Here is a 288,358-nt window from a genome sequence, read left to right as displayed (position 1 = left end):
TATTTCAATGGAATATGTTTCATTGCTTGAAATTTTTCCTACAATATCTGAGGCTCTATTTTTCTCAATTCTCTTTTCATCTATTATTCATATTGAATAGCTTCTATCAATCTAACTTAATATTTATTAATTATTTATTTGGACATCATTGTTATTCTGCAGAACTCATCTAGTGATGTTTTTATTTTAGTTATTAGAAGTTTAAGCTCTAGAATTTGCGTTAACAATTTTCTTTTTTTGTAGATATTTTGTGTTTATTTAAAAAGCACCATGTTTTTTCTTAGTCTTTGAACATGTATTTAATAACTTCTTTAAAGGTTCATTTAAAGGTCAGTTAAATCCAAAATCCAGAAACTCAAAAGACAGATAATTTCTATTGTTTACCTATTTTTTTTTTAGTATATGTCACAGGTTTCTGACTTTTTCCTTCTTTGAATGTCCAATAATTTATCATCGAAAACTGGGCAGTTTCTATAATAAAATGTAGTGACTCTGATATATTCATCTGAGGACGTTTTAAATTTTAATTCTATTAATAGTTGAATTTATACTTCCTTGGACTCAAATGTAATCTCCTTTTTCTTTATAGTGTGCAACAACTTATATCTAAATTCTGTTAGTATGGCCTCTACTGTTGCATTTTTAGCTTGGCCACCTGGCGGTTTCCCTAATTCTGTGTAATAAGCTGACTCAAATTTATTTTGAGAGTCTCTTTTTATGCTCTTTGATGAGGAGTTCAGATTAGGTTGATCTATGAAAAACGAGGTACGCTAAATCAAGATAATGTCTTCTATAAAAAGATTAATCTTTTTTTTTTTTTTTTCTGCCAGGGTATCACATGTGCTAACGCCCTTAGCCTAATTTAGCACTTTTCTACATTTGCTGGATGTTGCAGGTCCAAAATTGAAAATTCATTATGCTACTTGAAACAATGATTCTCATTTTACCTCTAGGTTAATGCTGATCTTTGCTTTGTCCTACAGCTTCTAACTCTTGTTTATCACTGAAATACTGAAGCCATCATACGCCATGAAGACTGTATGTATGTGTGTCTGTGTATACAGAAACATAAATATTTTATATATATACTTAAATATTTCATATATACATAAATATACAAAATATTTTATATAGAGAGTATATATGTGTGTATATATATTCATATATACATATACTATATATAGCCTCTGTGTATATATAGTACACATATAATCTTGATGTCATATGACTGTGTGCGTATATATATATACACACATATGCACATATACATACATATAATATTTATATATGTGTATACATGAACTTTTAATTTTAATTTTAGAATTAATTATGTGACAAAAATATGTGTATGTTTGTATGAACTACATGAATACATTGCTATTCCATCTTGCACCAACTACTTCCAGAATTTCCTGTGGGACAGTGGAAAGAGGAGAGGACACTACAAACTAAAAATCTTTCTCCATCTGTTCTGCCACTGACACAAATTGCTTTCCACATGTACAGCTAGCCTGGAAAATTGTTTATATAACTTTACCATATTTCCTTTCTTGAACCTAATTGCATATGCCTTGTTCACTATTCACTTTAGGACCCATATCTAGTGTTTTAAATAAGATATATCCCTTTTTCTTAGTGGTAAGTCTCTATTCTTTATAAATTTTGTTTTTTTCTGGCACTTCATGATATCTGATAAGAGTTGGATCCTCTCTCCACCCCCTACATTTATTCTCTTTATTGTTTTTCTATACAGACTCTGCTGATCTGAGTTGCTTTGGTGAATATAACACATAAACACATATTCCACACTATGAGCACTACATATGAGTTTAGTATCCTTGGAGTACATTTTTTATTTTTTCTTTAATTCTCTTTGTGACAATTTGATAATTTATGAGAGGAAAAGAAGGAAAATTCTGACACTCAGCAATGTTCAAAACTGAATCCATTATTAGTCTGAAATATTATTTGGGAGTTTCTTCCTTTTAAGTAATTTCACCCCCAAGATTTGTTGATACTTTTTTTTACTGTTCTTTCTTCTCTTTTGGTGGTTCTTTGATTTTTCTCTTTCAATTTTTTTTTCAAATAGTGCAGAACCCATGATTTCATAGTTTCCGTGGGAAAAACTGAGTAACTTCTCCAAGTTCCAAAGAAAAGTGACTTGGAACAAATTATCTTACTGTTCTTCTATCTGTTTAAGTTTGGTTTGACCCAATGAAGACAATGTTAATTTTCTAATTTTTGTAAATATATTTAACCACATATGTGGACTAGAGTTAACACTATTGCAAGATTAAAAATGTGTATGATGTCCTTCAATTAGGGTTTGTTTATTTTTTTCTTGTCATTATATAGGTATTTTCTGTCTTGGGGAATGGAGACCACAGTGGTAAAATTTCTTTTTTATCACATATTATGGGTAAATAATATCAGCATGTCTTATTATCATTGATGTCAACATTCTTCACCTGGTGAAGTAGTGTTTGTCAGATATCTCCACTGAAAAGATTAATGTTTTCCCTTTTCACATTGTTCTTTTTGAGCAGAAGTCACTATGTGCAGCCTATATTTAGGAGGTAGAACATTATATCTCATCTTCTTGAAGGATGGAATAGCTACATATATAACAGAATTACTCTGCTCGCAGATTTGTCTGAAGCTCAACTTATTTATTTATTCAATAATTTATTCATGTAAATATGGAATTCTGGATATGTATTTTGTACTTTGTGTAATAAAGATGATATTCAACCTCATAACGTGAAAAATACACTAGAAGAATTTGCATAAATTATGATTTTTAAAAGTTACATGGGTATTACTCTCATTGTAGAAGTTTTATCTTAAATATTGCATATAGTTTAACATATCAATAAAAACAAGCTATAAATTCAACCTCTAATCAGAAAATTTAGATTAAAAATAAACTATCAAGAGCCAGGTTTCTGACTGTGTTCTTTTTCCAAGAACTGCAAGGAAAAGACTAAGAATTCATGTGCTAGAGATAAGTCTGCTTATTTCTATGCAACTTTCTATTCCCCATTAGAATATTAAACTTGATCAGATAAGGTTGGAAAGGAAAGAAAAACAGCCAAATGATTTTCTGAGGGTGGTGCATACCAATACAAAAGTGCTTGTTTCTCATTTCCAGGACATAATTTGGGGGAAATTCAAGTGAATTATTGAGGTTCTTTATGTACAAGATATCTAAACTGATAAACTGAAAAATAAACCCTTGTATCTTATGGTCAAGACAGGGTACAAGTGGGATCAGAATTTTTCTGCCTATCCTAGAGTGGGATAAAGAATGTCTAAAAGCACCAATAGAGTGGGAGGGATTACAGTGGAGCTGAGAAAGCCACATAGTAAGAAGACCTTAGTTACAGGAACAATTGACTTCAGTGTGTTATGTAAGCAGAATATCCAAGGAGACAGTTTAACCCGAAACCTTTTTGTAGATTTGTAAAGAAAGCCCAGTGGATAGATGAAAGAAGCTAAAAGTAGGTCACAGCTAAGGACAGCCAGGCACACCTAGTTCAATACTCTGAAGCATATAAGACATTTGGAACTTCAGATAAAAGTCATTGCTGAAAGAAAAGAGAAAAATAATTTGATGAAAACCTATAAGATTGTGTATTTATAGTAGAGGTAATTAATTAATATGGTAGTAGACTAAAATTGGACATTGAAAATGACAGTAATTCTGAGGTAGCAAAATTGGGAGTTTCTCTTCATCAAAAAGATTAAGAAATATCAGCAATTTAATTAAAAATCAAAATAATCTAAATATAAACTGGGATTTTCATGCTTGAAGTTAGATGACTAGTAACAACTGGACCCTCTAAGATTAAATGATATACCTACCAAAAGAAATAATGAGTCAGGTGACATTAATCCTAGGGCTTAAATTGTTTTGAGGGACTCATGGTTCTACATAGTCAATGGCTGATGCTAAAAATCACTCTTACCTACTTGCATGTGTGAGCATCAGTAAAATTAATGTTCATGAGACTACTCAGCAATGTGTGACAATAAAGATGTTTTTATTAAAGAATCCCCAGACCAAAGGGAATTACCATAGAACTATGTTAGCTAGATTGGTGAGCATCACTAGGAGATAGTCCATATATTGGCCACCAGGGTGACACAAAGGTTACTTTTATGAATGTAATAAGTGAAGAGTCTGGTTCAGAAAAATCAGTGATGTGGCCCAGCCTTTTCTTTATGGGATCCCATGATCTTCACATAGTATTTTAAAGAACATTCAGAGAAGAGGTAGAAGAAATAAAGACCAGAATGTCGGGCCATCTAAAAGTTAGTAATGAAATTTTGTTTCAGAGGGTGCCTTTGTGATGACCTGACTTTCCTGGGAGGTGGCCACTGGCAGAGATAAAGTGAATATACAATTCATATTCGAATGTGAGAAAACCAGGACATTCTTTGAGATGATTTCAAGATTGATACCTAAAGACATGATAAGACTTTCTGGTAACTTTGTAGGAAATGGGGATCTATTTTGTAATCACAGGCAGATATGTTTAAATATGTTTATTGTATAAATACTCCTTTAACATTTGCAACTTTAACAGAATCAATAAATTCTAGTAACCAGCCCTCATTACAAATGTCTCTGCTCACTTTGTTTCCAGCAACCAGCCAATCTTATTATTCTGAATGTGTAAAAACTATAAAGAGTGAAGTCAGGAAAGGAAATGAATCCTTAGACTCCCACAAAACAACTTTACAAGCTAATAATTTTACTAGTTAAACAGATATTTACAAAAAATTACAAAATTTAAAATTTAATAATTTTACTAGTTAAACAGATATTTACTAGTTAAACAGATATTTACAAAATTTACAAAATTTAACATTTCAAATTATCTGTTATTTATGAAACTATATAATCATCAGTTAATCTTTCTCTTAGGCTGTGCCTCACCTATTCTGGCATCTTTTATTCTTTATTAATCTTACTAGTGTGGGGATAAAAACTGAATTTTCTGAACATAACTATGGAGAGTGTGTTCTTCTAAGACTATAAAAATAATCATTGTACCCTTATTGTGTGATGGGCAGATAATGCAATAAGCAGTAATCTGACTCATTCACACACACACACACACAAACACACTCACAATAGTTTTATTTTATCGAGTGAGTAACTACTCTAAATTAATCACTCTGGTCAAGTTTAAACAACACACACCTGTATCCAAATGCCAAATGAAATTGTTAATAAATACTGCATAGAATAATTTCTCCTGGTCATATGTCTACAAATGACTGGAAAAAGAGAGACACTTTTATTACTGTTGGTTATCAAGACACTTTCCTTTTACAGTGTTTTTGAAATATCTGACTAATGTGTTCCATAGATGAAGTACCTTTTTATAAATACTCTCAAGTCCTCCTTTTAAAAACTGATTGATGCCAATAAGTAGTCAGATGGTTAGCTCCCGGAACAAGAGCCATTTATTCAGCATGATACATAGTGAGTCAGGAATTCCAAGAACTCAAGTGGGTGGTAATGGCTTAAGAAAAAAAAAAAAATGTTCTATTTAGAACAACATTAACATTTTGAAAATCAACATTATATATTGCTCTGCCTTACCTACTAATCTTCAATTCATCAATATTGAAAAAAAAGTTTCTCTCTCAAGTAAAGTTTAAACTGTGGATATACTAAATTAGGCATCTGTTTATGAGACTTGTTTTCAAGGGCATCAAGAATTTCCCTCAATTATTCCCCTAGCCCAGTTTCCCTCACCAATGTACATCCAATGTCTGAATTTTTTCCATCATAAGTCAATTATTTTATGTACCATAAAAGAAAGTTTTAGTATAAAGATACAAATGCCCGGTAAAAAAAATACTATAAAATAATTTATGGCAAAAATAGCAGAAACAGAGAAAACTCATTAGGAAATAGTGTTTATATACAAATCTCTGTGTTAAAGTAGGAAGTGAGATGGAACTCTATTCTTTGTGAATGCCAGCTACGCCCGGCTGTCATCATGTTCAATTACCCAGACTTTTCTAAATTTATGGCTGAACATGTGATACAATTCTAAGAAATGCTATATAAAGGAAAATTTCTGGGAAAGCATTTTACTTCAAAATGAAAACAGGGGAAAAAGAAAAGAGATTGCTCATGACTGCCTCTGCCCTTTCTGCCTTGTGGACCCCTGGGAAAACCAGTCCTGACAACCTTTCTGTCTCTCAGCTGAAATTCTTTGAATTATAATAATTATAATATTAGTCTCCATAACCCAAAATAATATAATCATGTTAAAACTAACGTTTGCTGTTTTTCCTTATGCCCTGCTTTTTGAAGGAGAAAATGCTCCAGTGGAAAAAAGTGGCCATAAATATAGACTGTCTTCATTGCAATGTCCTGCTCTCTGGGACTGTAGCCTCTGAAGCTTTGGGTACCCCAGAGAAAACATGCTCTTTAAAATGGATGTTTGTATTTAATATGGATTTTACTGTTATTCTCAAAGAGTAGGTGGGTATGACTTCAGCTACGTAAGTTCCACTGCAACTCAAAGTAATATTCAGAAACATATTGCTCAATCAGATGTATTGTTTTGAACATTTTATTATTCTATTAAATTTACCTAATTAATATAGTTTTAAGACATATTATGTGAATGTACAATAAGCATTTGATCATTTTTGTTTTGTCAGGATTTTTGTGTTTTTTTTTCTTTTGGTATAATTATAAGTTGTAGTAAATATAATATCTGTACACATGTATATTGTCATGAAGAATATGTGTAATATGTTTCTTATTTCTAATATTTAATGTTTCTAATGTTTCTTATATTTATAAAATTGCTTTATTGTTACAAATATTTTCTAAAGATGTGTTTTTTTGTTGTTTTTTTGTTTTGTTTTGTTTTTGTTTTTGACTGAACCTTTCTCTCTTCGATTTTTCTAAAAATTAAACTGGGGGTAAACCTGGTTTTTATTTCATATGTTAGTGAGAGATTTAAATGTGATAACTTGTATTTAATAGAGAGCTTGACAAATAGGAAGCAACAATAAATGCTTGTTGCTGCTGCTGTGATTGTCAAATCGTTTCTGTGTAGTTAATCTAATAATATTAATCCTTTGCTAGAAACTTAATAGACAATTGTTACTTTTAAGAAAATTTTATTCTTTTCTTTTTTTCTTTTTTGAGACAGAGTCTCACTCTGTCGCCCAGGCTGGAGTGCAGTGGCGCGATCTCGGCTCACTGCAAGCTCTGCCTCCCGGGTTCACGCCATTCTCCTGCCTCAGCCTCCCCAGTAGCTGGGACTACAGGCGCCCGCCACCGCGCCCGGCTAATTTTTTGTATGTTTGGTAGAGACGGGGTTTCACCGTGTTAGCCAGGATGGTCTCGGTCTCCTGACCTCGTGATCCGCCTGCCTCGGCCTCCCAAAGTGCTGGGGTTACGGGCGTGAGCCACACCGCGCCTGGCCAAGTGTTTTTGTTGTTTGTTGTTGTTGTTGTTGTTGTTGTTGTTGTTTTAATGACTGGTTAGTGGCCATGAGGCAACTCTCCAAATTATTGCTAGATTTTCTTTTCTTTTTTCGTTTTTTGTTTTTTTTTGTTTTGTTTTGTTTTTTTTTTTTTTTTATCACCAAGTCCTAACAAATTGAATGGAGAGAAAGAAGGGTCTTGCCTCCTGAGCAAACTTCTCAATCTAAAAAGTTAAAGGATTGTTTGTGCTTCCCTTATTGACTGCATTCTTAGTAAGACCCAAGAACTAAAAAATCAGGATACTCTGTGAATTCTCTCCGAGATTTGGTAGTGATTTATACAAAATGGAAAAATGCTTCTGCCCCATTCCTGTTTTAACTCGTCCTCAATTTGGTCCAATGGCTAAGCCCTGCCTCTGCAGTTGAGTGGTGCCTCCTACCCCACTTTGTTGTAATAAAATGCACCTAACCAATTCTCTGCTTAGGCCTTTAACCTGAGTATAACACAATCACACATACATACACAAATATTCAGGCAGGCAAAGTTTTCTTAGAGTTTTACTTGATGTAGAAGAAATAATAGAACTCTACGTTATATAGCCTCTGAACTATGAACTGCTGATGTTAAAACCGCTGTTGTGCTAATGGTACATTCAAGATTTTAATAACGCTTCACTTAAAAATGTATTGCTTTTCTCATTACAAATTATTTAAAGGGTTTCAATGTATAAAAATTATTTTCATCATGACCAAAAACATAGTAAGCTACTTATAATGATCAGAATAGATATCCCCCTTTTCAAACTGGATGTGATATAGTATAATTTTTAGCAGAAACAAACAATAATTTGCAAAAGTAAACAGGAATTATCTTATGTAGAAAGTGAAAATTTAATTACTTTTATAATAGTGGATCAGAATAATAGTTTTTTATGTTATTAAATAAAACTTCTAATTCTTGGTGTTTTTATATCAAACATATGGATAATCCTAATATATTAGGTAATAATTTTACCACTAAAAGTCTAAGTGATTAAAATAATTATTTTGGAGATTAATTTTCATCGTAATCATGTATCAATTTAAAATAATTCTTATGAAGATTTATTATCCTTTTGTGGTTGTAACTTCTTTTGCAATGAAACTACAGGAATACTTGAAAATTACATGTATATCAGTTGACATGTTTTGTAAAATAAAATGTCCCTGTTACTGTTCAACCACTTAACAGAAAAGGAAAAATGTAACTTCAATGAGGCTTCTTGAAGTAAAGTATTTTGCTATGCGTTTATGTATTTACAAAAACTCTACTGTAGCTCTGTCACATTTTTATGAGAAGAATTTGAGAATCACAATATAAAAACTGTTGATTTTACATGGTCTGTTAACGGTAGAATGTTTGATATTATTAAAAAGTTCAAGCATTTGTAATTTCCTCTAAAAAGTGGCAAACAATGATTTACTTCTTTATTTTCTCCTCAACTTTGTCTTAAACTATTCTACAAACTACACTAAATTGATCTAAAGTGGTGTGAAATTAATAAATAAATCAAAAATCAGTGAATCTCCTGGAGTCGGCTTGGTAGAAATTCAATAGAATGATAAAAGAAAAATGCCTAAAACAGTTTCGTAACTTAAACAAACAGACTGAGATACTGTTTTTATTATTGATATCAGGATGTGTATATTTACCTCCCAACATACAGTTTTTAACCAAGAATCTAAAGAGTCACATCGTTGAAAGCCATAGGGACGCCCAAAGTCATAAAAATGGGTTTTCCAGAGTCCTTTAATTGTGAGAAAGTTTGTATTGCCTCTCACTGTGCAATAATAAAAAACTTGAATGGGATGATGTGATAGAAATAATATTTTTGATGCATAGGGGAACAGATAGTGTTTTTCACTCAATGGCATAAAACAATGCAATGGTTTTCTATGTAAGAGATGTAGGCAGTTTGTCTTTGTCAAAAGGACTTTCCTAAGCGATTTGCACAGATCACAAAAAGAAATGGGAAATATATGGCAAAGTAGATGTTGGACATGATGGATGTACTAGCCAAACCTAGTAGAGTGTAAAAGAAGCAAAGCAAAACAATAATAATAATAATAATACTAAGAGAGAAGAAAGGAAAAGAAGTGTTGTCAACTAGAATGAAGGACTGAAACCTTTTTTATGGATTCTGGGAACAAAGTCAGCTGTATAATTATCTCTGCTAACATGAATGATATTGCAACATAGGTTTGATAGAAATGATTAGTTGATACAAAAAGTAATAAATATAAAATGAAATTTTTCAATACAATCTACTTTCCACTTCATTTCTTATATTCCAAGGATTTGTTTCTTATTATATTAATTGCTTAAAAAGAAAGATATGTGATTAATCATAATAAGCTGAGCATAGTAACTAATTATCATTAATAAATACATATTAATGTGTTTAATAATTAAAGTAAGTAATAAACAGCAAAATATTTTTATATCTGGAGCATAATGAGATCTAGTTTATGTGATACAAAACTTTAAGATAGAAACTATTTTTGTAAAATTTATAAAAAGGACATAAAGTCTAGTTATTTACTGGGGTTTACTAACTAGGGAAATGGCTAGAATCAGAACCTTGGTGATTCTTGTTAAATATGTGTGCATCCCTCTGTGTGTGTGTGTTTGTGTATGTGTGAGACAGAGAGAAGAGAGAAAGACAGAGGGGGGAGAGAGAGACTCATAAAGGCTAATTTAATGTTTTGCTTTTACTTGAAAAATGTACCTTTCCATAGCCAATGTATGATATGTTCGAGTGACATCCAGAATCTTTCATTTCAATTGCCAATGAACTCCATTTACCCTATTTAAAACTAGTTTCTAGGGGACATTAATAATAGTAAATATAGACTGATTGTAAAGTTGCTGAGCAATTAAAGTATAAATATGTATTAGATAATTGCTATAAATTTATCAGTGGAGTATTTGCTGTGACCCCATTTTATGTTTTCAGGCAAATATCTAACCACTCATTCTTTAACATAGTATGATCCAACTATAAAACTATTTGCAATTTTCTTATTTACTTCACAGTCTTTATTGCCTCCAGATCTCTACAAATGCAGTTTCCTCTACCGTTTTTTTTTTCCTTGCTAAGTTTAATGAATGACTAAGGTCTCAGTGTACATGTTGCTTTTCAGACCCTCAAAGCTTGGGCTAAGCACATCCTCCTATATAGATCAATACTATGCTGTGTTAACCCCTTTATAACAATTGTCTGTGCACTTACATGTCTCTCTTGTCAGACTGTGAGTTCTTTCTAGAACAGGCACATTTTTTCCAATGTCAAAGTCCCACTGTCTAGTAATACAGAACCCAATACAAAACAAGTGTTCAATAGAGAAATGTTATATAAATAAATTGGCGAGGAGATGAAACAGATATGCATGTGGCACATAGATTAATGTTAGGAAGAGAAAGTACTATTTACATTAGTACCACACATTTATTAAACAATTTTATATTCTTTATTCTATTAAATTTATCAACATTTTACAAATGAACTTCAGAGAGATTAACTCCCCTCATACTTAGCTAGTATATTGAGATTGACACATACATACAACAGAACAATAAATGTTAAATGTAAGCATGGATAAAACGCATCTTCTGATCAAATGTTTTGTGTGTGTGTGTATATATATATTTTATATATATATATACATACATACACACAAAAAAATAGATGTGAGAAGGAAGTTTGGATTTGAGGATAAAGTGTGAGGTGAGAAGGATTTCAAATGTGTTGTTTAGGGAGAGAAAGCTCCATATCACTGATCATTAGAGAAATGCAAATTAAAACCACAATAAGAGACCATCTCTCACTAGTCAGAATGATTATTACTAAAAAGTGAAAAAACAACAGATGTTGGTGAAGTTTCAGAAAAAAGAACACTTAAATGTTGTTGGTGGGATTATAAATTAGTTCAACAATTGTGGAAAGCATCGTGGCAATTCCTCCAACAACTAAAAGCAGAACTACCATTCAACCCAGCAACCCCATTACTAGGTATATACCCACAGAAAAATAAATCATTCTACCATAAAGACATACACACGAATGCTCATTGCAGTACTATTCACAATAGCAGAGATATGGAATCCACTTAAATACCCATCACTGACAGATCGCATAAGGAAAATGTGGTACATATATACCATAGAATACTATGCAGCCATAAAAAAGAATGAGGTAATGTCTTATTTGGCAACATGGATGGATTGGGGCCATTATCCTTAGCAAAAATAACACAGGAACAGAAAACCAAACACTGCATGTTCTAACTTATAAGTAGGAGGTGAGTTATGAGAACTCATGGACAGAAAGAATGGAACAAGAGATACTGGGGCCTACTTGAGGATGGAGGGTGGGAGAAAGGAGAGGAACAGAAAAAAATACTTACTAGGCTTAGCACCTGGGTGCGAAAATAATCTGTACAGCAAACCTCCATGATACAAGTTTACCTATATAACAAACCTGCACATGTATACCTGAACCTAAAATAAAAGTTTAAAAAAAAGAAAAAAAAGATCGAATGATGTAACATTATTCAGACTGAGTAGTAAAATAATCTAGACAGCAATGAGACATTAGACTTAAGAAACTAGAACAGGGGTGAACAAACTTTTTGTAAAAGGCCACATAATCAATAATATGAAAGTGGCCATAGACAACATGTAAGTAAATGAATATGGTTGTGTTCCAATAAAGCTTTTTTAAAAAACAAACGCAGGCAGTGGGCTGAATTGTGCCTGCATGCTGTCATTTGTAGACACCTGGACTGGAGGAAACTGCATAAACAGAGGTACTCTCCGGGAAAAAGGAGAGATTCTACATGAATCCTCAAGGATTAGATAAACCAACAGCAGACAGTAATTAACTAGCTCCATCTGGTTTCTAAAGAGAACTATCATGTGGCCACCTCTCCTCCTGACCCACCTAATGAAACATAATTTGTGTATCAATCTGTAAGAACATTTACCCTACTCACAGACATTTTTAAAACTACTAAACCAACCTCTCAAAATCCCACAAAAATGCAAGACCTGAGAAATAGGTATTTATGCACTGTGTGGTACTATTGTATGATGTAATTATTACTGTAAAAATGAATATTTAATAGATCCTTTGCATTTCTGAGATAAATTAGATAAATCTATTTTGTTCCTTGTCTTTCAGTAATTTTGTTTTAATTTCCCTATAGAGAAGGTAGAAATAACTATATCTGATGAAATTTTATCTCAGCATAGTCAAAAGAATTGTAAAATTATATGCTTTATGTACTTTCTGTTAACTATCAAAACCCAGTGTACTATTAAATAACAACACAGTAGAAAACTGTGTGTTTTCATGTAATTTTATTTTATATATTTTAATTGTATACTTTAAAATTTTGTAATATAGAATTTTAGGTCATAACACATACCCAAATCAATACGGGTTATTACTAAATACTGATCTTAAGTTTGCTTTCCTAATAGCTGATAAAATAATTATCTTTATTATGAAACCAAAATTGAAAAGTGATAAAATTCTAAAGAATGATGTAAATTATGAAATACACCTATATGATCTAATTGAATAAAATGAATAAGGGAAATTCTGATTTCCATCATCAGTGCATGACTTCCTGATATCTGATGCTTAAAGAATTTTCTGTTAAATACAGCTAAAGCTGTACTAGACATATATAATATCCTTTAAAAATAAAGTCCAAAATCATCAAGGAAGCCCCCAAACCACTGCAACACTTACCAATTTAATTATAAAATACATAAAATCTTAAGGTCCTAAACAGACTTATGTTAAAATAATTACACAGTCATAAAGATAAAATTTTAATATTATACATTTGTTCTGGTGAAATTCTCATCACTTTGAACAATTAAATTTCATATAAAATATTTTAAAATAACTTTTAACTTTCAACAATGTATTGACATCAGCTAGATGTCGATGTATTTTTCTTCTTTTACAATTTATTAGATTGGATTAAAATGAACCCTAAACAAGTGTTATTAAGTAGATATGTATATATCAACCAAAATAATAGTGGACATTAAAAAAAATATTACATTTTAAATAAATTATAACATCTGTTCTAAATTGCACCTAAACAGTGATGGTAATCCAAAATCCAAGAAATTGAAGATAAATGAAATTATTTAATGTACATACTACATATTCAGGATGTAAACATCCAAAATATTTGCATACAAGCTTTTATTTGGGGAGAAAACTGGTCTCACTATTGTTAGGAACTAGAATCTTTTCCTCACTCCTCAGTCTGCTCCTAAAATACCATCCACTAGAAATCAACAGACTCCTCTAAACACAAAGTTGACTTGCACGATAACTGCAGAATGGCAAATTGCATAATCAATGAATTTTTGTCAATGGGCTTATGAGTATAAATATTGTGAATTTAATTAAATTAATATCCAAGATATTGCATTACTAAAGCAAATGTTCCAAGCTACAGTCCTCCTGTAACTACTCCTGTCACAGCCACCCTGTGTGATGTCCTGGGTCCTGTGAACTAGGGATAAAGGGGTAGTTATCTCAGATGAGCTTTTTGACACTGTCTGACCTGGATCATGATTATCGGTGCCTACATCTTCAGAGGACATATTTCTAGATGATTTCTAGTCACTTTTTCTGTGTTCTTATTTATATACTGTGATTTGATGTACTTATTCAGTTTCCTGTGGACCACTGTATAATTTTACAGGAAGCACAGCATGAAAATCAAATCTTATTTTTGTAGTATTGCTCTGAAATAAAAAAGAATGCCACTCTTATTTGAAAAAAAAAAAAAATTATTGAAAACAAGGAATCAAAACTGTGGACTTTTTATAATCTGATGGTAACTGGCTATACTTTGTTATTTATTTTTATTTTTATTTTTATTTTTTTTGAAACGGAGTCTGGCTCTGTTGCCCAGGCTGGAGTGCAGTGGCCGGATCTCAGCTCACTGCAAGCTCCGCCTCCCGGGTTCATGCCATTCTCCTGCCTCAGCCTCCCGAGTAGCTGGGAGTACAGGCGCCCGCCACCTCGCCCGGCTAATTTTTTTTGTATTTTAGTAGAGACGGGGTTTCACCATGTTAGCCAGGATGGTCTCCATCTCCTGAACTCGTGATCCGCCCGTCTCGGCCTCCCAAAGTGCTGGGATTACAGGCTTGAGCCACCGCGCCCGGCCTATACTTTGTTATTAATTTATATGCATCTACCATCTTAGAACTGGCCACTGTATGTGTGGTCATGAGCAAATGGCAGTGGCATCACCTGGTAGCTTTTTAGGAACAGTAGAATCTCAGGCTACAACCCAAAACAACAACTTTCTAGAATATTTTACTGCCACCCATAAGCTATTCACATTTCCTCAGCAACAACTCTATTTCACACCTTGTACTAAATGATGGGAACAAGGTAAATTATCTCTGGTGCCTGCAATTGAAGGAGCTCATGGCCCAGTGAAAAAGACAGCAGGAACTTAGCGTGACATTTGATGGACAAAATGTGAAATCAAGAGTAAAGAAGAAATACATTTGTTCCCTTCTGGTGGTCAGAAAACCGGAGATAGTGAGTCACCTTATTGTTCTTCAAACAGGGTGTATCTTATGAGATTACAGTAATGTATTTATTAAACTGCTTGCTTTCAGTGAAAGTACACTGAAGCCGAGATTTTATTTCTCAGGAAATGAACATATTTCTTTACTGGATGACATACTACCACAATAATTTCCTACAGTTTTTGATTGGTCAATATGTTCGATTTTATATATTTACATAATTTTTACTTTTTAAACTTTTTATTTTGAAATAATTTTAAACACAAAGGAAAGTTAAGATTTGTCAAATATTAACAGCTGTCCTACTTTTCCATGCACTTTTCTTTTTGTTTTGTGTGTGTATTTTTGATATTTGTTATTATTTGCAAAGCCATTTGAAAACAAGCTGCAGACATGCTTAAGAACTTCAATAAGTTCAGGGTGATTTCCTAAATAAAAATATATTGTATAATCACTGTAAAATTAATTATCAAAATAAGGCCCATTTTAGAGCAATAAAATATTGATGTGTGATATGAAGACAACATTAAAATTTTGACAAATATATCTCTGTACCATCCTTTACAGCTATTTTGTTGAGCTCCAGATCCTACGATCTAGGATCACACGTTTTGTTTGGTTGTCTTATCTCTTTGTCTTTATTTGGAGGAGTTCCTTTGTTTTTATCTCTAAAGTCATTGAAATTCTGGAAGAACAAACACAAGTTAGTGTGTAGAATGTAACCTAATGTGATTTTACTTTACGTTTTATCATATAGGATCCAGGTTATAAATTTTGGTCAGGAATAAGAAATATGCAACATGCCTTCTCAGTGCATCTCATCAGGAGGCATATAATGTCTATTTGTCCAATTGTTACTGATGTTAACTTTGATTTTTGGTTATAGATGTGTCCACCAGCTTTTGCCATTATGAAATCACTCTTTTTCTCTTTGTAATTAATGAGGAACTGTTAGTTTATAAGGGCATTTGTGTATGTTTCTTGGAATAAATACTAAAATAATTTATTTATAAGAAAACTCAGTATGATTATTAAATAATGGCTATCTAGTTTGAGTTTATTAAACAAAATTATTCTGTAGATGCAAAAATGTCATATAGAAATTTTTATTACTACAATTTTATAACTTGTAAAAATTTCAAAAATCAAAGGTTTATGATATTTGTTATCATATAGTTTAATAACCAAAAGTCATGAGTCATTCTAGGTAATTTTCCTTTAAGAAAAGAGAATTTATTTATTTATTTATTATTTATTTTTTGAGACAGAGTCTTGCTCTGTTGCTAGGCTGGAGTGCAGTGGTATGATCTTGGCTCACTGCAACCTCTGCCTCCCAGGTTCAAGTGATTCTCTTGTCTCAGCCTCCCAAGTAGCTGGTACTACAGGCATGTGCCACCACGCCCAGCTAATTTTTATATTTTTAGTAGATATGAGGTTTCACCATTGTGAAACCTCCACCATTGGCGAGGATGGTCTTGATCTCTTGACCTTGTAATCCACCCGCCTTGGCCTCTCAAAGTGTGGGGATGTCAGGCGTGTGCCACTGCGCCTGACCAGAAAAGATAATTTATAAAAATACCAGATAACTTAATCTGAAAACACTTGAAATCAATGTATTTGTTATGTCAGTTATATTTGTATGACTTCATTATTTTAATAACCATATGAAATATAAGCATTAGAATTCTTAGGGTATGAAAACCATCAATTAAAATTTCATGGTCAATATGCTAAAAAGTAAAAATAGGTACTTAGAAACTTGTATTTATCAAGATGTTTTAAAAACTATATTGGAAAATAATAACTTGCATTCCCTTATACTTTGAGTGAAGTACTTCAACTTAGAAAAACAAGAATGTTTTAACTTGTGCAATTTTAACTTGAGTTTTAATAGTTTCTCGGGCTATGGCTGGTCCCAGCTTATTATAAGACAGAGATGAGTGCAGAAAAATTAGCCAGAATTCACCGGTAAAACTCCATGTTGTTTCATTGCAATTCAGGAAATAATTGAGCTTTGTGTCACTTTGAATAGACTGTCATTCTTCCTTCCTATCAGTGCATGAACAGGAATAATGATTTATAATAAGTAGGCCTTTCTTCAATAAAAGATTTCTCCGATGGGGGCTAGGATAGAGAGCTCTGCTCCACTGAAGCAATCATAACTGTCCTTGGATGTCCTCAGCACTCAGCACACAGTCTCAGTAGAAGGAGCAGAGGAATTACACTGATCAAATTTCAATTTTTTATCTCCTTCCTGTTAAAGCGAGGCAGCAAAATATTATTAACGCTCCAGTATCACTTATTAAGTAGCTTAGGGTATTCCTGTTGAAGAGACATTTCTCTCTTTATATACCTAAACATTTCTTTTTATGTCCATGAGTCTTCTAATACCAAATTAATAACTTCTCAGCACTTCCATTCTTGCTTTCCTATATATGTTCCAACTTAAAAGGCTAAGATAAAGTTTGAATAAGTGTTATTTACTAAAGATTAATCTTACCAGCACTTGAAAATTAGAAAATATAACAAAATCAAATAAATAATTCTATCAGTGTTAAACTTTTGTCACATGAAAACTTAATTTCAATCCTAATTTCTCAAGCATTGCCAATCTAAATTTACAAATGTTTCTCCATTCATCTTTAGACATTTTGAAATTTTCTTTTAAAGCTTAAAACTAGATTCTTCTCCATTTTCTTTTTGTTCCTTTGCAATCTTTGTGCTTCTTCAGAAGAATCAGGAATGCTATGTTCCACATTCTATTTCTGAAATAGAGCTAATTAGCCAGTGGGGTCAGTATTAGAACACACAGAGACAGACAGGGGCTAGAGTCGTTCACTTTACTACCTGATTATTCAGCCTTCTTATTTGACAGCTCTAGAGAAAAGTTATTCTCAAGCTTTATGAGGAATTAACACAGCAGACTAAGATAAGTGGATATTCTTGAGCTATTTATCTTTATAATATAGCAAAATATTGTCCATTGGTTTATTTGGGTTTTGCCTCATTAGGCTTTATATTTTAGTTTTCATTTTCATAAGCTTAACATTCTAGCTATTAATTTTACATATTATTAATTTTAATTGGACAGAGTTTAGCTAGTGAAAGAAAGCAAGTATTTTGAAAAATTAGTACTACATCCTACAAATTATCATTATGATTCTTTAATAGAATAAAGATCAACTTTCTGTATTTCAAATCTTTCTTCAGTTTACAAAATTAGACATAAACATAGGTGATTTAGTCACAGTTCAATTATGAATGAATATTTACTTTAAATAGTGTCAGATAATTTTATGTTAACTATGTATTGGTAACTTTTCAACTATAGCCTGTGAGATATAAATTCAAATTGTTTCAAGATCTTTGACAATGTAAACACTCCCAAAATAGGCATAGGCATTATTGTACACATGTGCATGCATATATATATATATAATAGGAAACATATATTTGGTGATATTTATATATGTGGATAGATGGTTGTATACAGTTTATTTCATGTTAAATATATTGCTAAATATTATACATTTTTGAAACATTTACTAGTGTTACATTGGTTACCTGATTGCTGATTAACAAAATACCTTCAAATTCAATGGATGAAAAAGAACTAACCTTTATCACCTGCTGAATCATAAGCCAATAATTCAGAATGAGGTCAACTGGTCCTTCTAGTGTCCACAGATCTTCCTTACCTCCTCTGTCTACATCTATCATTATCAGCTAGTTCTTTGATCTGTTTCTGGACATTGGCTAGCAGTGAGCTGGGGTGTAGTTTCTCACCCTGTTATAGGCTAGACTGATTTTTTTTTTTTTCTTCTTATAAAGGAGGCTGAGTTCAAAGAGAAAAAAAATGAAACCATAAAAACCTTTTCAATGTTTTGAATTTAAGCTGTCTAATGCTAGTCTTACCATGCTCATTTTTTGAAAGGAAGTCACACAGCCAGGATAGATTTAAGAAGTGAGCAAATAGTGCAGACTATCGCAGGTCCTCTTTTTGGGAGACCCTACGAAGGCAGATTATAAATGATGTACAAATGAGAAAATTATTGATCCTGATAAATGCTGCTATTAATCTACCACAGAAGTGATACTTAGTAATTACATTTTAAAATAGGTGTAAAAATAGACACCTTCCAACAGTATTTTCTTTAATTTTTATTTGTTACAGTTGTATTAACTGACAAATACAAATTATAAATATTGATGCGTAACAGGGTGTTTGAAATACATATACACATTGTGAATGGCTGAATCAAGCTATTTAGTATATGCATTACCTCACATACTTACCATGTTTTGTGGTGAACACTTAATTTTAGTCACCATTATGTACAAGAGATCTCCTGAACTTATTTCTTCTGTCTAACTGAAATTTTATGCCCTTTGACCAACATTTCCCATATTACCTTCCCTCATCAACCAGACCCCAGCCTCTGCTAACTACTATTTTACTCTGTTTCTATGGAGTTGGCTTTTTTAAGTTACACATACATAAGTGAGATCACACGGTATTTGGCTTTCTGTGCTTGGCTTATTTCACTTAACATAATGTCCTCCAGGTTCATTTATGTCATTGCACATGACAAATTTTCCCTCTTTTTAAAGGCACAATGGCATTCCATTGTGCATATGTATCACATTTTATTAATCTAATCATTCATTGATGGACACTTAGTGTGATACTATATCTTGGCTATTGTGAATAATGTTGCAATAAACATAGGAGTGCTAATATTTTGTCTACATACTAATCATGTCCTTTAGATATACACCCAGCAATGGGATTGCTGGATCTTCCTAAATTCTATATTTAATTTTTACAGAGATTTTATATTTTTTATTATGCTTTAGATATGTTTGAATATATCATCTAAAATGCATATAACTTTTTCTAGTATTTTGTAATAGTTTTACTTCTAATGTTTTTTCTTTTTCTATTGCAAAAGCCAGAAGTTTCAAAACAATATTGAAAAACAGTGGTTGCAACAGGTTTCCTCAAAGTTTTCCTTAATCATGGATTAAATGGCAAATATGTGTTATTTAGATTGCATTTGCTTTCTAATTTCCGAGTAACAAAAATCAACTTAGTAACAAAGATTATTACATATATATTATGAATATGATTCTTTCAATATGCTGAAAATATTTTTTTTCTTTCAAATAGTGCTTGAATAGTGTACTTTATTATACAGGGTTCCAATGAGGGACAAAACACACTCTGAATCAGCATAATTCAAAGAGTATTACAAAAATAAATCACAAAGGGTACTATAGAAACCTTGGACTAGTAGCAGGCAAACACTTACTACTCTTAAGCCTGTGGTGAAAAGGATTTTTCCCAAAAAGTACATAGCAATATCTGGGGGTCCTGAATATACTTTTATATGGTTTGGCTCTGTGTTCCCACCCAAATCTTACCTCGAATTGCAATCCCCATATGTTGGAGGAGGGGCCTGGTTGGGGGTGTTGGATCATGGGGGCGGTTTCTATTGATTTAACACCATCCTCCTAGTGCTGTCTTGTGATGAAATTCTCATAAGATCTGCTTGTTAAGAAGAAAGCATATAGCACCTCCCCCTTCATTCTGTCTCTCCTGCTACCATATGATGTGCTTGCTTCCTTTTCCACCTTCCACCATGATTGCAAGTCTTCTGAGGCCTCCCACCCATGCTTCCTGTACAGCCTGCAGAACTGGAACTGTGAGTCAATTAAACCTCATTTCTTCATAAATTACCCAGTCTTGGGTAATCCTATAGCTACCAACTCATCTTTGTAACACTGTGAGAAGAGACTAATACACACTTCTAGCATCTCCCCACTCCCCAGTTAAAATAATCAATTTTCTCTCTTAAAACTGGCCAGGACTTGGCCTCAAAAAATAAAATGCAGTAGGGTGATACTTCAAGATTTCTGAGGCTAGGTTATAAAAGGTATTGGGGCTTCTGTCTAGTCTCTATCTCCATTTCTCTTTCTTTCTCTCTTTCTCTGTGTGTGTGTGTGTGTGCGCGCGTGTGTGTGTGTGTGTGTCTGTCTGTCTCTCTCTGTCTTTCAGTCAGGGCACTCACATTTGAATCCAAGAACCATGATGTGAGAAAGCTCAGGCTATTTGGAGGGCTTCATGAAGGTGTTCTTATGTAAAGTTAAAGTTCCAGCTGAGAGCCAGTATCAAATATCAGAGTAAAAAAGCTTTCAGATAATTCCAGACCTTGGTGATTTACTATTCCTGAGTTTTAAAATATTTCATCAGAGGACTTAGACATCAGGAACCAGAGACAACATAAACCTACTCCGCCGCATCTGGATCAATGGCTCACAGGATCTATGAACCTAGTAAATGGTTATTTTACATCAGTAAGTGTTGAGGTAATTCCATATGCAACTAATGGAGACCAAGAGAAAAGGAGAGGGATTGTTTTTAGAACTAGAGAAAAAGAGAGTAAATTACATAGGGTCATCCATATTGAATGAAAGATAACAACCAACCCACGGCACACACATTGGGAGAGAGTCAGGTGATCAACACTCTGACCTCACTCTGGTATCTCTTCTTTCAATTTCTGATGGGGATCAACATTATTTTAACCTAGACAGAAGACAAAGGCCATGGGAACCTTGTTGATGTAGTTCATACAACTCAGCTTCTTAGGCAGAAGGCAAGATGGAGAAGTATGCAGAATGTATCTTGAGCCACAAATTAATGATTCCAAACACATGTACCACATGCAACTTTCCAAAAGAATTTTCCCTGAAGCAAAGCAGTCTAAAAGGCAAACACAATAGGAGAGACAAATACTGTTTATTGTGAAAGGAAACCTTAATTCTATGCCACATTGATATTTATGCTGGAATTCTGAGATCAGGGAAAAAATTGAAATGTGTTCTGTGACTTCATGAGAATAAGAAACTCCTTACTAGCAAAGGTAATGAAACAATTTATAATTGTCTAACATCAAAAAAGACTATTTTTTTTTTTACTTCAAATTTTACTAGGAATTTATGAAGAAGGTTAAAAAATAATTTTAATTTATATGTATCTATTGATATGGTGAGCACTATAAATTGGCAAATATGGTTAGAAATTAGAGGTAGTATTATCTGTATGGCAGCATCAATGCCATATTATGAGTCACATAGAATTGGTATATTAGAAATATTTTTCAAGGCTTTATAAGCTGTGCTATGGTTCAGTAATGTATCCTAGGATAAAGAATGTATTCTATAGCTACCAACTCATCTTTTGTGTACTTTTATTCACCCTAGAATTTGTAATAATATAAAGAGATCATTCCTACACAAATGTTTGCAGTGCAAATGATTCAACACTCTGTATTGGTTACTTAAATAGCAAAGAACAGAAACGTGCTATTAATGTTCTGATTGGTCCAAAACAAAAAAAAATATGATAATCTTTGTTTTTGTTTTGTTAGAAGAAGATGGTAATCTTTATTTTTGTTGTTTATTTTGTTTTGATTTCAAATACCATAGATATGCTTGCCTTTATAGCTTTTAATTTCTGTTTAGATCCTCTCTCCCTCTCTTTCCCACACACATAACCCTACGTACACATACATAGAAATGACTATGCCCTAATAACACTTTTTGGCTGTTTCTTTAAATAATACATTTACAAGTATAGAAAAAAAATTATAAAGGAAGGTGAACATGAAAAACAAAAGTATTTTCCCACTATATCCAAAATTGTCAGCCACAAAAGTAGTCATTGTTAATTTTATTTTGCAAAAATTGTTACTTTTGTCTATATATGTATGCATCTGTCATGTTATTTTCCTTACATATTCTACTGCAATTTGCTTTCTTCAATTTTGCAATATATCTGAAATATCACCTAATTTAAAAAAAACTTATTCCTTAAAACAACTGTATATTATCTAGTTTAAGGGTATGTCATAATGTAGCAGATCTCTAACTCTTTGCTTAATATGTTAATGAGAAATGATCTGTATCAAAATACAGTATCTATTATTGAAATTTAAAATACAGAATCATATAATTTATATTTAAAATCAAAAACTGATAATTAAAATAATGTCTATTAAGATGCTAGGTTAAAACCTAGACTGTCTTTCCAATGGTGGGATAGGCCAAGATTTTTTAGAGCACAAAAAGGAGGAACTGTAAAACAAGATAATTTGATACTTTGAACTCTGATATAATACAGCAATATTTTCAGTTTATCGAAGGATGCAGTAGAAAACATTGTAATACAGATTAGAAAAGAAACTTCAACACATGAACCTGAATATCTGACAAAAGACCTGTATTCATAAAAATAACTCCTACAATTTCATATTAAGAAGACAAGCAACCCAATAGAATAATGGGTAAACTATTTGAAACACCACATCAGAAAGAAGATATGAAAATGTCCAATAAGCCCATAAAAATTACCTACATCATTAGTCATCTGGAAAATGAAAGTTAAATGTATCATAAGATACAACTAAATGAAAAAAGAATGAATACAAACATTGAAAGGTGGCAAGGATGTGGAGCAACCAAAACTGTATATGTTGTTGGGAGAAATACAAACATAGTGCAATCTCTTTGGAAAACTGCTTGACATTTTATTTATGTACACATACCACCCTATGATCCAGCAGTTCTGCTTGTAGCTATTTATTTAAAGTAAATGAAAATATGTGACCTCAAAATTCTTGAAAAGAATAGTCCTAACAGTTTTATTCATTTTAGAAAAAATCTGGACAGAATCCCAATATTCTTTAACAGGAGAATAAACACGGCTGTATGCCACCTAGTAATGAGAAAGGAATGAGCTATTGATACATACAATAACATGGATGAATCTCAATAATATTATGCTGAATGAAAGAAGCTAGACAAATGATATACTGTATGATCTCATTAATATTAAATGCAAAGTTATGCAGAACTAATCAACATTAATAGAAATCAAGTCAATTGTTGCTTCTGGTTGGGAGGACGGGCATGAGAGAATATTCTTGATGTAATCAAAATAATCGGTGTCCTAATATTCATTTATCAAAACTGATTGAACGTTACACTGAAAATCTGAACATTTCATTGAATGCAAATTTAAATAAGAGAGGGAGAAAGAGAAAGCCCTGAGTAAATAATAATTAATGCAAAACAAACTAAAATATTAAGAAATAAGCACTTATGAAATGCACTTAGCAAAGAGGAAAACATTATAGACCAAATATTTTATTTAATTTAAATTTAATTTAATTTAAAAAAATGTCTATTACAAATTCTCAGTTTAACTTAGGCTGAATCACTGGAAAAATATTACTTGGTAGAAGCAGTAAAATCATAATTTTATATATGAATGTATTTGTAAGTGACAGCTAAATCTGACTTTGAATCAAACTCTTGTGAATAGGCTATAAGTTAAAAATATGTAGTTTACATCTCATACCAGTCAGGATGGCTATTATTAAAAATTCAAAAAATGACATTCTGATGAAGTTACGGAGAAAAGTGAGCCCTTATACACTGCTGGTGAGAGTGTACATTAATTCAATCATTGTGGAAAACAATGTGTCCATTCCTCAGAAAACTAAAAACAGAATTACCATTCAACCAGCAGTCCCATTACTGGGTGTATACACAAAGGAAAACAAATCATTCTACCATAAATACATATGCACACATATGTTCATTGCAGCACTATTCAAAATAGCAAAAACATACAATCAACCTAAATGCCCATCAATGATAGATTGAACACAGAAAATGTGGTATATATACACCATGGAATACTACGCAATCATAAAACAAAATTAGATCATGTCCTTTGCAGCAACATGGATGGAGCTAGAGGCCATTATCCTTAGAAAACTAACATGGGGGCAGAAAAACAAACACACATGTTCTCATTTTTAAGTTGGGGCTAAATAATGAGAACACATAGACACAAAGAGGAGAATAACAGACACTGTGACTTACTTGAGGTTAGAGGGTATTGTGCACTTGAGAGGTGAGGGAGGAGGGAGAAGATCAGAAAAAAAATAACTATTGGATATTTCGCTTAGTACTTGGGTGACAAAATAATCTGTGCACCAATCCCCCATGACAAAACTTTAGTTATATAACAAACTAGCACATGTAGCCCTGAACCTAAAACAAAAGTTAAAAAGAGGAAATTAGTGGTTTAAATGTCCTTATGCTTTCACTGCAGACCTCACCACTGTCTGTAACCCATAAATGGAGCAGCAGGGCACACAGCACATTCTAATGATTCAACTCAGTTTATTTGTTTGCCAACAGTAAATTATAATTGTCACTGTTTTTAAAGTGATTTAAGTATCAAAAGGAAAGCTACTTTGCTGCCACCTACTACCCTTGGCAGATACAGCAAGTAACTTAATCAAAAATACTGAAGCTGAAAGACGTATAAAACAATCCAACATTGACATACTTTCCACTTTTCTCTTATAGTTAACAGAGTCCCTGCTTTTTAATGTATAATCTTTTTTTTTTTTTTCATTTTTTACATTTAAGAATGAAAGGAAGACTTTGCTTTACATAGTTGAAGCTCTGATTTTGTCTTTTGCTAATCACAAATGATACCAGCTGGGTTTTTTTAAGAAGCAAATAGGCTGCAGGCAGGACGGTTACACAGTTTGTCACAGCCGGAATAATAGTGTTGCAAGCATCCCCTGGTGTGTAACTGAGCTTTTAATGTCTAAACTAAAACTGTAAACCTCAGGGGGCAGAGGGTGAAATGGGGCTTTGGCTTTTATCTCAGGTGACTTTCTGAGTTTCATATTTGAGATTGTTTTCTACCTTGAAGATTAAAATATGGTGAGAAAGAAAAGTTCACCAAAATATTTCAGATAATGAAATTAACTTATTTTTGTCATGTAGGAGGTAAGAAATAAGATATTGCATGAACACAGAGACTGTACTTATGCTCACTCGCCCATCCTAAACTACAGGAGACACTGAAATTTTTCCCTCTTTGTTCTTCTTCCTTATTTAATATAACAATTCATAGCAATGGTTTATTTGATACATAATAAAATGCTTAATGTGAACATACCCTAAATTTAGATAGTTAAAAAAAATGCAGATTCTACTTATAACAAGGAAAGATACTTTAGGAGCTTGTGATATACATAGGTATTTTTTTTTTTTTTTTTTTTTTTTTTGAGACAAAGTCTGGCTCTGTCACCCAGGCTGGAGTGCAGTGGCGCGATATCGGCTCACTGCAACCTCCACCTTCCCGGGTTCACACCATTCTCCTGCCTCAGCCTCCCGAGTAGCTGGGACTACAGGCGCCGCCATCACGCCCGGCTAATTTTTTTGCATTTTTAGTAGAGACGGGGTTTCACCGTGTTCGCCAGGATGGTCTCGATCTCCTGACCCTGTGATCCGCCCACCTCGGCCTCCCAAAGTGCTGGCAATACAGGCGTGAGTCACCGCGCCCGGCCATACATAGGTATTTGTATTACAAAAGCTTGTATTCCAATTCTGGCTTTACCAGTTAATAGCTATGTAAAATCAGGTGGTTTTCACTTAGGTATGCTGAGGTTTAGTTTTCTCCCACGTAGTTTATCAGGTAATAAGAATAAGTTGATAACATATACAAATGTCTGCTCTCTAAAGTACCAGTCTTATGGTCATCTGAAGTTGTGTACAAATGATAATTCTTTTGTTTTTGCACTATATTACCTCATACTATGCCTTCTGAACAGGAGAAGATGGTATTAGAAAATTCCACTTAATGGTGAGTATATGGATTTGAAATTATGATGACACAATTTGTTATTATTTTTGTTTGCCTTTCTTGAATTTCTTCTACTGGGAAAGCTGAAAGAGAAATGTAATAAAAAGAAGACATGTGCTTACTAGGCAGAATTTATTTTTAAATAGTTAACAAACAAAAATTAAAAATTTCAGGCTTCAACCTATGTACTGAGATTGAAAAATACATTCTATTTTATACTTCCATATCAGTTCACGTGATAAGAAAAAAAAAAATCATCCAAAACAGGTGCATTCAAATACAGATGTAGAAATTTGATTACCTATCATTATCCATGTACCTCTATTCGCCTTTCCTTCTATACTATAGAGTCATGTACTCTACCTGTCAATTAGGGTGCAGACATGTCATTTGTTCTTTGGATTTGTTTATCAAAAATGGCATTGACATCCTTTTTTGGTTTGAAAGCTTGTTTCAGTCAGCCCACTTTCCTGAGGTAAACTCTAGTCTTTATAATTCAGAGTAAAGTATCTATATTTCTGTTTAAAGTGGCTGCAAACTTCATATAGAAGTTACAATCTAGCATGCAAATAAGAAAGAAAGAAGTAAAATCATCTCTGTCTGCAGATGATATGATTTTCTCTGCAGAAAACCCTAAATACTCCACCAAAAAACTGTTAGAGCAAATAGTCAATAAAGTTGCAGAATACAAAATCAACATAGAAAAATCAGTTGGATTTCTATAAACCGACAGTGAACTATCTTTAAAAAAAAAATAAGAAAAATCTCATTCACAGTAGCATAAAAGAACAACAGAATTAATAACTTAAAAATGTTCTTATTATCCAAAGTTATCTATAGATTCAATGCAATCAAAATTCCAATATCATTATTCACAAAAATAGAAAAAAATATTAAAATTTTGTGTGGGATCATAAGAGATTCTGAATAGCGAAGCAATTCTGAGCAAGAAAAACATAGCTAAGGGTCTCATAGTACCTGATTTTAAATTATGTTAAAAAGCTATAGTAGTCAAAACAGTATGATAGTGACCTAAAAAGAGACACACAGACTCTATTGATAGAACAGGATAGAAAGCTGAGAAACCTATGCATATACAGTCAATTGATCTTCACAAAGGCATCAATAGTATATGATGGAAAAACATAATCTCTTATAAATGCTTTTGGTAAAACTGGTTATCCACATGCAAAAGAATAAAATTGGATTCTTATCTTACATCATGCATTAAAAATCAGCCTAAAATTATTAGGCTTAAATGTAAGACCTGAAACTTAAAAACCCTATAAAAACACATAGGGGAAAAACACTTCGATATTGAAATTGGCAATAATTTATTCTGATATGTTGCTAAAAGCACAGGCAACAAAAGTAAAAATAACAAGTGGGACTATATCAAACTACAAAGTTACTATACAGCAAAGAACATGATCAGCAAAATAAAAAGGTAATCTGTGGAATGAGAGAAAGTATTTGCAAAACATATATCTGACAGGCAAAAATTCAAAATATATAAGGAACTCACACAACTCAATACCAAAAAAAAAAAAAAATTAAAAAATTATCAAAGGACTTGAATATACCTATTCCCAAAGAAGCCATAGAAATGACCAACAGATAAATGAAAAGGGACTTCTTAGCATCGCTATTCATCATGGAAACGCAAATAAAAACCACAGTGAGGTATCATCTCCTACATATTAAAACGTCTATTACCAAAAAGACAAAACGTAACAAGTCATGGTGAGAATGTGGAAAAATAGGGAATCCTTGTACACTGTTGGTGGGATTGTAAATTGCTACAGTCATTATGAAAAACTGTACGGAGTTTCCTCACAAAAGTAAAAATAAAAGTACTGTTTTATCCAGCAACCCCACTACTACCCAAGGGAAATGAAATCATTATTTCAAAGAGTTAGCTGCACTCCCATGCTCACTGCAGCACAGTCATAATTACCAAGATATGGAAACAACGTAAGTGTCTATTGATGAATGAATGGATAAATAAAATGTGATACACACACACACACACACACACACTAGAATACTATTCAACCTTAAAAAGAAGGAAATCCTGTCATTTGTGTCAACATACATGAATCTAGAGAAGACTATTATAAGTGGAATAGACCAGACATAGGGTACTACCACCTGATCCCATTTTGATGCAGAATCTTAAAAGGTCAAATTCATATAAACAGGAACAGGAATTGTGGCTGCCAGGGTTGCCAGAGCTTGGAGTGTAGGGCAATGGAGTGAAGCGGTTCCAAGAGTGCAAGCCTTCAGTTATAAGGTGTTTAAATTCTGTAGGTCAAATGTAAAGCATGGTGATTACAGTTAATAATAATGTATTATAAATTGAAATTCAGTAAGAGATGAAGTCTTAGGTGTTCTCACCAAATAAATAAATACACATATGCAAACACATATACATACATATACACACACACACACACACACATATATACATATATACATACATAGGTTAATAAGCTTGACGGGTGAATCATTTACAACATGTGTGCCCTTCAGAACATCCTGCCAGTTGTAGTGAGAACACATGGACTCAGGGAGGGGAACATCACCCACTGGGGTCTGTTGGGGGCTAGGGGACAAGGGGAAGGAGAGCATTGGGACATACACCTAATGCATGCGGGGCTTAAAACCTAGATGATGGGTTGATAGGTGCAACAAATTACCATGGTACATGTATACCTATGTAACAAACCTGCACGTTCTGCACACATATCCCGGAACTTAAAGGAAAATAAAAATTAAGAATAAAAATAAAAATAAACATCCTGTTTCATACCATAAATACATACAATGTTTGTCAATTATACCTTTAAAAAGCTGGAAAAAAAAGTAAAGACCACAGAAAGAGAAAGAAAAATAAGGTTTAGGCTTTCATATAGTATTGAATAAAGGAGTTAGTGTCTTTCCTAATATTTTGGTGGGGTAATTAGCTTCTCTGACTGCCTATGAAATTGTAAGGGGAAAAAAGTATATTTTAACAAAGACATTTGAATACTTAATATAAAATCTGACTTATCTTTTTTTCTTTTTCATTTCCAACAAGTTGCTTTATTTTTTCTGGGTCTCAGTTTTTTTCATAGGTGCATTAAGTATTATAATAATATAAGGCTTGCTTTATAGAAATATGCTCAGGATCATTAAACATTATGATACCCCCTCCTCTTTGTGCACATAATTAGAAAATGGTATGAGATATAAACTTCAAACTTCTTAGCAATCAATGATCAGATATACTATAGAATCTTATGACATGAATTGTATATATTGTGAGCTTAGAAATATGTAAGCTACATAGGATTATGAGAGGCCAAATAACGTAGTAAATCAGAACTTTGCCTTTGAAGTCAAAACAGCTGTCACTTAGACATAGTTAGGAAAGTCGTGTAACTTCTCTTTACCTTGATTTCTTCACTTATAAATTTGGGCCAAAAAATAGTTTTGTTAACCAAGTTAATTAAGAATTAAAAAAATATTATGAATAGCACCTGAGGCATAGTAAACATTAAATACATTTATTTACTATTAATTTGTTATATTATTAAACTGCATGCTCTCACACTCACATTATATGGATTTGGATGGTACAGAAAAGAACCATTCTGTTTCCCTTTCGTGGAAAGTCTAGTTGACCAGCTGATGGGAGTTCTGTTAACAAACAAACTTTAAGTGTCAGCCCTTTCAGGGACTGCTTCAGTTTCAGATAACTGTGCTGAGATATTCAGTAGACTTCATCTGAATGGAAATTCCCAATACTGTGTGCTGCCCATTGACGTTAGGAAGCACTGTCCCCTCACCCTGCCAACACTACTAGGTAGGAGGTTAGTCCCAGCTACTCTTGTGGACATCCTATTCAGTGTATTGCATCACACCTTCCCAATCCAAAAATGTTACTATCGACCTAAAGTTGACAGGCAATATTAGCAATGTGACATTCCATATTATTCTTTCAACCAAAATGTATTAAGAAACTATAAAGTGTTAGGCTTTATCTAGGTTCCAGAATATAAAAAATAAAAATAAAATAAAATAAATTATGTTCCTTAATATTATGAATATCTGTTAACTTCCCACAATATCAAATGACATGATCATCTCTCTGAAGAGTATCTTACAAGGATGTATCTCCACGGCTGCAGTTTCAAGTAGACTCTCACAACAAATGGCACTGTCTGACCAAATGTGCTCTAAAAACAGTGATATTTACAATGGGGTAGAATTAGCGTAGCATATGCAATGAATCTCCAAGGAAATAAGTGAGACTCCCAAATTTAATATGCAATTTTGGCTAAAACTGAACTAACTTCCCAAGTATAACCCACTCATAATTATTCTTACATTGCTTTAAAAAATTATGTCTCCCACCTGGTACAAATATTATCATTTCTCAGGGCTAGAAACTCTCTGGGGTTCTAAAAGTACAATTTAAAAGAGCGATGTTGCTATTAAGGAAGTAAATGAATTTAATTAATGGGTACAGATTTCCTTGGCAAATCAGAAAATTTCTATTTTCTTTCAACAGATTTAAAGGAGGATCTAAATGAGTTCTGAGCTGATCAATAATTACAATTTTTTTATGACATACCAAGACTTTCTTTCATTTTTCTCACTTAGAAGTAAAATATGAAGTGACATCGTTAAAATTGAATCCGCTTTTATCTGAATCTACTTTTCAACATGAAGTTATTTCCTAAGCCATTACTTTTAAGGTTCAAACCAAGAATAATATTAATCTATACATATCGGAAAAATTAAAAAGAAGCCTCTTACTTCTCTAAAAGTGATGCAATCTCAATAAAGTTTTGAATTTCATTATGGTTTTTTTTTTATTTTTAAATATTAGTGTGTTTATGTGGCTTGGCTCAATTGCATATTAACCTTAGTTGAATTAGCTCAATCCAGGATAAACTGTTTAGCACTTAGGGCCTCATGTTCTTAATATAATAAATAAACTTAATTTCAATTTGTATACATATTTTTATTACATAGAATTATGACAGGGTTACAAATCTTAAACATTCAAATGTAATACTGTATGTTACAACAAAATCTCTGCATGAAAATAAAAATTCAAATGTAAAAAGATATAAAGTACAATTTCTCATTCTTAAAGAAGAGCTAATGCCTATATTCTTTAAAGAGTGTTAATGCGAGGCTGGGTGTGGTGGCTCACGCCTGTATTCCTAGCACTTTGGGAGGCCGAGGTGGGCGGATCATGAGGTCAGGAGACTGAGACCATCTTGGCTAACACGGTGAAACCCCGCCTTTACTAAAAATACAAAAAATTAGCCGGTGCGGTGGCGGGTGCCTGTAGTCCCAGCTACTAGGGAGGCTGAGGCAGGAAAACAGCATGAACCCAGGAGGCGGAGCTTGCAGTGAGTCAAGATCGAGCCACCGCACTCTAGCCTGGGTGACAGAGCAAGACTCCATCTCAAAAATAAAAAAAAAATAAATAAATAAATAAATTAAAAAATAGAGTGTTGATGAGAGAGTATAGGTTTGTAGAAAATCTTGTAAAGGATTCGAAAGCAGAAATTTTAGAATTCCCACATTAAAATATTTATTTTCTGTTTTCCTTTGCATATTAAATTCTAATCTCATTACTTAAGAGTGACATTAATTGTAATACCAATGGTGTAAAACATCCCTTGTCTTATAGGACTTTACCGTATAAACAAAAAATTAAAACACTCAAATATCTGTATAAAATATAAAGAAACACGATTCAATGTATCAATGTAAATGAATTTCATCTGTCTCAAATATATACCAAGTTCAGCAAAATCAAAGGCAGATAATTTTTTTACCCACATTTATTTCCCCGATTTTCCAACTCAAAATTAAGCCATTTAAAAACATTGTTTTAGCAAAATACATATAAAGTAGAATAAATCACTGTTACAATAAACTTATTTACTACATGTTTACTAGAAATCATGTTTAAAGCAGCTTTAAACATTTAAATACAGTGTATTCTTTTGTTTGGGAAACAGTGGTAATTGTGATAGATATAGGCAGAATAATGCGTGATAAGTATTGCCAACAATGCAGAGGCAGAAGAGGTATATTTACCTACATTAATAGTTAGGGGACGCATGAAAGAAATTTCTTCAGACTTACACCTTTGCCCTCAGTTATTATTAGACATATACTTGATGATACAATATTGTTTGTAATAAAAAATGTTATTTGGATTATTGTTCGCTTTGACTTATAGACACTTGTAAAATAATATTTTCAGTAAAATAATACAAAATATTATAGAAACTTGATATTTTAAGGAAATCTATGATAGTTTCTGTTTTACAGTTGTATAATCACAATGTATTTATCTTAAAAAATAAATTTGTGTTGAGAACTGGACTACCTAAGAATTATGATCATTTGCTTCAGAAAACCTTTACAGACAAGACTGTAAATAAATATATCATCATTCTTCATGAATTTATGCAGATAAATTTAATTGAGACAGTGGTCAACTTACTTGAGCAAACAGCTTGCTTATCAGACAACTGTGTAGTGAGCAAGATTCATTACAAACCTTTCTCTGTTTATAACCACTAATAACCATTATTATTTCTCCAAATTTTACTCAACCACAGCTATTTCCATACTTAAGATCTACCTCAAACGACTTAAACCCAGGCTTCAAACCTATGAAATCTTTTCCTCTCTCACGTTAAGGTCGTCAAGATGGTGCCCCTTCTTATTGCTGTGAGTCCTAATAAACGTAGTTATAGTTTCCCAATACATTTTGTTTGTAACAGGTTATTAACAAGTTGATAATTGCAGGAAGATCATAAGTATACAATTTCTTATTCACATTTTCCAACATATTTTCTATTTGTCACTACCAATGGTTTTCTAGTTATTTAATGTTTATGGGCTGACAACTGAGACCACTTAGCAATACAGAAAGATGCGGTTTATACATATAACATTTTAAATTGTTAAAAAAGTAATATTTGAAAACAAAATTAATGTGACAAATGTTATAATCAGGCACTCTTACTATGATCCCACACGATAAATTAGTACAAATACTCAATATTTACCCTAACGGAAACAATAAGCTTTTTCTTTATTATGAAGTCATTTTAAGTTCTAATTTTTCTATTCTCACGTTAGCTATTTAGCTTCTAAATCTACACATTATGTGCTGCTGAGCACCACAAATGCCTCTGAAAATTAACAACTCTGTCACATCTCACTGCCTCTCCTACAACATGGATCCATGCGATGCACCCGTCGTCTTTATTTTTAAATGCTGATTAAAAAACTTTTTGTTCTTTTAATTAGGTTAAGGTGTATAGGCAGGTTGAATAGTGTTCCTGCAGATTGTCACTAGATTACACAAGCTAGGTATTCATACAGATATAAAACCTACATTTGAAATTTGAAATTTGAAACTTGAAACTACATTTTTATTTGAAATTTGAATTTGAAACTACATTTTTATTTTTGAAACGTTACATCAAAATCTCTGTGATCATTAACATCTACAAATATATACAAAAGGAGAAATTTATATATATTGAGGAAAATGTTCAACAGTAGATTTCTAAATTTTTGTCTTAGGTTAACTCAAATATATTTTAGAAACTTATTTGTGTCTCACAGCCAATAAGTCTAAGGGATAGTTCTGAAAGATGTTAGCCAGGACACTCCACTTGAGGTAGTAGGTACAAAAGTAATTGCTGTTTTTGCCTTTGAAAGTAATGACAAAAATTACTTTTTTAGACATGTACTTGATGATACAATATTGTTTGTAATAAAATGACAAAAATGACAGCAATTACTTTTGTGTTGCGGGAAGTCAGGGACCCCAATGGAGGAACCAGCTGAAGCTGCGGCAGAAGAACATAAATTGTGAAGATTTCATGGACATTTATTAGTTCCCCAAATTAATACTTTTATAATTTCTTACACCTGTCTTAACTGCAATCTCTGAAAATAAATTGTGAAGATTTCATGGACACTTATCACGTCCCCAGTCAATACCCTTGTGATTTCCTATGCCTATCTTTAATCTCTTAATCCCATCGTCGTCTTCCTAAACTGAGGAGGATATATGTTGCCTCAGGACCCTGTGATGATTGTGTTAACTGCACAAATTGCTTGTAGAGCATGTGTGTTTGAACAATATGAAATCTGGGCATCTTGAAAAAAGAACAGGATAGCAGCAATGTTCAGGGAATACAAGAGAGAAGACTTCTGGCTGCCGGTGAGCCGGATGGAACAGAGCCATATTTCTCCTCTTTCAAAAGCAAATAGGAGAAATATGGCTGAATTCTTTTTCTCAGCAAGGAACATCCCTGAGAAAGAGAAGGCATCCTGAGGGTAGGTCTATGAATGGCCCCCTTAAGGCATGCCATCTTTTATGGTCGAAGCCGAAGGGATAAAATAAGCCCCGGTCTCCTGTAGTGCTCCCAGGCTTATTAGGACAAGGAAATTCCCTCCTAATCAATTTTGGTCAGACAGGTTGTCTGCCCTCAAACCCTGTTTCCTGTTAAGTTGTTATCAATGACAATGCGTGCCTGAAACTTCATTAGCAATTTTAATTTTGCCCCATCTGGTGGTCCTGTGATCTCGCCCTGCCTCCATTTGCTTTGTGATATTTTATTGCCTTGTGAAGTATGTGATCTCTGTGACCCACACCATATTCATGCACCCCCTCCCCTTTTGAAAATTGCTAATAAAAACTTGCTGGTTTTATGGCTCGGGGAACATCACGGATCCTGCCAACATGTGATGTCTCTCTCGGACACCCAGCTTTAAATTTCTCTCTCTTGTGCTCTTCCCCTTTATTTCTCAAACCAGCCGAGACACCTAGGAAATAGAAAAGAACCCACGTAACCATCGGAAGCAAGTTCTCCCGATACTTTTGCACCAACCTAATAATAGTTGAAATAATAATATCAAACTTTATGGATACTTTGATGACATTGACATTTATCCTGTGATATTCAAGGAAAAGAAAAAAAAAGATTGAAATTGCTCACAATAATATCTTTACCAAGCCCTCCCCAAGAACATGAGCAAGGTAACAGATTACATCAACCACAAGTTGGCCAAATCCTTAGTAGTCACCAAAAGCCTGTCTTGTTTCTTGTTTCTTCTCTGTGTGTGTGTGTCTGCATGTGTGTGTGTGTACCTGTGTGTCTGTGTGCAGCTGAACCATGGTCTTGCAAATAAAAGACCATAGTTGGATTTATTTTTTGCCATAATCTAGTACATTTAATAATATTGAAAACTCCCCATTATTTTGGTAATAATTTTATGAATTGGTTATTCAGGATAAAGTAGCATATTAAACTTTTGTAGCACATTATTTCAGTTTCTTACTTTTAATTGTATCCCTGACTCATTTGAGAATGCATGTTTCATGATATTTTGGCTTGAGAGCATTAAATTCTTTTCCTTTTTTATATTTGAATCTTCCTAAAACCTGTTTCTTGGAACACACACATGTGTGTGTGTGTGTATAAGAGTGTGTACCTATGGATGTGTACAGATGTCTTGGCTAAATGATAGTATAAATGAATTATGTGTTACCCAAGCTGCCTAAAGTTTTCTAGTTAGAAATAAACCCTAAAATTTCTAAACCATTAGGAGCATCATTATTATAAAATCATCTGTTCACGTGCATTTGCTTAATATTCTTGTATTTTTCATGTCCCTTAGTGAATCTAAAAGATAAGTAAAACTTTTTCTGTGATGTAAGTTTTTGAACTTAGTGAATTCGAAAGAAGAATGTAAACCCAGTTAAGCTATATTTAGAAAAATGTAATTTGACCAGCATGTGATGGGCAGTGACTAGATTACCAGTAAGAAAGACTGTATTACTATTCATTCCTAAAGTTAGCTACTTGGTCAAATAAACTAGTTTATTCTTAATTACAATTACAAAAATGATGCCAGTTTTCATTAGACTAGTGAGTGATGATGACAATAATAATAACAATGTAATTTTAAAGCTAGCTTCACTATAATATATATAATATAATGTATAGTATATAATAGCTGTTATACCTTCTTTTTCTCTTATGAATCCAACTCTGATAGTTTTAATAGGAAAAACTGCAATTATTGTAATTATAAAATGAAATCAACTGTTTTGACTATAACTAAGTCTTATATATGCTCACATATTTTTCCTATGCCATTTTTAACTGCAGTCCTTAAAATGAAATTATCTATCTCAGCTTTCTAATGAGGCTGTCAACCTGAAGCATTTTATTTATTCTTTATCCAAGGTTAATGATAAAACTCAATATGACTTAAAAAAAAAATAAATACACCTTTTGGCTGCCCAAATTATATACTACTATACCGAAGGACCGTTAGCTATTTTTCAATGATTCACTCCAGAAGCAGCAAAAATTTTACTATTTTGTAATTAACTTGTAGCTTTCTTTGAATTACATTTGCAAAATGTAGAATTCAAAACAAATGATCTAGTTCTCATTTTAGCGAAATTATGAGGAATAAAAATAAAAATATTAGATATCTAGTGGATAAATATATATATAGGCATGAATATGAACATCAGACATCAAAGATAGGTTTTTAACAGATATTGATTAAAATGGGGATAGTTTAATCTTCTGTTTATATGATTGTTTTGAAGTTCAGTAAAACATTACTTCAAATAATTCCGATATGTATTTTCTTAACAATGAAGGGACAACAGCATAATGATAAAATGTGCCAAAAATTTTAACAATGTGACTTTACATTTATATTTAATAGTAGTTAATATTAATATTTAATAATGCATCCTTTAAATGAATGGATAGAATAAAATAAATCACTAATCAATAGAATTCTCCAGTAATAAGTAAATATTGTGGTTCATTTATATTTAATATATATATATATATTTTTTTTTTTTTGAGAGGGAGTCTCGCTCTGTCACCCAGGCTGGAGTGCAGTGGCCGGATCTCAGCTCACTGCAAGCTCCGCCTCCCGGGTCTACATCATTCTCCTGCCTCAGCCTCCCGAGTAGCTGGGACTACAGGCACCTGCCACCTTGCCCGGCTAGTTTTTGGTATTTTTTTAGTAGAGAGGGGGTTTCACCGTGTTTGCCAGGATGGTCTTGATCTCCTGACCTCGTGATCCACCTGTCTTGGCCTCCCAAGGTGCTGGGATTACAGGCTTGAGCCACCGTGCCCGGCCTTTTAAAAACTTTTTAATGACAGATGATTTTACTGTTCAGTGCCTTATTTTGGGGGAACTATAGGCATAGAGAAAAGATAAATGTTCACCAAATAGCTTAAACTGGGTCACATAACAGATGTAATACAAAACAATATATTTAAAAGTTAATGTTAAAATAATTGTACAAGGCCGGGTGCGGTGTAATCATCCCTGTAATCCCAGCACTTTGGGAGGCCGAGGCGGGTGGATCACGAGGTCAGGAGATCGAGACCATCCTGGCGAACACGGTGAAACCCCGTCTCTATTGAAAATACAAAAAAATTAGCCGGGCGTGGTGGCAGGCGCCTGTAGTCCCAGCTTCTAGGGAGGCTGAGGCAGGAGAATGGTGTGAACCCAAGAGGCGGTGGAGATTGCAGTGAGCGGAGATCGCGCCACTGCACTCCAGCCTGGGCGACAGAGTGAGACTCCATCTCAAAAAAAATAAAATAAAGTAAAATAATAATAATAATAATAATAATAGTACAAGTTTTCCATAATAGCTGGGGGACCAGTGATTTAAGAAGGAGGAAAAAGTAAAAGAAAGCTTATTTCATTTTTTTACAGGCTTATATATTGACATGCAGGTCCATTTAATAAATAAAGTTGTAAGAAAATTATCAAACTAAGGCTTTAGGGCCACATGTATCCCTTTGAAGCTTTTAACAGCCATCATTCTGCAAAAAAAACTTACTAGATATACCTGTTAAGTGCCATAGGGTATATAGATTCTTTAAGCATGGTTGATATCTTAAAGTATTTACAATCTGGTTGAACAGATAAGACTTGTACAAACAAAATTACAATTCAGGGAAGGATAAGATAAGTGTCAAGTGCCAGGTGAGAAATGTTTCTATTGAAATTCAAAGGGAAAAATAACTTCTGATTAGTGTTTCACTTAAAACCTCCATGCAATCTCAAAGAAAAGAATAATAATGAAATGTTCTGATTCTGGTTAAGGTAATAGTGTTTTCTTAAAAATCTTAATTTGATACTGCAAGATCAGGGTCTCTAAATATCTTATATACAATCTAGAAAATAATTTTAGAAAGATACATTTAAAGTGATAAAAATGACTCAGTAGCAATGAGCATAATAAATTCTAGTTTGTATCCACTTTAATAACTTTATATTATATATTAGGAATCATACCTCATATTTTAAAAATGGAAATTCAGACAAAGAGTTGTTGAGTTTTATGTACATAATCAAGGCACTTAGTTTACTGGAGAGAGATAAAGAAAGGAAAAGAAAGAGAAAAATAGAAAGCGTTTCCACGAGTGAGAGGTCACATTCATTACTTAAATTCCCAATATAATTATTTTCATGTAGCGCTTAAAATAAGTGATGGAAGTCAGTAACTTAACTCAATAAAGACTGGTTCCTGATTGCATGACAGTCAGATGCTGGTCAGATAGTTTTCTTAAGTGTTTTCCTCCACGAATTAAGATGCATCTTCTTCTATTATTTATATCTGTTATCTCCTGGTCTTTCACTTCCAACTCTTTGTATAAGGAGAAGAGACAGGATGGACAATCATGGTAGATACCTTAGTATTCATACCTGGAATATTGATATTTTTACCCACATTCCAGTATTTGGTAGTATTTAGATGCAAAGTAGGGAGTAGATTAAAGACAATTTGGTATCTTTATGTGTCCAGGAAAAAAAATAAAACACAGAGCACTTCCTTTGTTAAATTTTATTTTCAATAAAAGGTCAATAGAGTGAATGTTTTTATTTTTTATTCTAATATCACTTTTTGTTTGTGTTTACGGTGGGGTACTGCATCTGATTCACTGCCTATCATCTTTGTAGGATGATAGATCAAAGTGTTCTATTTTGCCAGCACAAAACCCCAAAGCCTGCCAGACAGTCGCGCTGTTAAATCCATTCTCATCCTGCCATGATAGAGTGAAAAGGTGGATGTGGTTATCTAAATTTTGCCAACTGAATTATTTTTATATGTTTTTTGAATTGTAAGAAGAATTGTTCAAGAACTGTGACTTATATACTTGTCTTAGTAACAATACTGAGAAATATGGTTAAGTATCAGTTGCTCTCTAGATGCTTTAAATTGGCTGATTCCTATCTTGGTTGCCGTGTTTGTTTCTAGCCAAAATAACCTGAAACAGTAATCCATTATGTGAGCAACCCAATATTGTATAAATAATTTCCTCTTTTTTTTCTCTTAAGTAAAACATTATAGTTGTTTCTTTAATGTCTGGCAACTAACAAACCCTAGTTAATACATTAATACTTTCATTTTAAAAGAAAGATTATAATTGCTCTTGGCCATGAATGATTAATAATAAATTTTAAAATGATACTCATTTGGATTATGATTTAAATTTGAAAGAAGTTGTCTTTCATGACTTAATTTAATGAAGGAAAAAGCTTTGGTCAAAGATGGAAAATAATAAATCAGTATATATCAGCATCTTCTGCTGACTTTTGCTCTTCCTTTATAAAAATGATGATTTATTAATTCAGTTATAACACCAATTTATTGACATGATGGGGTTTTATTTTTCAGTTAGTATCTGGGTACAGTATTATGACATGCAAATATAGTTAAAATTTTCAATATTATACAAATGAGTGCAAAAGATAAATGAATATGTTTTACAGCAATTTTTTTTTTTTTTTTTTTTTTTTTTTTTTTTTTTTTTTTTTGAGACGTAGTCTCGCTCTGTCGCCCAGACTGGAGTACAGTGGCGCATTCGCCTCCCGGGTTCACGCCATTCTCCTGCCTCAGCCTCCCGTGTAGCTGGGACTACAGGCGTCCGTCACCGCGACGGGCTAATTTTTTGTATTTTTAGTAGAGACGGGGTTTCACTGTGTTAGCCAGGATGGTCTAGATCTCCTGACCTTAAGATCTGCCCGTCTCGGTCTCCCAATGTGCTGGGATTACAGGCGTGAACCACCGCACCCGGCCCACAAATGATTATTTTTTTAAATGTAATACTCCAATTCAGAGATGGCAAAGTCCTGTAACAGGCCATATATCTTTAGCTTTGGGAGCGATATGTCACTGTTAAATCTACTCAACTTCGTGTTGTGGCACAAAAGCAGCTTTTGATAATACATGTATGAATGAGTTGTGGTGGTGTACCAGTAAAACTTTATAAAACCTGATGGACATCGAGATTTGGTCTGTAGGCAGCAGTTTTTAGACCCTTGCCCTAATTTCTCAAAAATATCTTTTTTAAAATTTCACAATGAAGTATGTTTGTAATAATAAGGTAATAATCTCATACAAATAGTCATCAGGACAGGTAACTGAAGTTAATAATCATTTCTGCTTTTCTGTCTATATTAATCATTGCAAATAACCATAATACTAAAATAATGGTCAAAGGAGTCTCATATGTACACATACAATATAAACATTGAGTGTTCTGTTTTTCTGGGTTGTTTTGCAGAAATAATATTCATTGTAATTGTACTCAAAGTATTATTGTACTAAATCTAATTACAACTTAAGTATGTGTAATCTTAATATTTTCTCATACATTGTGAGAAACTTTTTTCAAAGTGCTTGCTTTTGTTCATATGCAAGACTACATGTAGCACAAATTATTTAGAAAAATAATTTGATATAATAATTGATCACTTTATTCTTTGTTTAGGGTGTTTTTTTTTTGTTTTTTTTTTTTTTTTGAGACGGAGTCTCATTCTCTCGCCCAGGCTGGGGTGCAGTGGCCGGATCTCAGCTCACTGCAAGCTCCGCCTCCCGGGTTTACGCCATCCTCCTGCCTCAGCCTCCAGAGTAGCTGGGACTACAGGCGCCCGCCACCTCGCCCGGCTAGTTCTTTGTATTTTTTAGTAGAGACGGGATTTCACTGCGTTAGCCAGGAGGGTCTCCATCTCCTGACCTCGTGATCCGCCCATCTCGGCCTCCCAAAGTGCTGGGATTACAGGCTTGAGCGACCACGCCCAGCCTATGCTTAGGTTTTTAAAGGGAGAGAAAGACTATAAAAAGAAAGTAAGAGGAAGAAATCAAGGTAAGCAAAATATTTAGAGATCTCATATCTTTCAGAAATAAACAATAAGTCATCCATTTTTTTATTGCTCACTGATTGTAATCTCTTTTACTGGGAAAGTGTGAGTACCGACACGCATGTAAGATAAAAAATAAATTGATAAGACATCAGTAAAAGAAGTAATGAAATATGGATTACATACATAATACCACCTACTGGGGAAAACGAAGATTAAGAAGGGAAGAATTCTATTTTTAAAAAAGAAAACAGTTACCATTTTACCTAATAAACCATAGCATATCCAAGACAATTCATACCAAATTTTAAAAATATGTGACAAGTATGTTGCCATTTTAACCAATTCCTTGAAGGTCAAGTAGAACTCTCATCTTATTTTCTTGTGTGAAACTTTTGAGATGTTGGCATACTATTTTACATAGACAACAACAAAAAAAAATTGTGCCTGTAATCCCAGCACTTTGAGAGGCTGAGGCAGGCAGATCACTTGAGGTCAGGAGTTCGAGACCAGTGTGGTCAACATGGTGAAACCTCGTCTCTATTACAAATACAAAAATTAGCGAATCATGGTGGTGGGTGCCTGTAATCCCACCTACTTGGGAGGCTGAGACAGGGTAAAAACGTGAACCTGGGAGATAAGTTGCAGGGAGATAAGCCGAGATTGTGCTGCTCCACTCCAGCTTGGGTGACAGAGTGAAACTGTCTCAAAAAAATAAAAATCATAAACAAAATACCTCAAATTTAGAAAAAGAAGAAAGGAAAGCAAAAATAGAAAGAAAGAAGGATGGAAAAATAATAGGATAAGAAATTGGCTGTCATCAAAATGACAAATGTTTGCTTTATGGGAAGAGGAAAAATAGTGAAAATTAATAAACCAGATCTGTGGAGATTTAAACAAACAACACAGATTGGCAGGTGGAGACTGAGTCTAACACTGAATCTTCATCATCCTCCTTTGTAATTTTTTTAAAATTTCAGCTTTTATTTACATACAGTGGGTACACGTGCAGTTTTGTTACATGGGAATACTGCATGATGCTGAGGTTTGAAATATGGCTCCTATCACACAGGTAATGAACACTGTACCTGACGGGTAACCTATACATATATTTGGAGAGAAAAGGAACATGCATTAATAAAAAAATATAATTTGTCAGAGGGAAAATCAACCACTTAAAATGTAGAAGATCTCAGAAAAAAATATTTCTAAACAAACAATACTATATAAAATAACAAAATTATAGAATTCATAATATTTAGTAAATAATTGTAAATATTGAAGCAAATTGAAAGAAAACCAAAAGAGGTCCCTGACAGGGACCCACTGGTCCCCCTCCCTCCATCCTCTAGCAGTCCACAGTGTCTATTCCCACATGTGTCCACACACACTAAATGTTAAGCTCTCATTTATAAGTAAGAGCCATATTTGGATTTCTGTTCCCGCTTCAGTTTGTTTAGGATTATGGCCTTCAACTCCATCCATGTTGTGGCAAATAACGTGATTTTATTCCTTTTTATAGCTGCATACTATTCTGTGGTGTGTATGTACACCCTTTTCTTTATCCATTGTACCATTGATGGGCATCTGTGTTGATGCCATGTCTTTGATATTGTAAATACTGCATCAATAAACATGTAAGTGCATGTGTCTTTTTAATAGAATTATTTATTTTATTTTGGATATATATATATATATATATATCCAGTAAGAGGATTGCTGGGTTGAATGACAGCTCTGTTTTTGGTTATTTGAGAAATATTCAGACTACTTTCTACAGCAGCTGGACTACTTTTTGTTCCCACCAACAGTGTATGGTCATTCCCTTTTCTCTACCGCCTTGCCAGCATCTACTGTTTTTTGACTTTGTATTAATAGCCAGTCTCACTGGTGTGAGACAGTATCTCATTGAGGTTTTGATTTGTATTTATCCAATCATTAGTGATGCTGAGCATTGTTTCATATGCTTGTTGGCCATTTGCATGCCTTCTTTTGAGAAGTGTCTGTTCATGTCCTTTGCTCATTTTTAATGGGGCTATTTGTTTTTTCTTAATGATTTATATATGTTCCCTGTAGATTTTGAATATTAGGATCTTGTCAGATGCCCAAATAGCCTCAGCAATCCTCAGCAAAAACAACAAAGCTGAAGGCATCATGCTACCCATCCTGAAACTACACTATAAAGTCACAGAAACAAAAACAGCTTTGTACTAGTACAGAAATAGACACATAGAGCCATGGGACACAAATGAAAACTCAAAAATAAAGCTGCACACCTACAACCATCTAGCCTCTGACAAGGCCAATTAAAACAATGGAGAAAGGACTTCCTATTTAATAAATTGTGCTGGGATAACTGGCTAGCCACATGCAGAAGATGGAAGGTAGACCACTACCGCTCACCATATACAAAAATTAACTTCAAATGGATTAAAGGTTTAAATATAAGACCTCAAACTATAACAATTCTGGAAGGTGACCTAGAAAATACTCTTTTCAACATCAGCCTTGGCAAAGAATTTTTGGTTATGTTTTCGAAAGTAATTGCAACATAAACAAAAATAAAGTGGGACTTAATTACACTAAAGAGCTTCTTCACAGCAAAAGAAACTATGAACAAGCTGACAGCCTACAAGATGGAAGAAGGTATTTGATAATTATACTTTCTTTCTAATTTCTGCAGCCTATATTCCCCACAAGGATCCACTGCCAGAGTTGAAGCAAAGTAGAGTCAGAGAGCGGATGCAGAGATAAGTTTTGTTTACAGAGCCTATAATGTAAAGGCTTAAAATAGAGTCACATTGACTCGTTAAGCACCGAAACTGAGGACATGTCCGCACAAATGGCAAAACAAATAACTAATTGGTAGTTAATACGTTTAAGAAAACAAACCACATTCAAAGTTTTTCTTTACTACCTGGCCATCCCTACCCTTTTTAAAAAGTAAAAAGATGTTCTCCCTTCAACCAACTATTGACAATTAGAAAGGAACACAAAGTCTATACATGTATTTGGAGAGAAAAAACATGAGTTAATAAGAAATACAACTTTTATTATATTTTAATAAAATATAAGGAAAAACCAACCACTTAAATGTAGATCTCAAAAAATTTCTTAAATAATACCATATAAAATAACAAGATTGTATAAGTCATAATGTCTATTAAATAATTATAAACACTGAAGCAAATTGTAAGAAAACCAAGAGGTAAAAAGTGAAGCTGCTAATTTTAATAAGCAAAAATTAATATATGTATATGTATTACAGAAATGAAGCCCACTCTGAAAGAAATGATAACAAAACTGAGTTAAATGACCAAGATGAGAAGTCCAGACAACATAAGATAAAATTGAATAGAAAAGGATATTTCTTTTTCCTTAAGGTACTTAGTTGGGTGGAAAAAAAAATCTTTTCCAATCTATTAATATTTTTTCTTGACAAAGTTAGCATAATAAACAGAAAAACATTTGAAGAAGTGCTTCACAAATCTGTAACTGACTCTCAGGTTAATTAAAAATAATAACTAACACAATGACAACATTACTAAACTTTGTGAATAACAACAGAAATTATGTGTACCTCCACACAAGTGAACAACAACAAACAGTTGGTGAATATAGAAATCATTTATTTGAAAATAGAAAAGAATGTATTACACACTTGGGCAATATAAAAGTGATATTTTAAGTTATTACAGGAGATGAGGCAGGGTAAATAGGAGAATGTGAAATGTTTCCTCCACAATCTTCTGTATTTTATTAAATAAAATTTATAGATGTAGCTACATTTTAAATATATAACACTTTGAGAAATCAAATGTCTTGTTATTTTTATATTTTTCCACTTTTTAAGAAGTATATTGTACACATACACATTTGTTTATTTAAAAACCTTGTAAATTTCAGCAATTTCTACAATTTCCATGTTTCATAAAAAAAGATGTATTTAAACATTCTTAATTTTTTTATGAACAAGTATAACCCAATTGTATTTTATTACATTATATCCAATATTAACTCTATAGGCAAAGAGAAATGGCTATGATGGTGCTCATACAAAATTAATTGGGGTTATTTGTAAGAAAAAAGATTTTAAGTGATACAGTAATTCTATTTTCATTGTTTTGAAGTTGCTTGGAATTTTTCTAAATAGTACATATTTTCTAAATAGCACATAGTTTTTTAAGCTTTTTTAACTTTTATTTTAGGTTCAGGAGTACATGTGCAGGTGTGTTATGTAGGTAAACTCATGTCACGGAGGTTTGTTGTACAGGTATTTTAGTCACCAGGTGCTAATACTAGTACTCAATAGTATTTTTTTTTTTAATTCTCTCACTCCATTCTCAAGTAGGCCTAGTGTTTGTTGCTCCACTCTTTGTGTCCCTGTGTTCTCATCTTTTATCTCCCACCTATAAGTGAGAACATGTAGTATTTGGTTTTCTGTACCTGAGTTAGTTTACTTAGGATAAAGGCCTCCTGCTCCATCCATGGTACTGCAAAGCACATAATCTCATTCTTTTTTATGGCTGCATAATATCTCCATGCTGTATATGTACCACATTTTCTCTAGAAAGTCTACCATTGATGGGCATTTGGATTGATTCCATGTCTTTGCTATTGTGAATAGTGCTGCAATGAACATATTTGTGCATTATATGTGCATGTCTCTTAATGGTATGCCAATTTTCATCCCTTTCAAAATATAACCAGTAAAGGGATTTCTGGGTTGAACTGTAGTTCTTTTTTTTAGGTCTTTGAGAAATCACCACACTGCTTTCTACAATGCTTGAACTAATTTACGCTCTAACCAACAGTGTATAAGTATTCTCTTTTCCACAGAATTGCTAGTATCTGGTTTTTTGTGTTGTTTTTTTTTTTTTTTGACTTTTTAATAACAGCCATTCTGACTGGTGTGAGATGGTATCTAATCGTGGTTTCAATTTGGATTACTCTAATGATCAGTGATGTTGAGCTTTTTTTCATATACTTGTTGGCTCCTTATGTGTCTTCTTTTGAAAAGTGTCTATTTATGTCCTTTGCCAACTTTTTAATAGGGTTGTGTTTTGCTTGTAAATTTGTTTAAGTTCCTTATAGATGCTGGATATTAGACCTTTGTCAGATGCACAGTTTGCAAATATTTTTCCCATTCTGTAGGTTGTCTGCTTACTCTGTTGATAGTTTCTTTTGCTGTGCAGAAGCTCTTAAGTTTAATTAAGTTTAATTAGATCCTATTGCCAATTTTTGCTTTTGTTGTGATTGCTTTTGGCATCTTCATCATGAACTCTTCGTCAATGCCTATCTCCAAATGGCATTGCCTGTGTTATCTTCCATGATTTTTATAGTTTTGGGTTTTATATTTATGTTTCTAATCCATCTTGAGTTGATTTTATATATATGTGTGTGTGTGTGTATATATGTGTGTATATATATAGTAATATATTATATATAGTAATATTACTATATATTATACAATATATGTTATATATAATATATAATATTACTATATATTACTATATAAGTATATTATTATTAATATTACTATATAAGTATATAAGTATATATATTTATATATTATATATAGTAATATTACTATATATACACACACATATATACACTATATATATGTACTATGTGTGTGTGTGTGTGTGTGCATGTATATGTAGTAAGAAAGAGGTCCAGTTTCAATTTTCTGCATGTGGCTAGCCAGTTATCCCAGCATAATTTATTAAATAGGGAATCCTTTCCCCATTGCTTGTTTCAGTCAGCTTTATGAAGATAAGATAGTTGTGGGTGTGAGACCTTATTTCTGGGCTCTTTATTCTGTTCCATTGGTATATGCGTCTGTTTGTATACCAGTACCATGCTCTTTTGGTTACTCTAGCCCTATAGCATAGTTTGAAGTACGGTAATATGATACCTCCAGCTTGTTCTCTTTGCCTATGATTTCCTTGGCTAGTTGGACTATTTTTTGGTTCCACATAAATTTCAATATAGTTTTTTCTAGTTCTGAGAAAAGTCTCAATGGTAGTTTAATAAGAACATCACTGAATATATAAATTGTGTGGGGCAGTACAGCCATTTGAAAAATATTGATTCTTCTCATCCATGAACATGGCATGTTTTTACATTTGTTTCTGTCATTGCTGATTTCTTTGAGTAGTCTTTTGTAATTGTCATTGCAGAGATGTTTCACCTTCTTGGTTAGCTATATTTGTATGTATTTTAGTCTTTTTGTGCAACTTTGTGAATAAGATTTCATTCTGCCTTGGCTCTCAGCTTGACTGTTGTTGGTAAGTAAGAATGCGAGTGAATTTTGTATATTATATTGTACCTGAAACTTTGCTGAAGTTGTTTATCAGCTGAAGGAGCTTTTGGACCAAGACTATGGGGTTTTCTAGATATAAAATCATGTTTTCTGCAAACAGGGATAATTTGACTTCCTTTCTTCCTATTTTAATGCCCTTTCTTTCTTTCTTTTTTTTTTTTTTTGAGACAGAATCTCGCTGTGTCGCCCAGGCTGGGGTGCAGTGGCCGGATCTCAGCTCACTGCAAGCTCCGCCTCCCGGGTTTACGCCATTCTCCTGCCTCAGCCTCCCGAGTAGCTGGGACTACAGGCGCCCGCCACCCCGCCCGGCTAGTTTTTTGTATTTTTTAGTAGAGACGGGGTTTCACCGTGTTAGCCAGGATGGTCTCGATTTCCTGACCTCGTGATCCGCCCGTCTCGGCCTCCCAAAGTGCTGGGATTACAGGCTTGAGCCACCGCGCCCGGCCAATGCCCTTTATTTCTATTTAAATGACACATGTTTTCTAAATGGCACGTAATTTTATTTAAAAATAAAAGTAAGTCTCTTTTGAAAAACTAAGAATTCAATAGGTATATAAAAGTACTTTCATACAAGACAAAATGTTGAAAATATTACACTCAACATTTTTGAGTATATGTCCTTGATATAATTTTAGTGCTATTTACAAGAAACAAGCTAAAACTGCTTTATAAAAAATTCACATTGAATAAAAGCTCATACATAATTTGAATGCAATTAAATTCAAATTATCACCAACAATATTACCTCTAAAAGTGTAATATTACCTCTAAAAATATTACCTTTAAAAGTGTTACTTTGGTGGGTTCATGTGTTATTTTTCACATACTTCTCTGCTATTTTATGAGAAAAAATAATAAAAAATTGGAAAAACATAATTTATGGGACTTGAATGTTATAATTGTAGAAATAACAACTAGTCCTTTTTAAACTTCAAAACATTAAATTGATGAATCTTTTAAAAACTACAAAACATTCGAGGATAGAAAAATTATCCTATTTCAAATCAATTGCATATATACTCATATTCTCTCTCCAGCATTAATAATTAAGCTTATGAAACAAAAATATTTATTGAGTCAGTATTAATATAACAAACATATGAGTTGAACTCCATAAAGTTCAGTCGTACATATAATTAATTATAACTCATTTCACCTGCTTCAGAGCATAATTTAAACTTATAAAGATGTACAGATTCATTGAAATTAAATTTAGGTTGTTAAAATGAACTGATTAACAATTAATGAATCACAGTTTTACACCTGATTGAGATTTGGAATATATAAAATATAAAATTTAAAAATGACCTAATATGTGAAATGCTGGTGAAGGAAGGAAGGAAGGAAGGAAGGAAGGAAGGAAGGAAGGAAGGAAAGAAGGAAGGAAAGAAGGAAGGAAGGGAGAAAGGGAGGGAGGAAGGGAGGAAGAGAGGGAGGGAAGGAGGGAGGAAGGAAGAAAGAAACGAAGAATGGGTGGAAGCAAGGAAAGAAAGAAGAAGGAAAGAAAACTAAAGAAGATTAACACAGATGCACTGCAAAAATGTGTGTACTATGAAAAGAGCAATAACACAGTGATGCCTGGAGGGCAAATCTCATTTGCTGTAATAAAAATCAAGGTAAGAAGCCAAGATGAATTTGAACAATTTTCTTGCTCTAGCAAAGAAATTCAACAAGGAAGTTCTTAATCACAACTGGTCACCTTCCCTGCTGTTATATGTAATTGTTCTAAAGATCTTCTGGTTAAAAAGCTATTGTAGTTTGAGTTTTATGTAATGTGTAAATTGGAATAGAGGCAGACATATTCTCCAAAGGTGTTTTAAGGTAAGCTCCGAAGAAAGGTATTTTGTAAATTTTATGAATATTTTAGGTTTTCAACTCTCAGATTCAGTATAACAGATGCCCTTTCATCTTCCATTAAGTCAATCAAGAAGCAAATTGGAAAGAAATTTATTATTAAAGATGAAGACAGTTTTTGATGATTGCTATTTGATTTGAAGCTAGTAGTATGCAGATTACAGAAGTGAAGCATTTCACATAGAAGTAATAAATGACAGGTCTAGAGGACTATGAAAGAAAAAGTAATAGTCTCAAATGAGAAATGAGAAGACCTTATTTTCTCTTTTTTTCTTTAGATATTTGGATGCCCTCATTTGGTCATTTCATTGAAATCAAGACATGCAGCCTCAAAGTTAATAGAAAACCAGCCCCCAAGGCACCGTGTTATGTTGCTCCTGTATTCCAATCATCTAGCTTTTCAAATATAAAATAATCTGTGGTATGAAGGGAATTCCATTTTACGGTGTCAGAATTATCTGAAGATTTTTACAAGTATACCTTTTCAGACCTTGTCTTGCACATATATTTTACGTTTCAAATAATGCATTAAATTTAAAACATATTCAGAAACTAGCATTTTCCTATCTTATTAGCTTGCTTCCATTTCACTTTTCAATACAAGTGATCATGTTCTATAATCAGATTTGACTTGTACATGACATCTTGGCTGTTAAGAGAATTGCAGAATCACAGAGGGCAGATTTCTTGTCCTTAAGTTTAAAGCATCTGCCTCAAAAACTGACTCTTCAATTGATGTTTATCAGAGTGCCTTCACCGCTTAGCATTTTTAACCTAATTTAGTAGCAAAAGGAAACATTTAAACAGTCCCTGGTGTCTGGAATTTTGCACAGTATTACTTTGAATTTAAGTTTAAAAGAACATTGGCTATATAAACTAGAAATATTTTGGATAGACACCATCCCACTAGGCCTAAAGCAAAAGAATCATGATGATGTTGTGGGTATTGTCAAAGATGATATTACCTAATAAACAGATATATTAAACAATGAAGAAAACAATTGATATATAATGGAGTAAAAAAGCGTGCTTTAATTGAAAAGAGATTCAAAAATCTGCCTTAATCTCAAAGTCAGTGCTTCAGACAATATAAAGTTTTTTTCTCTTTTTATTTCTTATGCTCTCTTCTTTTTCTACATTTTCAGATTTTTGGGCAAGCTATTTGGCAAAAGAGGACCAAAATGTTTGAATTTACACACAGAACTTTTAGCAGTGGGATTAAAACAGATATCTAAACTCTCAAGTTTCAGATTCTTGACTGTAAGTAATGATAATATGTCCTCTGTGATTTTCTTCTATATAGACATACAGATTACATGAGAAACCATATAAGATATTTTATCATATAAATAGCTATCATTATAATAATTCATATAGTTTTTAAATATTATAATTTTTAAAACTACTTTTTAAAATAAATTCACTTTAATTCTTCAGTTATTTAGTAATGCATGGCCCTGGTTATATGTTTCAGTGATTATTTTAGTCAACTAATTATATTTAAAATTTGATTTGAGTGATTTGTAGCAATGGTCAATGAATTATGGATTTCCAACTAAGTTGACATATGTATCAATTTGAAATACTATTTTTTTCACTTGAAATTATTAAAATACTATGCTAAGCATTGAATGCCTATTTCATCTTTCAATCATAAAACATTTATTTTGTATATTCTAGGTGGGGCAATATTTGGTTGTGGAGAAAATAGGAAATATTTCATAAATTTGTTTATTTTTATCAATAATATTTGTTACAATGTATGAATTGTAAATAAATGAATTTTTAGGGTTAGAAAATAATTTCAAAAATGATAAACATGAAAAAATGAGAGAATGGTGCTTCAATTTGTATTCTTAAGTTTTAGTTTTTAAGAACCCATGTCTTAGGTTGGAGCTCTTTAAATGGTTGTTTTGATAAGTATCACCTTCTCCAAAACTTGTTTCATGTGTTTCCAGACTTATGAGTGGAAGCAGTCATGTGTGTTTGTATGTGTCCATGAGTCACTCGTGCACACCCACATAGAACAGGAAGTGGTGAGGAGTTTCATGATATTTAGTATTTTAGGATATTATTTTTTTTCGTAAATAAAGCTAAAGGATAAACCACAGTGTATCAAATAAGAAAACTGTCAAACCCCGATTTTACATCTAGCAAAAACTTCAAGACTGGAAGTGAAATAAATGCATTCAAATAAAAAGGTAAAATGATTTCATGTCAGCAGAATTGCCAAAGTAAGTACTTTAAGTTAATGGGAATATATATCAGTTAGAAATTCCAATCCTTTGGGAAAGCAAGAAAGAAGAACAGAAGTAATAAATAACTGAAAATTATAAAATCTTATTTTTAGCCTTTTTTTCTATTAATTTGTTATAAGCCATATTGATGTTTAAATAAAATATTAGAGAATAGCCTTAAAGTTTTTAAATGTAGATAGATTTAAATATGTAACATCCAGGTATTATGCATAGTATTCATTAGTTACTTCTCCTGATCCTCTCGCTCCTCCCACCCTCCACTCTCTGGTAAGCCCCAGTGTGTGTTGGTCCCCTCTATGTGTCCATGTGTTCTCATCATTTAGCTCCCACTTAAAAGTGAGAATATTCAGTGTTTGATTTTCTTTTCCTGTGTGAGTTTGCTAAGGATAATGGCCTCCAACTCCATTCATGTTTCGGTGAAGGACATAATCTCATTTTTTATGGCTGCACAGTATTTTGTGGTGCATATGTATGACATTTTCTTTAGGTAGTCTATCTGTGATGGGCATTTAGGTTGATTCATGTCTTTGTCATAACACATTTGCCTATTGTATTAGTCTGTTCTTGCACTGCTGTAAAGAACTACATGAGACTGGGTAATTTATAAAGAAAAGACATGTAATTGGCTCATGTTTCTGCAGGCTGTACAGGAGGCATGACTGGGGAGGCTTCAGAAAACTTACAATCATGGCAAAAGGCAAAGAGGTAGGAGGCACATCTTCACCTGTCCACAGCAGGAGGAAGAGAGAGAGAAAGTGGATATGCTACACACTTTTAAACAACCAGATCTTGTGAGAACTCTAGCCAAAACAACATTTGGGGATGGTGCTAAACCATTAGCAACCACCACCATTATCCAATCACCTCCCACCATGCCCCTTCTCTAACACTGGAAATCCTGATTTGATGTGAGATTTGCATAGGAACACAAATCCAAACCATATCAGTTATGTAATAAACTTGCACATGTAACCCTGAGTTTAAATTAAAAGTTTCAAAATTTTTTTCAAAAATTGAAAAAAAATGTATACACAAACATATGTGTGAATACACATACCACATATATGACACCTATAACATAAGAGAGAGGGGGAACATGGATCTAAAAATTTGCATTTTTTTGTATTAGAAGATTTATTATGGTTAAGCCATAGATGCTACTCAAATCCCAATCAGAATTCAGACAGAATTATTTTGTGTAGAAATTCACAGGTGATTCAACACTTATGTTGAAATGTAATACTTATATGGAAATAACTTATATGGAAATAACAAAAAAATGACTTTAAAAAGGACAACAACAGAGGACTTAAACTACTGTATTGAAAGCATTACTCCAAAAGTACAATACTCACACAGCATGTGACTGACATTAAGGATAGGAGTAGACAACAGTGGAACAGTTTAGGAAGTTCAGAAATAGAATTATGCATATATGGTCATTCATTTTTAAAAAGGGTGCCAAAACAATTCAATGGAAAAACTAGGTGTTTACAAAAAATAATGCAGAAACAAGTAGATGTCATAGGGAGAAGAAAAAAAAAAAAACAAAAAAAAACCCATATGCCAAGCTCTTTCTAAAAGATTAAACAAAAAATGAAATAGATATCTATTGATATATGTAAGAGTCAAAATTTTGAAATTACCAGATAATAATTCTGGTGAAATATGGATGCCCCTGGTTTAGGCAAACATATCTTAGCAGAACATTAAACTTAAGCAGTAATCATATAAAAATTAGATACTTGAACTTCATCAAAATTAAAATTTCTTTTTGAAAGACACTTTGAGGAAAATGAAAACATAGGAAATTTAATGAGAGAAGTTATTTGCAAAATATATATCTAATAAAATATTTGTATTTATAAAAAATTCTGAAAACTCAATCATGTGAAGCCAAAAGAATGAACCTAAGTAGGCTATAAATTTAAGCAGACACTTTACTGGAAAAGTTATACAGATAGACACATGGAAGAAATATTAAAATTATTAGCCATTAGTCAAATGCAAACAAAAATCACAATGAGGTACAACTAGACTTTCATAAGAATACCTAAAACCAGAACTCCTAGTAATTCTAAATGTTGAACAGAATTAGACAATTCTGTTAGACCTTTCATATATCGCTGATTTATACTCAAAAAATGCAAACATGTCCTAACAACAATGTGTAAGTAAATATTCTACATTTATCATAATAGACAAAAATCGGAAGCAACCAAATTGTTTATTAATCATGGATAGTTATAAAAAGAGTGTTATATAAATACCACAAAATGCTACTCAATGACAAAACGGAACAAGTCACTGATACTGCCACCACTAATGAATCTCAAATGCACTATGTTAAGTGAAAGGAGCCAGACAAAAAGTACAATTGTATGACAATATTTTTATGATTTCTCTAAAAAATTCAAACCTATAGCTCCAGTAAGTAGACCATTGGTTGCATGACACTGGGGGTAGTGGGAAAGTATTGACTATGTACAAGGTAAGATGGAAATTTGAGGAACAATGAATCATTCTACATCTTGATTTTGGTGATAATTATACAAAAGCATATATTTTTCAGAACACTTCAAACTCTAATGTTACAATTGTTGAACTCTATTTTATGTAAATCATATCTTTATGAAGTTGATTAACCAACTAACAAACAAATCAATACTATAATTTTTAAACTAAGAATATAAATTTAAGCAATCTGGTAAAGTATCACATTTATTTTCCTTTTTACTATAGATCTAGTTATTATAGGGTGTTATTTAAAACAACAGTTCTCAGTCTTGGTTTATCATCAGAAAATCTGCGGAGTTTTGAAGAAATGCATATTCCCAAGTTCTTCTCCAAACTAAATGGATCAGAATCACCAGAAATGAAGCTCAATAATTAATATATTTAAAAGATTTTCCATGGACACCTACTGCTTGCTAAGTAAAACCATCAAACTAATGAACAACAACAATAAACTATCAGAGTGAACAGGCAACCTACAGAATGGGAGAAAATTTTTTTGCAATCTACTCATCTGACAAAGGGTTAATATCTAGAACCTACAAAGAACTCAAACAAGTTTACAAGAAAAAAACAAACAACCCTATCAAAAAGTGAGCAAAGGATATGAACAGACACTTCTCAAAAGAAGACATTTATACAACCAACAGGCACATGAAAAAATGCTCATCATCACTCGCCATTAGAGAAATACAAATCAAAACTACAATGAAATACCATCTCACACCAGTCAGAATGGCAATCATTAAAAAGTCAGGAAACAACAGGTGCTGGAGAGGATGTGGAGAAATAGGAACATTTCTACGCTGTTGACACTGTTGGTGGGACTGTAAACTAGTTCAACTATTGGGGAAAACAGTGTGGCAATTCCTCAAGGATCTAGAACTAGAAATACCATTTGACCCAGCCATCCCATTATTGGGTATATACCCAAAGGATTATAAATCATGCTGCTATAAAGACACATGCACACGTACGTTTATTGCGGCACTATTCACAATAGCAAAGACTTGGAATCAACCCAAATGTCCATCAGTGACAGACTGGATTAAGAAAATGTGGCACATATACACCATGGAATGCTATGCAGCCATAAAAAAGGATGAATTTGTGTCCTTTGTAGGGACATGGATGCAGCTGGAAACCATCATTCTCAGCAAACTATTGCAAGAACAGAAAACCAAACATCACGTGTTCTCACTCCTAGGTGGGAATTGAACAATGCGATCACTTGGACACAGGAAGGGGAACATCACACACCAGGGTCTATTGTGAGGAGGGGGGAGGTATAGCATTAAGAGATATACCTAATGTAAATGACGAGTTAATGGGTGCAACACACCAACATGGCACGTGTTACTTATGTAACAAACCTGCACGTTGTGCACATGTACCTAGAACTTAAAGTATAATAATAAAACAACAACAACAACAACAACAACAAGCTTTCTTCTTTTTGGATGGGTCACTGTATAGAAAATAAGACAATTTAGAGACTAGGAGAAATATTTACAAATCATATGTATGATAAAGAATTTGTATCCTAAATATATATACATATATGTATATAATTAAAATCTCTCAAAATTCAATTATAAGAAAACAAATTACCCAACTTTTAAGTGCAAATATTTGAATAGGCTCTACCAGAAAAGATCCTTCAATGATAAATAAGTATAAGAAAAGATGTTCAATATCAATAATTTTAGGAAAATGCAAATAAAAACCAAAATGACATAACACTACACACTCTAAACATCAATTGAAATAATTGAAACCAAAAAGAGTGGTAATAAAAGAGTTTCAGTGATCATATGGAGAAACTGGAAGTTTCACATCTAGTCATGAGAATGTAAAATATTCCTACTATTTTGGAGAATAATGTGTCCATTTCTAAAATGTGAACACACTTTTCTCAAGATTCAGCCATTGCACTCTTGAGCATTTATCCAAGGGAAATGAAAGCATTGATCCACGCAAAGACTTTTACACAAAGGTGTAGAGTAGCTTTATTTGTAATAGCCAAAATTGTTCAGATGAAAGTGAATGGATGACAAACTAAAGTACAGCAATATAATGGCATAATAGTTGACAATTTAAGAAATGTATTATTCATGTGTAGTACAATTTAGAGGAATCTCAAAACAATTATGCTGAGTGAAAAAAGAAAAAAGAATACATACTGTATTATTTAATTTACGTAACATTTTGGAAAATGCAAACTAAACACAAGCCAACAGTGCCTGGGGAAGGAAAGTTCAGGAAAAGGTAAAAAGAAAACTTTACAAAGTGGCACCAGGATACTTTTGAAGGTGATAGTTATGTTCTGCATGTTGATTGTGGTGATGGGCTCATGAGTATATACATATGTAAATACTTATCAAATTGTACACTTCAAATATGTGCAATTTATTGTGTATCAATTATATCTCAATGAAAATAATATTTTAAGATGCAAGAGAAAAAGTCCCAAGTTTTCTGATTGTTTGATGATTTAGAAACCAATAATGCAGTAGTAGTATAATCTGTTGGATTCCCCTTCTAAGAAATCATAATTATTTAAAAATAGATTATTTCCTCCACATATTGCCAGCATGTCACTTGTATCTAATTATTTTTATAGCTATGAATTCAGCTGAAATAGCTTTGGAAAAGAAATAAATTGGTTTCAAAAGCAATCAGTGATTCATTAGCAGGTGGTGACTTTTAGTATCTGATAATTTTCTTAAAATCCTATCTAAACAATGATTTCAAGTTATTAAAATTTGTACATTTAAAATGTTAACCAGTATAATCATTATCTGAACTATATAAGGTCCTGACCTATAAAACAAATAGTCTGCTATTGTGACTCCTGAAAGTATATGGTCTTTATCTGGTATCTGTCTCTAAGAACCTATGTTACTTTACTGTTACCTTTGCGAGGAATGGAACTTTTCATTTTGTCATCATTATTTTCTCTTTAAATCTTATTCCTAATTATCAGTATGCCTTTTAAAATCACCTAAGTTTGCCATTTTTGAGATATAATTTTCCCCTCGATTCAGCTATATATGAAAATGAAGTTTAAATTTATTAGGAAAAAAAATACAGCAGGCAGGCAGAAAAGCAAATTTTAAGAAGAATCTATGTGCTAACAACATATGGTTTTTAAGCTTCAAGATTTCTGTTAATATCTCACATAAACTAATAATAGGTTTGATCTTTTGTGATTGGGAGAAGAGCAAAATTGAAAGAAGAAAAGCCTACCATACTTGACATATTATAATTAATTCATTATATTTCTGTTAACATAATAGTTTTTACAGAGTAACTGCTGTTGATAGCAGAACCTTACTTCTAAATTATTAAATGAATTAATAAATAATTTGGATTTATGTTACAATTTTTCTTCATATCAGTATCTTAGAATGCAGTGACCATATACGTAGGTTATAGATCTGCCATTCTCTTGGACTACTATCATTCATTTCATGATAAATATGCCATCAAATCCATCTTTTCAATATGCTACGCAATTATGTAGAGAAAAAAATCAAGATATCACATACTAATTTGTGAAATATGAGATAATGGCAATGAAAACTTACCAAAAATAGAGAAATGCATATAAAGTTGACTACTTAAAGTTGTAATTTAATTGAAATATGTATTATGATCCGATTTTCTAATTTTATTAAAAAAATAAGATTATCTTATGACCAGAATATTCTGGCACATTCAATATATAATCATATTCTTGAACATCAGGAAATGCCTTCCTTATATTATGATACATCCTTTTATTCATACTCAAATTGTCAGGACAAACAATGTGCAGCCATTATAATAAGGCAGAGAAGATATAATGATAAACAATATTGATAAATTCTATGTTTATAGAGAAAATAGACTTTTTGTTTTTGTGTTTGTTTTGAGACGGAGTCCCTGTCACCCAGGCTGAAGTGTAGTGGCACAATCTCAGCTCACTTCAACCTCCCCCTCCAGGTTCAAGCTATTCTCCTGCCTCAGCCATCCCAGTATCTGAGATTACATGCCTGGCTAAGTTTTGTATTTTTAATAGAGATAGGATTTCATCATGTTGGCCAGGCTGGTCTGGAACTCCTAACTTTTTTTCTCACTGTTCTTAAAATTCTTTCTCTCATCTTAAAGTTAGATAACCCGATGACAATGTGCCTAGGTGATTATCTTTCTGCGATTAATTTCCCAGGTATTCTTTGAGCTTCTTGTATTTGGATGTCTAGGTTTCTAGCAAGGCTGGGGAAGTTTTCCTTGATTATTCCCCCAAATATGTTTTCCAAACTTTTAGATTTATCTTCTTTCTCAGGAATGCCAATTATTCTTAGGTTTGGTCATTTGACATAATGCCAGACTACTCAAGGGGCTTCATTCATATTTTCTTATTCTTTTTTCTTTGTTTTTGTTGGATTGGGTTAAATCAAAGACCTTGTCTTCGAACTCTGAATTTATTTCTCTACTTGTTCAATTATATTAGTGAGACTTTCCAGAGCATTTTATATTTCTATAAGTGTGTCCAATGGTTTCCTGAAGGTTTGATTGTTTTTTTCTTTATGCTATCTATTTCCTTCAATATTTCTCCCTCCTTGTATTGCTTTTAGGATTTCCTTGCACTGGGCTTTGCCTTTCTCTGGTGCCTCCCTGATTAGCTTAATAACTAACCTCCTGAATTCTTTTTCAGGTAAATCAGGGATTTTTTCTTGGTTCGGATCCATTGCTGGTAAGCTAATGTGATTTTTTGGGGGGCTATTGAAGAGCCCTATTTTGTTATATTGCTAGGATTGCTTCTCTGTTTCCTTCTCATTTGGGTAGGCTGTCAGAGGGAAGGTCTAGGGCTGAAGGCTGTTGTTCAGATTCTTTTGTCCCACGGGGTTCCCTTGATGTAGTATTCTTCCCCTTTTCCTATGGATGTGGCTTCCTGAGAGCCAAGCTGTAGTAATTGTTACCTCTTTTCCAGATCTAGTCGCCTAGTACATCTACCAGGCTCTGGGCTGGTACTGGGGGTTGTCTACACAGAGTCCTGTGATATGAACTGGCTGTGGGTCTCTCAGCCATGGATACAAGCAACTGTTCAAGTGAAGGTGGCTAGGGGGTGCAATGGACTCTGTGAGGGCTCTTAGCTTTAGTGGTTTAATGTTCTATTTGTGTGTCGGTTGGCCTCCTGCTAGGAGGTGGTGCTTTCCAGAGAGTATCAGCTGTGGTAGTATGGGGAGGAACTGGCGGTGAGTGAACTCTAGAACTCCTGAGAGTATATGCTCTTTGTCTTCCACTACCTGGATGGGAAGCAAAGGAACATGAGGTGGAGGCAGGGTTAGGCATGTGTGAGCTCACACTCTCCTTGGGCAAGACTTGCTGTGGCTGCTGTAGGGGATAGGGATGAGGTTCCCTAGTTAATGGTGTTGTGTACCTAGGAGGATTATGACTGTCTGCTGAGTCATGCAAGTTTTCAGGGAAGTGGGGGAAAGTCAGGAGGCACAGGCCTTGCCCAGCTCCCAGGGCAATCCAAGGGGCCAGTATCACTCCCACCCCGCTAACAGTACCAAGTCTGTTTCCAGGCAGTGGGCAAGCAGGGATGAGAACTTGCCCCAGGCTACATGCCTCCCAGCTGTGAAACAAAAGGGCTTTAGTTCTTCCCCTGCCTGTGGAGCCTGCACGCCAGATTCAGGCCCTCCCCTGAGTTCTGGCCAGGAGTCTTCTCACCCGGTTCAAATTGTTACAAAGTTTAGCTGGAGACTTCCTTCTCATGTGGCATTCTCTCCACACCCCTTGCTGCCCTCCCTAAGGATGCCTATGGTGCCAGACAGGAATGGCCTGCTTGGGGACCCAGTGAGCTCCCAGGGCCTTTCTCACTGATTCCTCTACCCCTGTATTTCGCTTGGCTCTCCAAATTGACTTAGCTCCAGGTGAGATTGGAAAATTCTCCTGCAATCCAGACCTTCAGTTTCCCCAGTGGGGGTGTGTGTTTGGGGGCAGAGGATCTATCTCCCTTTCCCACTTCTACAGTTTGGACACTCACAGTATTCGGTGTGTTCCTGTTCCTGGTTTATTCTTGCAGTCATTCTGGAGCTAAAATTTATGATACAATCCTCCACACACTGTTCTGTCCATCCAAGCCAGAGCTGCAATCTAGTCCTGCCTCCTGTCTGCCATGACGAGCCCCCTTCTGCAAATTATTGCATCTTTTGGCTCCTACTACAAGAAGGAAGCACAAGGTCTAACAGATCTCTTTGGGTATTACTCTGCCTTATGTACTAGATGATATGAAAGCCTGTGGATTTGAGTTGTGCTCAGATAAGAAAAAGTTTCAGGCTGTGGTACAGGCAATACTGCTACTTGGAGACCAGGTAGTGTGGGAGAGATCGGTGATGGCAAATGATGCCATATAGAGTTTGTGGCAAACCCCAGGGGAAAGAGGAGAATGCCATTCCATGGTTTTCTTGAGCGAGATGATGGTACCTGCACTGATGAATTACATACATTCTGAAAAACCTCTTCTAGCATGCACCCAGTCCCTGATGGAGAAGGAATACATAATAAACCATGTAACCCTCTATCTAAGACTGCTTATCAGAAGATGGATCTTATCAGAACCATCACAATAAGAGTTTTAGTAGGCTCAAAATAAAATTGATCAAAAATGAAGGTGTCACAAACGAGACTGAGCATTAACAAAAACAGAAGGCACAAACAAGTTGCATAAATCATAATCCCAGACCAGTGATATCCACCACAGTTCCTCATCTCTCACCTCTGACAATTGGAAATTATTTGCAAGCATGAAAAACGGAGGAAGAAATCAGAGCTTAGTTTACTGATGGAACAGCTAGTTTTGTTGGGAAAAGATGAAATATAGACCCTACAGGTACTGCAATTTTATTTCAGGTGTCCTTGAAATAGTTTGAAATGGGAAGGTCTTCCGAATGGACTGAACATGGTGAACACAGTCATCCATTTTATGTGTAGCACAATTTTAGAATATATACAAACTGTTGGGAAGTTTCAAAATATTTGACTGGCTAACTGAAATGGAGGATATAAGTGAAACCCCATCTCTACTAAAAATACAAAAATTAGCCAGGCATGGTGGCTAATGCCTGTAATCCCAGTTACTCAGGAGGCTGAGATAGGAGAATCGCTTGAACCCAGGAGGCAGAGGTTGTAGTGAGCCATGATCCCACCACTGCACTCCAGCCTGGGCAACAAGAAAGAAACTCCATCTCAAAAAAAAAAAAAAAAAAAGAAAGAAAAATGAAGGATATATATATATATATATATGGCTCAACAGAACGCATTCACATTTATACAACTTGTTCTAGCTATTGCTGCCATTAACTGTCCTCTGCCACCAACAGAGATGGTATATTAGTTCGTTTTCACACTGCTATAAAGATACTACCTGAGACTGGGTAATTTATTCATAAAAAAGATTTACTCACAGTTCCACTTGGTGAAAGATAAGGGGAAGCAAGACATGTTTTACATGGCAGTAGGAGAGACAGCCAGAGAGCGAGGAAGTGCTACACTTGAAAACCAACGCCACTCATGAGCACTCACTCACTATCAGGAGAACAGCCTGAGGGAAACCATCCCCATGATCCAGTCGCCTCCCACCAGTTCCCTGCCCTGACATGTGAGGATTACAAATAGAGATAAAATTTGGGATACAGAGCCAAAGCATATCACGTGGTGATTTGACAATATTTTTCAAGGAGACCAATTAGCAACTTGGGGGAAATTTAAGCTTGTTATGCCCCTTTCTTTCCTAGAAAGACAAGCTTGGTTGACTGATTGATTCTCACAGAAATGAACAGGTATTCTGTCAATGAGTTTGCCTTTCTCACTTGCAGGACTTTAACTAGCACTACTGCTGAGGGTGTAAGTAGTGTTCAGTCCCTGGCATGGGATCCCACATGATATCACATCAGATAACAGGAAATATTTTAAAATAAATATATTTAAAGGGAATGAGCCTATGTTAATGGGATTAGGTAGTATCATGATCAGGTATTGTACCACTCCGAAGCTGCCAACCTGTTGAAAGTACAGCTGAAGCACTGGTCCAGAAGCTATTTTGTGTGTGTGTGTGTGTGTGTGTGTGTGTGTCAGGATGGATAATCACCTTGCAAGATGTAATATAGGCGATAAATCAAAGGGTTTTTTTGTTTGTTTGTTTGTGTTTGAGATGGAGTCTCGTTCTGTTGACCAGGCTGAAGTGCAGTGGTGTGATCTGGGCTCATTGCAATCTCCTCTCATTGAACCTCCCAAGTTCAAGCGATTCTCTTGCCTCAGCCTCCTGAGTAGCTGGGATTACAAGTGCGTGCCACCATGCCTGGCTAATTTTTGCATTTTTAGTAGAGACAGGGTTTGACCATGTTGTTCAGGCTGGTCTCGAACTCCTGACCTTGTGATCTGCCCACCTCGGCCTCCCAAAGTGCTGTGATTAGAATACTTGCATTCAAGATGCTCAGGGTGGTAGCAAGAGTGGCCACACATATTATTGCCCCCCAAAAACCACTCATAGACTCTGGACTTCCTGTTCTCACAATTCTGGCCTCCAAAGAGTTAGAGGAACTTGACATCAAAGGGGCTATATTTTGATCAAGAATTAACCTCTTTAAATTTTAACATGTTTCTCTTGGCATCCTATGTTCAGGAACCAGAAAAAAAATTGTATTACTATGCGAGCAGTGATAATTGACCCTGATCATCAGGAGACAAAAGAGCATTAATACACAATGAGGGCAAGGAGAAAAATATGAGGAACCCAGATGATATATTTGGATACTTCTTGGTACTTCCTTGCTTAACTATGATGACCCTCTCCTCAGCTTTTAAGTCATGGGTGTGAGAACTGGAAGGGAGGTGGTTAGAATTTAAGGTTGATGAAGTGTTTGGAGATGATACTTGATATCTAAAATATGGAGAATGCCATTTTTTAATTCACTTCAGCAGCAATTTGAAAGACAAAAAATTGTTTTTGCAAGGAAAGCATGACATAGTGAAATGTGCTTTAGAAATATTTATTGAAGATGAACTTGTGTGCATGTGTGTATACATTTGTGCACGTGTACACATATGTGCACATGTGTAGGCATGAAATAAAAGTGATTACAGGTAGGAAAGGCAGTTGAAAGTTATTGGCAGTTACATAATCTATAAGGAAAGGAGTGTGAATAATTGTGACAGCAGTGGAATAGGTTTGTAGAATTTCATTATGTGATTTATAAACAAAATAAGACAAAGAAAAAATAGTGTTTTGCATTTATCCACATATTTATCATTTCTAATTCACCTCACTCTTTTCTGAGAATTTGAGTTTCCATTAGCTGTAACTTCGCTTTAGCCCAAAGAATGCCACTTGGCATTTTTTTTTATAGTGCTGGTTGGCTTGCAAAAAATTAATTTGCTATTATTTAAAATTATCTTTGATTACCTTCATGTTTAGAAGGTATTTTTGACTGTAATGTAATTCTGAATTGATTTATATAAATATATAGTTTCACTCTCTTCTGACCTTTGGTTTTCTGAGAAACCAATTGTTAATTGAATTGTTACTCCTTATGTGAAGTATATTGTTTTTCTATTGCTGTTTATGGATTTGCTTTTCATGTTTGGCTTTTACCCACTTAACTACTATGTGCTGCTATAGTTGGGATGTTTGTTCCTGCTAAATCTCATGTTGATCTTCAATGTTGGAGGTGGGGCCTGCTGGAAGATGTTTGGTTCATGGGGTGGATCCCTACTGAATGGCTTGGCATAGTCTGAGTGCTAGTGAGTTCTCAGTGTAGTAGTTCCTGTAAGAGTTGGTTGTTAAAAAGAGCCTGGCATCTCTGCACTCTCTCCTTTGCTTTCTCTCTTGCTATGTGTTCTGTGCACACAAGAACTCACCTTCACCTTCTGCCATGAATGGAAGCAGGCTGTGGTCCTTGCTAGATGCAGGTGCTCAATCTTAGTCTTTTCCAGACATCAGAATTGTGAGCCAAATAATCATCTTCTTTATGGAAATTTTGAAGTCTTGAGTATTCCTTTACAGCAACACAAAAGAATTAAGACATGTGCCTTGGCATAAACTTTTTTTGTGTTTAGTCCACTTGGTTTTTCTTAGCATCCTGTATCTGCAAACTTCTGATTTCATTACATTTGGGAAATGTGGGTTCATTCTTTTTTCAAATATGTTGATTGATATTCTCTCCTGTTTCCTAGTTTTCTAATGAAACATAATTGGGCTTTCTGTTATCATCTAACAGGCCCTAATACTGTATTCTTGAGTTACAATTAATTTTTCATTTTTGTTCTTTACCTTGAATTTCTGTTGTCCTAAGCTCAAATTCATGCACTCTTTCACTCTGTCATCTCCATTCAGTGGCTCAATTCATCCAATGATTTTTTTCGTTTCAGAATGTATTTTTCAGTTTTTGGAATTTCTATTTGGTTCTCTTTTATTCTATTTATTTAATACAATTTATATATTTCTGCTAAAATTTTCTCCCACTGAGAGCACACTGTCTTTTTCCTCCTTCTTTTTAGAGGTTGAATAATGTTCCATTATTATTATTACTACTATTGGTGAGAATGTAATTTGGTATAGCCATTATGAAAAACAGTATGGAGGTTTCTAAAAAAAAAAAAATGAGAAAATAACCACCACATGATGCAGCAAAATTAGAAAATAACCCTCACATTATGCCTTAATTCCGCTGCTGAGTATCAAAGAAGGAATTGAAATCACTACATCAAAAGGGAAATCTGCATTGTCATGTTAATTGCATCACTATTCACAACAGTCAAAATATAAAATGCAATTTTTATTTTGCTTATTCTTCCTTAATAGTTACTATAAAATCTTCTATGTTTCTGTTGTAGTCTTCAAAGTTATAATTCCAATACTTGAATAAAAATTTTCTCAGGGGTCTCTAACGCATCTAAATATGTTGTTCTACTTTTTCATTTTAGATTTTGTGATTCTTAGTTCTGTGTATATACTTGATTGAGTTAACAGATGCCCAGATATCTGGTGAAGAATTATTTCTGTGTGTGTTAGGGAAGCTGTTATTGGAATAAGTTAGCATTTAAATCAGTAGATTGAACAAAGAAGATCTGCCCTTACCAATGTGGGTGGGCATCAGCCAATATATTGCAGATCCACACAGAACTTAAAGGAAGAGGATGGGTAAATTCTCTTTCTGTCTTTTTGAGCTGAAATATTCATCTTCTCCTGCCCGAGGACATCAGGGATCCTGTTTCTCTGACCTTCAGACTCAGATTAAATTATACCAGCTGTTTTCCTGGTTATTCAGCTTGAGAAAGGCACATACTGGGACTTCTCAGCCTGCATAATTGTGTGAGCCAATTCCCATAACAAACTTACTTTTATCTATCTATCTATCTATCTATCTATCTATCTATCTATCATTTATTTATATCTGTTTATCTTACTGGTTCTGTTTTTCTGGACTTTCCTCACTCATATAGATGGGTTTGGATGTTATAATTTTGCATAAAGTGTAAATAAGTGTATTTATGCATATAGTTATTTTCTTTATATATTTATTTTGAAGGTATTACTTTATTTTGATTAACTCCAAGTAATAGAGTCAGAAAATAATGATTCAGGGTAAATAGTAAAATTCTGATGTCTAAGTCTAATAGTAATTTATATAATTATTATGAATTACATAGAATCACATCAGTTTCATCACATTTGAGTTATGTCTTCTGTTTTTCTTTATTAAATACCTTCACAGAGTGAAGCACTGGAAATATTTTCAAATATAAATTACACATCAAATATAATGTCCATTGTATAGATTTAAAAAGATCAAGTTGCAATCCTAGACCTCTATTATTTTAATTTATTACATGCTGTTAAGATAATCATTTTAATTCAAATAGATTTATAGGACTAATTTCCTCTTTCAAAAGAAGACAACTTTTAGTAGAAAATCCAAGGTTGAAATAGGAGAGTTAAATAGAAATGAAAGTCCTAGTATAATTTTCAACACAACTTTTTATTATAAGAGTCACTCAAGACTCCCAGAATGAAAGGAAAACAAAAAGTAAAGCTGAAGTTTTGCAAATTTGGTTAAATATACTGTATTAATTTCCTAAGGTTGCCATAACAAAATAACACCAACTTAGTGGCTTAAAACGACAGAGTTTATTCTGTAACAGTTTGGGGGTCTAGAAGTCCAAAATCAAGGTGTCACCAGGATCACGCTCCCTCTGAATGCACTAATGAAAAATTCTTCCTTGCCTCTATGTTCTAGTGGTTGCCAGTATTTTCTGGCATGCCTTAGCATGTAGTTGTATCATTTCAGTCTCTGCCTCCATCTACACATGGGCTTTCTCTGTGTTCCCTCCTCATTCTGTAAGGATATCAGTCATTGAATTCAGGGCCTACTCTAATCCAGCGCAATACCATCCTAACTTAATTAATTACATCTGCAAAGGCCCTATTTTGACATGAGTCACATTCTGAGGTTCCAAGTAGACATGCATTTTGGGGGCACAATGGAAAATGCAAAAAAATACATTGAAGAAATGGAATGTTATAATTAGGAATCATTCCAATTATATTTAGTCAGTTCAAATGATGTATCTAGGGAAAATATGATTAGTGCTTACAACCATCTGGCTCTCCTTTGGGGCTCACAGAGAAAACCAACTTTTCTAGTATCTTTTCATTAAGATAGAGAATTATGATTTGTTCTTGTACTAGTGATGTGGGCAGAGTGATGTACCTTGCTTCTAGCCTAAGTCATTTAATTGCGGAAGTCTTTATGTCTTCACCTGTTTCAAAGAGATCTCATCTTTACAGAGAGTAAGTTAATACAAAAGACAATGCAACCTCCATTATCTTGGGCCTCTCTTAATTTTATGAAGCTGAACCAACCAAAACATGAACTGGATACTGGGTGAGAAAAAATTAGTGATTTTGTAGAAATAATCTAATGTGGGTTTTGTTTGTTTGTTTGTTTGTTCCTGCAACATACCCTTTCCTACAATTACCAATACTTTCTGTCTAGATACTTCCTGTTCTAGGCTACCATATACCCATTATTTATCACATACTATGGTATTTAATTATCTCCTTCATCTACTGTTTGGTAGCATAAACAACCAATTATCAAGGGTTCTATATTGCTAAAAGTATAATTATAAATTATACTGAATCTGGCCGGGCGCCGTGGTTCATGCCTCTAATTCCAGCACTTTGCGAGGCCGAGGTGGGTGGATCACCTGAGGCCAGGAGTTCGAGAGCAGCCTGGCCAATGTGGTGAAACCCCATCCCTACTAAAATACAAAAATTAGCCAGGCATGTTGGTGCATGCCTGTAATTCCAGCTACTCAGGAGGCTGAGGCAGGATAATTGCTTGAACCTGGGAGGCAGAGGTTACAGTTAGCCAAGATCATGACATTGCACTCCAGCCTGGGCAACAGAATAAGAATATGTCTCAAAAAATAAATAAATAAAACAAAGTAAAATAAAATAAAATATACTGAATCTGATACTTTGTAAATCCCTAAATTTCAATAATATTTTTTCTTATTTATGGTCTCCCTTGAAGGGAGCAAATATTCCTCTCTCAGAAATTTTAGTTCCTTAAAACCATTATATTTAGAAATATAAAATAATTCAAAGTATAGGTGTATCAATGTAAAAAAATATATAAATGTCTCAAGAAATTAAAATTATTACAAATTTTCTGCTCTATTTGAATATCTCTATTATTTTATAATATTTATAATAAAAAAGAGTCACAAATCATAAGAAAGTGTGCTAAAATGCTTTATTAGTTTATAATCAAAGTTATTTCCTTTTAGATGATACTATTTTCGTGGCATTGAACAAATGAGTTGATGTTGTAACACATTGTATAGTTCTTCAAATGAAGAATTTCCAGGGTAATGTGGATTATAAAGAGACTCCAAGACAGAGATATATCACAATAATATGTAAATCACAAGTACATTACTTGTAGAAATTAATTTATGTTTCACAATTTAGGGATATAAATGTATGAAATGTACTTCTTTCGATTTCAGCTTCCATAATAGAAGATATTCAATTATGGTATGTTCCAAATGAAAAGGCTAATTGGCTGCTCAAAACTGGCATCTTTGTGATGCAAATTATGATATTTCAGATCTCAACTTTTAAAATTTCAAGTGAGTATGCTTTAATTTATGGTGTCAGGGGATATATGTCTATACTTACATATATGTGCTTGCATGTGTTTCAGTGCACTTGTATACACACATATTGTACCCTAAATAATTCTTCAATTATTCCATTAGGAGTATAGTTTGTTAGGTCAGTCAACCACACAAATGTTTATCTTCACAGGAGTGGTAAAACATACAAAAGGAAAACATTACCTTCTTGGATTCCAAATGATTTTTCAGAGAGAAACTTGCTCACCTGATTTATGTAACAATTATCTTTAATGTGTTTTCCTAAGAATTCTTTATACCTAGTCACAATATTAAAGCATATTGCATTTCACAGAAAATTGATTATATAATTAAACTTATAACATTAAAGAAAACGAAAAAATAAAACACACATGCTGATACAGGAATGAGTGAAAGGGGAGACAACGAGTAGAAGGATGTGTCTATCTGCTGCATCGCTAATATAAAAATTATTAATGCCAGTAAAGTATATCTAATAGAATATGAAAGCATAAAGATTCAGTTGATAACAATAAGGAATTATTGGACAAAGGTTGAGTCATATGAAATATCAGCTAATAAATGTAAGATAGTAACTGATGAAGATCCCTTGAATCTTTATAAAAGAAGTTATTTATGATGAAAGAAATTTTACTGAAAAATATTAAAGGTTTATTTCATTATTAATTGACATATTATAATTTTACATATATTTTTTAGTAATGAGATAATGTAATTGTACTTGGATTTGCTCATTATTTTCTCACAAATTTATGAATTCAACTTTTTATAAATAAGTTAACCGTAAATTTGTACATTACATATAACCCCATTTTGAAAGAAATGTATTTAAGGCACAGGCACGCATATTTATACATATGCCAAATATGTATACATTTCATTGATAATAGATTGTATTTTCATTAATGTAGATTTATCCTTTATGACATAGCATAACATGGATCTGAAAATAAGATTGTCCTTTATACTTACACCTGAGAATACTCTTTTGTGGAAAAAGCATAATTAGTTATTCGACTCATATTAGATCACTTAATATATGCCAGACTCTATATCAGTAAAGAAGCTTGAGTTTTTTTTGTTGTTGTTAATTTTGGTAATTAAAATAAATACAGTTATTGTTTCAGATAACTGAAATCTTCCCAGTTAAAACAGAATTCATTTTATCATTCTCAAATCTCTCTAGAAAAGAAAAGCATCAATTATAACAATACAAATATTAGAAGAGGGAGGAAGAAAAATGAGTTAATTAGAAAAACCCAAAGTTATTTGTGCTTTCTGATTATAGAGCGAATATGTATCTAGACTTAGATTTTTTTTCTTAAGATGTTAAAATCCACGCTACTCATCTTTTGTTCGTGTTCTTTCAAGTAAACAAAACTGAGAAGGAAGTAGGCTGAATTTAGAAGCCTGTTTTTCACAGGTTGTTTCCAAGACCTGAAATAAGATTAATACAGATTGAAAATAATTTTTTGACTCTTCCAGTTTTAAGATCATAGCACATAATGAGAACCCTGAAACTTTTCAATATCCTGAAGTGACTTATGAATTAATAAAGACTCTGGGGCATATTTGGCATATATTTTGTGTTCATCTTTCCCCCTTGGCAGTTGATATTTCATTTGTATAAGCAATTAAACAAAACATTCCTAGTCATATAATAGGCAGTCTACCTTGCACTTAATTTATAACATCTAAGCTTTGTTTTTATTGTGTATAGGACTATAAACAGATATTGTTTTCAAAACAATATTTTCAAGTTGGGGACTCTAGTTAAATTTGTTCATTGTAGGAATTCCCATAATCTTAATGTGCAAATATTTCTGTGGTAATTATACAGAGAAATGTTTAGGTGCAATATTTTCCAATGTTATTTGATCATGAGCAACGTTTTTACAGGATGAGAATTACCATGCCATTGAACTAGGGTTGCATATAATTCTATTTCTGAGGAATCTTTCAAGCTACAACCACAAATTTGTCAATGAAATTCTTGCTTCTTACTTTCACTCCTACTATTGACCAAATTCAGGCAATCTTGCATGTGACCCTTCCTCTTTATGCCATTGTCCTTCATTTTGACTGTTACCATTTGGATTTTCAAAGATTGTTCCATCCATTCTCGCTATACTCTAGTCTACCTTGCATGCTATGATGATTATCCACTCTATTTAACCTGGGTAAGTGGCTCATATACCTTTGTGGCTACTTCCTGTTTTTGCAGGTCCAGCTCAAATACCACATCTATGGAACTTTCTGAAAAAATCCTACTCAAAGCAATTTTTCTATTATTCCAGTTGCTCTTAAGTCTATTACTGCATTGATTGCATATGCCTATTTTTGCAGTGTATATATCATTGTCAAATCTGAAAGTTTAGTGTTTTTTTTTTTTTTCTTAAAGAAAGGTAGATATTACTACAACTTAAAAAATACTTCCAATTTTCCTTATGGGTGCATGATGGGGTATCTCTTCACTGACCCTTAGAATTAAGTGTTGCCATGTAAATAGTCAGTTAAACATGAGTAGAAGAAATATTTATTCCTTTGGGTAAAACCTTAAGAGTCAGTGCATGACTCACCATGCTGTCTCTTTTTTCTTTTTCAATAAAAGCTGACAATATTTCAGGCAGACAGCCTAATCCCAGGGTACAAGCAATATAGGGATGAGTCCCAAAGGACAGGCAGTGATGATGCAGTACGATAGGAAAATATATTTCTATTGAGATTCTGGGTTTGTTTGCTACTACAACAAAACAAGCTTATTCTATTGCTATGCACTCTAAATGTAAAATATGCCAAAAATATATATGTTTAATAGAGACAGAAATGGTCCTGAAAGTTATCAATGTTTATTTAAATAATGAGCACAACTCACCTAAATTTTTGCTGTTAATCAGTTTTCAGAAATATGATAACAGAATAGAAACATCAAATCAATTAATTTTAGCTAAAAAACACTCTTAAAATAAAAGTTTTACTATACTGCATTTCTGTTCAGTTTCCCAAACTATTGTCTGCAATTTGTTGACCTGTATTCAGTGACTGTTCATGGCATAACCATTCCAGACTTTAAAAAGCAAGCAGCAAAAGACCAAAAATATCTAACACAGTACTGAAGAAGAAAAAAGTTGGAGAACTGACACTACCTGACTTCAAGACTTAAGATAATGACAGTGTGGTATTATTAAAAAAACAAAAACAAAAACAAAAACAGACCAATAGATCAATGGGACAGAGTAGAGAGCCTAGAAATAGATCTACATACATATAACCAGCTGATCTTTGACAAAGAAGCAAAGGCAATGCTAAGATAGTTTTCTCAATAAATAATGAGGGAATAATTAAACACCCACATTCAAAACAATCTTGAATATATCTTACATTCCTCAAAAATTAACTCAAAATGAATTACAGACATAAATATAAAATGCAAAAACTATAAAACTTTTCAAAGATAACATAAGAGAAAACCTAGATGAACTTGAGTATCGTGACGGCTTTCTAATTACAACACCAATGGCACAATCTATGAAAGAAATAATTGATAAGCTGAACTTCATTAAAATTAAAAACTTCTGTTCTGCAAAAGACAACATCAAGAGACCAAGAAGACAAACCACAGTCTGGGAGAAAATATATTCAAGAGACACATCTGACAAAGGGATTATTCAAAATATACAAAGAACTCTTAAAACTCAACAATAAAAAAAAAGATTAAAAAATAGCCAAATACTTGAACAGACACCTCACCAAAGAAGTTATAGACCTTGCAAATAAGCATGTGAAAAGATGCTCTATATAATATATCATCAGGAAAATGCAAAGTAAAACCACAGTGAGAAGCCACTATATATCTAGTAGAATGGCAAAAAATCAGAACCCTAACAACAATTGTTAGTGAAGATGTGGAATGATATGGTTTGGCTCTGTGTTCCCACCCAAATCTCATATTGAATTGTGATTCCAATTCCATGTGTTGGAGGTGGGGCCTGGTGGGAGGTGATTGGATCATGGGGTGGTTTCTAATGGTTTAGCACCATTTCCCTAGTGTTGTCTCATGACAGAGTTCTCATGAGATCTGATTGTTTAAAAGGCCTATACATGCAACAATGTGAATGAACCTCAACATAATTATGCTGAGCAAAAGTCAGAAAAAAAACCCTGTGATTTATTTACATTAAATTCTAGAAAATGGAAGTGTAGTCTCCAGTGGTAGTCTCCAGTAGTTACCTTGGAACAGGTGGGAAGGAGGAAAGTGGTATTACAAAGGAATATGATAAAACTGTTCAGGGTGATAGAAAATGTTCATTATCTTGATTGTGATGGAAGATTTCAAGGATGTAGCTCTATCTCAGAACTTTTCAAATTGTATATTTTAAATATATACCTGTTTTGAATGTCAATTATATTTTAATAAAGAAGTTAAAAATAAGAGACCAGAAAAGGACTATGACTGTGGGAGGAACAGCAACTAAAACAGATTTTAAAAAGAGAATGATCAAATGATCATAAATCCTGGCTACATACCACACAGTGTTCGAAAATGTTTTACATGTATTATCTCATTTAAGCCTCAAAACAGCCCTATTCAACATCATAGTTATATAATTTTACAAATAAGGAAAATGAGGCACAAATTTACATATGGATATTCACACAATAAGGAATACAGGCTAGATTAAATACTGACACTTTGCTACCGACACCCACATTCCTAATGATTTTTCTGCTCTCAGCTACAAACCGAGTAAGGCTGTTCCATTGAAAATAATGAGATTATGTTAATAATAATGTACACATTATTAATAATAAGTTGTTAAAAATTACTCCACTGCAAACCACATTTTGTTTTCTTTTGTTATTATTTAATATTATTTTAATTGACAAATAATAATTATACGCATTTGCGGGGTATAATGTAATATTTTGATATTTGTTTATAATGTGGAATGATTATTTTATCTTTAAGGTATTTACTTATTTTAGAAACAGGGTCTTGCTATGTTGTCTAGCCTGTAGTGCAGTGACTATTCACAAGTGTCACCATCACCCACTACAGTCTCAAACTCCTGACCTCAAGTGATCCTCCTGCCTCAGCCTCCAGAGTAGCTGGGACTACAGGAGCATAACACCATGCCCTGCTACACTGTGGAATAATTGAATCAGACTAATTAATAAATCCATCACCTCACATGTCTTTTTTGTGTGTAGAAAACATTTAAAATCTAATATTTTAGCAATTGATATATGCAATGCATTATTCTTTATGATAGTCACTATTCTGTGTAATAGATTGCTACAGCTTATTTCTCCTAACTGCAACCCTGTACCTTTTGGTCAACATCTCTTTTCCCATTCACTCTATTCCTCTCGCCTCTGGAATCCACACTTCACATAAACAGGACTATGCTTTGTTTCCTTCTGCATTTCTCATGCATAGAAACACTGACTAGCATACAGTAGAGTCTCATTAATCACTGTTAAAAAAATCTGTTAAATAAAAAAGAAAAATGATGGTCTGATACTATCAAAACTTGGATGCTATTTTTTTTTTATTATTTGGATAGATTGATTCGGTCTTCTGTATATAAAAATGTGGTAGAAGTAAGGTAAGGTAAAGTTTGTTCTATACAAATCAAGACTCTTCAATGTCTTCCAAACAGAGTGATTTCTGACAAAATAGATATTACATCCCTCTTCCAAGAAGCCATTTCAAGTTTGGTAAAATTGAGCAGCTAGAAATGACTACTAGGACCAAAATTTAAGGGTATTTTTTTAAGAAAAATATGCTCCCCTTTGTTTCCATCTCCTAGAGATACTTCTACTTTTAGGGTAACAAGAAATGTGATTTGAAGACCCACAAAATAAATTAATTCCAACATAGTTTCCAGGTATGAAATTCTAAATCCTTACAATGTAAAATAAGAGAGGCTTTTTCTAATTGTTTCAGTGTTATCCCTGATTCTTTGCCTTGAATTTCCTCTTCTTGAAAGTCCCGGGGCAGTCCCCTTGAACCCACCCGTTGAGGTCAATCTTAATCCCCATTTCCCACAAATTTCCCAAACATATAGTCAAAACGAATCTTATGATCCTTGGACTTTCTTAGCCCATTGCCTTTAACAAACCAGTGGTGTTTGCCACTTTAGTCCCAAACTGTGCTGAAAGGGCTTGTTTCCTTCACCATAATGCACCTACTAGAAGGAAAAAGCTGTGCTTTGTTCATCTATGAATTCTTTTTTTTTTTTTTTTGAGATGGAGTCTGGCTCTGTCGCCCAGGCTGGAGTGCAGTGGCCGGATCTCAGCTCACTGCAAGCTCTGCCTCCCGGGTTCACGCCATTCTCCTGCCTCAGCCTCCCAAGTAGCTGGGACTACAGGCGCCCGCCACCTCGCCCGGCTAGTTTTTCGTATTTTTTAGTAGAGACGGGGTTTCACCGTGTTAGCCAGGATGGTCTCGATCTCCTGACCTCGTGATCCGCCCGTCTCGGCCTCCCAAAGTGCTAGGATTACAGGCTTGAGCCACCGCGCCCGGCCACATCTATGAATTCTTAACAGGTCTTTGCTCATAGTTGGCTTTCAATGCTTGATAAATTTACCATTCATTTCACACCTTCTTCTTTGGAATTAGTAGCAATAAATTAGTTGAACTTTCAACTTAACCTTTTAAACTTAATCCCTGGCCCTGGTCAAGAGATGAATTAGTTCTCTGGAAAAGAAACGGCAGTAGTTTTATTGCAGAGACTATGGCAGGTATCTTTCTGCCTCAAGTCATAAGCTTTCCTGAGGGGAAAAAATGTATTCCTTAAGAAATATGTATTAAATAGAAAAGTCCATCTTCATAATGACCTTCTTTATCTGTCGTCTTCCATTACGACTAAGAGATAGCTTTGGACATTTCAGCATGCTTGAACTACCTGCACTCATTTCTCTGGAATCCACGTTATATGAAAGTCCAGCTGTAATAAATCTAGACTTGTGCTAAATTTCCCTTTTGGCTTAATGTTCCATTTTGTGTTAGACAAGAGCCCAGCAGAGATGAGATACAGAATTCTGATTTTGCTGTGTTATGCCTTATAGCAAGCCAATTGCCAAAATAGGGCAATGAAACTGAAGTGTGTATATCATGAAACAAACATGACTAACAGGTGGACATTTGCCTTAAATACTCAGAAGGTTTTATGATGATAAACAACATAATGTGGATAGAGGAGGCTTAGAGTTCCTCAAGTTCCTGAGTAAAACAATTTCAACCACTTTCTAGCATCCGTTTATCTTCAGGAAGTACAGTGAGGCTAATGGCAAACAACTAAAATGTTTATTTAAAATAATTAAGGACTTGATTCAGTGTGGATTTATTTTAAAAGAATATATGATATTTCAATCACTTGTTTGGGTTGTTGTGAACATTTTAAGATTGAAAGTGGAATTATAGTGTTCCATGGAAGGCTTTAATGTCTTATGTAAACCATAGTAATGATTTCTCCTCATACACATACTATCATACATAAAACAGTTTGGAAGTTCAACTGATTAATTATAAAAAGCATTTTTTGCTACCCTATTTTAACTATGAATAAAGTATTGTCCAAGGTGTTTTGCTAGATTTATTGAAATACTGACATGATAAAACAACTATAAGGTCATAAAATTTAAAAAGTAAGTGAACCATAGAGATGATGTACAAACCTCTATTTATTTCTAATTTTATTTTGAGCTGAAAAGAAAATTTAAGGTGTTATTCTCATTACCTAATGATATTTCTGCCTTGGGTGTTTATAAGATGTAGAATCAGAATTAAATAGTTGTTTTTTTCTGGCATTGCTCATATTTTATCAGAAGTACATTATCTCACTTATTTGTATTATTCTTATCATTCTTTCCCCACATAAAAACTGTCTTCCATATGCAAGTTATTTTGCTAGATACTGGGTTACAACAGTGAGAAAGATAGAGAGAGCCCCTCCCCTGAAGGAACTTGATATGTCCATTTTAAACCTACAGAAGCAAAATCTAGTGTATACAGGTATACATGTATATACATGGTAATTGCAGATTAATTGATAAATTCAATAGCATATGATATGTTAATTTGTGGCAAATATTATGCTAAGCAATTTGTATATATTGAGCAGTATAAATTACTGGCAGAAATAAACAAAGTTGTCATATACAGTTGACTGTTGAACGACATAGGTTTGACCTGCATGGGTACACTTATATGCACATTTTTTACAATAAGTGTATTGGAATATATTTTTAACCTATGTGAAATTTAAAATTTAAAATTTCACGATGAATCACATGGACTGGAAGCATTTTAAATATCAAAAAAGTTATGTCAAAAATATATGAGATTTATGTAGATAATAATCTATTTTTTATTTACTACCATAAAAGATATCATATAAATTGTATATGTATAACATACTATTATAAAACATTAAGATTTATCAAAATACATGCACAAAAAATTTATTGACCATACGTGGTGCCATTTGCAGTTGAGGAAAATGTAAACAAATGTAAGGATGCAATGTTAAATCATAGTTGCAAAAAATTAACTACTATATACTTCACAATTGTAATAATTTCATAGTCACCTCCTGTTGCTATTGTGGTGAGCTCAAGTCTTGCCTGTTGCTGCTTAAAATTTCTATGACGCTAATCATCTACCAGTTAGCAGTTTGTCTCTCCAGTAAATTGCATATTGAATTAAAAATGATCTCTCAGAGTTCTTGAGTATTTTTGTCATGTTTTGTGCAATATCATAAACCTTGAATAACACTATATGACCTATATACACTGCCACTAGTGATGTTGGAATTGCTTCCAAAAAGCAGAGAAATGGGTCTGGCATGGTGTCTTACACCTGTAATCCCAGCACTTTGGGAGGCTGAGGAGGGTGGATCACCTAAGGACAGGAGTTCAAGACCAGCCTGGCCAACATGGTGAAACCCCATTTCTACTAAAAATACAAATAGTAACTGGGCATGATGATGCATTCCTGTAATCCCAGCTACTCAGAGGTTGAGGCAAAAGCATTGCTTGAACCCGGGAGGCGGAGGTTGCAGCGAGCTAACACCACTGCACTCCAGCCTGAGTGACAGTGTGTGACTCAGTCTCAAAAAAAAAAAAAAAAAAAAAAAAAAAAAAAAAAAGAAATAAAGAAACAGAAAAAAAGCAGACACAGAGAAACAGCATGACATTATAAGAGGAAGTTGAATTGCTTGAAGTTTGCATCTGAGGTTGTCCACTATTTCAAGATAAATAAAATTTGTGAAGTCATTGGTACACCCATGCCAGCAGGCAAGAAAACTTCGTAATTTTTGCAAAATACTTATTTTTTTTGTATTAAAAATGCAAATTTTATGTGGTTGCAGTATTGTTACAAGAAAGGCATCCCTACTGACACTGATATAATTTGAGAAAAAGTAAACTAATTATATGAAAACTTAAAGATATCGGAAGGTGAAGGATTCAAAGCTTCCAAAAAAAGAGGGGTTTGATAATTTTAGAATGAGGTTTGGCTTAAAAAGGTGTCAAAATAACAGGAGAAGCAGCTTCTGCTGAGCAAGGGAGACAAGATGAGTTTCCAGACACCGTTAAGAAAATCATTGAGGGGGCCGGGCGTGGTGTCTCACGCCTGTAATCCCAGCACTTTGGGAAGCCGAGGTGGGCTGATCACGAGGTCAGGAGATCGAGACCATCCTGGCTAACACGGTGAAACCCCGTCTCTACTAAAAATACAAAAAATTAGCCATGCGTGCTGGCGGGTGCCTGTAGTCTCAGCTACTCCGGAGACAGAGGCAGGAGAATGGAGTGAACCCGGGAGGCGGAGCTTGCAGTGAGCCGAGATCGAGCCACTACACTCCAGCCTGGGCGACAGAGTGAGGCTCCGTCTCAACAAAACAAAACAACAACAAATCACTGAGGGCTGGGCATGGTGGCTCACACCTGTAATCCCAGCATTTTGGGAGGCCAAGGAGGGAGAATCACCTGAGGTCAGGAGTTTGAGACCAGCCTGACCAACACGGTGGCACCCCATCTCTACTAATAATACAAAAAAAAAAAAAAAAAAAAAAAGCCAGGTATGGTGGCACGTGCCTGTAATCACAGTACGTGGGAGGCTGAGGCAGGAGAATCCCTTGAACCCAGGAGGCAGATCTTGTGTGAGGCAAGATGGCGCCACTGCACTTCAGCCTGGGCAACAGACCAAGACTGCAAAAAAAAAAAAAAAAAAAAGCAAAGCAAAGAAGAAGAAAACCATTGAGGAGAACGTATAAATATATAGCCTGAATGGGTTTTGGGTTTTTAATGTAGACAAAAGTGCTCTATTCTGAAAAAAAAAACAAAAAAAAACAAAAAACGATATTTATTAATAAGGAAGAGAAGGAAGCACCAGGAAGAAATAGGCTAACTCTATAGCTTTGTGCAAATGCAGTAGGATTTCTCATCAGGACTACCCTTATCTATAAAGCTGCTAATTTTTGAGTATTGAGGGGAAAATATAAACACCAGCTGTCAGTTTTTCGATTGTACAAGAGGAAGATTTGTATAACCAAAACCATTTTTTTCTGGATTGGTTCCATCTATGTTTTGTCCCTGAAATTAGGAAGTACCTTACCAGTAATGTACTTACTTGTAGAGTTCTTTTGATATTAGACGATACTTCTGGCCATGGAGAACCCAAGAGTTCAATATCAAAAGTGTCAAAATGGTCTATTTGCCCCCAAAACAATGTCTGTAATTCAGTCTCTATATCAGAAGATCATCAGGACCTAAAGGTTCATTAAACATGGTACTCTATGGAAATAATGCTACAGAAAACAAGCTCAACAGAAAGAATATCACGAAAGTCTGGAAAGATTACAGCACTGAAGATGCAATGGCTGTTACAGAAAAAGCCTTGAGAGCTATCAAACCCGAGACATGAAATTCCTGTTGGACCAAATGAGTCCAGATGTTGTACATAACTTCATAGGATTTATGACAGAGTCAGTCACTGAGATCACGAAAGACACTCTGGACTGGCAAAAAATGATGAGGGGGTCAAGATTTTCAACATATGGAACTTGGAGGAATTCAAAGTTTAATAGATACTTGATATGGTTTGGAATATTTGTCACCTCTAAATCTCATAATGAATGCAATCAACAATGTTGGAACAGGTGGAAGGTAATTGGATAATGGGGGCAGGTCTATCATGAGTGACTTAACACAATCCTCTTGGTTATGAGTGATTTAATGCTCTGAGTTCACATGAGATCTGGTTGTTTAAAAGTGTATGGAACCGCCTCCCTCTTTCTCTTGCTCCTGTTCTCACCATGTGAGATGCCAACTCCCCTTTTGCCTTCCATCATGATTTTAAGCTGCCAGATGCCTCACCAGAGGCCAAGCAGGTACCAGCATAATGCTTCCTGTACAGCCTGCAGAACCATGAGCCAAATAAACCTCTCTATGTTATAAATTACCCAGTCTTGGGTAATTCTTTGTATCAATTCAATAACAACTTAATACAGAAAACTGGTGCTGAAGAGTAGAGCATTGCTATAAAGATAAGTGAAGATGTGGAAGTGGCTTTGCAAATAGTTAATGGGCAGAGGTTGGAAGAGTTTGAAGAGCTCAGAAGAAGACAGGAAGATGAGGGGAAGTTTGGAACTTCATAGAGACTGTCTACCTGATTGTGACCAAAATGTTGATAAAATATGGAAAGTGAAGGTCAGGCTGATGAGGTCTCAGATGGAAATGAACAAATTATTGGTGACTCAAGCAATTAAATTACCACTATTATATCCTATAAAATAACTTGGCTGCATTGTATTCATATTCCAGATATCTGTGGAAGTTTGGAATTAAGAATGATGACTTAGGGTATCTAGCAGAAAAAAAATTCAAAGCAGCAAAGTGTTCCAGATGTGGCATGGTTGGCAGGGCACAGTGACTCACGCCTGTAATCCCAGCACTTGGGGAGGCTGAGGTGGGCAGATCACCTGAGGTCAGGAGTTTGAGACCAACCTGACCAACATGGAGAAAACCCATCTCTACTAAAAATACAAAAAACTAGCTGGGCGTGGTGGCGCACGCCTGTAATCCCAGCTACTCGGGAGGCTGAGGCAGGAGAATCGCTTGAACCTGGGAGGCAGACATTGTGGTGAGCTGAGATTGTGCCATTGCACTCCTGCCTGGACAACAAGAGAGAAACTCTTTCTGGAAAAAAAAAAAAAAAAAAAAAAAGATAAAGACGTGGCCTGGCTGCTTCAAACAGCCTGTAGTCAGATATGAGTACACAGAAATGACTTAAAGTTGGAACTTGTATTTAAAAAGGAAGCAGAGCATAAAAGTTTGAAAATTTTTCAGACTGGCAATGTGGCAGAGAAAGAAAAAGCATTTTCAGGTGAGGAATTCTATGGAACAACAACTTGCTAAAGAGATTAGCATGATTAAAAGGGAACCAAGAGGTATTATCCAAGACAATTAAAAACAAAGGCCCCAAGGGCAGATCAGAGATCTTGAAGGCAGCCCCTCTCATCACAGGCTCAGAGGCCTAGTGGGAAATGAAAAAGAGTTTGGGGAGTCAGGTCTGGGGTGTCAATGCATTGTGCCACCTCAGGACATTACTCCTCACAACCTGACTGCTTGGTTCCAGTTGTGACTCAAAAGGCCCCAGGTATAGCTCAGACTGCTACTTTGGAGAGTGCAAGATTCCACAGCAGTGGCAGCTTCATTGTGGTGTTAAGCTTGTAGGCACACAGATGCAAGAGTCAAGGCAGTTTGGAAGGAACCACCTAGATTTCAGAGGATATGTGGGAAAGCCTTGGTGCCCAGATAAAAGCCTGCCACACAGAAATTCTACTAAGGCAGTGCCAATAGGAAATGTGGAATTGGACCCCCCACACAGATTGTCCACTCGGGCACTTCACTATTAGGAAGGGGGCCACTGCCCTCCAGACTCAAGAGTGGTAGAGACAGTGGCAGGTTGCATCCTCAGCCTGGAAAAGCTGTAGGTGCCAGACTTCAATCAGAGCAGCCACATGGGCTGCATCCAGCAAACTCACGAGGATGGAGCTGCCAAGTCCTTGGGAGTCCACCCCTCACATCAGCATGTCTTGGATGTGGAACATAGAGTCAAAGGGGATTATTTTGGAGTGTTGAGACTTAATGACTGCCTGCCAGGTTTCAGACTTGTGTGGGGCCTATTGCTTCTTTCTTGTGGCCAATGTATCCCTTTTGGAACAAAAATATTTACCCAATGCCTGTACCATCATTGTATATTGGAAGTAAATAACTTGTTTTTATTTCCAGGCTCATAGGTGGAAGGAGAAGATGAGTCTCAGATGGGACTTAGGACTTTGGACTTGATGCTGGAATGAGTTAAGGCTTTGGAGGACTATTGAGAAGCGATGATTGTATTTGCAAGGTGAAAAGAACATGATATTTGGTGGGGTAGAAGCAGGATGATATGGTTTGGGTATTTGTTCCCTCCATACCTCTGATTAAATGCAATCCATAATAATCGAGGTGGAGACTGGTGGAAGGTGATTGGATCATGGAGAAAGATCCCTCATGATTGGCTTAGTGCCATCCTCTTGGTGATAAGTGAGTTCTTGTTCTGAGTTCACATGAAATTTGGTTGCTGAAAAGTGTTTGGCACCTCCCCATTCTCTCTCTTGCTACTGCTGTCACCAAGTGATACCCTGGCTTCCCTGTTGCCTTCTGCCATGATTGTAGTTTTCCCAAGACCTCACTGGAAGCTGAGCAGAGGCCAGCACCTTGATTCCTGTACAGTCTGCAGAACCATGAACCAATTAAGCCCACTTTCTTTAAAAATTACTCAGCCTCAGGTATTTTTAATAGCAACACTAGAACTGCCTAATACCACACCAGAGGTATTAATAGATGATGACTTGACAGAAGTGACTGCTTCAAAACCAGTGCCAGATAATCAGGAAGAAGATATAGAAAAAAAAGTGTCAGAAAACAAATTCACATTAGGTAACATCAAAGAAGCATGCCCATTACTTTAGACTGCTTTTGACTACTCTTAAGACATGGACTCTTCTATAATATGGTCGTTGAAACTAAAGTAAACAGTGAAGGAAGAATTGGTATCATATAGGAAACATTTTAGATAAATTAAAAAGTTAAAAAGAAAGTCCAACAGAAATTGCAAAGTATTTCTGTAAAGTTACACCAAGTGTGCCTGTTTCACCTGCCTCCCCTTCCACCTCCTTCTCCCCTGTAGCCCCTGACACCCCTGAGACAGCAAGAGCACCCCCCCCCCCACCTTCAGCCTACTCAATGTGGAGATGGAGATGAAAAGTTTTATGATGACCCATTTTCACTTGAAGAATAGTAAATATATTTTTTCTTCCTTATGATTTTCTTAATAACATTTTTTCTCTAACTTCATTGTAAGAATGTAATATATGATACATACAGCATACAAAATTTGTGTCAATTTATTTTTTATGTTATCAGTAAGGCTTCCTGTCAAGATTAGGCTATTAGTAGTTAATGTTTGGGGGAATCAAAAGTAATCTGTGAGCTGGGCACAGTGACTCACACCCATAGTTCTAACCCTTTTGGAGGCCAAGGCAGCAGGATCACTTGAGACCAGGAGTTCAAGCTCAGACTGGGCAACATAGTAAGAGTCTATCTCTATAACAAATAAAGAAATTAGCCAGGCATGGTGGTGTGTGCCTATAGTCCCAGCTACTCAGGAGGCTGAGGAAGAAAGACCACTTGAGCCCAGGAGTTTGAGGCCACATTGAACTATGATCACATCATTGAACTCCATATTGGATAACAGAGTGAGACCCTGCCTCTACTAAATTAATACATAAATAAATAAATAAGTCCTTTATGGAATTTTGATTTTGTGATGGATTGGCACCCCAATTCCCTCATCATTCAAGTATCAACTGCATGTATAAAAATTAATGTTCAAAGAAAATATATAATAAAAGAGATTTTTATATTAATTATTTTGCATTCCTTTTATCAAAGTGCTAATCTATATGATGCATTAACAAATTTAAAGTCTCTTTGCTTAAAAATCTGTAAAACAATATAATGTATTTTTATGTTAAGTACACTTAAAATATATTTAACCATTTGTGTAGCACCAGAATCTTTACAGAATAATCAACATTTTTCTTGAATGTTAGCACACATAAAGTGTGTTAAGCAAAATTTTAGAGAACCAGCATATTCCTATTAAATGTAATTTCATGTTTTGATTAGTGGGAAAAGAAATAATTTGACTCATAATATTTTATTCTATTATTCAGAGGTTGTGTCTTTTGTGTGTGTGTGTGTGTGTGTTTTAGTAATGGAAACAGTTGCATAAATATATTTTTAGTAATTTTTTCAGCATTTTTTTTTAGTAACTGGGTATGAGTTTAGTAACATGAGTTTAGGAATGTGCAACTAATACTTTTTAATTCCAAAATGCTAATTTTTGTACCTTTTAGTAAATAAAAACATAAAATTATCTTTATTGGAAGACAGACTTCCCACTCAATGAAAAGTTTTCTCTAAGTAGAAATTATTAATTTTGAACTCCTTCCTTGCAGTTTGCTTATCTATTTTTAAAACACATTCCTATTATAGAGTTTCTTCTCCCATTTTTTTAAATTAAAAAAATAATTCCAACAGTTTTCACCCCCTGAATGAATATGGCGAGGTTTTTATCCATGGTGTTGACATTCACTTTATAGGGTTTCTCTATGTGCTTATTGCTTTCTGACTTCGTCCCAAACATAGTCACTATTTAATACTTAACCATTGAAAACCAATAATATTTGAAATCCATGTTGAATATCCAAAAATGCCATTGAATAAATTGTATAATTCATATTTATCTCAAAGAAATTAACAAAACAATAGAGTAGAAAACTGATGTAGAGAAAAATGGCAGTAACTTTTTGACAGATAAATGTTTATTTGTAATTGACAGATAAAAATAAATTATATAATTATATAATACAAATTTAATTTTAATTTATATAATTATATAATAAAAATTTTATAATAAAATTTTATTTTTAATTTATATAATTATATAATAAAAATTTATTTTTAATTGACTTTGTTATTATACTTTAAGTTCTGGGGTATATGTGCAGAACTTGCAGTTTTGTTACATAGGTATACACGTCCCATGGTGGTTTGCTGCACCCATCAACCCATTGTCTACATTAGGTATTTATCCTAATGCTATTCCTCCCCTAGCGCCCAAACCCCCAACAGGCTCCTGTGTGGTGTTCCTCTCCCTATGTCCATGTGTTCTCATTGTTCAACTACCATTTATGAGTGAGAACATGAAGTGTTTGGCTTTCTGTTCTTTTGTTAGTTTGCTGAGAATGATAGTTTCCAGCTTCATCCATGTCCTGCAAAGGACATGAACTCATCCGTTTTTATGGCTGCATTCTATGGTGTACATGTGCCGCATTTTCTTTATCCAGTCTATCACTGATGGGCATTTGGGTTGGTTCCAAGTCTTTGCTATTGTGAATAGTGACACAATAAACATACGTGTGCGTGTGACTTTATAGCAGAATGATTTATAATCCTTTGGGTATATACCCAATAATGGGATGGCTGGGTCAAATGGTATTTCTCATTCTAGATCCTTGAGGAATCACCACACTGTCTTCCACAATCGTTGAACTAATTTACACTCCCACCAAGTGTAAAAGAGTTCCTATTTCTCCACATCCTCTCCAGCATCTGTTGTTTCCTGATTTTTAATGGTTGCCATTTTAACTGGCGTGAGATGGCATCTCATTGTAGTTTTGATTTTCATTTCTCTAACGACCAGTGATGATGAGCTTTTCTTCATGTGTTTGTTGGCTGCATAAATGTCTTCTTTTGAGAAGTTTCTGTTCATATCCTTCGCCCACTTTTTGATGATATTGTTTGTTTTTTTCTTGTACATTTGTTTAAGTTATTTGTAGATTCTGGGTATTAACAGTAATTTTAAAGTGAAACATGAATTGCCTAATAAAATTTTTCAGGTTTAGAAGACAGATGATTCCCAGTTTTAGTAAAGAAAGATGAGTAAGGACATATTATAAAGGTTGGAGCACATTTGAAATTAATCTTGTATACTTTTATGTCTGCAACCAAGATGAAAGAACTAAAGATACAATCCTTTAAGTGTATCAAAACGGGTGTGGGAATGTCACTAAGTCTGGTAACCCCATTCAGAGCAATCTGATAAACAGAAAGCTTGGTGCTACAATGAGGCCATCATGGAGATAAATGAAATTAACATGTCTTCATGGGTTATAAGCCCAGCAACACTGAAAAAGAAAAAACTTGGAGAAAAAGAAAAATGATATTACTGAAGTACAGCATCTAATGAAAGTTTCTTGGGGTAATTTGCTTAGAAACTAACAAATGATTTACGGATATTTTCTGCCAGAGTCTTTCAACTAAAGGATCATTAATCTCCACAATTTTCACATATTGATAGCTAAGAAAGGATTTCTTGTAAGAACAATAACATTGTTTTGCATTTTAGCTCAAGGCTGCAGACTTTGATGCCTTGCTTTCCTTTCACCTAATTAACTTTTTCTCTTATTTCCCCGAGTTATTTTCATCAGCATTAGTTTCAGAAAACACTGTAAAAGAAGGAAAAATGAACACAACAGAGTTGGAATGGCCTCCTGTCCCTGAGAGCAGGCACATGCCTGTGCTGTCAGTGTGCTAGGGGTACTATTCAGAGGAACAGAATTGTTGCTTATATTTCCATTGTGAAAAATGTGTATTACTCTATAGGTCATTGGGAAAATAGTCTGTTGTACTCAGGGTTATATTGCCTCAGGGAACTAAACATAAAACTAAACTTAAAACACAAAGTAGAAAAAGCATAAAATGTGACATATTACATTTATGAATTTTATTAAAAGATACATGATAAAAGAACTAAGTTGCTATTTTAAAGTTTCAGAAGGATGAGGTAGACTCTTTTCTATGTATCTTGTTATTTAACCAATAGCTGAATGCTTCTCAACCATAATTTCTTCTGATTAAATTAGGAAAATAATGCTTTGCATTTTTTAATTAAAAATATGAATTTTAGGTGACTTCTTGAATAAACCAAGTCACACTATCTTCATTGCTTTGAGTTTTAGTTCAGTATGATTCTGTAAGACTTTCATGTATATAAAATTTTCTTGAGTGTTGTATTTCATTGGTGAGTTGACCTTATTTATTTTATTTTCTCCTCTTATTGTGAGGATGTCAATATTTGGATGTTGACAGGCTTGGATGGATCATCTAGTTACCTTAGCTTTCTTTCTTCTTTTCTACTATTGTATTTTGTTATGTTTTCTGGAAGATTTTCACTACATTCACTTCCCCTGAGTTTCTAAGTTCTGCTGATATATTTTTAATTTTCGAGAATTTTTGAAATGTTCTCTATATACATTTTTCATGTCTTTTATTTTACTAAATGTTTTGTACTAAATGTTAAAATATTTTGTTTTTACAAAATATTAAAATATTTTAATTTGGTTTTATTAATATTCAAAATATATTTTGACATTTATTTACCTTTAAAATGTTTCTGTTCCCTAGAAGATACTGTTTATTGACTTGTTTCAATCTCCATCTTTCATATTTGAGACTTTTGTCCAATTTGGGGATCCTTCTTTATCTCATTATGAAGCAGGATATGTCCCTGACCCCTCCATGTGACTCATGACAGAAGTGCTTCATTTACTCAGTTCTCTGCTCTCAAGTCCTCATGGAAGAGAGTGTGATAGTGAAAGAGATGGAAACTGGAGTGCATAAGCACTGGAAACAGACAGCTGCTCCAGCACCAGCAGGAGTGAGCTCCACTCACTCAGACTGACTGCATTCCACCCTTCAAGCCAGCGGGATCAAACACTACTCATTCAGATCTGCTGGGTTCTACTTGTCAGGGGAGGGAGCATACAGGTGAGTGGGTGTAGGAGCTGGACCAAGTCCTTTTGGGCAATGGCAGGAGCAAACTCTGTGTGGGCCCCACAGCAGCATCCAAGTGGGCTGTCTGTTACCCCTGAAGCACCAGTGGGTGTTTTACAGTGCTCTATTAGCTCAGCGTTCCATGGAGATCTTAAGTGTTAACAGTTCATTGGACTCTCTGCCTTTCTACATAAGGTAGTTGTCGTCTGCCACTGAGAGCAAAGAGGCAATGTGACAGCCTTTTGTTTCTGCACTGGTAGCTCCCAAGCTCTTGTCTGGCATCCAGGAAAAATGAGGTCATACGAACAACTTAAAGAATGGTTAAATACAGGGGATTTTATTGACTAGGTAGGGGGATGGACAGGGGCGAGTTTAGGTAATCTTCCCCTGAAGTCTGGTCTTCTCTGGTGGGATTCTTCTCTGAAGTTATGCCATCAAGCTGTCCCTCTGAAGTCAAGCCACTTCTTTCTTATGTCCAGCCATGGTCCCAGACATCCAGCTGCTTCTCCTCTCTGCCAGCCAAGTCTTGGGTCTTTATAAGCACAGGATGGGGTGGGACAAGGCCATGGGTTGTTTAGGAAAAGGCAACATTTGAGCAGGAAAACAGGGATATAAGTTCTCACTTTGGGCCGAGGTCTCAGGCTTTTTGGCTTGAGGATGGGGCTTCACCAGAGATCCATCCCTGTCTGCCTAGAATTTCTCTGCCCCATCCCTATCAATCATATTTAAGATTAGTGCACTAAAAGACTTGCTGAAAGCTATGAGTAGTATTTATGGGAATTGTTGATAGAAAACTGGCTGAGAAATTTTTATGAAAGACTTGTAACATTCCCTAAAATATTATTTTTAATTTTCTTTATGGTATGACAATGACCTGGGGAAGTAGGGGGGTAGCTAGGAATCCAGGCCTTAGAAATACAACCAATTACAGGCATGTATTGCTTAATGACGGGGACACATTCTGAGAAATGTGTTGTTAGGTAATTTCTTTGTCTTGAGAACGTCATAGAGTGTATTTACACAACCTAGATGACATACACACCTAGACTATATGTATAGTCTATTGCTCCTAGGCTACAAACCCATACAAAATGTTACTGTACTGAATGTAGTAGGCAACTGTAACACAATGCTAAGTGTTCGTGTATCTAAACATACAAATGGCAGAGCAAAAATATGCAATCTAAAAGATAAAAAACGGGATACCTGTAGAGGGCACTCCCCATGAATGGAGCTTACAGGACTGGAAGATGACAAGGTGAGTCAGTGAGTGAGTGGTAAGTGAATGTGATGGCCTAGGATATTACTATGCAATACTATAGACTTTATAAATACTGCACACTTAGGCTACACTAAATTTATTTCTAAAAATAATTTCTTTAATAAAAATTAATCTTAGCTTACTGTACCTGTTTCCTTTATAAACTGTATATTTTTAAATTTTTTTGACTGTTTTGTAATAACACTTGGCTTAAAACACAAACACATTATACAGCTCTACTCCTTTATATCCTCATTCTAAAAGCTTTTTTCTACTTTGAAAATGTATATATTTAAAAACTTATTAAATGTATTAGTTAAAAACTAAGATTCAAAGACACACTTTAGCCTGGGCCTACACCAGGCCAGGATTATCAATATTACTATTTTCCACCTCGACATCTTGTCCCACTGGAAGGTCTTCCGGGACAATAACATGCATGGAGCTATCATCTCCTATGATAACAATGCCTTCTTCTGGAATACCTGCTGAAGGACCTGTCTGAAGTTGTTTTACAGCTAACTGTTGTTTTTATACGTAGGTGTACACTCTATGGTAACAATAAAAAATGTAGTATAGTAAATATATAAACCAATAATATAGTATTTATCATTATCATTAACAAGTATGTACTGTACATGTGTATGTACTATACTTTCATACATCTGGCAGTGCAGTAGGTTTGTTAACACTGGCGTCACCACAAACATGTTATTATTGGTTGCATTAGGACTTCAAAACAGCTATAATGTCACTAGGCAATAGGAATTTTTCTGCTCCATGTGGTCCCCTGTTGAACAAAGTGTAAGTATGCAATGAATGCCTATAATAAATCTCTACATTTTCTGTACAGTTTTCCCATCCCCAACCCTTCCTGGTGGCCAACAGTCTTCTGCTTTATTTTCTTCATAGATCACAACTCCAGTGCCTTTTTTTTTTCTTTTTTGAGACAGAGTTTCACTCTTGTTGCCCAGGCTGGAGTGCAATGGCACAATCTCGGCTCACTGCAACCTCTGTGTCCCAGGTTCGAGGGATTTCCCTGCCTCAGCCTACCTGGGATTACAGGCATCCACCACAATGCCGGGCTAATTTTTTTGTATTTTTACTAGAGATGGGTTTTCAACATATTGGCCAGGCTGGTCTGCAACTCCTGACCTCCGGTGATCCACCCTCCTCAGCCTCCCAAAGTGCTGGGATTACATGCGTGAGCTACTGTGCCCAGCCAACTCCGGTCTTATACTGTGGTAGAGAAGCAAAGTCACAGGCTAAGTGGAGAGGGAGAGAATGCAAAGCACTTATAGCTTCTTAAACAAACTTTCTACCAGTCTTTTTTATTTTAGCCTTGCCCACATCTCACAACTGCCAAGGTACTTGATGGTGTCGATTTTCTAGCCTTGAAGGAATTCTGTTAGGAAACAAAAAACAAACAAAACCTTTGATCTTCCACACCACAGGCATGGGATTTGAAAAATCTCTCTGATCTAAATCTTTTACCACTTGACTATCTCCTCTTTAGTTTCAGAATTTCTTTCTCCTTCTCTGTTCTCTCTATCCTTGTAGAAGTTTTCTTACAGAACAATCTCTTTAACTACTTTTTTTTTTTTTTTTTTTGCTGTATGCAGTTTCACCAAGAATAAATCACATTTGGGAGCATTTATTTAATCTTTGGTATTTAACATAATTATTTCTTTAATGGTTATCCATTACATGGAATATCTTCATGGCAGAAAGCTGGCCTAATATATTGATGTATATATCCAGAATGCCTGAGAATTTTTGAGACTATGAGCTCAATGACATTTGATGAGTAAGTGAAAAAATTGTGATTAAATAGACATCAAAGTGGGGGTATAGACACTAAAACATATTTTACCTCCAATGAGAAAGTTTCTCTCTTGCCCCATTGCTGAGATAATTTTTATATAAAGTTGGCTGTCTATATCTCTACTTCTTACTCAGGAATTTTTGTACTGTCATCCATACAAACCAAATTACATTTGTATACTAATCATATAAAATCAGCCTAGGGAGAGGCCCAGTTTGAAAAAAAAAAAAAAATCCTGGGGGCTATGCTTAGTCAATAAACGATTTTTGAACATAAATCCTATTATTATCATATATTTATCTCGGTCTTATGCCCTCAATACTTGTACTTTCCTTTCTCAAAATTCCCAATTTCCCAAACTCTAATTTCTTTCTACTACCTCACTCCTTTCTTAGCCTACTCTTCAAAGTTTCTATCCCTAATCCAAGGGGACAGGAAGTTATTAGAGAAGATCACATGGCTTTACAGATCACAGTTCTTAATCTTACTTTAACAATGTTTTATTTGTTTAATAGTTTGTAATCCTGATATTTATTGTATACCTTCTTAATGCCAGATACCATCTTTATCTTCATAAGGCTTATGTTCTAGAAGATGTACACAGATAAATTAGCTTTTAAAATGAGATTGTTCCAGGTAGTAATAACTACAACTAAAAAATACTATAGATACATGGAATAGAGAATTATTTGTGGGACTACTTTAGTTTGGATCATTATATAAAGACTCTTTCAAAATTTAACATTTTAACAGGAAAAGGAATGAACAGGAGTTAGCTGTGCAGCAGGCATTGAAAAAGCATTCTAAGCATATGGAACAACGCTGTGTAAAATAATTCTGTTTTGCACTATATATTTTCTGTATTATGATGATTCATGCTGAGAGCCAAAGACTTTCCAGTCAGTTTGGACTTCAGTTTGTTTTTAAAATGTTACCTTAGATACCATGTGTAGAATGGATTGTTACGAAAATGTATAAAAGATATCGATAGTTCTCATGAGAAATTATGGTGACTTGCGCTAGGATCATGAGAATACCAAAGAAGAAAAGCTATCAGATGTATAACTGAAAGGACTTGTTGATAAATCAATGTTTAGGGGTTGAGAAAAAGGAGAAACCTAAGATAATGCCTAAATTCAGGACATCTGGTAGATGGTGTGGCATGTACTGAAAGGAGAACAATCTCAAGGTGGGGGTAACTTTAGAAGAAAAGCAAAGAATTTTTTATCTCTGGTCATTTCCCTCTAGAAATTCCATTATCAAATATTTTAAACATTTACTATTTCATCCTATCTTTTATTTGTTTTCTCCCATTTCTGCTTTCTTTCTCTATCATATGGACCACAAGTTTAGTGATACAACAAAACAAAAATTTATTATTTTTACAGTTCTGGAGCTCAGAAGTCCATAATAGGTCTCATTGGCCTGGATGCATTTATTTCTGGAGGCTTGAGAATCCATTTTCTTGCCTTTTCATTTCCTAGAGGCTATTTATATTGCTTGACTTATGGCCCTTTTCCTTCTTTCTGGCTTTTGCATCACTGACACTGACACCTCCTGCCTCTCTGTTTTATATATAGCCCTTAATAAAAAATAATATCTTTATTTAAGGTCAGCTAATTAGTAACCTTCATTCTCCATGCTATCCAAACTCCCCTTTGCTATGTAACATAACATATTCAATTAGGTTGTGTATATCTTGATAGTACCATTATTCTGCTTACCGCACCCTCATTTCTAATTTGTTTATAATTTCATGAGCTGTCATCTTCTTCATATTATTACATTTTATTTGTTTTTACTTTTAACTTTCCTCATGATGTATAATCACGATAATTTCAGTTTTATATAGTTCCAATAATGTCAATTACTCATCTTAATGATTTGTTCCATGCTGGACTAAGCCATGGCTAAAGCAATATGTTTTTATAGTCTCTTCCTAAATGTGAATGGAGGCTCATGCCAGCATGTTCTTAAATTATATCTTAGTTGTCTAAATAGAAACTCATTTAAGATTGCTAAGGAGAAATAACTTGCCCTAGGATAGATTGAGTCCACAAGAGTAAAACAAATTTGCTACAGAGTGATTGTATTTCCCCAATCATAGGCGAAAAGATCTGCAGAGAGTCAAATAATTTATGTTAAGAAGTATACCTTTTAATCCCTCAGTCTTAGTAATATGCACTCAGATTATTTCATTGAATTATTATTTTCCATAAATGTAAGCTGTTGATATATTTTACTTACTTGCCAAACTAAAAGGCTCATTAGTGGTGATTTTTGTAAAACAAGCAGTAGTGAGTGACAACGCCAATTCAATTCAGATAAAAAGGAATACAAATGTTTATTTTAGTTTCATATTTAAACCAAACCTATCCATCCAGTGTTGCTTCAGATGATGCTCTACTACTCATCTGAGTTTTTGTTTCTCTTTTGCTTGAGTTTAGAACAAAATATTAAGAGAATTATAGTTATCATTTCTCTAAATCACGGCGGGCGCCTGTAGTCCCAGCTACTCAGGAGGCTGAGGCAGGAGAATGGCGTAAACCCAGGAGGCGGAACTTGCAGTGAGCCGAGATCGCGCCACTGCACTCCAGCCTGGGCGACAGAGCGAGACTCTGTCTCAAAAAAAAAAAAAAAAAAAAAAAAAAAAACAAGAATATAGTTGAATTCTGGAAAAGGGATATACATTTTAATATGAGGATCAAATAAATAAGCTTAATTAAAGGGTCAAGTAATTAATCTAAAACTGCTAAATTTAAGGTAACTGTATTTGAAATGGAGGATTTGCCTTCACTCTGCTTGTTTCAGAAATAACTACAAGATGACGACCCTCATCTTCAAATCAGTTATTGGGTACCATAATAATCAAATATCTAGTTTGCCCAAGAGTGTTCAAGAAAATTGTATGGCCACCCACAATAATCCTTAGCAAAAAGGGGTCAAAACCTAAAGGCATACTTCACTTATTTTGATCCTATGCCTCTGATTCAGTAAAGCATGCTATCATTTCAGAGGATTGGAAAATAAGTGAAGAATTATTATCAATGAATATATCCACAGTAACTGTGTTCTAACCATCAAGTGCAGAGCTGAATTTGTAAGTACTCAGTTCCAGGAACAAAGTCACAGTCCCTGCCCTCTCACCATACAATGTGTACACAATATCATCCTAAACTGCTCACTCCATTGGAAATGGAACAGAACCTGGAGGATAGAAATGGAAGATTCCAACCAAGGATTCCTACTCTTTATTCTCCACTACTCTCAAAAGCAGATAGAGATTTTCTACAGGAACTTAGATTTGTGATGAAATACTAATAGCTTCATAGACCAGAGCCTCAGGGAAATGTGATAGCCTATTTTAAAGTCTTCACCTTCAACCAAACGTGAGCACTCCATTGAGTCCCCATAGCCATAGTTTTGAATATAGCTGGGCTATATGTCACCATTAGAACACATACAATTCTTCATGTATCACCATGCCCTATGAATAGATAAAGGTAAAGTAAATATGAGAACTGTAATGCGTTGAATTGTATCCCCGCAAAATGCATGTTGAAGTCCTAAACCCCAGTACCTCAGAATGTGAACTCACTTGGAAATAGCACCGTAGCTGATATAATTAACTAAGATGACATCATCATAGAGTAGCGTGGACCCTTGATAATCAATATAACTGCAGTCCTCATAAGAGGGGTATTTACACACAGACACAGAGGGGAGAATGTCATGTGATGATAGAGGCAGAGACAAAGCCCTGTAGTTGCAAGCTGAGTTATGCCAAGGACTTCTGGCAAATCACCAGAAGCGAGGGATGTGTAACAAAAGATTTTTTTGCCCACGGTTCATAGCTCCACTGACAACTATATTTTGAATTTTTAGCCTCCTGAACTATAAGACAGAAAATCTCTGTTGTTTTAAGCCACACGGTTTGTGGTACTTTGTTATGCAATCCTAGCAAACCAGTACATGAATCCTTCTCCAAAATTTTCTGGGCTTATAGATTAATCAAAAAAGACTAAAATTAAAACAGAAAAACTTTAATGTTCAAGTTTACATAATTCTACATACTATCTCCAGCCATCAGCAAAAATAACTCTAAAAACACAAGAACCAGACATAATTTTAAAAAATGCAAATAATGCTGCATTTTTGACCTATAATTGTATTGTGTATAATTTGCAAACCATCTACAAAGTATAGGTGTCTCCCAAAGAGCTCTTACTTCTGGCAAAACTGCAAATTTGATGTTCCCCCAGACCACCTCAGGTTTAGTAATTTGCTAGATTGACTCACGTTATTCAATGAAAACTGTTTTACTCAAAATTACAGTTTATTACCTTGACATGATACATATTAAAATCAGAAAAGAAAGCGGAATATGGGGTGGGAACCAGAAGGTTTCCCAGTGTGGAGCTTCACATTGTCTTCTCCCAGTGGGGTTGTACACACAGAATTTACTTCTCTCAGAAACTATGTGAGACAATATGCATCACAGAACGTTGCCAACCAGTGAAGATCACCTGGTGGAAGAGATTTTGTTGGTTATGTCACATAGACATGGTTGACTGCTCACATGACTGACATTAGTTTCAAGGCCCTCCAGAGGTTCCAGCATCTCCAAGGCCCCACCATAAATTACATTGTTTGCATAGACTACATGGCATGGGCCAAGACCCCGTGGAAAAAAGAGTTATTCTTAACAGGAATTATTTTACAAAGACTTTGAGATTACCTCCCAGAGGCTGAGGGCAAAATGCCAAACTTTTGGTCAAGGTTAAACCCTTACTGCACAACATCATATATTTGAATTCTTAAAATGCACTATGCTACATTGCTGCCTGGGAGGAACTGCTCTTTCTTGTTAATTAATCCTTATTGATCCTTCAGGTCTATGTCACTCCTTGGAGATGTTTTTCCTAACCTAATTAGGTTTAAGTTAATTAGAATTAATTCAGAGGTTAGATCAGACTTTACTTAGTGCTTCATTGATATCATAAACCCATTCTGTCTTCTTCATTGTCTTCAAACTGTTGGTTTATCATCTTTGTCTTTCATTATCACAAAAAAGTGGTTGCCACAGTTACACATAACACCTTCCTACTCCAGCAACCTAGCAGAAACAAAGGGTTGGAGCAATGTATTCTCCTTGAGAGGGTATGATTATTCGTCAAAGAAACCATGCTTCACAAAAGTCTCCTTGCCCATAACTGGGTTACATGGCTGCTTATAACTGCAAAGGAAGTAGGAAAATTATGTAGCCCACCAAAGAGGATTGGGGTTATTATGACTCCAGGAAAACATTCCCTGGGGATGCCTCAAATGAGATTGGCCTTCTGTTAGCAATAGAGTGTGAGACAGGAGCTCCTGAAGGGTGCTTATTGTAACTGTCACATACATTTTTCACTTAGCTCAGAGCTGAATACTTGGTTAGTCTTCAGCAAATAGTCAATGTATGAATAAATGGAAGGATTAGGTTATAAAGGAAAGAGAACCAACTTTGGCATCTTTATTAATATAAAACTCTTTCTCTTTTTTCTTATTAATTTTAATGATTTGGGTTGAATTGTTTAATTTGAGCCTAATTTAGCTTCATCTGTAAAATGATAATATCCTTTTGGAGCATACCAAGGGTTGAAAGATAATACTGATGTTTGAAAGTATTATTTACATATTTGGTATATAGTTGATATTTTACAATAAGAAGAAAAATGTAGAACTTATGCTTTTCAATGTACAGCAGTTAAATAAGCAGTATACAAACAAACGTGCCTGGGCAGGGCCTGTGTGCTCTCTGTTTAGGTGTTAGTCTGCTTTCTGGTGTACACTCACAGGGACAGCCAATCCCACACTAAGAGCAAAGCTGCAGGTGCTGGCAGGAGGGTTCTACACTCACCATCTGGAACTTCATCACTGTTTTAGCTCTTCCTGTCCTTGAGCTCATTTAGGTTTAGTAAATCCACTCAGACTATTCCATTTAAAAATACATTATATTGATGATAGATAAATAGGGCAGAGCAGAACCAAATTTTGCCCCACTCACACTGTTGCCACTTATAATTTTGTCTTCTTTTCATCCAAGATAAACATCTATTCAGAACTATGTTTGGTTAATGTATATCCCAGCATTTTACTGGGCCAATAATGGGTGATTTTCTCAGGAAAACTATTGTATTCAAAAACATAAAGGAACTTCACAAAAGTGCCTTATAAAATATTAGACATAATGTTAGCAATTACTCAGTGCAGTGGGCCATAGCCAAACTGTTGCTTGCAAAGCCCTTACCTTAGAAACTGTGTATGTGAGAAATCCTATGTAATGTGTAAGAGTTTATGTCAAGTTGAAAAATTACAAGACATGTGGCATGGTTATAAATCTAACAACAGGAACACATAAATGAGGTCTCTGGAACATGGTTTCACAGTTACAGAGAGTCATATGATCTCTCTTACTGTATAAAAATAACGAGGACAAGCTGATTCAGTTTTCCTGACAGGGTATGATGCCCACAGTGAACTGTCCTAAGGCCCATAAAACTAGATGTACTGAAGAAGTTAAAGAAGTCACAGAAGAGTTTTTACTACTAAGTATTATAACTTTTGGCCTATTTTCCTGTATTTAGTATTTTACTTTAAATAACTAAATGTTTGCTGTCATGGTGAACACAGGTCAAAATGCCGGATTCTTGCTGAGTCATTAATCCCCTGAAAGTTACTAGGCAGATAATAAAAACTACCTTTATTATAACCACAGTAACAAAACACAGACTCCCAGCTCATATTCAAATGCTTTGAAAACCAATTTTCTCTGAAACCATACAATGTTTACATTTACACAAAATCCTTCTTCTCGTAAGCCTGTTGTGTAAACCTGATACCCTTATAATCACACCCTGAACATTTGAAGTATTCAGATAACACTATGGAATTACAAATCCAAAACAAGTATTACTTTTTGCTTTTAGAGAGGGAGAAAATGTTACTTCGCTGTAATGTAACTTCCAATTAGATTCCTGATGCTATTATAATGTATTTCGAGAAAAAGTCTTAACTTTGGTAAATTTTAAAAATCTTAGTCTGGCATAATATAAAATATACTTTTAGAGAAAGCCATTTTTACTGTTATGGATCTCAAATAAATCATAAATCAGAAGAGAAAGTATTTATTCTCTATTATATATTCTATATATGTTAAGCTCTACAAAATGTACATTGGAGCATAAAGTGAATTTTAGTACTGAATGCTGTATTAGAAAAAAAAAACCAGGTAAATTGCATTGTATGCAGTTTCTCTTTTTACTAAAAATTTCCTTTAAAAATTTTCTTAAATAAACTTTTATAGCTAGGTTGATGCCAATGCAATCCTACAAGTATTATGAGCACTCTGTATACCACGAAACTTTCTTTCAATCTCAGAAATGGCAGAAAGATAAGTTACAAAGTATGTTATTAATCTGATTCTTAGAATACTGTGCCTTTTGTGCAATAAAAGAAAACAATTTTATAAATTACGTTTTGCAAAAACGTAGTTCCTCAAGATTCTCAAAGTAGAACACAATTCTGTGGTTCATCATATTTGAAGGTTATATACCTTTGAAGATTCAACATATATTAAATTATTAAAATCTCAATAAACTCTGAAACAAAATATAAAAATTGAAGTTAATTTAACTTACAGTTTTCCATCTTTAATTTATCCTGGAAACCTTGTCCTCTACCTCAAGTTTAATACTATTCAGCATAATTAAGTTCTCATAGAATCTGTTTTCAGAAAGACCAGAGCAAGGTGAATATTAATGAAGCTAAAGTTCAACCAGTTTTATATGCCTGGCAGAACATCAGATAAAAATGAAGGCTCTGTGGGGTAAAGTATGCTGTGTAAGTGTGTCCCTATTTCTGACAGGAAGAAAGATCAGGAACATGAAGACTTTCACTAGTTGTGAGATACTGTGAAAACTTCGGCAAGCTATTTTACTTACCGAATTTATTTGTTTAATTTTTTCTTAAAAGGTTGTTACTAACTTATTGTTGAGGTCTCTAGTTGTTTTGATATCTATAATATAATGAAGGTGTAAACTCCTGACCTATTCTGTTTTATTATATTATATATTTTGCTAATTTTATGTGATTTTGAAACTCAGCCAATTGTCCCATAGAACTGTTTATGGTTTAATAAAAAATATAGAAATTAATCTTCCAGTCTTAAAGCTTGAAACATACATTTGTTTTACATAAGTTCGTTTCTCAGGAAACCAACCAGAGTCTTCCCTGATACTATCAAGGAACTGAAACTTCTTGTAATTCCTGTTTTCCTGACTGATCACTGGTTTCCTGTTGATCAATTCTTCTTCCTTATTCCTCCCTAATTTTTTTTTTCCCATAGGTAGCTACATTCCTTCCATGTCATATACTCCCAGTTTTAGTCAGTTAATGAGATGGATTTGAGACTGATCTCCCATCTCCTCAGCTGCAGCACCCAAATAAAGCCTTCTTCCCTGGAAATACACATTGTCTCAGAAATTGGCTTTCTGTGATGTGAGCAATGGGACCTAGACTGAACTCCTGATGTTTTGGTAAGAAATTTATGGCATTTATGGTATATATGCTATGGCATTAATTTATTAGAGTCTTTGATATGGCTCCATGTATTCTTACAGTTTTCATTAACATTAATAAGCAATATAAATATCTTCAAATGTTACCTTTGTTATGTATTTTCTCAGAATTGCCATATACCTTGAATATTCTCAACCAGGCAATAACAAAAACTTAAATATCCTACTTACATAATTTATTTTAATCATATAGCAATATTTAAAAATATATATACTTAGGAAAATTCCATATGATTCATCATTAGTAAATTTTAAGGTATTTGTCTTTTTTGAGTGTCATTATGGACTTAGACCCTTATAAAGAATCAACTTAATACAATTCACTGAAATTATTATTTCTGTTCATGAAGCTCACGTTATTATTATTTGGTTGGCAGGGACTCTGATACTCTGACATCCTCATTCTTATTGGTAGTATTTTAGATATATTTGAAATTATCTTTTCATTCTTTCAGTAATGAGATATCCCTGGGTTATCTTGTCTTTTTGTCTTGTCTGAAACATTAATTTTGCTGTCTCATAGTAAAGGCAATATTAGAGGTAAAAATTTTGGTGCCAACGTTTATTGAAAATAGTGCTATCTAAGTACAGGTGACAGGCAGAGGGACATCAGAAGCTTCAGAATTTCTTTTGTGTCTTATAAAAACATTATTTCATATCATGTTATATTTTATATCTCTAATTTTAAGTTTACATAATTATTACACTGCCCTACTATAAACTTCATTTAATGCATTTTCCATTTTGTTGAGCTTCTACTTTAAAAAATTAACTTTTTATATCATGTTATCTATTTATCTAGAACTCATTTTTCTAAATATAAAATAATACTAATTAAGTAATGGTTCTTTTTTTCAATTTGTGTCACTCAAGTATTGATATGATTACATAGCCAACATGTAGAAATTTTTCAAATTGATATGGGCTATTTGACATTGAAAATAACTCACAATGCAATTATTTACTAACTTAAAACAATAATTTGTGTAGATGAGTGGCACAATGTAGTTTTGGTCTAACTATGGTATTCGAGTTAGGCCTAATGTTAAAAAAAGTAGCATTTTAAGTTCAGTTAGGCAGGATTCCTGGGGCACTTAACAAGGTGCAGACTTGAGACAGCTCCTGCCCATGCCTGTAATGTGTAGTTAGTTGGATACAACCGGAAGTATAAGCACAAGGAGGTGATATTAATGATCATACTGAATGGTCCAAAATTTCTTCTTCAATTATAATGTCTCTAGAACAAGAAGACAAAAATTCTGGAAAATGGGTGAGAAAACTGATGTTATATAAAGAACAAAGAATTTGGAGGCACATGAAATGGGCCTTGCAATACATCCCAGGCTTGTTTCCAGTTGACCTTTGATAAAGTACATACTGGAAATCCTGAAAAATGTCAGACCGGACAGTAAGACACCAGAAAAAGCACACTGTGGTCTTCCTTTAGCAGGCACGATGATGTGAATAATGAGGACTTTCCTTTGTGAATACTAATGGGAAAGAATTGTCAGCATGTAAGTAAATAAATAAATGAAATATATTTGATAACTACTATTAAAGTGAAAAATAGGTGCTAAAAACACACAGATACACAGAAACAGGAAGATAAACATCAACTTAAATTTAGACAAAAATCCATGGCACTGTGATATATACAGACCCAATTAGTCTAAAATCATGATCAAACATCTTATAATGTTAGACGAAGATGAAAGATTTCACTTTACTAATAAATACCTAACTTGGATAATATTCATTATTATTATGATTAGATTAATCTGAATATTGCTAAAACTCCTAAATTCATACAGTGATAATAATGTGTTGAATTTATGTAATAGTTTGAAATTGCAAATTTTACAAATAGATAACCATCAAGCTTTTTCAAAAGCATAAGGTTATTAAAAGAAACTATTAAATCTCTTGTATGTGAATGCAACTTTTTCTACAACTATATGAGCTGACAGTTTTGCTTGTTTCCAATTGCTTCTCATGTTAATAAATTATTCCTAAAATATAATTTTCTTAGGTCATAGGTCTTTTCCTTATGAAATGATTTGAAATTTTTATACAATATTAAATATTGTTTTTGATTAGTTAGCTTCTAGTTGTGTTAGCATTAAATTTGTTTCAAAAGGAGACATATTTTAAAACTTGATTATCTTTCCTATAAAGCCTCTGTGAGTAACGAAAACTGGTACCCAGTTTTATTTTAAAGAGAAATGTTTTCATTTCCAATATTATAACCTATATTGATTTAGAAAAAAAAAAAGTACTTTGAGTTAAGTGAAAACAGGCATATAATATCGAAATACAGACAAGATTTTGGCACTTTATTTTTATTTGGAGAAAAATGTGCCATTCCAGGAAAGCTTTAACAAATGGAATAAACATATTATGTGAAATTAGAAAAGGCTGGCAAGAAAATAATATGTCAAAAATAGTATTTTCATATTGACCTGACTACAAAATGACAGATGTTTTCCTGAGAAGAAAAGCTAGCTCCAAGATGATGTAATCACACTTTTGAATAAAATGCCAGATATATTTAAAGGGGAAAGTAACACATTTGTAACAAAATAAAAATCTGATCTTTTGAGAGGGAAAAGAGCACAGTGCAGTGAGGCTGGGAGGCCTTCCCGACTAGTTGTATTCAGATTTATTCAGATCTAAATTTTGAAAATGAAAGGTAATTCAGAGAATGGTTTTCACCATCACTTTGCAAGATGTAATTTATATAATGTGCTAGATATTAAAAGTTAATGGTATGTTGATTTTATCCTCTTCAGTGTTAATTTCTATTAGTTGAGTGGCTAGCTTACTCCTAGATGTGTATTTCCACACACCCCTTTGATTTTAATGAATCCTCAGAATATCTTCCAGGTGCTTATTTTAGGGCTGGGTGGGCTGTTCTTTTACCATGGTAGTTGAAGCTATTACAACAGCTGTTTTTACTGAAATACTTTAAAAATTATGTTTCCAACACCTATCATATTGAAGATTTAGGGAGTAAAGTTTTGGAGAAATAAAATGCATACTTCTTGGCAAAGTGAGAAAACCTCATAAAATTTATTAGATCTGAGAGATAATGCCAACCTAAGATAAAATACTAAAAATTAGAGGATGAATTTATGAATGAAAGCCAAAGCATAACATCAAAAAGTGCCGGGGCATTTATGAAGGCACTTTTACCTGAATTTTGCTGTTGAATAGGCTACATATAAGGTCAGAGTTTGGGGACAGAAAATAAACAGTAACAAAAATAGCTTTCTTCAAGCAGTGATGGTGTCAAATGACTACCAAGCACATAAGGCATATTTCACAGATAGGAAAACTGGTCTTAGGGAATGTACGTAACTTGGCCAAAGAGTAAAGTGGTGGAGGCAGTAAAGGAAAAATTTGTAACTTCTTAGGTTGGCATGATTTTCACAAAATATAATTGATTATATACCTGATTAAATTTTGAAAGTAGGATAGGAATTTCCAGATTTTCTTCACATAACCTTAACCTTACTTGAGATGGCTATAAGAATTTCATGATCTGGCCTAATAGCATCTGCTTTTCTTAATAGATTTTTATGTTCAAAGTCATAGATTATTCCCCAGAAACAAATAGCCTGTTGTACCCTTAAAAAAATGACACTGAGAATGACAGTCCTTCCCTTCTGAAACCACACAGCCAAATAAGTAACTATGCTGATAATATCAGTCTATCTTGTACTACCATGCTAACTTTTACATCTCACGTATTTATGCTAAAAATAAATATTTACATAGGTCATTTTAATCTTCATAATGACTTTGCAAAAAGGCATACATTCTAGTTTTTCATGAAGAAATTGAGGTTGAGAAATGTAACACTTTCAAAGTCACATGGTAAATCAATGGAGCTGGGAAAGAAAAAGAAATAATAAAGTAAACTGACCGTATTAGTCCATTTTCACACTGCTATAAATACCCAAGACTGGGTAATTTATAAGTAAAAGAGGTTTAATTGACTCACAGTTCTGCAGGCTTAACAGGAAGCATAGTTTGAGGGTTTCAGAAAACTTACAATCATGGCAGAAGGCCAAAGGGAAGCAAGGCATGTCTTCTCATGACGGCTGGAGACAGAAAGTGAAAGAGGAAGTGCCATATAGTTTCAAAAAATCAGATTTCGTGAGAACCCACTCACTACCATGAGAAGAACAAGGGGAAGTCCACCTCATGGTTCAGTTAACTCCCACCAGGCCCTTCCCTCAACATATGGGAATCACAATTTGGGATGAGATATTGTTGGGGACACAGAGCCAAACCATATCACTAGCATTATTCCTTTTTTGAATACAAAGTTGATCTAATTATGCTCTATGTCTAGCTTCTTTTTGTTTAGATAAGAACTGTAACCTATGTTCTTATAATCATTGTACAATTCTCAGTTTATCAATTAAAATATACTTACTACGGCAACTTCCGTATAATACTTTCTTTTCCCTTCAATTTTTCACTCATATACAAGATTCTTTAAAATACTTCCCACTTCCACATCCTTGGATATGTCTGAGATTGATATACTTTTACTCTATATTTAAATAATATGGAGTATACATGAAATATATATTTACATAATAGATGTTTATGTTTTCATATACACACATGGTATTTAAATGACTTTCTAGATGATCAGACTGAACTATAGTGATTTTCAGTTAGGAGACTTATCTGGTAAAATACAGCAGTTTTGATGATGGGTAGAATTCTGTCCCCTCCAAATTCAGAAATTGAAGTCCTAACATCCAATACCCCAAAATTTGATTTTATTTGGAAAGAGGGCCATGGCAGATGTAATTAGTCAAGTTATGATGAGGTCATACTGAAGTAGCATGGGCTCCAAATCAATAGGATTGACATCCTTATACAAAGGGCAAATTTAGACACAGAAAAATGCACAGAGAGAGAATGACATGTGAACATGAAAGCAGAGATGAGGGGATGTATCTACAAGCCAGGAGGTACCAAAGGTTGCCAGCAAACTAAGAGAGACTGAGAAACATATGGAACAGATTCTCCCCAACAACCTCAGGAAAAACAAAAACAAAAACAAAAACAAAACCCAGCTCTGTTAAAACGTTGATCTTGAACTTCTAGCCTCCAGAAATGTGAAACAATACATTTCTATTTTTTAAGCCATGCAATTTGTCATATTTTGTTATGGCAGCCTCGGAAAACTAACACAGTAAGCCTTACTCTAAGATATGGTACTGACTGTTAAGGTTTGTCTTTTTCAGTTTCTGAGGATATTAAAGAGGTGTTGAATAGGTCACAGGTAATCCACTATAGCCCTTATATTCTAAAATTTGTCCCTCTCTCTATCCTTGACGAGTCACATTCTGATAACATGAATGGTTTCACCCTGCAAATGTGCAGCCCAGATTTTAGTCATGAACTTACAAGCAACCTCCACTCTGATTTCTGAAATTCAGTCTCTTCACAGCACCCCCTTCAGCACAGTGTGCTACCTCACTCTGCAAAATGCAGAATCTCTACATAGACCTAAGAAAATTGTTTCTAGGTGAAGACTAGACTGACTATGGAGTCCTGCGCAAGTCACTTCTGAAATTCAGAGATTGCAGCTTTCCACTGACTGCTGCCCACTTCCTGAAACCAGATGCCTCGTATGCTTTGTCCAGTTTTGTAGCTGCTTACAGCAAAAGAACTAGTTCAGGTCCATGTATTCCATGAAGGCTAGCCATATTTCTGGATGGAATGTGAACTCTAACAATTTAGGTGTTGGTAAACTACCCCCTAAATTCCTGTGGAAGTCTGACTAGAAAACTACATCACATCAACCTTATAGCTAATCTAACCTTTTCAGTTGATAGGTAAACTCTGCCTTTCTTCTTCTTGTTCTCCATACTTGATTTTCAAAGGAAATATGAAAAAAATTGATGAAATTAGAAAAGTCAAATATCTAATTTCTTTTCCAGAACCATGATGAATGCCATCCCATTCCGTTTTGGATGTTGATCTAAATCTGTTTACAACATGAGATAAAACTCTCAAGACCTCAGATTGGTGGTCCACAGGAAGCAGAAAGTATATCTAAATAGTCTAGAGAATAACACAAATTCTATTTTCCAAACTTTCTCCACAAAATCTGAAGTCTACATCATTTTGAAAAAACTGATTCAGGTTGGGCGCGGTGGTTCACGCCTGTAATCCCAGTACTTTGGGAGGTCGAGGCCGGTGGATCACCTGAGGTCAGGACTTCGAGATCAGCCTGACCAATGCAGTGAAGCCCCATATCTACTAAAAAAATACAAAAAAAAAAAAAAAAAATAGCCGGGCGTGGTGTTGGGTGCCTGTAATCCCAGCTACTTGGGAGGCTGAAGCAGCAGAATCACTTCAGCCCAGGAGGTGGAGGTGGCAGTGAGCCAAGATCTCGCCATTGCACACCAGCCTGGGCAACAACAGCAAAACTCTGTTTAAAAAAAAAATTAGTTCAAAAAATAGAAGAAAAACATATTCTTTTTCCTAGTTTACTTCAAAATTCTCTCTCATCTTCACATCCCTTCTTATTTTGTACATTCAGTTTGACTCTGAGATTTTTGTGATTGTTTCATTTAGAAGTTAAATTGACAGAAACATGTAAATATTATAATGCACATTCAACAATATCCTATAGTACTCATACAGAACAATTCATAAATCATTGCATTCTAGTCCATGTAGTTTTCTGCTATCATGATGCTGTATTTCTTATTAATCTAGAGTAAAACATACTACCTATGCACTGACAACTTTATATTTGTAACATTTTTCTTTTCTTTGTTAAAAAAAAAACCTAATGGTGTGCTGATAACAAAGAAGTCTAATTATCTCAAGTGATAATTGTTATTTTAATTAGTACTTAAAGGAGTAAAGAGAGGAAGATTTAACTTTCTTGGAAATTGTGTAAAGCAGTGATTTGATGTGCAATTGTTAATTCTGAAATTTATCCTTAAGAAAGATACTATAGAGATGCCAAAGGAGCAATAAAGAAGTAGTAATCAGTCACTGGTAGGGATCATTTAAAATATTAGTGGAATTAACCATCGTGCACAGTATATAACAACAAGACTACTGATAATATGGAATACAGAAAAGACACTAACTAGCCAAATAGAACTAGTCAAAATACAAAAAGACAATCAGAACTCATCACAAATATAAAAGAGGTTCACAAACGTGACTATTTTAAAACAACCTTTATAACAGGCATGTGACTTTGACACAGATGTCAGGAAGTATGTTACTAACTGGTTCTATCTGTCAGATCGTACTCTTTTTTGCAAAAGATCGCTGAATCTATTTTCCCAAAGAAAGACGCTAAGCTTTTCCCCAATTATGTTAATAAGGCAAACTATTTAAAAATAACCTTTTAACATAAGATTAAGCAAGATAAAACTTTCAAAGAAAGAGTTTCCTTTAAACAATACTTTACATGTTAAATACATTTTATTTGCATTGCACTGTTTTCAGAAAAAAAAAAAATTTTTGAGGAAAATTTAGAAAACCCTGACTGGATTTTCCTTATGGACAGAAGTCCATGAGATTGGGGCAAAACAAGACATCCCATTCCAGACATCATTGGGAATGATTAATCTCCTAACATACTTCCTCTTTATTGTTTAAATGCCATTGCAACTGTAGACATAACAGATGCCTCAAAAGGCCATAATGGTTGGGCTGGTTCCCTCCTTTCCGCAGAGACAACATAGAAGCAGACATCTGTCTAGATAGGCTTTCTTCTTCCTCCCTATGATACACTAAATTTTCCATTTGCAAATGGGACAAGGGACTTGGTCTCTGATGGGCTGCTGGAGGAGAGTGTGTAATGGAAAACTAAGGGTTTGGAGAAGAGGCTGATAGGGCTCCCCAGGGAAAGAAATTCTACCCCATCTGGTGGCTTGATAAGGATTGAAATGTTAAGCTGTAACTTTGTCTCCAAATACTTTACAAGTAGAGGTTGGAAAGAGAGGTTTGGGGCTTGATAGGCTGTCCCCACAATATGCCTCCTAGCAGAAGAAAATTAATTTGTCTTATAGAGTGGCCGATTAAATTCACTGGACAGTGCTGAGTTCTCACATGAAGAAAGAAACAGCCTAAATGGAGAGGAGAGTATGTCTTCGGGGTGAAATATCCCCCATACAGTGCCATGTATAGACATCACAGGGGGACAGAGAAGCCCTTAGACTGAAATCTTGAAATCCCTATGTCTCAGGGAAATCACAAAAACAACAACCCTTTGAGCTGCTTTGCTGATTGCTAAGGCACCTGCTGACTTTAGCCAACAAAATTGTATCTCCAGGTTGCAAAAACACCTGCAACATTGCATACAAATAAGAGATAGGAGCCATAACAGCCATGAAAGACAGAAAGAAAAAAAAAAATGTGAAAGAAAAGACTGGAATTCCTGGTGCCGATCGATACCTTAACAAACTGTCTGGGAATGGAGTTAATTAGGGGCCTTTGGGTGACATGGAGGCATAGCCGTGTCCAGATACTCTCGGTTGCCCCAGGACCTCCTAATCCCATGTGACAGCTAGACTTCCATGAGGGAAAACTGGTTTTGGATACAGCCAACATTTCCAATATGGGAGATGATGGGGTGATGGGAGATTGACAAAATCCTCTCCAGCAAGTCTGACCTCTGAGTCTTAAGTCCGGCAGCCACGATATTTGCTTTTAATTGGCTGACAGAGGCTCGGTGTTTTATTTGATCTTGAGGAAAAAATAAATAAATAAATAAATAAGAAGCCTCAGAAATGAAAGTAAGTAGTTAGAGGTCTGCTCTGACTCACCCTTCTGACAATCCCAGATGAGCTCCCAAATGTGGCAGTCTGCTTAGTCCCTAGTTCAGCGAGGTCTGAGTTCTTGTCCTGCAACCAAGAAGAATAAGGCCTGAGGACACCTGAGAGTGAGTAGAGTAGAATTTCTTCAGCAAAAGGAGAGCTCTCAGCAAAGAGAGGAGACCTGCATATAGGTGGCCAGAAATGGGACTGAGTTCTGGGTCTTTTATGTGGCAAGAACTAGGAAGTCTTCTGGGGATTCTGCCCAAAATGGTAGGGGTAAAGTTTCTTCCTAAGGGTGCTGCAACTGTGCATGCCTGCAGTTGGCCAGAGTGACTCCATCTTGGTTACTACCCATGAGTGCCTAAGTGAAACCCACATGGGAGATAAAACCACAATGCTAATATCATGTTGATGACATTATAATGAATTGGGTCAAATTAAGGACATTTAGATTGACTTATTGTGCCTGCATCTAAGTTAGGACAGTCCCTTCTGAGAAACATTCCAGCATAAGGGGAATTTCTTAATCACGTTTCTTCCCATTAGCTACAGAGGCAGTATAAGTGCTGTCCCATGTTGTTCCTATGAACATTGCTCTTCTCCCAAGATCCTCCATTTTTATCTGCCTAACGAGCCTCTAGCTGCCTCCTTACTCAAGAGTGTGGACAGCATAAATAATATCAACCTCAAAGGGTAAGTAAAGATGGATGGGATTTAAATCACAAAATTATACGTGGTCATATAAATGAATCAATCAATGTGACAGTTCACATGTGAGAACTGTGAGAGGAGCACAGGCATTCTGATTAAACATATTACCTTAATAGGTTAAAATGCTTTATCTCAAAACATTGAAAGTTTTTGAATCCATAATTACAGGATCAGTAATATCATTCTGAACATAACCAACAGATAAATTAAGACCTTGGTTGATTCTCCTAACTTAGATCGTATTTTTAAAAATATAATTGTATTTAACACCATATGGTATTACCACAGTATTGTAAGATCTTAATATATATATTTTTAAAGTTATGATATGCTGAACAGAACTGCAAAAAATAAACCTGGGAGGCCACCTCGGGATTGGGAATTGTCCCTTTTTCCTCTGGCAGGGCATGTGTATGAACCAAGTTTCCCTCAGTGCTCTTAGTGTCTCTCAATGCCAAAAGGAATTGTTCCTTCTTATAGGCCCCAAAGTCTCAAGGTACTAGGCAACTAACTATTCTAAGCAACTACTTCAAAGAGTGGACCTCAAATCAAGATGACCTGGTCCTTCAATTATCTGTTTGAATCAGCACCAGTGATATTTTTCTGATTATTTATGACGATTTTCTTGTGATAAGAGAGATTATCCCTGATCTCCCACTGGCATGTACTCTCACACTGTGTTTCCACAAAATTGCCCAGACCCTAGCCTGCTTTGTTAGGATGATGAGAGAATAGAGGAATACAAGTTTTTTCTGTTCTTGTTCTCACTTTGTAAGAATTGTCATAAAGCCTGTTCTAAGACAAATATTATGTGAAGTTGTGATGTTTTTCCAAGGCATCTTGCAAGAAAATGAACAAGAAAAATAAATTACATCGATTAGTTAGAAGTTTAAGATTTCTAGCTTATAAGACACAGATTATCAGCAAATAATTGTTTCACTTTCAATTGTAAACCAATTTTTATATACATACTTTTGTCATACATTATTGCCTCAACATTAATAAATGAAACCAACTAATTTTCATTTTTATTTTATAGGTCAAATAAGAGGACAATTTTTATTTCCAGAAATTTAGCTCACACATCTATTCTGTATCATGAGGAAAAAAACAAATGTCAGTTTTTCCTGAGAATTTTTGGTCAATTTTTTCATTATAAATTAAAATTCCTTTTACTTTCACCATAAAATTACCTTTCCTCTCCCTCTGAAAGAAAATGGGTTTTAAAACTGACACTATTAATTATTTTACTCTATTCAATCACACCAAGTTTTGTGAGCAATATATCCAGATGTTCCCAGAAGACACTTCTACAACATCTAGAGATAAAGCTACTTTGTCAGTGTCCAGCAGTACCTGGTGAGCCTCTAATAGGCATGATATCCTCTCCATGCTCCAAGGTTTTAGTATTCACCTCATATAGACTAGCTAGATATTATCTTTGCCATTCCCAAAGTCTGGAACCCCTGTAAACCCCAAAAACTGAAGTAAGGCGCAGGACACATAGGAGATTGTGGAGGTTGTTTTGGAAATCTTCTAAAGCCATATTAGGTTGTAGGCTAAAGTGATACAATAGTTTGCATTTATCTTCTATGCAGAAGCTCTTTTTATTTGTTCCTCTGTTTTAGAACCTTAACTCTTAAAGCAGTACAATTGTTATATATCTTGCCAAACAATGACCAAATGTTTTAGATCATTCGGTATAAGATGTATCTTTACCTTTCAATTATTTTTTCTAGCACTTCGGTGGAAAAAATTAATAATTATAATTATTAATGTAGATAAGTATCTTACAAATAGGAAACAAGAGGAAATATTTATCAATTAAGTAGAATAGATTATATTCATTTAAAAATAATTATTTTTACTTTATTTGAAATAGCAAAATGTTGAATTTAATTACATGTGACAGATGTAATTCAGGAATATTATACACATACTGTATGGCATTAGAAATGCAAGTTACACGTTGAAAGATGCTATTTATTCAAGCAGAAATAGGAGTTTACAAACAGAGTAGAAAGTCTGTACATTTTTATTCTTTTTTTGTTTTGATGATATTTGAAATCTTAACATTTTAATCCTGAATGATTAAAGGAGCCTTGAGATAATATCACTGGGGATTGCATTCACTAATAAGATGTGTATTGTAAGGAAATTCAAAATGTGTCTTCTAGGTAGTGGTGGTATTGGCCATTTTCTAAATATTGTAATAATTCTGAGTATTGATAATTCTGAGTTTTGAGTGAAGAAATATAACAATGAATTTTAAAGTGCATATTAAATATAAAATCCATACTCTTTGTTTATAGATATTATTTGAACTATCTTGGTAAAAAAAGAGTACATGTAACAAACAGGGGAGATTTCCCCTTTTGTTTCCATAAGTATTTTTTTCTGGTAATATTTGCTAAACACCTGTCAGGTACTGTTGTTCACATACTTACTTATTCACCAAATACTTATTGGACACTGGTTTAAAGTAGTATGCTATTATAGGAGAGACAGTGACTCAAGATATGCTTCTTTCCCACAAAAACCTACAAAGTAATTGAGTGGAGAAACAAATAAAGCAATAATAATGCACATTAAAATGTTTTATCCTTTATTAAATGATATATTAAAATGTTACAGTTCATCTACGATGCTTTATGGAAGTAGACAGGAGACAGAAGGACTCAGATAAGAGTTTATTCTAATTTAGAACAATGGATATGTATGAATTAGATAAAGAAAATATGAGAAGTTCACTACTGATAGAAAGGCATTGCACACATGGATATATGTTTCAACATAATGCATGACTACTTCAAAGGATAAATGTGAAGAACCAGTAGAAGATGAGGACAGTCAGGAAATAAATATCCGATGTCCTTCAGTGAAACAGTAAGTGATACTCATTTTAGATTAAGGCAAATGAGAAAAATGATCGAATTGGATTTTAGAAAGAACATCCTGGCTTCTGATGCCAGCAACTTAGATAACTTAGGTAATTATTCTTATCAATTGTGTATAGAATGACAACAGGTTAAATTTCCAAGCTAGTTCTCAATATTATATTTCCAAAACTAATGGTTTTAAAGGTCTCTTAAAGGCAATTTGTCTGCTGTATATATTTACTTAATTCAAGAGAAAGAAACTTGTTTATGTTAGAATTTTGATCTACCTCAAATTGTACATTTTTATTAAAAGTGGACAATTTTTTCATGTCATTACTTAAAAACATTTCACATTTCATTTTGAAAGAGAAAAACAATCCTTTCAATGCAAAGTTGAGAACCATTTGGGAGCAAAACTGTCAATAAAATATTAAATATATCTTTTGTTGTAATACTAAACAACAAACAAACACCATACTCCCCAGTGTAAACATCTGGTACACTCTCACTAGGCCTAATAGTCTACTGAAATGCAAAGGAGATCTTAGCCTTCATTAATCTGTCAGTTTTGCCTGAAATTAAAAGAATTAACTTGTCTTGGAAAAGGACAAGGACAACACACATGTGAATATTATTGAATGTTTAAAATAATTCCTTTACCCTTTTTACACATTTGAAACACATTTTCAATACATTAAATGGATTATAATACCTGGCAGATATAGGATCTATGTAATAATTCTGAAACATAAAGAACTGGACATAAAATATGGTAATTTCTCATATGATAGACAAATAAGTTTAACATGAAACTAACAGGGAGGACTAGAGTAATGTCATTTAACTAGATACATCAAAATAGATTGAACCCATCTTGGGCCAACAGGTCTACTCCATGAGCAGGCAATGGCAGTTCTACAATCAAGCGTATCAGCATACAGCACCATGTGCCATTGTATGTCTTGGTGGAAATTAATGTGAGAAATGCATTTTTAATGAATAAAAATATCAGTTTGATATATGTAATCTCCTTTAAATGAAATTTATGGTACCCAAACATTAAGATCATTTATTTAACAGCAAAGGCAACAATATTACTATATTTTTCAAAAACAGTTGTTAAAAATATTTTTGATGCACTAGTAATGTTCAATCACTATAGAATCATTTACTTTAAAATATTCCAATGAAATAAAATTTTTCTGAAAAATTTACTTGAAATTATAATTTCTCAGTTCTCCAAATTTGAGTTATTACCATCTCCCAATCCCAATTATGATCTCTGACTGAGGAATTTTCTGTGTAATCATATCAATATTGAAAACTTTGTATTGTGTTAAAAATAAGGTAGCACTCCCAGGCTCTGAGAGTGGGTCTCATGGGAAGCCACTCGTGCAAAACCCTAGGCTAAGACCCCCGCACAGAACTGTGTGCCCAGGAACACCACTGTTGGCTTCTCAGTACACGAAAACAGGAAAGGCAGCACCACTCAGTATGAACCTGGGTGCAAACCTGTGTGACAGTAGGATGTTGAGTGAATGGGAAAGTCTGTGGATGCAAGAGTTCTTCATGTATTGAGGTTAATTCATTCATAGATTCACCACTTATTGAATGGTGTCTGTGCACCATTCAATATTAGGTAATTATTCTAATATTGAATAGATATTGAATAGATATTGAAAGATATAGGCACAATCCTATATCTTTAGGATACAGCAGTGAACAAAAGAGAAAAAAACTCTGCTACTATGTTACTTACCTTATTGTGGGGCAAATAATAAACAAGTTTTAGTATGATATGTCTACCTATGAATTTTTTGGTATGTTTCCACTTGGTGTTCTTTTTGAGCTTCCTCAATCTGTGACTTGATGTCTGTTATTAATTTGAAATATTAATGGAAAGTACTACTGGAAATATTTATCTCATCCAGCCCCCTCTAATGTGGCTGTCACTGCCAGCAGCAGGAACGTGCAAATGGAGGCTAGCAGCCCTGCCTGCCAGGGCCTTGCCCCAGTCAATGAGCATGCACCCTGCTGTACTGCTGCCACTGCTGGCACATGTGAATAAGCACAGATCCAGCTGTCACCACTCTGACGAAGCACTTTGGCTGAAACCAACCATTAAAGTGTTGTGGCCAGTGGTTGGGAACTCTTGGCCCCTCAAGCACAGCAGGTTCCTAACTTCAAGGGGCCAAAGGACAAAGCCAGGAGCTGATACTACTCCCCCCACCCCACCCCAGAATTAGAGCATGCTGCTCAGGAGTGCTGAGTTGAGTCTTGCCCGCCTAAAATCTTCCAGAAACGAAGCTAGTCAACTGAACCCACCTTACACCACAATCAAACCCCAAAGAGCCTCAAAGAAGATAAAAGCATAAAGCCCATGCAAAGTACAACAACTTCAAAGACTGAAACAACATCAGTCCACATATATGAGAAAGAACCAGCACAAGAAGTCTGGCAACTCAAAAAGCCAGTTTCTTCTTACCTCCAAATGACTGCACTAGTTCCCTAGTAATGGATAACAGGGTTGAAATGACTGAAATGTAGGAAATATATTTCAGAATATGGATAGAAATGAAGATTTTACGATTCAGGAGAAAGTCAAAACCCAATCCAAGGGTTCTAAAGAATACAATAAAATGATACAGAAGATGAAAGATGAAATAGCCATTTTTATAAAGAACAAAACTGAACTGACAGAGCTGAAAGCTCACATCAATAATTTCAGAATGAAATTGCAAGTATTAATAGCAGAATTAACCAAGCTGAGGAAAAAAATATCAGAGCTCAAAGACTGGTTCTCCAAAACAACTCAGTCAGACAAAAATAAAGAGAAAACAATAAAGAAGAATGAATAAAACCTCCAAGAAATACATGATTATGTAAAAAAATAAAACAAAACAAAACATAAATTTGTGACTCATTGACTTCCCAGAAAGAGAGGGAGAGAAAGCAGACAACTTGGAAAACACATTTCAGGATATCATCTAAGAAAATTTGTCCAACCTCACTAGAGAGGACAAAATTCAAATTTGGGAAAGGCAGAGAAGCCTTGTGGATACTACACAAGATGATTATCTCTAAGACACACAGTCATCCGGTTCTCCAAGATCAAAGTAGGGGAAAAATAAAAAGAAGAAAAAACTACAGAGAAGGGGCAAGTGACCTACAAAGGAAACCCCCTCAGGCTACTAGTGTTCTTTTCAACAGAAACCTGAGAAGCCAGAAGAGACTGGGAACCTATATTCAGCATTCGTAAAGAAAAGAAATTCCATCCAAGAATTTCATATTCGGCCAAACTAAGCTTCATAATCGAAGGAGAAGTAAGATTCTTTTTAGATAAGCAAATGCTAAGGGAATTTGTTTTCAACACACCTTCCTTACAAGAGGCCCTGAAGGGAGTACTGAATATGGAAAGGAAAGACTTTTTCCAGCCACAAAGCTAAAAGCAATTGCAACAAAAACAAAAATTGGCAAATGGTATCTAATTAAAGTGAAGAGCTTCTGCACAGCAAAAGAAATTGTCAACAGAGTAAACAGACAACCTACATACTGGGAAAAATTTTTCATGCATTATGTATCCAACAAAGGCCAAATATCCAGAATCTATAAATGACTTAAACAAATTAAGCAAAATACAATCAACTTCATTAAAAAGTAAGCAAAGGACACACACGGACACTATTCCAAAGAAGATGTACACACGGTCAGTAAGCATATGAAAAAAATGCTCAGCAACATTAATCATTAGATAAATACAAATCAAAACCACAATGAGATACCATCTCACACCATTCAGATGGCTATTACTAAAAAGCCAAATGATAACAGATGCTGGCAAGGTTGGGGAGAAAAGGGAATGCTTATACACTGCTAGTGGGAATGTAAATTATTTAAGCCATTGTGGAAAGTAGTTTTTCAATTTCTCAAAGAACTTATAACAGAATTACCATTTTACCCAACAATCACATTATTGGGTATATACCCAAAGGAATATAAATCATTCTACCATAAAGACAAATGCATGTGTATGTTCATCGCAGCACTATTCACATTAGCAAAAACATGGAATCAACCTAACTATTCATTAATGGTAGACTGGATAAAGAAAATGGGATACATATACACCATAAAATACTACAAGCCATTAAAAAAGAATGAGATCATGTACTTTATGGCAACATGGATGGATCTAGATGCCATTACCCTTAGTGAACTAACACAGAAACAGAAAACCAAATGCCACATGTTTTGACTTATAAATAGGAGCTAAGTAGCGAGTACATGTGGACACAAAGAAGGGGACAATAGACGCTGTGGGCCTATTTAAGGATGAAGAGTGAGAGGAGGGTGAAGATTGAAAAACTTCCTATTGGATACTATGTTTATTTCCTGGGTAATGAATTAATCTGTAAACCAAACCCCCGATAGGGAATTTTCCTATATAGCAAACCTGTACATGTATCCCTGAACCTAAAATAAAGGTTTAAAAAAAAAAAGAAAATTATGTATATATTTTGGAATCTTCTACAATATTGAGTTCTAAGGTAGTGGTTATAACTTCAAAACACCATTAAATATCAGTTGAATATCCGTTATAACATATGTAACAGTTAATTTCTTAGTATTCCTGGCTGTGAATGATCTAATTTATCTCGGTAGTTGATAAGTACAAAGATGAGTGTGATGATTATTTGCATAGAAAAATCTCAGGAAATGTACTATACAAAAAAGAAAGCAAACTATTGAATGTATCAAGTTAACAGGACATAGTTTAGCATAAAAATTAATTGTAATAATATTTGTATATGTAGCAGAAAAAATAGAAAATTGATATTTAAAAAATAATTCCATTTATGAGAGTACAATTATATAGGATAAATCTAAAAATATGCATGCATTCAACATTGAGAACTAAAAATATTTCTGAAATAAATTACATAGGTGAGAAGTTATGCTGTGTTTATGGATTAGAATATTAACAGTGTTAAAATGGCAATTTTCCCATATTGAATTCTAGATTCAACAAATTCCCAGTGAAAATTTTAACAAAATTTATATATATATGCAAGGTGATTCTAAAATGTATAAAAAAACTTAAAGGACCTAAAATATCCAAAGGAATATTTTAAAAGAGGAATAAATTTGGAAAAGTTACCTTATCGTTTTTCAAGATTTAGAATAAAAATACCACAACCAAAAAGTATTGTATTCAGGAAAAAAGAGATATTTGAAGAGATTGGGAATATAATCATTTGATTTTTGTCAAATTGACATAGCCACTCAACGGGGAAAGGAAAATGTTTTCATCAAATGACACAGATTCAGCCACATATATATAGGAAGAAGAATAAATAAAATGCCTTGTATGTATATAAATATTATGTCTTATGATGTATTTTGCTCTTACAGATGAATCATTTAGGAAATGAAAAGGCAAGTCACAAAGTGGGGGAAAGCATTTGCAGAACATATATCAAAGTACTTGTAACTAAATTATGTAATGGACTTTCCAAGTTAATAAATAGACAACAGGATAAGTAATTTAAAATGAGCAAATTATATTAATGGAAATTTTACTTCAAAAGACATAGACCAAATAAGCAAATTAAGACATCCACAGAATAGGAGAAAAAAACCCTGCAAATCATATATCTTAAAAGGAATTTGTATCTAAGGTATATAATGACTCTTACAGCTCAGTAAAAAGGCAAATTGCCCAATTTAAAATGAGCAATAGATATTCCCCAAAGAAAATATAGAATGACCAATAAGCACATAAAGTTTCTCATTATTGGCCAGACACGGTGGCTCATGCCTGTAATCCCAGCACTTTGGGAGGCCGAGGCGGATGGATCACGAGGTCAAGAGATGGAGACCATCCTGGCTAACACGGTGAAACCCCGTCTCTACTAAAAATACAAAAAAAAAAAAAAACTAGCCGGGCTTCGCGGCGGGCGCCTGTAGACCCAGCTACTCTGGAGGCTGAGGCAGGAGAATGGCATGAACCTGGGAGGCGGAGCTTGCTGTGAGCCCAGATCCCGGCGCCACTGCACTCCGTACTGGGCGACAGAGTGAGACTCTGTCTCAAAAAAAAAAAAAAAAAAAAAAAAAAAAATTGTTTCTCATTATCAAATTGCAAATGCATATCAACACCACAATGAGATATCACTTCATACTCACTAAGATGGTTATTATCGGAAAGATAGATAATAATAAGCGTTGACAAGGATGTGGAGAAATCCAAACCCTTGTACATTGTTGGTAGAAATGTAAATGGTGCAGCTAATTTGAAAAACAGTTTGGAAGTTCTTCCAATGGTTAGATGTAGAGCTACCATATGTCTCTAAATATACACCTCTATCTAGAGAGAATTCCATCTCTAAATATATACCTCTATCTAGAGAGAATTCCATCTCTAAATATATACCTCTATCTGGAGAGAAATGAAAACACTAAAACGTATATATGCATGTTTATAGCAGCATTATACATAATAGCTAAAATGTGGAAATAATCAAATGTCCCTCAACTGCTGAATAGGAGAACCAAATGCAGTATATTGATACAATGGAATATTACTCAGACATAAACAGAAATGAAGTAATGATATATTCAACCATATAAATCAATCTTATGAAACTATAGTAAATTTTTAAAATATCAGCCACAAAAGGCCACAGATTATGTGACTGAATTCATATGAAATACTCAGATTAGGCAAAACTCTAGAGAATAAAAGAGGGATAGCGGTTATCTAGGGCTGGGTGTGGGAAGGTGGGATTGAAGGCTAAGTACAGGGTTTCTTATTGGAGTGCTAGGAATATTTTAAAATTGACTGTAGTGATGGCTGCAAAACTCTGGAAATATGCTTAATCCCTTGAATTATATATTTTAAACCAATAAGTTATATGGTATGTGAATTATTTCTCAATAATGTTGTCAAAAAATATAAATGAGAAAGGAAAAAAGAAGCACGTTAGAACATTTTGTGGCGATGGAAATAATTTACATTTTGCGGTTAGTGATATTCATGATTGTATGCCTTTGAACAAACTCATCTATCTGTACACCGAAATGATAAAATAGATAAGTAGCATAAGGGTTCAAAGACAAATTTACATAACAGAATAATTAGCAAGCCAGCAGATCACAGGGAATCAAAATAAAAGAGTAAGTAAAAACTTTCAAAAAGAAATATTATTATAGGAACAGCAAAATTCTGAATTAAAAGCCTGTAAACAGTATGACATACTGTAGACAGACTAGAGAAAAATACAAGTTTAAAAGAAAAATATATGACCATTTTTGCAGATTTAGTAATTTTTTTTGAAGAAGAGAACAGAGAAAACAAATGTAAAAGTATTTCAGATGAAAGAAAACATTCTCAAAAGAAAAAACACGAATTTTCACATAAAAGTGGCAGTTATGAGTCAGAAAATTTGATACAGATGAGTCAACAATATTCTATTCTGATCCTATATTCTCCTCTTTCTTTCTAAGGCTTCCAACCTGGACCTCATAGTCCATCACTTGCCTACCCTTGATCTTGATCTGTATCATTCTTACCTGATTGTCTTAGTTAAAACTGTCCGTCCTCAAGCAAGCTTATTCCTTGCAACCTTCTCAAGAGGTGACTAGTTTGTCTCCCACATAGTACTAACACTGGACCTATGTCATTAGGGAAGGTGCTCTTTTTACTTCTCATTAGCACTTACAGGCCATTGTCCCTGCCTCCATGATAAGCCTTCTAGCTTATGCCTTTAGATTATTTTACTTACTCTCCATCTTTGTTTCAATAGTTGCAGTTATCTGGGTTACTGTGGCTCATTCTTTCAAGGTTCTAGCATCTTGTTAACTTGTATACTTTTCAATAACATCCTGTTGCTGTAAGTGAAGAGGAAATGATATATTTGTTAACTTACCCTATTATTACGGACTTTCTCTCAGTGTTCCTTATATTTCTAATAATTCATTTGGGGAGGCCAAAAATATTTATGCTGGCTATGTATTATTTGTAAATTTTATAATAGGAAAAATGTGTTATCAAATCTGTTTACACTCATATTCTGCTGTTTGCAGTTTGGGGTGAAAAATGTAACTTGCCATAGCAAAATATATTTAAATTTCTACTTATTTTCTCCTAGATGCCTGAGTATTTTAGAAGCCGTACTTCTGACTTGGTAACTGCATTCTCCTGGCATAAGTAAGTGTTTAGTTGGGTCAAAGATAAGCAAGCAATAAACTTGGTTAGGTAACAGTGAAGTGAGTCAGACATAGCAAATACACGTAGCTCACTTTATAATGGAAAAAGAAATTCCAAGTATACACAACTCTAAGTAAAGTCTGATAGGGAAGTTATTATAAAACAGTAGTTTAAATTATATATGTACTTAGTTACTTAAACACCAAAATTAATGTGTTCACTGTATAGGTCTGTGATCACCCACTAACCAAAAAACATATTATTGTTTTCCAGATAGACCAATAGATCAAAGAAACAAGAAAGTGAGTCACGAAATAGACCCATGAGTATATGAATAGTTAATTTTTTTTCATGGTGCAAAGAAAGAAATATGATCATTTTAACAAATGGGGTCGAAATGATTGTATATTTCTATATTCATATACAAAAAAGTAGTAATTTTAATTTATTCTTATACCATGTAAAACTGAACTAATTAGTTACCATATATAATAGTCTAAATGTAACACCAAGTATTATAAAACTCCTGAAAAAAATCAGAAAAATATTTGTAACTTTACTTAGGCAAAGGTGTCTTAGATGTGACACCAAAAGCATGAAACATTAGAAAATGATAATTTGGACTTCATAAAGCTTAAAATGTTGTGGCATTTGAAAGTCACTATTAAGAGAATGAAGAGCAAATTACAGACTGCAATATAATATATAAAAGTAATATAGCTGATAAAAAGTTTGAATTCAAAACATGTTTAAAAACATTAAAAACTTGGTAACAAGACAGTGATTCCTCAAATTATAGGCAAAAATTTTCAGATAGAATTTCACCAGTGAAAACATATGAGCGGCTAATCAGCACATAAAGATGCCCAATATCATTTATAATAAGAGAAATAAAAATTAAAAATTAGATATTACTATACAATTATTTCTAGTGGCTAAAATGGAAAGAACTGACCACACCAAGTGTTGCTCAGGATGTGGAGGAGCTGAAATCCTCATATATTAATTGTGTGAATGTAAAACAATTTGGCCATTTTGAAAAAGAGCCTGATAAGTTCATAAAAAGTTGAACATACACCTACCATATAATTTAGCTATTCAACTGTTAGATATTTACCCAAGGGAAAAAAATAAGCAAATCAAATATCTGTAGAAAGACTGTACATAAAAGTCCCAAGCTCAAAACTGGAAAGAGTGGAAACGTCAATCATCAGGTGAATGTATACTCAGCCTTAAAACAGATTGAGCTATTTATATACATAACAACAAGAGTGAATCCCAAATAATTTTATCAAATGAAACTACAGAAAGATAGTTACACATTTTATCATTTACATTAAACTCTATATATTGCAAGTTAATCTATAGTGTCAGAAAATAGATCCGTGGTTTATTCAATGCTTTGTAGTTTTCAGAATAGAAGTCTTTCACCTCCTGAGTTGTTTATTAAGTATTTTATTCTTTTTGGTGCTATTGTACATAGGATTGTTTCCTAATTTCCTTTTCAGAGAGTTTATTGTTAGTGTTTAGAAACATAACTGAGTTTGTGTATTCATTTTGTATCTTGAAACTTCACTAAAAGTTTGTTAATTCTAAGATTTTTCATGGAATTGTTAGAGTTTCCTAAAAGATCATGTCACCTGCAGACAGGGACAGTCTTACATCTTCCTTTTCAATTAGGATGTGTTTATTTATTTATTTTTTGTTCTGGATAGAACTTCCAGTACTATGTTAAATAGCAATGGTAATAGTGGGCATCCTTTCCTTGTTCCTCATCTTAGAAGAAAAGCGTTCAGTTTTTCACTGTTAAGATGCTAGCTGTGGGTTTTTGATATACAGTCTTTATTACATTGATATCCTTTTCTTCTATTCCTAGTTTGTTGAAATTTTTTATCATGAAAGAGTGTTGAATTTTGACACATGCTTGTTCTACATATATTGAGATGAACATGTGATTTTTATCCTTTATTTTATTACTGTGGTGTGTTATATATATATATTGATTTTACTATATTGAATTATCTTTGCATCCCCAGGGGTAAATAACACTTATTCAAGTCATATGATCCTTTACATGTGCTGTTGGATTTGATTTGCTAGTATTTGTTAAGGACTTTGGCTCCATATCTACCAGAGACATTGGCCTATAGTTTTTTTTTTCTTATGTTGTGTTTAGCTTTGCTACCAAAATAATGCTGGGCTTATGAATGAGTTTGTATTTGGAAGCCTTCCCTCATCTTCAGTTTCTTGAAAGAGTTTGAGAATTGGCATTATTTTATTTTTATTCTTTTTGGAGAGAGGGGCTTCCTCTGTCACTCAGGCTGGAGTGCAGTGATATGATCATAGCTCACTGCAGCCTCAAACCCCTAGACTCAAGCCATCCTCTCACCTCATGATTCTTTTTTTTTTTTTAATTAATTTATTATTATTATACTTTAAGTTGTAGGGTACATGTGCATAACGTGCAGGTTTATTACATATGTATACTTGTGCCATGTTGGTGTGCTGCACCCATCAACTCATCATTTACATCAGGTATAACTCCCAATGCAATCCCTTCCCCCTCCCCCCTCCCCATGATAGGCCCCTGTGTGTGATGTTCCCCTTCCTGAGTCCAAGTGATCTTATTGTTCAGTTCCCACCTATGAGTGAGAACATGCGGTGTTTGGTTTTCTGTTCTTGTGATAGTTTGCTAAGAATGATGGTTTCCAGCTGCATCCATGTCCCTACAAAGGACGCAAACTCATCCTTTTTAATGGCTGCATAGTATTCCATGGTGTATATGTGCCATATTTTCTTAATCCAATCTGTCACTGATGGACATTTGGGTTGATTCCAAGTCTTTGCTATTGTGAATAGTGCTGCAATAAACATACGTGTGCATGTGTCTTTATAGCAGCATAATTTATAATCCTTTGGGTATATACCCAGTAATGGGATGGCTGGGTCATATGGTACATCTAGTTCTAGATCCTTGAGGAATCGCCATACTGTTTTCCATAACGGTTGAACTAGTTTACAATCCCACCAACAGTGTAAAAGTGTTCCTATTTCTCCACATCCTCTCCAGCACCTGTTGTTTCCTGACTTTTTAATGATTGCCATTCTAACTGGTGTGAGATGGTATCTCATTGTGGTTTTGATTTGCATTTCTCTGATGGCCAGTGATGATGAACATTTTTTCATGTGTCTGTTGGCTGTATGAATGTCTTCTTTTGAGAAATGTCTGTTCATATCCTTTGCCCACTTTTTGATGGGGTTGTTTGTTTTTTTCTTGTAAATTTGTTTGAGTTCTTTGTAGGTTCTGGATATTAGCCCTTTGTCAGATGAGTAGATTGCAAAAATTTTCTCCCATTCTGTAGGTTGCCTGTTCACTCTGATGGTAGTTTCTTTTGCTGTGCAGAAGCTCTTTAGTTTAATGAGATCCCATTTGTCAATTTTGGCTTTTGCTGCCGTTGCTTTTGGTGTTTTAGACATGAAGTCTTTGCCCATGCCTATGTCCTGAATGGTACTACCTAGGTTTTCTTCTAGGGTTTTTATGGTATTAGGTCTAACATTTAAGTCTCTAATCCATCTTGAATTAATTTTCGTATAAGGAGTAAGGAAAGGATCCAGTTTCAGCTTTCTACTTATGGCTAGCCAATTTTCCCAGCACCATTTATTAAATAGGGAATCCTTTCCCCATTTCTTGTTTCTCTCAGGTTTGTCAAAGATCAGATGGCTGTAGATGTGTGGTATTATTTCTGAGGACTCTGTTCTGTTCCATTGGTCTATATCTCTGTTTTGGTACCAGTACCATGCTGTTTTGGTTACTGTAGCCTTGTAGTATAGTTTGAAGTCAGGTAGCGTGATGCCTCCAGCTTTGTTCTTTTGACTTAGGATTGTCTTGGAGATGCGGGCTCTTTTTTGGTTCCATATGAACTTTAAAGCAGTTTTTTCCAATTCTGTGAAGAAACTCATTGGTAGCTTGATGGGGATGGCATTGAATCTATAAATTACCTTGGGCAGTATGGGCATTTTCACGATATTGATTCTTCCTATCCATGAGCATGGTATGTTCTTCCATTTGTTTGTGTCCTCTTTGATTTCACAGAGCAGTGGTTTGTAGTTCTCCTTGAAGAGGTCCTTTACGTCCCTTGTAAGTTGGATTCCTAGGTATTTGATTCTCTTTGAAGCAATTGTGAATGGAAGTTCATTCCTGATTTGGCTCTCTGTTTGTCTGTTACTGGTGAATAAGAATGCTTGTGATTTTTGCACATTAATTTTGTATCCTAAGACTTTGCTGAAGTTGCTTATCAGCTTAAGGAGATTTTGGGCTGAGACAATGGGGTTTTCTAAATATACAATCATGTCATCTGCAAACAGGGACAGTTTGACTTCTTCTTTTCCTTACTGAATACCCTTGATTTCTTTCTCTTGCCTAATTGCCCTAGCCAGAACTTCCAACACTATGTTGAATAGGAGTGGTGAGAGAGGGCATCCCTGTCTTGTGCCAGTTTTCAAAGGGAATTTTTCCAGTTTTTGCCCATTCAGTATGATATTGGCTGTGGGTTTGTCATAAATAGCTCTTATTATTTTGAGGTACGTTCCATCAATACCGAATTTATTGAGCGTTTTTAGCATGAAGGGCTGTTGAATTTTGTCAAAAGCCTTTTCTGCATCTATTGAGATAATCACGTGGTTCTTGTCTTTGGTTCTGTTTATATGCTGGATTATGTTTATTGATTTGCGAATGTTGAACCAGCCTTGCATCCCAGGGATGAAGCCCACTTGATCATAATGGATAAGCTTTTTGATGTGTTGCTGAATCCGGTTTGCCAGTATTTTATTGAGGATTTTTGCATCGATGTTCATCAGGGATATTGGTCTAAAATTCTCTTTTTTTGTTGTGTTTCTGCCAGGCTTTGGTATCAGGATGATGTTGGCCTCATAAAATGAGTTAGGGAGGATTCCCTCTTTTTCTATTGATTGGAATAGTTTCAGAAGGAATGGTACCAACTCCTCCTTGTACCTCTGGTAGAATTCAGCTGTGAATCCATCTGGTCCTGGACTTTTTTTCATTGGTAGGCTATTAATTATTGCCTCAATTTCAGAGCCTGCTATTGGTCTATTCAGGGATTCAGCATCTTCCTGGTTTAGTCTTGGGAGAGTGTAAGTGTCCAGGAAATTATCCATTTCTTCTAGATTTTCCAGTTTATTTGCGTAGAGGTGTTTATAGTATTCTCTGATGGTAGTTTGTATTTCTGTGGGGTCGGTGGTGATATCCCCTTTATCATTTTTAATTGCGTCAATTTGATTCTTCTCTCTTTTCTTCTTTATTAGTCTTGCTAGTGGTCTGTCAATTTTGTTGATCTTTTCAAAAAACCAGCTCCTGGATTCATTGATTTTTTGGACAGTTTTTTGTGTCTCTATCTCCTTCAGTTCTGCTCTGATCTTAGTTATTTCTAGCCTTCTGCTAGCTTTCGAATGTGTTTGCTCTTGCTTCTCTAGTTCTTTTAATTGTGATGTTAGAGTGTCAATTTTAGATCTTTCCTGCTTTCTCTTGTGGGCATTTAGTGCTATAAATTTCCCTCTACACACTGCTTTAAATGTGTCCCAGAGATTCTGGTATGTTGTATCTTTGTTCTCATTGGTTTCAAAGAACATCTTTATTTCTGCCTTCATTTCGTTATGTACCCAGTAGTCATTCAGGAGCAGGTTTTCAGTTTCCATGTAGTTGAGCGGTTTTTTTTTTTTTTTTTTTTTTTTTTTTTGAGACGGAGTCTCACGCTGTTGCCCAGGCTGGAGTGCAGTGGCGCGATCTCGGCTCACTGCAAGCTCCGCCTCCCGGGTTCCCGCCATTCTCCTGCCTCAGCCTCCTGAGTAGCTGGGACTACAGGCGCCCGCCACCGCGCCCGGCTAATTTTTTGTATTTTTAGTAGAGACGGGGTTTCACTGTGGTCTCGATCTCCTGACCTTGTGATCCGCCCGCCTCGGCCTCCCAAAGTGCTGGGATTACAGGCTTGAGCCACCGCGCCCGGCCTAGTTGAGCGGTTTTGATTGAGTTTCTTAGTCCTGAGTTCTAGTTTGATTGCACTGTGGTCTGAGAGACAGTTTGTTATAATTTCTGTTCTTGTACATTTGCTGAGGAGTGCTTTACTTCCAATTACGTGGTCGATTTTGGAGTAAGTACGATGTGGTGCTGAGAAGAATGTATATTCTGTTGATTTGGGGTGGAGAGTTCTATAGATGTCTATTAGGTCTGCTTGCTGCAGAGGTGAGTTCAATTCCTGGATATCCTTGTTAACTTTCTGTCTCGTTTATCTGTCTAATGTTGACAGTGGAGTGTTGAAGTCTCCCATTATTATTGTATGGGAGTCTAAGTCTCTTTGTAAGTCTCTAAGGACTTGCTTTATGAATCTGGGTGCTCCTGTATTGGGTGCATATATATTTAGGATAGTTAGCTCTTCCTGTTGAATTGATCCCTTTACCATTATGTAATGGCCTTCTTTGTCTCTTTTGATCTTTGATGGTTTAAAGTCTGTTTTATCAGAGACTAGTATTGCAACCCCCGCTTTTTTTTGTTCTCCATTTGCTTGGTAAATCTTCCTCCATCCCTTTATTTTGAGCCTATGTATGTCTCTGCGTGTGAGATGGGTCTCCTGAATACAGCAGACTGATGGGTCTTGACTCTTTATCCAGTTTGCCAGTCTGTGTCTTTTAATTGGAGCATTTAGTCCATTTACATTTAAGGTTAAGATTGTTATGTGTGAACTTGATCCTGCCATTATGATATTAACTGGTTATTTTGCTCGTTAGTTGATGCAGTTTCTTCCTAGCCTCGATGGTCTTTACATTTTGGCATGTTTTTGCAATGGCTGGTACCGGTTGTTCCTTTCCATGTTTAGTGCTTCCTTCAGGGTCTCTTGTAAGGCAGGCCTAGTGGTGACAAAATCTCTAAGCATTTGCTTATCTGTAAAGGATTTTATTTCTCCTTCACTTATGAAACTTAGTTTGGCTGGATATGAAATTCTGGGTTTAAAATTCTTTTCTTTAAGAATGTTGAATATTGGCCCCCACTCTCTTCTGGCTTGTAGAGTTTCTGCCGAGAGATCTGCTGTTAGTCTGATGGGCTTCCCTTTGTGGGTAACCCGACCTTTCTCTCTGGCTGCCCTTAAGATTTTTTCCTTCATTTCAACTTTGGTGAATCTGGCAATTATGTGTCTTGGAGTTGCTCTTCTCGAGGAGTATCTTTGTGGCGTTCTCTGTATTTCCTGGATTTGAATGTTGGCCTGCCCTACTAGGTTGGGAAAGTTCTCCTGGATGATATCCTGAAGAGTGTTTTCCAACTTCGTTCCATTTTCCCCCTCACTTTCAGGCACCCCAATCAGACGTAGATTTGGTCTTTTTACATAATCCCATACTTCTTGCAGGCTTTGTTCATTTCTTTTTCTTCTTTTTTCTTTTGGTTTCTCTTCTCGCTTCATTTCATTCATTTGATCCTCAATCGCAAATACTCTTTCTTCCAGTTGATCGATTCGGTTACTGAAGCTTGTGCATTTGTCACGTATTTCTCCTGTCATGGTTTTCATCTCTTTCATTTCGTTTATGACCTTCTCTGCATTAATTACTCTAGCCATCAATTCTTCCACTTTTTTTTCAAGATTTTTAGTTTCTTTGCGCTGGGTACGTAATTCCTCCTTTAGCTCTGAAAAATTTGATGGACTGAAACCTTCTTCTCTCATCTCGTCAAAGTCATTCTCCGTCCAGCTTTGATCCGTTGCTGGCGATGAGCTGTGCTCCTTTGCCGGGGGAGATGCGCTCTTATTTTTTGAATTTCCAGCTTTTCTGCCCTGCTTTTTCCCCATCTTTGTGGTTTTATCTGCCTCTGGTCTTTGATGATGGTGATGTACTGATGGGGTTTTGGTGTAGGTGTCCTTCCTGTTTGATAGTTTTCCTTCTAACAGTCAGGACCCTCAGCTGTAGGTCTGTTGGAGATTGCTTGAGGTCCACTCCAGACCCTGTTTGCCTGGGTATCAGCAGCAGAGGCTGCAGAAGATAGAATATTTCTGAACAGCGAGTGTACCTGTCTGATTCTTGCTTTGGAAGCTTCCTCTCAGGGGTGTACTCCACCCTGTGAGGTGTGGGGTGTCAGACTGCCCCTAGTTGGGGATGTCTCCCAGTTAGGCTACTCAGGGGTCAGGGACCCACTTGAGCAGGGAGTCTGTCCCTTCTCAGATCTCAACCTCCGTGTTGGGAGATCCACTGCTCTCTTCAAAGCTGTCAGACAGAGTCGTTTACGTCTGCAGAAGTTTCGGCTGTGTTTGTTATTGCCCTGTCCCCAGAGGTGGAGTCTACAGAGACAGGCAGGTTTCTTGAGCTGCTGTGAGCTCCACCCACTTGGAGCTTCCCAGCAGCTTTGTTTACCTACTTAAGCCTCAGCAATGGCGGGCGCCCCTCCCCCAGCCTCGCTGCTGCCTTGCCGGTAGATCACAGACTGCTGTGCTAGCAATGAGGGAGGCTCCGTGGGTGTGGGACCCTCCCGGCCAGGTGTGGGATATGATCTGCTGGTGTGCCTGTTTGCTTAAAGCGCAGTATTGGGGTGGGAGTTACCCGATTTTCCAGGTGTTGTGTGTCTCAGTTCCCCTGGCTAGGAAAAGGGATTCCCTTCCCCCTTGCGCTTCCCAGGTGAGGCAATGCCTCGCCCTGCTTCAGCTCTCGCTGGTCGGGCTGCAGCAGCTGACCAGCACCGATCGTCCGGCACTCCCCAGTGAGATGAACCCAGTACCTCAGTTGAAAATGCAGAAATCACCGGTCTTCTGTGTCGCTCGCGCTGGGAGTTGGAGACTGGAGCTGTTCCTATTCAGCCATCTTGCTCTGCCCCCAGCATATTCTTCTCACCTCATGATTCTAAGTAAGTAGGACTACAGGCATTCACCACCACACCCATCTATTTAAAAAAAAAAATTTGTAGAGACAAGGGCTCACTTTGTTGCCCAGGTTGTTCTCAAACTCCTGCCTTCAAGCAATCCTCTCACCTCAGCCTCCCAAAGCACTGGGATTACAGGAGTGAGCCACCATGCCCATGCCCAGCCCAATTCTTCCTTAAATGGTTGGTAGAATTTAACAGGGAAGCTATCCAGTCCTGGGCTTTTGTTCGCTGAAAGGTTTTTATTTAATGATTCAATTGCCATACTAGTTGTAGTTCTGTTAAAACTATTTCTTAATAACTTAGTTACAGCATCTCTAGAAATGTGTCTGTTTCTTCGAAGTTATCCAGTTGAGTGGTATGTAATTGTTCATAATGGTCTCTGGTGATCCTTTTTATTTCTCTAGCATCTGTTGTAATTTCTCTTCTGTCATTTCTCATTTTATTTATTTGAGACTTCTCTCTTTTTTTCTTACTATAGGTAAAGTTTTGTCAAATTTGTTTATCATTTGATAAACCAACTCTTGTTTACATTTTTTGTTTCTCTATTTTCCATTTTGTTTATTTCTGTTCTAATATTTGTTACTTACACCCCTCTAACTTTCAGCTTAATTTGTTCTTTTTCTAGCTCTTTGAGGTGTGAAGGTAAATTGTTTATCTGAAATCTGTTTTTTTAATGTAGATGTTTATCTCTGTGAAATATCCTCTTAATATTGCTTTTTCTGCATTCGATAAAATTCAGGATGTTGAATAAATAGGAATAAAGGAAGCAGATCAGTGGTTTTCAGGTGTCAAAAAGAGCACAAGAAGGGACAGCAGTAGAGGATTATAAATGGGTATGAGGCAACCAACTTCTAGAAGTGGTGTATTTGTTCAAAATAATTTTGGGGTTGTTGGTTTCATGGAGATATATACATATGCATGTATGTATATATATGTGTGTGTGTGTGTATTTACTTAAATAAGTGCACTTTTCTGCACGTCCTTTTTATCTCAACAAAGACGCTGTAAAGAAATAACTAGAAAAAATATTTTGGAAGTTATGGGTCCAGAAGTACTAAGTTAAAACTAGAGTTATAGTTAATTTATAAATTAACATAAAAATTATGGTTTATTTAACCATTGATTCATTGAAAAACATCTATTCTTTCCATAAGTGTTTATTACAGATAGATCAGTAATAAACATTAATATACATGTTTTCTGTGAATCTAATTTTTCATTTTTCTGAGACAAATGCCCAAGTGTGGAATTGCTGTATGATATGGTAATTATATGTCTAGTTTTACAGGAAATCTCCAAAATCTTTACCAGACTGTTTATACCATTCTACATTTGCACCAAAATTGTTGTACATATACTCCACTGTGTTTGGGGTTCTCACTATTGTTTAATACCTATTCTGGTAGTTGTGGAGTGATATCTCATTGTGGTTTTAATTTGCATTTCCTTGATTGTTAATAACGTTATATTCTCTTCTCATGCTTTTTGTCATCTGTATACAGTTTTTGGTTAAATAAATCGACTATTGATAGATGTAACAACTTGAATGACTCTCCAGGAAATTATCATGAATGAACAAAATGCTAACCCAAAATATACTTACAATATGATCCACCTTATGAAGCATTTTAGAAATTAAGCATAAGGTAGTGGTTGTCCAGAATCAGAAACGAGTGAGGTGGAGAGAAGAAATGTGAGGAAACGTACAAATGGAAAATATGAAGGATTCTCGTGATGATGTTTGATCCTGATTGTGGAAGTTTCTATGAACATATGCATGGTAAAATGACATAGACATAAATATATTCGCACACAGACAAAAGTGCAAGTAATTATGAGAAAATATCTCAATACTATTTGTGGATTGTATCAATATCAATACCACAATATACTGGTTGTAATATTTACGAGAGTTTTAGTTTATACTAAAGTTTTGAAAGATGTTACCATGGCAAGAAATTGGGTAAAGAGTACCAAGGATATCACTGCATTATTTTATACAACTGCATTTGAATCTACGTTTATCTCTAAAATAATGATTCCAGTAAAAGTATTAATGACATGTGACCAACAATACACTCAGAATAAAATGCATAACTTAAATGAATTAATCAAGAATAATTCGTACTAAATTTTGAAATTAAAATAAAAGAAGTGATTAAACTACCATGGTTTATATCAGGATTAAGAGAATATCTCCAATGTTAGTAAATTTAACAGTATAACCATCATTTATTTCTCAATTTATGTGGCCTTGAGGATCATTAAAATGTATGCAATATCATTTTATATTCATTTCTACCTTTAAAAAATCCCTTTTGGTTTTATCAAAAAAGAAAAAAATTCCTTTATTTAGTAATTATAATCAGTAGTAGAAGAAACTACTGTTTTTTCTCACAATAACCAAGTGGGCAATATAATTAATTATATGTCGAGTGTAAATATAATAATATCTTAATCAAAATTAAAATATTGGCTGGGCGTGGTGGCTCAAGCCTGTAATCCCAGCACTTTGAGAGGCCGAGACGGGTGGATCACGAGGTCAGGAGATCGAGACCATCCTGGCTAACACAGTGAAACCCCGTCTCTACTAAAAAATACAAAAAACTAGCCAGGCAAGGTGGCGGGCGCCTGTAGTCACAGCTACTTGGGAGGCTGAGGCAGGAGAATGGCGTGAACCCGGGAGGCGGAGCTTGCAGTGAGCTGAGATCCGGCCACTGCACTCCAGCCTGGGCGACAGAGTGAGACTCCATCTCAAATAAATAAATAAATAAATAAATAAATAAATAAATAAAATAAAATAAAAAAATAAAACAAAATTAAAATATTATGTATGTGTATATCTATGCTTATATCAGCAAGGAAAATTTGAGGCAGAAGATGCACTAGGACTTTTTTTTTAAGTTACTTCAGGTAGAGCATGAGCAGGGGATAAAAGGAAGTTGTAATTTATATTTGTGTGTGTATCTTTTGTTCATACAAACATACATGCTTATAATACATATTTATTTTATAATGTAGCTTGCCTTGCTTATTGTTATTGCAACAAAATAAAAATACTAAAGAAAATATTACATTGTAACTAATAAAATAGTTATAAAATACTGAATGTCTACATAATTTAAATAATTAAAGTAGTAGATAAAGACAACAAACAAAAAAATAAATACTGCAAAACCTGAGAGGATACTTAGTTGAATGGAGACAAACTGTGTTCTAGGTTAACAAGTCTCAGTATTTCACTATGGCATTTCTCCAGCAATTTATTTATAAAATTCTTTCAATTTAACAACCATGCTTCTGAAAATACACAGTTTTCAGTTGTGTTTTAGAAAATATATATATATAGGCCGGGCGCGGTGGCTCAAGCCTGTAATCCCAGCACTTTGGGAGGCCGAGACGGGCGGATCACGAGGTCAGGAGATCAAGAGACCATCCCGGCTAACACGGTGAAACCCCGTCTCTACTAAAAAATACAAAAAAACTAGCCGGGCGAGGTGGCGGGCGCCTGTAGTCCCAGCTACTCCGGAGGCTGAGGCAGGAGAATGGCGTAAACCCGGGAGGCGGAGCTTACAGTGAGCTGAGATCCGGCCACTGCACTCCAGCCTGGGTGACAGAGCAAGACTCCGTCTCAAAAAAAAAAAAAAAAAAATTATATATATATATATATATATATATATATATATATATATATAAAGAAAGCAAACCTTTTTTACCAATTTATGAAAAGTTTTATGAAGACAGAGTAACTTAAAGAATGTGGCACTGGGCCGGGCGCGGTGGCTCAAGCCTGTAATCCCAGCACTTTGGGAGGCCGAGACGGGCGGATCACGAGGTCAGGAGATCGAGACCATCCTGGCTAACACGGTGAAACCCCATCTCTACTAAAAAAAAATACAAAAAACTAGCCGGGCGAGGTGGCGGGCGCCTGTAGTCCCAGCTACTCGGGAGACTGAGGCAGGAGAATGGCGTGAACCCGGGAGGCGGAGCTTGCAGTGAGCTGAGATCCGGCCACTGCACTCCAGCCTGGGCGACAGAGCGAGACTCCGTCTCAAAAAAAAAAAAAAAAAAAAAAAAAAAAAAGAATGTGGCACTGACTTAGTTACAGACAAACACTTCTATGTCAAAATTATATGTCTGGAAACAATTCCATCCAAAAATGTGTGTATATGTGTAATATACATGTATCATATGTGAGAAATTTAGTCCTACACAGAATTAAGAATCATGTTTTACTTAACACACAGCATGAAAATGATGCTAAGTCTGCAAAGAAAAGTTTGTACTCATATGGATAGTAAATTTTTTAAAAACTTGGTAAAATTTCAAATATATTTTCATTGAACATAAAAGTCAAATTGAAATGCTGGACATGCGTTAAATTGGAATGCTGGACATATAAAAGTCAAATTAAAATATTGGACATATAAAAATGCATATATTAGTAAAATAATTTACAAATTCAGTATTACATTTTGTAAAGATTTTTGTGTCTGTTCATGAGAGCTATTTATCTATATTCTTTATCTTTGTAATGTCTTCCTATGGTTTTGCTGTAAGTATAATGCCAACCCTTTAAAATGAGTTGGGAAGTAGTGTCTCTTCTTCTGTTCTCTGTATTGTTAATATTTGGTATGATTTCATCTTTAAATGTTTAGTGTAACTTACTGAATAAAAAACAGTTGAGCCTGAATTATCCTTTCTTGGAAGTTTTTTTGTTTGTTTTAATTACAAATTAACTTATCTAATAGATATAGACTACATGTGTTATTGCTGATAACTGTTACTTTTTAGGGGATTTTTGTTTGTGTCTTTCATGTAAGTGTCCATATTATTTTATTGATAAAACACAAGAGCATAGAGTGATTTGCATTACCTCATTTTCATTTAATGTAACTGAGATTAATATTGAAGTATCCTCTTTCATTCATGATGTAAAACTTGTGTTCTATCTCTCTCATTTTCTCTTTGGTTTATCTGGTTAGGATTTAATCAGTTTTACTAAAATTTGTATTGAGTTAAACTTTGAATAGTGTATTTGCCTATTACTTTTCTATGTTTATTTTTATTAATTTCTTCTCTAATTTTTATTAACCCCTGTCTTCTGATAACTTTAGGTTTAAGTTGGTATTATTTCTTTAGTTTTCTCAGCTTAATTTAATATTTTTAATATATCATTAAAATAAATCATTTGATATATTTATACATTTGATAAATGATATTTAATATATCATTTCTAAGCTTAATTTAATATTTAAATATTATCATTTTTAATGATTTTTAGTCCTTTCTAATTAAAAAATATAATATTGCAGTGTGTACTGACACAGAATAATACCTAACATATATATTGACTTAGAATAAAAAGAAACATAGCAGTATTTTGAGTAGAAATTCATTTTTGTAAAAAAAAAAAAAAATTGTATACATGTGCACACTGAACATGCAGTAAGAAGTACAGCAGCATATGCAAAAAGTCTGAAGCAATTTATGGCTAAGTTTAAGATGTCAAGAACACATTATTTTCCATAAATAATTTATTATTTTATATTTTATATAATAGAATATATTCTTTGTATTATATCAATGACAATGTATGAATAAACCAGTAAGTGGGAATTTGAGGAAAGATGTTGAGAAATAACTCACTGATGTTTAGACAATTGACTAACACTTTGATATATAAAACATTTTGAAATATAAAACATAGAAACTAAATCCTTACATCCAAAATTCCATGAAAATAAGTTTCTGATAAAAATGAATGTATAAAAAGGTAAGTGAAATTAAAAAAACAGAAAACATTATTTTTTCATATTGTTGCAATAGAAAAAATTGTAAATTATAACTGCAAAAGTATGAATAATAAAATAATGGGTCTAAATAAAAATACTGAACATTTCTATATAATTTTTAAAAATTTAAAAAATTTAGGCAAATTGGAGAGATTAAATTATTCCCATATATTGACATTAAAAACATAAATCGGATGATAATGTTGAAAGATAATTTACATATAAGTAAGAACAATTTTTTTAATTATATACTTATTTAGACCTAATAATTTTGCATTTAAAATTTTTTCTATGAAAATAAGCAACTGTAAAAGTGTGTAGACAAAAGATACTTACATTACCAAATTACAGTACAACTTACTCTTTTAAAATAGAATATATCTAAAAAAACACTCTTTCAAAAGCTTTATAAAGCTTCAAGAATAATATTGTACTTATTTATTGATTTAGAAAAAAGTTCATAACGTAATATTAAGACAAATTATCAGGTTGTAGTAATAAATATGGTAGACATCAGCTATATCAATCATCATTTTAAAAGTAGAAGGTATTCAAAAATTAAAAGCAGAGACTTTCCAAGGGATAAAAACATCAACTATATTACCTATCAAAAATTACATTAAATATGATGACACAAATAGGTTAAATGTAATTGAGAAAGATATACCATGCTAACATAAATCAACAGAAACTGGACTCGCCAGTAATATGATTTTAGAAAAAGCAGAGTTCAGAGCAACAAAAATTATCAGAATGATTTGAAATACAAAATAAGAATTACACAGATCATGAAATAGTGTACCCATTTACCACCAATTGAGTATTCAGAATCATTTACAGTCATTTTTATATGTAACCAACTGAGAATTGCTATTAGTAGAGGAAACATATCATGAATTAATATTTCTTAAACAATATTTTCTCTTCCTCTTCATGACCACATAACAATAGTTTATTCAGGGCTTTTGTGGCTTGGAGTTTAATTAGGAAATTTTTGCAGTTGTGTATTTTGGGATATTTTGTACGAAATATAAAGTTGTCCTCAGAAACACTTTAATTGGTTTCTATATTAAACAGACTTTTAAAATATTTCCTCATGTAGACTTATTTTTATCTCTGAACTTATTTAGGACAAAGCCTGTAACTACCAATTAGCACCAAGCCTGGCGCATAGAAAACCTTAAATAAATATATATAGAGAAAATGAGTGGTGAGTTAGTTATTAGGTGAAGGAAGTAACAATGTTATCATCTGACAACCATTTATTTCCTCTATTAGAAAATACAATTAATAGGAACCTTTTATTCTTTCTTAATTTAAAACTACATGGAAAAAGTTAATTTCAATAATATGTTCATTAAAATTAAGAAAGGTAATTTCAAAACTCCTTGATAATGTAATTCACAGCTTCAAATCATAAAAGCTAAATGTTTTAGGTCTCATAAGAAAATTATTTCACAATGTAGTTGTAGCAGGGATAAGAATAACTTTTCCAGGAAAATATTGTACGGAAAAGTCATGGAACTCTCAAAGAAAATATATGACTCCATAGCTCTAAGTCTGGAAATTTATAGTCATCAAATATAGGTCAAACTAACTATATTTTTGTCTGAAATTATAACTAAAAGCTTTGGTCAAATATGGCTGTTTCTTTAGACACCAACTTTATTTCAAGTGTTATGTTAATTTCTATTTTTATTTTATTTGTCTTTTTCCTAAGTTTTACCTTGAGTAGACAGAAACATTGCTTATACTTCTTACTATAATGCTTTAACTTAATTATTCCACTGGCTTACCAAGAATTCAGATAACAGTAGAATGAAAACGATCAGTCTTAGAAAAACTTGAGCTTCTAAAGGAGTTTCTCTCCTTCGGCCTTTATGCTTCATGGTACAGGATCTAATACATCAGTCTGATATCAGAAAGCATGACATACAGTCATCCATGTTGTTTTATCCTGTGTATTTAATCAAAATGGACGATCTAGGCTGCTTTTTCTGGGCATATGTTTATCTACATTTTAAGCCAATAATTTTGACCAAGATAACAAAGATTTTAAAGAAAAACTACTCTATTTCAACAGTTATACATTCAACCTTAGCCCATTAAACATTATCATTTCACCTTTATTATACCTTTTTTATACGTTTGAAGACACTTTCCTTTTATATTATTTGTACTGTGGAAAATAATTATTTTATCCAAATGTAGCATCACAAAATTAATTCTATTTCATTATTTGATATAAATGCTAGTATTTTTATAATGGCTTTATTGAGATTTAGTTCATGTTTTATATAATTCCCCTGTATCATGTAATATATAGTCATTAATTCTGTTTCATGATTCAGGGACACAGCTGATATTATTCTACTCTGAATTTGACATTATTTTACTCTGGTGGCATATAAATTCATGAGAAAAATATAATGGGGAATATATTCACATACAAATAATTCAGTTCTCTCATTTCTCTACAATAGTACCAACATACATTTCATGTTGTATTTAGAAATCTTGGTTTAAAATTAAATTTCATTCAAATAAGAATATATTACAATTTTATTAAAATGCTTTCATCAGTATTCATACTGTGACACAGCCCTATAGATTAAACAAAATAATAATAATACAATCTAACATTGCTGCAATAATTTGTACTTGTTTCCAAAATATTTTATATGCATTATAGCTGAACAAAGATAATAATAATAATACTTTGCATAAATGTAGTAATTTACATTTGTTTCCATAAGGTTCAAAGTGTATTTATTTATCTGAACCTTGTGAGATAAGAAGGGGAGTATTTATCATTACGATTTTATCACTCTAAACTGATGGCTAGAGAACAGCTAAAACGTGTCTCAAATGAATATTCTTTGCAGATAACTTAGCTATAACAAAGGCAGAAAAGATAGAATGACTCTGAAGTAAAGGAAAATTTCAAAATAGTTTCTATCTTATTAAAGACATGAATATTTTCTGAGAATAAGAATAAATGAATTTTTCCTATTGTTGCCTTTCTTGCATGCACTTCTCTTTACTCACCCCTGAATTCAAATGTATGTTTTGTGTCTTTTTTTTCCTAATTTTTTGAGAGCAAGGGGTGTGTATTTTGTCCTTTTTATCCTCAGCATCTAGAAAAGTGATTGCAATCCAGAAGATATTTAATACATACTAATTCAATGACTGAATGCTTCTTTCTAGAAACAGCCTGCCTGTATTCTTTCCTCTTTTTCCAGTGGAAATCTATTCAGTGAATAAACAGTACTTGACTTGATATATATTTCTTAATGTTATTATATGGGAAACAGGAATTACCATGCCATCACAATTCTCTGTTCAGTCTAGTGTTTGTTGATTGACTGAGTGATTCATTTATTCTCTACTTCATTCGTTTCACTTTATTACATCCATCATTTATCTATTGATTATCTACCATGTATTTAGTACGATGCTGGATACTATGAATTCAAAACCAAGCAAAGAATATATAATCGTTACCATCCTAGATTGGGAAGTTAGAAATTAAATAATACTTAAAATGCAAAAAAAAAAAAAAAAAAGTGCAAAAAAGAAAAAAGTGCGACAGGAGTGAGAATTGGTTTAACTGGTTTACTCCACAGACACCAGAGAAGGCTTTTCGGAGAATGTGAAAGACTTGCTCTTCTGTAAAAAGTAAATAAGATTTTAATTAGGAAAAGAAAAAAAAAAAAACACTATTCTAGGTGGGGAGAACAACATATGTAAGAGCCCAATTGTAGGAGGGAAGGTAGTGGAAAAGAAAGAAATACGGTGTGGACCACAGTGGACAAATAGAAGTGTGATATTAGATGAGGGATTAAAAATGAGTACAGGTCAGATAAGTGAGAAATTGCATAACATATTAACAGTTTAGGTTGATAATCTCAAAATTAAACCCACTGAAGAGGCTTAATTTGTAGGAGCATAGTCAGAATTAAGGTTTCCATAATGATAATCAAAATTATACCTCTAGTTTTATTTTGAAGACTGAGTGTAAGAATGGAAAATGCAGATATAAAAATTGTTTACATCTCTATGTCACAGTTTAAGGAATGACACAATAGATGATATTAAATACACTACAATATTTTTTGAGAAATTGGGTGAAACTCAAGCTGTTTAGGAGGCAAAAATGAACAGGTTCTAATGACCAGTTGAATTCTGATGAGTAATGGAAGAAGGAGGGTGTTAAGAAAGTTCATATCTATCTCGATTGGAAACCAAAAGTAAAAACAGTAATAAAAAATACAGACATAGGAAAAACACAAACAAGAAAAAGTGGGTGAAATGCTAATACTCAGATTTCTGTTTAAAACATGTTATATATGAGATATCTATTGATCCAAGTATATGACTTTAGTGGACAGCTGAATAAGCATGCTTTGAGATAAAGATCTGGGACAAGATATGTGAATGTGAAGGTCATATAGAGGTATATATATATGATAATTATTACTTTGGGCATGAAATTTCTCTGTGAAAACATAGATAATGAAAAAAAGAAGGGTGCTTTGGACAAAATCATGAGGCTCTACAGTATCAAAAGGCTGAAGGTAAGATGATGCACCAGTGAAAAACAAATGAGGAGAATATAGAAAGGCAATTGTTAAGAAGAAATCAGGATAGAACGAGGTGATGAAAGCCAAAGAGCACTCAAAACTTGTTTAGACATCATCGACATTTAGGACTGAAAACGACCAGGGAACTTAATGGCATAGAGTTGACCAATGACCATATCAATCGCCATTTTGGTGAACCAACAGGGTTAGTTGTATTAGAGTGTGTTAAACTGTAAGTGGACAGTGAGGAAAAGAAAACAACAGGTATAAACAACTACTCTTAACTATTTTATGAAGATTGTAGTAAAAAAAGAGAAATAGAAAATAAAAAATAGAAATAGATTTGTTTTAAGTTAGAGAAGATAAAGATTTTAACAAATATAATTCCTAAAAGAAATTTTTTAAGAGGAGGAAGAATTTGAAGATAAAGATGAGAGAAATAATTATCAGTAGATATTAGATTCCCAAGAGGGTTGGACAGGATTATATCCAGAACCCAAGAGTAAATTATTACAAAATGAGCATTAAGAGAGAAGGGGCTCATAACCAGGACTAGCTGAACATCTGGTAATTTCATTTGAGAGAGATCTAACCACTGGTTTCTATTGTCTGTGGGCACAGAATGTAAGAAAAATAATCAGAATGAAGAGGTATGGGATAGTGATGAAATGAATTAGAAATAGAAGCAAAATGGAGGAAGATGGAAATAGTCCTCGTTGAAAGTAGGAGAAAGAAACCAAAAAAGCCTTTCACTCCACTCGTCTCCCCTTTGAATAGTCAAATAACAGTTCTTAGACTGGTCCTCATTTTTGCTTTTTATTCACATTGCTTTTGATTTTTTTTTTTCATTTACACAACTAATGTATTTTTTTCCAAGTAGAAGAGACAAATTTATATACTCCTCAATAAAGACGCAATACCACTCCATTGTTACTTTAGATATATTATAACTGATCATTTTCTGTTTGTTTAATTTGCATCCAAACGTATACACAATGAAAAATAGAGTTTTCCTTTGCCTTTATGAGAAACTTTATCAGATGTAAATAAGGGAACAACTAATAGGGTGAAGCAAGGCTTTCAGCCCTTTCTAGGGCATTAAAGATGGATGGAGACAGAGGAGTTAAAGGAAGTCAGGGGTAAAGAAAATTATGAGGGCTTCTGGTGAGGTATCAGAGATCAGTGGGTAGGGAGGGGATTAAAGAAGAAGAAGAGAAGGACAGATTAGAAAAAGTAAATAAACAGAAAAGTGCACAAAACCTTTGGCCAGTGTCTGAAATAGCAGTATACCAACAAAGTAAAATGTTTTGATGTTAAAATAATAAATTCAAAGTAATAATTAAAAAAATTGAATACTGGAATGCTGAGGCCCAGTATTGCTGTTATTAAATATAAAATATTAAGTAGCACTGCTATTGCCCAGCCTAAGTGATGCCAGGGCCAGCACCTCTGTGATTTTCTTGGCCTTCACTGTAAGAAAATGGCTGAAAGCTCCAGGCATAATATCCATTTTAACACCATGAAGAAAGGCATAAAAGAAGTACTCAGCTGCATTGTGGAAAAACAAAGTAGGAAGCAATGTCACTCACTATGGAATAACATTTGGCTTGAGTATTGTCTCCTACCAGGATAAAAATACAGAAACTCTTCAGCAACATTCAATGTAATACACTTTTATACTTTTCTTTGGACAAAAATCAAGTTGGTACCCTGTGACTCAATTTGATCTAAGGGTTTTTGACTTGAAATTAATTAGACATTTTCCAGTAAACTTTTAAAAAAGAGACTTCATAGTAAGAAAAAAGAAAAGAAAGTCTTTTATTACACATTATTTCCATTTCCATTTATCTTCATTCCGTTGGGTAGATCCACATTTCCATCAAATGTAGTTTTCCTTGTGATTGAATGACTTTTTTTTTTCTTCTTTTAATATTATCTCACTCCTTTTTTTTCCCTTTCTGGCACTCACAATATAAAGATGCTTACAATTCTATTTATATTTTCCAACTCACTTTACTTATTATTAAATCTCTTTCTTTTCTTTGTTTTTTGTCTTGATGCCTTCTGGGGTATCCTGGATTTGAGCTCATTAATTTGTAGTTTATTCCATTATACATTTCATTCACTGAGTGAATGAAATTCACTATTTTATGTCTAATATTTCCAGTGAGTTATTAAATTGTATTAACTATTTATTTACAAAATAATTGTATTTTTTTCTTTTTCCTTGCTCCATGTTATTAGTATCCATCTTGTCTCTCTAAAAATGTTTGAAATCATATTTTGACTGGTCTATACATATCGTTTTAGTTTACGTGGACTACAAAGAGAAGCTCTTTCATTTAATTAGATCCCACTTGTCAATTTTGACTTTTGTTGTCATCACTTTTGGTGTTTTAATCATGATATCTTTGCCCATACCTATGTCCTGAATGGTATCGCCTAGGTTTTCTTCTAGGGATTTTGTGGTTTTAGATCTTATATTTATAAGTCTTTAATCCATCTTGAGTTAATTTTTGTATAAAGTGTAAGGAAGGGGTCCAGTTTCAGTTTTTTGCATATAGTTAGGAAGTTTTCCCAACACCATTTATTAATAGGGAATTCTTTCCCCATTGTTTCTTTTTGTCAGGTTTTTCAAAGATCAGATAGTTGTAGATGAGTGGTGTTATTTCTGAGGCCTCTGTTTTGTTCCAGTTGTCTATACATATATATATATGTTTTGGTACCAGTACCATGCTGTTTTGTTATTATAGCCTTGTAGTATAGTTTGAAGTCAGGTAGCGAGATGCCTCCAGCTTTGTTCTTTTTGCTTAGAATTTTCTTGGCTATATGGGCTCTCTTTTGGGTCCATATGAAATTTAAAGTAGTTTTTTCTAATTCTCTGAAGAAAGTCAATGGTAGCTTGATGCTGATAGCATTGAATCTATAAATTACTTTAGGCAGTATGGCCATTTTCATGATATTGATTCTTCCTATCCATGAGCATGGAATATTTTTCCATTTGTTTGCATCCTCTCTTATTTCCTTGAGCAATGGTTTGTAGTTCTCCTTGAAGAGGTCCTTGATATCCCTTGTAAGTTGTATTCCTAGATATTTTATTATCTTTGTAGCAATTGTGACTGGGAGTTCACTCATGATTTGGCTGTTTGTCTAATACTGGTGTATAAGAATGCTTGTGATTTTTGCACATTGATTTTGTATCCCGAGACTTTGCTGAAGTTGCTTATCAGCTTAAGGAGATTTTGGGCTGAGACGATGAGGTTTTCTAAATATACAATCATGTCATCTGCAAACACAGACAATTAGACCTCCTCTCTTCTTATTTGAATAGCTTTTTTTTCTTTCTCTTCCCCTATTGCCCTGTCCAGAACTTCCAAAACTATGTTGAATAGGAGTGGTGAGAAAGGACATCCTTGTCTTGTGTCAGTTTTCAAAGGGAATGCTTCCAGCTTTTGCCCATTCAGTATGATATTGGTTGTGTGTTTGTCATAAATAGCTCTTACTATTTTGAGATATATTCCATCAATACCTTGTTTATTGAGACTTTTTAAGCATGAAGCGGTGTTGAATTTTACTGAAGGCCTTTTCTACATCTATTTAGATAATCATGTGGGTTTTTTTGTCATTGGTTCTGTTTATGTGATAGATTATGTTTATTGATTTGTGTATGTGGAACCAGCATTGCATCCCAGAGATGAAGCCAAATTGAACGTGGTGGATAAGCTTTTTGATGGGCTGCTGGAATCTATTTGCCAGTATTTTATTGAGGATTTTCGCATCAGTGTTCATCAGGGATATCAGCCTGAAATACTCTTTTTTTGTTGTGTCTCTGCCAGGCTTTGGTATCAGGATGATGCAGGCCTCATGAAAAGGTTAGGGAGGAACAGAGTCTCTCTTTTTCTATTGTTTGAAAGAGTTTCAGAAGGAATGGTACCAGCTTCTCTTTGTACCTCTGGTAGAATTTGGCTGTGAATCCATCTGGTCCTGGGCTTTTTGGGGTTGATAGTCTGTTAATTACTACCTCAATTTCAGAACTTGTTATTGGTCTGTTCAGAGATTTGACTTCTTCCTGGTTTAGTCTTGGAAGGGTGTATGTGTCCAGGAACTTATCCATTTCTTCTAGATTTTCTAGGTTATTTGTGTAGAGGAGTTTATAGCATTCTCTGACTGTAGTTTGTATTTCTGTGGGATCAGTGGTGATATCTCCTTTATCATTTTTTATTGTGTCTATTTGATTCTTCTCTCTTTCCTTTTTTAATTAGTCTGGCTAGCGTTCTATTTTGTTAATCTTTTAAAAAAACCAGCTCCAGGATTCATTTATTTTTTGAAGGGTTTTTCATGTCTCTATCTCCTTCAGTTCTGCTCTGATGTTAGTTATTTCTTGCCTTCTGATAGCTTTTGAATTTGTTTGCTCTTGCTTCTCTAGTTCTTTTAAAGGGTGTTGATTTTAGATCTTTCCTACTTTCTCCTGTTTGCATTTAGTGCTATAAATTTCCCTCTGAACACTGCTGTAGCTGTGTTCCAGAGATTCTGGTACGTTGTGTCTTTGTTCTCATTCATTTCAAAGAACTTATTTATTTCTGATTTAATTTTGTTATTTATCCAGTAGTCATTCAGGAGCTGGTTGTTCAGTTTCCATGTAGTTGTGCAGTTTTGAGTGAGTTTCTAATTTGATTGCACTGTGGTCTGAGAAACTGTTTGTTTGGATTTCCATTCTTCTGCATTTGCTGAGAAGTGTTTTACTTTCAATTGTGTGGTCAATTTTAGAATAAGTGCGATGTGGTGCTGAGAATAATTTATATTCTGGTGATTTGGGGTGGAGAGTTCTGTAGATGCCTGTTAGGTTCGCTAGGTCTAGAGCTGAGTTCAAGTCCTGAATATCCTTGCTAATTTTCTGTCCCGTTGATCTGTCTAATATTGACAGTGGGGTGTTAAAGTCTCCCATTATTATTGTGTGGGAGTCTAAGTCTCTTTACAGGTCTCTAAGAACTTGCTTTATGAATTTCGGTGCTCCTGTATTGGATGCATATATACATTTAGGATAGTTAGCTAGCTCATTGTCTGCCCAAACAGGCACCCAGTATTGTGCTTGAAACCCAGGGTCCTAGTGGTATAGGCACCGAAGGGAATCTCCCAGTCTGTGGGTTGCGAAAACCATGGGAAAAGCATAGTATCTGGGCAGGAATTCACCGTGCCTCAGGCACAGTCCCTCACGACACTGCTCCTCATGGCTTCCCTTGGCTAGGGGAGGAAGTTCCCTGACCTCTTGTGCTTCCCTGGTGAGGCGACGCCCCACCCTGCCTTGGCTGGCCTTCTGTGTGTGGGCTGCACTCACTGTCTAACCAATCCCAATGAGGTAAGCCGGGTACCTCAGTTGGAAATGCAGGAATCACCCACCTTCTGCGTTGATCTGGTTGGGAGCTGCAGACTGGAGCTGTTCTTATTCGGCCATCTTGCCAGCCACTATGTGTCTTCTTAGAAATTTCACAGGCTAATCTTGAGACAGACAGATGGTCTGAAGACCCAGCAACAAAATTTCAGAGACCAATTGAAGTTACTTAATTAACCACTCAGCCATTTTTGAAACCAAATCAGCTTGAGGTTCAGGTGGATTGGGAGCCAAGACAGCCAACAGAACAAGACACAAAGGTATTGTCCTCAGCCTGCGATCCAGATAGACTGGAACCCAACATAGCTGCTAGAACAAGACACATGGATTTGTACTCAGCCCAATTCTTACATGTCTTCCTTATTAAGTTTTCCCTTTTTAAACCCATACTTCCCTCCCGACCCCATGGAAATTAAAGCAGTTAGTTTGGGTAGGAATCCGGCTGCTTACCCATTTAAGTTTTAGTTAATAAATCCACTTTCTTTGTACCATACCTTGTTCTTGTTAACTGGACTCTGCAGGGGGTGAGCATCTGGACCTGTGTTCAGTTACAAGACCAGTGTTTTAATAAAAATTCCCATAAATTTTCTGGGGGGAGCAAATTTTCCCCAGATAAGTCAGCTAGCTTAGGTGATGTTGTTTCAAAGAGTGTGTTAAAGATTGTGATATAGCTTGTACCCTCTTCTATTTAGAGAGTAGGGGATATAGCATTCACGACATAGATGATTATTTTGATTTGTTCTAAATCCCTCTGACACTGTGTTCTCTCACCACCTCTACAAGCAGGCAACTCACTCTACATAGAACCCACCGTTTGATGATATCACCTTGCCCTTGGGTATGGAGGATGAAGAGGAACTTTTAGTTTATTCCTGTACTTGTTTTTATCTACTTCTTACCCTACCTCTTTTTTTCCAGGCTTTGTGTTATAGTAATACCTTTAATTTCCATATCCTAAAAGTCCCAATATATATATCCATTTTATTTAAAAAGTCAATGATCTGGCAGGGTGCTTTGACTCACGCCTATAATCCCAGCACTTTGGGAGGCCAAGGCGGGTGGATCACGAGGTCAGGAGATCTAGACTATCCTGGCTAACACACTGAAATCCCGTCTCTACTAAAAATACAAAAAATTAGCCGGGCGTGGTGGCAGGCGCCTGTAGTCCCAGCTACTCAGGAGGCTGAGGCAGGAGAATGGGGTGAACCTGGGAGGGTGAGCTTGCAGTGAGCTGAGATGGCACCAGTGCACTCCAGTCTGGGCGACAGAGTGAGACTCAGTCTCACCAAAAAAAAAAAAAAAAAAAAAAAAAAAAAAGGTCAATGCTCTTTTGTTGAATTATAGCTAGTTATCCAATAAATGAAGTAATGTATAAACACTTCAGTAAAGAAGATATGTTTATTGCAAAATAGCATTTATTCAATATCATAAGGCATTAGAGAAATAAAATTTAAAATGAAATCAGGTACTACTACATACTTAAGAGACTGTCTTAAATTAAAAATTCTAACCATACCAATTATTGGTAAGGATTCAGAACAATTGGATTCCTCATATACTACTGATGAGCATCTAAAATTATACAACCACTTTGGAAACCTGTATGGTAGTTTCTTAAAAAGTTAAACATACACCTACTGTACAACCTACTCACTTCACACTTATGTATTTGCTCGAGAGAAATAAAAGCATATGTCTACACAAAGATGTGTATATGAATGTCTGTAGTAGCTCTATTATAATAACCCTAAACTGAAAAAACACAGATGTCATACAACCACAGGTGAATGGGTAAGCAAATTGTGGTATGTCTATACAATGGGATACTACTCAGCAATTGAGAGGAATTGTGTAGTGAAGCATGCAACAACATTAATCCGTCTCAAAACAATTATGCTGAGTGAAAGAAAGCAGACATAAAATAGCATATCTTTTATGATTTTATTTATATAACTTTTTAGAAAATGCACGAAAATATTTGAAGACAGTCTAGGTATGGAACACATAGGTATAGATAGGAAGAAAAGTTTACAAAAGAAATTAAGGAAACAATGACATTTTGGGGAATGATTCATATATACACTATCTTTATTGTAATGGGTATATTATATATGTTTGTGTGTGTGTGTGAGTGTGTGTGTGTGTGTATCTATCATGTGGCCTGAGATCCCTTGGGAAAAGGAGAGTGAAAAAGTGAATGAAATACATAAATAACATCAGAATGTGAAAAAAAGCAAAGACTTGTACTAGTCAGTAACCATCACTTACATCTAGTAGAGACTCAAAGAGTGGGAAAACTTTAGATAAATAAATTAAACATAATATCAATATAATACACAAAAATATATATATATAACATGTAAATTGTACACCTAGAGAGGCAAATAAATTGAGAGAGACAGAAAGAAGTAAAGAGTGAGAGATACACAACAAAATAGCTCATTTTGATTTATTTTAGATTGGTATTATACTTCAAAACTTTTTGTCCTAACATAAAACTTTGCTCAAAATATTGTCTCTTAAATTAGAAAATTTATAAAAGAACCATATTTTCTAATATTCTTCAAAGTAATCTTTGTACTCTAGACTCTTAACTTTTAAACTCAAAATAGCATTTGAATTTCTGACAGTTGCTCTGAATGCATTCGTTTGCCTTTAAATCTTTTTGCTGTTGTTATTAAACACATTGTGATTTTAAAATATATTGGCTCTTCATTTCAGTTCAATGGGATACTGGAAGATATATAAGGAGGTTAATGCCTCTTTTCATGAGGTGTTAAAAAAAAAGCTTATGATGTTTAAATTTAAGTGAAATAAAAATAGGCAGTGGAGAAGAAAATTGGGTTTTGGCACAAAGATTAGAGGCAACAGAGGTGGCAGAATGATGAAAGCAAAAGTCACAGGACACTTTTACTAGGCATTTGGGAATGGGTTAGGGGTCGGGGAGAAACTGTATATTCAGAGAGTATTTCAAATAATTTCCTTGCTTTCAAGGTTACCATTAACATGCTGAGAAGTAAAATACATGTGCAGGATTTATGTGATAGAACGACATAATATAAAACACAGTAGGTCAAGAGACTCAAATCTTTATTTTAAAAATACATTTTTTATGATTTCTGTACATCTGAAAAAAAACCCAGTTAGATGAATAATACTACAAATCACATTTACCTAAAAACGTGGATAATGAGCAGTTAAGAATTCCTATTTTCGTCCTGGCACGGTGGCTCAAGCCTGTAATCCCAGCACTTTGGGAGGCCGAGACGGGTGGATCACGAGGTCCGGAGATCGAGACCATCCTGGCTAACACGGTGAAACCCCATCACTACTAAAAAAATACAAAAAACTAGCTGGGCCTGGTGGCGGGCGCCTGTAGTCCCAGCTACTTGGGAGGCTGAGGCCGGAGAATGGCATAAACCAGGGAGGCAGAGCTTGCAGTGAGCTGAGATCCGACCACTGCACTCCAGCCTGGGCCACAGAGCGAGACTCCATCTCAAAAAAAAAAAAAAAAAAAAAAAAATTCCTATTTTCAAATATTTATGAATTTAACACATAAACTTTCTTCAGACAATGATATTAAGCATATGTCATTTATCTTCTAGTTATTAAACAGTGTAAAGTGTTAAAACTATATGAAACTCCAAATTAGCATAAATCTTTACATTTTGAGTGAAATAAAATAAATATTGACTGGCTGGAACAACAAAGGCTATTTATTTGGTTAAACATTTTATTTCACAATAGAATGAATAATATAGCTAAGGAAGATATTTCTGAAAATCTCTATTAGGACTGTCAATGGAAAAGAGTTCACCAGCAGTGACAGAGACCAGAGGAATCCAAGAACTCTGGCTTAAAAATCAGGTTTATCTGTGTTACAATCCCAACTTCATAGTCTATTGCCTGTGTGCTCATGGAAACATTCTTGAAAGTCGTGCTTATTTTCTTCATCCATAGAATGTGATAATAATAACAATTACATCATTTCAATAGTAACATTTATAAAGGGCTTACTAGGTGTTAGACCCTTAAGTATTTCATATGACTTTATCACAGTTTATTCTCACAGCTGCCCTATGAATAGCTACAATTATCATCATTCCAATTTTATGGACAAGAAAATGGAGTCATAGAAAGGTGAAGTGATTCCCCAAGAGTCACACAGCTGGTGAGTGTGAGAAACAGGCTGTGAACTCAGGCAATCTGCTTTTCTTATCTTGGCTTGGTACTTTTGCGAAGATTATATGAGATAATGCATGTTTCATGCTTTACATAATTTACTAAATATGCACTCAGAAAAGATAATATTAGAGGTGATTATGAAAAGAAAATCTTCTACAGTACATATGCATCCATAAATATAAAATGAACTTTTCCTTTTCTTTATCCAACTTTTAGGGAATTGATTCAAATATAGTGACAGCAAAATAAGATTTAATTTTGCATATATTGTCTTTTTTATTGAAATAGTATATATATTTTCTTTGTAACATACTTTAGTCATTTGAGCTTAATAGAATTAATTAAATTTTAACTTTAGAGTCCTTTATTTGCTAATGTAATTGTTATATAATATCTATTTAGGGAAAAAAAAAAAAAACCCAGAAAGCAGTTCGAGAGCCATGTACCATTTGTCTTATCTCAACCTATAAGACCAAATAAACTTGAAAATTGCCAAATATGTACTTTGTATTATATCAGCATTGTTGTCACTGTGATTTTAGGGAATGCTAAGAAACATGTACTGAAAAAGTCAATAAGAGATTTACAAAAAAAGCATGTTTCCTCAAACTATTTCTACTTTCTGAAAAATGTCGAGACACGCTTTGATCTTTGGGAAATATTTAAATTCTTATTAGAATTAAATCATGTTGAAAACACAGTAAAAATGATTAGTTCCTATAGAAAAATACTAGTTACATAGTAATAAAGGAGCTGATTGTGGTAAAACTATGGCCACACATTCTAGGTGGAATTGAAAATTTTTTCACTGATATTTGTAATTGTAGCTTACAATTCAATAATGGGTGCCTTGGAAACTGTAATCCATAAGATTAGAACAAGACCCAAACCTGAGACCTGTAAAAAATCAGTATTATTGATTGGAGCAAAGATGCCTTTTAAAAGGTCTCTAAACCAAATCAGTAATATTAGACTAATGCATCCAGCTTCTTATATAATTTCTGGTGCTGGTGTGAGAGACATTTTTAGTAAACTACCGTATAGAGACTAGAAAATCCACAAACATTTCAAAAGATACAGAGTAATAGCCTCTATCTATCCCCTATTGTTTCCTCCTACCTCCCTCTAAGCATCTCCACAGAGACCACGTTCAAAGAGCATTTGGTTAACAACTACTTTTCTGAGAATAAGAACAAAAATAATGCTCAAAGACATAGAAAATAGTGCTCCTTTGTTCACTGTTACACATAAATATCACAAAGTAAATAGGTAACACAGATATATAGCAAAATTTGTGTATGGAAGACCAAGTAAACTTTGCTTTTATTAGTGGTTAAAAAACTCCAACAAAACACAGGATGATTGTGGTCACTAGTGATAGACAAATTTTCACTTAAAAAAAAAAAAGATTAGTAATTTACCAAAAGCTCAGAGCAAAATAATCCAGTGCCAATTATTTAAAAATTAATAATATGTGTGTTTAGAAAAAGACCATTATTTTGATAGCAATAAGAAGCTAAAGCACAAAAGTGGGTAGTCCATCAATTTTAAGAGGAAAAAATAATGGTCAGAGGCTTTTCTGTTGTTGTTTTGGTTTGTGTGTGTGTGTTTGTTCTTAAATCTTCCGTAACTTGATATGAAAATGTGTGTCCATCTTTGACTTTAAACAGTAATTATGTTTTGAGAACAGGCCAAGGTAAATTCTTCTCTCTAATGGCACCTCCATGGAGGTGGCAGACCAAACTCATGTGGCCTTTCTCAGCTGCAGAGAGCTGCCAAGGCAGTAAAGCTAGGTTTTAGATTTACTTTAGAGTTACTTCTTTCACCTTGGCTCTAATTACCATGGTAGATGTTAATCATGACTAACTGAGAGCAGAGGAAAAAAAAAGTCACTTGTAGAGGGAAAGCAGTATTTCAGAATTCCTGTAAACAAAGCTTTGGCTAAAAGCTTGAATAGAGAGAGCACACATGAGAAAGAAGGTGGTTTGGGCCTGGGTCCCAGGGATATTAAACTATTGTAACTGTTTTGAATTGAGCTGGAATGACTAGATTGAAGAAGATTGAAAAAGAAAGCTTGAAAGTTTGTCCTGTGAAGGCGTTAGAACCTCCTGGAAGATGCCAAAATATCTTTGAATATAGATGTCTCCAGGATGTTAGTTCCAAGGCTCCAGAGAACTCTCCACTGCATCAGCCTTTGGCTTGAATGCCTGCTGTCAACTCCCCTGGACACCATCACAGATCGTAGGACTCATCTCTTTAACATGGGATCTGTGCCCAGGACCAAGACACTGATTTGTCTATAAACTTCTAGTGCTGTGACACTGCAGCAACCCTCAGTCAACAGAAGCATGCAAGGGCTCAAGAAGAACCAAACCCAGATTTGGTAAGTAACACGTGGATTTTTCAAAAGTCTAACGAACTAGAGTAGATAAAACCACCACAGGAATCTTACATTTCACCCTATTCTTAAAGCAACATAGATCAGCTTAATGGTTTATATTTTGAAAGCACTTTCCATCTACATTTTGTAATCTTTAAAACAACTATACAAACTGTGTATTGTAAAAAAAAGCTTATTTTGCAAATAAGAATTTATATAGCCTCTCAAACAAGATGACAAAGAAAGTGAGGGCAAGGGCAGGGACTCAAATCCTGACCTTGATTACATATTGTATGCTTCTCCCTCAGAAACATTGTGGATTGACTGTAAAATACAAGCAGATCTAAACAAATGCTTAGTTAGAAAAAGACCAAGGCTAAAAACTATCATGAAAATGAAACATAAACAACGTATTTTATAACACCAAAGTAAATACTTCAATATTTATTTATTTATTTATTTATTTATTTATTTGAGATGGAGTCTTGCTCTGTCGCCCAGGCTGGGGTGCAGTGGTGTGATCTGGGCTCACTGCAAGCTCTGCCTCCCGTGTTCACCCCATTCTTCTTCCTCAGCCTCTCGAGTAGCTGGGACTACAGGTGCCCGCCACCATGCCCAGCTAATTGTTTTGTATTTTTTAGTAGAGACGGGGTTTCACCGTGTTAGCCAGGCTGGTCTCAATCTCCTGACCTCGTGATCCACCCGCCTCGGCCTCCTGACGTGCTGGATTTATAGGCGTGAGCCACCGCGCCCATTAAATGACTTTCACTGTGTCTGTTGCCAGTATCATTTTGCCTTCCTTTCCATCACGAGTAACTCCTTTCCATCACGAATCCAGTAACCTCCCTGGTAGGCTACAGTCATCTTAAGCTTTCACCCTTCCTTTCTTCCCTGTGGTGTGTCCAATCCCCTGTTGATCTCAAATGATCTTCACTTGCCTTATCAACTGTATTTTCCCCGTTTTATTCCATCTTTTGATTCAATATATCCCCCAACTGTCCTGTATATAGATTTATATACAGTTATAGAACAGGAGTGCTTTACCTGAATGTTTTAGAAGTGATAGTAGTCATGGTCTCACATATTTCCCACCGGAATTCCAGTATTAGGGAGCAAAGACCTAAGACTGCTAGCATAATTACTTTCCATTACCTTTTAGAAACAGTCAAAACCTCATCCCTGTCCCAGCCCAACCCTTTCCATCACCCAGTTATTGGTAAGGGTATGAATAGGGAGAAAAAATTATCCCATATAAAACCAGGGAATTTTCTAATTCTAGCATTTTGACTCACTCTCTCCCAAGAATATGGACTTCAGAAAAAGAAAAAGGGCTTTAACTTTCCTGTGCTGAAATTTCCAGGCTTTATTGAAAAGAAATGACTGCTATTTGGTAAGCAGTGGTCCTACAAGCAAAGGCGAAGAGTACATATAATGAAGCAATGCTAGTTTTTGTGGAAAAGAACAGTGGGAACTTTAGCCATTAGCACAATTACTTATGGTTATACATACTGTATATAGAAGGGAGGCTAAGATCAACTATTGTTCTGAGAGTACTAGAAACACCGAATTCCTCATCTATCATGAAGAGAGATGATTAGGCCAGGAACATTGAGCTATTGGAAAAAAAAAGCAAGTGAGGTACATTTTTGAGAATGTGATTAGAGCACATGTGGTATTCACTAAGTTGATTCTTTATGTTTTGATATCAGAAAGCATTTTAAAGTTCTTCGTCACTGACTGATAAGATGTTTTTACTTATGGCAACATTCAGTCTTTTTATAAACATTGATGCTTATCTTTAGTTTCTTAAACATTACTGCTAAAAGAGTATTAGATCACTATGTTAGAACTTGATTCTGGTCCTTTTTATTCAATTGGATCAAAAAATTGATTTGAGGATGACAGAAATAGCTAACTTTATGAATCTAGACTTAAGTGTGTCTGGTTCATTTACAAACAAATTAGTACAGTAATTTCTTTCCATTTAGTTGATATCTGAAGTGTGAGGAAGCCAGGCAGAAGGAGCAGTCCTATAATTGTTTAATTCTGCTGCCCTATTCCTTTCTTGCTGAAAATCAAGTAGTAGTATAGGTCTTCTCTCATCTCCCCCTCTCCTACAGAACACAAGACACTTAATGGAGATGGGCTGTCTTACCTCTGGATATGGCTTTGTGATGCATGAAATAGAAGCCATCGGTTCTTGTTCCACTCACTCCTTCCACAAACATTTAATGAATTACGTAAAGAAGTATGTTTCTAAGTAGTATCTACAAGTACTAACCCTGATTTTTACTTAAGGAAAATTAACTGTGCAGCCCTCCCCTTAATACGAATAACGACTATAGCAAAAGAGAATTTATCACATACCAGCTACTCTTCTATGCATTTAACATATATTACCTCACTCAATTCTCACCATATCTGACATTATCCCCTTGACATGAATGAGAAAGCTGAGGCAAACATAATTCAAATAACTTCCCTAAGGTTCTCTTGACTTTCCTATGGTCTTCAGGAAGTCTAGCCCCTGAAATAGTGGTGTTCACTGTTGTGTTAAATGACCTTGAATATTGAGCTATTAAATATGAGAGTATATTAGGACAGTTCTTATGTAAATTTTTATAGTGTTCTAAAATGTAAACTTTATTATATTCTATTCTATAGTGGGTATAAATATTTCATACTATTCTATAGGAGGTATAAATGACTAATAAACCAGGTGAATATACACACTAAGATATTTAGATTTAGAAAAAGAAACTTGCTAAACCAAATTGGTCAGTGTTTAAGCAATGTAATTAAATGAAGACCATCTCAAGCAGAAACATTTTCCTAAACGGTTGCCTTCTCTCAGTTTCTTAAGATATTCATCATGGGAAGCAGCCAATGCTAAAGATAGATCTAAATCCTACTTAGTTTAAATGTGGTTTTATTTATAAATGAAAATCTAGTCTTTCCGTAGCCCTTTCTAAATTGGCTATGCCTTCCAAAATTGTTTCTGAAATATCATGTAGATAGAATCATTTTAGAAGGTTTTTATTTAATGTACAAGTGGTGAGACACTTGATGTTATTACCACATTACTACATGTACAGGATATGCTCCTGTGTCATGAAACCCTTTTGTTCATGGCAACAGAAAATACAAAATCCTACTACAGCACTAAGTGTATCAATCACATCAGTCATCTAACGGGTAGGAGAGGACAATTTATGGAACTACTTTATGAATATGTTACTTTATACTTCTGCTAGATTATTTCATTTTTCGTATCTGTGTCATGCTATGGAAAGGAGTTAAGAAGCAGATGATTAAGAGAAGTTGTTCTAGAATGTCTAAGAAAGTTCTATGAAAAGTGAGAATCTTGACTATTTTCATGTTAGTCAAAGGTATATGTTAAATTATGAATGAGTAATTAGATATATGGAATGAGGCAAATTTTTATCTGATTATATAAATATATTAGTGAGATGAAAAATTTAGCTTCTACAAAAATTGCAAATGTAATATAAATCGTATATAAATGTATAATTATATTTTCTATTGTCTCATGAAAGTTTTATTTTAGCTACTGTATTAGTAAATTTTTAGTCTATTTATATTCAAAATTCCCTAACGTCTTAGCAGAGATAGCAGATTCCCAGGCTTCTACCAAATAAATAAATATTACATTGCTTTTTGCCAGAAGCTCACAATTTGCTATTTTTTATACTGTTCAACATACCACTTGAATGTACTTATTTATAGGTTAAATTGAGTTGCATGACTTAGAGGAGTAGAAGATATATAAGAGTGTTTCTCATAGATGAGTTAACTGAGGGTCCTGATAAAGAAATAAAACCAAAGTTAAATTACAAACTATTAAAAATCAAATTGTTTAAAAGCTTCTAGAGGTGGAAAGGTATGATACACTTCCTTCTCATCGTAAGGATCACAGCTATGTTCTTTAAACAAAAGACAAGTTAACAAGAGAAAAGCATAATACATTTATTTGATGAAACTTTTATATGACACGGGAGCCTTGAGAAATGAAGATCTAAAGACTCAAGGGAAGACCATGCATTTTTATGCTTGGATTCAATAACAAGTGAACAGCCATGGAGACACGTGATTAGACAAAAACAAAATAATGTAATAGTAATAGATTGAGCGGGGAAACCCAGCAAGGCCTGTCTGATCAGACTCTTCTTGGCTTCTCTGTGTGACATTCTTTCTTCCCAAGTATAAGACCAGACCCTTTCTGGAATGAGGGTATTATGATATGCTCTCAGACAAGGCAAGTCCATTTCTTTATGGCCAGCTCTTACACAGAAAGGTGAAGGAAGGCTGAAGTAATATTTCTGGGGTTCATGGCTAACTTTGGAGGAGAGGAGTTCTAGTTGCTATGATCCACCCTGGGGAAGAGGAATTCTAGATTCTATGACTTGCCTTGGGAGAGAAAGAGGAGCAAGGAGAATGGAGGGCAGGAGAAGGTCAGAGAGACTCTGCTTCTGAGTCCTCTGCAACATCTTTTAGTTCAAAGTACTTAGCATGGCCAAGTGCCAAAGTTTAGGGCATAATCTTCAGAGCTCCAGCAGCTTCAAATTGTATAAAATTCAAGCTAATATCTTTAATGTAATATGAGTATTGTTTTGCTACAGTGTACTGGAGTTTATGACATAGGTTGTTTTGACTTTGCTACATTTATACTCTTATTTAAAGCTAACATTGATTTAAAATTATGAGTCAGGTACTGTTTTACATGACTTGTGTTTATAGAGGTTTTTAAAAATTATTACAGCAACCCTGTGAGGAAATAAACTTGTTTTCATATTTAGAAAAAATGCAAGGTAAGATGACTTAATATCTCAAAATCAGGCAGTAAGTGATGGATGAAGTTTAAAAGTTGGCAGTCTGACAACAGAACTGTCTTCAATAGTACATGACACTGTCTCTAAAATAAAATGTTCACAACACTATTCCTCTCCACAACTGAGTACTCAAAAGAATCATATAGGGAAATAATGTTATTGGCACTTAAAATATAGATATTTCTAACATGTCTACCCTTTAAGGTTATGTAGTTGGAAACTGTGAATTAAACTAAAAAATACATCAAAAAGAGAAAGGTATACAATTTTTATTTAATGTTAATATTTAAAAATTTTATGTGCATGGAAGTAGTCACAGAATAGAAGTCAAGATCCAAAGAGGTGATTACATTTGTATTACTTATATATGATCTTAGCAGAGGATGACAAATTGAGAAGATTTGATAAGAAAAAGAAAAACGGGATCCATGCTTCTATGGGCAGTAAATTGTGGGAGGCAAGAATATGTAGATGGAAGGTAGGAACTATCTAGTAAGATTTTGTTTATGCAGATTCATCTTAGGACTCCCTCCATGTGCATGGATAATTGTTGCTCCTTCCTTCCTCGTGTGAAAGAGGAAGATATCTTGACATGGCTTGAATCTGTATCCCCGTGCAAACCTCATGTTTAATTACAATCCCCATTGTTGGAGGTAGGGCACAGTGGGAGGTGATTAGATGATGGAAGCTCACTTCTCAGGAATGGATCAGCAACACACCCCTTAGTACTGTCCTCGCCATAGTCAGTGACCTTCCTGAGGTCTGGTCATTTAAAAGCATGTGGCACCTCCTCCCTCTCTCTCTGTCTCTTGCTCCTGTTCTTGCCAGGAAGACATCTGCTCCTGTCACAAGTAAAATCTCCCTGATGCCTTCCCAGAAGCTGATGCTGCCATGCTTCCTGTACAGCCTACAGAACCCTGAACCAATTAAACCTCTTCTCTTTATCAATTACCCAGTGTCAGATATTACTTTATAGCAATGTGATAATGGAGAAATACATACTTTCACAAGGGAAAGTACGTCCTGCTTTTAGGCAGACAGGAGAAGGTGGAGAGCTTTTTCTCAATTGCCTTTAACTTTAATAATTGTTATGCCAAAGCAGCATATTTTGGAGTGGCATATTCTGACCCCCTTCAAATGGAAAAAAACAAGTTGCTTAACAATAGTTAAAAATGTCAGAGTCATTCTCAGCCATGTAGAAACCTAGAGTCCTAGTTCATAAGAATTGTTTCCTGATCTTCTGAGTATATTACATGCTTGATGCAAAGAGGAAAAGAAAAAGTTACTAGACATTATTACTCTTTAGGATTATGATTATAATATGAGTAAGACAGAATAAAGAGAGTAAACCATCTGAGCATAACATACAACTGAAACATTTAAGTGCACAAAAATTTCTTACTAAAGAGGAGTAATAAAACCCACAACACCAGTCACCATTATAGATCCAATCATCTGGAAGAACAGTTGGTACAGAAAATATACCAACCCACAAGAATTAGTCAGAGCTAGCTTCACATTGTAGTCAGAATGTGGCTCATGGTATTTGCATTTGTTAGAGGTGGCACAAGTGGTGGTTAGAAAGAGAGCTATTCCAAGCCCTTTGAGAGAAATAGCAGACATTTCCTGGACTGTCACTCTTAGGGCATGATAAGTGAATGTAAAACAAAGGCAATAAATGGTTTTACCTATTTCCAGTTAACTGACTTGTGGGTTTAATCAATACTCCCTAGACCAATGTCTATGGAACACTGATTCTTTAGAATGCCCAGAAAACTATCTGCCCAACGGTAGAATTGAATACTTCCAACATAAGTAATTTTTTTCTTCCAAAATTTGTTTATGCCATTGTTATTATGATAGTTACTTTAATTAAGTTTAATTCTGTCAATATTATATAAAAGGTTTTAGATTAAATGTGGGATGACTGATTGGAGAAAATGATAAAATTAAAATTTATTGCTCAAAGTCCCTTTAAATATAAGTTCATATTCTAATTCATATAAATCCAAACTGAAAACATAGATGCCCTGTGACTACAGGTTAGATTTAGGAAAAAAAAAAAAAAAAAAAAATCTTGCTGGGCATGTTGGTGCGTGCTTGTACTCCCAGCTACTTGGGAGGCCAAGGCAGGAACATCGCTTGAGTCCAGGAGTTCTGGGATATAGTGCACTGTGCTGATACAACATTCACACTAAGTGCAGCACCAATATGGTGACTTCCTGGGAGCGGGGACCCACCAGGTTGCCAAAGGAGGAAGGAACCTGCCCAGGTCAGAAAGAGAATAGGTAAAAATTCCTGCAGTGATCGGTAGTGGGATTGTGCCTATGAATAGCCACCATACTCCGGTCTGGGCAGCTTATCAATACCCCATCTCTAAAATAATTTTTTAAATAAATATATATATATATATATTTTTTTTTTTTTTTTTGAGACGGAGTCTCGCTCTGTCGCCCAGCCCAGGCTGGAGTGCAGTGGCGCGATCTCGGCTCACTGCAAGCTCCGCCTCCCGGGTTCACGCCATTCTCCTGCCTCAGCCTCCCGAGTAGCTGGGACTACAGGCGCCCACAACCGCGCCCGGCTAATTTTTTGTAATTTTTAGTAGAGACGGGGTTTCACCGTGGTCTCGATCTCCTGACCTTGTGATCCGCCCGCCTCGGCCTCCCAAAGTGCTGGGATTACAGGCGTGAGCCACCGCGCCCGGCCATAAATAATATTTTTAAAGATTGAAATGAAAGCAGTCTTAGGTATACGTTGGTATTTTAGCAAATAAATATTGTATGTTTTAGGTTAAATATGTACATTATATCTGTAGGTATATATTTAATTTAAAATGTTTAATGTTTACACATTATAAGATAATGTTGGAAAGCATAAATAGGTTAATTATTTCGAGTTACTGTTGTGTCTGTCAACTTAATTTAGTGAAACAAATGCAGTAAATATACCCATCAAGTGACTTGCATGTTTTGAATTTCAAGTAACAAATCACAAAATGCCCTTCTGCACCGGCTTAAAATATTCTTTTTTAAAATATGTGTTTATTTACTTATTTATTTATTGAGACAGAGTCTCACTCTGTCACCCAGGATGGAGTGCAGTGGCACAATCTTGGTTCACTGCAACCTCTGCCTCCGAGGTTCAAGTGATTCTTGCGTCTCAGCCTCCACAGTAGCTGGGATTACAGCCATGCGCCACTATGCCTGCCTAAGTTTTGTATTTTTCAGTAGAGATGGTGTTTTGCCATGTTGGCCAGGCTAGTGAACTCCTGGCCTCAAGTGATCTGTCCAACTCAGCCTCCCAAAGTGCTGGAATTGCAAGCGTGAGCCACCATGCTGTGCCGAGTTTAAAACGTTCTATCTTTGTCCCACAATCACAATCATTGTAATTGGAGACGACACTCTATCTTTGTTGAGTTGCAGGGGTGTCCAGTCTTTTTGCTTCCCTAGGCTACATTAGAAGAACTGTCTTGAGCAATACTTAAAATACAGCAGCACTAGTGATAGCTGATGAGCTAAAAAACATTCGCAAAAAAACTCATAATGTTTTAAGAAAGTTTATGAATTTGTGTTGGGCCTCATTCAAAGTTGTCCTGGGCCACCTTGCTCATAGGCTGCAGGTTGAACAAGTTTGAGTTACAGTCTACCACAATTTATTATCATTTATTTTTAGACCTAGAAAGGAAAGACACAGTTACTTGGTTATATAAAACAGTCAGAATTTGCAAAGCACGTTTCTAGTAAGTGCACAAATTATCCTTTATTATCTTTTGAAATGAAAGAAAACACGTATTTTTTTCTCAACAAAATTGAGATATTCAGTATTATTTGGTGTGAGAAGTGAGAATAATAATGTCAGGACATTGAGCTCAGTGTTAGACTTCTCTTTTTAATTTTTTTTTTAGATTTGGGGGTATAAGCGCAGGTTTGTTATATAGGTAAAGTCATGTCTCAGGGGCTTGTTGTATCTATTATTTTATCACTAAGCCTAGTACCCATGAGTCATTTTTTCTGATCTTCTCTCTCCTTTCATCCTCTACCCTCATGTAGGCCCCAGGGTCTGTTGTTTACAGTTTTGTGTAGTATCAAATATTCTTTTTCAAGTATACACAAGTACACTTCCATGTGAATTATTCTTTCAAAGTGGAAGATATGTATGGGTTTTGTCATCTGAAAGCAAAGGTTCAAATTCTATGCCTTGTATCTCACTAGCTGCTCATTTCAAGAAAGTTACATAACCTCTCTAGTTCTCATCATAAAAATGTAATTCATACATCTGAAGGGTTTTTTAGTTTGAATGTGCAATAGTATGTTTGAGAGTGCCTATTCTGGTATGCAGCAAATATTAACGATTCAAGAAACTTGTTTTTTATTCCTTTCTCAACCACATTATCTTGGTCCTTCTATGTAAAATTGCATTACAAATTATAGTTTTTATTTTTCAAGCCTAACTTATGTTATTATTGGTGTCACAGTTTATTTTTTTCTTTTATCTCTTTTAAAAAGCTCAGATTAGTTTTAAAAAGAAGTTATTGGTTTCAACGTTTTGTTTTTTTTTCTCTGTCGAGGGAGTGGGGTATGAGTATCCACATCAGAATACAACAAGACCAAAAGACAAGACTCAACTTGGAAAATAAAATCTTCTACCTATCCAGGTTTCCAAGTAAGAATCTAATATTTTTATTACAACCTGCAAGGGATTGTTTAGAAAGCATTCCCCTTTCAATGCCTTTCAATAGTTACCAAATATAAAAAAAAAAAAAATTAAGTATGTATATTTAAAAATATATATTTTATTTTCTCTCCCTCTATATATACACACAAACACACATATACATATACTTCTAACACATACAAGGTTCAAATATTTTTAAAGGTCATTTTGCATGCTAGATGTTTTCAGTGTTATAATATTCTTATTATCATATTTTTCATTTGCTATGTTTAAAGTACAAAAAAACAATTTTATTGTGATTTTTAAAAACTCAGATACTTAGTAGAGAGCCCCTATTTGGCCAGCTCCCAGGATTTGTTATTCCATATCAATTTTTAATACCTTCATCTCCTAAACAATATAGCTCTCTTATACTTTTTACTCAGTTGAAGTTCTCCCCTAGTGTACAATTATAGAATGACAAAATAAAATGAAATTTTAATGAGTTAGGTTACCAAAATATACATAAATATTAATGACCAAATATTGAAACTAAGTTTGTACTGAACATGATAAGTTTATCTCCTCTCAAAGTGATCCTATGGTACCCATGATAGCAAGAGGTAGCAAAGGGATTTTAAAAAATTAAACAGGTAATTGAGAACTGACTCTGTTTCCATATATACTGTGATTAGTTACTGGGTACGTTTCACTGTTCTATTTCTCTAAATGTATTTGTTTCTAAACTGGTACCAGCAGAGTGGGGCATTGCTGAAAAGATACCCAGAAATGTGGAAGTGATTTTGGAACCTGGTAACAGGCAGAGGTTGGAACAGTTTGGAGGGTTCAGATGAAGATAGGAAAATGTGGGAAAGTTTGCAACCTCCTAGAGACTTGTTGAATGCTTTGGCTCAAATTGCTGATAGTGATATGGACAACAAGGTCCAGGCTGAGGTGGTCTCAGATGGAGATGAGGAACTTGTTGGGAACTGGATCAAAGGTGACTCTTGTTATGTTTTAGCAAACAGACTGGTGGCATTCTGCCTCTGCCTTAGAGATTTTTGGAACTTTAAACTTCAGAGAGATGATTTAGTTTATCTGGCAGAAGACATTTCTAAGCAGCAAAGCATTCAAGAGTTGACTTGGTGCTGTTAAAAGCATTCAGTTTTAAAAGGGAAGCAGAGCAAAAACGTTTGAAAAATTTGTAGCCTGACAAATTGATAGAAAAGAAAATCCCATTTTCTGAGGAGAAATTCAAACTGGCTGCAGAAATTTGCATAAGTAATGAGAAGTCAAATGTTAACCCCCAAGACAATGGTGAATATGTCTCCAGGGCATGTCAGAGGTCTTCATGGCAGACCCTCCCATCACGATCCCAGAGGCCTAGGAGGAAAAAGTGGTTTTATGGGCCAGGCCCAGGCCCTGAGCTGTGTGCAGCTTTGGGACTTGGTGCCCTGTGTCCAGGCTGCTCCAGTCATGGCCGAAAAAGGCCAACATAGAGATAGTGCAAGCCCCAGGTCTTGGCAGCTTCCACATGGTGTTGAGCCTGCAGTTGCACAGAAGTCAAGAATTGAGGTTTGAGATCCTCCACCTAGATTTCAGAAGATGCATAGAAATGCCTGGATGTCCAGGCAGAAGTTTATTGCAGGGGCAGGGCTCTCATGGAAAACCTCTTCTAGGGCAGTACAGAAGGGAAATGTGGGGTTGGAGCCCCCACAGAGTCCCTACTGAGGCACGGCCTAGTGGAGCTGTGAGAAGAGGGCCATTGTCCTCCAGACCCCAGAATGGTAGATCTACTGACAGCTTGCACCATGCACCTGGAAGAGCCACAGACACTCAATGACAGCCTGTGAAAGCAGTTGGGAGGGAGGCTGTATCCTGCAAAGCCACAAGGGTGGTGCTACCGAAGACCATGAGAACCCACCTTTTGTATCAGTGTAACCTGGATGTGAGACCTGGAGTCAAAGGAGATCATTTTGGAGTTTCAAGATTTGACTGCCCAACTGGATTTTGGACTTGCATGGGCCCAGTAGCCCATTTGTTTTGGCCAATTGCTCCCATTTCGAATGGTTGTATTTACCCAATGTCTGTATTCACATTGTATCTAGGAAATAAGTAGCTTGTTTTGATTTTACAGGCTCATAGGCGGAAGGGACTTGTCTTGTCTCAGATGAGACTTTGGACTGTGGAGTTTTGAGTTAATGCTGAAATGAATTAAGACTTTAGGGGACTGTTGGGAAGGCATGATTGATTTTGAAATGTGAGGACATGATATTTGGCAGAGACTGGGGTGGAATCATATGGTTTGGCTCTGTGTCCCCATCCAAATTTCATCTTGAACTGTACTCTCATAATTCCCATGTGTTGTGTGAGGGATCCGCTAGGAGATAATTGAATCAGGGGGGCTGTTTCCCATGATTTTTGTGGTAGTGAACAAGTCTCACCAGATCTGATTGATTTATCAGGAGTTTCTGCCTTTGCATCTTCCTCATTCTCTCTGCCTGCTGCCATCCATGTAAGACGTGACTTACTCCTTCTTGCCTTCCACCATGATTGTGAGGCTTCCCCAGCCATGTGGAACTGTAAATCCAATTAAACCCTTTTGTGTGTGTGTGTGTGTGTGTGTGTGTGTGTGTGTGTGTAAATTATCCAGTCTCAGGCATGTCTTTATCGGCAGCATGAAAACGGACTAATACAGTTTCTATCATATTGCTCCAGAGATATAAGGGCATACTCTCATAGATTGGTAAAAGAAAGCTATATAAGTTAGCATATCATGACCTGAATGAGTGTAGGCAAGATCACAAGAAAATTTAAACAGTGTTTCAAATTAAAAGAACAGAAACAGCAACAAAACAAAAAACAAACAAACAAAGTAAAAAACATAGACTATGCTTCCAGAAAGGTACTTCTTGAAATAGAAGTATGTACTTTTAAATGTCCTTCTCCACAATCTTCTTGCTAAGACCAACTAAAATCTCTGGACATAATATATAAAACAAACATATGAGCCCCTGAAAGGTGAAAAGAAGAAGGCAGACCAGCAAGAAACTCTGGAGACACAGTAGTGCTTTTACTGGGTTTTCATTTAGCCTCACATATCCTAGAGTTGGAACCAAAGAAGGTCGGAATCCAGAAACACAACAGCAGACAAAATAATTCCTCAACAAAGACTAATCTCATTAGCCAAGTAACTGGTCTCTCTTCCCAAGTAGAATACAGCCTAGAAAGACAGAAATTGTATGAGTCAATTTTCATGTGCTGTATAGAACTGCCTGAGACTGGGTAATTTATAAAGGAAAGAGGTTTAATGGACTCACAGTCAGCATGGCTAGGAAGGCCACAGGAAACTTACAGTTTTGGTGGCAGTTGAAGGGGAAGCAAGGCACCTTCTTCACAAGGTGGGAAGAGGGAGAATGAACGCAGGAGGAACCACCAAACACTAATAAAACTATCAGATCTCATAAGAACTCACTCACTATCACGAGAACAGCATGGAGGAAACCACTCAAATTATTCAATTACCTCCACCTGGTCTCTCCCTTGACATATAGGGATTATGAGAATTATGGAGATTACAGTTCAAGATGAGATTTTGGAGGGCACAGCCAAACCATATCAGAAATCATTTGGATGATTACCACTCTACTCCTGCCAAACATCAAAGAAAATTATTGTGGCCCAACCCCACCCATGCCAAAAAAACACTGAGCAGGCTTCCATGCCCACAAGGCTATAATGAGGTTTCTAATCGCAGCACCTGGTTGATGTCCAAGAAAGAAGCCTACGTTTTCATTCACACTGGGGCATAATAACCCCCTCCTCATGGTCTCAGTGGAAACCACTGGTGGAGCCTGGACTTCCATAACAAGAATAGTACCAAAATTGGCCACATGAAAAGTCAAAAGTTTCAAAATGTTCCTCTGGCTATGAGATAATTCTGCTTTTCTGTTTTGTTCATTAAAGCCACTTGGAAATAAATAATGAAGCCGGCACTATGCATCCTAGCCAGGAATGCATCAGAAAGGCTTATTGTAGAGCCAGAACTCCCAACCTAGCTGAACTATAAAGAGCTCTCACCTTCATCAGGTGTAAATGGAAGCCCAGTGAGAAATCTGGACTTCTATCCTCACCTGAAAATAATGAAGCAATTCCCTCCATCACATCTAAGTGAGACTGCAGTGGGGTTAGAGAGAGCCAACTAAAATAGAAGTAGAATCCAGTCTCATAACATAATACCCATAATGTCTAAGTTTTAATTTTTAATAAATTACTCCTCCTAACAAGAATCAGGAAAACCTCAAACTGAATGAGAAAAAAAAGTTAATCAATAGATGTCAACACAGAAATGAGAGATGTTAGAATTATTTAACAAATATTTTACCACTGCCATTATAAAAATACTTCAACATGCAATTACTAACACATTTGAACAAATGAAAAACATCAGCAAAGACATAGAAGACATGAGTAAGAAACAAAGGAAAATTTTTGAACTTTATAACCAAAAAGCTCAACAGAAGGGCTCGCAGCAGGGTAAAGAGAACAGAATCCAAAACCCAGTAAATACTGAAAAAATAAAATAAAAAGAGCCTCAGGCAATTTCAGGACTACAATTAAAAAAAAATGTCTAACATTCACATCATTGGAATCTTAAAAGGAGAGTAGAAAAGAGGCAGAACAAAAATGTACTGAAAAATGGATGAAAACTTCTGAAATTTTGCAAAAGACATAAAACTTCAATTTAAGAAGCTAAATGAACTCAAAACAGGATAATCTTAAATAAGTTCATGGCAAGTTATATCACATTCAAACTTCTGTAAACTAAAGAAAAAAAAATAAATCTTGAAATCTATAGAGAGAAATGACACCTTACCCGTGAGAGCAAATAATTTGAAGCACAGTGAGTTTCTTATCAGAAATGATGGAGGCCAAAAGAAAGTGTCATAGTCTTTTAAGTCTTGAAAGGAAAAGAAAAACAAAAACAAAACATAACAACCACATACATCCACAATCCTATATCTACCAACAGTATTCTTCAGGAGCAAAAGGGAAATCAACATATTCTCAGATTAAGGAAAATTCCCTTTCCTTATGGATTGTGGCAAAGTTCCTTTTGCCATATAACTTAACTATATTCTTAGACTTAAAAAAAAAAATAGCTAAAAGAGAAAGTCTCTAAACAAAAAATTATATAAGGAGAGATCTTGTAACATTAGAAAGGATGGAAGAACATAGTAGGCAAAAAAATATGGGTAAATACAATTGAGTTTTATTCTTTTTGAGTTTTCTAAATTATATTTGACATTTGAAATCAAAATTATAACACTGACTGATATTATTCAAAATGTAAATACAGGAAATATTTAAAACAGTTTTAAACAGGAGGATAAGTAAGATTTCTAGATGTCACCAAAACATGTAAAATGATGTTAACATTAGAAAAACTATATAAACATAATGCAATACCTTGGTCAACTATAAAAATAAGTTATGAAAAGAAACACGTTTTAAAACATTATAGATAGAAACTAGCACCTCTAGAATAGTGATAGGAGGTGTTTCATAGACCCCGTACTCAGAAAAACAATCACAATTGGTGAATATTATTCGTTTAAATTAAAATCTATAAAATTGAGTGCATACAATAAATAAAGAATCATTTATTTTTTTAGAAAAACCATTAAATTATATAAAGATCAGCAAGAGCTGGGCACAGTGGCTCATGCTTCTAATTCCAATGCTTTGGAAAGTTGAAGCAGGATTGTTTGAAGCCAGAAGTTCAAGAGCAGCCTAGGCAACATAACAAGCCCCCATTCAAGAAAAAAAAAAAAAAAGTACAGAAATGGTGGTGCACACTTGATAGTAGTTCCATCTACTTAGGAGATTGAGGTGGGAGGACTGCTTGAGCCCAGGATTTTGAAGCTACAGTGAGCTGATCATGCCATTACACTTCAGCCGGAGCAACAGAGACCCTGTCTCCAAAAAACAAACCTACGGCTGGGTGCAATGGCTCACGTCTATAATCCCAGCACTTCCGGTGGCCGAGGCGGGTGGATCAGGAGTTCGAGACCAGCCTGGTCAATATGATGAAACCCCATCTCTACTAAAAATACAAAAATTAGCCAGGCGTGGTGTTGGGCGCCTGTAGTCCCAGCTACTCAGGAGGCTGAGGCAGAATTGCTTGAATCCAGGAGGCAGAGGTTGCAGTGAGTGGAGATCATGCCACTGCACTCTGGCCTGGGCAACAGAGGGAGACTCTCTCTCTCTCTCTCTCTCCATATATATATATAGATAGATAGATAGATAGATAGATAGATAGATACACACACAGATATATACATATATATAATATATACATACACATATAAATATATATTATATATATAGCAAAAGTCCTTGACATGTATGTAAAGACTCGTTCTTTTCTACCTCTCCAGCTCTACATAATAAACATTTCAAGCCACATAAGTAGCATGAAGAAGGCATGGCTCCCTCTTTCACCTGCTACCAGGTTTGGGCTATAGTTTCTTCCCAGGAAAGACTGGTCATTAGCATTTGTCCTCTACCACCAGCCCCTGTCACATACACCAGCTCTGTTTTGCAGAAGTTTTATTCCAGGTAAGAAAGCTAAGAATACTAGGCCTCTATTTCTCCTTTGAGTATCCTCTCATTGAATGGAATACAGATCCTATGTGCAGCTGGTAAGAAACACTGGGCCCCGTTTTCATGGTCCTCAATTGTTCAGATGTGAAACTGGCAAGCAGGAAGAGACAAGATGAGAAAACCAGTTGTCACCACCACACCCAGTGCCCTGTTCTGAAAGCAAAAGTGTTATAGTAAGAGGATGCTCTCTACCTAAGATCCATAATGGGAAAATAGTATTTACTCTTGACGCTTTTTAAAAACAATGTCTTAGAAAATCTAGTGAGGACAATAAAGCAAGTACTAAAATGTACCTAGATTAAAAAGAAAGAAGTGCAAATATCTCTCTTGCAGATGAAATAATTCTGTATAGAGAAAATCTTCAGGAATCCACTGTAATAATATAAAAAATAATAAAGAATTCAATAAATTTTCTGAATGAAAGATCAATATTTAAAATTCATAAATTTCTATATCTTAGCAATACAAATCTGAAAATAAAATTTAAAAATCAGTTTCATTTTTAATAGCATCAAATAGAAAAAAAACACTTAGAAATAAATTTAACAAATAAGTGAAAGACTTGTAATCTGAAAGCAACAAAATATTATTGAGATAATTTAAAATCTAAATACATACATAGTGATTGGAAGATTTAATATGGTTAAGATAGCAATATCTCCAAAACTGATTGACAAATTCAACAATATCTCTATAAAATTCCCAGCTACTTTTGTGAGCAAAATTGTAAGGTGATGCAAAATATATAAATGTGAACAATCCATAATATTTAAAAAATTATGATAAAGATGTGATATCACCAAGATGACAGAGTAGGAGATATCAGCTTTCATCCCTCCACAAACAAACAAAAAAAAGTAGAAATAAAAAACAGACAGTTATTTACAAATCAAAATAGCCCAGAGAGGGCTCAAGGGCCCATTAAAAAATCTGCAGCAATGCAGTGGAAAAAAGAAAAAGAAAAGAAAAGATGGAGAATATCCACATAGAAAGGATCTCTAGTGATATTGACATATGTAAGACACCAGATGATGACTGAGTAGGAAGAAGAAAGATGGAAACTATTGGTATCAGCCATGTGATGGGAGCCACCATGCTCCCCAGCAACCAGCTACACAGAGGACACTGGCATCTCTTGCCACCGAGGTAACCAACAGCTAATCCTGCCAGGAAATCCCAGAGAAAAAAAAACATGGCCACACACCCCTATTCCCAAAAGAAACATCTGTTTGGGAAAGGAGCCACTACCTAGTCCAACTCTTCATGTACCCCAACCCTGTAAACATGGCTGCTCTCTGAGTCTCCAAAGTACAGACCCACGCTCAGTGGCAACACCAGACAGATCCACATTTCAGATATCAGAGCCAATAACAGAGTAACCTAGATTTCACTCTTGGCCATGGAGCCAAGCCCTTGCTGTGGGTACCAGCTCTGCTGCTATGGAGAGCTAGGCACCATATGCCCATGCTCTGGGGCACCAGCTCTACTGCTATGGAGGGCTGAAACCTGCCCTAATCCCAGAGTCACTCTACCCTGTGCATTCCTGTGCTCTCATGCTTGGTTTCTCAGATAATTCACAAGAATCTGTACCTTGCATACTGTTACCAAAATGGCAGTAGGGGGTGCCTTCATCATGGGCACCAGTTCCCCAAATCTCACAGTTATAGTCCCTCCGTGTGTGCCCATGCTTCAGGCCTTAACTCCATTGTCACTCCATAAACACCACCCATGAAATACCAGTGCCACAACCACTGCAAGCAAGCATATAAGCCATACCCAGTCCCAAGAAAAATTTCTTCACCTACGATTTTTCTGGTTGGAGATAGAGATATTGGGAAGATCTTTGCCAAAGAAGAACCAGTGACCCTTGCCACCATTGTAGATATCCACAGCACTGAACACCGAAGATGCCTACAATCTTCACCAACATGGACCTCAGCTTAAAAAGATACACAGATAATACAAACCTGGCACTATTACTGGTTCTAGAATCACTATGCCCCAACAAGCAAGCAACCTTGCACTGCTTAAAGTCTTTTCACAATGAACCTAGCCCATAAAGTCTGCAAGAGGTGACTACTCTGCCAAATGCATAAATATCAATGTAAGGCAACAAGAAACATTTAAAAAGAGGACACATAATGCCACCAAAAGTACAAAATAATCTCCCCATAGCTGACAGCAAAGAAATGGAGACATACAAATTTCCTTTCAAAGAATTAAAAATGATTGTTTTAAGGAAGCTCAGTGAAATCGAAGAAAATACAGAGAATTTACCAATCAAAGCTTGAAGTGAAAAATTTACCAGAGAGATTGGAAATTTTTTTTTAATTCTTCAGTTGAAAAATACAACGAATGAAATGAAAATTACAGTAGAGAATATCAACAGCAGAATTGGTCAATCAATCAACTTGAGGACAGGTTATTTGAAAATACATAGTAAGAACAGAAAAAAATAAGAATAAAAAGGAATAAAGGAAGCTCACAGAATTTACAGAACCAGTATCAAAAGAGCAAATATTTGAGTTACAGAAAGTCAAAACAGAGAAGAGACAATGGAATAGCAAGTTTATTTAAAGAATTTAACAGCAGAATCCTTTTCAAATCTGAGAAAATATATAAGTGTCCACATACATGAAGGTTAAAGGTCTCTAACCAAATTCAACTCAAACAAGACTACATTGCCATAATCAAACTTTCAAAAATAAAATACAAAGTGAGGATTCTGAAAGCAGCAATAAAATAGAAGTAAATCATAAAGAAGGGAATTTCAGAAAGCTATCATAATATTTCTCAGCAGAAAGCTTATAGCCCATCAGAGAGTGGGATGATATATTCAACATGCCAAAAAACAACAAACCAACCAATAATTTTGTAACCAGAAAAACTGTCCCTCAGAAATTAAAGATAGATAAAGCAAAAGCTGAAGGAGCTCATTACCACCAGACTTGTCTTCCAACAAATAGCAACAGAAATTGTTCAAGCTAAAAGAAAAGGTTGCTAATTGGTAATAGAAAAAACATTTGAAAGTATAAAACTTACTGGTAAAAGAAAATACAGTATCAAATTTAGAACACTCTAATACTGTAATGGTGGTATGAAAATTATTTTATCTCTTTAGTATAAAGGTTAAAAGACAAATCTATTAAAAATAATAAATTGTAATTTTCCCAATACAAAGAAAAGATAAGTATTTGAGGGCGGGATATACTGATTACCCATCCACCATGTGAGGACACGCAACAAGGAGCCATCTATAAAGTAGAGAGTAAAACCCTACTGGAACCAATTTCTGCTACGGCTTCACCTTGGACTTCCCAGCTACCATAACTATGAGAAATAAATTTCTGTTGTTTTAAAATACCCAGCCTAAGATATTTTCTTATACCAGTCCAAAAGGACTAAGAAGGGAATGTGGAGTATAAATGCACCATGTTTATTATGCAATCAAAGTTAAGTTGTTATCAGCTTAAAATAACCTATTATAAGATATTTTATCCAAGCCACATGGTCACCACAAAACCAAAACCTACAGTAAATACACAAAAGATAAAGAGTAACAAATCAGTGAATTCCACTAGAGAAAATAATCTAATCACAAAGAAAAGCATTGAGAGGGAAAGAAAGAAACAAAGGTCCTACAAAACAACTAGGAAACAACAAAGTAGCATTTGTAAGTCCCCACCTATCAAATATTACCTTGAATGTTAATGGTTTAAAATTGCTAATTAAAAAAAAAAAAAACAGAGTGGCTGAATAAATGGAAAAAAATAAAGGTAAAGCAAATAAAACAAAGCAAAACAAAACAAGAGACTAACTTGCTGCCTACAAGAGACTCACTTCACCTTTAAGGACACACAAAGACTGAAGTGAAAGAATGCAAAATGATATTTGATGCAAATTAAAACTGAAGAGAACATGGTTAGCTACAGCTAGACAAAATGGACTTTAGGCCAACAACTGTACAAAGGGAAAAAAGAGGCCATTATATAAGGATAGTGAAATGAATTCTTGAAAACTATATAACAAATGTAAATATATATGTACTCAATATTGGAGGAGATAAATATATAAAGCATATATTAATAGAACTGAAGAAAAAGATAGAGTGTGAGAAAATATTAGTGTGGGGCTTCAAAACTTAACTTCCAATAGTGGACAGATAATCCAGAGAAAAAATTAATTAATAAGAAAATATTTCAATTGAACTGTACTCCAGGCAAAATGGGCTTAATATAAATATACAGAATATATCATCCAATAGCAGCAAAATAAACATTCTTCTCAAGCACACATGGAATGATCTCTGTGGCAGATCATATGTTAGGCCACAAAATATCTTTTAACAAATTGAAGAAGACTAATAGCATATTAAGTATTTTTTGATAACTGATATGAAACTAGAAATCAATAATAGAAGAAAATTTGAAAAATTCACAAACGTCGAAATTAAACATGCTTCTAAACAACCAATAGGCCAAAAAGGAAATTAAAGGGAAATTTAAAAATACCTCAAGACAAATGAAAATAGAAAATTAGCACAGCAAAATTTACAGAATGCCGCAAAAGCAGTCTTACAATGGAACTTTACAACAATAAATGTCCACATAAAAAAGAAAGGTCCCAAATAAAACCCTAATATTATCCCTCAAGAAAATAGAAACTAGAACAAAGAATATAGTAAGTCAAATGCTAATAGACGAAAGGGAATAATAAAAATCAGACCACTGATAAATAAAATAGAGACCAGAAAAACAAGGGAGAGGATTAAGAAAATGAAAAGTTTTTTTTTTTTTTTTCCTGAAAAGATAAATAAAATCCACCTAACTTTAGCTATATTAAGAAAGTAAGAGAAAAGACTCAAATAAAACAGAAAGGAAAGAGGACACATTACAACTAATATAACAGAAATAAAAGAATAAGAGACTACTGTGAATAATTATATGCCAATGAATTGGATAATCTGTAATAAATAGTTAAATTTTTAAACACATACAGTCTAACAAGACTAAGTCAAGAATACATAAAAAATCTGAACAGACCAATAACAACTAAAGACATTGAAGAACTAATCAAACATCTCCAAGCAAAGAAAATCCTAGTACCAGGCAGCTTCACTGCTGAATTCTACTGAACATTTAAAATGAATTAAAGACAATTATTCTCATGCTTTCAAAAAAGTTAGAGGAAAGAACATTTCCAAATTCATGTTACGAGGCCAGTATTACTCTAACATCAAAACCATAAAAAGATGCTACAAGACAAGTACAGGCAGATATTCCCAATGAACACAAATGCAAAAATCCTCAACAACAAAATTAGCAAACTTAAGTCAGCAGCTCAGTAAAAAAATCATACATGATGATCAAGTGGAATTTATCCCTGTGATAGAGGATTTTTTTAGCATCACAAATCAATAAAAAATGATGCTCCATATTAACAGAATCAAAGATAAACATCATGAAAATCTCAATATATGCAGAAAATTCATTATTTTATGAAAAAATTCTCAACCAATTAGAACTAGAAGGAATGGACTTAATTATTATAAAGTCTGTATACAACAATCCCATAGTTAACCATATTCATCAGTGAAAACTAAAGTGTTTTCTTTTTTTTTTTTTAAGATCAACATGATAAAGATGGCTCCTCACCACTTCTATTCATCATAGTACTGGACTTGCTAGCCAGAGTAATTAAGCAAGAGGAAGACAGAAAAGGCATCTAAATTAGAAAAACAAAAGAAGTTAAATTGTATCTATTTGGCAGAGGTCAAAATCTTATATATAGAAAACCCTAAAGCCTACCAAAACTCATTAAAACTAACAGACTCAGTAAATTTGCAGAATACAAAATCGAGAAAAATCAGTAAGCTTTCTATAAACTAACAATGAACTGTCCAAAAATTCAAGAAAATAATCCATTCTCAAAATGTACAAAAATATAAAATACTTAGAAACATACTCACTTGGCCGGGTGCGGTGGCCCAAGCCTGTAATCCCAGCACTTCGAGAGGCCAAGACGGGCGGATCACGAGGTCAGGAGATCGAGACCATCCTGGCTAACACGGTGAAACCCCGTCTCTACTAAAAAATGCAAAAAAACTAGCCGGGCAAGGTGGCGGAGACTGTAGTCCCAGCTACTTGGGAGGCTGAGGCAGGAGAATGGTGTAAACCCGGGAGGCAGAGCTTGCAGTGAGCCGAGATCCAGCCACTGCACTCCAGCCTGGGTGACAGAGTGAGACTCCGTCCCCCCCTCAAAAAAAAAAAAAAAAAAAGGAAATATACTCACTTAAGGGAGTGAAACGTATATACACTGAAAACAATAAAACATTGATGAAGGAAATTGAAGACACAAATAAATGGAAAGGTATTCCATGTTCATAGGTAAGAAGAATTTATGTTGTTAAAATGCCCATACCACCCAAGACAATTCAAGGTTCAGTGCAGTTCTTACCAAATTCCAATGACATTTTTCACTGAAACTGAAAAAAAAAAAAAAATCTAAAATCCATGTGGAACCACAAAAGGCCCAGAATAGATAAAGCAATCTTGTGCCAAAGGAACAAGGCTAGGGGTACCACATTACGTGACTTCAAGATTTAGTATGAAACTATAGTAATCAAAACTTAGTACTAGCATAAAAATGGACATTAAGACCAATAAAATAGAATAGAGGTCCAGAAATAAATCCATGCATTTATGGTCCATAATTTTTGACAGAGATGCCAAGAATCAAGGGGGAAAGGAAAATCTCTTTAATGGAGAGTGCTGGAAAAATTGGATATCCACATGTAGAAGAATGAAATTAGACACTAATATCAGACTATATGCAAAAATCAACTCCAAAAGAATTAAAACCTTAAACATAAGACCTGAAACTGAAATTACTGAAAGAAAACATAGAGGAAGATCTCCACGACATTGTACTGGGCCATAAGCTTTTGTTTTTGGAGAGGAACCCAAAAGCACAGGCGATACAATAAAAAATAAACAAATAGGATTACATCCAACTTAAAAGGTTCTGCGTAGCAGAGGAAACAGTCAACAGAATGGAGACAATATATGGAATGAAAATGTATTTGCAAACCATACATCTGATAATGGGTTAATATTCAAAACACATAAAGATTTCAAACAAGTCAATAGTTAGAAAACAAGTAACCCAATTAAAAAATGGTCAAAAAACTGTATAGACATTTCTCAAAAGAAAGAAGACAAGCACTGTCTTATAAGTACTGCACGCTAACTGATTGCAAACAGAACCAAAGACAAGAACCACATGATTATCTCAATAGATGCAGAAAAGGCTTTTGACAAAATTCAACAGCCCTTCATGCTAAAAACGCTCAATAAATTCGGTATTGATGGAACGTACATTAAAATAATAAGAGCTATTTATGACAAACCCACAGCCAATATCATACTGAATGGGCAAAAACTGGAAAAATTCCCTTTGAAAACTGGCACAAGACAGAGATGCCCTCTCTCACCACTCCTATTCAACATAGTGTTGGAAGTTCTGGCTAGGGCAATCAGGCAAGAGAAAGAAATCAAGGGTATTCAGTTAGGAAAAGAAGAAGTCAAATTGTCCCTCTTTGCAGATGACATGATTGTATATTTAGAAAATCCCATTGTCTCAGCCCAAAATCTCCTTAAGCTGATAAGCAACTTCAGCAAAGTCTCAGGATACAAAATTAATGTGCAAAAATCACAAGCATTCGTATACACCAGTAACAGACAAACAGAGAGTCGAATCATGAATGAACTTCCATTCACAATTGCTTCAAAGAGAATAAAATACCTAGGAATCCAACTTACAAGGGATGTAAAGGACCTCTTCAAGGAGAACTACAAACCACTGCTCAGTGAAATAAAAGAGGACACAAACAAATGGAAGAACATACCATGCTCATGGATAGGAAGAATCAATATCATGAAAATGGCCATACTGCCCAAGGTTATTTATAGATTCAATGCCATCCCCATCAAGCTACCAATGAGTTTCTTCACAGAATTGGAAAAAACTGCCTTAAAGTTCATATGGAACCAAAAAAGAGCCCGCATCTCCAAGACAATCCTAAGTCAAAAGAACAAAGCTGGAGGCATCACGCTACCTGACTTCAAACTATACTACAAGGCTATAGTAACCAAAACAGCATGGTACTGGTACCAAAACAGAGATATAGACCAATGGAACAGAACAGAGTCCTCAGAAATAATACCACACATCTACAGCCATCTGATCTTTGACAAACCTGACAAAAACAAGAAATGGGGAAGGGATTCCCTATTTAATAAATGGTGCTGGGAAAATTGGCTAGCCATAAGTAGAAAGCTGAAACTGGATCCTTTCCTTACTCCTTATACAAAAATTAATTCAAGATGGATTAGAGACTTAAATGTTAGACCTAATACCATAAAAACCCTAGAGGAAAACCTAGGTAGTACCATTCAGGACATAGGCATGGGCAAAGACTTCATGTCTAAAACACCAAAAGCAACGGCAGCAAAAGCCAAAATTGACAAATGGGATCTCATTAAACTAAAGAGCTTCTGCACAGCAAAAGAAACTACCATCAGAGTGAACAGGCAACCTACAGAATGGGAGAAAATTTTTGCAATCTACTCATCTGACAAAGAGCTAATATCCAGAACCTACAAAGAACTCAAACAAATTTACAAGAAAAAAACAAACAACCCCATCAAAATGTGGGCAAAGGATATGAACAGACATTTCTCAAAAGAAGACATGCATACAGCCAACAGACACATGAAAAAATGCTCATCATCACTGGCCATCAAAGAAATGCAAATCAAAACCACAATGAGATACCATCTCACACCAGTTAGAATGGCAATCATTAAAAAGTCAGGAAACAACAGGTGCTGGAGAGGATGTGGAGAAATAGGAACACTTTTACACTGTTGGTGGGATTGTAAACTAGTTCAACCATTATGGAAAACAGTATGGCGATTCCTCAAGGATCTAGAACTAGATGTACCATATGACCCAGCCATCCCATTACTGGGTATATACCCAAAGGATTATAAATCATGCTGCTATAAAGACACATGCACACGGATGTTTATTGCGGCACTATTCACAATAGCAAAGACTTGGAATCAACCCAAATGTCCATCAGTGACAGACTGGATTAAGAAAATGTGGCACATATACACCATGGAATACTATGCAGCCATAAAAAAGGATGAGTTTGTGTCCTTTGTAGGGACATGGATGCAGCTGGAAACCATCATTCTTAGCAAACTATCACAAGAACAGAAAACCAAACGCCGCATGTTCTCACTCATAGGTGGGAACTGAACAATGAGATCACTTGGACTCGGGAAGGGGAACATCACACACCGGGGCCTATCATGGGGAGGGGGGAGGGGGAAGGGATTGCACTGGGAGTTATACCTGATGTAAATGACGAGTTGATGGGTGCTGACGAGTTGATGGGTGCAGCACAGCAACATGGCACAAGTATACATATGTAACAAACCTGCACGTTATGCACATGTACCCTAGAACTTAAAGTATAATAATAAAAAATAATTAAAAAAAAAAAAGAAAGAAGACAAGCAAATTGTCAACAAGTATGTGACAAAAGGGAAATGCACACCAAAACCACAATGAGATATTTTCTCATACATATTAGAATTTCTATTTTCAAAAAGAAAAATGATAACAAGTGTGGAAAAAATGTTTAGAAAGGGTAACATGTGTACACTGTTGGAGGGAAAATAAATTAGTATAGCCATTATAAAAAACAGTATGTAGGTTCTTCAGAAAATTAAAAATAGAATAACCATATGATCCAGCAATTCTACTACTCAGTACATATTCAAAGGAAATGAATTCCATATATCAAAGAGACATCTGCATTTGTGAAACATGCAGATGTTCATTGCAGCATTATTCATAATAGCCAAACATGGAATCAACTTCAGTCTCCAGCAATGGATAATGAGAAATTGAAAATGTTATATATATAAACAGTGGAAAACTATTCAGTCTGATATAAAGGAAGAAATCTTTTCATTTGTAACAACATGGATAAACCTGGAGAAAATTATGCTAAGCAAAATAATCAGGCATAGAAAGACAAATACTACATGATCTCATTTATATAGAAAGCATAAAAAATTCAAACTCATAGGACCAGAGAGTAAGAGTGAATTACCAGAGTCTAGCTTGTGGAGAAAATAAGTAGATGTTGGTTAAAGGACACAAAATTTCTATTAAACAGGAAGAATAAGTTCAGGAGATGTATTACACATAATAGTGACTACAGTTAAGAACAATACACTGTACATTTGAAAACTGCTTACAGAGTAGATCTTATTTTATTATTATTTATTTACTTATTTATTTAGAGACGGGGCCTTGCTCGGTCACCCAGGCTGGAGCAGTGGCACCATCACAGCTAACTGCAGCCTTGACATCCTGGGCTCAAGTGATCCTCTCACTTCAGCCTACTAAGTAGCTGGGACTGCAAGCACATGCCAGCACACCCAGCTAATTTAAAAAATTATTTTGTTTGTACAGATAGGGTCTTGCTATGCTACCAAGGATGGTCTCAAACTCCTGGGCTCCAGCAATTCTCCTGCCTCAAACTCCCAAAGTGCTGGAATTAGACACCACATGCAAAAATGATAAGTAACTAATGATAGGTAATACATATGTTAAATGTCTTGATTTAGCCATTTCATATTTATGTGTATTTTAAAACATCATCTTGTACATGATAAATATATCTTTTACCTATAAAAAATAAATAAGTAAAAAAATTATAAAAATCTAAATTTCTAGATTCATATTTGCTGTTTTCAAAACTTAACCCAAGTCTCCTGCAATTAATACAGTGTGATATTGGCAACTGGATAGGTACAAAGTTCAATAGGGAAAACATTCAAGGTTTATAAATAAACCCTTACATATATGTTCAATTGACTTTTTATAAATAGTGCCGGAACAATTCGATATCCATATGCAAAATAATAAAGTGCCACTTTCCTCACTCTCTAAATAAACATTGACTCTAAATAAATGTAAACCTAAATACCAAACAAAATCTATAAAAATTTAAAATAAATATAATATATCTGTGACATATCAAGCAAAATCCTCACAGATATCAATTCCAAAGCACAAGCAGCAAAAATTAAAATAGATAAATTGGGCTTAACTGAAATTAAAAACTTTTGTGCTACAAACAGTACCAAGAATTTGAAAATACAATTCACAGAATTAGCAATTCATATAAGAGATTTATTTCCAGAATATATAAAGAATACTTACACTAAATTTTAATTCAAATAAGACAATTAGAAAATGGACAAGGGATCTCCATAGAATTCTTTACAAATATATCTATGTATATATATACACATAGATATATTTGTAAATATAAATATATAAACATATATATTTATATATATCCAGTAAACTCATATAAAGGTGCTGAACACTATTATTCATTAGGTAAATGCAAATCAAAAGCACCATGAGATGCAACGCTGGTTCAGTATTCAAAATCAATTAACGCAATTCATCATATAAACGATAAAAAAACCCATATGATCATTTAAAAAGGTACAGAAAAGCCATTTGACAAAATTCAACACTGATTCTTGACAAAATTTTTCAAAATAGAAACAGAGGGGTCTAATAAAGGAAATCTACCAAAAAAAAAAAAAAATCCTATAGCTAACACATTTTGTTAAGAAAGGCTGAATGCTTCCCTTAAGGTTGGAAATAAAGCAGTCTGTTCTCAAAATCTTATTCAATATAGTATTAGAATTTCTAACCAGTGAAATATGGAGAGAAAAGGTAATAAATGTAATAAATATCATATACATCAGAAGGAAATGTAACCATCCCTACTTGCATATGGCATGGTAGTCTACATTAAAAAAAAAAAAAAGAATCAAATAAAACGTCCTAAAAGTAATAAATGAGCTCAGCAAGTTTGAAAGATAAGAGATAACACAAAAAATCAATTCTATTTCTTTCTACTAACAATGAACAAGTAAGGAATAAAATTTAAAATACGATATCATTTATAATTGCACAAAAGATGGAATATTTAAGTTTAAATCTAAAAAAGAAGATTCATGGTTTGTATGCTAAAAACTGTAAAATAAGTCAAGAAAATTTTCAATTCTCCCCCTATTGATATATAGGCTAAGCAAGATTCCCAACTCAACAAAAATTTTTGCAAATATAGAAAATATTATTCTAAAATTTGTATGAAAAGACAATGGAGCTAAAATAGCTACAACAGTGTTTTTACAAATGAAGAATAATGTGGAAAAATAATTTTAGATATCAAGATTAACATATAGGCATATTGGTTTCAAGATTTAACACATAGCCATATTAGTCAAGTCTATATGGCATTGGAATAAATAAGAGGAATAAATACATAGAACAGTACAAGAAATAGATAACCAAGAAACAGACCCACACAAATAATGTGGAACTGATATTCGGCAAAGTTGACAAAGCAATGCAGTGTAAAAAAGATAGCTTTTTCAAAAATGGTGCTGGAGCAATTAGACATCCATAATAAATTAAAAAAAAATAAAAGTTAACCTTGACTTAAGTCTCACACTATAAAATTCAACTCAGAATAGATCATGTACTTAAATGTAAAAAGTAAAGTAATAATTTTTTAAATAAATTACACATAGAAGAAAATATTTAGGATCTATGATTAAGCAACCAGAAACATGATTCTTAAAAGGAAAAAATGATAAATTGGACTTCTTAAAAACAAAAATGCTCTCTGAAATATCTTGTTACGATGAATAGAAGGAAAACTACACACTGGGAAAACATTTTTGCAGTTGTATTGGCAAATAAATAGTATCTGAAATAGATAAAGAAGTTTGAAAACTCAACAGTATAAAACAAACAAGCAAGCAAACAATCCAATTGGAAAATCACCAAAAGACATGAGCAGACATTTCACTGAAGAAGATATACAGATGGCAAATAAGCACCTAAAAATTGTTCAACATCATTAGTCAAAAGGTAAATAGAAATTAAAATCACAGTGAGACATCACTACACACCTATCAAAATGACCAAATAGACAGATAGATGGTAGATAGATAATTGATAGATAGAGAGATGTAGATATAGTGATAACGTCTGTAATACTATGATATACATGTCTGTAACAGTAGACATGTATTTGTTCTTTATCCTTAGTGTCCGGCACAGAGTTCCTAAAATCCTTGGAAGTTCTGAGTAATAGGTATAAGAAAAACATATTTTGTTATTCACAGTAAGCCCCTTTCAGATATTCTTGAGCTTATGCAAATGAAGTGACTTATCATGGGCCTCTAGATGGCTTCAGAATGAGGCCTGGTTGCCAAAGGAAGCAACCACATGATAGAGAGTTGGAATTTTCAGCCCCATTGATCTAACATCTGGGGAGGGGAGAGGGACTGGAGATTGAACTAATCACCAATAGTCAATGATTTAATCACTAATGCCAACTTAAAATAATCTTTATTAAAACTCTAAATGACAAGGTTTTAAAGCTTCCAGATTGGTGAATGCATCCATTTGCCTGGTAAATTTAGTAGTAAATCCTAACTCCATGGGGACAGAAGCTTCTATGCTTAGGACCCTTCGATACCTCATCCTATGTATTTCTTCATCTGGCTGCTCATTAGTATTTTTCATTATGTTCTTTATAATAAACCACTAAACATGAATAAATGTTTTCCTGAGTTCTGCAAGCCATTGTAGGAAATTATCAAGCCTGTGGAAGGGATTTTGTGACTACCCAAATGTATGCTTGGTTGGTCAGAAGTATGGAGGGAGGTAGAAGTTGCAGTGAGCCGAGATCGTGCCTCTGCACTCCAGCCTGGGCGACAGAGCAAGACTCCCTCAAAAAAAAAAAAAAAAAAAAAAAAAAACCCTAAATTAAACATGAAACTACCATGTGACTCAGCAGTTGCAACCTTGTGCATTTATCCCAAAGAAATGAACATGTACTTTACATGCACACAAACACACACATTCACACAAACGATATAAGAATATTTATAGCAGCTTTATTTGTAATAGCAAAAAAAAAAAAAAAAGGTGAGAAAAGATGCCTTTCAATGGGTGAATGGTTATACTATGATACATTTACATTTATACCATAGGATACCAGTGAGAAATTAAAAAAAGATGAACTACAGGTATATGGAACAATCTGCTTGAACTTTCAGAGAATTTTGGTGAATGAAATAAATTTCACTGGCTATATACTATATGACAACATTTATATGACATTCTGTCCATTGATTTTCATAAGAATAGACTGGAAGAGCACAATATTCTTCGTTTATTTTATTATGATCTCTGTTTACAGATAGCATTGCTTTGAGGAGGAACATGGTTAGCTAGGCATCCTCCAAATCACAGAGAACCTGATGTTGTTCAGGAAAAAATAATCAAAGGGAAGTAAGTGAAACAGCAGTCAGCTCAGTCATTTTGACTAGACAGGAGTTGAAGTTTCTGCTTTTCACTGTTCTCCACTATTTCCAATGCCCCTATTCCATACACACACACATATCCCTTTTATATCTGCTATGCTTAGTAAGAGATACTCTCCTGGTTGATATAACTCAGATAGGAAAAGTACTTGTAGTGAATTTTTATAAGTTTATGTTGTCTTGGCTTCAATTTAAATATATTTGGCTTTCTTGTGCCAGAAACGGGATCAGTCATGGTCCACATAGTTTTCAGTTCTACGCTCCTTCCACTTCCTCTGTGTGGTCAATCCAGATATCTACCTTATACAACTTCCTCCTGGTGACCAACTCACTGCAGGACAACTGCATATAGCGGACTTCACTGGTTCCAGTGACTCTCACACTCTATATAGACTATGAAGATATGCCACAGCAACTAACTCTCAGTAACAGCGTGACACACTGGAGCTCATGACTGCTTGCTTTAAACCACCAATTAAACAATTAAAACTTCCTATAGGAAACCTGTTTGCAAAACACCCTGGACCCAAGAAAGTGTCCCTTCCTCTCTGTACGTGTTCCCTGACTTCCGTGTGTTTGGGGCCTCCTGAGACGGTGTGTAGCTCCTGGAATTTGGAAGTATTAAAATCTTTATTTCCATCTTGTGTTTCTTCTATTCATAGGAGGGATGTTCTCCATCTTAAAAATCCTAAATCAAAACTATGTAATCAAACAAGGGGCTCACTTAAAAAATAATCAATTATGAAAATGGCTTAAAAACCAAGTGCATGTTTCTTCAAGGTAAAGTTTTCTCTTAAACTTAGAATATTTTTTCCTGAAGTCCACATAATGTAAGCCTATGTAATAAAATGTTTGTGTCAAAAAGTTTATTGAAGAAAATACTGACATAGAACTCAGTATGTTTCTGTCAATCTGCTAGGCACTTTAATAATGTTATTCTCATACCAAATCTATGAGGTAGGCCCTATTTTATCCTCATTTTATAAATGAGAAAATTGATGCAGAGAGAAGTTAAGAAACTTATCCAAGTCTTTCAAGTAGTGAGATGTAGAAATGAGATTTTATCCAGGTTGTCAGGCTTCATTATCTGTTCCTTAAACCATGTCATTAAACTGATTGGAAATTCACTGTGGGTAATAAGGAGACTAACACATCTGTCCTTTATCATATTTAGTTGCTTTAAATTTAAAAATCCTAAAAACAATATCCACCAAAAAAATTATTAGATTCCAAAATACTGTTACGTGGTACATACAATGACTCACATTTTGGCTTAGAGATTGTCCTCCTTATAATTTCATATCAATAATAACAGCACAGCAACAGTTCAAGTTCATCATTGAGTATCTATTATATGCAAAACATGTTCTAGACACATCACATACACTATCTCTTGAATCTCCATCATACATGCATGAGGTAATCATTAATATCTCTATTTTATCTCTTAGTAAATTGAGATGAAATAAGGGTACCTGGAAATTAAACCCAATTCTGCCCTATTTCAAAGCTCATGTGCTTTTCTTTATAATACATGCATTAAACCTTCCACAAGCAATGGTTCTGATGGTTCTACTTTGTTATTTGAAAAACTAGAAGCAGAAAATGTTCACATGCATTTTTCATTTTTGAAATATCTCTTAATATCTTATTTTGAATAAGGCCTACCAATAGTTCTTGCACTTAAATCTTCATACTTCTGATCAGAAAAAAATATATATACTTCATTTGTTACTATGTGGAGACAGAAGTGACTCCATCTGGGATGTTAATCTACCATGTTGATTTCTGACGAATCTCAGTCCTGGGATTGCCGCCTATTTGCCCCTAGTGTAAGAACACGTAGTTACCATAAATCTTGCCCTTTGATTGTAGTAACTGCGATGTTATCACACAAATTACAGTGACATGCATAGCTCTTTCCGGTTCTGGAGAGTTTCCTTGAATTGTCTCTATAAAAAATATACTCTTCCTTATGGTATGTAAGTCTTGGGTCTAGAGAACAATGGTGCAGAAATCTATCTTACTGCCACCTAAGGCTACACATATTTCTGTAAGTTCCCCAGTAAATCACCCTATACCGAAAAGCTATATTTGTCTGTCTCATTCTGTGATTTCTCAGCTTCTTCTGTGTTTGGGTGTCATTTTGTATATAGTGCCTTTTCATGGGAGAGTTAGTGAGCCAGTCGAAGGAGTCCAAGAACCAAAATATGGGCAAAGGGAAGCACACATTAGCAGGGAGAGTCCTGAAGTGGCCCTTCTTATCTATGTGGGGTGGTCTTTTCTATCCACCACATGCCTGTGGATCACCACACGAGTATAGTAGAAAGTTGTATGAACGACTGAGGTAAGGAAGGTCACCGGGTTGTGGTAACCGTGGGTTGGCCACTGTCATGTGCTGTGGGAGTGACCACAGAGGCACAGTTTGTTGCTCAGTCAATGATATGAAATGATATGATATGAAATGATATGAAAACTAGCAGAAGAATTGGAGTTAGAAAAGGATATGACTACCTCTGTGTTTCTAATCTTATGGATAAGCTCAAAACTCAGGAAACACAATTAGAAACCTTCCCCTGTCACTCCACTTTGTAAGTCTGGGAGAAAAGAAACTGCACTGCCTGAACGTGTGAGCTATCCTTGCTAAACTGACCTGGGATGCTAAGATGTGAAATCTTTGGGAATCAGCTAGTGAGTCAGATGAAGACAGAAGTTATCTTGCAGGACTGGGATAATTATCCTCCCCTTTTGAGAGCAAGGCCACTCATGTAGTGGAAAACAAAAGCCCAGCACATGCAGCTGGGCAATAATAGATGACCTTTTCAGGAAACCTTAACTGTCCAAGACAGCCTCAGCAGAATTTTTATTGGACATAGCAAAAGCTTTTCAACAGCTGCTGAGGGGAAGCTTAGCCACACTCTTGGTGTGTCTGTGTGACAGTGATGGGAATGACATTTCCCCAGCAGGGAGTGAAGCTGAATAAAGTGAGTAATATGACCACTCATCCTGCTATGAGATAGCATTTGCATCATGCTAGAACTCTCTAGGAAAATCATAGTCTTATGGACTCGATTTTCCTCGCCATGAGAAAAGTGTGGCCCGAGAAAGGAGAATTCTTCGGTCAGATGGTGGCCTGACAATCTCTGGAGGAAGCACAGAGTGATTTACGGAGTTGGACATGTGTCAGGCCATCTATATCCAACAATTTGAAGGATGAGATAAGACTGTGCTTACCATGAGCATGAAAAATAAATTGTTGCAAGGTGCCTGCTGGGAGTGACATGGCCCTCTCCTATTTCATCCAAGCCCTCTCCTGAGGTGAGATGTGTAGGACATAGGGTAAACTATAGCTGATCTTCAAGAAACTAAAAAGGGAAGAGTTAAAGTCGGTGGGTTACTAAAGGAAAAGGAAAAAAAAGGGAGCCATGTCTGCCAGAATAAGAAAGCAAGGCCTAAGTGTCCCAGATAGGACTGCCAGGAAACAAATGTGGTGTTATCTGATCTCAGCTGGGGTAAACAAATAAATAATAGATTGGCAACCCCATGCTTTATTGGTGGGGTTTTGGAAAGACCTGACTCCCAATCAAGGATTCAGATCCCTTCCCCGAACCCTGCTAGATGAGGGAAAATGAGAAAAAATAAACTACGTAAGAGAATTCCAATTGCTATGCCTCAGGAGTTGATGCCTTCCCAGCCTAGAGACTAGAAGTGTGGCCAAGGTCGCCTCCCTCTATGAATAATAGGCAGTGACCAGAGGCCCTAAATGGAGCTCATAATCTATTAGCATCCAAAACTAAGCAGAGAACCTTAGCTTTAATGGATATGGGAGCAGAATGTACTTTAATTCATGGAAATTCAGAAAGATGCCCCAGTAAGTAAGCAGCTATAGATGGTCCATAGTTGAAAAATCCAAGTGACACAAACTCTTCTCCTCCTTAGTATTGAACAGAGTGCCCCCCTCCCCCCACTGAGTCCCCATCCTGCTTACTATACTGTATTTAACCTATTCCAGAAAACATCTTGGCTATGGATGTCCTTTAAAGATGCACAACACAAACATCTGTGAGGAAATTCTACCTATAAGCTTGGGCTGTTAAAGGTATATTAAGGAGGGAAGCAAAATGGAATCTGTACAACTCCCTCCTGCACAACATACTGTTAGTGTGAAACAATTCCATCTTTCTGGTGGGATAGAAGAAATTACAACCATCATACAGGAACCAACCAAAGTAAATTTTATTTGGCCAGACCAGAGCCATTTCAATAGCCCTTCATGGAGGGAAGAAAAATCAGGTGGTACCTGGGGCATGACAATGAACTACTGGGAACTAAATAATGTGGTTCCTGAGATAAATGCCACTGTGTCTAATATAACTCAAGTGATAGAACAAATAATAGAGAATATAGGCATTTATCAAGCAGTGTTATATTTGCCTAATGCCTCCTTCGGTGTTCCTTTACACTTTGACTGACAAGGGCAATTTGCTGTTATTTGGAATGTCCAAGAATGAGCATTCCAAGTGTTGTCCCAGGAATATCTACAGAGTCCCACTATTTGTCATAAAATGATTGCTAAAGATTCAACTTTATGTCCAGTGCCACCTGACAATAAACAGTTTCACAACATTGATGATACTGTGCTAACATCTGAAGGCTTCTCATTGCTACGGCAACACCTCAATGCATTGAGCACCCTATTGCAATCTAGAAAATGGACCATCAAACCCACAAAAGATATAAGGACAAGGACCGGCTGTAAATTCTCTAGGGGTTACTTGGTTGGGTAAGACATACTGACTCAGGATTCTTTTGGTGCCAATTCACCAGCTGGGTGCCTCTGTCTGGGCTTCCCTCAGCTCTGGGCTCTCCACTGGGCTTGCTCTGCCCATTTGGGCCAGCGGGCTGAATTCAGCTTGTGCTGCCAGCCCAGATCCCACGTGTATTAGTCCATTCTCATGCAGCTAATAAAGACATACACAAGACTGGGTAATTCATAAAGGAAAGAAGTTTAATTGACTCACAGTTCAGCATGGCTGGGGAGGCCTCAGGAAACTTACAATCATGGTGGAAGGGGAAGCAAACACGTCCTTCTTCACATGGTGGCTTTGTGGAGAAGTACTCAGCAAAGGTGGGGAAAAGCCCCTTGTAAAACCATCAGATCTTGTGACAACTCACTATCATGAGAACAGCATGAAAGTAACCACCCCCATGATTCATTTACTTCCCACTGGATCCTTCTCACAACATGTGGGAATTATGAGAACTACGATTCAAGATGAGATTTGGGTGAGGACGCAGCCAAACCATATCACCACTCGGACACAGGGACTCCATGCTCGGCTCATGACTGAGCTCAGCTTGCCACGGTTTTCACATTGGGTGCGGGAGTCTGGTAAAAGAGGAGGCAGCAGCGTCCCAAACTTGGAGACACCAGCAGCCATGGAGCCCCAGGGGGTTCTAAGACTCTTGCCGGGGGATTCCCGAAGTTTGAGACCCCAGTAAGAATTACAGCTCATCTGTATTCTAGTTCATTCACGTTACAGTTCATTTGTGCTACAACTGTTTCGTTCCTGCTGTCCACATGCTTTGGCAAACAAGGGTGTCACAGCTCATTTGGTCCTACCACCCTGCTCTAGCCTGTGGCTCCTGGGCTGGCCTGACCCTGTTGCTGCTGCTTTTCATCATGTGGGGCAGCCGCCCAGCATGAGCAGAAGGCGGAAAGATTACAGTGTTACAACTCCTTTCACATCCCCCATTTGTTGGGTTCCAGGTTCTTGTCCTGCATCCAAGAGGAATGAGGCATATGGACACTGGAGAGTGAGCAAGGGGGAGAAGGGTTTTATTGAGTAATGGAAACACTCTCAATATGAGAGTGGACCCAAAGTGAATAGCCTTCTGTGTGAGAGGGTGCGTGAAAGCAGGTAGTCCACACATGTGGCTGAGTCCAGGATTTTCACGGGCTCAAAATGTGGGAGTGTTTGCTGACTGGTCTGTGGGTGGGCCTGGAAAAAGCACTATTTTATTGACTAAAAGGCATCGAGGAAGTTCTCACTCCGGTCATGGACTTGCCCGGAACTAGCAGCTCAGTTTTCAGGCTTTAAGGTGTCTTTGATTTGAAGGTTGGGTTTCACTATGGACTATCCCTGTCTGCGTAGGAATTTATATCCTGCCACTATCAATACCTTACCCTAGGAGCAGTCATTGAGAAAATACAATTTTTCATGTTTAAAACAGTTAAACAGACCAGTCACCTGTAATCTCGGCATTTTGGGAGACCGAGGTGGGTGGATCATTTGAGGACAGGAGTTCAAAACCATCCTGGTCAACATGGTGAAACCCCTGCTGTACTAAAAATACAAAAATTAGCTCGACGTGATGGCAGGCACCTGTAGTCCCAGCTATTTGGGAGGCAGAGGAAGGAGAATCACTTGAACCCGGGAGTCCAAGGTTGCAGTGAGCTGAGATCGGGCCACTGCACTCCAGCCTGGGTGACAGAGCAAGACTCAGAATAGAATAGAATAGAATAGAATAGAATAGAATAGAATAGAATAGAACAGAACAGAACAAAACAAAACAAAACAAAACAAAACAAAACAATTAAGCAGTTACAAAGTTTCCTAGGTCTTTTGGAATATTGGCTGGCTTTTATTCCATATTTAGCTCAATGTTTGTATCCCTTATACCAACTGGTAAAGAAGGAATCTAGTTGGTGCTTGGATAAGAACAAAAGGAAGCCTTTGAGAAGGCTAAAATACTAGCAGCTTAGACAGATTTAGGTTTCCCCCTTCCTGGGATACCAATGTCTCTGGATGTGATCATAATGTGTCCGGAATTGGCTCTTTCCAGTGGGTTCTTGGTCTCGCTGACTTCAAGAATGAAGCTGCAGACCCTCATGGTGAGTGTTACAATTCTTAAAGAGGGTGTGTCCGGAGTTCGTTCTTTCAGATGTTCAGATGTGTCCAGAGTTTCTTCCTTCTGGTGGGTTCGTGGTCTTGCTGACTTCAGGAGTGAAGCCACAGACCTTCGCAGTGAGTGTTACAGCTCTTTTTTTTTTTTTTTTTTTTTTTTTTTTGAGACGGAGTCTCACGCTGTTGCCCAGGCTGGAGTGCAGTGGCGCGATCTCCGCTCACTGCAAGCTCCGCCTCCCGGGTTCACGCCATTCTCCTGCCTCAGCCTCCTGAGTAGCTAGGACTACAGGTGCCCGCCACCGCGCCCGGCTAATTTTTTGTATTTTTAGTAGAGACGGGGTTTCACTGTGGTCTCTATCTCCTGACCTTGTGATCCGCCCGCCTCGGCCTCCCAAAGTGCTGGGATTACAGGCTTGAGCCACCGCACCCTGCGTGTTACAGCTCTTGAAGGTGGCGCCTCTGGAGTTGTTTGTTCCTCCTGTTGGGTTCATGTTCCTGCTGGCTTCAAGAGTGAAGCTGCAGACCTTCACAGTGAGTGTTACAGCTCATAAATGTAGTGTGGACCCCAAGACTGAGCAGCAGCAAGATTTATTGTGAAGAGCGAAAAAACAAAGCTCCCACAGTGTGGAAGGCCACCCGGGTTGCCGCTGCTGGCTGGGGTGGCCAGCTTTTATTCCCCTATTTGGCCCCGCCCACATCCTGCTGATTGCTCCATTTTACGGAGCGCTGACTGGTCCATTTTGTAGAGTGCTGATTGGTCCGTTTTTACAGAGTGCTGATTGGTGTGTTTACAATCCTTTAGCTAGACAGAAAAGTTCTCCAAGTCCCCATGTGACCCAGAAGCCCAGCCGGCTTTACCTCTCAATAATCTCTGAGGAAACCAGTTGGGACCTCTGGCAAGTCCAGCGTAGGAAAGCAGTTCACCCTTCACTACTATGGACAGGTGCTGAAACCTACCCTTTTCCAACTGAACAATGGGTCCTGGGGCTATACAAGTTTTGCAGCAAATTGAAACCATAACTGATGTTTTGCTGGTAATAGTGAGAACAGGCCTCCCTATTAAAGGCTGGATAAAGGGTTTGTTTATCAGGCCTATATTGGGTATTCCCTAGGCCTCCACTTTACAAGGGTGTCATGTATACATGCAACAACATAGCACCCTCTCCACGAGTCCCTTTTGAGATGAACTGCATGCTATCTTAGGGCCAGTACTCTATGAGACCAGTGCTGTTTCTACTGTGGAAACCCCACAGATGATACCTCTAACGAAACATAAAGGCACAGCCTCTGTTCTTGTAAACACATAATTCTCAGATGGGTTGAGCTGGGATAATCCTTGTATATGGATGGCAGTAGCTGGACAACCACAGATACTATATTGCTTGAAATGGCAATGCAACAGAGCAGTTAATGGGCAGAACTCTGAACTATATGGTCTGTCTGTACCCATACACAATAGCCTACAGTTTTCTGTACAGCCAGTGGGGCAGTATTTAAGGGTCTAACAGCTTAGCTTGCCCAATGGACTCAAGATGCTTGATACATGCTTAGAAATTCCTAATGGAGAGCTGCTATTTGGAAAGACATTTAGGAGAGGCTACAAGAACCCACTGCTGATTGTGTATCATGTTTTAATATGCTGATCAGATTCACTTCCCAGTAATATGAAGGAGATACCTTAGCAAAAATTAGAACACTACCGGCTGGGTCCAGTGGTTCATATCGGTAATCCCAGCACTTTGGGAGGCCAACACAGGTAGATCATGAGGTCAAGAGATTAAGACCATCCTGGACAACATGGTGAAACCCTGTCTCTACTAAAAATACAAAAATTAGCTTGACATGGTGGCGCATGCCTGAAATCCCAGCTACTCAGGAAGCTGAGGCAGGAGAATTGCTTGAATCCGGGAGACGGAGGTTGCAGTGAGCCGATATCATGCCACTGCACTCCAGTCTGGCGACAGAGCAAGACTCTGTCTCAAAAAAAAAAAAGAAAGTTAGAACACTACCACCTCCAAATCATCTGAGCTAGCTGATTTGGTACATAAACATAGTGGGCAGCAATGCATGGTTGATCTGGCAAATAGCAAGAAGAGTAGGACTGCCCCTCCACTTTACAGATTGAGTGGCAGTAATAGTCAACTGCTTAGTTTGGTTCCACATGTGCCCCTGCCACATCACAAACACACACCAGAACACATATTTAAGAGCTGCCTTTATGAGATAGACTGGCAAGGAGACTATATCAAACCCCTGTCAGTAAGGTTAAGGTAAAAGTATGCATTAGCATGCATTGATACTGCCATGAAAATGTTGCAGGCCTTCTCTTGCAAAAGGGCAAACCAAACAGCTACCATTAAGGGCTTGTAGCAATTCAGTGTCATGTATGGATATCCTCAGCAGTCAAGGCATACATTTCAATAGACATGATACCCAAGACTGGGCACATGAAAAAGATATAGACTGCAGATATCACTTGAGACATAATCCCCAAATGGCAGAGTTGATTGAAAGAAAAAAAATGACATTTTGAAGGCCCAATTGCAAACACTTTATAATCTAGTATCTTGCGTGGGTGGGCAAAGTTATTGTCTCAAGTCATTAGGAACCTTCATTTGATTGAAATGATTATGGGGGTGGCACCATATGAATGACATGGGACCATTGTATAGAAGGGTCTATTAACCATAGTTGTAAAAAAAGTTCACCTAGATGCCTTTCTACTGGAACTAATAAAAGTCCAATGGCAAATGTTATTTAGGACTCCCCAAGACCTTAAGCCATGGGAGGGAACATCTAAATGGGGGTTAGACTGGCAACTTCTCCCAGATTAAATAGGGTACTAATTACCAGAAAGCAAGGAATTCTCTGGCTAACTGAAATGGTCTCTGTTAATTCTGTGGGAGTCTGGACCAAGATATCCCATGTGCCAACACACTGGAATATAGCCCCTTTTAAAGGACTCTCTAGTTGCCCATTTGACATGGTCCTCTGCCACCCTTGTAACCCTACAGACAATGCCACAGTTACCTTTGCCCCTCAGGCAATGTGTTTGGCACGCATGCCCAGCCCATACTCCTCTGACTGCCTGTGTTCTAAGATGAACCTACCACAGTCATTTTGCCTGATTATGAAGAGCTGCCTCGCCAAGTACCTACCAATCCCTTGTACTTCTGCCCATAGTCTTCTATTCATATTGCTGTTCTCCTCTATACCTCTTGATTTGGATCCTGGGGAACATGGTGGCAAAAGGCATCATTGATTCTGTGTTTTATACTTGGCATAAGTATCATTGCCTGCTGTTGTCCGTATTGTTGCTGTCACCTCTGCTTTTAAGTAGAAAGCAAATCGGAGCAGCTTGTCACCCACATTGGCCTCCCCACTAGAGGCTCAGGGAACATTGCAGAAGAGGTGAGTATGTGAGATTTTCAGAACCAAATTAGAGGAATAGAATGTGGAGGCCAAAGCCTTTTGATTAATTTCAGTCCTGGGAATGCCTTCTAATTTCGACTTTGTTTACTATCCTCAGTGTAAGAACATGTACTTGTACTACAAATCTTGTCCTTATATCAAATCAACCTTGATGTTATTGCACAAATTAGGGGCTGTAACACATCCAGCATTCTTGCCTATTCTGGAGGCTTGCTGTTAATTGTCTCTGTAGAGCATGTGCCCTCTTTCTCTGGTATGCAAGCTCTGGGTCTGGGGAGTAATAGTACAGAGATCTACCTGTTTTGCTGCCACGCAATACTATGCTTCTGCCTGTAAGTTCCCCAGTGAATTACCTTCTACCACCAAAATAGATTTGTCTATCTCATTTTTTTGGTTTCTTTGATCCTTCCGCATTTGGAGTTCATTTTGCATATATGGTCTTTTCACAAAACATACTAGTATTTTTCTTGCCAGTAAAACCTGTTCATATAACTTGGTAAATGCACAAGAAATTACAGCACCAGGAGCAAGCGTTGGCAGAAAATGTTTTTTAAATTTAATCATTTAAACACAGAAATTATCAGATAAAGAGTAAAAACTAATGCATTTCATAAAAATGAAAGAGCTTAAATATGAAAGGAAAAACTATTTGAAAAATGAGAATCAAACAAAACTACTAGACATAAAAATACAGCAGTGGAAACTTAAGCTTTTTGTATGCTTTTTAACAAAGTATTATTAATATTTACTCTTGAAGAGAAAATTAAGAAGCAGACAGACTGAAAAAACAGTTATCTAAAAGTTACCCCAGATAGATAAACACATGTGCATATAGAAGGTAAAAGATAATAGAGGGTAAAGTGAGAAAATCTAATTGAAGTTTCAAAAAAAGAGGCAAGGCAAACTTGTAAGAGATAATTAGTAAGCCTTTTCCAGTACCAATTAAGACACTGTCCAAATTTTACAGAAACCTACAAACAGCACAGCAAGGCTGGACATAGTGAAAGTGCAGAACACCATCCTGGCTGAGCTGCCTTCTATACTGATTGTTCAGTCCCTTTGTGATTTCATTGCTAAATGTTTCAAATATCCTCCCTGAGCATAATGGTAATAGCCTTTTGATGAAACAGGCCTGGGAAAAATTCAAGTTGTTGTAATGAATTTGTGCTATGTTGAAGGTTATTCTCAACTTTAAATGTGGTAGTCTTAAAATCTGTCCACTAATTATACGACACTATTACATTCAAAATGTAAAGCCAAATTTCCCATCCCTTGACTGTTGGTTGTTAGATTTCGAGACTAAAAATAATACATGGCCAAGGTAATTTTATGTGACTTCTGAGACTAGGTCACAAATTAGGTATACCTTTTGCTTCGCATTTTCTATCTCAAATTGCTTGTTCTGAAGAAGGCACGCTGCTATGTTGTGAAGATATCCAAACAGTCCTATGAAAAGCCCTGTGGGAAGTGATATTGAGACATTTTGCCAACTTGCTAGCACCAACTTGCTTGCCCATGAATGAGCCACCTTGGAAGTGGATCTTCTATCCCCAAATATTCAAACTGACATCACTGTGGACATTTTACTTGCAATCTTATCAGAAGGGATTAGACATGACTTCTCAGCAAAGCTACTAAAAAATTACTCTCCACAAACAATGTGAGAGATACTAAATATTTATTGTGGTTTTGAGTCACTAGGTTTTGTAGTAAGTTGTTAAACAGCAATAGCTAATTAATATAATAAAGTATATGACTGTGAAAGAAGCTGGTTGAAAAGAATGTGTTAGTTTATCCAACAAAACAGAGTGGAGGGTTGGTGAAAAGGGTATTCACGGAAATGGGAAAATAATAATAATTATTATTAACACTATGAAAAAAATATTAACAGTGAACTTTGTTTTAAAAAATCATTAGAGATCCCAGGGAACTCAGAAAAGAGAGTAAGTTCTGATCTACTGTCATGTTTAGATATAAATTATTGTCCAAGTTAAATATTATCACAGTTCATACAGAATGTATTTTGGGAAACAAGGTTATTAATCAGTTGCCTTATGTCTATTTAATCTCTTTAACCAGAGGAAAAACAAAGAAAAAGGTAACCCAATCTAACCTTCTTCTCATAAAGAGATTAGTGATACTTTCCAGGAGCAACAGTCCTTATTTCTGAAATGGTCTTAGATGGATGTACTTGGCTAAAGATTATGAATAATAAATGAAATCTTTGGCTTCTGAAGCATAGCTCCCTAGAAAATGTCACATGATCTGGAGTATAAAATGAAGAAATTTCATCCCCTCCTTTGAAGTTATTAGTGGTTTCTCACTTTGTAAACTCACCTATTGTTCTGGACCTGATTGCTGGTGCCCAAGAAGAGAAAAAAAAAGACCTGGATAACTATGTGTGATTTTTTAGACATGCTGTGTGTCAGCAGCTTTACTATCTGTATTTTGAAATTATTAGCAAAGCTTAATATTGACTAATATTTATGATTTTTATGAGTCTGAACCTAGAGTACATTTCTTTATGCTGGTTCAGCCTAGAAGAAAAAATTATCATATGTCCTCTGTGTTTAGGCATCCCCAAGGTCACTCCCAGTTCATTGATTTGTTAGAAGAATTCTCTGAACTCAGAAAAATTGTTGTAATCACAAATACATGCTATTACGGTGAAAAGATACAGACTAAAGTCAGCAATGGGAAAGTCATATAGAGCAGGAAAGACCAGACACAAGCTTCCAATTGTCTTCATCCAGTGAAAAAATGTAGAAAATATTTCATTCTCCCATCAAAATGATGACGACATGAAAGGAGTATTTGCCAATCAGGGAAGATAACCTGAGGCTCAGTGTCCAGGGATTTTTTTTTTCTTTTTTCTTTTCTTTTTTTTTTTTTTTTTTTTTTTTAAGACGGAGTCTTGCTCTGTCACCCAGGCTGGAGTGCAGTGGTGTGATCTTGGCTCACTGCAACCTCCACCTCCTGGGTTCAAGCGATTCTCCTGCCTCAGCCTCCCGAATAGCTGGGACTACAGGAGTGTGCCACCACGCCCGGCTAATTTTTTGTATTTTCAGTAGAGACTGGGTTTCACTGTGTTAGCCAGGATGGTCTCGATCTCCTGACCTCGTGATCTGTCTGCCTTGGCCTCCCAAAGTGCTGGGATTACAGGCATGAGCCAACGCACCCAGCCCAGAGATGTTTACTGGGGGTTTGTCACATAGGCATGGTTGATTAGATGAGTGGCTGACCTTTAGTTTCCATCCTTTCCAGAGGTCAAGCTGATACTACATGGTCCAAGGACCATACCATAAATCACATGGTTAGCATAAGTCATATGGTGTGGCTCAAGGACTCAGGTAAATAAACACACTCTTCACAGGCAGGATATTCCAAGGGGTTACTGGTTCCCTGTCCATGTTGGGAATGTGCAAAGTTTGGACAAACAACACCTGGTGAGTTAATTCTTTACTCCATAACATGTATGTAATATAACTATTGGTTCTTATTTATTAAACTGGAAATATTATAATTGATAAAAATAATAGATGGGTACACAGATAGATAGGAAGTATTAAAGAAGGAAGAGACATATGTATATATAGAGAGTCTAAAATCAACAGAAGAGAACATCAATAGAGAATCTCCTAAATGTTTTTCTTCTAAGAGAAAAAAAATCACAGCTGGAAGATTTGTGATATAAAAAATGAAAAGACAAAAATATACTCAGGTATATTTAAACAAGTGACTATAGCAAATAAGAGAAATAAATCTTTTGGAGTTAAAATGAGTGAGAACCAAAATATATGACAATAATAGTTTAAGGGTTTGAGATAATAGAAATGTGAATGTTTCATGCCCTCAGTTATTATTATTTTTTTTTTGAGGAAGCAAGAATATCCATCAATTTTTATTTTAAAAATATCTGAGATTAAATAAATTTATAAACATCTCAACTAAAATGGACCCTAATTTAAAAGAATCAATCAACTTCAAAGAAATATAAAAGAAGGAAAGAACATAGAATAGACAGATCTCTTATTCATTCTCTTTTTCTCCTTCTTTCTCTTTGGACTCCTGATGTGCAAAATTGGATCAATCATTATTATTTGTTTTGACACATTATTTTCATTACAGATTTATGAATTCTTCACTGTTAATCATTCACATAGCCATGTTAAACTGCAAAAGTGCCAAAATCTGAGACATACGCAGCAATCAACTCATAATGACATGATTCTCACCTCACCTCCACCCACCTCTACCTGAAACAAAAGAACCACTTTCCTAAACTTCTTAATATTTCTTGTTTTCTTTCCTATTTTCTTTTATAATGCTTAAAAATAATTTCCATAATTTGTTTATAAATTTATTTATGCTCCAGAACATAATCTCTTTATAAATAGAAATGTGCCAATCTTGTTCACTTCTGATTTATTACCACCTACAGCAACAACATGTACATCATGAATTTAATTGTTTTATTGCTAAACAAATGATGGATAAATGTATACTTCTTTTTTAATTTCTAGCACTTAACACAATGCTTATTATACATATTCTAAATGTTTGATAAAATAAACATATGCATACTCACTAAAGCATGCACCTTTATCCTATAGTAGATAAAACTCTTACATGCCAGTAACTAAATGCTGTATTTTTTCTTCTGTCACCACATCATATTTTACAGATACAGAGAGGTTGTTTTATAAAAACTATAAAAAGCAAAATGACTAATTTTGAAAATAAGAGTGATGTCGGCATTTTAAAAACATCAAATGTTTTTAAAATATACATAAAGAAGTGGCCTATTCAGAGCACTGCTTATAGATATATTTCATTGTAAACTGCTCATTTCTGTTCCAGTCTCTAGTAAGAGTCAATTAGGTCTTTCAATCTTCCTAATCCTCTTCTAAAGCAAGTGGCACAGCTGGTATAGCTGGAAAAAAAAAAAAAAAGATAATGACGTCCATGCTATTATTTAGTTTTGTTGTATACAAATGTTCTACAGAATTGCATCTTAGCTAGCCCATGCAGAAGTCATTTTCATCCATTTACTTGTAGGTACTTATTATTACTTAATGAAAAATGATGCACATATGCTATTCACATTTTGTAGGCAGACTCTCTAGGAAATATCTGATGATACATACAATATTGTCTTCTCTTAGAAGGAATTCATATAATGGTCTTTTGGGCTATTTTTATACACAGACTTTTAAAAAATTTTAAAAAACACTAAGAAGTTTTGGCCGGTGAATGAACAAAATTTAATAATCTTAGTAGCTTGTAAATGTAAGCTACCACTTGTAAATACTTCAGAACATTAAGGCATTGCAAAGGCTCAGTATCAGACCTCAAGGAGGCTTTAAGAAGACTGTACTGTACATACAGAAGGATGATAGCAAAGTTGCTAATTTCTCAGGTTCTACAGTCAGTAGATGGGGATTCACCTCAGGACCCAGGTTCATCCTATTATTCATTGAGTAGAATGACCTTTTCACTGCCGATACTATTAATTTCATGTTACCCTCACTACCCACTGTAAGTTTCACAGTCCATCGTTATCACTATTCTCTTGCATACAACCTCAACTGCCAGGCATATTTTTTTTCATTTGTGATACTAGCCTGGCAAACCCCATCCTGCTTTAAGCCAATTGTCCACCTATAACACCGATCTACAAGTGATCCTTGCTTGAGAAAAATACACAACTGCTAACGTCATCTTACATCTTCATCTCTTTATTTATTTATTTATTTATTTATTTATTTATTTTTTGAGACAGAGTCTCGCTGTGTCGCCCAGGCTGGAGTGCAGTGGCCGGATCTCAGCTCACTGCAAGCTCCGCCTCCCAGGTTTACGCCATTCTCCTGCCTCAGCCTCCCGAGTAGCTGGGACTACAGGTGCCTGCCACCTCGCCCGGCTAGTTTTTTGTATTTTTCGTAGAGACGGGGTTTCACTGTGTTAGCCAGGATGGTCTCGATCTCCTGACCTCGTGATCCGCCCGTCTCGGCCTCCCAAAGTGCTGGGATTACAGGCTTGAGCCACCGCGCCCGGCCTTCTTCATCTCTTTAAATACATCTCTACTCACTTCAAGTGTGATTCCAAAACTACACAGAAATCACATCTCATTTCTATGGTACACTCATTCTTACTTCTTCTCAATTCAGTTCCAACACATTCACACTGACCCTCATCCTCGACTGATCTCCTTGTTTTTTATTTCATTGAAAAAAAAAAAAAAAAAAAAGAAGCAGAGGATTGTTTTCATACCCCCACATATACCTATATCCCACAAATTTAGTGCATACAGCGTACATTTACTAGGAATAATTATTTTCTTATAGTGGTTATGCCACTGACTTGTAATTCACTTAGGTTCTGTAGCTTTCGTTTGTTCTCAACATTTAGGAACTCTATTGTATATTTTATACGGTTTTCTCAATACAATTTTTATTTGTAGATAGAGTAATTGTGGATATGCGTGCAGTCATAAAAACTACTACAAAAACATCCCATGGACCTATCATCTAGTTCCCCACAATTGTAACAGCTTACAAATCTATACTACAATTTTACAATCGGAGTATGGATATTAATAGAGTCAAGATTCAGAACAATTTCCAGACTAGTTTCTTGTGTTGCTTTTTTACAGTCACACACACCCTTCCCTGATCTCTGGTAACAAGCGATTTGTTCTACATTTCAATCAGCATAATTTCCCGGTGATTCATTCAATTTGTGTGTATATGGTAATTTGTTCCTTTTTATTCCTTGCTGTAGATGTACCAGTTTTGTTTTTTCAGTAATTAATTTCATTATTTGCAAGAAAATATCCAAAAAGTTATTTTAATGGCTAGACTTTAATATACTTTTTAAATGAGAAAATAGATTCTTTTTAAATAAATTAAGAAAATTAGAAGAGTTTAGATTTACAGAAAGCTTAAGAATATTGAGAATCACTATATACAGCACATCAAGTCTACCCTATTACTAATGTGAATTAATATGGTGTATCTATCATATTTAAAGAAACAATATTAATTGATTATTATTAACTAAAGTCAAAACTTTGTTCATATTTATTTAGTTTTTAGCTAGTTCTTTTGCTGTTCCAGGATTCCATCCAGGATGCTACATTACATTTAGTTGTGATATCTCCTGATGTTTCTCTAGACTGACAATTTCTTAGACTCCTTGTTTTGATGTCCTTGACAATTTTGAGGAGTGCTGCTTAGATATCTTGTAGAATGCCTCTTAACCAAAATTTACCTGATGCTTTCTTCATGACCCCACTGGAGTTATGTTTTTTTAGGAGGAAGACCACAGAAGTAAGATGCCATTCTTACCACATTATGTCTAGATGCATACAGTCAATATGATTTACCACTATTCATGCTTACCTTGATCACCTAGCTGAGAATATTCTCCACTATAAAATTACTCATTCACTAAATCTCTTTCCCCTGTTTAATAATGTACTCTTTGGAAAGAAGTCAGTATGAGAAGTTTACACTTAAAGAGTGAGATGTGAGAGTCTACCTACTTAAGGGGGGAATATCTACATAAATTGATTCAATTTTGTGTGGAAAATTTGTCTTTTTTCTCTATTGACTTATTTTCCAATTATTTGTGTCAGTACAGACTTATCGATATGGATTATATAATTTGGGGCATAATCCAATATTTATTTATTTTGTGGTTTAAAATGTGCTAGCATTGGGATTTTCTGTTTGTTTTTGCATACAAACTTGTTAACTCAGTCCTTTTTATCACTGAATGGTATTCCATTCTGTGGATTTAATTAACAATTTAATCATGCATTAATCTTTTGAAGGACATCCTCCTTGTCTGAAGATTTTGGCAATTGTTAATAAATCTTCTTTAAATGTATTCTCGTGCAAGATTGTGTGTGAACATAGTTTATCCAGTGAGTTTGGAAATTTTTTTAGGATTGTGATTGCTGGATTGTATGGCAAGATTACATTTAGCTTTGTAAGAAACTGATTTTTGAAGTGGTTAGACCTTTTGCATTCCTCCTGGCAACAAACGAAAGTTTCTGTTGCACCATATTCTCACCATCTATTAGTTTTTCAGGTTTTTGTTTATTTAATTCTAACCATTGTACTACCTATGTAGTGGTAGCTCATTGTTCTAATTTGCATTTCTCTAATAACAAACAAGGTTGAGCATCTTTTCATATGTTTGTTTGCCATCTAAAAAAATCTTCCTTGGTTAGGTATGTGCTTATATACTTGACTCATTTTTAAATTAGGTTGTTTGTTTTGTGATAAGGTGTACTTTGTTCATTTTGAATATAAGTCTTCTATCAAATATATAATTTAGAACTATTTCCTCCTGATCTGGGTCTTTTGTTCCTATTCACTTAACAGTGTCAGAGCAAAGGGTACTAATTCTAATAAAGCCCAGCTTATCATTTTTATTCAAGGATAGTACTCTTAATCGTATCTAAAAATCTAATCCACAAAACCAACATCATGTAGATTTTATACCTATGCTTGTTTTCTTCTAGATGTTTTAGTTTTGCATTTTACATTTAGGTATATAATGCACTTTTGAGTTAATATTTGCGTAAGGTGCAAAGTTGTCATCTAAGTTCATTTGTTTGCATGTAAACGCCCAATTGCTACCACCCCATTTGTTGAACCAAAAACTATCCATTTTTCATTGAAGTGTATTTGCACCTATGTTAAAAAAATTAGTAGATTATATTTCTGTTGGCTTTGGCTCTCTATGTTTCACTGATCTATATATCTATTCTTACATCAATATCAAACTCTCTTGATTACTGAAGCATTTACCAAGTCTTGAAATAACATAGTGCAATTTCTTCAACTTTGTTGTTGTCTTTTTTTGTTTTTTTCCTTTGCTTCTTCAATATTTTGTTGAATAATATATTTCCTTTGCCTTTACATTTAAACTATAGAATCTATAAGTAACTAAACATAAAATACATTTCTGGGCTTTTGTTTGAAATTGCATTAAATCCATCAATCGGGTTAGAAATCAAAGAAATCTTCACAATACCGAGTCTTCCAATCCATGAATATAAATTATCTCTTCATTTACTTAGACCTTCTTTCATTTATTCATCACTCTTTTATAGTTATTCCTATACAAATCCTGTATATATATATAGTAAAATTTATATTTAATTATCTAGATTTCTGTTATATAGTAATATTTGTAAGTAATATCAAATTCCAAATTTGTACTCCTTACATATATAAAAGCAATTTATTTTTGTCTAATAACCTTATATCCTGTGATGTTGTTCTACTTGATTAAAAGTTTTAGGATTTCTTTGTGTGGGGGTGGGTTCTTTGAAGTTTTGCACAAAGAATAGCATGTCATTTGTGAATAAAAGTAGTTTTATTTCTTTCTTTCCAGTCTTTACATTTTTTATTAATTTTTCTTATTAGAAAGGACATGCTTGCTTTCTTCACAATCTTCGAAAGTGACTACATTTAGTCACCATTAAGTATGATGTTAGCTGGAGAATTTTCATATTTATGATTTATTAGATTAAGAATGTTCCCTTCTATTTTGTAGGGATTTATGGTGAGTTTTTATCATAAATACATTTAAATGTTGTTACTTTACTGAATCCATTAAGATTATATATATATATACACACACACACACACATACACACACATACATATATATATTCTTATTCAGTTTACTAATATGATGAAATGCATTCCCTGATCTTCGAATGTTAAATCAGCCTTGCATTTCTTTTGTGAAGTCCGATTGGTCAGCATGTATTTTCCTTTTCATATATTACCAAATTGATTTTTAAATATTTGCTGAGTATTTTTGCAATTGTGGTCATAAGACATATTGATCTATAGTTTCCTTTTTCTATGACAACTTTATAAGGTTTTCATATTAGGGTAATTTAGGCCTCATAAAAGTAATTAGGGAATCTTCTATTTCCATTACCTGAAGTACACTGAGGAGAATTAGTATTACTTCATCCTTAACACTTTGATAGAATTGGCCATTTTGGCTTGGTGCTTTCTTGTTTGGAAGATTAATTACTCATTCAATTTATTTTACAGACATAAGGCTATTCAGGTTACCCTATTTTTCTTTCACTCAGTTGGTAGCTGGCGTCTTTCAAAGATCTGGACCATTTAATCTACATTGTGGAATTTGTGAGTATAGAGTCGTTTGTATTATTTACTTATTATCCTTTCAATGTCTGTTGATGACATTAATGATGATTACCTTTTCATTTCTGATATTGGCAACCTGTGTAATCTCTCTTTTTATTTTGTTAGCCTTGATATAGGTTGATCAATCTTATTGATCTTTTTGAATAACTAGCTTTTGGTTTTGTTGATTTTCTCTATTATTTTCCTGTTTTACTCTGTCAACATCTGCTCTAGTTTTATTATTTCTACTAGAACGATTTCTCTTTTATCTCTATTTTCCTAAGGTAGAAGCTAAGGTTACTAATTTAGATCTTCCTTACTTTAAAACATATACATTTAATGATATAAATATCCCTCTACTCACAGTTTTAGCTAGATAACAAAAATTTTGATGAATTCTATTTTCATATTGATTTAATTAAAAATATTTAAAATTACTTTTCATATTTCTGACCAGGCATGGTGGCTCATGCCTGTAATATCAGCGCTTAGGAAGGCAGAGGCAGGAGGGTCACTTAAACCCAGGAGTTTGAGACCTGCCTGGGCAACATAGTAAGTCCCCGTTCTCCATAAAAAGAGAGTAAAAAAAGTGTAACTTCAGATCTCTTCTTTAAACATAGTCATTTAGAAATGTTTTATTTAATGTCTAAGTATTTAAGGGTTTTCCAATTTTCTGTTACTAATTTGTAGCTTAATTTGACTTTGGTCTGAGAATATACTTTGTGTGTCTAGTCATTTTGTCAAACTGTGTTTTATGGTAAAGAATATAGTATTTCACCATAAATTTTCCTTGTGATTTTAACAAGAATATGGTTTCTGTTGTTAGAATCAGTATTTTAGCAACGCCAGTTAAATTAAGGGTAACTATGCTGTTACTGATTTTTTTTTTTTTTTTTTTTTTGGCCTGCTTTCTCTAATCATTACTGACAAATTAATGTTGAAATATCCAAATTGAATAGCATAGTTGTCTATTTTTCTCATCCTCCTGGTGGGCCACAAGGAGAACTTGAAGGACACCTGAAAAGGGGTTCAGGAAAGTGTGGGTACACCCAGCAATTCATCACAATAACGAATGTTTTTTTCTTTTTCTTTTTTCAATTTGTGTCTCCAGCAGCTTTTGCTCTAAATAAGCAGATCTTGGTTCCTGTATCCCTCTGGGTCTTTTTCCAGATTTTCAGGTGGTTGTTTGTTCTTACACTTTAATTATCTTTAGTTCATTGATTTTCCATTTTCCAGTCTTTCTTTATTTTAAGAAAATGAATGGTGATAAGTTCTTCATATATTGGATCTGAATATACTTTTATATTTGAACTTCCAAATAGTTTAGTATTGTGCAAAGTATCACACCACTTCAAAAACTTGCTATAGGTTTTCCCTATATGAATATTCTACAGTTGACATTGTACTTGCATCTAGAACGTTTCTATACACAAAGAGAGAAAAATTTTTAAAGACATGACTTCGATATTTGTTATTTATGGATGAAAATAATGTCAAATATCACCTTTTAGAATCATGCAATTTTATAATCGAAAACTGACTTGAAGGTAATCTAATCTAACAACCTTGTCTTATAAATAAACCTTAACCCATAAAGAAAATGCCTGTGTCCTTAGTACAATTTTCAGTATCTCGGAAAGTAATTTATTACATTGATTATGGTGACAGATTAATTATCTTACCTTTAAAAAATAAACAGATATGTTTCCCCAAATCTACCTATACAATGAAACGCAACCCTATCCGTTAAATTCTGAAGAAAAAAAAAAAAAAACTCTCATACTTTCCACATATATTGTCACTATTATAATGTGTTTTCAAGAAGCATTTCAAGTAGTATAATTAATCAGAAACCACATGCACATAAAATGGTAAACAATAGAAGCCTTAGCACTCGTAGGTAAGTGTGTCCGGAAATCATAGGAAATTTTATAATGTTTTGGGTTCTGAAATCCTGTTATGTTTGGTCTCCAGCTGTGTCATGCAAGAGCCTGCTTTTCATAGTAAGTTGATCACAGCAGGAAGGCTAGCCAAGTAAGGAATTAATGAGCAAAAATGGCCTAACATTTAAGGAAGTAATGTTCTGCAAGCATTACAAACAATCACTGCTTCTACCCTACGTTTTCTGTTTATTTTTAGAATTTTAAACATTTGTTAAACGACAATTGAGCCACTGATGACTATTTCCAGTCAATCAGAAAGCACACAGCTTTAGCCTATAAAGCAAGCCTGTCCCCACATAAGCTCCAGCTTTTTGCCTACCTTGAGAGTAGTGATAGATATTCACATTAATATTAACTGTATACACTGTGACAAACAGTTTTAGATATTAGCAATTTTGTTTCTTGTCCTGCTTACTTGTTTACTCTATAATTACAAATATATATCTTTCTTTGACCTGTTCTTTAACGTATCTGAAAGGATCTTTGTGTAGAAAGAGATGTGACTGCCATCTCTATGCCTATAAAACAAATTAAGGAAAAAAGTAAACATTAAACACATTTTATATTACAAATAAGAAAATATTTTGAAGCTTTGGAAAAATCTAGGAATCTGCTATTTTCAAAATCCAGAAATTTGTATTTTTAAAATAATACAAAGTAAATTAAGAGAGAAAATAGACATAAAATGTCAAAAACATATGCAACTCATTATTTTTCCAAAAAAGAGGGAAAAGAAACATAAATAAGAACTGTTTACTCATGCTGAACTTTGAAAGAAGACCATGGAATTCTGAGCTCAAGAATAATGACCCTTGATTGCAATTAGGAAGCAATGAAAAAACAATCATAGCTATAAAAAGTGAAAGTAAAAGTTTCATCTTTAAGTAAACAAAGAAACAAGAACACCTAAGGTCATGAATATTAAAAAAATATGTTAAACTTTTTGATTCCAACTGCAAATTTCGTTAATTAAATGCTGTGATATCTCCACCAATTGAAGGTCCACGTTCTGTATAAATTACTTCTTTAATGGGAATCTCACTATTAATTAATCAAACCAATAGAAGCTTTCAGACATCTTGCTGAAATTCAGAACTACCTGAGACTCGGTAATTTATGAAGAAAAGAGGTTTAATTGGCTCACAATTATGCAGGAGTTAACAGGAAGCATGATTGGGAGGCCTCGAGAAACCTAAAATCATGGCATAAGGTGGAGGGGGAAGCAAGCAAGTCTTACCATGGTGGGGAAAGAGGAAGAGGGAGAGAAGGGGGAAGCACCACACACTTTTAAACCATCAGAACTTGTGAGAACTCACTCACTGTCACAAGAACAGCATGAAGGAACTGACCCCATGTTCCAGTCACCTCAGACCAGGCGTCTCTTCCATGTTGACATGAGATTTGGGCAGGGACACAAATCCAACCATATCAAGCATATTTTGACTATATTAAACAGTCTTTAAGATCTTTGGGCTTATCTTTAAATTTCAAGGATATTTGCATTGTACCACAGAACATGTCTATATTTGGTTTTGTACCAAACTCTCAGTGAGTGAGATACATCTATAAAATTAAAAAAAACAAACAAACTACATTGTACAACACCAGACCACATTGTTTGGTTCAGTTTCCTAGGAAATACTCTCCTTTGTCTACAGGTCAGAGCACTCTTAGAAATAGGTTCATATAATAACATGAATTTAAAGGGTTACTGTACTTGTACTATATAATGGACTATCTCAAGATAATCTTTAAGCTCTGAAAATGCTATTAAATAGGCGATGATTGAATATAATTTTTAAAAAGTAATGAGTACAATATACCACAATTACTGTATATGGAAATTTTGCAAGTTTTTCTTCCTGGTGAGAAGGTAAACTGTTTGTGTCAGATAAAGGACTGAAAAAGTCTCTGATACATTGGTATGTCTTTTTTTTTAACGTGTTAAATCAATGCTTATTTAAAGAGAGTTCATAAAAAGGAAGATATAGCTGTTTTCTTATTTTTAAACCACAAATTCTTTAATTTTTCATAATGTAATTATCTAAATTCTAAAGGGATACATAATCCTTACTCATTTTATCCAACTCTAAGATCTTATTTTCTCTGCATCAATTTTGTCATAGTTTGCCATCGCCATTGCTGCTTCAGAATGAGACAGGGAGGCTGCTTAGTTTCCAATTTTGATGTGATTTAGAGAAAATAGCAAAACCTCTTTATTCAAGCTGTAGCTTTCCTAACTTCCAGCAATTCCGCAACAAAAGATAAAGGAAACTGTTAAGCACAAGTTATTGCTTTAGGGTGCTAGCAACTTCCCCGGGGCCCCATATGTGCAGTTAGACTTAAACTTCAACCTATAACCACCCCTTCCCAAGGGTGAAGATTTAAAATGTTACATGTGATGCATGAAGAAGCGTGTAAAACCACTGCACAAGCACTAGAGAAATTCCTTCTATAAAGGCCCTGATGAAACCTTTCCCTATAGAAGGGCTCTATAAAACTCATCTACCCTTGGGGAGCAGCCCACCATTTTTCTTTCACGGTGCTGACTTTCCATGTGCACAAGATAAACGAAACTTTCTCTTTCTCTGCTGCTATGTCTGGTGATCTGTCTTTATTTCCACCCTGGGAGATCACAACCTAGGGCACCAATTACAGGAGTGCCCAGCCTTGAATGAAAAACATCTGTTAAATGAGTAACTGGTAATTTGCTCTTTATCACCAAGAGGATGATGGCATTTATTTACCACGTTTGGCTTTCCATTCCTTGTCATAACATCTCTCTACCCCATGAAAATAAAAAGCAAATACTTATTTTCTGTGTTCATAAGAATTTGACCAACAGTTTAGCCTACAAGAAAACAGAATACATCCATTTAATAAGGTAAGGTAATAAAGTGAAGTGCAAAAGCACTTCTATATCATTAAATGTATGTACATTAAAAATGTGCTTCAACCCGGGAGGCAGAGCTTGCAGTGAGCCGAGATCGCACCACTGCACTCCAGCCTGGGTGACAGAGGGAGACTCTATCTCAAAAAAAAAAAACAAAACAAACAAAAAAAAGTGCTTCAAGCAAAATTAAAACAAAACTAAGTGTAGTCAAGTAAAGGAGCATAAGAGGAATACACTTCGGTGCAAGAAAATAAGTGGCTATATGATGACAACTGGTCCTCAACGTCCTTAATCTTCTATGTGTGTGTTTACCTACCATTTTGCCTAGAACAGACTTGGCCCCATCTCTATTCTGTCTGTATAAGTATTTTTCCCAGTGAATTTTGTACATACACATACATATGTGGCACACACTCATATTTTTAAACATTTCTTTCCAAAAAATTTTATTAGGCTCTTAAGATGAATGCAAAGTTCTTCATATTAGTATAAAGACACATGAAGTAACCACATCCTTAATGGTTTTGTTTTATACAACCCTAGAAGTACACAGATTCACCTCAGCCTTTTAACCAAATTTTCAAATGTTTCTGAGTATTTTAATATGCTTTGTGGAATGGTATTATTCAAAGTTCTCCCTCCCTCTCTCTCGTCGTGTGTGTGTGTGTTGAGTGTGTGTGTATTCTCTTAAAGAGCCTCAGATGTATATATTTGACATGCAGGACTTACAAAATTGTCTTCCATTATATAATATTTATGTTCCATGAATTTTCAGGTCTGAACTTGAAGACTGTTTTCAGTAATTTTTATTTGCTTGTTTATTCTGTCAACACCTAAACAATTATTTGCTACATCTATATTTTTGAATGTGAGTGTGTGTGTGCACTAGTGCACACAGGCAGGCATATGCATAAATGTGTATGCATGCTTTCTTTCCAAAAGGAACACATTTACCTTTTAAATAAGTTAACAGAAATGCTTGTTTGACGAGTCAGAATGTTCTCACACAAATGATGTCAAGGAGAAGATTCATTTGTAAATCCAGTAATAGCATGTACATTTTAAATAAGAATTTAAGAATACCCTAATGATGTTTAGATTCTTTGCATTTTCTCACTACGATTTCACTGAGGGGAATCTCAGGGTAAAGTCTATGTCATGCAACCATAAACTTTTCAAGTTGTGTTAAAAATATTTTCTCACTCCCTTTGCTTATTGTTTCCTCTCCACCAAAACTATGTACTTACTGTGCCACAGCGCTCACCCATGGGTTATTTCCCCTGAAAACGCAGTCTTCCTAAGTCAGTGGCCCACACACTTTTTTCTGCAAAAAGGTAGATAATAAATATTTTAAGGTTTATGTAGCATAAGGCCTCTTGCAATTACTCAAGTCTGCTGTTGTAGTGCACTATAGCCATAGACAATAGTTAAATGACTGTGACTAATACAAGTTTAGTTACAAAAGCTTTATTTACAAAAATAGTAGGAGAAATTTCAGATTTGACTTGTAAGTCTTAGTTTGCCTAATCATGTACTAAGTAAACTCTTTCAGTACTATGGCAATATTTATTTGTTTCTTTCTTTTTACCAACATAAAAACCATGACATATGTATATAATTATAATATTACATATATTACTATGCAATTGCAAACTGTATCTTTGTATATATATAATGTGTGTATATATACATATATATTGTGTATATATATACTTTAGCTTTGTATATATTATATAGAGAATATATATTCTTTCTCTTCCCTCTTCTACCTAATTTATATACATATTATATATATAGTTATATATATAATATGTTATATACATGATATGTATAATATTAGTCCATTCTGTAATCTTAACTGGGAACATGACTGCAAGACCTCAGGAAACACAGTCATGGCGAAAGGCAAAGAGGAAGCAAGCGACTTCTTTACATGGTGGCTGGAGAGAGAGAGAGAGAGCAAAGCAGGAGGTGTCACACACATTCAAACACCAGATCTCATGAGAAGTCACTCATTATTATGAGAACAGTGTGGGGGAAGTCCACTCTCATGATTCAGTCACCTCCCACTAGAGCCCTCCCCTGATATATTGGGATTACAATTCAAGATTGGATTTTGGTGGAGACACAGAGTCAAACCATTTCATTCCACCCTGACCACTCCCAAATCTTATGTCCTTCTCAAAGTTCAAAACAGCCATGCCATCCCAACAGTCCCCCCAAAGTCTTAACTCCTTCCAGCATTAACCCAAAAACCCAAGTCCAAAGTGTCATCTGAGACAAAGCAAGTCCCTTCCACATATAAGCCTGTACAATCATAAACAAGTGAGTTACTTCCAAGATACAATGTGGATATAGGCATTGGGTAAATGCTACCATTGCAAAAGGATAAATTGGCCAAAACCAAGGGGTTTCAGACTCCATACATGTCCAAAACCCAGCAAAGCAGTCAGTAAATCCTACAGCTCCAAAATAATCTTCTTGACTCCATGTCTCACATGCAGGGCATGCTGATGCAAGGGGTGGGCTCCCAAGGCCTTAGGAAGCTCCATCCCTGTGGCTCTGTAGCATACAGCCCTTGCAGCTGCTTTCATAGGATGGCATTTAGGGCCTGCAGCTTCTCCAGGAGCATGGTACAGACTATCAGTGGATCTATCATTCTGGTGTGTGGAGGATGGTGGCCTTCTTCTCACAGCTCCACTAGGTAATGTCCAGTGGGGACTCGGTGTGGGGGCTCCTACGCCCTATTTTTCTCTTATACTGTCCTAGCAGTAATTCTTTATGAGGGCTCTGCCCCTGCAGCAGATTTCTTCCTTGACATCCATTCATTTCCATACTTCCTCTGAAATCTAGGCAGAGGTTTACCTTTTACTAAACCTCAACTCTTGTCTTCTGTGCATGTGCAGGCTGAACACGTTGTAGAAGCCACCAAGGCTTGGGGCTTGCACCCTGTGAAGCAATGGCCCAAGCTATACCTTGGCCCTTTATAGCCATGGCTGAAGCTGGAGGGGTTGGGACACAGGGCATCATGTCCCAAGGTTTCACAGAGTAGTCGGACCCTGAGCCTGTCCCATGAAACCATTTTTCCTTCCCAGGCCTCCAGGCCTGTGATGGGAGGGGCTGCTGTGAAGATCTCTGGTATGCCTTAGAGACATTTTCTTTATTGTCTTAGCTATTAACACTTGGCTCCTTTTTGTTTACTCAAATATTTGCAGCCAGCCAGCTTGAATTTCTCTGCAAAAAAATGTTATTTTCTTTTCTACCACATAGGCTGCAAATTTACAAAATTGTCATGCTCCTTTTTAAACATAAATTCCATGTATATACACACACACACTCACACATATGCACATATCTATGTGTATATATAAAGAGAGCTGTATGTATTTATGTACACCTATATATATATATATGTATATATAGAGAGAAAGAAAAACACAAAGAAAGAGAAAGAGACAGTCGTTTTTAATAACTTCACTTAATATTATGTTATGGGTGAATCACAATTTATGTGATACCTGAAAGATTTCTCCACTGTAAAGTTAGTATAATCCTTTGACAAATAAGTATCTAATAGAGAGGCATTTTGAGAAAATGTAAATAGCCTGTACTTTTGCAATTTTCACTCATTAATTTTATTTTCCACTGATTATATTTGTCTGTACCAATTATTATTATGGGGGATGCTACCCTGAAAAGTTCTTACTCTATTTTTATCATTTATACATTGTTTTTCTACTCTATGAAAGAGATTTTCTTTGTAATTACTTATTAGTTAATTAATTATATCAGTATAGACTCATAAACTCCTATTATGTTTAATGAGATATCTCATCTGTTCACCTGTTTTACAGCTTTTCATCTTGTTTTGTATTTTTAAACTCATGTATAATAGTGGTTTTAAACTCCTTGTTTAATCATCCAGCATTTGGCTTATCTCAGAATATATTCATATTTGTTTTATTTCTTTTTGTCATGACTCATATGTTTGTGTTTCTTTACACATTTGGTATTTTTTGTTGCATGTTGGTCCTGTGAATACTATATTGCTGAGTTTCTGGATTTTGCCATCTTTCTCTGGGGGGCAAATTTTGTTCATTAAAAAATACTATATGGTAATAGTATTTTAAGATTTATCCTCTTAAAATTTGTTGTTAGGGGTATTCAAAAGCATCTTTGCACTCTCGGTGGCCAGATTCTAAGGTCCCATAGGACTGTGTTATCACTGGAATTTTTATTTGGCTCATAGGCTCCAAGGACCTCATCTCTGCAAAACCTTGTAGTCTTACAACTGTGCATGTGCAGTTTAGTAACTGACCAAAGATTCAAGGATAAACCTGTGAATATTACTGGCTCTCTTTCTCTGCTCTCTCTCCTTCTCTCATTCTTTGATATTCCTTTTCTTATGTAACTTGCCTCTCAAATTTCAATTTAATCAAACTTCAATCTGTTTTTTCTTTACTCATCGTGTGATGTATTTTGGAGTATGTCCAAAGGCAGAAAGCTTGGGTGAACATGTAGTTTATCAGGTCTGTTTCCCTACTCTAAATATACCAGTCCTGTGTTCTCTGTTGTCCAATTCTAAAATCATTTATTATATATTGTCCACTTATCTATTTGTTTAAGCCAAATACACATTAATTTATTATAAATAGACTTGGAAGTCAGCCTTTCTTTGAAGTTGAGTAAAATTCAGAAATAATTTTATAAAAATAAATAAAACCTGGATTTGAATATAAAGATAAAGGAAGAAAATTTAGAAGAAAAGTACTTATTACAAGAAGAAAGACAGGAAAATACAGAGGTTTTTCTGGTCTTAAAACATCTTAGGCAATACAATCTTTGTCTAAATGAGAAAAAAATCTCAGAGTAGAGATTTTAGAAATTGCAAAAGTCATTAAATAGCATTGAAAAACAAGGTGAGTGAGGAAGAGCTTAAGAAAAGTTAAATATAGGAAATTGTTACAAATTGCAGGGTCACTTTTGAAACAAAAAATAAAAAATAAAAATTGATTAAACATACCTGAACAAAAGAATAAAAATAAAATAAAAATAAGAGAGTCTCAAAATGTACTTTATTGTTCACATGTATTTAATGTTCCTTACAAAACAAATGGGAAAATGATAAAAAGGAAAATATAATGCAATAATACATTTTCTGGAATAAAAGTTTGAATGTAGAAATTGTAAAGCATATAGCTTGTTATGGGCTAAGAATGAAAAGAAATAGGCCATTCATGGTTGCTCACACCTGTAATCCTAGCACTTTGGGAGGCCAAGGAAGGCGGATCACCTGAGGTCAGGAGTTCCAGATTAGCCTGGTCAACATAGTGAAACTCCGTTTCTACTAAAAATACAAAAATTACAGGTGGCAGACACCTGTAATTCCAGCTACTCACGAGGCTACAGCAGGAGAATCACTTGAACCTGGGAGGTGGAGGTTGCAGTTAGCCATTGCACTGCAACTTGGGCAAAAAGAGCAAAACCGTCTCAAAAAAAAATTAATTAAAAGGAATACCACCAACATATATTCTGGAGAAATCAAAGATAAGACAAGTAACATAGAGGAATGCAGAAAGAAAAAATTGTCTATGAAGATCTGATTTGAAGACAACTTAATCCAAAAATTTCAATTTAATCTTATTTTCCTTTCAGAAACACATATTTCACATAAATTTATATTGAAACTTATAATAACTAAAAGCATATGCATCTCTTGAGTGCATTTCAGATATACTATTATATAGTAAACATTCTCTCCCAAGTCAAGAACTCCAGAATGCAGAAGTATTCCTAAAATTAAAAGTTTCGAACACATAATTTATTTTGTAAAATGAGGAGACAACATTTGAGGCTTTAATTACATAATAGACTAGATCTAATAAGCTTTGAAAATATAAATGAAAAATATTTTATGTGAATATAAAATGTAAAATTTTCAAGTCATTATGGTAAAATTAGGTTTTAATTGGTGTATAATTAAATAATAAAATACTAGGCAAAGTAATAAGTATTGATACTGAACAATGCCCATAATTTATTAAATGAAAATAACAATTTATGATACAGCATATACAATTCAAATGCACCTTGGTAAAGTATGATGTTGTGTGTGTGTGTGCGCGCGTGTGTGTGTGTGTGTGAGATATGAATATGAATGTGTAGAATTATATCTAGAAATACATAAAACAAAACATTAAGGAGATCTCTGGCTGATAAGATTATACATATTTTTCAATCAAACCTTTCTGTATTGCTTATTTAGAATGTACATGCATTAATTTTTATAAACATGGAAGAAAAAAGTATATATTTATATTTTAAAAGCAAGACAATATTGCTGGACAATTCTCCAAGTAGCCTTGGAATAATTCAATTCTCTTCCCTTTCTTGCTTGTAGCTCCCAAGAATGTAACTGCAGGATGTACTGGGAATGCAATATGGTGAGGTAAGGGAGTAGGTGGCCAGAACACCCCAGGTTCTGTTCCAGACTCTTCTTAGAAAAGGATGTCCTTCAATGCTTTTGCCCAATGATTCACATAACCCTGGGCTGTATAAGTCAGGGAGAGCTGATTTGCATCCTTAGCTAGGATGCAAGTGGGGCACATGCAATCAAGACTCCATCTCCATGCTGGGCAGTTTTCCTGAGCCCTAGGAGACCAGCTCACAGTGAATCCTAGGCTTCTGTTGTCCCTGCTATCTGTAATAAACTCACTTTGTGAAACTTGTGCACATGGGTGTCATGTCTCAGCACACAAGATAAGTTGGTAACTAGTGCACAGTGAAACTGCTTCACAAATATAGAACACACACTTTATACATAAAAACAGATTATAAGATATAGATTGCCTAACAGATTCAAAGCAACAAACATTTATACATTCAATATTTAATGAATCATAACTTTGGAAATGGAATACAGTAATAAGAAAAATAATGATTTAGCAAATCATAAAGAACAGTTTGGAGGATGTCATATGGGATAATCAATTTCAAAATAATATTATCCAGTTAATCTGAGAGAACACCGCGTGATTGTGGCACAACTCTTTCAATAATAACATTTCTGTGCATGTTTCATGCTGAGGGAAACTTTCAGCAAATTGTTCAATGCATTCTATCTAAGCCTATTTTCTTGGATTTAAGAAATAAATAGCCTCAAAGAAAATAAATTATTGTCATTTAACCTTAGGCTTGAAAATAAAAACATACATAATTGTGACAATTTGTTTAATTTTGTGGTGCTGGGATAGCCTCAGTAGTAAATGGAGATTTAGAAGTGCAACTGGGGCCACTGGTACCCATTACATTAAGAAAGGAAGGAGATTCTGAGTGCTCCTTTAGGTATAAAGATTATTTGATTTGATATCCCTGTGGGTGGTATGTGTCAAGAGTGAAAAACAGATTCCATTTCACATGTGAGCTAACTTTGGATGTTAAGAGAAGTAAGTTACAGGAAGAAGTTTGGAGATCATTGTTAAGGGACTTACTCAGTCCCTAGATAATTCAGAATATTTAGTTCTATGTGTTTCGTTGTTCATAATAACTTATGATGAACAACTAACCACATATTTAGTGTTTAACTAAAAGTAATAACTTTATTATGAACAACTAAACATATTAGAGAGGAAAAAATTGGAATACATTATTATACATATCTGAAGTAGGTGAAAAATAAAGTAATATAAGTAAAGACACCAATGAAAGCAATAAACTTTCACACTTTAGTTCTATGGATCATCAGTTAATATCTTACATTTCCTGCAATGTATCCCGATACATCAATGTGTTTTTCACAGCAGCAAGGGGTGCTTTTGCTCCTGTTGCCCACTTGAGTACTGTACTAGGATGGGCCTGAGGATGCTGTTCATTGCCTTGGGCCTGATGCTGTGTCACAGGCCTAGGCCAGGTCACCTTTCTTAAACCTCTTTCCTGAGAATCAACACAAGGGCTATCGCACCTCTTCAGACTGTCTTTCTGATTAGCCCCTTTACTTTTTTTTTTTTTTTTTGACTTTAACAAACACATTAACTGCAAGCAAAAATATACCTTTGTGAAATTTAAAAAAAAAAAAAAGGAAGTGGGGACATAATGTTCTTATCTGTACAGATGAAATTCTTATACTGAACGTTCCTCTTAAGTGGGAAAAAAAAAAAAAAACCTTTCAAAAAGTTAGATATAGCATAAGCCATATGGGGAAAAGGGAATATTTTATAAGTGAAGTCTGTAAGAACTCTGTTTATTGACCAAAACGTTATCCCAAATTAACCTGGGTAAAACAATTCTGCTAAAATATTATCAATTGAAATGTATAAATACCTTTCCTTCTCTCCCTGACCATTGCCTGACAAAGTCTGTTAGCACAACTCTTTTGGGGAATTTTGGCATATGTCCTTGATAATTTGATGAGGCAGGAACTCAGGACTTCCTTCTCTTGAAGGTGCCTGTGAGCTGAGCTACAAGGGAAGCTCATGGAAGCGCAGATGTGGTGGAGAAACTCACACTGCATTATGCTTACACTTCCAAAAGCAAGTAGCCTTTAAAATAAGTAGTCTTATTACTCCCATTCTGCATGGAAGAGCTTAGGTGAGACATGTTTAAAATAAATAGCATGTAATTAGAGCCCCATGACAAAATGAATGCTTTGCTAGCAAACATGGAAGAAGACAGACTCAAGAAGCACTGGCCAAACAATGAAAAAAAATTTCTCCTTCATGGCTTTCTTCTTTTCACATAGAATGTAAGTAATTATATTTTAAAACCCTATCATAAGAGCAATAAAATCAATACAGTAAACTTAGGAAAGAGTAAATGCATGGAAGGTTATCAGCACCAAATTAGATTTTCATATAATTGAGCTAATCATACATAAGACAAATCTATAAGTGACAACTGACATTCTTTTCTCCAAATTTACCTATCTCCAAATTTTCATGGGTGAGAAACATATTATATATTAATGCTAACCTTTTCATTAATGAGATGCATCTTAAATATATTATGGCTTATTATAGCTTGCTATACTTACGTTAGCTCTTTTAATCTTTAAATCAATGTAGTTTTCCCATTGATCAATATGCTACTTAATAAAAAGCAAGCATTCACATTAAAAACAAAAAATATCTTCATAGGATATTCCACAATAAATACAAGAATGTTAGTACTACACTTTTATTATTTAACAGCTAATATAATAATTTTTTTTTTTTTTTTTTTTTTTTTTTGAGACGGAGTCTCACTCTGTCACCCAGGCTGGAGTGCAGTGGCTGGATCTCAGCTCACTGCAAGCTCCGCCTCCCGGGTTTACGCCATTCTCCTGCCTCAGCCTCCCTAGTAGCTGGGACTACAGGCGCCCGCCACCTCGCCCGGCTAAGTTTTTTTTTGTATTTTTCGTAGAGACGGGGTTTCACTGTGTTAGCCAGGATGGTCTCGATCTCCTGACCTCGTGATCCGCCCGTCTCGGCCTCCCAAAGTGCTGGGATTACAGGCTTGAGCCACCGCGCCCGGCCCAATATAATTATTTTTAACTAAGATTTGCACACTTTAAAAAATGCTAAAGACCACTTGAAATCTATATAACACAAAATGTTCTAACCATGCAGCAAAACAAAGTATCTAAACAGAAGCATATGTTCAAATAAAAACAAAACTTTTCTTGATTTAAAAATATAAGGTTAATATTGCCCTCTTCTGGCTTCTTATTCAAATAAGAATACCTATCATGATGTCAAATATTACATTCCATGTCATAAAGCAGCAAGTATGGAACTGGAAAGCAATCTATAATACTCTATGCAGGCAGGTGTAGGATGAGGACATATTTCACCTGAGGGAGCTGCTTGGTCAGAATTAGAGAGAACTTGACTAGTATTTGGCTCACAGGGACAAGTTAATGAAGGCCTAATGTTCAACAGGATATATAATAGTAAGATTATTAACACATAATTTTGTTTCTAGCTACTTCTTTATATTCCTCTCTGACAGCCTCTCTCCCTTCCATAAGCACAGATCTTCTTAGGGAACTCAAGAAAAGAGCAAATTTAACCATATTCACTGGAAAAATAAACTCTCACCATGCAGACTAGAAGGAAGGTTTTTCAGAGATTTCCATCACTGCTGCTTCCCTACACTTGGTCATGGTCCCTAAATTTCAACCAAGGGCAGATGAACCCAGAGACCAAGGCATAAGTAAATCTTTGGATGCTCAGAGGCTTGATGTTATGTTAGCTTTCATGTACTGCTCATTGAACAATAGAAAACACACACACAACGGTGGCTCACGCTTATAATCCCAGCACTTTGGGAGACCAAGGAGGAGGGATTGCTTGAGGTCAGGAGTTCCAGACCAGCCTGAACAACATGGTGAAACCCCGTCTCTACTAAATACACAAAAAATTAGCTGGGGATGGTGGCACACTCCTGTAGTCCTAGATATTCAGAAGGCTGAGGCAGGAGAATCACTTGAACCTGGGAAGTGGAGTCTGCAGTGAACCGAGATCGCACCACTGCACTCCAGCCTGGGAGACTAAGCAAGATTCCATCTCAAAAAAAAAAAAAAAAAAAAAAAAAAAAAGGAAAGGAAACACACACACACACCCCTGTTTGAATAAGCCATAAGATTCTAACAGACTTATAACATTCTAATCATGTGGTCCCTCAATTCCTGGAAAAGAAGTCAGAATGGCTCTTTCTCCTGAAATTTCTAAATAAATAGATAAATAAATAAATAAAACAAAAAAGTAAACAGGGAAATAAATTCTAGGTTCATTATTAAATATTATTTCTGAGACTAGTTCTAGTAGGGCTGAGGTATAACAATCGATATAAATATGCCAGTCCAATTCTTTTTCATACTGTAAGATACATAAGGTCAATCTGAACACTTTTTTATATGTATGTTTTATTTATTGCTACTCTAGCATCTTGGAACAGCATAAGTTTTGCCACTGGAGAGTCTCTCTTTACTCCAAGGGAGAGAACTTGCTGCAGAATTGTATTCAGGATGATATTCCTGAACAACTACATCACTATCTGAAGGTGGCTACTATCCTGCAATACCTCTGGTGAGCCTCTGTCATGAGAACATCACATCCGTGCAACAGGAGCTTATTTCCGGACTGGTTCTCAAAATAGTCATCAGGGAGGTATTTAGAAAGTAGCAAGATACTAATCATTGTTATTCTCTCTCTCCTCCCCCTACCCCACATTATCTCTTTCTCCCCAATTTTAAGTAAAAGAAGCTTGACTCCACTATTCCTCAAAAATAAATAGAATTTATCCAATTACAGGTAAGGTTAATTTGTGGCAACAGGAAACTTTAGAGGTTACTGGATGATACACTGTCAAATTTTAGAGGCTAACTTAAGTTACTGGATGACATACTGTCAAAAGTTCATTCTCTGTTTTTATCTCTTTGATGCATGCGCATATTTAAAAGTATTGTGTAGCCAGGAGTAGTGGCTCATGCTTGTAATCCCAGCACTTGGGGGACCAAGGTGGGTAGATCACTTGAGGTCAGGAGTTTGAGGCCAGCCTTGCCAATATGGCAAAACCCCATCTCTGCTAAAAAAATTTTTAAATTAGCCAGGCATGGTGGCACATGCCTGTAATCCCAGCTACTCAGGAGGCTGAGGCACAAGATTCACTTGAATCCAGGAGGTGGAGGTTGTAGTTAGTGAGATAGCACCACTGCACTCCAGCCTGGGTGACAGAGTGAGACTCTGTCTCAAACAAACAAACAATAAAGCATCGTGCATATATTCAGATCATATGCTACTAGAACATACATTCCACCTTACACTTCCCATGCACTAAAGTATCATAACTGGTAGTTTCAGTATAATCCCTATACAATACACAACTTCCGCCATGAAGATATAAGCTGCTTCTAGCAGGTAAAATTTATTTTTCCTTTGCTGCTGTTAGGGTAAGGGAGCAGGGCTAGACTCCCCTTGTCCTGATCAGCATTCCACATCATCAGTCTTGACAGTAGGAAATGCACACACTTTCTGTGATTTCCTGGTATGCGTTTCACGAAATGCTCAGCATGAGGGTTCCTGGAACTCTTAAGACACATTTAGAATTCCCTAATCAGGCAGGCATGAACAGCACTCATCCTGCAAGCTTCAAGGTAAGAAGAGAAATAATAAAAAGCAAGGGATAGTTACTGTTTAGAACGTATACTCAACCCTGTAAAACAGACTTTCCTTTTCTAACACCTGATACATTTAGCATAAGGGGGTATAAAGCCCAGGAATATATCACTTAGAGTGATACCTTATGTGTAAACACAACCTTTTCAAAAAGAGTATGCTGATAAGGTGTTTACTCTGATGAGAAGTAAATCTAGCCTGTGTATAGGATGACAGATAGCAATTCACTTTTGGGAATTCTAGAGAGTTTGCTGAATCAGAAATTATCTGGAGTTTCTTGACAATCTCTGTACAATGAAATCCAAAAGTATGAAAAGGGAGAAAGATAACAAAATCGCCTCCATTTCACAAACCCAGAGCAATAGAAACAGTGATGGCTTTAGGAAAAAAAGAACAGCAGTGCGTCATCAATCACAATATTCCTCTGAACAAAAGGGCTTGTGAATTAAATAGAATAGAATATCATGCTTTTTTGTGCTAAGAAAATGCATTTTGTTACACAATGTCTTATATAAGAAAATAGATAGAAGGATGCAGAGCCTGTAAACACTGTAGTTCTCTTCACCCAGCAGAGAGATATTGAAATATCCAATTGCAATGTGAATTAAATTTCTATATGAGAGCTTCAGTTTTCTGTATGCAATTTAATTTGTCATAAAGCAATCAGAAATACCGGCTGACCTCTGTGATGACCAATACAGTCCATGACATCATCATCTTTTGCTCACGAAATAATTAAGGAAATAGAACATCGGCAGGAAAATTGCTGACTTTGATATAACAGCTACTACGTGTTTATGACAGTTATTCATATGTTTTGTATCACAGATTTCTTCCAAAATATTCATAAACAAAACTAGTTTCCAAAGTATCATTTTCTGTAATAGCAATGAGAAAAAAATAGAAGGATACTTAATAGAAAACTATTCAAAAGTCTTTAAATCTCTGAAAAGTATAAACATAAAATAAGATGGTAATAACTTAATTTGATTTCTTATCGATGTGGTCCAAGTACAAACATTATCAACTATGTGAGATACTCTAGAAAGTCAAAGGTATAGTTTCCTGGGATTAAGTCAACTTCTACCCTCTAAATCTTAGCTTTAGAGACTTCTAGGATTTCCAAAGGAGGAGAGTGGGCTCAGGTACATTATGTAGAACATTCTGATTTGTGTACATTTCTGGTTTCTCCTCATATATTTGCTCATTATTGCAATGTAATTTGTACCATTCAAAGTTCTTTCAAAGATCAGACACTATGCATATTTAAAGAAACAATCACAGAATATGCCAAAGACCCGGGCCCCCTGATCCCAGTGATATCACAAAAATGACATTACTAGCTATCACTAATTCTAGTGAGCCATCTAAAGGTCTTAGCCAAATAACTTTATCTAGGTTTTAGTACTTAATCTATACTGGAGAGATAGACAGATTAATATTTGAGTTGCTCATCTATTGTTTATGATTATCCATTTTATTATTTGGCAATTGTCTTTTTCAGGGGGAAAGAAACCATCCTTCCCCCATGCTTATTTCATGTAGGTTTGCCAGGGACAGGGCTGACATCTCCAAACCTCTCAACACATTCCCCACCTTGTAGTAGACACAGAACTCTGGCCTGACCAGTCAGTATCTTCCACTCTTTGGGCTGAATCAATTATCCCAGGGATGGAAATTTAATCCAAGTCATCCCAATAAGAGTCAATCTCAAGAATTTTGCTGATATTATTCAATATGTCACTTACTTTCTGTAAGTGGTTAGGCAGTGGAATGCTAAAACAAAACTTTTGATAACAATATCAGACACTATATGAAGTCAACTATCTCAAACAGAAGGAGAATAAAAGAAAAGTAGAGCTACAAAATGAAAAGAGATAATGTTTGGATATTGTTATTTGAGATCCTGAATCAGGATTGACTGAAGTTAGCTAGATTGAATATTATGAACTCTGTAGTTACATAAGCCCCCCAAATTCCAACTGAAAATTAGAATTTAAATTAGTATTTTATTATTTATGGTATGTTAGCCCTAAATAAAATAATAAAAATAAGTAGAAGCAAAGGAATTATATTATTTATATAATATGGATAATTCAATTCCATTGATATATTTTGCTTAATTCTTTGACAAAAAATACTACTACTAACTTGTAATTCGTATATATTATCAAAGGGTTATATGATAAACATGAAATTATATCCATATTTTAAAGGTAAACTTGTTAAATTGATTTTATTTGTTTATATTTACATCTGATCTTGCAATAATTCAACTATCTAAATCATTCCACTTTATTCAGTAATGATTATCACACAACTAAGTCTTTAAATACCAGTTTATCAGAAACTAAAAGAACTTAGCATCTTTCTCTTAATTTATAATTTGCCTTCTCAATTAACTTATATGCAAATTATTCTCACTTATTAATATTTGCTTTAATTATTTATTGGAGATCTTTTATGCATTCAATAAATTAGTACTGTGCACCAAGTTCAATCCTAGTTCAAGATCTACATCCCTCAAGAACTCACATTCATTAGACAAATAATTATAAACCATTTTTAAAATTTGTTTTAAATGGGCTAAACATAAAAAGGTTTCTAAGATAAAGGGATAGAACTTAAATGAGCTGAAGATATAAAAAGTAGATTTGAGAGGTGGAAGTTTTGGGACAGTAAAATAAAGCATACAGGAGCATCTGTAGGAAATAGAAAAATATTTAAAGAGGAAAAAATAAAAGAATGCCTCATTTGCTTTGAGGGACATCAAACTGTATATCAATATATCTTTAAAATACTCTTATCATCTTAGTTAGAATTGAATAATGGTACTTTCAAAATATCTATGGGGAAGCACACATCACATTTTAAAACTCAGTTTAAAGATGATACCATTTCTCCCCAGCAATGGCTTTGTAAATGAAAGTTTCCAAATAGAAGACAGAAAAATAATGTTCTTATGTACACCCATTCTCAAATCAAGAAGAGCTGAGCCATTTACTACAATTTCCATAAATATAAACTTTACAATTAACCTTAACTTTTAAAAAGTAATATCTGAAGTCTACAACTCTGGTTTGTCTAGATCAGTGTTTTTCCCAATACTTCAAATAAATTATTTGGAAAATGTGAAAATAAATTTAATGAATGTTGGACATGACATTTTCTACATCTAAGGGATTTTTTCCTTAGATGAAGACATATACAATGTGGGATGATTTTCCACACATAAAAGTGTACCCCTTCAAGGCTTACGAATAGTCCCGACACCCATATGCAGGCTAAATAAAAGGCCATAGATTCACTGAGGAGAGAAAATAATCATTTAAGGCAATTTGCAAGAGTAGAGAGAACTGAGGCATATGCCATCATCCACTTCCAGCCAAGTAAAATAAGCAGTAAGTGAATTCCTTGGAGAGACTATATTAGTGATAGTAGAATAGGACTGGTTTCCAGACAGGAGACTAAAATTTTGTTTCTAGCTGGATTGTTGCTAATCTGTAAAACAGATATGGCCCTGCTATAATATTATCACTGAGTACAATGAAAGAATATTTACAAAATTTGACATAGTGCTCTGGAGTTACAGTAGGACATAATGATTTGGACTTGGCTGTCTCCTGAATTCTCCAGTAGCACAGTTGATTGTAGCTGCTAATGGATTAGGACAAGGAAAGGGGAGAATGATGAGTGTGGTCTGTGTCTCCAGTTTTTTGGAATAACATTTCAGGAATCCCAGTGGCTTTATGCTTTCTGACATTTGGATTTACCTTAAAGAGATTTGTCCCAGGATTTCTGCCTTCCAGCTGCAGCCATTCTAGTTCCGCAGTCCCAAACCATTTTGGCACCAGGGAGTGGTTTAGTGGAAGATAATTAGTGGAAGAAGGGGAATGATTTGTGGATGAAACTGCAGCACTTCATGTCCTCAGGCATTAGTTAGATTATCATAAGGAGTGCACAACCTGTATTCTCATATGCGTGGTTCACAATAGGGTTCATGCTCTTAAGAGAATTTAATGCCATGGCTGATCTGACCAGAGGCAGAGCTCAGCCCACCACCCACCTCCTATTGTGCAGTCTGGTTCCCTACAGGGCAACGAGCAGGTACCGGTCTGGGGCCTCAGGGTTGGGGACTCCTGTTCTAGCGGAAATGCTGAAGCTATAGTACTAGTGGTTAGGAATTTAGGAGGCCATATGAGAAGTTATTTAAATAGAGCATTACTTACAACAGTTCAGTGCAGCAGCCCTCAAAGAAAGCATTTCAAAAAATAAGCAAAAGAGTTTCATGCAAGAGATAGACAAAATTTGGTCATATAACATACAGTGCCAAATTACATCAGCCCCAAACAAAGAGGAATTTAATTCACCCTTACTCTAGCCTCTGCCCCAATCCCTTTCTGGAGGTGCCAGAAACAGCAGAGCAAACGGGGAAGTAAGAATAACAAGAACAAAAAGAACAGACCATGGTCCCTCTCCCATTGCTGTTAGGAAAATTCGAATGGTGGCCTGAGTTGCTAAGCATGGTAAGTTTGAATTGAATGAGAGGTTAATATTTTGATTCAAATTAATTAGCACTTTATAATAATGGAAATAAAACCATTCTCATAGCCAAAAATAAATAGAAAACTTCGGGAACATCCTTAAGATGCTGAGAAATAATAGGGAAGAGGAATTTTGAAAAATGGGTTTGAAGTATATAGAGGAAACAAACAAAGCTATTTCCATATTGTATCCTACTGAGAGTAGCATAATAGATATTTCCTGATCACTTAGGCTGTAACATGATTTTAAATTATTAATCTGAATGAGGTGATTCCATTCCCATCCACAAACTGGAGTTAGTCACTGATAATATTTTGATTGTCTGTCAGAGTATAATAAAAATAAGAAAAATGTACCAAGTATATTTGATTTAATTTATTCAATTTCATGGCAACCCTTTATTGTAAGATTGTGTACTTCCTAGTTTACATTTAAATATTCTGTGTGCTAAAAAAAATGAGCAGATATAGTGACAGTATTTTGCTTTTATTATATATCCTTCCTTGAAAAAAATTAAAGATTGCCAACCTTATGTCCACACCCATATTATTTCTTAGCATCCATAGACTGCATTGATATAGGACATGTTGTTTAATCTGAAATTATCTAGGTAATCTTTTTTCTATTTGACTTCACTGACTTAAAAAACAACTTGAAAAAAGTTGGTTTCATATTTGTCAAAAAGGAGGCATACATCTATTTAGGGACATATGTAGTTCAATAAAAAGTTAATGTCTAAAGATGAACCTGGGGTTTTAATCTCACTCTTCTACATTGAATTGGTTCTCCTGTTTCATTATACTGCCTAATATTACTTTCTTTATCTCTGAAGAAGCAACTGAAGTGGACAGTATATTGTACCATATTTGGAGTGGTCACTCTGGAAAAATACATTTGGCAATATGGAAAAATTCTCATTGAAAATGCTCACATCTTTGTCCTAGTGCCCATTGCATTTTGTCATTATTTCCCAGATACAAAGTTTTTTTATTCTTTGAATGTGCAGAGCTATTCAGATCATGCAGCCAATCATTGGAGAATAAGAAAACAAAATCATACAGAGTTGAATGAGTCATTTTCAAGAATAAACTCCAAATAGCTACTTTCTTTATTTTGTTTCTACCAGCAATTTACTTCACAATACTGTGATTTTTTGCCAAAATATCTTCTTGGGTTGTGCTACGAAGAGGGTGAGAGGACTCAAAAAGCAATTTTGAATTGAATTGAAATCTGCAAAAGGATACTCTTTATTCAAATTCTGTCTTATGAGTACATTATGTTTCCTGCTGTTTCATGTATTTTCCTAAATGAGAATTATTTCTCCACCATCCCCATTATCTTTATAAACAATAATGAAATGCTGTTCCTTCTTCAATGGTCAGCTCAAAATACCTACCAGAAAAGCTTTTACTGGTCAGTCTAGTGTTCATTGACCTCCTTCTTCCATATAATTCCACTGCATAACCTGTTACATAAAGATCTGTACTCAATCATTTATTGCTGTGTATTTTGAAGTTATTATTACAAGGGATCTAAAAATTATATTTTACTTAACCTCATTAACACACTTTAGAGTATGGATTAGAATACAGGTTTTAATTCAGTCGGCCTCCATTTGGGACTCTGCCACCACATGTTGGGACAAGTGACTGAACCTTTCTCTCTTCGATTTTTCTAAAAATTAAACGGGGTAAACCTGGTTTTTATTTCATATGTTAGTGAGAGATTTAAATGTGGTAACTTGTATTTAATAGAGAGCTTGACAAATAGGAAGCAACAATAAATACTTGTTACTGCTGCTGTGGTTGTCAAATCGTTTCCATGTAGTTAATGTAATAATATTAATCCTTTGCTAGAAACTTAATAGACAATTGTTACTTTTATGAAAATTTTATTCTTTTATTTATTTTATTTATTTATTTTTTTGAGACGGGAGTCTCGCTGTGCCGCCCAGGCTGGAGTGCAATGGCGCCATCTCGGCTCACTGCAAGCTCTGCCTCTCGGGTTCACGCTGTTCTCCTGCCTCAGCCTCCCGAGTAACTGGGACTACAGGTGCCCACCACCATGGCTGGCTAATTTTGTGTATTTTTAGTAGAGATGGGGTTTCACCGTGTTAGCCAGGATGGTCTCGGTCTCCTGACCTCGTGATCCACCTGCATCGGCCTCCCGAAGTACTGGGATTACAGGGGTGAGCCACCATGCCTGGCCGAAAAAACTTTATTCTTTAATTTATTCAATCTCTGTTTCCCTATCAGAACTACTAACATTTTTACATAGCCATATATTTGAAAATAGAAGTTAGTCTTCATTAATGTAGCCCTGTTAGTACAGAGTTCTGTGGACTTTCTTCACTCCTTCAAATATTTTTATAAAATCATATTCTAAATTTTTATGTGGTTACATATTTTAAATCTACATGTGTGCTTTTTCAATAATATGAACTCATTAACAATAGGTACTAGAAGACCATGCTGACTGTGCTGGCTTAATTAACAAGTTTCAAAAGTGTTTACATAAGGGCCGTAATGCCAAATCTTAAAAAGAAAATGATAGTCAATACGTAATTGAATTTTAACATTTGTATAGTCTACTCAGTCTTAGGATGCAAACACCCATCTTCTTCTATTTTTTCTATCAGTTTATTTATCCTTTTAACAGTAAAATGAACTCTTAAATAAATAATTGTAATTAATAGGATTTTTAGACAGCACATTTAAATAAAAAGGTGTTAAAATTGTACATTCAGAACAATAAGAAATAGCTAAAGAAGCTCATGTTAAACAGAAACATTAGCTCTCAAGGGCAAAAGAGGTTTTTTTGTTTGTTTGTTTGTTTTAGGTTTTTTTTTTTTTTTTTTTTTTTTTTTTTTTTTTTTTTTTTAATAAGGATTCATAGTCCTAGAGATGGAGAACACAAACAAAACAAGAAAATCAGGTCTCATTTTCTCAGCAATATAAGTTCTACTTGGTGCTCAGAGACTCTTTTATCTGGCTTCCTTGCATATCTTTCTTCTTCTCCAATTTGTTTGAACACCCTTTCAAATAGTTTTTCTCATCCTAAGGGATAATGCAACCAACTTTTCTGAAGCTCAAACTCCTGCTCTGAAATAAGAATAAAAGTAAACGTGTATACACATTTATTTCTTTCTCTTTCTGTGCATGTGGAGTAAAAGAACAGAAGGCTTATAGTGGGGAAATATTTTCCCCCATTTCCATGCATCATTTGCCACATGAGCTCTGCTAGATGTCTTCCAAGATGAGCGTGGCACCCACTGGCCCTGACACAATGCAGTCATCCTTCTTCTGCAGCACACTCCTCCTAAGTCCCATGAAACTGCCAAGCACCTACTGTCAGGGGCAGATGCTCCTAAGGTTAGTAAACATAAGGCTAAAGTACAAACTGGCTGGTCCTGTCTTCCTTAGAGGAAGTGCATTTCTTATTTATTTTATTTTCAGAAACAGAACAGATCCAGTGAATACATAATAAGCAACCTAGTCTGTAAGTATAAGGGCACATGAATTCCTATTTTTAAAGATAAAGTCACCAGTTGATTTCATTGCAGTATCTGTACAAATTATTCTCAATTATTACTTTGTGTTTCTACATAGTTTTAAATATTCACAGACAGATGATTTTTGTTATTCCAACGTTAAGAGATTTCTATGGTCACATTTTTAAGGGAGAAAACACACACACACATACACACAGAATGGGAATATCAGCAACATAATACGGCCTTTTATAATAAATCTGTTCACATATTGATCAGCCTCAAACCTTAAATCTTTTTCATTATCTGTGGACATAGGAAAGTGTGACTTTAAACACCCTGCCTATTTTAATGACTCACAAGCAAATAGGAACAGAAGCACTCCACTGACATTAAAAACAAAAGGAAATAAAAAACATTGAAGAAGACTTTCGTACTACTGCAAACAAAACTTTCTGTGAAGTGAATAACAACAGAAATGCACCTGATAAAAACCATCATCATAAGTATACGGCTCCCACTCCTCGTGAGGATATGGTAACTGCCAGAGCAAAAACTTCCTCCAGCAAACCTAAAAACAATTTACCTTAACCTCTATCATGGTTAGTGCTAAAAACTCTGAAATGAATATTGAAGACATTAATTAAACAATATACACTAAACTAGTTGTGAAAATGATGTATAATTTAACACTTAGACTGTTATATTAAAAATATAGCATAGGTAGAATTTAATTTCCTCAATAACAAAACAGTCTTCACATAAATCTGACATTGCAGTACCAGTAAATCCTCCCAACCTACAAGTCACACCCACAGATCATATACACTTATTTTAATAGACTAATTCAAATATATTACACAAATCCTCTATTTCATACAGATACCAATGCCAAGCTAAAAATACAAATAGTACTTGCATTTGAAGAGCACAGATGTCTTTAATGAATATTTTTTGCCAGAAAACATGAAATTAAATTTGAACAGAAGCCTAAAATCATAAACATCAGTGGAATAACACAAACTGCACATTATCAAATTTTAGTATACTGAGATTTTATTGTTATTTCTTCTCTTTCTTGCATTTTGAAAGCAGAGCTCTTACTGTGAATATTCATTCATTAAAAACTTTTCTGGACTATGATATGTCCTTTTTGAATCCCGCCAGAAAATATAGTTTCAATTCAGATTTCTTCTTATTCAGGCTCAAAGTAAATGTGATGTCTACAAATGCGATGGCCGTGAGTGAGTCAGCCATCAGAACTAAATGCTGTTCCAGCAACATTCATTCATTTACCAAACTTTAAAAAAGCACCCACCATATGCAAGGTTGCATGTCTATGCAGTCATGGCACAGAAATAAATACACCATTCTTTATCCTTAAGGAAACACAGACTAGTGGAGGCACTAGAAATGTTAAGAGATAATTATAATATAGTAATGCTACTATAGAGAGGTACACGTTTGCAAAGATGACTCAAAGAAGGTGCAGCAAATCAGTGGAGGAGACAGTTAAACTGCGCATCAGTGCATAATCAAAATATTACCAGACAAATAAAAGTGCCCTAGGCAAGGGATCAACAAATATAAAATATGTGACACACTTGTACATCTTAAGAAACTGCCACGGCCGGGCGCGGTGGCTCAAGCCTGTAATCCCAGCACTTTGGGAGGCCGAGACGGGCGGATCACGAGGTCAGGAGATCGAGACCATCCTGGCTAACACCGTGAAACCCCGTCTCTACTAAAAATACAAAAAAACTAGCCGGGCGAGGTGGCGGGCGCCTGTAGTCCCAGCTACTCGGGAGGCTGAGGCAGGAGAATGGCGTAAACCCGGGAGGCGGAGCTTGCAGTGAGCTGAGATCCGGCCACTGCACTCCAGCCTGGGCTACAGAGCAAGACTCCGTCTCAAAAAAAAAAAAAAAAAAAAAAAAAAAGAAACTGCCAGAAATGGGCTACGTCAGGGATGTAGTAGGCAAGGTGAGAAGATAGACATTCAGAAAAGCAGAAGTAGGTAAGGTCCAGATTGTGGAAATTATAAAGAAAGCAAAGAATAATAAAGAAGTCCATTTTTTACAGGCACCAAAAGGAGTGGCAAAATCAGATGCAGAGAGGGGACATAATCAGATGATTTCATCAGCATTTTAGAAAGATGTTTTAGAGGAGATATTTTTAGTAGAAAGAGGAGGACATGGAAGCCATTTGGGAAATCATTGTGATAATGCATGTTCAAGATGTGGAATGCTTAAAGTAGGAAAGTTGGAGCTGATATCAAAGGTGGCAACAAATTCAAGATATACTGGCCTGATCTAAACTTAACCTTACTTATAAACCCAGGTCTTTAATTAAATAGAATAAGATTTTAGGATATACTAATTCATAGACTATCCTAAAAACTTTAGATGTATGACCTTGAGTAAAGTAAGGGTAAAACAAACAAACAAAAACACTTCCTGATAATTCATATATTCAATATTTTAACTATAAAGTGATCTATTGTCTCATAAAGTTTGTGAAGGCTTATAGTGCAAGCTAAAATTAGGAGAGTAATATGTGCAGAAGGCTTATAGTGCAAGCTAAAATTAGGAGAGTAACGTAGGATTGATCCTATGGCAATTTTTGTTAAGTTCCTTGAATAGTAATAACAGAATTATAAACAAAAATCTCTTGGGTATATGTAGTAAGATAACCTTGGTTTGGTAAACTCTGTCGTCAGTTTGTTGGTAGGGAAGAGAAGAATAAAATGCAGACATAAAAAATTATTTTTTCCAAGTCATTTAAAGTAATAATGATGATTAATCTGCATTTCAGAAAGTGTTAAACCTTGAGCAAATGTTTTGATAAAGAGCAAAAAAGGTACTATAAATACTTAGCCTGTGTATTGTATGAGAAATACATGTTGCATATCAATTTGAACATCATTTCATGTTTCAGAGCTTGCCAACCTTTGAAATGTTTATGTTTTGGTAATTGTTTTAGTGGCTGAGCTGCTTGAAGTTTTTAGATCTGCAGACATTTTTAAATCCTGTACTGTTATATTAAAACAATTGCATTTTAATTTTTAAATAATTAAAATATTCTTCTCCCATTTCTACTGCTACTACCACCACCATCAGCATCATCATGTTTCTCTTACAGTAGTAAGAATGCTGTTGATGTTTTGACCTAGGCAGCTGAGTCTCATTAAAAGTACTAGAGGTAATCCTAAATTACCTTTTTTTTTAAAGACAGAATTTCACTCTTGTTGCCCAGGCTGGAATGCAATGGTGCATCTCAGCTCACTGCAATCTCCGCCTCCCAGGTTCAAGTGATTCTTCTGCCTCAGACTCCCAAGTAGCTGGGATTACAGGTTCCCACCCCCACACCCAGTTGATTTTTGTATTTTTAGTAGAGACGGGGTTTCATCATGTTGGCCAGGCTGGTCTCGAACACCTGACCCATCATGTTGGCCAGGCTGGTCTCGAACAACTGACCTCAGGTGATCTGCCTGCCTTGGCCTCCCAAAGTGCTGGGATTACAAGCATAAGCCGCTGTGCCCAGCTTCTAAATTATCTCTTAAATGCAATTCATAAGGTCAAATTTTGAGCTTTTTCAATTAAATTAGCATGTAAGTGAACATTTCATAAGTTAGCCAACATATCCTTTACTTTTGTTAACATGTAGACTATATTACTAAATAATCACATGCATTTAGTTTTTAAAGAGACACATTTGGCAGTTTTCTGAAATAATATCAAGGCTTTGTGAAGTTCTGGCATATATCCTCTACATACTTAATCTGTCCCAGTACACAAGAACTAATAATCAGCTTTCAATCTTCATACAGTTGTACAGAGTGGTCAATTTTTAGGTTTCTCTAGTGCAACAAAATGGAGACTCCCATCCCCTTTATAGCAAGGTATAAATATAAGGGATCTAAGATAAAATTTGTAGTTGGTGACATGTGTCATCTACTGCAAATTACTAAAAAGCATTTGCCTCTAATGTGGAGACCTATGTAGTGAGAATCTTCTAATCAAAGCATCAGCTCATTCTCAGTACAATGATGCCAGGATTGATTTTCACAAGGATCAAATATAAACTATGTTAAAAAATGAATACAGTTATATTATTGTAACTCAACCAGTCTTATTCTTGAAGAAGAGTAATCTGTTTAAAGCGAATGTTTTTTGCCTTTGGAGAAAGAGGAAAACAACTTGTTATATCAGCATTTTCAAGATGGAAAGTGGGACAAAGAGCAGGAGGTTCTTTGTCTTGGGATAAGGATGAAAGTTTCCTGAGAACGACTAGTGGGGCATAAGAAGGCTGTTGGGAATAGAACAAGACAAATTAAAGAGATTAGAATGGTTAGAATCAAATGGTAGGAGTAGTTACATGGCACAACCCTCAAAGTAGGAACCCTGAGGCTTTCTGCCTGCTCTTCTCTGCCCCTGTATTTCTTACAAGGAAACATATTTGTTGGTTAAAGTTTCAGTTCCCAGTCTACCTACGTTTAATGCTTTAGGTTGCTTGTTGCCCATTTAATAAAGAACTTTCTGATTTTAAAGACGGAAAGAACCAAAATGAGTGGAGCCCAAGACACAAAGTGACAATTTGAAGGGGAGCTGCTCAACTAGGAATATCTGTGATTGATAATTACTTAAGCAACTAAAATAAAATTTTTGTATTATTTAGGTTCCTTAACTTATGGGATAGATTGTTATGGCAATTAGCCTACTTTGACAAAAACAGTGGTTAAAATTACATATATTTAAATTATATGTATATATTATATAATAAATATCATATGAAATATATAGATTTTTTAAAAACATAGTTAATCTTCTATTTAATAGCATTCATGTTGGCTTCCAATGAGTCCATTTACTTCTTATTGACCTAACATTGATATTATCTTGTAGACTGCTAAAGTGAAAAAAAGAAGACTGACCACTATTGAAGTTTTTAATGTTAAATCAAAAAACTCAGGATTCTAGAAAAACACTAAAACAAAACGGTAATACCTTCAACTATTTTTTACCAAACATAGGGTTGGCAATGATGAAATAAAGTATTTCAAAAATCTTGGAAAGCAGGTGCCTGCATTTATTCTATTTTAATGTCTGATTGTAGAATACCAAGAGCTATTATATAATTTGTCTGTATAAGTACTGCTTTACCTTTGCTTATTTTTTAAATTATTTTTAAGAATAATTTGAAGTGCACAAGGAGAAGTTAATGCCAAATACCAAAACTGCATAATTTTCAAAGCTCGAAAGTTGTCTTGTCTCCCAAAACCAGAGACTTGAAAAAACACTGTTGTATCCTTGAAGCATAGCTGCTGAATGATACATGGAAATATTTGATGTATTCTTGAGCATTTGTTTGTTTTAGTTTTATATTGACTTTATAATCAAAGCAGTCTGACTTAAAAATTTAAAGTATACATTTAATTTAGCAAAACTGAGTTGTTATATTTCATTTTTATAGAATCCACATTGCAGCACAAGTTGTAACAAAGTTCAAGAGAATCTGTTCATAAGCTTTACCACAGATCTTAGAAATAAATGTTGCAATTATTTTCTGCTGGAGTATGTAATATTGTTCACCCCCCTTGGGTTTATTCATTCCTGATTGCTGCTCAACTGTCATAAGTCTCTTGAAAGAGGAACTGGTGAGTTACTCCTTATGAGCAATTACCAGTCACATCTGAGAAAGCAAATTTTAGAAATCAAACTCACTTGTAAGGTATTTCTAACTTTGCATTAATGAAAATTTGTTTATACAAATAACCCATCAATTATGTTGTTTTCCAGATCCATAGAATTACACTAAATCTTTCAAAACATCAAAGATGCACGAAGAAAAAGGAAATAGGAAATTGAAAGGGTATGATTTGTATAAGAAAAATTCAATGGCTGAACCCTAAGGAGTATCCATACCCATGATTTATGCCTTATCTTTGATCCTCAATTTCTATCTGTAGGAATCTCATCATGGTAAAATTATATTTTTCTAACTTCAGAAAATATTACATTTTGCTCATGTATCTGTTTATTTACATTTTCAAAAATAATTTTAGCTTTCCAAAATGAAAAAGCAGATATAAGAGGGATCAAAATACCTGAAAATACTACTGACGAGATTTGTGATGCAGGCATTGAGAAATATTTTATTTATATTTTGACCAAGTGTTGCAAACGAAATCTGAGTAACTTTGGAAGCTGAGTGTGATAGGATGCAGAGAAGTGCTGCGTGGAATGGAAATGGTGGGGGTGTTCAGCAATGGGAAAGGAAGCCCCTGTCCTTGAGGCTGAGTCAGAGGACATGTGCTCTCTTTCTTGTCCTGACTGTGCCACTAACAGGCTGAGTCATTGCTCACCAGGACACAGCTGCATTTTTTTGTACACTACCCCCACATACACACAGACGTACCCACACACCCACACAACAATTTTTTTTTTTTGAGACGGAGTCTCGCTCTGTCGCCCAGGCTGGAGCTCAGTGGCCGGATCTCAGCTCACTGCAAGCTCCGCCTCCCGGGTTTACGCCATTCTCCTGCCTCAGCCTCCGGAGCAGCTGGGATTACATGTGCCTGCCACAGCAACTGGCTAATTTTTGTATTTTTAGTAGTGATGGGGTTTCGCCATGCTAGCCAGGCTAGTCTCAACTTCCTGACCTCGGGCGATCCCGCCTCCACCTCCCAAAGTGCTGGGATTAGAGGCCCAAGACACCGCGCCTGGCCTCACACAACTTTTTGCTAGACATGCAATGCATCAGCAGGGGCTATCTCTGCCTGAAAGACCACACTTTTTCAACTTTCAGAAATGAGGCATAATCATAAAAAGAGGCAGTGAGACTAGTTAAGTGACCCTGGAACCATTCCTGTTTTAAAATTCTAGGGTTGGCACATGCACAGTGTGAGTTTGATGGTCTCTGCAGCCAAAATGTGAAGAGCACTGAAATTGGTTACTAGTTATGGGTTCTAGTTTCAGTGCTACCACTCACTAGCCATTCTGGACATGAGCCTCTGCATCTACAACAGACATGCTGTCCTTTTACCAGGCACAAGGGTGATTGCATACCTAAAATGGGGTGATGTCATCACTTCATAATGTGGAAAGTACAAGAGACATGTGGACAGATTGTAATGGGTGTTGCCTAGAAGAGGAAAGCATGGTGAACTTGGAAGGGTAAAAGTAGACTTTTCTTGGCAATGCAATTTTTATACTAAGATAATTTTAACAAGGGGGTGAGGACTGAAAAAAAAAAAAAAAAAAAAAAAAAAAAGCTTTTGCTTCATGCATCTCACAAGCCTTATATCGCCAATTTTGTGACTGTGTCTAAAGAATTTTTGATGGTGAAAAAGGCTTAGGCTAAATGAGAAAGTCTTATAATTCTTAAGACTCAGCATCCATATATTAAATTTTCATATTCAAGACAGAGAAAAAGGCAGAGAGCGAGCGAGAGAGAGAGAATAGCAGAGAACAACTTAAACCATACATGAGACTTAGCCAACTGGAAAATAAATAAGGTTTGTTTTCAGCAAGCCTTTTGTACCTTAATCCCTAAACCATTATCTCAGGATATCAATAATTCACACAGTTTTATTTCATAATTCATACTTAAGAGATATTTTTAAATAACTCAACACCATTTTAAACATACCTACAATACTCTGCACCTAAAAACCATTGTTAATGAAGCGACTTTTTTTCTCTAATTGACTGTTCAAATGGCCTCTTTGATTATAGTACGGCCAGGTTTAGCCATATTGTGGTTTTGATTCAATAGCTGCCTATCTAGAAAACACAAAACAAGGCAACTAGAATTTTAATTGGGTGTATATTCACAAATTATGTTACATGAGAGAAGTTCTAAAGTTACCATGGTAAGAAAAATACAGTTACCAGGAAAATAATGTTAATAAACTGTAAGCTCTATTGTTGTTCAACAGCAGTAACATTAAGCATGTGTCAGTATTGTATTACTGTGCCTCTAAATCAGTCTAGTATAGACAGTCATTTACCATTTCTCATTATTTGTTCTTACAAACCAAATGCCTAGAGGCCATGGACGCAGAAGAGTGGAAGAGAGTGGGACACAGTCACAAATTTATAGTGACTCTCCTAACCTTTAAGTCAGTGTTTTATTAAAAGCTCCGTAGGATGTGCTTATAGAATATGCAAAAAGCATTTGGGATCTTTTTAAAGCAAAAAGCATGCATATTTTCGAGGCATAAACAATATTCAAGCAACCCAATTTTAAATGAGAACATGCCCATGCATAACATAGCTACAGTAGTACATCATAAAAATAATTTATGTGACAACAAGTTATTTTATGTTTTAATTTTCCCCATTTAAATGCTGATTGTTTCCCTAAATCACAGCTGTTAGCACCAATTCTAAAAACCACTGTAAGCATGTTTACCAGCTTTACGATCTTACATGAAAAATGTAAATTCCCACTGGTTTAGAAGATATTTTTGTAGGAATGAAATAGAAATTTGGTAACAGAACTACCAAGTAAGTTACCCAGGCATGGCCATGTGCCTGAGATTGCTCATTCTTAACCTTATCCCACATTCATGATTACTTCTCAGTGGACTACTCTAAATCCCAACCACCAAAATTGTGTTTCAAACACCTCCATAGACACCAAATCATAAATAAGTACATAAATAAGTAAATTCTAAGCACCAAGCTTTGATGATATCTAAGAGTTTCTTCAGTGTCTTTGGTCATATATTACTTATAATTCCTACAGAAGACTCTGTAATATTATAGGCACTTTGTTCAAGTCTCCCATGTAAGTGGATCAACATAGTTTATCAGTCATAGTTCTGATATGGTTCTTATGTGCAGAGATTTCCACATCACTGATTCAACCATCAAAAGAGTTTGGAATTTCAAATATTCTGGTCCTTCATAAAAAAGAGATAAGCCATGTTCCACAGAGTTTGTTTTTGAGAAATCGTTATCTGCCACTCTCTCAAATAAAGATATCATGATTTAATTTGTATAAAGGCCATGAAAATAGGATTTAAATAAATGCATAAACTGTTTTCAATCTATATGCTATTAATCCAAGAAAGTTAGCCTTTCCAAAATAAAACAATAAAATCTGAGATAGGAGGGTGTTTTGTTGGTTGTTTTATTATTATTTTTTTTAATTTTAGTTTCATGTTTGCTTTTTTTTAAACAAATAACTAGAATGCGATTTTTTCTTGTCCACAGCTGACAGGATGAAGCTAGCACAGACATTCTCTCTACATAATGGTATGCATATCAGTTTCAAGCAAATAAACAAACCAATGATTCCCTCAAGTATCAAATCTGCCTTGAAGGATAACAGTCATGCAGGGATCAGGGCATCTGCATATATAGATGTCTATCCAATGATCTTCTCTTCTGGAAATGAAATAGTCTGAAAGAAGAGAAGGAAAAGTGGACTATTCTTTAGTATCTTCAGATATTTATTTAAGACTTAACGGCATACTTTCCGTTTTTGTTAAGTGCATATACAACACTTCAGAGTATTATCTGGATACAAGAGGGAATTAAAGTGGTGAATAGTAATCACAATACAGAAACATTTTGTTATAGAACTTTTTAAACATAATGTATCAAACTATGAAGGTGATTATAAATTAAATATTAATTTAAATCCCTAACAAATATCAAGAATATATAGAGCATATTTTCTTTTGTGTCATTCCCACAACTCCTTAGAATTAGAAAAAAAAAAAAGCCTAACAGAATACATATTAAAATAATACAATAAGTTGTTAGATAAAAAGATGATTTATGTTTACTCTGCTACCATAGATAGAATTATCTTTGTCCTAGACCTTTTAGTCACATTTTAAAAATTTCTGGATGCTAGTATTATCAACTTAATTTCATAATTTCTAATTCTCTATTTAAAAGTAGTAATTTCTCCTTATTGTCTATAATACCACTTTGTTAATCTGTCACAACTACTTCTGAACATTTTTATAATGATGTAGGCATTTTTTCTCCTACTTACTAAATTAGAAGTAGTACATGGCAGGGGCCACATGGCATTTCATTTTTGTACACATGGCACTAAGCCTATTGCTTAGACTGAAGCAAGAGTTTGATAAATGTTTACTGAACAGAACAGACCTCTTTCCTCCTGTTGTTCTCCCTAAATTCATGACTAGATATAATTACCCCAAATTGCTGATAATTGAAAAATATAATGGGTTTAGGGAATAAAGACTGGGCAGAAATGGGAAAACATATATTTCTAGACATTACATATAAATATTTATTTTAAAATTATATTAGAACTTAAATATTCAAGGTGTGTTCTTTATGTTTATTTGCAATGACAGTTTTTATTCTTACCCAAACTCACATATGCTGGCTTTCTTCTTTCTTTTCTGAAGTTTGGATGAAGAAAGAAAATGTGTTTATTACCCACAGGAAAAAGCTAATGCTTCTAAAAATATTAAATATTGGTATTAAAATACCTTAAACTCAAATTTGCAAAATATGCGGCATTTCTTAATGATGCCAATCCGTATGTATGTGGATATGTTTAAGAAAAAAATATATATATATGTATTTATATATCTCCATGGATATGTATAAGAATTTGCTTCTATTGCAATGAAGGCAGAATCCCAACATGCAAAGCCTCAGCTTACAGTAAATTCTAAAACACGATTTCCCAACTATAAACAAAACCTAAGAGTTTTTCATGTCTTCATATATACTGACAAAAATTGTTTTCCAAAAGGAAAGGCATATAAATAATTTCTGCTGTATCTCAAAATGCTAATACTTTCAATAGAATATTTCATGAAGTATTTATAGAGCACTGCTGCAGACTCCAATGAATTGTAAATCATCATACACTTCAGTACAAGACTCAAAAATAAGCTCCATGATTTTAGAAACACATCTACTAGATCACCTTCAGATTTCTCTGCCTAGGATTTGTCACTTGTTTGTGTACACATGTACAGGAATAAATACACACCAAAGATCTTGTGGTTCATGTTAAACTTTTTCCAATATGTCCTGTTTAAATTTTGCAACTATTAAACTACCATGACAATGTAATAAAAGAGCTAAGATAACTAGGTTCATTAAAAAAAGAACTTATTATTTTCTCTCCAGATCATCCTTACAAATTTTTAAATGATTTGTGCTATATTTCCTTGCTAGGGGCCGAAGACACATGTGGAACTGTTTCTGACATGTTCCTGGAGAAAGCAGAAGTTCGAAAACAATGGGAAAGAAAGAGCTAAAAGAAGGAAGAATAAAATATATAAATACGCAAAAACTAAAAAGAGTGAGCTTATTGTGACTTTTCCCATGGGAGCTCATAGCAGTTGGCTGCATGCATTTATGAAGTCAGGAAAAGGGAATCAAAGATCTATGTGCGTGTGAGGATCCACTGAAGGAAGTCCTTCTTGTGTAACGACAAGTAAAATTTACTTAGTTCCTAAGTATGTCGACTTGTTAAATGAGCATCTGAATGAGTGAGTCAAATAGAGTAAATTTTCCGCACACAATTTCCACCCTCCTTTATCTCAATTTACTGGATAATAAACCCTGCTGTAAAATACTGAGAATCTGGTTTGTTTTCACTTTTTTAAATATATGAGATTTCTGACATGTAGGCAGTTTAACATTAATATAAATGTGTTTTGACTTTACACATAAACTGTTACCTATTATTGAAAGTAATATTGTGCAGTTATCTAAATATTGTTTAATTTAGGAATCATTCAGGTATCAGTTCTCAAAGATAATGTATTTTTCACATACTAAGAAAACAACTATGAGAAACGAGAAACTTGCAACAATAATCTCTAATAAGTCTGGTGCAGTGAATTAACAGTATCTGGGAAATAAACCTTGGGAAACATTTCTACTGGATAAATAGGCTGAACTTTACTTATCACAGGGTGGGGGTTCACTGATCTTTAGAAAATCATGCAACCACTTTTTTACTCTTTCCTCTGTTAAAGAAAAACTTCAGTTGAATTAAATTTAAAGGAGTTTAATTGAGCAATGAACGATTTGCTAATTTGGCAGTCCCCAGAATCACAGCAGATTCAAAGAGACCAGCACAGTCACGTGATGGAAGAAGATTTATAGACAAAAAACAAGAAGTGACATACAGAAATCAGAAGTGAGGTACAGAAACAACTGAATTGGTTACAGGTCAGCGTTTGCCTTATTTAAACACAGTTCAGTTTGAACACTCGACGATGCATGAGTGGTTGAAGTATGGCTGCTGGGATTGACCAAGACCCAGCCACTGTTACAGGCACACATTCCCAGTTAGGTTCTCAATCTTGTCTACCTATTAAGTTAGATTGTAGTTCATACACAAGGACTTAAATATACAAGTACTGAGTCTTCAGGCCATATTTAGTTTGCGTTAACACCTCAAACAGGCAACGATATTATTTGACCCATATGTGTGTTGTGAACATTGTATTAATATATAACAATTTATATTGCTATAATGTCTTTTGACTCAACCAACTAAAGTGATGATGCTTTAGTATTTTTTGATGGGATATTAGAAGTCTACTCCAATATTTTCTTTTTTCTTTCTCCATATTTAGATTAATGACAGGAAAAGAAGAAGAAACAAATACAAATTTAATGCTGTGACTAAATAGATCAAATATTTAATATGTAAATATTTATATAGAGTTATTGTGGAGGATGAAGAGTGAAGTGTTTTTGAAACAAAAAAGGAAAAATAATTACTTGATAGATGTAGAGCTGAAAATTGTTGCAAGAACAGACACGATTACAGGAGAAAGCATAATATATGAAAACAGCAGGGAAATTGTCTTAGATGAAATAAAAAATGTTTATGTGAGTAAATTTTTAAAATCACCACAATTATTGATAGATAATTTAAAAACATATCAACCTAGAATCAAAATACCTCTGTCAGAAGCACTCTTAACTATAATCCAATTCAATCTCATAAAATTTAATTAGCAAGTAACAAGTTAAAAATTGGATCAACATATACTAATGATAAAATATCAAAAGTCTTTTAAATGAAAACTTGTGTCATTCAGTCTCATGTGGAAAATTAGGCACTGATATTGAAAACTAACTTCATACAATAAAATTGAGTGAGCCTGTTGCTTTTAGAAGTGATGGCAAAACATTTATAGTTACTGAAATTGGAATCAAATCTGGATAGTAAATAAGAAATTTCATATTGTTCTTTTTTAAAAGAATACTTCAAGATTAAAAATGTAACTAGAACTACAGATATGTCAACGTCATATAGTCCAATAATATTAATTAAAACTATATCCACTTCATTGCATTCAGTTAACCACTGAAGGATTTGTAGTTCTAACAGGACCTATAAAAGCTGATGTGATTATAAAGAGGTTTTCAGTATATCACCTTATTATTTTTTTAAGTTTCATACGCTACTGATAAGATTTCCATTAGGGAACATTTATTAAGCAAATTAATCAATATTGGCAAATACTAAAGTGATATGACTCATTGATAGATGCAGAGAGACATTATTTGAAACTGGAGTTATTTTTTAAAATCTAGGATAGATAGTACCCACATTTGTTGAAAGCATCTACATGCAGGTATTGCTATGAAATAAAATATTATTCTATTATAAAGTCATAAGGAATTTGAATATAAAATTGCATGTTTAACATATGTGATTGAGCTGCATAAGAGTAAGTAGGCTTCTACTCAAAATAGCTATACAATTAATGTACCTGTAGAAATACTGCTTTAACTAAATGTTCTGATTCTATTGAGGTAGGAACATGCCATCCTGTTTCTCTTCACTTTTTAGCACAAAAATTTTACTGCATATTACATTATTTTTGTTGACCAGGAAAAATAATTTTTTCTTTGGTCAGAAATTAAATTATTCTAACTTCCCTGGAGTATGTTTTTATTATGTATATCATACATAATGTATATCCCACGAAATTATATTACTTGTTTTATGATATTTATTAGACAGAACATTTAACCAGTTGTTTTTCAATAAGAGATAGCAATGACTTAGGTTATCATATTTTGTAAATAATAATGACCATACATAACGTCTTCCCCTTGCTGTCAGATACAGTCCTGTCTTCAAATGAAATGGCATCGCCTAAAATCTATTGTAAAATGAATCCTATTAAACTTTTAAAAAACAATAAGCAGGGCAGGGCACAGCGAATCACACCTGTAATGTCAGCACTTCAGGAGGCCAAGGCAGATCACCTGAGTTCAGGAGTTCAAGACCAGAGTGGTCAACATGGTGAAACCCCATCTCTACTAAAAATACAAAAATTAGCTTGGCATGGCGGCGGGCACCTGTAATCCCAGATACTTGGGAGGCTGAGAGAGGACAATCTCTTGAACCCGGGAGGCAGAGGTTACAGTGAGCCAAGATCGTGCCATTGCACGCCAGCCTGGGCAACAAGAGCAAAATTTCGTCTCAAAGTAAATAAATAAATAAAATAAATCTTTATATAATGGGTAATGCGTACACAACTCTATCACTCACAGTGTTCTGGCTCATTTCCCATTTCCCAAGGCACTTCAGGTCAGGGTGGATTTACATGTATGTCAAACAATTCTTTGAAGAAGACATCTGCCACACTTCTCACCATTTCCTCCAATTTTCAAGAGTCCTAAACCCATTTTCTATAATATTATGCAATGCTATCTCATTAATGGAAATATCTAGTTGATGTGTGATAATTCATTCAAAGACAGAGATTTAAATAGCAGCTATTTATATGTTAATTTTAAAAGTGACATGCAGAGCCCTGTGATTAGAACATGCACATAGCCTATTGAGCATATTGCTATTTTCAATTTTTCTCACACATGAAGATGAAGAGCTGCCCTCTTTAGCGCCCTTTTACTATGGTTATGCAAATGAGTTCTTTCTCTATAATCTTATTAATGAGGAGCATCCTCATCATTAAGAATAATTTTTAAGAAAAAATAGCATCTGCTTGTATATCATCACATTGATCTTCTTTTGTGAAGATTTTGACAGGCTTTACTAGAAATTTCTCTTACCACAAAGTCACCCTTAGGATTAGATTTAGTATTAGACTGCTAGAAAAGGAGAGACTGAATAATTTGAAATTAATGGAGGACCAATCTAAAAGTGACATATTTTCCCAAGTCACCAAAGAAGACAATTTGGTAGCTGGAAACACAACTCTACTATCAAACCAAGTACTAGAGGCTAATTACAATTTATTTCTTTTCCACTAAATATATATTGAAGATCTACTATGGGTAGGCATTGTGCACGTAACAAACAGTAAAAACAAAATAGAGATGATATGGAAATCTGACATCTTGCAGCATTTTTAACATGAATTACAACCAGCAACAGATTACCTGGGAATAATTATTTGATGATTATACTACAAACCACTCAACAATTTAGTACTTAATATATACACTATTTATTTAGCTCAAAATTGTGTCTATATGCCATTAATTTCACTTGGGCTTAACTATGCTAATCTGCTGATATTGGCTAGGTTCACTTATGCTTCTGTGTTCAGCTGATGTTTCTCTTTCTAGGTTGCTTTTGTTTCTTGTCAAGTGAAATAATGAGGGTGATTGGGCCCCATGTCTCTCTCATCTAGTAGGCTATTTCAAGCATCCCTACAAGGTGTAAATTTAGAGGGTCAAAAGCATCAAGAGAGAGGTAATCTCAATAGGCAAACTCTTTTCACTTATTTGTTAATATCAAGCAGATGGGCTATTGTACTATTGGCCAAAATAAATTATATGGCTAAGCCAAGATTCAGTGTTGAAGGACACCACATGAAGACACGAATATGCAAAGCATGAATAAATAAGGAGCCATAACTTTAACAATATCTACCACAATGTGCCTTGAGACACATTGATTCATTTCCTTGATGTCACAAAGCACATTCATTTTTTAGCAAGATCTCAAGAAATCTCATGAATAACCTCAGTGTCAACCTCAAAATCTAAGACAATGTAATCTGCAATCAAACTTAATGGGAATCTTTTGATATAATTATTCTTCATTAAAAAACCTATAAAATAAAACCTCAAGTGTATCTGCCCTCTTCACACTCAACACCCAACAGTGAGATTGGACCTAGATAATCACAAAAATTCTCCAATTCAAAAGGGAGAAAAACAGGAAGCATATGAAGTCTGTTGCCATAGGACTTTTCTGAAGTCTAGAATGGTGTCTGTTGTCAAGCCCTTTGTACTGGGGACAGGGAAACTTCTCCATAAAGGTTAAGGAGCAGAACTTAACCACTTTTTAAGGCTGCAACTCCCCAAACCATTCCTTTCCATTTCCCTCAGCTCTTCCCTCTGGATTCTTGGGTTCACTCACTGATATATTTTTCCTTTTATGAAAAAAAAGGGTCTGTGTTTGTAGCATGGTGGCTTTCTTAATCCTGAAGTCTTTTTGCAACATGAGCAATATCCATCCCTAATTGGGTGGGGCCACTTGTTAAATACTACCTTCAAAATGTGTATAATTTCTGTGTGTCAGATTATGGCCCATTCTATTCAATAAAAGATACACCAACAGTTCTTTTTGAAGTTGGGCTTCCACTGACAATGTCATAAAGATCTTTAGAATTTATTTTATTGGACTCAACGGTTCTCAACTGAGGATGACTTTGCCTTTCAGGAGACATTGACAATACCTGAAGACATTTTTGGTTGTCACAGTTGGGATGGGTGCAGTGTTTTGGCATCTAGTAGGTGAAGGTTAAGGATGTCCCTAAACATCTTTCAGCATACAAGACACTCCCCACAACTAAGACTTCTCTAGGTCCCAGTGTTAGCAAACCGTGGTCCCATTTATAAGGTCTACTAGACACTGACTTAAATATTTTAGAAATTTTATGGCTTTTAAGTTTGAAGTTTTAAATTTATTTACAGAAGTTTATGGCACTCACAGCTATCCTGTGCCTAGAAATCTCTTCAGACCTCATTTTCTTTGAAATCATTTACAGGCTGGGGAGAATGGAATTGAGAGCAAGATTTACTTTTTAATGCAGTAAGTCCTGTTCCTTTGTCTACCTGCTAAAATTTCTGTAAACATTAAATAGTTACCGCTTTAACTTAACTACCTGGTGTAGAATCTTATTTTATGTGGTTAGGAGTACCTAATAAATGTTTTCAACATTCTTTCTAACCATATCCAAAAACAGGCACTATTTCAAAATGCCACAGGTGACAGTTTGCCAATTCTTTGTGACAGCCTAATACAAGTTGCCATTTTCTATCCTCCAATAACAATGTCCTCCACAAATTTTTTCAGCCTTTACTAAGTTTTCTCACTACTTTTTCTGATTTCATGAACACTTTCCTCATTGCCACTACCTGTCACGTGGTCCCAAAGCCAATGTTATATGTCTTTTTGTAGCAGTGCTTCATTTCTGGTAACAATTTCTACATCAATTAGAATTTTTGTTTCTGCATAATAAACCACATTAACTTTTAGCGGCAGAAAAAAAAGCAGACATATTTAGCTCACAGTTCCATGAGTCATGAATTTGGCCTGGACTCTGGTAGGTGATCTTTCTGCTGGTATTGGATGTGCTTTCTCATGCATCTGCAGTCAGATGCTGGTCATCTGGGCAGCTCTTCTACTCAGGGATTGCTGCCGGTCAGCTTGGGCAAGGGGCCTGACTGGGCCATATGTCTCTCAATATGCAGCATGATATACAAGGAGCAGTATTAGAGATGGAGTCTCACTCTGTTGCCCAGACTGGAGTGCAGTGGTGCATCTCAGCTCACTGCAAGCTCCGCTTCCCGGGTTCACGCCATTCTCCTGCCTCAGCCTCCCGAGTAGCTGGGACTACAGGCGCCTGCCACCACGCCCAGCTAATTTTTTTTGTATTTTTAGTAGAGACGGGGTTTCACCATGTTAGCCAGGATAGTCTCGATCTCCTGACCTCGTGATCCACCCGCCTCGGCCTCCTAAAGTGCTGGGATTACAGGCATGAGCCACCATGCCCGGACAACAAATTTGGTTTTAAAAGACATTATTTTGACCACCACATAAAATCTGCATGTATATATTAATATTTAATGAAGTTAGAGTTCTTACCTTATTAATAAAAGTGTTAATTATGTTACTAAATTTATAGATGAAATACCAATTAAGAGTCAATAGTTGAAAATATGAAGTAATAGATTTAATCTCCACATAATACAACAAATAAGTACTGAGTGCATAATTTCAGAACTCATAATGAAGCACAATAGCAAAATGATCACATCATTAAATAAGCAAAGATGCAAATATAATAAATACTTTTCTAAACACATATCAGTAATCTTAGGGTAAATTGGGATATGACTGTAGTAAATACATTAATTGATCATCCCTAGGTAACAAATCCACAGAATCGCAGATACACTAAATAAATCAGATAAGAATTTTTTAGTGATTCATAGAACTCATGGTATAATGTGGCACAACTAGGGTAACTAGTCAACTCTCAATCTGATGTTTAAATCATAAAATGCTGGTTTATAAAACAATAATAAAAATTCTAAAGATATATACTATTCTCCAAGTCATACTCACGAGGCAAATGTAAGTCAATATAGTTTAATATGTCAACTCCTTTTTATGTTCTAGACAAACAATTATTCAAGTATCTATTTGACATTTAGAGCAGGACTAGGTATCAGAAGCCCATAGAGTCTTTTTACATACGAAAATTTATTAAACTTCATTTGTTTTTTTCATTTTGTTTTTCATTTTAAAAATTCGCTCTGACTGTGCTATTTACCTACCAAGATTCAGTCTGAGACAGATGTTTTCAACAGTGCTTTGTGCCTTATTTACTTTATTCAGTAGAGAATTCACAGGTAACTATTTTGTATAATAATTATTATTCTCCTGCATGAGCTTTTGTGTCAACTCCTTTTCTCAGAATTTATCTTCGTCCAGATTAAATAGAAGTTGTTATTTCTTGCTTTGTATGTTATTATGACATATTCCAGAAGTTCATCAAATTAGAATAGTAGATTTGTCATACTCAAAACTGTGGCAGCTGCAGTGAGGTAAACCATGGCTAATATAACAGATTAGTGGTATTTTAACATTCTTTAGGACGATATATGCATGGCATTTAATTTTAACATTAATTAAATTTTAATTATTATTTTAATTTAATGCATATCATTTTAAAAATTTTCTATATTTTTTTCTTAACTCTTGGGAACTTGCTGCCCCTTATTCCATAGTTAATGCACACAAACAACACATATACAAATTTATTGCAAGGAACCAAAAGCATAAGCAACTCAAGCCAATCACCCTTATGTTCACATTTTGTGCTTCTATCCTATGGGCTTTTATGAGTATGTGGATTTGGAACTTATGTTAGTGATTTTTATGAAGCATATACAGAACTTAAGCCTATTTGCAAACAGCCAGATAATTCCCTGTTGCCATATCTGTATTCAAATAACAAGCCTTTCATGTCATTTCGCACAGACCTTCTTGACTTCCAGAAAATCTCATCTGAACAAACTTGCAAGTTATTGAACCAGGGGCTTCATAATCATACGGTTAACAATTACACAGTTATAAATTCCTCAAGTAAGAGAAAACACCCTCATAGTAGGATCAGAGAACAACAAGGAGACAAAGCCCAGTGCAAATCCATCATCAAAATGCTGAGTTAAAGACACTCAAAACTGGGGTATTTACCAAACATGATGTGGAAAAACAAATACATTTACGACCTGTTATATTTCAAAAGTCATTTCATTGAAAGGGGAATTATTAATGAGTAGTTAATATGGCCTCCTGCTAGAATTAATAAATAGGAGACTACCATCACAGCTACATCTAAGAAGGCAGTGATTGTAACTTGTTATCTCACGCATATGTCCATGTCAGCTCCAGAATCATTGCATTTTTATGGAAATTTCAATATTTCCCAATGGCAGAATGCCTCCAATAATGAGCATAGATATGCAAACATATTTTTATTATCATCAAATGCTGAAGACCCAGGAGTGCTTCTTGGGGGTGCTGAAGGACTGCAAAAATGATCACTGGATTCTTTAAATGATACAAGTTCAGCAAAATCTCTTTAAAGCTGCTATATGTACAGTGTGTGTGTATTCATCTATGTGTCTGTCTGATATATTATTTTCTTCTCAATCTAAGCCAGGCAATCTTATCTCATTATGAGCAGTTCTGGTCAGAAAGCATCCTTGGAAATTTTATTCAGTAATGAATTTTCCCTGCATAGGAAGTGTTTCGTCAACTAAATTCCTAGAGCAGCATAAAAAGGGAAAATCATATTATCACCAACTCCTTTTAACTCTCTCTTCAAAATGTGTTAAACTCAAAAGGCTTCTCAACTCCAGATTATGGAAGTTGAGAAGATGATAAATTATGGTAGTTATATTCTTGAGAAATAATATCAGAAACAACATCACAAGGTGCACTTTAATGACTTCAGAAATCAGCCTCCAAATTTTATGGGCATAATTTGCAGCATACACGAAGTTATATCACACTAAGACTGCAGTACGAGAGGTCATGAAAATCGTCAGCGGTTTACATAGAGACAGTCATCAGGCTTGCTGGCATGGAGAAAACCAACAGGACTTGGAAAGGACAAAATCTGCTTCACGGTGCAGAAATCAAGGTAACAAACAACCTTGTTACTCAGACAGTGATTTCACATTCTTTTCTACAGCATAGATAAATTGATACATCCCTGCCAATGCTTTCAATACTCTACCATCTTAATCATATGTTTGGATTATCGTCAGAAAACAAAAACAATTAATAGATTGAATTCAAAAGTTTGAAAAGCCAAAGAAATTAGGAGCTTTAGTTTTTTAATCATTATCACATTAAGAAGCTCTTGTGTAAAATCACAAAACTTTACTCTGTTATCAGATAAAAGTGCCCAGTCATTTCATTCAGACCTGAATGGGTGTCAGGTATGAGGGTTCTCCATAAACGAGGCCCTTTATCTCCCATTCCCGTTCCCTCTCACATCCCATTACCAGCCCACATCGTGCTCCAGCCATAGCAAAAAAATTTCTGTTCCTGAACTACTTCTCATTATTTCCTGCAAAATTGCTCGCATTCATTCTTTCACGTATCCAGAGCATATTAAAAGCTCACTTAGGCAAAGAAAAGTGCTAAGTGCTAGGACAAAAGTGATAGAGCCAGAAATGGATCCACCCTCATTGAGCCTAAAACCTATTTCAAATGTTTCAGTGTCTCTTCAAACCATTTTTTTCTCTTTCTGAAATATCTTCCTGTCTTCTTTTCTACCTGATAATCTCATCTGCATATCTTGAGATGCAGGCCAGGATTATCTCTTCTTTGAAGACTTTTTATATAATCCTTTAAAAAAATAAATTTCTCTGTACGTATTCTTATTAACTTTTGCACATGCCTCTTTTGTAGTTTTCCCCCTATTATAGAGAAAATATTTGTCTATGTTCAGACTCTATCTGCACCAGACTAGAACCTCTCAAAAACAAGAACTGTGGCTTATTCCTCATGTGCTTTGCATACAGTTGAGGTTGAGGTCATTTTTTTTAATGACTAACTCAAAAAAGAATGAATGAATGAATTGGAAGCATAGAGCCTATTTAACCTATTTCCTAGTGAATGTCCAGCATTCAATCTGAACTTGAACACATGTCATTATTAGAAGACTATTTAATGATCTTGATGTGGGCAGAGCATTTCCACGGAATTTAAACGGTGGAAAAGTCACACAAAAATAGATCTGGACAGATGAAAACTGTATTAGTTATCTATTGCTGTGTAACAAATCACCACCAGCAGCTTAATGCAACATCCATTTATTATCTCAGTTTTCATTGTTTAGGAGTCCAGGCATAAAACAGCTCCTCTGTTCAGAGTCTCACAAGGCTGCAATCAAGTTGTCATATTGGTTGTGTTCTGGAGTTCATGGTGCTCTTCTCAGACCACGCAGTTGCTAGCTGAATTCAGTTCCAGTTGATTGTAGGACATAAGTTCCTGCCTGTAGTAATTCCTCCCCAAGTGTTCCTCTAAGAGGCTCTCTTACAACATGGCAGCTTACTTCGAAGCGACAGGGAAGCTCTCACTCCTATTTGCTAAGGTGAAGTCTTATATAATGCAATATACTTCTACCACCTTTGTCATATTCTATTAGGAGGGAATTTCATAAGAGCATGATTTAGTAAAGTTCACCTTAAGGTATGCCACCGTAAAATTTTTAAATAAAATTGTAAAAGTAGAAATCACCACAAATAAAAGAACAAACATAATGATTGGAGAAAATACCAATATGGGCTGGGTGCAGTGGCTCACCGCTGTAGTCCCAGCACTTTGGAAGGCCAAGGTGGGTGGATCACCTGAGGTCAGGAGTTTGAAACCAGCCTGGCCAACGTGGCAAAACCCCATGTCTACTAAAAATACAATAATTAGCCAGGCGTGGTGATGCGTTCCTGTAATCCCAGCTACTCGGGAGCCTGAGGCAGGAGAATCACTTGAACCCAGAAGGCAGAGGTTGCAATGAGCCAAGATCACACCATTGCACTCCAGCCTGGGTGAGATTCTGTCTTAAAAAAAAAAAAAAAAAAAAAAAAAATGATGTACTTCACCTCATTACCAATTCATTAACAAAATAATGACAACTAAATCAATCACAACAACTAAATCTTATGAATTGGAAAATTTTATTTAATTTTAATCCTAATGTAGTACTCAGTACTTTTCAGAGGAGAATAACAAGATGGGCACTTCCATATACCATTTGTAAAAGTCCTTGCTTTATAGAAAACAGAGGCAAAAAATGTCAGTCATTATTTATCTTCTCCATTTCCCCATCAGAACTATCACTGCACTGTACCTGGAGTAGGAAAACCATGTGGAAATTCTTTAGGTCTGTAAATTGGTATTACAGTCTGTTAAGCTTTTGAAAAATCTGCAAAGCTATTTTAACTGGTAATTATCAAAACGGAGCTTTCTATCTCCAAGAAATGGAGAGAAAATGCCTTTCCTGAATTTGTAAGTGTGACAGAATCTGGGCTCTGCGTTTGCCAGCTGCAGTGAGCTAGAGGGAAATATTGTAGTTCAAGATGCAGAGTCTTGGAACACTCAAGTCACGTTGTATTAGGACCTGATGGCTACCCCCCAGAGTACGGGAGACTCAGAAATATACCTCATCCAACAATCACCAAGTTCTGAAGATTCCATTTGCTATGTATTTGTTGAAACTTTCCATTATTTCTTGCACACTACCGGATTTTCATGATCTAATTTTTGGATTACTACAGCCACCACTTGTTAGTCTTCTTGTCTCCAATTTTATTCATTTCCAGAATCCAGCAGAATAACCTTTGGGTGTCCTCTCCAACTGATCTCACCATCTGAATTCTTCATGTGCCTGTAATAATTTAGTCCTATGAATAATTCTTCAGTTCACCTTCCATCATTCTCCTTCCTTCCCTCACTTCCTTTCCTAACTTCTAACTTCTTCATTATTATTCTTGGAACAGAAAATGCTTTTTTTGCCACCAGGCTTTTGACATGCTCAGCCATCTACAAGGCATTGTCTATTCTCTCCACTCTTTACCTCGATATCTCTTGTTCTTCCTTCTCATCTAGCTTTGACATGCCTTTCTCATGACTGCCACGAAGTCTCCCCTAACCATCCATGAATGTACCAGACTACATGTATCCATCATAATTGCCTCAATATATTATTAACGTCCCTCGTTGTAGGCTGTCCTGAGGGCTCTGTGTGAAAAAACATTGTGTTTTCATTGACTTCATTTATCCAACCCAATGTTTAGCACTTAGCATATTTTAATAAATATATAGTAAATGAATAAAGGATCTAAATATTTAGATGCCATGCTTTATATCTTAGCGTTCCAAGGGCCACGCTATAATTGTTCATAAAATAAGTGATTCCAGATCTCAGAATGTAGAATAGATGCCCCCTCTCAAGCAGCTCACTGGCTACTTAGGTTGACAGATTTAAAGTGGACACTAAAACTTCTAGAGCATCCCCACCTAGAGAGCTGGGAAGAAAAAGGAAAACCTGGGGCATATCTCGGCTATGATTTTACAGCTCATTCCATCACAGATGGCCTGGGAAGGCACACCCCAATGTGTTCCTGCTTATAGTTCTTTTCATCCATAAAAATCATCATCCTACCTTTATGGCTGTCTCCCCAGAGGAGGTCCTGTAAGGATTCATGTGCTCATTTTTGCAAACTATGTATTGGTATTTTTTGAATGGAGATACTGTATGAATACAAAATGTTTTTTGTCATTAGTCCATATGCCGTATCACAGTCCAACCTATTTGATGCTGTGCTACCAAACAGCTGCCGGCACCCAACAAGAGCATCTGGTTCCATTTCCTGTTGGCAAGGGCTCCATTAGCAGTAAAACAGCTAATGCCTTTTAGATGGCCTCATGATTACAGCTTTTATTGGTATCCTAGGTAATTGAGTTAATAAATTTAATTGCAAGTCCTGACACTTCCTCCCACCTGCCTCTACTCCTTTCCTAGCTCCTCTTTGTCGCTTCTCAAAAAAAAAAAAAAAAAAAAGGAAAGAAACCATTAATAAGAATACGCATCTAATAGGACAGGTGACCTCACAAAACACTTCTGAATGACTTCAAAATGTCACTGGGCCCACCCCAGTTTGTTTATGGCAGCATGCAGTACCATGACTCACATTTACTACCCTCTTCCTTTCAAGCTAATTTATAGAACTGTCCACACTACATCGAGCAATACCCAGAGTATATAGTGTATTGCCACAAAGATTTCCAAGGCAATATTTATAGTTGCATAGGGGAGAATATGGGTACAGGTTTCTGGATCTCTCAACTAATAATTCACATGCTACATTGTAAATCATGATGAAATATCACATATTACACAATAAAACAACAACAGAGAAGAGACAACTGAAAACTGAAATCTTCTCTTGAGAGACATTTTTAAGATCTTGCTGAAAGACTAACAGATTCTGGATGGCAAAATGTATTTCTCTCAGGAAGACAGTCTCCTGGATGGCTCTGGGTATTGTTTTGTTGTTATTACTCTTACACATTTGCCAGGATCACCACTGGCTAATGTTATATGCCCAAATGGCTTTTTGTGTCCCTAAATTAAGTATTTTACCCCCTTATAAAAAATGCATTACCCTCATGTCTGCCTAATTAAGAGAGGTTGATGGAGACATTAGAGATTCAGATGTTCAGTGTCACATTATAATATATGCCACCAAACATATTATTCAAATTGCTTTCATGCCTAATTCCAGCTCAATGACCCTTTAAATCCCTTCTAATGATCATCAGGCTCTTGGATCCTGTCTTACTGCTCTGTGTAGTTTAATTCTCAGGATTCAAAGTACAAATTCAAATGAGAGGTGGATACAATATCCAAGAGAGCGTAAGTAATTAGGTATTTCCATACATTGAGCACTTCACAAATATCATTATATTTAATTCTCACATCCTATAACGCAGGGGTTGTCAACCAGGGGAAATGTTACCCCTGAGGGTATATTTGGCAATGTCTGGAAACATGTTTGCTTGTCATAACAAGAGAGGAACTACTGGCATCCAGTGGGGAGAGGCTAGGGATGTTGCCAAAACCTTATAAACTACAGAACAGCCCTTATGATAAAGAATTATCCAGCCCAAAATGTCAATAGTGGTTAAGAAACCCTACTACAAAGTATTGTCTTCATTTAATAGAAGAGGAAACACAGGCTGAGAAGTGATGAAGAGCTCGCCTAGCTTTGTTCAGATTATAAAGGGCAGAGCATAAACTCAAACCTAGATTTACCTAACTTCGTAGTCCAGTATCTTTCCACAGGGCAATGTAGCTTCCTAGAGCTTCGGGAAACCAGTAAGGAAACACGCAAATTAAAGCCAGTATTTGTTTAACTGCTAAATACCCCAAACCACATTAAGTCAAGAGAACAGTTTTCATAATTGTCATCCAATACGAAAATAACATTACTGTAATCATTGCAGAAGTCCGCCGCAATCTGCCACATAGGTGGATGTGTGATGCTTCTGGCTACAAATTTCTACTTGAACATGCCATAGTGGCCCATCTACAAAATGCAGATGTGTCAAAGAAGGCATAATTGATGGATAGAAATGATTCTACAATGGAAATTTTATGTTGTTAAAATGGCAAAAAAAAAAAAAAGAAAAAAAGAATGTGATACACCAGAGTACAGGCTGCAAGCACAGTAGAAGTCACTAAGCCATAGCAAGAGCCAGAGGATGTTGAGGGAAGGATTCCAAAGAACTTGTCATGGGTTTCACATAGAGAATTCTGGTGATGACCGATTTTGTTTGTATCATCAAGGCTTCCCAGTAAATTCACATCATATGTATATATACATATATATTGATTTATTTAATTTCTGAATGCTTTTTGCCATTCTTAGGAAAAAGAACGCATCACAAAATCTAACTTAGGACGTGAAAATTAATAAATTCATTGTTTAAATTCAAATATTTGTTTTATGAAATGTTTTGTTTTCTCTTTTCAGTTAAACCCAGATGTTTTCAATGCATGCCAAATGCTTCTTCATACTTTCTTTAACTTATTTGCATAATTTATTTATGTTAAACAAAAAAGACTTTCCAGAGTTCTTATGTTTTTTCATGTTTTCCCGTAATTTGTATTCTATAGCCATTCAGTGTACCTAAAGCTAAAAAACAAACAAGCAATTGTTTTCAGCATTGTCCTCCTTCAGAGTTACAATACCTAAACCCTGCTAATTTGATTGGGTTGGGAAGATGATTGTGGGAGTGGAAGAAGGACAAGATTAAATCAGTCCTGAGACAGGTTTCCATCAGGGAACAAAGGAAAAGAGATAACAAACCAAAGCACACCCAGATCAAAGCCCAAAGATAATCCAGAGGCTGGTGGAGCAAGATGAGGGCCAGAAAGCAAGGAACCAGATGAAACCCTCAAACCTGAAATGGAGGCTGACAAACAAAATCCACAAAGTCAGGTGAATCCAGTTAAAGAGAGAGGAGGATTTAACATCCAGGAGTAGCCAGGACTGGGGGAATTGTAAAATAGAGGAGCTTGAAAAACCTTTGAGCTGCCTTTGTTCTAAATGTGAAATTGAAGCCCACTCTTCCCTCATGTTGCACTATAATGAGTGGCAAAGGTAGAGCTTGAATCCAGATCTCCTTTCTGGTTCAGTGTCTTAAAATCAGGAAGAAAGTTGCTCTGAAACATTCCCGTTTTCTGAAGTACCTACTCAGAGACCTGTGCTGCTCTCTTAATCTCTCATGATGGCTAAAAGATTCTGCATTCCGACCCCCTTCAGTTCCGTACCTGTGTGCATGTCACGATTTGGGGCTTGAGTCTCTTCTGCCAGTTCGGGCTCAATGTCAATTCCTTAGTCCTTAGCCGTCCTCTTGGCTTTCACAGATTATGGCTGTGGTCTCAGACCCTTTCAATGAATTCCCTGATTCCCTGGTCTCAAACCACAGTCTTCCACCAATCCTGGAGTGCTCTGCTGCCACCTAGGGGCAAAATGCAGTACTACCTCAGCTGCTCTGGGACGCTCTGCTACACAGTAATTAATACTATAGAGATTCATTAAATCTTTTACTTGCCAACCAATTTTCCTCATATTTAAAGCAAAACAAAGTCCATCACTTTTTATTGGCACTGTTGGCAGTCATTAAGGATGGACTTTGACCCTTTACCAAACTTTCAGTTCCCAGAGAATTCTGGGATTTCTGTTTTATCACCAGGTATTTTCAAAACCATAACCACTGCCCCCACTCCAAATTTCATATGACATAAGTGCAAAACAGTTTTGCATGTTCTGTGTTCATAGCTAGAATTAAAATGGATCTCAAGGGAAAGAAAGCTACAACGCCAAAGCTTGCTTGTTAATAAAATGAAAACGAGAAGAGAAAATGCCACCAGATTTAACAATGTCACCTCTATACTCACGCAAAATATTACAAATATTACCTTCTGGGCAATTAAAGCAGGTGGTTAAGGTTGTAGGTAAAAACATAGAATGTATCTTTTTCTTTCTCTCTGTCTCTCTTTCTGCATGTATGTATACATAAAAATGCACATATATTTTTAAACCAGAGCATATATGGTTGGGGGAAGAAGATAATTCAATTGTATGAATTGAATAGATATATATCCACATATCTACTTCTTTTTTTTAAATGCAGCAGTGGCAATATTAGAAAAAAAAATATTGTTAGGTTTTCAAAGTATTGAAAATAATGGTATCGTTTTTTAAGAGCCACCCTATCTAAAAATCAAATATGTGAATCACATAAAAGTTTAGATTAGTTTCTAACTTCCACCCTATCCAGACCTCTCAGGAGTTCTCTGGGGCTGTAGGAATGTCTCAAAGCACAGATGGCAGCCACTGACGGGATAGAAAGCCCAGGTTCTAAAGTAAGACAGACCTGGGAATGAGTCCAAGTTATTAACTATGTGACTTCGAGGAGGTTGTCTCTTTGTGAGGATCATCCACCAAAAAAATCAGCTAGAAAGACCCAGTCTTTATGTTACAGCTTACACTAAGCTCTTGTTGAGACAGACTTCCCCTGACAGAATTCTCAATGCCTTTATGTCTCAGTCCTGTGACTTTCCAAAACTCATATACCCGGGAAACATGAAGAGTCTGGTATGTAAAATCACCTGCCTAGACCAGTCCCTTGTCTTAGAGAGAGTTAGAGAATATGCCATAAGCAGATGGCATAAACAGTTGTTTGTAATCCAGCCTCAAGACTTTGGTCCTGAGTACAGTTGCTGAGGCATTACTCCTTTTGTTACTTCCATTCTTCCGCAGGGTTCTTAACAAACCCAAGAACCTCACTCATACTTGGTTGAAAACCCCATGTGTTTTCTGTTGACAATCGTATCACAATATCAGACAGTATAGAATCAATCAGATGGCCAGAGGAAAAAGAGTCCAAGCACCCCAAATAAGTCAAAACACAGACATTCTAATAAAGACTTTAGACTATGTGATCTCTACTATTCTATAAGTGAAACACTATGGAATACTATTATAATAAGTTATCAGTTAGGATGGGAAGAAAACGTACTTATATGTGTCTACCAGTAACAACTCCTCATACATCTCTCTCTTTCTCTCTTTCTCCATTTCTTTCTCTCTCTTTCTCTCTCTCTCTCTTTATTTCTTTCTCTCTCCTGGCTCTCTCTCTTTTTTTTCTTGACAAAGTCTTGCTCTGTCACCTAGGCATGAGTGCAGTGGCATGATCGCCGCTCACTGCAACCTTCACCTCCCGAGTTCCAGCCATTCTCCTGCCTCAGCATCCTGAGTAGTTGGGACTACAGGCATGCTAATTTCTTCGTATTTGTAGTAGAGACGGGGTTTTGCCTTGTTGGCCAGGCTGATCTCGAACTCCTGATCTCAAGTGATTTGCCTACCTCAGCCTCCCAAAGTGCTTGGATTACAAGCATGAGCCACTATGCCCAGCCTCTTCATAGGTGGTTCTTTGGCTAATCCCTATTCTTGTCTTGATAATATAGTCAATTTTGATTTGAAAACTTATCTGTGTACTCCACAAATAAAGCAAGCTTTAAAGAGAGAAACAGAGGGAAAATATCATGGCTCATTTTAATTTCTGACTTCTTGGCCAGCTCCTCACTTGAGTCATTGGCATAAAAGAAATGTGTATTGCTACGTAGAGAAAAATATATTTTTCTTTGACTAAAATATAAGTTATTTCCATGGATGATTCCAAAAGTCCTTCTAACTAACTAGATTCTAAGAAAATACAGCAATGTTTTTGTGAGGGGCATAATAAAGATGATAACAGGCTGCCTTTCCTCACTTTTACTCTTGGTAGATGTCTACAGTACTTAATAGGCTAACAAAACAGTACCAACTTTATGGAAGACTTGGTTTAGGATCCGATTGGTTGTATAACGCAGAGCTTTTGGATATTCACAAAACAAATCAATTCTACTCAAATGTATTACTGAGAGTTATTCATGTTTGTGTTGTTTCTGCTAGTGGGAATTATAGTTTGTTCAAATGTGCATATATATATATATATCCACACACTTACACAACCTTTAAGCATTTCTCTCTTTCACCAGCAGAAATACAATTTCTGTCACTACAAGCAACATTTAACTACCACCACTCCGCATCAGTTATTTTTTTTGCGTACAAAATACTAGAAGGCACAGAAAACTCAATTTCATTTAAAAAGTCAAAATATACACTAAGATGTTGAGTAAAACCTTAATATTGGCATAGGTAGCTAAAAATGCATCCAAATGACAACATAAAATATGTCAAGAGTTACCAAGTGGATCATCCCTTCGATTTATTTTACCTTCTAGGTATAAAACTATCAAGTTACTTGATATAAAGCCCAGTGGCTACCAAAAACTACACATATATTCTTCCTCATTTTTTTAAAAAAATGAAATAGCACAAAAATATATATTAGAGTAAGTAAAAGTGAAGACACAGTATGCAGCTTGGGTTTGAAACCTCCAGTATAACAACAAATCCATATGGTCTGCTGGAGAGTTATGCAGTGTTTTAATGAAAAGGCCTGGTGTGATAATTACCTCATTTTGCAGATGAATAAACTAAGACCCCAGGTCATAATGTTATTAAATACCAGAACTGGGCAAGAACTAAAGTCTTCTAACTTTTACCCCAATGTCTTCCTATGATCCTTCAACAATTACTTACACCCGTAGAGATTACTTTTATTGCCATGAACTTATGAAATTACAGATTTCATAAATTGTGAGATTATAACTCATTTTTCTTAGCTTCTTGAGCGAGTTAGATTGAACTTAAAACCTCTGCAAAAGAGAATAATAAGTGATTCTGATCATTCAACAAGGAAATTGTAAAAACCACATACCTTATAAACCTCCCCAGTCCGCAGCCATGCCGGCCCACATAATTCAGGCAGAGGCTGGACTGCCATTCTGAAAGCTAGCACCAAGTGTTGCCTGGCAAGGAGGAGTACAGCAGTTTGGCTGCTCCCTGGCATTGCGACTGAGGCTTCTATTGGGGCTATGCAGTTGTCACTGGGCTTCTCAGGGACTGAAGGCCTGTGGGGATCCCCGTGGACTTGAGTGTTACCTGCCCGTCAACTCCAGGTGGTTCTCTGTATCAGTCTAGCGGTCCAGGGTTGGGGTGGGGTGGCTGGGGCGAGGGGTTCTCCTCGTCCCAGGATTGCACAGTTTCCTGTGAGAAGTATGAATTTTCTGAGGGCTCTCACTTTCACACTCTTTCTCCATATTAGAGAGCTTCTCCTGGTTCCGTAAAAGTCCTGGGTGGGTGGCTGCCCAGTTTGGCTCTTCTGTTTTCTTCACGTTGCCTCCCTCCCTTGATGGGTCTCAGTATGCTTTCTTAGGTGGTCCACTTGCAGAGTTAGTGTTTACTCACCACTTTGTTTTCTGCCTGTGAGAACAGAACACACTAGCTATTTGTAGCCCACCATGTTGAGCCCAAACCCTAATTTTATTTAAAAACTCAATGTTGTGACTGGGCGCAGTGGCTCACGCCTGTAATCCCAGCACTTTGGGAGCCCGAGGCAGGCGGATCACGAGGTCAGGAGATTGAGACCATCCTGGTTAACACGGTGAAACCCCGTCTCTACTAAAAATACAAAAAATTAAAAAAAAACAAACAAACAAACAAACAAAAAAACACATTAACCTGGCGTAATGGCGGGCGCCTGTAGTCCCAACTACTCGGGAGGCTGAGGCAGGAGAATGGCGTGAACCCGGGAGGCGGAGCTTGCAGTGAGCCCAGATCGCGCCACTATTCTCCCGCCTGGGTGAATAGCGAGACTCCCTTTCAGTAAATAAATAAATAAAATTCAAGGTTATATTTAAGGATTTTTGTTTGTTTGTTTTGTTTTGTGTGTTTTTTCTTGTTGTTGTTGTTGTTTGTTTTTTTGCTTTACCATTAAGAGGTTAACTTCACGAAAACAGGAAACATGTCTGATTCTTTGAACTATTGTTTTACGCATGCCTAGCATAGGACTTGGTACATAACAGACACTGAATTAAAATAAAATAAGTAAGAGTAGAAAGAAAGGATGAAAGGAAAAATAAACATAAGAAAATAAGGAAAGTAGACAATGGAACTAAGGAAAAATAGAAGTGGCAGGAAGGTTAGTTCCTGCCTGCCAACTAAAGTCATGAAGGTCTTGAGGACATTACATCACTTCACAGGCCAAGCTCCTGTCCAGTAGTCCCAAGGAGTCAAGGTTGTGCTGATGACCCCCTGTGCATGTCCCTTACTATGTGACCAATGATACCCAAGATTATTCATATTCTACTTTTACAATTTGTGGGAACAGGATGGAAAGTTATATGTGGATACTGTTAAGAAGTTTCTGTTTTGGTAATTTTCTCCTGAGTCTAATCTGAAAACTCATTACCCAGTAATCTCTCTGGAAACCCAAACACTTTGATCATATCAGCCTGCTGCTACTAGCATTGCTTATCTCACAAAGAAAACTAATGATCCCTTTCCTCACCATACTGAATGATGTTCCTGAAATCAAGAGGTTAAATCTCATTGCTTTTTCCTTGAATATGGCCTACCCAAAACGTAACTTGTTTTTCATATAAAACATGGCAGAAGTGACTTTATAGGACATGTAGGATTAAATTATATGACGTTTCACAGCTTCTGCCTATGTCTTTTGTGACTTTTGCTTTTGCAAAACTTATTCCAGGATAAGCCAGCCAGCACTAAGAAATTTGACTTCCCTAGGATTGCCATACTGTTAGGAAGTCTGAAGCAGACATGTGGAGAAACTGTAGAAAGAGAGTTAGATGCCCAGCCATCCTCCAGGTGTGGCACCCAATTCTGCAGAGGTGACAAATATAGAAATGAAGAGGTCATCTTTGGCTTTTAGCCCGGTTGAACCTCCAGGTGATTCCTGTTTTAGCCATCGTCCAACTGTAAAAGTATGTGGGGCCCCAAGTGAGATTTGCCCAGCTGAGTCCAGCCAACCCACAGTACTGAAGATAATAATAAATTATCATTTAAAGCCACAAAGTTTTGGGGTGGTCAGTTATGCAAACTTAGTTAACACAAAGCACTGAACAAAAATATTACTTCGGAGGATTTATTTTCAATAACAAGGCAGAGAATGTGCTCTATCATGATCAATGTATCTATATACAACTAGGATTTGTTTCCTAGGGACCATGTGCTTCAAAGCAGGTCTATAAACTCTCCATGTCTGATATAAGATCCGCACTAGTTTAGAGAGATCAACTTGTCAGGCATTCATCAAAGCTTCCTCTTCCACTGTGAAAAACACAGTATTCCTTACATGGGAAAAAAAAATTTCCTCCTACCTTTGCATTTCTGTGGGCTCAGTGCAGCTACAAGTCAAGATAAAAACTAATATCCAGTGGTTCCCAAATCTTAAAGTATGGTTCTTTTAAAAATTATATATCTCTGTGGTGCCTACCTCTTCATACAATTTCAGAAAGATAAGTGCCCACCAATTGTCAGTGACACTACATTCCACCAGCAATTTAGCCTCATGCTGTGCATGTGTTGTGATGTCCCTGCCAGTCATACAACCACAACAACTCAAAATGCTGGAAGGATCTACACATATTTTCAGTAGAACAATATTTGAATACTTCCCAATACCTATACTGCCATGATATCATCCACCTGGCCTTACTCTCTTACATACTTTATTTGCATTGATATATTAATATCCTTCATCCCATGCATTTGCCCCCCCACCACACATACACACACACACACGCACACACAAACACACACAAAACAGCTTCTGCCAGTCATTTTGTCTATGTGCTTTTCCACTTCTGTGGATTGTCAAGCCTCTCTTTTTTTTTTTTTTTTTTTTTTTTTTTTCCGACAGAGTCTCCCACTGTTGCCCGGGCTGGAGTACAGTGGTGCAATCTTGGCTCACTGCAACCTCTGCCTCCTCAGTTCAAACAAGGCATGCCTCAGCCTCCCAAGCAACTGGGACTACAAGCACAAGCCACCATGCCCAGCTAATTTTTTGTATTTTTAGTAGAGATGGGGTTTCACCATCTTGGCCAGGCTGGTTTGGAACTCCTGGCCTCAAGTGATCCACCCACCTCGGCCTCCCAAAGTGCTGGGATTATGGGCGTGAGCCACTGTCGCAAGCCCTCGAACCTCATTGTTTTTAAAGGAGATGCCAGATTTTAGGATGTTCTTCATGGCTCTCCAATTTCAAATTCATCTGTGTAATGCATACACTGCCCAACTTTTAGTTTTTGATTACATAAAATGGGAGTCACCTCAAAGAGCATCCATATTGCTGCCAACACACAATTCCTACCAACAACATAACCAACTCACTTTATTTTCCATCACAGAATTCAGTTGTGTTGAGTAATTATACTGTTCTCCCAGAATTCCGTAATTCACAGGAACTATGGAAAAACGCATCTCACTAATAACAATATCCTTTCAAAAAACTCTAGGTTAGGATTCCCAGTTATTCAGCAAACATCTAGCGAGTATTGTCTTCATTTGCAGAGGCAGATTTGGAGCCTGGAATTGCCACAGCCAAAGAATCAAGATAAGTTTCTTGTAAAAATCCAAGGATGGAATACCAGAAAGAAAAAAGTGTCAAAACTAAATTTAGTGATCTTGGGGTAGAATTAAAATAAAGGTCCAAGAGCAAAGTGTGTATGGATATGAATTCGTCCCATTGACCACTACTGGTTTCATGATGTACTTTACAAACAACAAAAGCATCATATAAAATCAAAGGCATTCTATAAAACTACAGGCATTCTACAAAGTGACTTCTGCCATGTTTTACCAAAAAAAAAAAAAAAAAAAAAAAAAAAAAGAAATGAGTCACTATAGTTAGGCCATATTCAAAAAGAAAGGATGACATTTCACCCATTTATTTCAGAGGCACCATTCAGTACAGAGGGAAAGGGATTGATGGTTCCCTGTGTGATATAAGCAGTGCTAGTAGAAACAGGCTGATATGATCAGAGTGTCTGGTCTTCCTTGCAATATTGGAAGTGTACAAAATATTAACAATATACGTAAAGAAAAACACTATCGATATAGTCTTCCATGTAATTAATAAATAAAATCAAATTTTTGAATTCAAACTGAAAAACAAAATTCTGCTTCATAACATTTTGTAGTCTATTTTAAACCCATTTAAGAAAGAAAAGTTTCCTTTAAAGTTTTTTGGATGAAGTTAGAATTTTATTGTTGTCCTAATCTTTTGCACTCAAATAATTTTCAGTATTTGTTTAAACAAAAACATCAATTTTACATGGATCCATCTGATTTGACAGCATAATCCTTCTCATCATAACAATCAAGCTGGAGCTTGATTTCACCACTTAAGTGAAAATTGGTTTTCTAATGGAAAAATACATCATAATTATGTTGATAAAATTCCTGAGTAAAACTACTTAACAATGCAAGATTCAATAGTAACTCTTAACTTTGCAGAATACCTATGCAAATTACTTCCTAGGAAACCAACTGTTTTATTGTTTTGTTTTGCTTTTTTCCTTATGCAAGGTCTTCTCTTATTACTCAGTTTTTATAAACTGGCTATTTCATTCAACAACTAACAAAGATTTGTCCTTTATAATGTAATTGAGAATGCCATTGACTTATTTTTAATCTTCCTTTTGAGAGTCTAACTGTATCTCCTTCTAATACATGTAAAACATTATCTCTAGCTAAGCCACAGATGTGGTAAGCGAATGCAAAGGTTATTCGTATTTCCAAAGAGTACCCAGGGGAAACATTTTTCTGTCTCTTTCCCTTTTAAACATTAACTCCTTTGTTATTCTCCATATTTCAGTTATTTGACAGCTCAAACAGTAAATGAAAAGCACTGCACCATCAAATATATTGCATTATATATTCTCCTAATTTCAAATCGCATTAGGTATGTGTATGTCCTTGCATCTCAATTCTCACTAGAAATATTTAAGATAAACATATATCATTAATTAACTAAGAACTTAAGTATTATTAAGCAATTTTGAAACAAGTTAAAATTTTTTCAGAAATAGTAAGAATCTAGATCATCATTGCAAAAGAAATATAATGTGAGCAACAAATAGAAGCCATGTAGGTAACTTTTTATTACCCTATCTAGTAGCCACACTTAAAGTGTGAGATAAAATGGTTGAAATTAATTTTAATAATAAATATCCAATAAATGCAAACTGTTAACAATGCATAAGCAATATAAAGCTCATTCAAAATGTATTTTACTTTTTTTTTCAAATTAACTTTCAAAATCTAGCAGGTATTTTTCATTTACAGCATATTCTAATCTGAACTACTCACATTTCAAGAGCTTTTATTAGCCTCATGGCTAGTGGCTACCACATTGATCAGTGAGTTTTCAAGGGTAAAGGGCCAAGATCTATCTTAACAGAGACTCATTGCCCCAGGACGACTAATGAAAGATCATAAAATTTTTAGTAAAGTTTCATAAAGCTCAATCATTTCCAAAAGCCTAAGCAATTCATGGAAAATATATATATTTTTAGGGAACTTCCATGAGTTTTGAGAGTTGACTCGGTGAGTGGCTTGAAAAGTTCACATCATGCCCTTCCATCCCTGTTTATATAGCCCTAATTTTAATCGTAGCCAAGAACAGCTTATATTGAAAGGAATTCCCTTTAATTACTTTAAGATGACTATTATCTAATCCACTTTTCTCTCATTTCACTTGCGTAGCATATACCAAGCATTTGATATTCCCTTTCTTGCTTCTTCCCTTGAACTCAGATTAGAGTATGATTTAGAATGGGATCTATCATCACAAACAGTAGTATTTATATTTTTTTTCAGCTTTAGTGAAGTGCCATAAATTGTACAAATAATTGCATATATTCAAAGTGCACCATGTGATACTTTGATATATATTTATATATAGTGAAATTATTATCACAATAAAGCTAATTAATGTATCTATGACCTCACGTAGTATGTGTGTGTATGTATGGTGAGAATAAGATCTATTCTGTTAGCAAATGTCAATCAGACAGTATATTGACTGTAGTCACAATGCTGTACATTTAATCATTAGAACTGATTCATATTTGAACTAGAAATTTGGACTTTTTGACCAAAATTTCCCCATTTTCTTCACTGCCCAACCTCTGGTAACCACCTCTCTACTCCCTATTTCTATGTGTTCAGCTTTTTCAGATTCTGCATATGAGGTCATGCAGGATTTGTCGTTCTGTATTTGTTTATTTCACTTACCATGAAGGTTTCCAGGTAAATCTTTGTTTTCACAAATGGCAGTATTTCCTTCTTTCTAAAGGCTGAATAATATTCTATTATATATTTTCACTAAAATATATTTTATTTTATTTCCATTATATATAATATTTTATTACAATTTAAATTACATTAAAATTATGGCTGGTTAGTATTCTAAAACCTGATAAGCTATTTTATGTTTTACCAAGGAAAATGTGTTCTATGTTTCTTCATTCGGCCTGTATTTGCTCATCACCATAAAGGATAAAACGACCTCCAAGCAGAGATGAGATAATCATTGCATGACTTTGTGCACGTTTATCTTGTCTTCACATTGTGCCACAAAGTAGTTATACTAATATCATAGGAGCAGAAATTAATGTTATCCCATGGAATGAGAGAGAGATTGGAGACCTACACATGGTAGGTGTAATGATTCTTTCATTGTGTAAAAGGATGTAATAAAATGCATAAAATAGTCATTTCAAATTTTGACCCTTTCAGAAGCATCCCATTTCACGATACTTCGAAAATGCATGATGATTTCCATGTGATTCTGCTGTTGTTGTTTCTGTTAAAGTGGTCTGATTGTTGGGAAATTGGAGGTAATTACATAAACGTTAAATTTCCATGTTAAACTTTTTGAGGCTAAATGTCTACTTCTCTATTTTTTCTAATGACAACACCAAAAATCATTCTATTTGGGTGAATAGGCTATTTTTGGTTTCCAAAAATGTCACATTTTAGCAAAATATCTTCCAGGAAACAAGAGTCAGGAAGCAAGGACATTGGTAGCTAATGGGAGTAGTTAAGCTTTAGAAATAGAAACAAAGTAGTGATCACTTTACTATTTCCTTAAAGTTAAGGACAAATAAATATCATATTTAATGCAAGAATGGCTGCAGTGTATTTTGGTAAACTTACAGATAAGAAATGCCAAAATCACTTTAGCCTTGCGATTACAACTAAGTGACAAGGCATCCCAGGGCATGTGATTAAGCTGCCATGGAAAAATGCAGTGAAACTTTTAGTGACAGACAAATTGAAAACTTTCTAACAGCAATGTCACATTAACACAGAGCAAGTGCAGTAGCACAGCAATGAGGCCAAGGAAGAGAAAGAACAATGAAAGTGTTTGACAATCCCTGTCTGGGTATTTGGTATTATCCAGACAATAGTAGAGAAAACAATTGCCAATCAAGTGACTTAAACAAGGTTCGAGTAAAGACTGTGACTAAAAGGACATCTGATAATGCTTCTAAATTTATATCTGCATATGCTATAAAATAATCTAACACAAAGCAAAAGAAAATGAGTAAAATGAATATAATCCTTCTAAATTTACACCTGCCTACACTACAAAATAATCTAACACAAAGCAAAAGAAAATGAGTAAAATGAATATAATCCTTCTAAATTTACACCTGCTTACACTACAAAATAATCTAACACAAAGCAAAAGAAAATGAGTAAAATGGAAATGAGTAATGAGTAAAATAATAGAGTTAAATTAAAATTTATCTAGGAAAAGGAATTGATATACATTTATAATCCTATGAACAAACTAACTGGTCACCAAGTGTCACTTTGCATGAGGATTATTTCTACTATTTTGATATATGAGATCCTGAGAAGAAAGGTATCAGGCATTCTGTGATCTTTGTGCCATCAAGTTGGGGATATGGGTTGGAAAAAAGATTCATAATATGAACCTGCAAAAGGCAGTGTTGGAAAGACTGGATACGGATATAATTCTCTGTGAAAGTTCAATGAATGCTATTCAGAATTTAGTATGCATACAAATCACCTGGGAATCTTTTTAGGATGCACATTCTAACTCAGTAGGTATAAAGTCTGCACAGCAATTCAGCATTTGCACAGAGCTCCCAGATAATATCGACACTGCCCCTTTAAACATCACCTATTACATCCTGGATCTGTGTAACCACCAAATCTTGCATTGAATTGTAATCTCCAACATTTGTGGTCCCACCCAGTGGGAGGTGATTAGGTCATGGGGGCAGATCCTTCTTAGCTTGGTGCTGTCTTTGCGATAGTGAGTGAGTTCACTTTACATGAGATCTGGTTATTTAAAGTGTGTGGCATCTCCCTGCCACCCTTACTTAAAGTGTGTGGCAGCACGCTTGCTCCTGCTCTGGCCATGTGATGTGACTGCCCCTGCTTCACCTTTTGCCAAAAATAAAACTCTCTGGGGCCTCCGCAGAAGCCATGCAGATGCCAGTGCTATGCTTCCTGTACAGTCTGCAGAACTGTGGACCAATTAAACCTCTTTTCTTTATTAATTACTCAGTCTCAGGTATTTCTTTATAGTAATGCAAGAATGACCTAATATACCACCCCTTGGGAAACAGGATGTAATGAACTGTTATAGCTGTATTTATTATCTACCCATCATGCATTTTGCTCCTCTTTTTTGGTCCCTTTTCTTATAAAAAGCACTTTGTGTCTGTGTGTGACTATAACCTGCTCACTCCTGAACCCTTCACCTATATAATGGTTGAAACATTACCCAAGTCCACCAATTAGAGTCCTCATTCTTTAGTCTCTGATTGGATCATCTATGGGCACATGATACAAGCCAGGCAAGTCAGAATTTTTTTGAAACTTTGCTGAAACTCTTGGAAAAGATGCATAACCTTTCACTAAGATTTCCACGTTGAAAGACAATTTAATCCACTGGGTGGTGGTTCTCTTTATTTCTCTGAACAGAACACTGAGAATGAAGCCAACGTGGATGGAAGTGAAGTTGAGAGATGGAGGAAGAGAAAATTTCCTAATCACATAGTTTTAATGCTGAGCTCAGTCATATCTAAGGCCATTTACCCCTTTGACGTTCCCAGTTGGTGAGCCAATATATTCTTTTTGCCTGTTTGACTTAATTGGAGTCTGTTTCCTTAAAGAAGAGAAAAGAACTGATCTTACTCCTCTTATGCATCTAATATTCTTCTTCTGAATTAAAGTTTCAGTTTTACTTCTTGCTCTCTACACTTCTCTGATTTACAATATAAAGGCTTGCATGTGTAATATTTCTCCTTTCACAGGTGCTACACACAATCCTGACACAACAAGAACTCTATTGTGACCACCAGCAGAATTCAGGGCCATGTTGGTGGCTCTCATAAAATCACAGATTCACAAACATATGGCTAATTGTTTAGACATCTCTCTTTTGTGTCATTACTTCTTTCCATATTTACACTTTTGTCTTCTTTCTACCATATTTACTTGACTTACTACTGGTATGTATTTCTTACAACTCTACAGCTGATAACACTTCTGGCAATTATGTCTAATATATTAAATATTCAATATAAATTTAATTCTTCTGCATTTATTCATTTTCTGCTTCTTGCAGAAATACTTTCATTTCACTTATTTAATATGAAAGAAAATAAATAGTAACCTAGTATGCAATCAGAACTTTTCCAACCACAAAGACTCAGCAGGTGTCATGTAGAGAAGGCATTGTTGTCATTCAGCATTTAGATTGCTCTTTATATTCACAACATGCCATAATTCTCTTTACTTTCAGTACATTAATGCATGTTTTATCAGATGAGGTAAGAGTTCAACAAGGTCTCTTTCTAAAAGCAAAATAATTTCAAAGTCAATAAGTGCCTAAGATGCTCATTGGAGAATTAAATTATACATTGTTCTGAGTTTGAAAGTCTGCTTTCTTCCATAAAAAGCTTATATATATATATATACACATATATATACAAATATATACATATACACACACACACATACGTGTGCGTGCACGCACATGCTAGTTTCAATTCTGGATATCATTTTACTAGAAGATAATTATTAGCATGATAATATTATTTTTAATTTAAATTTCTTACATTGAGAAACAATTGGTTCGTCCTATGTCTGACATAAGGTAAAAGACACTGGAAAATTTATTCATGAGTTTTAATTCTCATCATGGGAAGATATGTTGCCCCAGTGATTCCCAGGGTCAACATGTGGCTTTAAAACTGTTTCCATGAAGACACACAATTTAAGGAAGCATGGTCAACACAATAGTCTATGGAATCTTAGTACCATCAAATGAAGCCAAAATACTAACCAGTTTTTCAGCATTACACCTCTGGCTTCTCACTGACACTGTATTGCTAAGTGGTACTCATTTTTAGCATTTATTTCTCTTTTACTCCTCCCCACCATTTCATGCCTCCCCTTGCCCAATACTCAGTACCCTCAAGCTGTTTCTTCACTTTTGAGAATTATCCATAGAGGTGTAAAACTATAAGCTTATTATTGTCTACTCCAAATTCAAGTCTGCTTTATTCTTTAAAGAAAAATAAAAGAGTTGTCTATGATTCTTGATTTGTGACCCTTGGTAAGGTCCCTGTCATGAATATTTCTCCAGTGCTCTGCCTCGTGGGCCGAAAATGTTACCAAAAGCACTATCTTTTCTTTGCTCAAATCTACTAACCTAAATTAATTCTTGCTAACAAATTATTGACAATTAGTGACTTTATATATTAACTTTGCCATGTAAAGCATTTTCTATTTTCATACAACCTTTGTGAACCAAAATGATTTTCAAAATTACCACTTAATACTACTTCAACAGATATGATACAAAATCCAAATCTCTAAACAACAACAACAACAATAACAACAACAAAAGAAACTAATCAAAATTAACCTGATATTCTTTGTTGGTAGTTTTGTTTGCTTGTGTTTTTGTTTGTTTGTTTATTTTTGCTCCAGTGAATGCGTAACACCTAGCACAGTGGCTGGTACCCAGCAGGTACTTAGTAAATTACTGATAAACATAAACTAGAAGATGCATTTGTACTGGGCTCCTTTCATGGTTTTACTCAAGCTACTTTTGCCTAGGTTTGGAGCTGCCTGGATAGGACAGCTTATGACAAACCATTACTTGCCAATTACATCAATCATTCTTCAGATATTTTTTAATTATACTTTAAGTTATAGGGTGCATGTGCACAATGTGCAGTTTTGTTACATATGTATACATACATGTGCCATGTTGGTGTGCTGCACCCATTAACTCGTCACTTATATTAGGTATTTCTCCTAATGCTATCCCTTCCCCCTCCCCTGACCCCACAACAGGCCCTGGTGTGTGATGTTCCCCACCCTGTGTCCATGTGTCTCATTGTTCAGTTCTCACCAATGAGTGAGAAAATGCAGTGTTTGATTTTCTGTCCTTGCGATAGTTTGCTCAGAATGATGGTTTCCAGCTTCATCCATGTCCCTACAAAGGACATAAACTCATCCTTTTTTATGACTGCATAGTATTCCATGGTGTACATGTGCAACATATTCTTAATTCAATCTATCATTGTTGGGCATTTGGGTTGCTTCCAAGTCTTTGCTATTGTGAATAGGGCCACAGTAAACATACATGTGCATGTGTCTTTATAGCAGTATGACTTATAATCCTTTGAGTATATCCAAGTAAGGGGATGGCTGGGTCAAATGGTATTTCTAGTTCTAGATCCTTGAGGAATCTCCACACTGTCTTCCACAATAGTTGAACTAGTTTACAGTCCCACCAACAGTGTAAAAGTGTTCCTATTTGTCCACATCCTCTCCAGCACCTGTTGTTTCCTGACTTTTTAATAATCGCCATTCTAACTGGAGTAAGATGGTATCTCATTGTGGTTTTGATTTGCATTTCTCTGATGGTCAGTGATGATGAGCGGTTTTTCATGTGCCTGTTGGCTGCATAAATGTCTTCTTTTGAGAAGTATCTGTTCACATCCTTCACCCACTTTTTGATGGGGTTGTTTGATTTTTTTCTTGTAAATTTGTTTAAAATACTGCCCAAGGTAATTTATAGATTCAATGCCATCACCATCAAGCTACCAATGACTTTCTTCACAGAGTTGGAAAAAAATACTTTAACGTTCATATGTAACCAGAAAGAGCCTGCATTGCCAAGACAATCCTAAGCAAAAAGAACAAAGCTGGAGGCATCAGGCTACCTGACTTCAAACTATACTACAAGGCTACAGTAACCAAAACAGTATGGTACTGGTACTTAAACAGAGATACAGACCAATGGAGCAGAACAGGGGGCCTCAGAAATAACACCACCACATCTACAACCATCCAATCTTTGAAAAACCTGACAAAAACAAGCAATGGGGAAAGGATTCCCTATTCAATAAATGGTGCTGGGAAAACCAGCTAGCCATATGTAGAAAGCTGAAACTGGATCCCTTCCTTACACCTTACACAAAAATTAATTCAAGGTGGAATAAAGACTTAAATGTTAGACCTAAAACAGTAAAAACTCTAGAAGAAAACCTAGGCAATACCATTCAGGACATAGGCATGGGCAAGGACTTCATGACCAAAACACCAAAAGCAAAGGCAACAAAAGCCAAAATAGACAAATGGGATCTAATTAAAGTGAAGAGCTTCTGCACAGCAAAAGAAACTACCATCAGAGTGAACAGGCAACCTACAGAACGAGAGAAAATTTTTACAGTCTACCCATCTGACAAAGGGCTAATATGCAGAATCTACAAGAAGTTAAACAAATTTACAGATTTTTTTTATGAAACAATTTGTTTGATACCCATAAACCTTGAATCTCCTCATCAAAGCTGCTGAAAATTCTAATCTCTTCACTGAAGTTAAAGTTGCTCAATCACCAAGGACTTCGACTTCAAATTTGTATCGACTCTTTCTAAATGTGACCTCAATGGAATCCTGGTCATAAAATGAGGTGGAGAACAAAGAATACTCATCTTAATCACCCCTACAGGATTTACTAAAAATGTTGTTTAGTCAAGTCTATGTAAATAATATGAACCGACAATGATTTAGTTAGGTTTCTATAGAAGCTAGCACTGACCCAGGTTCAAGTCATCTTAGGAAAAATGTAGTGTTTACTGACAAAATCCATGATGACTAGACAAGAAAAAAATGTCAAAAATTGTGAAGACTCCCCCTTTCAGGGCCTAGATAGCATCTTTTCTTCCTGTGCTTGGTTCTCTTTATAAGCCAGCTTCTTCTGGTTACTGATGGGTCTGTTCCCTCATCACATATGCTTTCCCACAGCCCTAAATCTTATTTTCAATCTTATTCCTAAATCAAGTAATTTTTTCAGTTAGACTAGCTTCTGGACACAATACCAGCTACCTCAGTCACTGAATGATGCCCGATTACAAATGCTCAAGGGAGTAATCTGAATGGTCCAGTTAATCTTTGTGCAAATATATATACGTGCATATATGTCATAAGTTACTAGCGAATGATATTTTGACATTGTTACATACCTCTATTTTAATTCCTCATTATAAATAATAGGTGGTGAATATGGCAAATTAGATAGCAGGATCTGGTACAGAAATTTACACCAAAGTGAGTGTGACACAGGATAGAGGTAATCTACAATTATTAATAAAATAATTTATAACACTGTTGAGGAGTTTTCGATATAAAATGAGAAAAAAAACCTTCTAAGTTCCAAAAGTTCAAATCTTCAGATTATTAGCACTTGAGACTTATTAGCTTTATAAAAGCAAAAAGTTCTCATTTGCTAGCCTGCAAATGACCCTATTATTTTTGTTATCTCTCTTTGTGTTTTGTGCATGATATTAGGGCTTTTCAATCATTCAAAAATTTTTTTCTGCCAGAAATTAGATACAGGTAATAGGGAAGAAAGAAAGGGAATCATCCTTTCACACACAGAAAATTTCAAGTGTGAATACAAGACGTTCAATTGTAATGAGTGTGATAGTGTCTTCCCCATGGAGGCACTCATTTCAGAGACGCACTGAGTATCTCTCTATTCTTAAGATCCATTTGCAACAAGGCAGAAATTCTGGGCCAGGTGCAGTGGCTCATGCCTGTAATCCCAGCACTTTGGGAAGCAGAAGTGGATGGATAACTTGAGGTTAGAAGTTCGAGGCCAACCTTGACAAGATGGTGAAACCCCATCTCTGCTAAAAGATACAAAAATTAGCTGGGCAAAGTGGCACGCTCCTATAGTCCCAGCTACTCTGAAGGCTGAGGCATGAAATTCATTTGAACCTGGGAGGTAGTGGTTGCAGTGAGCCAAGATCATGCCACTGCACTCCAGCATGGGCGACAGAATGAGACTCTTTCTAAAAAAAAAAAAAAAAAATCTGGAAAGTAATCCAGAACCCACACAAAGCAGGAAAATGGGACATTCATCCCATGTCTCATATTCCTAAGGAAGTTAATGATTTGGTTATGAATGACAAACTAAAAAATGCCATATATGCGATAGTCATATTTATGTATTAGGTATTAAGATGTAAATTTGTTTATAATACATTTAAAGAACAGCAATTTTATAATTCTGTTTGGATTTCTTCATTATTAACATGTTACAAACCTAAAAAGTTGGTAATGTTTTAGACCTCTCTCAGCTTCTTTGTAATCTCAGGACTCATGCATGTTCTTTATCTTACTCCCTGGCTCCTTTTTTTTTTTTTTTTTTCTTTTATGAGACAAGGTCTTGCTCTGTCACCAGGCTGAAGTCAACTCTCACTGCAGCCTCAATCTGCTGGGCTCAAGTGATCCGCCCACCTTAGTCTCCTGAAAAGTAGCTGGCACTACAGGCATGTGCTATGATGCCCAGCTAACTTCTGTATTTTTAGAAACGTGGGTCTATATTGCCCAGGGTGGTTTCAAACTCCTGGCCTCAAATAATCTTCCTGTCTTGGCCTCTCAAAGAGCTGGAATTACAGGCATTCGCTGCTGTGCTCGGCCTACTCTCAGGCTCTTTAGATCTTAAACTATCTTCAGATTTACACGGGGTTATGAAAGGAAGTATGTTTTCTCCTTGGTCCACACTGTTAGAAGGGGAAGTTCAGTCCCTGAAAGAACCTTAAAGGAGCTTATCTATAACCACAGATGCAGCTGCCTCTCCAGTTCAAACTCTTGGTAACTTAGAATCACTATACTTACAAATTTTCTCATCTTCTCAAGTTCTGTTAAATGCCTTCTCCACATTGCCCATTTCTGGAATATAAATGCTTGTCTTCAAAAGCATTTTATCCAATCATTTATAAAGAAAAAGCAAATCTTTCATATTTTGATGTAATTTGCTGTTACAAATTATATTGACATTTTGACTTTTTATGAGTAATTAGTTGGATATAAAATAGCATTACTTTTAGTTAGTTGAACTATTCATTTCCGTGAAAACCACTAATGCAAATAAAAAATATTTTATCACTGCTAAGGTTGCCAACATCATGTTAAGATGAGGCCTTTCATCACCCTCCCTTTATTAATGCATTCCATTTCTATAAATTCCAGATCCTTTTACCTGAGACAAATAGTGCCACAGGAAACTGTTCAATCATTTAGTATTGCCAACTGCTAGATTTTGTATTTCTCAAGTGATTATAGCTGCTTATGGACATAATGATCATAATTTTCCATTATAATTGAAGGAAGATTTGAGTAAAAGGTAAAGAAAACGTTAGCAACTAAGAATAAAGGATTTTCTGAAATGGCTTCTGATACTTCCAAAACACATTTGATACATTCTTCTTTGTGTACTTATTCCTTTATAACTTAGTGGTGCCAAGTTCTTATGTTATTTGTTTGTTTTGATCTTACTGTAGGAACAAAAACAATGTTTGATTATTATATTTTTAATATTCAAGGTTTCTAATATAAAACAATAAAAATTCATACTTAATGTATGCACCTATTCTTAAAAATAAGAATAATAATTACAGATACATTGATTCCATATATTTCGTTAAAATCCATTAATGTCAGGAAGAATCATTACGTACATGAAGATTTTATTATTTAACATTATTCAAGTTTTTGCTACACTCTGGCCTCTTTAATAGCCCTTTCTTGTCCAGATAGGAATTTATCCAATTGTACAGATGCAGAATATATTTCACCTCATCAAAAGGGAGAAGGACTTACTCTGGCAAAGTGTAATACCTTCCAAGTGCAGTTTCTTTTTTTTTTTCTTTAATTTATTTTTATTATTATTATTATACTTTAAGTTCTAGGGTACATGTGCATAACATGCAGGTTTGTTACATATGTATACTTGTGCCATGTTGCTGTGCTGCACCCATCAACTCGTCAGCACCCATCAACTCGTCATTTACATCAGGTATAACTCCCAATGCAATCCCTCCCCCCTACCCCCTCCCCCCTCCCCATGATAGGCCCCGGTGTGTGATGTTCCCCTTCCCGAGTCCAAGTGATCTCATTGTTCAGTTCCCACCTATGAGTGAGAACATGCGGTGTTTGGTTTTCTGTTCTTGTGATAGTTTGCTAAGAATGATGGTTTCCAGCTGCATCCATGTCCCTACAAAGGACACAAACTCATCCTTTTTTATGGCTGCAAGGATCTAGAACTAGATGTACCAGATGACCCAGCCATCCCATTACTGGGTATATACCCAAAGGATTATAAATCATGCTGCTATAAAGACACATGCACACGTATGTTTATTGTGGCCCTATTCACAATAGCAAAGACTTGGAATCAACCCAAATGTCCATCAGTGACAGACTGGATTAAGAAAATGTGGCACATATACACCATGGAATACTATGCAGCCAAGTGCAGTTTCTAAGTTACCAGGAGTTAGAATTGGAGAGGCAGCTACATCTGCAGTTATAGATCACTTGTCTCCCAAGTCTTCCAAGTGAAGCTAATTTTGTTCTTTATATGAGAAGTTTATTATTATTATTATTATTATTATAAGTATGAAACACTCTAGTTATACAAAATGGCATACCAGCCTTTTCCCTCTCCCTTTAAAAATTAAGTATGGAACACTGAATTATTTTCAATATTTGTGTGCTGTGTATAAGGAGGTGAGTGTATTTTTCAAAAAACCTTGAAAAAAATCATGAAATGTAAAGTAGAACTCCCTCATTTTTAAAATTAAAATATCAGTTTCATAAAAATAAGCATTTTGTGAAAGCAAGTAATGTGGTAATCATATCAGCCATCCATTTATTTTTCTCTTAATACTTGAGCCTGTATCTTGAAATAAAGACTTTAAAAGGTGTTGACTTTTTTTCTAATTATTAGTTTTGTATTTATAGTTTTCAATTAATTTAGTATATTAGTGGAAATTATTATTTACAATTGGGTAAATATGGGAAGCAGAATTTGAGTTTAGTTGATGTCAGTGTGCGATTTCAGCAGCTGGAAATAAAAACAAATGTGGAACAAAAAGTTTAGGAAAGGGAACTGATGACGATAAGAAGATTCCTATACTAATATGGTTAGGCTTTGTGTCCCCACCCAAATCTCATTTTGAATTGTAAACCACATAATCCCCATCATCTCTATGTGTCAAGGGAGAGACCAGGTGGAGAAAATTGAATCATGGGGGCGGTTTCCCCGTGCTGTTCTCATGATAGTGACTGAATTCACATGAGATCAGCTGATTTGTTAAGAGGCTTTTCCCTCTTTACTAGGCACTTGTCCTTCCTGCTGCTTTGTGAAAAAGATGCCTTGCTTCCCCTTTGCCTTCTGCTATGATTGTAATTTTTCTGAGGCTTCCTCAGCCGTGCTGAACTGTGAGTCAATTAAACCTCTTTTCTTTCTAAACTGTCCAGTCTCAGGTAGTTCTTTGTAGCAGCATGAAAATGGACTCATACATATGTACTACTTAGCTAATCTGTTCTGGCACTATGTTATTGGCTTTTCTGGTTATTTTGTAAAATTTAATCTCGATATAATCTTATTTTCTATGACATATGAGGAAACTAATGCAAGATATGTTATGTGACTACCCAGAATAAAGTATCAACGATTTGAATTACTGGAATTAAGAAGTTACTTTTAGTCTAGGTCTTTCTGACATCAGTGAATGCTATTTCAAATGCATCTATCAGGTGAACAGAAAGTGCTGAGTTTTCCATAGGTCCTCCAAAGAACCCAAAATTATTCTTGTGACATTAGTTTGCATTATGTTGAAAACTACTATGACTTTCTTTGTTTTGCTTTATGTTACTGCATTTCATTTTATTTATTTTTTTCAGGGGAAAAATATTTCAGCTCTTGTCTTGAACTAAGTTATGAAAATTATGGTGAGGAAAATTCTGTATGTGCTATGTACTATATTCATATACAAATTTATATGCTATATTATTTTTCTTTAAGAAATTTATTTTAAATAGGTTTTTTATAATATGGTTGGGAAGTCAGTAACCCTTACCATTTGCAGAAATAACCATAATGTTATTAACTACTAATTTTTTGCAGTTTTTTGTATCATTATGAGATCTCATTACAAACAATAATATCTAAATCCCATTTGAAAAAATAATGCATACATACATTTGGCAAACTCCAATATTCTTGCATGAAACTTTTAGACTCCTACTTGCATAATTACTGTTTCTGAAGGTACGTAAGAAGACTTACTCTCATCTGCAGGGACAGTTCGCTTAAAGACAGTTTGACCCCAACAACCTACAGTGGCATGCATTTGGCAAACTCCAGTTTTCTTTCCATAGAGGAGTACAAGATGCCTTATTTTGGCCCTGTCTTTAATTCCTAAAGAGGCAGACTCCTCTAGCCACTTTCCTACTTTCAAAATTAACTAAACATAAGAAAATAGTCAGTGTCTATGTTCACTCGGTCTATGTTCAAGTGCAACCATAAACTCCACAGGGTATATCAGACTCTCTCAAGTACTCTCCATGTTCCAATCTAATAAATTTCCAAATCATTTCTTTTTCTTCCATTTTTTTTACATTTTCGTAAGTATGGTAATTGCAACTGTATTAAACTTATAGGCTATAAACTCCTACAGCTGGATCATCTGAGTCTTTTCCAGTTGTCTATTTTTTTCCCTTAGAAATATCATCTGGAGCCTCTAATGAGATTAATAGAAAATTATAATCAACCTAAAATTACCAGACATTCCAAGAGACAGGATAAGCCCCAAATGAAGGGAAAAACCAAGCATTATACATATATAAATTAATAAATAAATAATAAATAGGGTTATGCACCACATAATAATGTTTTAGTCAACTACAAGACACATATGAAGGCAGTTCAAATAAGATTATAGTGAAGTTGAAAAATTCCTTTCACTTAGTGATGTTGTAATATGATACATTATTCACATGCTTTTTGGTGATAATTGTGTAAATAAATCTGCCACTCTGCCAGTCATATAAAAATGTAGCACATAGAGTGATGTAGAGTACATAATATTGATAATCATAATGATTACTATGTCACTGATTCATGTATTTACATTATACTTTTTATTGTTCTTTTAGAATATACGTCTTCTGCTTATGAAAGCAAAGGTGAACAGTAAAACAACCTTAAGCAGGTGCTTTAAAAGGCATTATTCTCACAGGAGATGACAGCTATATGTGTGTTATTGCTCCTGAAGATCTTCCAGAAAAACAAGATGTGAATGTGGCAGATGGTAAAATTGATTATCCTAACCTTGTGTAGGCATAAGCTAATGTGTGTGTTTGTGTCTTCATTTTTAATAAATTAACTCACAACGTCAAATAAATATACTTTAAAAATAGAGAAAAGCCTATAGAACAAGGATATGAAGAAAGAAAACCTTTTGAATAGTTGTATAACATGTCCATGTTTTAAGTGTAATTACAAGAGTAAAGAAGTTTAAAATATTAAGATTATAAAGTAAAAAAAGTTACAGTAAGCTGACATTCAATAACAACACATTGTTATTAAAGAAATTTATTTTAAATTTTTGTGCAGCCTAAGTATACAGTGTTTATAAAGTCTGCAGTAGTGTCCAGTAATGTTCTAGGCCTTCACATTCACTCGCCACTCACACACTGACTCACCCAGAGCAAGTTCTAGTCCTGCAAGCTTCATTCATGGTAAGTGCCCTACACAGGTGTACATTTCTTAAAATCTTTTATAATGTATTTTTACTGTGTCTTTTCTATGTTTGGATACGTTTAGATAGACAAATACTTATCATTGCGTTACAATTGCCTACAGTATTCCACACGGTAACATGTTGTAAAGGTTTGTAGCCTAGGAGCAATAAGCTATCACACTTAGCAATCAGCTAGGTATGTATGAGACTATACCATCTAGGTTTGCATAAGTACACGCTATGATGTTTGTACAATGACAAAATTGCCTAACACATTTCTGAGAAGGTGTCCTCATTGCGAAGTGGCATATGACTATTTATGTGTGTGTGTGTGTGTGTGTGTGTGTGTGACCCTCTCTCTTTCTCTCTCTGAAGATTTTTGAGAAATAAACAATGATACTTTTAAAAACTTAGAAGCCTGGAAAGAGAAACAAATATAGTTATTAAGAACAATAATTTAGTTAGTATAGTAGCATTATCAGTGATACACATTTTTTGTTATTACACAGGTTCTTTATAAATAGTTATTTTAATGATTTTAGTCACAACAAAACAGAAAATATATATATATTCCTAATTTTTAAAGTAGGCAAGTATTTCTTTTTATTTGTTCTGGTTTATTTGATGTGTGTCCTAAATAAAATACTTGTTTTCCCCCCAAAAAATATTCTGGACATGAAGAGTTCAGTCTCTATTCTCAATATAAAGGCCGATTTAAGTCTCACTAGTAAGGAAATGGAATGCAGCTTATAATGTGGAAATATTTCTTATTCTTTCACTTTGTATTAGCCAGGATTAATCATTTTCGGCTTTTCAGAAGATGGGAATTCATAATATGAATGGTCATTACTCTACAGAGTTGTAATTCATTTTAACATTATACATTTTTTTCTTAGTAATAAAGCATCTATTTTTATTGTTATCTAATATGTCAAGTAGTGCTTATATTACCTGGGCCAATGTTAATTTAACAAAAACATTCTGAATATTTGTGCCAAGAGAGGTTCAATTATGTTATTGCTCTACTGTTTCAGCCAGTCTTTATTTTCAAAGAATAGAGAAAAACCTATAAAACAAGGATATGAAGAAAGAAAACCTTTTGAATAGTTGTATAACATGTTCGTGTTTTACAACATGGTTCTTAGAACCACCCTTTAATTAAGGGTCTAATACATTTCTCCCCTTTCATTATCTGTTTGTAAATCCATCACAAGGTAAAAAATTTAAGATGGAACACATGAAAATTTGCCACATCATAACTAACAGATAAATCATGTAGCCATGAGCATGATAGCCAAGTTCATGCTCTAGGTAGCTAAATGTAAACTCCTTGGACAAAGTTATTAATGGAAGAGAAATGGGTTGGGGAAAGAAAAAGAGTATCTGAGGAATTATACTAACTACAAATACTTTACCCTAAACAATTCCTGCTCAGAAACAATGACACATTATTCATACATTCATTCTATAGATTGTAAGTTTGTTAAAGGCAGAGAAAACAAGGTCCTACTCATCACTGTTTAAGCAGCACCTAGCATGGTAGCTTACATATGGTAGAAAGTTAAAATAACATACTGAATAGCTTTGGTATTTATAAAATTAGCTTCCAACTCTGTGGGGTCCTTCATCCTGAAAACATTGCAATGATCTGCCAGTGAGTGTGATTCCATTCTCTGTGCAATCTTTTCTCTTCCTATGAACTCCAAAATGCCAGCCTCATTACTGAGAATAATTATTATTAATTCAGAAAAACTACAGGTATTTATTAAGTATCCTCAAAGTAATAAGCACTATGTTAGGTAAACAAGTCAAACACAAACTCAATTACTCAATTTCCTATAGCTCACAGTCTGTTAAAACAGTCAAATTCAAAATAATAGAATTAGTGGTATCATGGGAATAGTAGAGGGTACACTCTAAAAAGGAAGATGCCTAAACACGTTGCATTATGTCAGGAAAAGCTCCAAAGAGAAAGAGGTATTTAATCTGAGAAGTGAATGAAATAGAGGCTGGCTAAATGGAGATTTTAGAATGAATGTTTCCAGAAGAAGGTTCTGTAGCTAAAACATAACTTTTAGTTGAGAGATACTTTGGCTTCAATGAGAAATGGAAAGAAATTCAATAATTCTGATGCAGATAATGGGTGAGGGGAGAGATGAGGATGAAATACTGCCTGGGGTAAGGGAAGGAAAGTGAAAAGAAGCTAGATTATAAAAGGCCTTGTAAATTCTCACATCTGTGCTTTTATGTCATCTTTGATATTTACAAATCAGTTTTATCTTTGAATTGCCCAGTTTTTGACTTATTATCCATTGAATTTGCAAAAGATTTTTCCCATATATCCTAAAGGACTTCAGATCAGATAAATGTGAAAAGTTATTTCTATATTTGGTAAAGTTTAACACATTCATTTGATTCTTGTAATTTTTAAAGAATTTCATTGATTGGGATATTTATGGAAACCTACAGGTGATAACCAGAAAATCCTCAGGAAAAAAATAACTTTTAAAATATACCTGGACATAAATTATTTACATACTAAAATAATCTTATCTGGTTGAGATATTATATATTTTTATGTATTATAATTTGAATTTGAGAACTATTAGATTACATTATTTAGTAAGCAAATGAAATACTATTGGTTTCCAAATCCCAAAAAGAGCATATGTAGAACAAATCGTAGATCAAATCAATTTCTCCTTTAAATAGTTCATTTAGACTTCATGCTTTGTACATTGTAACAAATAGAATGCCCCACAGCTACAGGAAACAAAGTATTTAACTTGAAATAAGTTTAATTAAATTTTTATGTCTTATAATGAAAAGGCCTGATAGTAGAACATTATGAAATATTACCCCAGATATTCAAAAAAATGACTAAGAACCTTAGAACCCTTTTTCTCTCTGCCATTCTCAGAGCATTGGTCTTGTCTTCTTTCTAACTCTCCTACTGTCACACACTGGGTGCTGCAATTCCATGCATCACACAAAAACACAATAATGTCCAGTGGGGAAAAGAAGGTGCAGCCTCCTCCAATTTAGTTATTTTAAAAAACAGACAGGTTTCCAAGAAACCCTGTAGCTGACGTTTCTTCACTTCCAATTGGACGGAACTGTTATCACATGCCAGTTCTACATTAATCATCTATAAATGGTTTGAGATTTCCATGATGAGTTTACACTAAAGCAGATTTACTTTTAAATTTAGGACAGGGTTATTATGCTTTTACAGTAGATAAGTGAACAAAATCAGATTCAGTTCATAAAAAAGAAGGAAAGAAATTGTTGTTGGTTAGAAATAGAAATCACATACTGTCTGATATATTCACTCGCATATGACCGGTAAAATAATAATATAATACAATTTTATTTTATTAATAATATAACAATTATATTATTAATTTTATTAATATTTGGACAAAGCATGAAGTTATGTTCAGTGGATAATTATGTACTTACTGTACTGTCAAAATTACTATTTTGGTTCTTGGCTTTGTTGCTGTATTAGGCTGGTCTTGTATTTCTATAAAGAAATACTTGAGACTGGGTGATTTGGCTCATGGTTCTGCCATCTGTAAAGGAAATATATATAGGAGTATCTGCTCTGGAGAGGTCTCAGGAAGCTTCCAGTTATGGTGAAAGGCAAAGGGGGAGCAGTCACATAACATGGTGAGAACGAATGTGAGTGAGAGAGAGAGAGAGTGGAGGCAGGGAGGTGTCACACACTTTTAAATGACCAGATCTCTCAAGAATTTACTATCATGAAGACAGTAGCAAGCCATGAGAGATCTGTCCCCATGATCCAAAAACCTCCCACCAAGCCCCACCTGCAGCACTGGGAATTACAATTCAACATGAGATTTGAGCAGGGATAAATATGCAAAGTATATAAATTGCCGTTAATATAATTATACAGTTTCCAAATACCTGCAATGAAATAGAATTTTATATATATATGTGTGTGTGTGTGTATGTGTATATATATATATATATGAGCATTTGCTTATAGATAGATATTTCTAAATTGCTTCATAAGGCATGAACATATTTAACTTGAATAATATTATAGGGATAAAGGATAATCTGTAAAGTGCTATTAACAAAAACTAGCACATGCTACATGCTCAGTAACTAACAGGCAAATCGATGCCCCATAAAAGGCATAAAAGTAGATGATGGATTTTGTTTATTCCTGGGTTGTTCTTAATGCTCACCTATGTGGTAATACATGGCAAATGCAGTTCATATCTTTTTATATTTTCTTAATCTAAAATAATCATATTTGTATGACTTTATAGTCAGTGGGCTAAGTTGTCTTCACTACATATTGTTTGAAAATATGTCTCTGGGAGATTTTAGTAGTCAGTAATGTAATTCCCAAGGTGATAAAATACAGATCTCATGGATAAGGAAATGGTAAAATCCAATAGGATAAATCCAACACGAAAATATTTTTATCTGAAGGGTATACGATTGACTACCTATGTTACTAAGCAGTGTCTCTTATATTAAAAAGGGTTTTTATCTTTCCCAAAACAAAAATAGCAAATCAAATTGAAGCAGGTTGCATAGAATTTAATGTATTGGCACATGATTTTATTTTTGTAATTTTTTTTTTTTACTTTTTTGAAGTTCAGGGGGACATGTGTAAGTTTGTTTTATAGGTAAACTTGTGTGTGTCATGAGGATTTGTTGCACAGATTATTTCATCAGCCAGGTATTAAGCCTAGTACCCATTAGTTATTTTTCCTGATCCTCTCCTGCCTCCCACCTGAAAACTCGAAAGACCAAAATGTGCATTGTTCCCCTCTGTCCATGTGTTGTCATCATTTACCTCCCACTTACAAGTGAGAACATACAATATTTGGTTTTCTGTTCCTGTGCTAGTTTGCTAAGGATAATGGCCGCCAGTTCTATCCGTGTCCTTGCAAAGAACATAATCTCATTATTTTTTTATGGCTGTGTATTATTCCATGGTATATCTCTGCCACATTTTCCTTATCCAGCCTAATATAGGTGGTCATTTAGATTGATTCCATGTCTTTGTTTTTGTGAATAGTGCCACAATGAACACATCTGTGCATATGTCTTTATAATATAATGATTTATATTCTTTTGGGTATGTATCCAGTAATGGGATTGCTGAGTTGAAGGGCATTTCTGTCTTTAGGTCTTTGAGGAATCACCACACTGTCTTCCACAATGGTTAAACTAATTTACACTCCCACCAACAGTGTATAACTCTTCTTTTTCCCCAAAACCTTGGAGCATCTGTTATTGTTTGACCTTTTAATAATAGCCATTCTGACTGGCGTGAGATGGTATCTCCTTGTGGTTTTGATTTGCATATCTTTAATGATCAATGATGTTGAGCTTATTTTCATGTGATTGTTGGCCACATGTATGTCTTCTTTTAAAAAGTGTCTGTTAATGTCCTTTGCCAGCTTTTTAATGGGGTTGTTTGTTTTTCTCCTGTGAATTTGTTTAAGTTTTTTACAGTTGCTGCATATTAGATCTTTGTTGAATGTGTCCTTCGCAAACATTTTCTCCCATTATGTAGGTTGTCTGTTACTCTGTTGATAGTTTATTTTGTAGTGCAGAAGCTCTTTAGTTTAATTGGATCCCATTTATCAATTTTGGGTTTTTTTGTAATTGTTTTTGTCATCTTCGTCATGAAATCTTTGCCTGTGCCTATGTCGTGAATGATATTGCCTAAGTTGTCTTCCAGGATTTATACAATCTTGAGTTTTACATTTAAGTCTTCAATCCATCTTGAGTTAATTTTTTTATATGGTGTACAGAAGGGGTCCAATTATAATATTCTGGATATGGCTAACCAGTTATCCCAGCACAATTTGTTGAATACAGAATACTTCCCCATTGCTTATTTTTGCAAGATTTATTGACGGTCACACAGTTATATATGTGCAGTCTTAATTCTGTGTTCTCTATTTTGTTCCATTGGTTTATGTGTCTGTTGTAGTGCCAGCATGATGCTGTTTTGGTTAGCCCTATAGTATAGTTTGAAGAAGGGCGACATGATGTCTCCAGCTTTGTTCTTTTTGCTGAAGATTGCCTTGGCTATTTGGGCTCCTTTTCGGTTCCATTTGAATTTTCAAATAGTTTTTTTTCTAGTTCTGCAAAAAATCTTAATGATAGTTTAATAGGAATAGCATTGAATCCATTAATTGCTTTGGGCAGTATGACCATTTTAACAATGTTGATTCTTCCCATCCATGAGCATGGAATGTTTTTCCATTTGTTTGTGCCATCTTTTATTTCTATGAAAAGTGACTTGTAGTTCTCCTAGTAGAGATCTTTCACCTCCCTAGTTAGCTGTATTTCTAAATATCTCATTCTTTTGAGCCGATTATGAATAAAAGCTCATCCCTGATCTGGTTCTTGGCTTGATCATTCTTTTATATAAGAATACCAGTGATTTTTGCACACTGATTTTGCATTCTGAGACTTGTTGAAGTTCTTTATCAGCTTAAGAAGCTTTTTAGATGAGACTAGGGGTTTTCTATTTATAAAATGCATGTCATCAGCACAGGGACAACTTAACTTTCTCTCTTCCTATTTGGATGCTCTTTATTTATTTCTCTTGCCCGATTGACCTGGTCAGGACTTCCAATACTATCTTAAATGAAAATGGTGAGAGTGGGCATTCTTGTCTTGTATTGGTTTTTAAGGGGAATGCTTCCAGGTTAGCCCATTCAATATGATGTTAGCTATGCATTTGTCATATAGTGCTCTTATTATTTTGAGGTACGATCCTTCAATACATAGTTTATTGAGAGTTTTTAACACGAATGATTGTTGAAGTTAATTGAAAGCCTTTTCTTCATCTATTGAGATAATTACGTGTTTTTTATCTTTAGTTCTTCTTATATGATGAATCACGTTTATTGATTTGCACATGCTGAGCCAACCTTGAATCCCAGGGTGAAGCCTACCTGATATTTGTGGGTAAGATTTTTGATGGGCTGCTGGATTTGGTTTGCCAGTATTTTGTTGAAGGTTTTTGCATCAATGTTCATCAAGGATATTGGTCTGAAGTTTTGTTGTTGTTGTTGTTGTTGTTGTTGGTCTGAAGTTTTGTTGTTGTTGTTGTTGTTGTTGTTGTTGTATCACTGCCAGGTTTTGGTATCAGGAGGAAACTGACCTCATAGAATAAGCTAGAGAGGGATCTCTCCTCTGAATTTTTTTGAATAGTTTTAGTAGAAATTGTACCAGCTCTTCTTTGTACATCTGGTAGAATTCAGCTGTGAATCCATCTGGTCCTGGGCTTATTTTGGTTGGTAGGCTATTTATTACTGCCTGTATTTCAGAGCTCATTATTGGTCTGTTCAGGGATTCAATTTCTTCCTGGTTCAGACTTGGGAGGGTGCATGTGTCAAGGAATCTAACCATTTCTTCTAGACGTTTACAGAATTGTTCATTATATTCTCTGATGGTTGTATTTCTGTGGGGTCAGTGGTAATAGCCCCTTGTAGTTTCTAATTGTGTTTATTTAAATCTTCTATCTTTTCTTCTTTATTCATTTAGCTAGTGGTTCATTTTATTAGGTTTTTTTTCCCAAAAAAACAAGTTTATATAATATTTGATCTTTTGAATGGATTTTCATGTCTTAATATCCTTCAGTTCAGATCTGATTTTGGTTATTCCTTGTCTCCTGCTAGCTTTGTGATTTGCTTGCTTTTGGTTCTCCAGTTCCTTTAGTTGTGAAGTTATGTTGTAAATTTGAGGTCTTTCTACCTTTTTGATATGGGCATTTTGTGCTATAAATCTCCTGCTTAGCACTTCCTTAGCTGGTCCCAGATATTCTGCTAAATTGTATCTTTGTTCTCGTTATTTTCAAATAACTTCTTGATTTCTGCCTTAATTTCATTATTTACCCAAAGGTTATTCAGCGGCAGTCAATTTCCATGTAATTATATAGTTTTGGATGAATATCTTAACATTGATCTCTAATTTTATTGTTTCTGTGGTCTGAGACACTGTTTGTTATTACTTCATTTCTTTTGAATTTGCTGAGGAGTATTTCACTTCTGATTATGTGATTGATTTCAGAGTAAGTGCCATGTGGTGATGAGAAGAATGTATGTTCTATTGTTTTGGAGTAGATAGTTCTGTAGGTGTCTATCAGGTCCATTTGATTTAATGCTGAGTTCAGGTCCTGAATATCTTTGTTAATTTTCTGTCTCTATGATCTGTCTCATATGGTCAGTGGGGTGTTAATGTCTCCCACTATTATTATGTGAAAATATAAGTCTTTTTGAAGGTCTCTAAGAACTTGCTTTCTGAATGTAGGTGCTCCTGTATTTTGGTGTGTATATGTTTAGGATAGTTAGATCTTCTTGTTGAATTGAACCCTTTACCATTATATAATGCTCTTCTTTGTATTTTTGTTATCTTTGTTGGTTTAAACTCCTTTTTTTTTTTTTTTTTTTTTTCAGAAATAAGATTTCAACCCCTGCTCTTCCTTTTTTCCATTTGCTTGGTAAATTTCCTCAATACCTTTATTTTGAGCCTATGTGTGCTTTGCATGTGAGATGAGTCTCTTCAAGACAACATACCATTGGGTCTTGGTTCTTTATCCAGCTTACCACTCTGTGTCTTTTGATTTGGACATTTAGCCCATTTACATTTAAGATTAGTATTGATATTTGTGAATTTGATTCTGTCATCATGATGTTAATTGGTTATTTTGCAGGTTCATTTATGTAGTTGCTTTATAGTTTAACTAGTCTGTATACTTCAGTGTGTTTTAGTAGTGGCTGATAATGGTCTTCTCTTTTCATATTTAGTGCTTCTTTCAGGAGCTCTTTTAAGGCAGATTTGTTGGTAACGAGTTTCCTCAGCATTTGTTTGTCTGAAAGGGATGTTATTTATCTTTTACTTATGAAACTTAGTTTGACTGGATATAAAATTCTGGGCTGGAATTTCTTCTCTTTAAGAATGTTGAATATTGATACCCAATCTCTTCTGGTTTAGGATTTCAGCTGAAAGTTCTGCTATTATTCTGATGGGCTTCCTTTTTTATGTGATCTGGCCTTTCTCTCTAGCTGCCTTTAACATTTTTTCTTTCAATTTGACCTTGGAGAAATTGATGATTATGTGTCTTGGGGATGATCTTCTTGTGGAATATCTTACTGGGGTTCTTTACATTTCCTGAGTTTGAATGTTAGCCTCCCTAGCTCGGTTGGGATGTCCTCATGGGTAATATA

The 288,358-nt window shown here is 35.0% G+C and overlaps 1 long non-coding RNA gene across 1 annotated transcript; it reads right to left on the bottom strand.

The window, feature by feature from the left end:
* Positions 1-102,568: 102,568 nt before the first annotated feature.
* Positions 102,569-255,491, bottom strand: LOC105471060 (uncharacterized). Its single transcript, XR_980944.2, has 4 exons — positions 255,318-255,491; positions 209,002-209,078; positions 108,692-108,769; positions 102,569-103,972 (listed from the first exon to the last, which is right to left on the bottom strand). It is a non-coding gene; the product is annotated as an uncharacterized lncRNA (long non-coding RNA).
* Positions 255,492-288,358: the final 32,867 nt, after the last annotated feature.

Source organism: Macaca nemestrina, chromosome 6 (assembly GCF_043159975.1).
Source record: "Macaca nemestrina isolate mMacNem1 chromosome 6, mMacNem.hap1, whole genome shotgun sequence".
Taxonomy (NCBI): Eukaryota; Metazoa; Chordata; class Mammalia; order Primates; family Cercopithecidae; genus Macaca; species Macaca nemestrina.
The sequence above is the reverse complement of the archived record's forward strand: the minus strand, read 5'-3'. Positions and strand labels throughout refer to the sequence as shown.